Source organism: Carcharodon carcharias, chromosome 7 (genome assembly GCF_017639515.1).
Source record: "Carcharodon carcharias isolate sCarCar2 chromosome 7, sCarCar2.pri, whole genome shotgun sequence".
Taxonomy (NCBI): domain Eukaryota; kingdom Metazoa; phylum Chordata; class Chondrichthyes; order Lamniformes; family Lamnidae; genus Carcharodon; species Carcharodon carcharias.
In genome coordinates, this window is record NC_054473.1 from 19,302,411 (window position 1) to 19,590,768 (window position 288,358).

The window sequence follows — 288,358 nt, forward strand, 5'->3', positions numbered from 1 at the left end:
TGCTACAACCATATTAACCTGCTGCATATGGGCTAATACAGTAAAGATAACTGCTCCACAAAATAAGTGGAGCTTCAGATATCATTGGAGATAAACTTGCAGGGTATAAAATGCCTGCAATTCATTGGTGCCTTTTTTGCATTGTTGCCCAAGAAGAATTTCATCCCTGATGTGCCTTGAAGTAAAGGGTCAACAGGTGATGGTAGGCCCATATGGAAGGAAAAAGGGTCAATCATATTATTAACCATACACAGATTCTGGATAGGTTGGTCAAGATGGCTTTTTCTTGCTTTGGACTTTTATACTCTAAACCACCCATCACAAATGGCATCCCTGAGCGATTCCTACTGGACATTCATCCTGAGGGGAAAAATTGTATGGCACTTTTCATATCTTAAGGCACTTTACAGATAATAAAGTCACTTCTGTTTTGTAGGCAAATGCAGCATTTCGTTTTGTAGGCAAATAGTATTGAGAAAAGCGAATTTTAACCTGTTTTAATGGCATTGAGCAAGGGATGAATGACGGCCAGGACAACATTCAGAAGTACTCCACTGGTTGTTCCTCACATAATGCCATAAAACTTTTTATGTCCACCTCAACGGGTAGACCATAACCGAATGACAGCACATCCAGCTTTGCCATTCCACAGGTCTGAATATTTCCTTAATAGTGCGCAAGCAGATTTGGAAGAGCAGAGTGATTTAGGTGCCCATGCATACAAATCACTGAAAGCTTGTGGACTGGCACAAAAAGTAGAGGTCAAAAAGGCTAATAGAATGTTTGCATTTAAAACCTTTTGTGATAAATGCTAAGTGAGGAAATGATGCCTTGGTCAGACTCCTTAGAGTACTGCAGTCACTTTTGTACAAGAAATCTCAGGAATGATATATTATTGACCATGGCGAGGACACAAAATCTTGTTATTCTGGTGAAGCTGCTCTAAAAGTTAACTTTGGTCAAAGGTTACATAAAATTAGCTCAATTCCCTTGAATTTACAAGGTTAAAGTGAAATCCAATCCATTAAAAAAAAATAATAATGGGTTTGAGTCGATACAGAGGAAGTATTTCGTCAGGAGTCCAAAACAAGGGATCATAATATTAAAGAGAGTTAGATCGTGAAGGAGTGAAATCTAGAAGCACTTTTTCCACATTGAGGGTAATGGAGATCTGGAATCTGGCTGTGAATGAAATTGAAATTCAAGACCAAGGAGGATTGTGTTGGGTATGGTTATCAAAGGATATGCATCAAACACAGACAAACTGAGTTCAAGTACAGTTCAGCCTTGATTTAACTAAGTGGCAGATTAGGCTCAAGGGGTTGAAAAGCCTACTCCTGTTTATATGTAATACTCCTGTTAAGACTGAAGTCAACAAAGCACTTTTACAAGTGAAGATTATTGGAATTCTGGGTCTTTCATCCTCAAAAGGCTGTGGAAGCTAAGTCAATTGAAATTTTCACAACTGAGGCAGACTAATATTAGGTAAGGGTGTCAAGCAATGTGGAGAAAAAAATGGGTAAATGGAATCAATATAAAGATAAGCCAGATTTAGTTAAATAACACAAAGCATGAGAGACATGAATACCCTACCATTTGCTATGTCCCAGTGAAGTATTAGTTTTGGCGATGGGAGAGTCAGTACATACACAATGGCCTCCTTTTGCTGTGCAACAAGTCTGAGATTCTGGATGCAAGTCCCACAGTCCTGAAACCATGCCTGGCACAGAGGAGAGCAGGCTAGCATTTGGACAATTCAACGCTTAGCTAGAAAAAAGGTCCCACTATAAACCAAAATCATAACTTGTATACTTGCCCCAGAAAACCTTTTAGTTGTTTCAAGATCTTGCAGCACCATAGGGTCTAACATCTTTTTTTTGCCTCAGATATATAAAGGTGATCTTAACAAGTGCCAGTGAAACAGACTGGCTCCCTGACCAAATTCAACAGCCCTTATCATAGCAAACACTGAGATGTGCTTTTCAGACTTAACTATTTATGCAGTTCCCCAAAATCCAAATCCTAAGAGGGAAACTCAAGTTAAACCATCGATACATCAAAGAGAAAAACCTAACAGGATGTGCAAAACCTGAAGTAAAAACAAAATACTGCGGATGCTGGAAATCCAAAACAAAAACAGAATTACCTGGAAAAACTCAGCAGGTCTGGCAGCATTGGCGGAGAACATCAGCAGTTCTGTGGAAGGGTCATGAGGACTCGAAACGTCAACTCTTTTCTTCTCCGCCGATGCTGCCAGACCTGCTGAGTTTTTCCAGGTAATTCTGTTTTTGTTATGCAAAACCTGAAGGTTGGTGCACATGGGTATCATAGGATTTTTAAATAATGCTTCAGTGAGGTGTCTTTATATACATCAATGCTGAAGAACTTGCTTGCACTTTTTCTTTTGCTTAAGGTGCAGGATGATTTTGGGTCATTCTTGAAAAATGTCCGAGGAACCAGTAAGAATGGAATGAGAGCACGTTCTCAGACTGAGAAATAGCACATGGCGTGGCATGGTAAAGCAAACGTAAGACTAACCTTAAAAAGGAAGGTATATGTCATAAGAGCAACATTAATCAAGACAAAGTCACTGGGGTCCTACTAAAAAGTATTTTATTAATTTGGTCTTTTGTTTTTACACCAGGTAACATAATGTAAGAAACATACATGGTTGCAATGCATCTGGCCTCATCACAAACTAAACAGAGGTGTGGGTGTGTGTAAGTAACAATATAACGATGACAATAAAAACTAGTCAAATATTGTCAGATAGCAAACCCCCCCGCCCCCCCGTTCCCCCCCAACCCGCCACAAAAAAAAGGTTAACTTTACTCAGGAAAACTGGTTGCATACCATCTGAGCCAACACATGGGCATCAGAAAAAGCTTGAACAAAAGAAATTAACAAAATATTTCATTAAATGTTTTGAACCTTCCTTCGTATATTTAGAACTTTTTAACTCTCAGAATACAAAGTTTCTATAATTAGCTTCTCCCTATCTATGAACAGTTTCTGATGAATCTACTTTATGATGCAAGCTTAAGAATGACTTCATTCAAAAAAAAACCCCCAAAAATTAAATACAGAAAGGGTGCAAAGAGCTTTATGAGATTTTTCGGCAAATTAATGATTTGCACGTGGCTAGGCAACATTTTGTTTTTCTTTGCGGTTGGAATAAAATCACTCAATTCAAATCACCTTTCAAAATTGCATCGCTTAACCAAAATTCTCAAGTCTGTTACATCCTTCTTTTGCATGTGCCAGTCTCTCAAAAGTTTATGTTCCCTAAGCCCCCCACACCCACCCACCACCTGCCCCTCCCCCCCACCCCCCCCCCCTCCCCCCTCACCCCAACCGCCTAGAGATTATGGCACTGATACCAGGGTTCAAATCTTACTCATGCTCCATGTATTAGTTGCTCAAACTGCATCACCCAATCGAACAGTCGTTAACAAACGTGAAAAATCATCATTCTTCCAATTAGATTTAAAAGGTGGTGGATAATCTGATTTAAGCTTCAAAATGTTAGGTTGCTTAACAAAGCAAACTGGAAACATTTGGTTAATATCTGGAATGTTAAAAGTTCTGCCATGTAAGGGGTTCATGTCAGGTTTTCTTTAAAATAAAAACTCATCAACCGGTCTCAACTTTGTGCTTAAATGGATTACTGTACATAAAACATATTACAGAGTTACACAAGACACAGAATAAACTGGAATCTTTTAAAATCTAGAAACCTTAATTACATCCAAGTGCAACCAAGACAAATCCCTCTTCTAAATTTACAAAAGTCATACACTTAATGTCCACTTGTAATTGATGATTCGAAGGAATATAAATAGTCAAAGCTCTTCGCAGAGGAAGAATTGCATGAGAAGCTTAAGTTGAAACTTGAAAAGCCACCACTAGTGCTCACAACCTGCAAGATGCATCGTACTTTTAAATGGTGTACATGAAATGGAATGGAATTTAGCTGCTACAAAGAAAGCGTTGTAATAAAAAAAAATCCCACAGAAAACTATTAAAGCATTTATCAATATGCTGCAACAGTCCTGATGACCTCCTTAGTTGCAAGTACTTTTAATTACACGACCTGTTCTAAGCACAGCAAGCTGCAAATAAAACGGACAAGACACTTGTGGAAAATAAATGGCTTTGAGCTTCAACTTTTCAGCCACTGGGTATCACCACACTATATTGCAGGCCTTCCCTTCTCTGGTTGGTTGATATTTTAACATTTCCAATTACTTGGCCCTAAATTGACTCTGATGAACTAGTCTGCAAAAATCTGGAAAAATGTTCAAACGAACATGAGGCGAATGAATAGAGCTTCAAATACCTGCGAGTAGAGTGTCAAATACCAGATAAACAGAAGTGAGCTACATGCATTGTGTCCCTTTAAGTCCAAGTTGTAGCAAACATCACAAACTAAGTTACCACCATTACCAATACAAACAAGATTAATCAGTACCGTGCCTGGAGGCAGTCCATGAGTTAGGATACTCTGCAAGTGATATAGATATTGCTCTGTAGGATACACACCTGAATGTCTTGAATGTCACAGGTATATGTATCTAGTACTGACTGACAGAGGTGGCTGCTTGGGTGAAGATTCCCAGCTGAAGAAGAGAATTTTAGTCACATGCTTACATTCCGTAATGAAGTTCCAGGTAATGGTTAAGCACTGGTCAGAAGGTAGGAATGCATCATTCTTAGTTGATGTTCATAGTGTTACGTGCCAGTCAAACTTACTTGCCTTCAGTCTGGTTGCTCTGCTCAGTTCTCACATCAGTCACTAGGTGGAATGTTACAACTGAAGCCATCAATTCTATCTACATCAGGAGACAGGTCAAGACAGTTAAGACTGATGCAAGGAGCAGAGAGATATTACACCAATTACAAGATATCCTCAATGGGCTTAAGCTTCATCAAAATTTTGCAAAAGTTCATTCCTACAATTAGGGAACAGGTTTTCGGGGGCTATAAAGATACAGAAAAGCAGCCAGATAATAAGTATGAATGGATGTCGGATGGATATTGTAGCCATTCTATAGCACAGGCAATAACTAGACTATCCATTTGGGAGATGGATGTAAAAGTTGGAGGGGAGGGGAATAATTTTTGGGATAAAAAGGGGACTGAAAAATATATAGAAGAAATCCTGGTGGATTTAAATTCAGACCCAGTAGGTGTGGCAAAATCCCAGTTAGTACTTGAAGAGTTAATGCTGCAAACTGTAAGAAACATAATTTTGAACAGAATGTCTTCTTTTGAGTGAAGTGAATAGACTATCATCAAGCTGGTCTTCTCCATGGATACAGTATCTCTCACTTGGACATGCCAAAAATAACCATTTCAATCAGAAATTAAGGGGAAAGGAAAACTTAACCATTAAAATTAAAGCAGAACTCAGTTATAGCTGTAAACAAAGTTATATTCAAGGCACAAAACTTACTGCAGCAAAATTCATATCAGTACATTGTTGATTACTTACATTTTAAATATGTTAAATGAATTTGCAGCTTAGTAGCTAATAAAGCCTTTTCTCAAGCAACTTTTAAAACCTATTAAAATCCGTTAGGAATGTATGCCGGTTGTGCAAATGTAAAGAACAGGAGACATCTATGTTTTACATGCAACTTGGCTGACAAACTCTCTCTCACATACAAAGGAACAACTTTTTTTGCTAGCAGGGAAACCAGATTGGTGCAATGACCAGTTTTTGCTAAGCTGTTTTGTGTTTTTGTTTGGAAAGTGATCACACTTATATAACTTCTTGCATGCGTTAAACAACCAAAACACACTTTTTTAAAAAGGCATCCATGCCTGACATAACCATAAAATGGAGAGTTCCGCTAACACTAGCAAAGCATTTGCTAACTGAGCTCAAGGACGTCTGCGCTCTTCCAAAACAAGGCATTTTTGTAAAAAATAAAATTAATTAAATAGTAAAAATTCTGCATCATCAGGGGATAAAAAGATTGGGAAAGTTGGCAATGCATTGATGATCTTAAGTCTCTTGTAAAAAGCAGTTAAAAGCAGAAAGCTGATTTTATTGGTGCAGTCCTTCCTCTGGGATCCTCCGCACTGAGCAGTTCAAGTAACTCTGGAACAAAACAAAACAAAACAAAACCAGTAAGTGCAAAGAGCTACATAGCTGTCCTATTGCATACATAATATGCCTGACAAAGGGGTGCAATTTTATTTGTTACTCCTGTGGAAGGATAATTACACAATAAATCAAAGCTGTGGAAATTATTGGATTCAAACTTTATGGCCCCACAGGAGTGCATCTTCCTAATAATTTAGAAACAAGCAGAAAAGGGCCACAGGTGATTTCTGCTAGAGACAAGTCTACGATGCAATGCGTGCTGGACAAAGTGAAGCACAAATACCTTCGGAATATCATGCACGGAAAATTTAATACCCCATTGCATTAGTCAGTAAAATAAATCCCAACATCACTATGTCAAGTTACATGGTTGTAAAATCATGGGATTTCCTTCATTGGGGTTAAGAATAAAAATATACAGTAGGGAGTTTGAAACTTACTATAGGGAATGTTACATTTTGAAGTGTGTCGCTGGCTGGGTTGGCATTTATTGCCCATCCCTAATTGCCCTTGTTCGGAGGGTATTTAAGGCATCAACCATATTGCTGTGGGTCTGGAGTCACGTGTAGGCCAGGCCAGATGAGAACAGATTTCCTTCTCTAAAGGACATTAGTGAGCCAGATGGGTTTTTATGACAATCAACAATGGTTTCATGGTCATCATTAGGCTTTTAATTCCAGATTTTTATTGAATTCAAATTCCATCATTGTGGCAGGATTTGAACCAGGGTCCCTAGAGCACTACCCTGGGTCTCTGGATTACTAGTCCAGCGACAATAGCACTACGCCACCGTCTCCCCTAGTGGCACTCCACTAGTTACAGCTTGCCAACCTGAAAAAGATCCATTTATCACTACTCTCTGCTTCCGGTTAGCTAACCGATCCTTTATCCATGCTAATATGTTAACCTTTACACCATGTGCCCTTATCTTGTGTAGTAACCTTTGATATGGCATCTAATCAAATGCCTTTTGGAAATCCAAGTACACTGCATCTGTGGATTCCCCTTTATCCGTATAGTTTGTTACTTCCTCAAAAAGATTCTAATAAATTAGTTTTATTACACGATTTCTCTTTCACAAAGCCCGTGTTGACCCTGCCTGGTCAAATTATGACTTTCTAAGTATTTTGCTATAACCTCTTTAATAATGGACTCTAGCAATTTCCCATGACAGATGTTAGGCTAACTGACCTATGGCTTCCTAATTTCTTTCTCCCTCCTTTATTTTTTTTTATTCATTCACAGGATGTGGGCTTTGCTGGCTGGGCCAGTATTTATTGCCCATCCCTAGTTCTCCCCGAGAAGATTGTGGTGAGCTGCCTTCTTGAACTGCTGCAGTCCATGTGGTGTAGGTACACCCACAGTGCTGTTAGGAAGGGAGTTCCAGGATTTTGACCCAACAACAGTGAACGAATGGCGATATATTTCCAAGTCAGGATGGTGAGTGGCTTGGTGGGAACTTCTAGGTGGTGGTGTTCCCATCCATCTGCTGCCCTTGTCCTTCTAGATGGTCGAGGGCTTGGAAGGTGCTGTCTAAGGACCCTTAGTGAATTCCTGCACTGCATCTTGTAGATGGTATACACTGCTGCTACTGTGCATCGGTGTGGAGAGAGCTGAACCCCAGAGGTGAGGTGATGCCCTTGACATCAAAGCAGCATTTGACAGAGTGTGGCATCAAGGAGCCCTAGCAAAACTGAAGTCAAGGGAATTAGGGGAAAAACTTTCCACTGGTTGGAGTTATACCCAGCACAAAGGAAGATGGCTGTAGGTGTTGGAGGTCAATCATCTCAGTTCCAGATCATCACTGCAGGAGTTTCTCAGGGTAGTGTCCTCGGCCCAACCATCTTCAGCTGCTTCATCAATGACTTTCCTTCCGTCATAAGGTCGGAAGTGAGGATCTTTGCTGACGATTGCACAATGTTCAGCACCATTCGCGACTCCTCAGATGCTGAAACGGTCCATGTCCAAATGCAGCAAGACCTGGACAATATCCAAGCCTGGGCTGAAAAGTGGCAAGTAACATTCCCGCCACACAAGTGCCAGGCAATGGCCTTCTCCAACAAAAGAGAATCTAACCATCACCCCTTGACATTCAATGGCAAAATCATTGCTGAATCCTCTGCTATCAACATCCTGGGGATTACCATTGACCGGAAATTGAACTGGACTAGCCATGTAAATACTGAGGCTACAAGAGCAGATTAGAGGCTAGGAATCTTGTGGCAAGTAACTCACCTCCTGACTCAGCAAAGCCTGTCCACCATCTACAAAGCACAAGTAAGGAGTGGGATGGAATACTCTCCACTTGCCTGGAGATTGTTTGTGGGTCTAATGCAGCTCCAACAACACTCAAGATTGACACCATCCAGGACAAAGTAGCCTGCTTGATTGGCACCCCTTCCACAAACATTCACTCCCTCCACCACCGACGAACAGTGGCAGTAGTGTGGACCATTCCATGCACTGCAGAAACTCAGCAGGCCTCCTTAGGCAGCACCTTTCAAACCCACGACTGCTACCATCTAGAAGGACAAGGGCAGCAGACACATGGGAATGCCACCACCTGGAAGTTCCCCTCCCAGACAGTCACCATCCTGATTTGGAAATATATCACTGCTCCTTCACAGTTGTTGGATCAAAATCCTGGAACTCCCTCCCTAACTGCACTGTGGATGTACCTATACCACAGAGACTACAGCGGTTGAAGAAGGCAGCTCACCACCACCTTCTCAAGGACAATTGGGGATGGGCAATAAATGTTGGCCTAGCCAGTGATGCTCACATTCCATAAAAATAAAAAAAAAAATGAGGTTATTGATTAACCGTGTTGCATTGCTCATTACCACGTCTGGAATAGCCAGCTCCTGGTTGGCTCTATAGATACTGCTCTAAGAAATTTCCCACATGCAGTCTATGAACTCATTTTCCTTGCTTACTTTGTAAAATCTGATTCATCTAATCTAGATGTAGATTAAAATCACCCATGATGATTGTGGTGCCTTTCTTACATGTCCCATTTATTTTTCCTGTATACTCTGTCCTACAGTGACTAAAAGGGGATCTATAAACTACTTCCACAAGTGATTTCTTACCTGCCCTATTCCTTATCTCCACCCAAACTGATTCTACATCTCTCGAAATATGGTCATCTCTCATTACTGTGCTAATGACATCTTTAATTAACAGAGCTACCCCACCATCCTTTCCTAGCTTCCCATCTTTATGAAATGCCAAATATCCTTCAATATTCAGGTCCCCACTCTGCAACCATTTTTCATGATGGCTATCAGGTCATAGTTATTTCCATCTCTGCTAACAATTTATCCATTTTGTTATGAATGTTGCACATATTCAGATACAGAGCCTTGAACTCTGTCTTTTTACCATTTTTGCAGTCTCTGGCCTTATCTGCTGGTGCGCTCTTAAGCTTGTACTCTCTCTCTTCCTGCTCTGGTTATTTTTACACAAGTCACCACCCTGCTCAAGTACCTCATAGTAAATCAAAGGTTGAGAGCATCTCCCTTCACACGATCCCTTCCCCCCACTATTTAGTTTAAATAGTAATGTCCTAGTTACACGACTCGCCAGGACTTACTATTATTGTCTTGCCAACTAGCAGAAACAATCAATCATTACTTATCCTATCATATTCTTTCATAATCTTGAAGACCACTACAAGGTCACTCTTAACCTTCTTATTTCCAGCCAGAGATCACAAATGTGTCTCTCATTCTTGGTAACATCCAAATGGATCAATGCTGAGCATTTCCAATGCATTAATGTCCTTCCTATAATGGCATATAATATCCTATCTGTTGCCTAACAAAAGGGCTTGTACAATTTCAACATTAGCTTTTTGTTTCTGTAGTCTATGCCGCAAGAATTCCATTTAGGTTTTCATGGCCGTTACCAACTTTAATTACATGTTTTGCAGCATATTAAAAGGCCCTCGGCTCCACTTGTTCATTTAAAGGCTCATTATTTAAGGAGCACATCTTTCCCTAACTCGATTCCAAACTGGCTTGCTTCATTTTCTTCTACATTGAACTGCAATTGCCACATGTCTGCACATCCTACTAGCCTATCCATATCCTCCCGTGATCTTCCACAACCCTCGTTACAATTTGTCTTCTCCTCCAGTTAACTTAATTACCCGCATTCAAATCACAATAGTTTAATGAATTTGAGAAATTCTTACGGTTTAATACCAAATCTCAGAAGGATTGTCACAGAACTCCCTTTCCCTCTCTTCAAGTACCATGCCCTAAGAGGGCATTGGTGACTGTGGACCTCTATGTTAATCCTTACTCTAGAAGCATGGATCATCTTCTTGCAAGTCATCCAGTTTGCAAAGCTCTTTAGAAAGATAATTCTTGATCTCTTTTACCATCAATCTTTCCCATCAGCATCAGACTTTCTAAATCATGACTTCTTATTATGTGCCCAAGAAATTCCAACTGTCTTTTCCTGATATTGGTCAGCAGAATTCTTCTGGTCGCAGAATTTACTAGCACCTCTTCATTGGTAGTATGACTTGCCCAAGATATCTTCATTATTTGCCTCAAAAACCACAACTCTGCAGCCTCAATTCTTCTCCACATTGCTTCACTGATCACTCAACACTCGTATTCTGTATGTCAAAATAAGTCAGAACTACCTGCCTTCCAGATAAACAGACTGTTCTGTTCTATTCTGTCTGAATTCTTGCTGTAATCAGCAATTTGTGCACAAGAGGTATTTCTCTATAATGTTTGGTGCACTAGGTTCTCCAAGGGCATATCTCACATAGTTAACCACAAGGAAAATCTAAAAATGATGGGATTCATTAAGATTAGCAGCCAGAAAGACCCATTTCTAGCATTGCTAGAATGCTTCAAGAACTATCACATCATGATCCAGGGTAGAATTTAAGGAAAATGTCTCTCCATTAATAAGTCTATTTTCTTTTAATGGTTTACATAAACACAAAACAGTTCTATCGCCTGCAGTCTCTCATATACCGAGATTCAGAAAGCAACATTCATCCCTGATAGGTTAAGCCCATATCTCAACTTCTAGTTTATATCTGTCCTTCAGTTACACTTTGCCTTTTCTGTTAGTACTTACAGTTTAAAAAATAGTTTTAAATCATTGACATGGCCTTTCTTCTTCCTACTCTTTATTATGGCTAGAGTTTCTCTGATTACAAGAGGATTCACTAAGTACTCTGGTGACACAAGTAATCCAGCACCATTGTCAGATTGCCAAATCTAGTTCACTTGCAAGCCAGTGAATTCAGGCAGCCAATTCATTACATGTTCAAAATATCCTACCCCAGAACTTTATAAAATCTTTAAGTAAATGGTCATTCTGGTTGGACGCATCAGATTAATATAATAAAGAGCAGAATCAAAGTATTGCATAGCAATGTCTCCCAAACACTCATAACTCTGCTTAAAGATCAAAATAAACTTGCATCTTCCTTTGTGCAATGTTCAATTTTTTTTTTGCTGCTTAAACACTGAGAATTAACGATTCTGAAGGAACTACCTGGGATTAGTCGCTGAGCCCAGCAGTGCGATGGAGCTGAACAGTCAGTTAAAATTATTACTCTGCAGTTTTTCAATGACAATGACTTCAACTATATGCAGATTAATTCAGCTCTGTAGCACTGCTGGACACAAATGAGACAAACCAAATCCGTGACTGTATCATCAAAAACATTTGAGGGGACAAAAAGATGTTGGAAGTAAATTGTAGATTGTGTAACTATTTTTTGGAAATAAAGTTTACTTAGCAAGATGCTCAACCTGAGCTGACAGTTATAAAATCAAGAGGCTTACCATCATCCTCACACATCTGTCCTTAGAAGAGGCCACAATCCTTCAGGTTATTCTTGATGATGACATCAGTGACCGCATCAAATACAAACTGCACGTTCTTTGTGTCAGTGGCACACGTGAAGTGTGTGTAGATCTCCTTGGTATCCTTCCGTTTATTTAGGTCTTCAAATTTGGTCTGGATATAGCCTGCAGCCGCATCATACTCGTTGGCCCCTGCATTCAAAGACAGGCATGTTTAGAATCAGTGATTCACATATAAGCCAGAAATAACTGGGAAAGAACAGCTGATCTGAGATGGAGTCTTAACCTTTTGCTCCTAACTCTTTGGCTCCACTTGTAGACACAACCAGGTCAATTCCCACTTGGTCTTCATTCAATGTCTCATTTACCACCCATTTGTGCTTCAGAAAAGAGAAATAATTCATGCAGCTTTTCCACATTGGAGCAGCTTATAGAATATGAGTGATATTAATCAGTACAGGTGACTACAACCAGCGAATACTTCAAAGCAAATGAACAAGTGGGGGCAAACAAACTAAACTGATGAAATATCAGTGCAGTACAGATAGAAGGAAGAACTACTTCACACAAGAATGATCATCTGAAATGGTCTCCCAAGTAGGAGAATTAAAACGAAGGCCTTTGATTCACAAACAATTCAATTAGGTAAAGACAAATTGCAGGTTGTCCTTCTCGGACAGAACAGCTCAAGGCACCTTGCGCCCTTACAAACTGCAGTAAACATCAGAGCTCATTTGACATCAGCTAGTTAGTACCAGAAGCCTACTAGCTACCCTTGTTTCACCAGCATAAGGAACCCACTTTTTCCAGGGGTTTTAAGTGCTGCTATTAAATTAACAGGAAATGCTTCTGGTCTACTTCAGAAAAATGGCACTGGAAGTGCAAATGGGGTGGAGTAGCACTGGGAGGCTGGTACAAAAACTGGCACTGAATTGTAAAAGCTCCTTAAAGTGGGACCAAAAAAACCAACTTCCCTTAACTGTATTTATCCTGTGACCCAACTTTTAGGAGATTTGAGACACACAAGGAATGAAAAGTATATTTAAAGAGTTGAGATTGTGAGTTGAGCATGCTGCGGTATGTAGCATGGACCATTCAGGAGCAATCGCAGGAAATTAGCCTACCCAATAACACATCTCAACACACTGACATGGCGCCTGTTAGAGAGAACTAGCTAGATAGAATCAGACTACAGAACCAAGTGTACTATCTCTGCAAGGTCTCATCTTTTGCAGCCAGTATTTATGCTGTGAACAGCGCACATGGTACAGTGTACAATACCAGACTGACTGCACTGAACAGAAAGAAGTTGGCAGAAAGGAGGTGGCAGGAAAAAGGGAGAGATTCTCCTAGCAGCCAATAAGAAGCTTACAATTGCAAAAGCCTGGGAGCAGGTTGCCCACCCTGCTCTTCGATGAAGAATTGTTTACCTCCCTCCCTTTCTTCCAGAAGATTTATTTTTCTAGTTCTGCCTTCTTCATATCATTGAGTGACTGCATGGAATCCCAAAATTTAAGGGGCGGTATTAACTAGATAACACAAGGGGAAAAAAGTGAGAGAATGCACACTCAATCCATGGACCAGTGAATCACCTGATGTTAGAACTAACAAGGCCCAATCCCTGATACATGCCTTCTTTCAACTTGACAGTAATAGTGGGAAGAGACACAGAAAAATAAAAGAATCAACCCGAGTTCCTGCACTTGAATGTTATCCAATGACACTGGAAAATGTACGTGGGCATCAGATGAACAAGGGACCAGACTCCATTCTGATGTGCCAATGATCAAGCAGCCTGACAACAGTCAATGTTAAAAGTACACACATGGATTTGTCATGTGTGAAACATGGGAAAGATGGTGACGTAGTGGTAATGACACTGGACTAGCAATCCAGAGGACCTGGACATGAGTCTAAGTCCCACCATGGTAGCTGGTGAAAGCAGAATTCAATTAATTACAAGAAAACCTGGAATATAAAGCCTCAGTAATGATTGTTGTAAACACTCATCTGGTTCACTAATGTCCTTTAGGTAAGGAAATCTGCCATCCTTACCTGGTATGGCCTACATGCGATTCCAGACTCACAGCAATGTGGCTGACTCCTAACTGCCTTCTGAAATGGCTGAGCAAGCCACTCAGTTCAAGGGCAGTTAGGGATGGGCAACAAATGCTGGCCTTACAGCCACACCCACATTCATGGAAGAATAATAAAATCATGCCCACTGGGGTGTACCTTGGCATACTGGAGTACACTTAGGAAGCTGGGAGAGAAATCAGAGAGAAATAAATCATCTTTCTCTTTCTTCCAATTAATGGAATGTATAATTTGAGAATAGTATGAAAAAAATTCAAGTACCACGCTGAGAAGCATTAGTTTCTGCGTACATTTCCCGTGTCTCAGACTATTGCCCATCTCCTGATATCTTAACATAATGACCCAAATGGCCAAATTATAATGAGCAATTTGCATAGAGTCATACAGCACGGGAGGCCATTCAGCCCATTATGCCTGTACCAGCTCTTTGAAAGAGCTATCCAATTAGATCTACTCGTTCTCCAAAGCCTCAAAAGGTTCAATTTCCAACATTTATCCAATCCCCTTTTGAAAGTTACTATTGAATTTGCTCCCACTAATCTTTCAAGCTGACCACTCAGAAGCAAAGAGCTGTGCCCCACAAGGAATAAAAATACAAATATACCCAGTTTCTTTTCAAACAGGAACATGTGGTGATCACCCATATCATTGCCAACTGTGCTTGGCAGAAAGACCGTGGTGTCAATGCAGGAACTGATACACAGAGTTATTCTCTGCCATGGAGTGAAGTGCTGGTCTCAGAATCTGTTAAACTAAAGCAAGCTAGATAACACCAGATGGGAGTAAGTCAGTCCCTTTCATTCAAAAAGTGCAACATACATGACTGAATCATACGTTAACCACAGAGCACCAGACACACATGAAATGCCAGCCTTTACCCATTGTGTATGCACAGTAGCTGCTAGCAATCTGTACACCAACTGCAGAATGCCAATTTTTTTTTAAATTAGCATTTCTCAACCTTGTTATATGTTGTATTAATACTACAAAGCCTTCTATAAGAGGCTAATTGCTAAGCGACTGAGAGATGTTTACAGTATTATTTAATATCCAACAAATTAACATTTTTTAATAATGCAAACTGTTCACATCATCCAGCAACAGCAAATTATAAACGGATGATACCCGGGAAACAAACTACTCCATTGATTACTCAGACTTGTAGTTCTTATTATGGTAAGGTTTGTATACTAGCAGGCTATTGTGTTCTATTAACGGGCTCAAAAAAGCAATTTGGACATCATAGTAACCTATAGTGCCTTTAATGCAACAAATGCACATAAACTATAATTTTATAGTCATTCACAAAAGTATTTAGTACCTTCCATACAACGAAACAACCCACAATGATTTGAAAAGAAACAACACATGCCAAGAGAAAAGAGCAGATAGATTCAGGAATATGATAAATACCCTTTGAGGAGGATTTTGGAAAGCTTAGAAAGAGAATTCCAGAGGACAGCTGTATGGTAACTAATGGTGGAACGGAGTGTAGAGGTGGGGAAGAAGACCATGCAGTAGACTACAGAAAGAAGAGTAAAGCTTGACTGCTGGGCTGTAGGAGCAGACAGAGGTGGGCTGGAGCAAGGCCAAGAAGTTACTGGAAAGAAGTGGGGATTTTGAAGTCAATGAGATGAGGAGCAAGAAAAAAATTGAGGTCAGTAAAGAAAGGGCCTGGAGACGTAAATAAGGAGGGCTTCATCAGGAATAAAGTTGCATGCCAGCATTCTGGATGAGGTAGTTTGAGAAAAATGAAGCAGCAATGGTCAGCATTGAAGAGATGAAGCTTCGGGTGTTGAGAATGTGGATGAGATCTTTGGTGGTGGGGATTAGCTGAGGCATTTGAATCTTAGCTAGCGATTGTGCAAACTCTGTACCACGGGCACTTGGAGGCTCAGTCTGAGCAGGTAGCGGGAAGGGAGATAGGATTAGCCTTTGAGGTGGAAAGTTTTTGCTGGAAGCCAAATAGGATGAATTTGGTCTTACTGATATTGACCCATCGCTGCTTCAATACTGACCCATCTGTGAATTGATGAGTTATGATCCCAGTAGAAACCAATAGCGTTTAAAGAAAGGAATTCCCACAATGCCATTAGGAAGAAAACCGATGGACACGATTTCACTTCTTAAAACTTTTACTGTAAAAAACTAACTACAATTAATGCAATTCAAGAATTAACAAGTGAAGGATACATCAAATACAAAAATAAATTTCACTTTAAATGGTCAGTACAATGAAGATATGCCTCACATAGTTACAAGCACTCTCATTACTTCCTGTATAAATGTGCGACCGTGTGCAATCTTTCACTTTTTCCAACTTGGCCTCCCCTATGGAGGATCTCTCATTTCCCACTCAATAGGTTTGGTCCTCGAGTCACATTCACCAGAAGCTGCATTCCATCCAATGTCTCCGGACACTATCAACACTGACAAGGCACATGTCTACAAATTCTCTTATGCAGGTAACAACAATTCTGATGGCAAGAATCCCCAGAGACTCTCTTCTCAAATCTCTTTAAACCGTCGGATGGGCTCTGGCAACACAAACACCACCAATGGATCTTGTCCAATGCACACCCCTTGCCATTCCTGTCTTCAGCTCTCTGCTCTTTCCCACTGGATAATACACATATTAAACACAGTCTCTCCTCTGTTCTCAGAGACCTGCTTCAACACCAGGAACTATTCGATGACTGCCAAACAAAAACCTGTTTCATTCGAAGAGAATCATGAATTCTCTATGTTCTGAATTGCCAAGCAAAAAACACAAGCTGACCCAATCTCACTAACATTAGCTTTCTATTTACCCTTTATTCTTAGCCGCTCATCCCCATGGCAACCCCAGTTTCTTGGAACCTAATGATGTCATGATCAGAAAACCAATTAACTGTCTTTCAGGATACTCCCCAGCCTACTTTGGTCTTAAAAGGATATTGCACAAAGGAAAAGGAAAATACAGGCTTTTCCCAGGATACTGGTCTACATGGGACAGCAATGCAATGAGTGGTGGCAGATAGTTGGTATATTTAGGGAGGTTGATCCCATCTTTGCAGGCAATACTGCTTATAATACTGCAGAATAAGGTGTCTGCCAAGCACAGAACAGACTGTAGGTGACAGACAGCATCTACAGCAATCACTTTACCTGAAAGATGGCATCCTTTGATACTTGCAGAATTCCCTCAGTACTATATTGATATGTTGGCCTATATCACTTGGTCAAATTCTAGAATGGGTGTTGAACCTGCGACCTTCAGACAATGAGTGTGCTACCAGTGAACCAAGCTACAAATCAACAAATGCAGGTCAGCTCACATATGGACATCTAGCTGGTGTTTCTTATTTGGTGTCTGCTTAAACACCTTAAGTCTATGCTGCAAACTAAGGAAACATAACAAACTGAAAACCCTCAACTCTGGGCTGAAAACGTTCACATTTACACACCAATTACTAGGATTTTAATGCTCGACAAGTGTAAGTTGGAAAATAATATTGTGGAGGGCTGGGTGGGATTGTCAGACATCACACTTGCGCCTCTTGGTCCCTGGTTTAAATGCTATTCCCTATGCTCAGACGGGAGCCTTCTCTTGCTAGCAATCTGAGGTTTGGCAGTCTTAATATAGTCCCAAAGGAATGCAATTCTGAAGTACAGAAGTACAAACTTACAAACAATGACAGGCAGGAAAAGTCCATCTGGCCTATTCAGCCTGTCCCACATAATTGAGGTATCTTGAGTATCCATTTTATACACCCCCTAAGCTACCCAAAACCATCCGATCTTGGAGAGGCAAAAAAGCAGGTAAAAACCCAAGCCAATATGGAGTTAAAATTATAAGTGAGAAATTCTTCTCTGATCCCAATCACAAGTTATGAAAGAAAATAATGAGGTGTTTACAGATTTGGATACCAACCATACAATTTCTTACAATGAGGCACTTCAAAGTCACCTATGTCCAATTCAGATTAGATATCAGATAACCAAGCAGAGACTGGACATGGAACTTGGGATCCTTCTGCTCTGTGCATCTCAGTACCACACCAAGTGGTGCATTCACCCACAATGGGAGCTTCTGTTTACTGCAGCTTTAGTAATAGTTCAATTAATTGTCAGAATTTTAAGAAGGCCTCAGAGTAATTCAGGTCAGGGATTCACATCAATGAAAGCTTGGTTTCAATAGCCGTTGGCATTATAAAACAGGATGAGGACAAAGAAATAACTGACTCCAATTTAACTAACTCAGTACAAATTCTGAAATGAGAAACCACACAGTCATGGACTTAATTAAAGTGCCAGGATTGAAAACAGCCCAAGTTAGAAGTTGTATCGATTGCAAATTGTATGCAATGATTAACGTATCAGGAATGAAAATTACAGAGTGCATGCTGTGGAAAAGCTGACACCATCGATATGAGCATTCTACAGCAGCTGTGTGCCATTTGTGCAGCAGGAGGTGTATGCTGCCTGAATGGAAACTGTGCCAGTCATATGGTTCCTGGATGATTTTGTGAAAAGGGGCAGATAATGGAAAAGTCCCAGCCCATTTGTGTATCATCTTTAACTAAAATCTCAGAATAGCCTAAAGAAAAGGGAAGTAGAAATCTGGAACCCTCCCCTGGTTGTCAACTGAAAATCTATAAAATTGATTTTGTTAGGTTTTTGTTAGCCAAGGTAGCAAGGGTTACAGAACTAAGCAACAGCTATATATTTCTAAGTCAGGATGGCGTGCAACTTGGAGGAGAATTTGCAGGTGATGGTTTTCCCATGCACCCGCTGCTCTTGTTCTTCTGGGGGTTGAGGTCACAGCTTTGGAAGGTGCTGCCGAAGGAGCCTTGGCTGGTTGCTGTAATGCACCTTATGAATTAAATGATGGAACAGGTTGGAGGGGCTGAATGGCCTACTCCTGTGCCTATGCTTCTAACAAGGGCTTCAAGCCAGATTTCAAGGAGATTATAAATTATTTTTTTCTCTGGGATCAAGGAGTAGTATGTTAAGTTAACTTTAGACAACTGGGTGACAGACAAAGCTCTAGTTAGTCAGCCCAGGCTACTCCAGCTCTGCTAAGCACAATGCCTTTACCAGACTTCAGGTACATTAGTATGCGGGGGATGCCAAGTGGAGGTCACTCTTTCTACTGGTTCAGAGAAGCATCGGTAAAAGCCTGGAATCAGATCACCTACCTTCATATTCCCTCTCAACGGTGGGGTGGTACATAGACCAGGAGAAATAAAGTTGAAGAGTAAACTGGATACTATGGGATAGAAAGTCTCTCAGACAATTGCAGTGTATTTAGCAGCATTTACACCATCAATTTTGCATTGAAACAAAGTAGTTTGGTATTTGCAGCAACACCAAGGTTGGCAGTATAACTCAAAAAGCAACAGAATAGCCCGGGCATTCATGATCTGCAATTCTGACATGCTGGCATCAGCCCAAATAAGTAAGCCATTTTTGGAACAAAGACCAGAGGGGGAAGGCCCCACCTCCTCAGGTCCTCCACCCACTTTCCAAACAGGGAAGCATAAATCACAAATAGCGTGGCTCACGAGCTATGCGGGAGCCATCGAGGAAGGTCCTCATTTGTACAATGAGTAACAGACACCAAACAATTATTTTTTGTTAAAAGTGGACTTGGACATATACACACATTTTGGGCCCAAGCAGCACATCCAGCTGTCTTGAAGAGGCCAGCTTGTTTCTGTAAATGTTGATGTGGTTTCTGTAATTAATTGCATAGACGTCATCAGAAGCCTCATTGCAGCTTGCCAGTGACGGTCGCAGCACAGTCACACCAAAGCTGCAGCTGGATTGCTTCTGACAAGTAAAACCTATCTCCTGCACCATACTTCCCTTTTACTTAAGGGGCCATCTGCAGTCGACAAAGAGCAATTTCAAAGTCATGAAAGTCAAGCTCCCATGACAGTTTTGTGTTCCAAAAATGGCTTACTTATTTGGGCTGATGCCAGCATGTCGGAATTGGAGATCAATGAATGCCTGGGCTATTCTTGTCTTGAGGGAGAGGTGAAGAGCAGATTAGCACGCTTTAAATAGAGTAATGCACGGCCACATGCTAGCATGAGTAATCTAATCAAATACTTCATTTTTTATACACCTGGAGTTGATAAGGCTGCCATCTACTCGTGGTGATCAGATTATAAACTGCATCGTTCATAACTATCATCCGAAACACCAGTTACAGCTGGGCAAAAAGGGGGTGAAGAACAGGAATAGGAACTCAGGAACAAGGTTAGCCATTCAATTAGATCATGGTTGATTTGCACCTCAAGTCCATCTAACCACCTTGGTTCCATAACCCTTCAAGTCCATATGCCCTTGCCTAACAAGAATCTCTCAATCGCAGCTTTGAGATTTTCAACTGACTGATCTCTAGCAGTTTTTTGAGGAAGAGTATTCCAGACTTCCACACCCCTTTGTGTCAGAGAGTGCTTCTCAACATCACCTCCAAATGGTCTAGCTCAAAATTTAAGTTTTATGCCTTGTTCGGAATTTCTTCACTCAAGGAAATAATTTCTCTCCAACTATCCTATCAAATCCTTCAACTATTTTATATACCTAAATTAAATCACTCTTTATTCGTCCTTATTCAATGGAATAAAAAAGCTACCCTCATAATTTAACTCTTTTAGTCCCAGTATCACTTTACTAAATGTGCACTGCACCCTGTCCATATTATTCCTAAGAGTTGGTGCCCAGAATTGAATGCAGGACTTCTGCATAAAGGGTGATCTGAGCCCTTCAAATAATATTAATCCTAAAATCATTTCAGCATCCTGTGTAAAAGCACATACTGAGAGTTTGTGGAGTGGATCTATTCCATTTTGATCTTTTCTTTCGATTATATGCCATGTGTGCTTGACCACAGACTTGTATTTGACTTTAAAAATGAAACAACAAAAGGGGAAATAGGATGGCATCGGTGTGCTGGATACAACAAAATTTGATACATTTGTAAAGAACCATTTGCAATTTTTCTACAAATACAACAAGGAAATTTTCTTTTGGAAGGGGGACAAAATCATGATCAGTTTCACTCTGCCACAATGGCCTGTAGTTTCCTGAAATATGCCTAATCGGAATAAACGAACACTTAGACATGAAAAGAATACAGAACATTAGAAATCGGAAATAAAATCTAGAAATGTTAATACCAACCTGCATCTGAAAGAAAAAGAGGGGATAAAATCTCAGGTACGCTGCCTGATCAGATTTAATCAGTTTGAAGAATGTTGACATCCAACGTGTTAACCAAGCTTTCTCTTTCAAATGCTGATCAACCCAGCTGTACATATCCAATATTTTCTTTTACTAAAGATACAATTGAGTATATACCTGAGTATTCAGGGAAGCAGATAGTCAGGGGGCTCTTGGTGATCTTCTCTTCAAAGAGATCCTTCTTGTTGAGGAAGAGGATGATAGAAGTGTCTGTGAACCATTTGTTGTTGCAAATACTGTCAAACAGTTTCATGCTCTCGTGCATGCGATTCTGGAACAGAGGAAATTGGTTTCGTTACTGCTTTCCTACTTCCAACCTGATGCAGTGTGCAACATTCAATAAGCAATACAAAGCCCAGGCAGTGCAATCACATTGTGCTTTCCATGGAACAAAATTAGTCTTAAACATGTTTGGATCTGTGATCTCCTCAGGAGGATATTCTGATCTCAGCAAGGGACAAATACCTTGTTTCTTTGTGCTCAAGATAAGAGATATTTAATGCTGGGAAACTGAGCACTTTGCAGCTCAAGTGTCAGCATCAAACACTCCCAGTTGTGTGGATTAAATTTTTCTTGTGCTCTGCATAATGTGTACCGGTCCACAAGTTAAGAATACCCCAAATTGCATTAATGAGATAGTTTTCATTCCGCAAATATCATTACTCCGTATGGAGTATCCATACTTTCTTAGAGAAAATGTTGATACCATCAGTCTAGAAGAGATTTGAACGCAGATACATCTAGTTTCCTTCAAAGCATTTCAGCATCTGGGACCCTGATAACTTATGCCAATGGTAATATTCTTCAGAAATTGTTCACCAAAATGCAGTAAAGCGAATCTGCAATATTGATATAGTACCACACTAAAGTGAAGTGGGAGTGAGAATAGGGAGAAAAAAAGTGCTTCTCTTATCTTCAATGCTTGATTACATTCTCTGTAGAGATTACCTTTGCCCTCAGTGTATGCAAACACGACTTCCTGAGCTTCTCCATCTCCGGAAGAGACCTTACTAGAAACTCAAGTTTTCTGACTTCCCATTTTTAGAATGTTGTGCAAAAGAATTGAGCAAGCAGCCAGTTGTGCCTCATGCTTAGGCCTGACACTTAATCTGCACACAGCATTGGCTACATTTCCATTCAACAATGGATGGCAATTTTATGGTAAGCTTATCAAGTGAATCTCAATGTTATCCTTGTAGTGAGGTTACCAAGCTATTTGCCTGTAACCCTTTGCATTATAATGGATTTCGTGAGATTCTCCATTGTCACTGAGCAGCAGCAAAACATTTGAGGGGGACGAGTGGACAGCCAGTGTTCGTGGTGCCTAGTGGTGCCAATGTCATGGGTGCAAAGGCGGATGAGCTCCTGCAGGCAGATTTCAGGGAACTAAGAAAGGAATTAAGAAGTAGAACTTCAAATGATAGTAATTACCACATTACTCCTGGTGCCACATGTTAGTGAGTACAGAAGTATAAGGATAGTGTAGCTAAATGCATAGCTGGGGAGATGGTGTAGGATGGAAGGCTTTAGATACTGGGGCAGTGGGACCAGTTTTCGGTGAGGTGGAACCAGACAGATTGTACCCCAACAGGGTTGGGGCCAATACCTTGGTGGGGAGAGTTTAAACTAGGCTGGCTGGGAGATGGGAACCTGAGTGTAGGTTCAGATGGAAGGGAAGCAAAGTTGCAAATAGGAGGCAGAAAATTAGTGGGTATGGAAGGTCATGGAAAAAAAAGGCTAGAAAATTAGCAAAGGAGTTGTTCAATGATTACTGGCATATATTTCAATGCAAGGAGTCTAGTGAATAAGGCAATATTCTAGTGAATAAATGGAGGTCACAATAGCCATGTGGAAGTGTGATATGTCATAGCTATTACTGAAATGGAAGACAGAAATGACAGTCCAACGTTGCTGGTTATAAGGTGTTTATATGGCATTGAACGGCAGATTAAAAGGGGGCTGGGGGTGATATTGGTTAAAGGCAGAATCAAATCTGTAAGGAGGGATGATATGCTACAAAGAACATCAAATAAAGCCATATAGGTTGACAAATAGGAACAAATAAAGGACAATCATACTGCTGCAAGTATACTACAGACCCCCAAACAGTCCAGAGGGAGATAAAAGAGCAAATATGTAAGCAAATCGCTGACAAGTGCATAAACAAAAGAGGGGTAATACCCTATTATTAACGGAGATAAATTAAGCATAAGAAGATACACAGAAGGTGCATATATCTTAAAATGCATTGAGAACTTTGTTTTAGCTAGCATGTAGAAAGCCCAGTAAGAGTAGGGGTAGTTTAGAACTTGGTTTTAGAGAATGAATCTGGGCAAGTGGAAGGGGTTTCAGTGGGAGAGCATTTTAGCGGTCATTATTCAGTTAGATTTAGTGCTGTTATAGGGAAGGATGAACAAAGACAATGATTGAAAGTTTTAGATTGGGGAAAGGCCAATTTTACTAAATTGTGATGTGATTTGGCAATAGCCAGAAACAACTACTTGAAAGCAAATCAGTGTCAGAGCAGTGGAAGGCATTCAAGGAACAGCTAAAGAGGGTTCAGAACATATATGTTCCCACAAAGAAAAAGGTTGGGGTGCATTAATCTAGACTGATCCACCCACTGCCCACCACTGGATATTGTTTTTAAGTAAATGGCAAGGCTCAATACTGCAGAAATCCTAGAGGAATATAGAAAGAGCAGGGGTGAAATTCTAAAAGGAAATTCGGAAAGTAAAGAGAGGACATGCAAAAAAATACGGGTAAGCAAACTCAAGGAAAACCCAAATATGACATTCTTACAAAAACAAAAAGCAAGACTGTAACTAAGGATAGAATAGGCCCAATTAAAGATCAAAAAAGTGATTTTTGTATTGAGGCAGGAGATGTGGGCATGGTTCGTAATGAATACTTTGCATCTGTTTTCAGACAAGAGGAGGAAGCAGACATTGCAGTTGAGGAGGAGTGCGAAATATTAAATGGGATAAACATTTTGAGGCAGGAAATGTTGACATGTTACTAGGATGTTGCCAGGTCTTAAGGAGTTGAGTTACAGGGAAAGATTAAACAGGTTAGGACTTTATTCCTTGGAACGTAGAAGAATGAGGGGAGATATGATAGAAGTTTACAAAATTATGAGGGGTATAGACAGAGTAAATGCGAGTAGGCTCTTTCCACTTAGATTAGGAGAAATAAACACGGGAGGACATGGCTTTAGGGTGAAAGGGGAAAGGTTTGGGGGGAAACTTCTTCACTCTGGTGAGAGTGTGGAACGAGCTACCATCTGACGTGGTAAATGCGGGCACACTCTTAAGTTTTAAGAATAAATTAGATAGATACATGGATGGGAGAGGTCTGGAGGGTTATGGACTAGATGCAGGTCAATGAGACTAGCGGAATAATATTTTGGCGCAGACTAGAAGGGCCGAATGGCCTGTTTTCTGTGCTGTAGTGTTCTATGGTTCTATGTTTAGCATTCTTGAAAGTGCACAAATCACCAGGCCTGAATGAAATGTACCTCAACCTACTAAGGGAAGTAAGGAAAGAAACAGCGGAAGTTCTGACCATCATTTCCCAACCCTCTCTGGCTAGTCATGGTGCCAGAGAATTGTTAACACTGCACTGTTATTTAAAAGGGAGAAACGGATAGCCTGAGTAATCACAAATCAGTCAGCCTAACCTCAGTGGTGGCAAATTACTGGAATAAGTTCTGAGAGGCAGTATAAATAGTCATTTTGAAAGGCGTGGATTAATTAAGGATGGTCAGCATGGACTTTTAAGGGATGGTTGTGTTTAGCAGATAGGTCTACAATGAGGGGGCATAGATTCGAATTAATTGGTAGAAGGATTAGAGGGGATTTGAGGGGGACTGTTTCACCTAGTGGTTGGTGAGGGAATGGACTCACTGCCTGAAAGGGTGGTAGAGGGAAAAACCCTCATCGCATTTAAAGAACACTTGGAACTGCACGGGGAGGTGCCATAACCTATGGACCAAGAGCTGGGAGGCAGTATTACACTAGATAGATATGGATACAATGGACCAAATGGCCTCCTTATGTGCCACAAATCTACGGTTCTATGTATTCGTTATGATGGATTCAAATTGGCCCATTTGAAAACATGCTTGGTAGATGAAGATCTACTTGAATCATACACAAAAAAAATTGCAGTGGCCAGCATTTATTAAGGCATCAACATTAATACTGTATTTATTTATTGGGAAGAGGTTAGCCTGCTGAACTGTCAAGAGTCCATGGCGTATTACTCACCATTTCCTCATCCTCCGCCAGGACCAAGTCATATGCACTAAGAGCTACACAGAAGATGATAGCAGTGACACCCTCAAAGCAATGGATCCACTTCTTTCTCTCAGATCTCTGTCCGCCGACATCAAACATCCTGAAAAGAAAATTTAAAAACTGATGCCATCCTTTTATTTTCAAAATATTCCTTGGCCAGTGAACAATTATTTTTAAAAACAAAAAACTGCGGATGCTGGAAATCCAAAACAAAAACAGAATTACCTGGAAAAACTCAGCAGGTCTGGCAGCATTGGTGGAGAAGAAAAGAGTTGACGTTTCGAGTCCTCATGACCCTTCAACAGAACTATGTGAATCCAAGGAGAGGGGTGAAATATAAGCTGGTTTATTTTTGCCTTTTTTATATAAGGGATAGGTCCGTGAGATGAATATTCATTCCTGTAGATGGATATTTGTATTTAACATGGTTTTTATTTAAATTATAGACAGACTAAGGCTCTGGGATTTTAAAATTTAAACCGTGGCCCGTTTCTGATCAAATATTTTTATTCAGGGGAATCTGAAAAGAGGGATATATATAGTACTGTCAAAGGTCCTTACATCTTAAAATTGGAAAAGAAACTCACTCCTGGCAGTGAAACTTTGCATGTCAAGGTAGCTTCTGAGCTAGTGTTAACCATATTACAGATTTTCTTAAACAGTGATAATTTTATTTCCAAGTTCCAGTTAGAGAGACGTCAAAGAAGGTAAGTTTACAGATGTAGACATCACCTCTTACAGCTTAGCCATCCAAAATAACCTTTGGCATATTAAAACAAGCCCAGTAGACACTAAGTCAGCAATAGCAACTCTTGGGTAATGCAGATGCTGAGTGTCGCTTCTCAATAACAAGGGATACAAACGTCTCCCATCAGGATCTTTAATCTAGCTCGTTTGATAGTTCTGCACACAAGGGCCCGTCAAGCTGGGATAAATATTGCAGTCTTTCATCACATCATTGGTTCATTTGTCTTTATTTAATTTCACAACACAGCTGTGAGACAGAATCCCATGGAGCAAGGGTACCTAGGTTACATGTATTCAACAATTCATGTAGTATTTGTAAAGTAGCAAAACATCCCAAGGCACTTAAGATTCAGTTAAATAATACTAAAAAAAAGCAAATAATGTGTGTCTGGATGCTATTATTTGAGTCTGAGAAAGAAATAATGCATTACTTTTCATTTCATTTTGTGCATGTATGCATAAATTTGCATCTTATATGTTCCTGGCTAAAGCTAGAAAATTGTAACTGTTAGCTTGGTGCTGTTCCATCTATCAAAATGATCAGCAGAATATGGCAGGCATCCCACGTATCCTTCTGGTGCTTTACTCAAAAAAAGGCTGATTGTTAATTCTGTGACACACTAACCCGTTCTCTCTTCATGCGCTAAGTACATTAATTTGTTTGTAAGATCTACCGGTGAAATCTGCTTTATTGCTCTAAGCATGTTTAAACAAACCTGGGAAACCCTATTTCATTGCAACAGCCTGAACGTAAAACCAATAACTTGGCTGGCCATGTGATTTGATAACTATTTCCAGAAAGTTAGGCTAACTGGAAAGCCTTGGTGTGATTACGTCAAGAGTGGATTATGGCCAATCTCAACAGTAGAGACACTGATCAGTACATATGCACAGCTTTAACCTTTTCTAACACTATGACTTTCAGCACCGCAATCTATTTTTCTTTTCCAATTTTCTTCTCAAAAGAGGGCAATTTTTTTGGGAAATCATTTCAGCAACTCTCTAGTAGGATACTCAAATGGCCATTCCTCATGCATGAACCAAGGTACTAGGGACCACATGATGTAGAGAGCAACATGGCCAAGCCCAATCCTGCCCTCTGGCACATTTTCACCTGTGCACTTTACAACCAGCTTTACTGCATAGTGATCGAAAGCTGAAAACGCAAACAGGATCTTTTCCTCCAAAGTGTGGGGCATTGAAGCCCGCTGTGGCACCTTACAGTTACCTTAGTGCAGATTAACCAACTCTGCAGATGACTGATTGAATTTGGGAATGGTCTTATATAGTTCAGCATAGCATAGAATCATACATTACAGAAAGAGGCCATTCAGCCCAGCTCTTGCGATATGCCTGCATCAATACATTTATCACGACAATAAAAGTTACCTACATGGGGCCATGCCATTTTTCCATTAAAAAAATTCAGAATACAATATATAATGAGGTTAGGCATGGCAAAGCAAACAGAATAAATGGACTGCATCACTTGGAATGAATTTTTCATCTTTACTTATCTTATTTTTCTATGGAATTAAATTGAGATGTATAGGGCGGAATTGCACGAAGTGGGATAGTGGGCAGGAAAAAGGACGTTTTATCCACTGGCCGCAATGGCGGCTTTTCACACCGTATCGTCCTAATCCTGCCTCTCTAATTATGTAGCCATAGGAAACATGCCATCTTGCTGGTAGGTGGCCTCAGAATTACTCGCCATTCCCTCACTCCAGGTGCCATACGTGAAATGCAGCTGCGCGCACAGTTCTCAATGCTTGAAGCCTGGGACTGTTCCAGTGAAGACATGGCCTTGAAAGCCAAGAAGAGTTCAGTGACCTATCACTGGAATGCATTTTGGAGGCCTGATGTGATGTCCTCCACCCTCGCTCAGGGCGCAGGAGTTCCAGCAATCTCACCATTCTGGCTTGGGAGGCAGTGGCAGTGATGGGCAGTGACAAGCTGCACGGAAGAGGTTAGGTCATCCAGTGTAGAAAGAGAATGAATGATTTCATTCATGCTGCCAGGGTAAGTCAACCATCTCATCACTCTGAACTCACACACTCAAGCCCATCACACATTCACTGGCATCTCACTCACTGCCAGCTTAAGAGACATCAGCACACGCTCTCTCACCCTCACATCTCCATCTGGTGCCACCTCCTCTTGAGACTGCCAACTCAGCCCACACTCTCCTGAGGCCACTTACACAGAACAACATGTGCACCCCCCCCCCCCCCCCCCCCCCCAAGTACGGCTCTTGCCCTGCAGCCGTTGAAAAGCCACCCCTGCCTTATGGCCGGTCTAGTAGGCAGAGACCTGCCTGTGAGCCCCCCTAAAAGTGATGTGGTGCTGCCTGCAAAGCCTGGCACTGATGACCACAAGTGCTGCCCAAAGCATGGTAGGCAAACAAACCTCGAAGTCCTGAGCCAACTGCAGCTCGCCAGGTGCACATCACTATATACAGTTGTAAACACATCAGTGTGTGCTCGGATAATCCAGCGTGGGGGAATGATTCTGGTGAGCTGGGCTTATAACGATATGCAGATGCATAACAATGAAATTCCCCACCTGTGGTGGTGGGAATGCGGCCTGCCATTGATGGGCGAAGGGACGATTGCAAATTTTTGGCTTTCCCACGATATTGTCCACTCATGCCTGCCATGATGCCCCATGCCAGAGGGTACAGAAAATTCCGCCCATAATTAAAGATACATTACATAATTTATTTAATATTTATTTAATAATTTATATTAATAAATTTTTTACAGGAGTCTTGGATCTTGCAAAAAAATTGTACAATTTCTCATCTGACCAGCTGACCGTTTGTCGACAATTATGGAACATGACGTTACATGACCCTTCCAGTAACGTGAAGAGGAGCCCCAGTGCTAAGTTCAGACTGTCACAATGGCGAGTGTTGGAGGGCAGGCAGCAACCATGGAGCTCTGCTAGCTAATAAAACATGGAGCACTGAAACAGAAGAAGAAAGGGGGGCCTACATATCAGAGACACAAGGTTCAGATTGTCCTAGTTCAGGTGATGCGACCACTCAATCAAACCCCGTACGGCTTAAGTCAAACCCAGTAGGTTATCATCTGTGCCGATCAGATTTGTTACCCTACCTTTTGCTCAATACTACTTCTAGCGTACTTAATTCATTTTGCTGCAAAAGTGTGTACAGAACAGATGCTATTTCAAACAAACATACAAGCTGTTTAGTGTTTATTACAAAGTGACATTTGGTAGTGAAAGTCATTAGCATTTCAGTATCTGGGTCCTGCTGACATTCATAAACCTTTGAAGTTTCTGCCTCAATGTCTGTGATGTCACTGGAGCAGCAGAATTAAATTACCACCACAGAGAATGTCAGCCAACTATTGATCAGATAAAGGAGGCTATCTTTGAAGATTGCATTGAAAATGACACATTCAAAATGTGCCTGAGCTGTCAGTTATTTCTACATGATGACTAAAGCAGTGACCCACAGGAGTTGCCAGTACTCAAGATAGGCGAGCACAATGGGACCAGAGCACAATGGGGCCATGTACCTCCACATTTTATGCCAATCAAAAGCTTCATTCACAAAGTAACTTGGCCCATCTATGGAACCCCTGATAGCGTCTTTCCCTTTAAGCCTGTCCTTGTACAATGAATTTTGAATGTGGAGTAACCCATCACATTTGGATCCACGCTGTTGAAACATTTTAAGACATGGAAAATCTCAATTTGTTCATTCACATTGCACGATTTTTCTGTGCTTACAGCGAGCACATGGATTAATTTCTTTTTTTTTTACTTGAAATTGTATTTAATTTTTGAACATTTACATGCAAACTTACATTCATTGAAACTGACTATAGGGTGCTTTTAGGGAATAAGTGAGGTTTGCTGTCATTGCTTTGTGAATCTTCAGGAACAATGTATATTTAAGGTTGAAACTGGAAAGCACATTCATTTGCACTTGGTCCTCTAGTTTGATTCAGTTGACAAGAAGAATAAGGTCTCCATGACAGTGGTGGTGGTGGCGGGGATGGGGGCATCTCTACTTCCTTTAACTCGTACCAACCTGGTCAAGCTCATTGCCCTAGCCTGGCCTCAAACCAGATCACAAGCACCAGAGACAACTTATGAGACAACTGCACATGACACACTTAAAAGTTATACTGAAGTACTGCAAACAGCCTAACTTATAAGCTGTCAATGTATTTTTGGATCATCAATCTGCAACATCAGTTCTATTGACAAAGGGCAGCAGAGTGTTTAAAATGTCAACAGGATACCAACAAAGCATGTACAGCAAAACAAAACTCTGACAAACTTAATACTACTGCTTTACAGAACAAGAATATAGTGCAACTAGAATCCAGCATTTTATTTCCATTAAAGTTTTTACTAGTAAGCAGGCTACAGCTCAAGTGTTGCCAAATTACCTACGCCAAAACGAACAACTCATTTATGAAACAAAAACAGAATTACCTGGAAAAACTCAGCAGGTCTGGCAGCATCGGCGGAGAAGAAAAGAGTTGACGTTTCGAGTCCTCATGACCCTTCGACAGAACTTTGATGCTGCCAGACCTGCTGAGTTTTTCCAGGTAATTCTGTTTTTGTTTTGGATTTCCAGCATCCGCAGTTTTTTTGTTTTTAACTCATTTATGAAGGTAGCCCCCAAAGCAGGTCACATGGGATTTCTTTAAGCAATAAATGAGGGGTGGGGGGAGACACACTGAAGTGATAACGTCGTGGGAAAAGGGGAGGAGAATAGGCCGTTTACAATGTCTTTCATAATGTAACTAGGGGAGGAAAATGCTAAATCTTTTAGCTGCAATGCATTGTGACAGGCTGGGAGAGGTCACAGCTCTAGGCACTCCCCATTGATTAATAAATTCCCGTGCTTAATAGGTAATGGAAACTGCCCCTGTAAACAATTAACATTGTAATTATATCATCTTGCCAAGAGGGGTGCTACAAAACCTCCTGTAGTAGCAATTACAGTATAAATTTACATAAATAGGTCTGTTATAAATTGGATATGGGAATTCAATAGAAAAATTAAGAAACACAGGCAAGACTTTATTAACCAGAAGTGAGGGACATGTGTGCATCCGCTTTTCACAATCCCTAAAATTAATCACACTAAGGTGTTTCTATTAGACCCTGCCCCATTCTAAATGTTATGAAATTAAGTTGTCTCGCTTTCCTGCATTCAGCTTCTTCCATCTAAAATGGAAAATGTTCCTTATCTGAATATAACAGTCTACGATCAGACAGACAAATGTTGCTGCGAATAAAAGTTAATAGCAACTCTCCACTGCGACAGCACCATCCAAACCTATAACCTCTACCACCTAGGCCAAGAGCAGCAGACACAGGAAATAGGAGTAGGCCATTCAGCCCCTTGAGCCTGCTCCACAATTCCACTAGACCACGGTTGATCTTCTACCTCAACTAGCAATCTATCAATATCTGTCTTGAATATACTCCATGACTGAACTTCCACAGCCCATTGGGGTAGAGAATTCCAAATATTCGCCACCCTCCAAGTGAAGAGCTCATCTCAGCCCTAAATGGCCTACCCCTTATTCTGAGACTGCGTCCCCTGGTTCTAGATTCCACCCATCCTGCCGCGCTTTAAGAATTTTGTACACTTCAGATGAGATCACCTTTCATTCTTCTAAACTCTAAAGAATATAGGCCCAAAACACCACCACTTGCAAGTTCCCCTCCATGCTACACCACCCTGACTTGGAATTATATTGCAATTCCTTCATCGGCACTGGGTCAAAATCCTGGAACACCCTTCCTAACAGGGCTGAGTGTACCTGCACCACAGGGAAGGCAGTGGTTCAAGCAAATGGCTTACCTCAACCTTCTCAAGGGCAGTTACAATCTATATTAATAACTTTGATTCAGGGATAGAAGGTGCTATAGCTAAATTTGCAGATGACACCAAAATAGGTGGGAAAGTAAGTTGAAAGGGAGAAATAAGAAATATACAAATGGATATGGACAGGTTAGGTGAAAGGGCCAAAATTTGGCAGATGGAGTTTAACATGGATAAGTGTGAAGTTATCCCTTTTGGTCAGAAGAATAAAAAGGCGACTTATTATTGAAATGGAGAGAAACTTCAGAATGCTTCAGTGCAGAGGGATCTGGGTGTCCTCATGCATGAATCGCTGAAAGCTAGTATGCAGGTACAGCAGGTAATAAGGAAGGCAAATGGAATTTTGGCATTTTTTACTAAAGAAGGAGAGCATAAAAATAGGGAAATATTGTTGCAACTGTACAAGGTATTGGTGAGACCGCACCTTGAGTACTGTGCATAGTTTTGGTCCCCTTACTGAGGAAGGATGTAGTTGCACTGGAGGCGGTTCAGAGGAGGTTCACTAGATTGATTCTAGAGATGCAGGGCTTGAGCAGTTTATGCCTATACTCGCTAGAGTTTAGAAGGATGAGAGGAGATCTAACTGAGGTATATAAGATGCTAAAGGGAATAGACAAAGTAGACATGGAGCTGATGGCTCCCCTTCTGGGGCATCCTAGAACGAGAGGCCATAGCTTTAGGCTAAGGGGTGGTAGATTCAAATCAGAGATGAGGAGGAATTACTTTTCTCAAAGAGTCATGAATCTGTGGAATTCACTACCTCAGAGTGCAGCGGATGCCAGGATGCTGAATAAATTTAAGGAGGAGATAGACAGATTCTTAATTAGTAATAGGTTGAAAGGTTTTGGGGAGAGGTGGGAAATTGGAGCTGAGGCCAAAATGAGATCAGCCATGATCATAATGAATGGCGGGGCAGACTCGAGGGGCTGAAATGCCTAGTCCTGCTCCTAGTTCTTATGTTCGGGATGAGCAATAAATGCCGGCTTTGCCAGTATGCTCACATCCCAAGACCGAAGCTTAAAAGAGTCGAAAGAATAATTTTCAAAGATGTGTTAACTTCTTTTACGAGAGGAAGCAGAGGTTGGAAGCTAAACAATTATAAATAACATTTCCATGAACAGACATGTGCCATAGTTAAAGACCACAAGCTAGTCACATAAATGCCATCTTTCCCAAGTGCAAGGCAGAGTAGAAATAGGAGTGATAACAGAAAAATGATGCACATTGTAGGCAATAGGGAAAGATTGAATGTTTTTGATTTGGTTTCTCAGAAGCAGATGCAGATTGCACCAGAGATTGGGTGTGACAGGAATATTTCAGAGTAAATTGTTTAAATACAGGAGCTCTGCTTTTTAAGATCTATGCTCTCCATCAGTACCTCTCACTGCTAAAGTGGCTCTTGCTGCCAGACATTTACTGAAAATAATGGCAACTAGCATTTCAGTAATGTTTCTTACATGCAGAAGCGCTTTGCAGAGCGAAAGGGAAATACTAGACAGAAAGGAAAAAAGATGATGTCTGCCTTTGGAAATGGTACAGTAAGTAAAGGAGATGCTTTGGTGTTGATAACCTAATTTAAAGAGCAAATTTCATAAATAGGGCCACTTCGTCACAAACTGCAATAAAATTTGCAAAGAAAACATGTGGAAAGCTGACATAAGATGAAAAATAAGATTAAAAATCTCAGATTAATGCCCATCGCATTCTCCCCCCACATCAATATTTCTACTTTCCCAAAGTTTCCAGTGTTTTCAGTAATGTTGGACACCCATGCTACTAAATCAAAATACAATTTATCCTGAAAAAGTATCCTTTCTTAAAAATTAAAATCAGCAGTGTCTCACTCACAGCAACAAAATGAGATGTCTGCACGAATGCTTGAAGGTGCAATCCACTTATTTATCATAAACTTCTCACATTTCTAACTCTCGCTAAAGTACATCGCAACAGCCAAGCCAATAGTGTAGAAGCTTTCCCTCCAAATTTCCGTTTCTGGAGTCAAGAAACAATGTTCTATATATTTCACATCTGCCAACACAATAGCATGCCAGAGGTAGGGAACATCCGTACAATTGATAACCATGCGGGGCGTGTGGAAGTGGAAGAGGAGCAGAGAGAGAGAGAGCAACAGGCAGGCAGGCAGGGAGGGAGGTGGTGGGGGGGGGGTGGTGGAGGAAGTGAAGGGACAACAAGGAGGAAACAGGCCAAAAGAGAGCAAACAGAAAAATAGCTTTTAAAATCCGTTACACATAAGATTCAGGAACACATAGGACAAACCTAAGCTAACCAAGAAAGGGTCGTATAAGCAATGACAAGTCAGTGGAAATTCAATGCAGAATTTCTCAAGAGGACTGGATTGCTGAGGACAACTGAACATGGAAGAATGTTAACAGTGAAAAGTCCTTATTTGGTAATGAATAACTGTCAAGTTCATCTATCTCAAACTTGCATGCCTTTAACATTGAAAAAACCTTTGAATAGTTTCTAATTATAAGGCTACATGAAAACTCATGGAACAACATTAGTTAAATCACATCAATAAATTAGACAATGATTATTTAATATAAATAAACCTCCTGTTACACATTGAATGTTAATTGTATGCAAGTGGTGGACACGAACTGTGGATCCACTTGTGTTTCTTTAAATAGGAATAGACCAAAACTGTGGTTGCTGGATTCAGAGGTGCATATTTGTAATCTGTATCTCTGTAAATAAATGCATATGAAAGCTTGTAAAGATTGGCTCCAGTGCTATTCTCCCAAATGCAATCACTTCAAGTGCAGTCTGTATTTAGGATACTGTAAAAAAAAAAAAAATAAATTTGAAGAAAGATGTTAAAATAAGTGCATTTTCCCTTTGCTGAACATAGTGACTCCAGGGATGAGGGACTTCAGTTAATTGGAAAAATTGAGAAACTGGGGTCGTTTTCCTTAGAGAAGGTTGAAAGGAGATTTGGTAAAGTGTTCAAAATCATGAGCGGTCTAAACAGAGTAGATAGAGGGAAACTGTACCACTGGCAGGAGGAGTTAAAAACCAGAGGGTACTGATTAGGTGAATGGCAAAAGAACTAACAATGATATGATGGAAAACATTTTTAAACAGTGAATGGTTAGGATCCTGGAATGCACTGTTTGAGAGTGGGGTGGAGGCAGATACAATCTCAGCTTTCAAATGGGAATTGGATAAACATGAAGAAAATCAATTTAAAGGGCTGGGGGAACAGGCAAAGGCATGGGACCAGCTGAGCTACTCTTACAGAGGGCTTGCATGGACATGATGGGCAGAATAGTCACCTCCCTGTACCATGATCAATCTGTGAACCTATTGGGCAATGGATCCATGTGCAAAAGCAATGCTGCAGTACCACAGTCAAGCCAGCCCTGGAGACCAATGAATGTTAGCAGACTGTTCTAAGACAGAGACACGTACACATTCACCCACACAGACACACCCTTGACATTAACATCCTTGCAAATTACTCTCCAACCTTCCTTTCTTCGTCAAAGTCCTTGTCCTTGCTGCATCATTCCAAATCCATGCTCATCTTTTCTCAAATTAGCTTTCCCCTTGCTACAGTACCAAATTTGTAACTGATAAGAACCAATGATGCCCTATGTGACCTTAACAAAGGTAATCTATCCCTCTTTGTCCTTTCTGCAGTCTTTGACATGATTCACCACTCCTCCCACACCACTGTCACCCAGTTGGATCATCTGGTTCCAAATTTATCTATCTAATCAATGCCAAAGTGTCATCTGCAATGGATTCTATTCCTGCTCTGGCACTATAACCTCTGGTTTCCCCTAAGGATCTATCCTTTGCTCCCAAGCCCCCTTTCCCCCCACCTTCCTATTTCTCATTTACATGCTGTCCCTTGGCAACTTCATCCAAAAACATGTCAGTTTTCACACGTACGCTGACAGCACCCAACTCTACCTCACCGTCACCTCTCTCGACTCTTCCATTGTCGCTAAATTACCAGACTGTTTATCCGACATCCAGTACTGGATGAGCAAAAATTTTATCCAATTAAATATTGGGAAGACCGACATCATTGTTTTGGCCCCTGCTATAAACCTTGTTTCCTAGCTACTGACTTAATCCCTTTCCCTGGCAAGTGCTTGAGGCTGAACCAGTTTATCTCTACCTACTCCCCCAACCCCACCCGCCACCTCCCAGAGCCTGCTCCACCATTCAGTAAGATCATGGCTGATCTGATTGTGGCCTCAATGCCACTGTCCTGCCTACCCCTCATTCATCAAGAATCTACCTCGGCCTTAAAGCTGTTCAATGACCTTGCCTCTACCACTCTCTGGAGAAGAGACTTCCATAAACTCTCAGCCCTCAGAGAAAAAAATTCTCATCTTAAATGGGAGACCTAATTTTTAAACTGTGTCCCCTAGTCTCTCCCACAAGGGGAAACATTCTTTCAGTATCCATCTTGCCAAGCCTCCTCCGGATCTTATATGTTTCAATAAGATCACGACTCATTCTTCTAAATTCCAATGGATACAGGCCCCAGCCTGTACAATCTTTCCACGTAAGATAACCCTGTCCGCCCCCCATCTCAGGTATCAGTCAAGTGAACCTTCCCTAAACTGCTTCTAATGCATTTATATCCTTTCTTAAATAAGGAGACCAAAACTCTACACAGTACTCCAGATGTGGTCTCATCAATGCCTTTACAAGTGCAGCAAAATGTACTTACTTTTATATTCCATTCCCTTTGCAATAAACAACAATAATCAGTTTGCCTTCCTAATCACTTGCTGTACCTCCTTACTAATTTCTTGTGATTCTCGTACATGGACACTGAGATCCCTCAGCACAGAGTTCTGAAATCTCTCACCTGTTAAATAATATACTGCTTTTCTACTCTTCCTGCCAAAGTGGACAAGTTCACATTTTCCCACATTATAATCCTTCTGCCAAATTTGTGCCCACTCGCTTAACCTATATCTCTTTGCAAACACCCTATGTCCACTTCACAACTTACTTTCCTACTCATCTTCCTGCCACCAGCAAATTTAGCAACTTTACGTTTGGTCCCTCCAGTCAAGTCATTGATATAAATTGTAAGTCGTTGAGGCCTCAGCACTGATCCCTGAGGCATTCCACTCATCACATCTTGCAACCCAAAAATGACCCATTTGTGCCCACTCTGGCTCCTGTTAGCAAACCAATCCTCTATCCATGCTAATATGTTACCCCTACACCATGAGCTCTTATTTTGCATAGTAACCTTCGATGTGGCACCTTGTCAAATTCCTTCTGGAAATCTAAGTACAGCAAATCCACAGGTTCCTTATTTATCCACTTTGCTTATTACTTCCTCAAAGAACTCTAAGAAATTATTCAAACATGATTTCTTTCACAACACCATGTTGACTCTGGTTGAATCAAAATTTTCTAAGTGCCCTGCTATAACCTCCTTCATAATAGATTCCAGCAATTTTCCTATGACAGATGTTAAGCCAACTGGCCTGTAGTTCCCTGCTTTCTGTCTCCCTACTTTCATGAGTAGGAGAGTCACATTCGCTATTTACCAATCTGATGGGGCCTTTCCAGAATCTTGGGAATTTTGGAAAATTAAAACCGATACATCTATTTCAGCAGCCACTTCCTTTAAGGCCCTAGGATGAAGTCCATCCGGACTTGAGGTCCTGTCAGCTTTTAGTTCTAATAATTTTCTGAGTATCATTTCCCTAATGATTGTAACTGTTTTACATTGCTCCCTCTCTTTCAACTTGTGATTCACACTTATTTATGGGATGTTTCTGGCATGTGTCTCCACTCATCTGCTACTGAAACCCTCAACCATGCCTTTGTTACCTCTAGACTTGACTATTCCAATGCACTCCTGGCTGGCCTCACACACTGTATCTTCCACAAATCTGAAGTCATCCAAAATTCTGCTGCCCGTGTCCTTACTCGCATCACCTGCCATTCACCCATCTGCACTGGCTCCCGGTTAAATAACGCCCCCACTTTTAAGACTCTCATCCATGTGTTTAAATCCCTCCATGGCCTCACCTCTCCCTATCGCTGTAATCTCTTCCAATCCCCTACAATCCTCTGATACCTTCACTCCTAATTCTGGCCTCAAGCACCCTGGATTTTAAATGTTCCACCCACTGGTGGCCGTGCCTTCAGATACGGAGCCCCAAGTTCTAAAATTCTCTCCATCTCTCTACGTCTTTTTCCTCCTTTAAGTTGCTCCTCAAAACCTCACTCTCTGCCCAAGCCTCTCGCCATCTGCTCAAGATATTACTTATGTGGTTGGGTGTCAACTTTTGCTCTATAATGCTCCTGAAGTGCCTTGGGCGTTTTATTATGTTAAAGACTCTATATACATAAGATATCGCTGTTCAATTCTCAATTTGGGGCAAATTCAGCAATCCTTATTTCTCTTTAATACTACCTGTATTGCTCAAGCCCAAACCATACTTCACGTATGCTTTGAGCATTTGCCATAGAGATCAACATACACAGAAGGAAAGATTGAATAAAAGATGCGGGAGAGAGAGAAATCCGGGGTGCTTTGCCCTTCTGGATAAACAATGGAACAAGGTACATTCCAGCCCAAAATTAAGTTTTTAAAAATTATGAATTTTAAATACCGAGCAGGACATGTGGGTTTTGATATTAGTACCAATTAACTTCTACAGAAATGGAGAGCAATATCTCTTTCCTCATTCACACTAATGTTTTTAACTACTTTGGGAGTAGCACTGATCAATGTTATGCTCCATCCAACCTGTGCTTTATCAGATCAACACAGTTAATATGAACAATGTGTTCAAACTGTGGGATAATTAGATAGGTCCACTCCCTGTATTGGACACCACTTTGGCAAGGGATAAATGCAGATTAAACCTGAATCACAATATTAACGACGGTCACCTTTCTCAGTAATTCTATTCATTTTCATCTGTACTGCCCCTTGGTTGCACCAGAAAACAAACAGTGCTTCGGCTTTTGTCCCTCCCCCACCCCCCACACGCAATACCCCACAGAGCCAGGAGTCAATGAAGCTGACCGCCAGATAAACCAGTGCTGATCTTGGGGAATATTTTACCTACTGCAGCAAATTCAGTTTGAGGGAAGCAGTTCTGTGCCGAGTGGCACTGGCTGCCATCTTTCTTCTGCCCCCAACCACCCCCCACCGCATAAAAATTCCTGAATTTCGAATTCTGAGACTCTCGTGGTGGAGCAAACAATGGAGTCTAGCCATCTGACAAGTACAATAATAATCAAGTTACTGAAATTGACCTTGCATACCATACTCTCTGGCACAAGGCCATCACTGTATATCAGGACTATGGAGAGCCAGCCTTAGAGCCACTTCCTCAGGCAGATTAAAATGGAACTGCTTCCACCGAAACTGTTGTTTAATCCCAAATGGTAAAAACGAGGTGTATACTTTCCCGTGTGTTTATTAATGTATGCCAGCTGCTGCTCCTCATCAAGGTTTATGGTTTTAAAGCTGTAGACGGACGCCAACCTGGGAATAATCTGCGGAAAGACTCTCGTACCCACACCCTCTGCACCACCAACAGCCCCCACCCTCTCACGGTGGTATCATATTCTGGATAAGCTGTGTTGATTTTTCACTCCTCCAAAGCTGCTTTTAACTAAAGCACAAGACAAAGTGACAAGGAGCAATCGAGATCTTAATAAGTATACAGATGCCTCCTTTTATTACATAGTTATTATAGAATAATTTGAGTGAGTAGCATTCCCTTTGAACATTCTTAACTGCGATAATTATATTCATGCCTATGAATAATTACTTTCTTTCCAAAATAAGCCTAAACCTCATTCCATTACCAGCCTTTGAATTTAAAATAGCATAAAATGTTAAGATAAATAGCAAACAATGCTTGTGACACAGAAAAGGGTTCAAACTAGCCAGAGAGTTGTTCGTAATATTTCTCATGTGATCACTTTTTTTAAAGTTCCTTTTCCCCAGCGAGGACCCAAGCACCATTTATTGGATGTCTGTCTTTGACTGAAATCTAATCAGACGTGTGTTGCAGAAGCATGAGATTTCAGTCACACCAGGAGAGCCCAGTTTTAATGATGTGACCTTTCTACACAGTTGAGAAGTCTCCTGCAGTTAACACACAGAACCCTTGTGGACCAATATTAGCACAAACTCTTCCTTTGGAACAAGTTTAAGAGCATGCGGCACCACACTGTAGCAGAATTAATTTTTTACAGGTGTTGGCTGTGGTTCAAGTATCCTTCACTCAAACATTATGGCTTACTTTTAACCCTCTAAATATACCAATTACTACAATGTAATCAATATTGGAAACGTATATGAAGTTATAAGCTAAATGGAAAGTTTCAGATGTTCTCTATCTGGAAGTGATTTGCAGGCTGCATTCTGAGTTCAGGTGGTGCAGATACGCAATGATACATAAAAGCAAAATACTGCAGGTGCCGGAAATCGGAAATAAAAACAGAAAATGCTGGAAAAACTCAGGTTGTCTGACAGCAGCTGTGGAGAGAAAAACCAGGGTTAACGTCTAGAGTCCATATGACTTCTTCAGAGCAGGAGAGAGGTAGAAATGTGATAGAATTTATACAGTTTAAGAAAGGGTGGAGCAGGTGGGAGCAAAATTGAAGATCAGGGATAGCTGGGAACTATGTAGAGATTTGACAAAGGTGTCATGAACACGGGACAAAGGGAGTGTAAATGGTAGCATTAAAGACTAAACGAGATGTTGATAGTGGCATAAAGGTAAGATAGCAGAATGCATTAGTAACAGAACAAGGGTCAGCACTCTGTGAAAGCACAACATAAAAACAAGTGACAGATGGCCCGGTGTGTGGGGGGTGGGGATGGGGTTGGGGTGTTGGAGAAAAAGGATAGAAAAATAACAAAAAATAAAAGCTTTTAAAAATTGGATAAAAATGGAGGAGAGAGTTCATGGTCTGAAGTTGTTGAACTCAATATTAAGTCCAGAAGGCTGTAAAGTACCTAATCGGAACATGAGGTGCTGTTCCTCCAATGTGCATTGGGCTTCACTGGAACGTTGCAGCAGGCCAAGGATGGACATGTGGGCATGAGAGCAGAATGGGGTGTTGAAATGGCAAGCGAAGGAAAGTCTGGGTCATGCTTGCGGACTGAGCGAAGGTGTTCCGCAAAGTGGTCACCCAGTCTGCGTTTAGTCTCCCCAATGTAGAGCAGCCACAATGATACTTACCTGAGATTGTAAATAAAAGATGTAAAGCACCTCTTCAAATGAATCTTGTACTGGCAGTTCTGATGAAAGGTCACAGACCAGAAATACTAACACTATTTCTCTCTCCACAGGTGTTGCCTGACCTGAGTATTTCCAGCATTTTCTGTTTTTATTTCAGATTTCCAGCATCCACAGTACTTTGTTCTTGTGAAATATATATTGTGTAACTGCTATTTTTTATTTGTCCTTTTCTTGTTTAAAAAAGGTAGTTAAATTCTAAATCACCATCTAGGTCAGAGGAGGTTTGCTAGATTAAAACCAGGAATGGGCAGGTTGTCTTATGAGGAAAGGCTAGACAAGCTGGGCTTGTATCTACTGGAGTTTAGAAGAGTAAGAGGCGATTTGATTGAAACATAAAAGATCCTCAGGGAACTTGACAGGGTGAATGTGGAAAAGATGTTTCCTCTTTTGAGAGGAATTTAGAACTGGGGTCATTCTTTTTACAAAAAAGGGTTGCCCATTTAAGACAGATGAGGAAAAACTCTCTGTCTCAGGAGGCTCGAGTGTCTTTGGAATTCTCTTCCTCAAAAGATGGTTGAGGCAGAGTCTTTGAATATCTTTAAAGCAGAGGTAGATAGATTCTTGATAAGCAAGGGAGTAATAGGTATTGGGTGTAGGCAGTAATGTGGTGTTGAGGTTTCAGTTAGATCAGCCATGATCTTATTGAATGGCAGAGCAGGCTCATGGGGCCGAATGGCCTACTCCTCCTAATTCGTATGTTGCTTAATTTTGTCACTTTGTGAAGTCACTGAAGATTACTCAGAGACACAGGATAAAACCAGTAAGCTGAAGTCAAGTCAACAGAATTCTGGGCATGCCACTAATTTAAATCGATGAGTAAAAGTGCTTCCCAGAACACAGGGAGTGAAGGCTCATTTACAGGATGGGTCTGAGACCATGAACTAAAGAAATGTCTAGAGTTTAAAAATAAAAAGCAAAACATTTTTAGGTGATTAGCTAAAGAATCAGAGGGGATAAGAGGAAAAACATTTTTACACAAGTGGTTAGGATTTGGAATGAACAGCCTGATAGAGTGGTGGATACAGATTCAATAGTAACTTTCAGGAGGAAATTGGATAAATACTTGGAGAAATAAATTGCTGGGCTTAGGGGGATGAGTTTAGGAGTGAGACTAACTGAATTTCCTGTTCAAAAGAACAGCGCAGACTCAATGAACCAAATGGCCCCTTCTGTGTTATGCCATTCCAACATAAAATGACAATATAGCACAGGCTCGAGGGGCTGAATGGCCTATTTCTGATTCTATATTCCTACTATATCATCAGGCCAGTTGGTGAGTTTGCACAGGTGAGTTGAATACTGGATTATCTTACTGTGATCAAAGTTTACAGCGCAAGTTCTGTACAATGCAGGTACTTGATACCTTTGCAAGCCCATAGAAACAGTGAAACTGTGATCACAGAATTGTTACAGCACAGAAGGAGGGCATTCGGCCCAATACGTCTGTGCCAGCTCCCTGAAGGAGCTATTGTCACTCTCCTATTGCCACTCTCCCATCTTCTCCCCCACTTCTCCCAGTAGGCCTGCACATTCTTCCTTTTCAGATAATAATCCAATTCCCTCTCGAAAGCCTTGATTGAACCTATATCCACCATACTCACAGGCAGTGTATTCCAGATCCTAACTGCTCGCCTGCATGAAAAAGTTTCTCCTGTCTGCATTGCTCCTTTCATCAATTAGCTTAAATCTGTACCCTCTTGTTCTTGATCCTGGTTGGAAATTCTCTGCCAATCAACTCCTTTACAGAATGAGGATTGAGTAGATGAAATTACTGGACTCTTGGCTCTAAGTCATTTAGCCGTGAGATTAGTTTGGGATCAAAGTCTGAAGCAGCTGCCAAGTATTTGTTGCAAAACACTCTTTTCCACTTCAACACTCTCAAGACAAAGTTTTATAAAGGTACTTAACTTCAAAATCACAGTCATCCTTCACTTAATGCACACAGGTAATTTAAAGCACTAGTCTCATTATTTGCTCCACAATGGCATGGATTATGTTTATTCCAAAGAGTAACAAGTAATGTAACTCGAGTATGGTTATTCCATTGGCTAAAACCTATTCGTCATGTGCTTATATGGAGTATGTTTATTCCACAGGGCAATATTAACTAATTTTGCAACTGTATATGAGTATTATTATACCACTGGGTAACAGTTGTCCACTGCACAGATCTATGTGGTGCATTTACACAGCATGGAAAAGGTTAATGGAAATTCCATGAAAAGTAATTCAAAGTATTTAAAATTTAAACACTAATAAAACTAAAAACAAATCAATATGAAAATTTAATTGTGAGTGGCATCACAAACTTGTTTGAAAATATACTTATCCACCGAAGGATTAAAACAATTCACTAAAGAGCATTCATTACCATTCATTGGTGTAGGGCACTTACTGCTGTTGAATGACAGCAGCAGAGACCGCAATGATGGAGAGCCAGTGGGAGGCTCCGTGCCAGTCATGCATTCATCATTTAAAAGTTGAGATTTCTTGGGAAAAGCAAGCCCGCTGTCAAAATACTCAGATATAAGGGCACAAATCTGCTCAGCTCTATATGATCAATGCTAAAAAAGGAAACTTCCTAATGTAACTGTGTCTGGACTCCACAATCCATGTTGTTGGCAAAAAAGAAAACATTTGAACAATGAAGTTTATAAACAAGCAAGCTCTCTCTGCCTCTTATTACTTATTCCGGAACTTCCCCTTCTTCCTCTGGAAGGTGTTGAAATACAGTTCCATAGACACTGATTGCTCCGGCATCCTCTGCAAGCAGCTTTCCTTTAGATATTTATTTAGCCCATGAGTATCAGCAGTTTATTTTGCCAGCGTTAAGTGTAGCTGCGAGCTTACCAGCAGGACTTGCTGGACAGGAATGGAAACTCCATCCAATTTCTCCATCCCTTCCTAAATCAGGGGCATTGATGCCAAATGCAATACGCTGCATCGAAAACAGCATCAAATTAACTCAGCACCAAATAAGGATTGAATCTGGGCCTATACCAGGTCTGTACTGCTTTCACATCACGTTGAGCAATAAATTCATGCACCAAGTTAGGTAGCTCATCAGGTACGCGTGTCTTTAATTCTTCTGTTTATTTCTGTTCAGGCGTCTCTGTACTCCTCGTCCTCGTGACCCTGCCCGAATCTATTTCAACTCTCAAACCAGTCACATGTCAGTATACACGCTGGCCTTCAAGAAATTTTCATGTCTTCACCCACCATCCATGCCCACTTAACATCAATTGTTCCATTGTCATGGTAACACACCTCAGTAAACTGTACAAACCTGTTAAGTGAGTGTCAGTGAATTACCAGATAAGGCCATGTTATTGTAATTAACGTTCGCTTAAATTTTCAAGCTTTTACTGAAAAGCCAAAAGGTAATTATTGACATTTCCAGCAGACATGGTATGAACATTCTGAATATCCTAGATTTACTACAGTAAATAAACCTGCCAAGAAACATAAAAAGCAACAGCACATTTGGTTGGAAAACACATATACAGCATAAATATTGGCAGTAACTTAAAACAATGAAGAGTGTGACACCAGATGAGGACTGCACAATAGCAAATCTGAGTCCAAATTCAGTCCTCCAAAGATTGTAGTTAATCTGGTTTACATACACCATTGATTGACTTAAGATGAAAGCAAAATACTGCAGATGCTGAAAATCTGAAATAAAAACAGAAAATGCTGGAAAAACTCAGCAGATCTGGCAGCACCTGTGGAGAGAGAAACAGAGTTAACGTTTCAAGTCCGTATGACTCTTCTTCAGAGCTAAAGAGAAGTAGAAATGAGATGGATTTTTTTCCTTTTTAAGAGGTGGTGGTGGAGCAGGTGGAAGAAGGTAGGTGGGGTGAGGGATAGGGGAGAGATTGACAAAGATGTGATGGATACAGGACAAAGGGAGTGTTAATGGCAGTGGTAAAGAGTAAAGAAGGTGCTGATAGTGGCATAAAGGTAAGATAGCAGAGGGTGTTAATAGCAGAACAAGGGTGAGCACTCTGTGAAAGCACAAAATAGAAACAAGTGACAGATGGCCCTGTGGCAGGAGGGGGAGTTTGGGGGAAAAGGATAAAAAAAATGAATAAATGAATAAAATAAAACGTTTAAAAATAAAATAAAAAATAAATAAAAATTGGATTAAATAGGGGTCAAGAGGGAGGAGAGAATTCATGCTTTAAAGGTGTTGAACTCAACGTTAAATCCGGAAGGCTGTAAAGTGCCTAATCGGAAGATGAGGTGCTGTTCCTCCAGTTTGCGTGGGCTTCACTGGAACATTGCAGCAGACCAAGGACAGACATATGAGCACGAGAGCAGGATGGTGTGTTGAAATGGCAAGTGCCAGGAAGGTCCGGGTCATGCTTGCGGACTGAGCGAAGATCTTCCGCAAAGCAGTCACCCAGTCTGCGTTTAGTCTCCCCAGAGTAGAGGAGACCATTTTGGGAGCAGCAAGTACAGTAGATAAAATTAAAGGAGGTGCAAATGAAGCACTGCTTCACCTGAAAGGAGTGTTTGGGGCCTTGGATGGTGAGGAGGTAAAGGGGCAAATGTTGCACGCTCTGCGATTGCATGGGAAGGTGCCGTGGGAAGGGGATGAGGAGTTGGGGGTGATGGAGGAGTGGACCAGTGTCTCGGAGGGAATGGTCCCTACGGAATGCTGACGGGGGTGAGGGGAAGATGTGTTTGGTGGTGGCATAAGACTGGAGTTGGCAGGAATGGTGGAGGATGATCCTTTGATTAATTGACGTGATTTCACTTTCCATGTACTTGCACATTTCATTTAACGGTCTCAAGCACCAGGAAACATTACAAAATGTTAACAAGTTATTTTCACCACTAAATTGAGAATTGTTTTATGTGTCATAAACTTCTTTCACTCTGGTGGAGCAAATGTCAATAGTTGTGAACCTTAAAGGCTCTTTGAGGAGTTATCGCAATCAACCTAAAATCTTCAAGTACAAATCACAAATTCAGCACGTAGTTTCATGCAACCTCCATTTTAGTGAAGTTCAGTTGAAGTATTAGACTGGGCACAGGGAAGTTCAAACAATGTCTCCCAGTAGCATTCCTCAAATCTGCTTCTTATAAAGCATCAAATGGAGCAGGATTCTATTATGGAAATGTGGCAAAGGGTCTAAAGAGAAAGCTTAGGAACACATTAATTGGATAAGAGGAGAAAAGCAACTCATGCATCATGGAAGTGCCTCGAGCACTGTTGGTGCTTGGAACATCTAGGCACTGTTGATGCTTGGGAGAAGTCCAAAGTGAGTATGGCAGCAATCAGCAAAGCTAATAGCATGCTGAGCTACTTGACGGAAACGGTAAAAACAAAAATCAAAAGGGGGCAATGATCAGGGCTCAGAGAAATGACAGCAGAAGGTAACAGAGAAGGAGGCCATTTGGCCCATGAGTCTATGTCAACTCTTTGGAAAAATTGTCTTATGCTAAAAAAAAATTGGATAATCAGATTTTTAAAGGAATTTAAGAGTTAAATAAGAAGCATTCATAAGATTCCACACTGCTTAGCCTCGACTACAGTTACACTATGGCCAAGTTAAGCATTGTAAAAACCTCAAATAAAAGTGTGTTGTAAAAACCTCAAATAAAAGTGATAAAAACAAAAACTGCGGATGCTGGAAATCCAAAACAAAAACAGAATTACCTGGAAAAACTCAGCAGGTCTGGCAGCATCAGCGGAGAAGAAAAGAGTTGACGTTTCGAGTCCTCAATAAAAGTGTGTTGACGCTAAGAGGGTGGAGAGAGTGGACATAGGGTTTTGGTGACTTTCACAAACTGCTTCAACTTGGCATTTTGGTGTTAGGTCTTGATCTATTCCAAGGTAAGTGTTGCTATATCACATTCTGTTGGTATTCTTTTTAAATCAGTAGGTTATCAAAAAAAAAAATGGGAAGTGAAGAGAACAAATATTTGGAAAAAACAGTGGAACGTGGAAGTGAATTGTCTTCGCACCCCTCACTTTCAATGTAAGGAACAATAAGTTCTGTAGGCTTTACAAATACAATATCAAGCAGGTGGGGAAAGATCTAGTTTCTGCCCTTCTAATAAACTTCACCTTCATGACCTCATTTGATTTAAGGGTTTCCCTGGCCAATCCTTGCTGCAAGAATGTAGGTAAAATGCCTACTTCCCAAAGGCACAGCAGCTACTGTGTGCATTATTGAGATGCAGTGATCTTGGCTTCTCCTTCCTCGTCCCCCCTACCCAAGTCCCAAATGTCACTGCCATGCAGCAATGCAGCTCAAATTAGCAACTTGCTAACTGAGAGGGGCAGGCAAAAAACCTAAATCTCATCACTTGATCCTGCTGCGGTTTCTTGTTTTTTGAGAAGTTGTTTGTGCACTATTGCTGTGATCAGGGAACTTGTAGAGACATGTTAAATTGCAAAGGCCAACAGTGTGAAGCAGCGGATAGGCATCAATTCATTAGCCAAAGGTGCTTCAGCAGTCTTGCCACTGCTGCCATTAATTTATTTCCCTCAGGAGGGCTGCTACAATTCCTCCAAGCCAGGTTCTCCAACACCAGCACTCAGGCAAAGGAATTCTATTAAAATTAGCAGAGGAAGGCTACAAGGAAGTTAATCAGAATTCCTGCAAGCATTTGTATTAATAGAAGGGGGATCCTGCTGCTGAGACACCCTGTAGTCTTCCATTATGCCTCTCCTTCTCTTAAATACACAATGGCCCAATGAAATGCGGCATTTTGAATGCAATCTGTTGTCGTTCAATTTGCTTCCCTACAAACAGGAACAGGCACTGGGAACCATGTAGGCTTGTATAAAGATGGTAAAATTCATGGCGCTCATAACCAAGGCTTTGATGAGTGAAAAGGGGCTAGAAGCCAGCACCTGCAATAGCAGCAGCCCAAGCACCAATCCCAATTCTGAATTACACACTTCAAATGTTAAAACCAGTTGCCCAGTTTGTTTCTGCGCACAGGAAGTACCTGAATGGCTGACTCTCTGGGTGGTGTATGTTAAATTCTGCTGCGAGTATTTTTATTCAGTAAATTTTATTAAAAGTGTGTTGAAAATGCACCAACAACTCTCATAATTTCACACGTTTGCATAAGAATCCTCGCTGGAAGATAATTCTGCTGTGTAATTACTCAGCCAGTTATTGAGGTGTGGTGCAAGGTGACCAAGGCTGGGAATATTCGGGGTACCTAACATCTCAGAAGGACTGGCAGAGAGGAAAAGCAGTTAGGGTGGCTCTGTTTATAAAGGATGATACTAGTAAAGTAGTGAGAAATTATCATGGCTCAGAAGATAAAAATGTAGAATCAGTTTGGGAGGAGATAAGAAAAGCAAGGGAAAGAGGTGAGAGGAGTTTAAAGGCCCCCTAACATTAGCTACACAGTAGGATAAAATATAAATCAAGAAATAATGGAGGGGATGGGGGGCTTGTAAGAAAGATACAATAATTGGGGGCGAGTTTAATCTTCATGTAGAATAGGCAAACCAAATTGGCAAAGATAGCCTTGAGGATGAGGTCAGAGCTTATTTGGGACAGGTTCTTAGAACAATACATTGCAGAACCAACCAGGGAAAGGGCTGTTTTGGATCTGGTAATGTGTAATGAGACACGATAATTAATGATCACATAGTAAAGGGTCTTCTACGGAAAAGTGATCATAACATAATTTCACATTCAGTTTGAGGGCAAGAAACTTGGGTCTGAAACTGATGCCTTAAACTTAAATTGAAGGCAATTGAAAAGACATGAAGACAAAATTGGCTAAAGTGGATTGGGGAAATAGATTAAAAGGTTAAGGAAAGGTATACAATGTTGCAAAGATTAAAGGTAGGCCAGAAGATTAGGAAAATCTTAGAAACCAACAAGGAATAACTAAAAATAAGAGGGAGAAATAACTAGCAAGAAAAATAAAAACAGACAGCAAGAGATTCTACAAGTATGTAAAAAGGGAGTAGCTAAAGTAAACATTGGTCTCTTAGAGGATGAGACTGGGGAATTAATAATGGGAAACAAGGAAATGGCAGAGACTTTGAATGAATATTTTGTATTTGGCTTCATGATGGAAGACACAAAGTATCCCATAATAGTGGAAAATCAGAGGACATAAAGGAGGAACTTAAACACAATTATCACTAGAGAAAAAGTACTAGGAAAAGGAATGGAACTAAAGGCTCATAAAACCCCTGGACCTGATGGCCTGCATCTTATGGCCTTAAAAGAAGTGGCTACAGAGATTATCAATGCATTTGTTGCAAAATTCCCTAGATTCTGTAAAGGTCCCAGTGGTTTGGAAAACCACAAAATGAAACAGCCCTATTAAAGAAAAGAGGGAGGCAGAAAGCAGGAAACAATAGGCTGGTTAGACATTTGTTATTAGAAAAATACTGGAATCCATTAAGGAAATGGTAGCAGGATATTTAGATAGCCATAATACAATCAGGCAGAATCAACATGGCATTGTGAAAGGGAAATTGTGTTTGATAAATTTATTACAGTTCTTTGGGGTGTAACAATCAGAGTGGATAAAGGGGAATGAATAGAAACAGTGTAATTGGAATCGATAATGTGTCACAAGAAAAATTACTGCACAAGAACGAGCTCATGGTGCTGGGGTTAATATATTAGCGTGGACAGAGGATTAGCTAACTAACAAAGTCAGGATAAATATGTTGGCAAACTGTAACTATTGTGGTGCCACAAGGATCAATGCTGGGGTTTCAATTACTTACAATCTTTATTAATAACCTTGATGAAGAGACTATGCGTATTGTAGCCAAACTTGCTTATGATACGACGATACATGAGAAAGCAACATTGGAGTTAGACACAGGGTATGCAAAGGGATATGTAAAAAGTTAAGTGAGTGCGCAAAAATTTGGCAGATGAAATATACTGTTGGAAAATGTGAGATTATCCACTTTGGTAGGAAGAAGAGAAAAGTAGAATATTATTTAATTGAGAAAGGTTCCAGAATGCTGAAGTACAGAGGGATCTTGGTGCCCTTGTACATGAAACACCAAAGGTTAATTTGCAGGTACAGGAGGTAATTAGGAAAGTAAATATAATGTTGGCCTTTATTGCAAGGGGGATGGAGTATAAAAGTAGGGAGTTTTGCTACACATGTTTAGGTACGGTCTCACAAATGCCCTGGAGTGCTGTGTAAATGTTTGGTCTCCTTATTTAAGGAGGGACATACTTGCATTGGACGCAGTTCAGAGCAGGCTGACCAGTTTCATTGCTGGGATGTAAGGGCTTGCCTTATGAGGAAATGTTGAACAGGTTGGGACTATACTCATTTGAATCTACAAGAATGAGAGATGACCTTCTTGAAACATATAGAGGGCTTGATAGGATAGATACAGAGGGAATGCTACCATCCATGGGGGGTTGGAGGGGGGGATCTAAAACAAGAGGGCATAGTTTCAGAAAAAGGGGTCACTCACTTACAAAGGAGATGAAGAGGAATTTCTTCTCAATGTCATGAATCTTTGGAATTCTCAACATCAGAGAGCTTTGGAGGCTGGGTTATTGAATATATTCAAGACTAAGACAGACAAATTTTTGGAACTGTCAGGGGATCAGGGGTTATGGGGAACAGGCAGGGCAGTGGAGTTGGTGCCAAGATTACATCAGCTGTGATCTTATTGAATGGAGATTTCCAAGGGCCATATAGCCTACTCCTGCTCTTATTTCCTATGCTCTTATGTAACTAATCAGACACATAATTGTTCTGAAGAACAGTCATATTTGATTTGAAATGTTAACTCTGTTCCCTCTCCACAGATGCTGCAAGACCTGCTGAGCATTCCAGCACATTGTTTTTATTTCCGTTATATAACTGCACTACGGAAATTAGAACCATGAGCCATTTTTAACGCCACATTGAGAGCCATATTTGTTTTTCTGAAACCAAGAACCAAAGAAGCTGTCCAATTTGATTTTAACAAAATAATTGCAGGTGAGGATTAAGTTTTCGAAACAATTTCAACAAGGTGGCCAGCAGCACACTCACTGTTCACGTGATGCTTACTGGGGCACCCATCAAGCCACAACAGCATGACCAAGATCTACATAGTGGTTCATGATACAGTTCTCCTGTGAAACGTTAATATTTCTGTTCATCAACACAGTGTTGGCAGTCACGCAGTTTTCTCTCTCCCCACTCAGTACCAGTTACCAAATCAAACCTGCTCTGAATGATGATCTTTCTTCTGAGGTTTCATTTAAAACCCAAGGCTATTGTCATAGATAGTACTTGGCTTTACTTTGCAAATTTGTGCAACAAAGTTTTCATTTAGAAAATATTTGGCACTGATCTTCTGTACTTAGAGAGGGAGACCAAGTGCCAATTTCCCTCAGAACACATGCACATGAATGGTCCTAAACAATCAGAGCTTTAACAGGGACCTTGTAAAATTAATAGGACAACAGAAATGCCTTGGTACAGTTGTGCTGCAGTAAACAAGATGACAATCAAAAAGGTAAATGGACACCAATGATGCTACAGATTTCCAGCCTCTTGAAATTTCTCCAGGTTACTATGACTGAGTTCTCAGCTCATGCATAGAAGGCCAATAATGCAGTTTTCACCAACACCAGAAAAGGTTAGTCACTAGAATGGCAAATCTGTGGTAGCTTGGGTAATGGTCTGCGACTTCAAATCCAGGTTCTCAAATTTTGATAATTTATTTTGCAAAACTGATATTGGTTCAAATTTGAGGTTCTTATAGTCATCACAAATACTACATGTGGGTCTGTAAACATATTGGAATATTTACGAATTACTGTACCTGCGCAACCTTATTTTCAGTAAACCCCTCTTCCTAATTACTGATCTCAAAATCAATTCTGGTCTAGTGCTGTGGCACTGATAGTAAAAGCTGTAAGCATCCAGCAGGCATAACAAACCTTGTTCTGTGTCTCTGTGCTTGTTGCTTATTCTGCATGTTTGCAGGATTTAGTGCTGTTTCTTTTTGCTCTTCAGTAAAGGAAGGCTCAGGAATACCATTGTGTGGCAGGTGTGGACTAGTACTCATGATGCATGTACTGAAGCAACACTCAGCAGTCTAAAACATTACTACAATCCTATGCATGGAGAAGTCGTCTTTCAATGATTACTCAGCAAGGCTTGAACAGAACAATTAGCTGCTAGCACCTGTCCTCCTAACTCAAGCAAAACCACCAAAATATCACCAAAGTGCTGGGATTCAAGTTAGGAAGGAGAAATGTGGTTCTGGAAATGGCTAAACGAGTTCTTTTTTTTGCTTGGCAGTATTATAAAATGTTTATTAAAAACACCTTTCTGGCAATGCTGGGAATTTATTACTCAGTCCCACTTTTCCTGAGACTATGGGCCACCTTCGTCAACCACAACTTTGATACAACTGAATGATTTTTAGATCACTTCAGAGGGTAGCTAAGAATCAACCACACCGGTGTTGGATGGGAGTCACATATCAGCCCAAACAGGCAATGACAGCAGGTTTCCTTCCCCCTCACCCCAGGACATTGTATATTAGTTGGGTTTTTGTGACAATCTGACAACTTTAGAGTCACTCTATCCATCCTATCAAAGACCCCAATCATTTTAAAGTAACTCAATTAAATCACCCCATAATCTTCAATATTAAAGGGAATAATGTTTAAATACAAAACAACATTGGCAAAGGCCTAGGAAAGGCTACTGGCTCATCCTCTTTGGCAGGAAAATGTGCCCGAATAGGGGAGATACAGGAGGGGATATAAAAATCAAACATACAATAAAAATCTAATCTTATCACATACAACAGCTGCAGAATTAGAATCAATAGCCTTCTAACATAAGCCAAGCAATAGTGAGCAGGCTGCGATATTTTCCCTAGCAACCATACAGATCTTGCGTGAGACCGGCTTTTATCGCCAAAGAAAACGCACTTGTTTTATTGATTTGTACAGGAAGCTCTTATTGCTTTTAATCTGATCAGAAGCAACAGCATTGACCTTAAATTTAACCACGTGATGCTTACTTGAAATGTAGGTCCTTAAAAGTGAAATGGGTCTCTACAATGCCTGTAGTCTTGACTCTGGTTCGCAGTACATCCTGTTGAGTCGGGATGTAATCCGATCTTGCTATCCTTTCAAGATCATTCAGATAACTGTAAAAAGATAAAATTAAAAGCTCTAAATTAATAATTATCCACTGATTATAACAGCATTAAACAGGACATGAAAAACGCACTGCACATTTTCAGAGTAGGCCTACTTAAAGTACAACTAAAGGACTCCATGTCATGAGTTCTTAATTTTGGTAGTAACACTGGGTGAGAAATTGGTAAGTGAAGGGCAAGTGAAGGAATACATCTAAACATACTTTTGGCCACTCCTAGTGGCTAATTATTGTGACATCAGTTAAGGTCTGTAAAGTTCAGAGGTGGAAGGGGAAAGAGAAATAAAGGAGGTTAAGAAAAGATACTGCAGGTGTTCAGCAGTCTTATTTCTTCTTCCCTTATCTGTTGCAAAAGTGTTCCATCTCAGGCAGTTTGAGAACAAAATACTTGATGGACCACGGCCAATACCTCAATCACTAGGGAAATCAAAGAGCAACATTGAAGCTAAACTGACCCACCTTAAGACTAAGGAAGACAGTGAGAGATGCAGCAACATTTTGAAACAAGTGAAACCAAGAGTTTGCATTCTTAACTATAAGATCAGGAGAAAGCATTGGGCACAGTTCAGGTCTTTCCCAACAGGGAAGAAGGGAGGATACTGGGGAAATTAACTCAGGATGTTCCATCGTGTTTTACTTTTGCAGGCAGGTTGAAGGCAACATTAGCTGAAATCTGGAAACAGGTACTTTGGATAGCAGGATATACAGGGGAAAGCATGTGAAGAGAAATGATAACTTTGTTAGATATATTATGGGTTAATCCTGGCAAAGCAATTAAGAGTTTTACTGCATAAACAAATATTCATGATAATTAACCAGCGTTATCAACAATTCTCTCGCTATCCACTTCAGTGAAAATACAAGGAACGATGAGAAATTATCGCTTTAGCCTTCAGCGCCACACCCTTGGTCCACAGATGACTATGGGGAATTCCAAAGCAAACAAGGACAGTTGACAAAACTAAACACTGGAGATTTTGCAAAGCTCAATAATACTCAGACATCTTTTACAATTAAGATGCAGCTTTCATATTTCTGCGGTCTGCTGCACCATCACAGATGCAATAACCTGTATGTCGTACACAACTCTATCACTGACTTTTGGCATTGGACTAGGACATACTAGAAATGTACACATCTTCTGCATTGAAAAAAAAAAACTTGAATTTAAATATCGCTTTTTGCCATCTCATGGCATCCCAAAGCACTTCATAACTAGTGAAGTACGATTGAAGTATAGAGAGTGATATAGAGAAGCACTGCAGCTAATCGGCATTCAGCAAGGTTTCACTAACAGCAATGAGTTAAACAACTGGATAACTGGTTTTCAGGAATTTTGGCTGAGGGGTAAATGATGATCAGGACACAAACTCCCATGCTCTGCATCAAGAAGTGATAAGGAATGGGTTAATTCCATCCGAAGTAGTAGACAGGCCCTCAATTTAACATTGTACCCGCAAAATGCATCTCTGATATGGCTGCACTGCTTCTGTACTACGCCAGAGTGTCAGCCTAGATTGAATGCTGAAGCCTATGGCTTCAACCCACAACCTTTTGACTCAGAGTGAAAACATTTCCACTAAGAATGTTTCATCGTGCCTTGAGTAGCCAATCTCACTGATGCCATCAGAAAGAGGAGGAGGGGTGAATGCAGCCAGGCACTTTCACAAGACAAAATTGATCAAGTTACTACCCTGGAGTTAAGCAGGGGGACTTTGCAGGCATTTTGTTTTGGCCTGTACACGGCCACTCGTCTGCACATAAGATAGAATAAAGTAAAATGAGGATAAGCAGCAAGTAACTTACCTCTGGTCTCCCTGGAGCCTAGCCACCTACCAGGCACAAGCTAGGAATGTGACAGAATACTCTCCACTTACCTGGATAAGTGCAGTTCTAACATTTAAGAAGCTTGACACCATCCAAGACAAAGCAGCCCATTAGATTGACACCCCATCCACCACCTTAAACAGTCACTCCCTCCACCACCAGTACATGGCAGCAGTACTGTGTACCATCTACAAGATGCACTGCAACTCACCAAGGGTCCTTCAACTGCGCCTCCCAAATCCATGACCTTTATCAAAATCCTGCAACTCCCTTCCTAACAGCACTGTGGGTGTACATGCAACACATGGACTGCAACAGCTCAAGAAGCCAGCTCACCTTCATCTTCTCAAGGATGATTGGGGTGGGAAACAAATGCTCACATTGCCAGTGATGCTCTCACTCTCTGAAATAATTAAAAACTCAATGAATACAGCTAAAGTCATTTTTACAATAAAATGGGGATCGTGAACCAGCCCTTTTCCCATTCTTCTCCTGTGTAAGTTTACAACTCCACTCAAAGGCATCAGTTTTGTAAGTGATTTTAACAAAACTGGAACAGGCTGCATGGGCCCAGGGATCTTTTCCTGTTTTTCATTGTTTTCATGTTTGTACCTGTTGAACCGAGCATCAGTTAATGAACCTCCCGGTCACAGAACGCATCACATGACTTGGAAAACAATGTGCTTTTAAGCCAGCAGTTGAAACTGTTTCAATAACCCCCTGCTAACATCAAAGGCAGGACTGGACTTCTGGCACCTAGCCAGAAATGTCACCTCTCCCAAATTATCCTATCTACCTTACATACCCAAACCATCACCAACAGCAAATTGTAGTTATGTTTTCACCTTCCTTTTTAAGTCTCTCCCTATATTACCCCCCAGCCAAGTCTTTGCCAAAAGCTATTAGATGTTGAGCAACAGCCTGGGATGACTTGACTTCAAATTTTCTTTTACTTGCATTTGGGAAATACTACAACTTCATTTCCTTCCTGCAGTTGAGAATTTTAGCAAAAACATTTTGCTATTGAAACTCTTCCTAATCAGTTATTATAAAATACTGGTTTTAATTTTCTTCCACTGTAATGGTAAGAAAGGTGGGCATCTAGAAAGCTATGAAATGTGGTTCTGGAGGTTGGAGTGGGTCAGTTAGAGAGAACGCAAGATCAACGAAGAAGTTCTCAGGATGGCAGAGGAGGGAAGATTTTTAATGAATGTCAAGAAAAGGCAACAAGAGTTGGTCATACTCTAAAGCATGAAAATTTGCTGAAAGAAGTGGCTGGAGGAAGATTAGAGGAATGTAGTAACGAGGGGGTAAGAGAACAATGACGTTAGACTATTTGCAATTGAAAATTGGAGGCTCCTACAAGCAACTGAAAAAGAAAGCGCAAGACTGCGAGGCATGCAGAAATGAGCAGAGGACTTGCCCTTAGGCAAATCACTACTATTACTGTAATGGTAAGGTGTGCGCATTGACTATGGGGGGGAAAAAAAACACTGCGTTCTGAGTGAACTCAGTGGCTCATTTGGCCCTTTCCTTTAAAAATAATGGATCTCCCATTTAAGACGAGATGAGGAGGAATTGTTTCTCTGAGGGTCATGAGTCTTTGGAACGCTCTTCCCTAGACAGCAGCGGAGGCAGGGTCATTGAATATTTTTAAGGGAGAGGGAGACAGGTTCTGGATGAACAAGGGAGTCAATAGTGAATCGAGGGTAAGCAGGAACATGGAATTGAGGCTGCAATCAGATCAGCCATGATCTATTGAATGGTGGAGCAGGCTCAAGGGCCAAATGTCGTATTCCTACTCCTAATTCATACGTTCGTATGTTTAAACAAAATGATGAGTAGGACTGCAGATGTTTGCTTTAGAAATACTTGATTTTACTGGCCATGTGATATCCAGCCATAGGTGTCAGCCTTGGCTCAGTTGGTGGCACTCTCAGCTAAGTCAGAATATTGTTCATTCACAGTCCTGCTCCAGATTCTGCTGCCTTTCAGATGAAGTCTAGAACTATAAAACTGTTCTCTCAGGTGGACATAAGGGGAACTGGGGTCTTCTCCCCAGTTTCTGGTCACTATTTATCACTCAATTAGTATCACTGAAAACACCAATGTGTCACATTATTGCTTGGGGGAGTTGCCTGCCTTAAAAATGGCTGCCGTGTTTCCTATATCACAACAGTGGCTACAATTCAAAAGTATGTAATTGGCTATAAAGCAGTTTGGAATGTCATGAGGTTGTGAAATGTGTTATGTAAATGAAAGATTAATCTTCCTTTTTACACTGTATAGCCAAACAGAATCTCTCACGCCTTTATTCAGCCATCATTCCACAGTACTTAGTTGTATCAAATCTTTACACACTGCAGCACCACTTCACAGTATAAATTTCGGTGACATACAGCTTTGAACCTTCACAATCATTTCCCCTTGTAATTATTTTTAATGCGTGTTCACAACACTAGTCCCTAGAATGCGAATAGGTAATTGCTCCCAGTTCACTCACTGCCAGAGCAAACATCGTATCCTAGTATTAAACTGCCTACTGATTTGGCCCCATTTAGAATATAGAGGCCATTTGGCTCACGGGAATTGTAAGCACTCATATTCTACTACTCTGTGGCAAGGCTGATTGATATACCAACATGTGAAACTACAATGACACCACTTGCAAATATCCTAATCCTTGAATATTGCTGAAAAAGAGGCACGTCGAAGCTACCGTCTTGCACTCATCAGGACAGTTCGCAAGAATACCAATATAAGGGGATAACAACAATTTGTACTGTATGTGAAGAGAGTGCTGATTGGTTGGCAAGTGGACTCTGATTAGTAGAGGCATGCCATGGAGAATGCACCAGTGATGGTGGCTGACATTAGATGTGATTCTGCTATTGGACAACGTGTTAAATAATCTTCAATGTGCTAAGAATTATGCTGACAACCAATTTGATATCATCACATAGGCTCACAGTATGGTGCATTTGTGTGTACTGGAAGCTACATATATTAATACATGGGGCCCTGGTTCTTTGCAGACAGAAAGAACATGTACACACATTTCAGCTAAACAAAATAAGTGACAGCCATTCGCTGACTCATTCCTCAGGCAATGCCTTGCCCAATCAGCGTCAAGCTGCCTGGTTTAAATTTCAAACAATGCTTGGCAGTTAACTATCAGTTACCATCACTGGTGCATTCTCCATGGTAACGCCTCTACCAAAGTCCACTTGCCAACCAATCAGCACTCTCTTCACATACAGTATAAATTGTTGTTTTCCCCTTATATTGGTATCCTTGCAAAGTGTCCTGATGAGTGCAGGATGAAAAGCTTCAACGTCTCTTTTTTCAGCGATATTCAAGTTCTGTACTACCAAACGGCTATTCGAATCCTTCCAAAGCTGAGTGTGTTCTGAAATTCTGTTTCTTGTTCAAGATCACAGAATCACAAAGTGCAGAAGAGGCCCTTCGGCCCATCGAGTCTGCACCGACACTTGAGAAACACCTGACCTACCTACCTAATCCCATTTACCAGCATTTGGCCCATAGCCTTGAATGTTATGACGTGCCACAGAAGATGCTGCAATGCAAAGATTCCTCTAAAAGGGCAACAGAATTTACGTGCTTGTTGTATTGGGGGTTTTCAGGGAGAATTGGATGAGGCTGCAGTTAGGTCGTTGAACCCCTCTTCTAAACATGCAGCCAGACAGAATTAAGTTCTGTCTAAATCACAGGCTCCATGACTAGTCAACAAGCTCTCAAATAAACAATCATACTCACTTTCACACAAAGCACAGTCAGGTCTGAGACATCATCCAATCTCTTACCTTCACTCACAACCAAGGAGAAAAAATCACCACACGGTACTGACAGCTGCCTGTGTCTAAATGTCAGGGCCCCAGAGAATCTCACCTTTTGGTTACTGCAGCAGATTTCACTAAATGAGGGTTACTCTGAGCAATTCTTTTTATATTTATTCAAACTGCTCGGGTGCTAATCTAATAGTTATATTAGAAAGAGGCTCTGGTTCAATTCATTTTTACTATGCTGTGGCATACATTCAAAAAGCAATGGAATGTTCTAAGAAAAAAATTACTTCTGCAGATGTTCTTTAAAAACAACTCTTTAAAAAGAGACATGAATCCAGGGGGAAGAAAATCCCACTACTTTCACGTCAATACTACGTGAATCTGTTGTGATCATCGAAAAGTCACAAGGTGTGCTAGAATTTTAACAAAAAGGCAACAGAGATAATCGGCATTTTCGACGTTCATTAAGTTTAACAGACATCTCGTCATTCTGTGTATGCCTGACCTCATCCTGGAACCCGAGCAGTACACTACGTGCAGTTCCCCCTGCCTCAACTTCACCATAGGAACATCTAAAATAGGGAGAGAGAAAAATTCAAGCAAGCAGTAGCACTACTGTAACCATTTATTAACCATGGAACAGGCTTTCTAACAGTTACTTGTTATATCCATGCATCAACATCTTGGATCAATGAAGATCAGCAGTTCTTTATAGAAGTGCTTTTTGAAAAAAAGGGATTCACAGTTCATTCTCAAGCATAAATGTTTCAATTATCTTGAAGAGTAATTTCACATTGAATAGCTTGAGTCAGTGGGAGCCCACAAAGATTGTGCATAATCCTCAAAAGTCCCAGATTTGACCTTGGTCTGTGTTGGGTTGATTTGCCACAACTACGGCAGTAGTACCAGGAACACTATTGTAAAAGGACAGTAGGGTGAGGGAGTGGAAGAAAATAATTTAGGTTTCCCACTCCTGACATACAGCCAGCAACTCAGATTAGAAGGTGCCTCTATTTAAGAGACCAAAAATCCTATATGCTTTTCGTAAAAAAAAAACAACCTTCTCAACTTGTCTTCCATCTTCAAAGGTTGGTGTACATATACCCTAGGTCTCCTTGTTGGTGCATTCCCTTTGAAATTGAACCATTTCACTTACATTTGTCTCTCCTTATTCTTTCTACCAAAATGCATCACTTCACACATCTGTTAAATTTCATCTGCTATGCGTCTGTCCATTTCACAAACCCATGATCTGCGATGTCTATTACTATCCTCCTCATTGTTTACAACATTTGAGTTTTGTGCCATGTGCAAACTTTGATCTTGTGGCCTGTATACACAAATCCAGATTATTTATATCAGAATTAGCAGTGGTCTTAATTCTGACCCCTGGAGAACACAACTGCACGTCTTCCCTCAAATCTGAAATGCAACCGCTCAGCATTACTCCATACGTTCTGTGTTTCCATCCACCATCACCTTCCCCCCCCCCCCCCCCCACCCCCCAGCCAATTTCATATCCACACTGCCACTGTCCATTTGATTTCATGAGTTTTAATTTTTCTAACAAGTATATTACTTGGTACTTTATCAAACTCCTTTTGAATGTTGACTGCACAAACCTCATCAACTCTCGACGTTATCTCATCAAATAACAGAGTTAAGTTAGTCAAACATGATTTGCCTTGAACAAATCCTTACTGGTTTTAATTTTTCAGCCCATACTTTTTCAAATGCCAAATATTTTTGTTCTGGGTTATCGTCTGTAAAGCTTGCCCAATCACCAATGTTAGACTGACTGACCTGTAGTTGCTGAGATTATTCCACTTCCTTTTTTTTGGTGTAACAATTGCACACCTTAAATCCTCTGCACCACAACTATATCTACTGAGCATCAGAATATTGTGCCCAGAGCCGCTTCAATTTCGACCTTGCTTCCCCTCAGCAATATCGGATGCACCCCATCCTGACTTCCCTATTTTGAGTGCTGCCAGCTTTTCAAGAACCACAGATCTTCATCTTTTTATATTGCATTTGCCAACACTTGTCTGAACTGGCAGCAAAGTGCACTTCAAAGAACTTGTGCATTTGCAGTAAAACCGTTGCAAACTCATCACTGCGCATGCACAACCTAACTGCATCATGATGTCAACAGATGAGATCGTCTTATGAGGAAGGGTTGGAACGGTGAGGCTTGTATCCACTGGTGTTTAGAAGAGTAAGATCCTTGGGGGGTTTTGACAGGGTGGATGTGAAGAGGATGCTTCCTCTTGTGGAAATATCGAGAACTAGGGGGGTTACTGTTTAAAAATAAGGGGTTGCCCATTTAAAACAGAGATGAGGCGAAATTTTTTCACGCAGAGTGTTGTAAGTCTTTGGAACTCTCTTCCTGAAAAGGTGGTGGAAGCAGAGTCTGAATACTTTTAAGGCAGAGGAGGATAGACTCTTGGTAAGCATGGGGGTGATAGGTTTTCGGGGGTAGGTGGAATGGAGATTTCAGGTTACTATCAGATCAGCCATGGTCTTATTAAATGGTGGAGAAGGCTCGAGGGGCTGAATGGCCTACACCTGCTCCTTGTTCATATGATCCTGACATGCAAATGGAACTTCTTCAGCAAGTAATGGCAGAAGGGGCGGAGGGGACGGCTGAGTTGTACAATGAACTTAATGGGTAGAGTTAAACTGGTAGCAGGTGAAAAATGGATTTCCTTGGCCAACAGTCTTAACTAATCAATCAGGTAGTCATATACGCAGCTGTTTCCCAGTTACAGGAGCCAGGGGCCAAAAGTTAAAAAAGCAGCTAATGCAGCCAAGAAAAGTCACATTCAATTTCTCTAGGGTTAAATGCACAGCACTCCCCCAGCTTCCTCAATGCTCACAGTCCCTCCCCAAATGGGCTCCCTGATGATAAGAGTCACTTTTCAATATGGTCTTCAGATTCTCAATTGGAGTGGACAATTTAATTTTGTACTCTTATGCTGTTCATGCACAACATACTGCTTTGATTAAAATGGTTATTTTAAATACATCAAGGAAAGGATATTGGAGAGGGCACAAGATTCAGCAAGATGCTGCCAGCAGAGAAAATACAAATTCAGAGACAGATTGAAAAAATTGGGACTTTCTTGTTAGAACAACAGAGATTAATGGAAGTGAATATAATTATGGCAGCACGGGACAAGATAGAGGATGATTGTTTCCAGTATTTGACACATCTAGAATGGGAGGCCATAGATGCAAGATAAGAAAATAGAACAGAATAAGAGAAACTTCTTCACACATAGCATTGATGGGCTGTGAAATTCATCTCCAAAGTAGGTAAATATGATTTGGACTATTTGCTCACAGAAAGGGTAGACATAGATTATTTGGGCCAAATAGCCTGTTTCCATGTTGCAATTTCAATACATTCTTGTGTATTTCCCAGGACCAGAAAGTGAGCTAGTTTGAAAGCAAGGGCTAGTGACATCTATTGACATCAAAACACGTTGATTGAGGTCCACTTTCCAGCAAAATGTTTTACTTTTAAAAGACGATGGCTAATCCAGATAATTACAGGGATTTAGCAGGATAAACTTTGGACTATAAAGATGAAATTACCACATACCTAAATAAAAAAAGAGTGGAGTCAGTGTAAATATACGGTGCTTGGCAATATATGAAAAATGCAGGAAAATAAACTGGATAGCACCTTCACAAGGGTTTTGAGAGAAATTTTAGAAGTCAAGTGTACATCCCCAATGGGATACTAAATTGGTGCTTAAAATAACAATAATAAAATATTGAAGGCTGATGTTCCTTAGGAGCAATGAAGGAAATGGCGACATTACTGTTATTCTGGGAACCAAAATATGGAAACAGATTTAAGTACAATACTCAACTAGTATGGCATAGGTAAATTTCCATAAAAACACCATCATGCATGATGAATAAAAGAGGTATAGACGATCGTCTTAAGCTCAGGCAACAGCCAACCAAGGGTGTTGATCAGAAAAAGATAAAATAGTTATTAATAGCTGTTACAGGTTTCAAAAGGGGCAATCCTGTTTGACAAACCTCAGTTTTCTTTGAAGAGGTAACAGGCGTAGCAGGTTTGGAATATGCAGCGGACATGAGCTTTACGAAAGCCTTTGACGAGGTTCTTTTTGGCAGATGAGGGTAAGTAGCATGGAATTAGGGGGATAGGAAACTGGATTAAGAGGTGGGTGGTGTCCCACAGGGTTCAGTTCTGATGCCACTTCTGTTCATCATGTATATTGATGATCTGGATATAAAGCTCGAGGAAGTGGTGTTGAAACTTGCAGAGGATACCAAAGTAGGAGATAAAGTTAATTCTTTATAAAGCGAAAGGAAACTGCAGAGTTATTGATAGGGAATATGGGTGAAAAAGTGGCAGATAGAATTCAATAATAGTAAACATGAGGTGATGCATTTTGGTTAAAAAAAACTTAACTGTAGTTATGATATTCCACAAGGATGTAGGTTTGGTACAGTGAAAGGGCAAAGGGCTTTGGGAGCACAGGTTCACAAAAAATTAAAGACAGCCCTCAAAGTTGTAAAGGCAATTTAAAAAAGCTAATTCTGGATTTTAGTCCAAGTGGCATAGAATATAAAAGCCAACAGATAATGAACTGCCTATTTAAAATCTTAAGACCCCAGTTAAAGGTGCAGTATTGGGCTTCACACTTGAGGAAAGACAATATAGATTCAATAGGATGGCGCCTGGTATAAGGAAATATAACTATGAAGATATACAGTTTAAAAATTGTCTTTTTTAAATTAGAATGCAGTCATCAAATATAACAAGTATTTAAAATTATGAAATTATAGGATAGGATAGATAAAAACAAATTATTTTCCAGTAGTTCAGGCGGTCAAGATACAAGATTAAATGTAAACAAACTTGGAACAGAGGGCAGGAGAAACATTTTCACACAAAGTTGAGAGTTTGTGGAATTCACATCCAGGGTTAGTGGTTAGGGTAGAAACTATGTCAACATTCAAGACTAGACTGAACAGGTGAGTGAGAAAAAGGAAAAAGATAAATAGGAGCTGGAAGAGGTCAACTAGCCCTTCGAATCTGCTACTCTGTTCAATAAGTCTTCTACCTCAACTTCACCTTCCTACATTATCGTCATATTCTTTCATTCCCTTACTGTGCAAAAGTGTCTGATCTCCACCTTGAATATATTCAACTTCTATGGACCCACTGCTCTACAGGTAGAACATTCCAAAGATTCACGACACACTAAATGAAGAAAATTCTCCTCTAGTCAGTCCTACTAATTGATCCCTTGTTCTGAAGCTGTGACCCCTGCTCTAGATTTCCCAACCAGAGGTAACATCCTCCCAGCATCTAACCCCGTCAAGGGTCTTAAAGAATTTTATATGGTTCAACAAGGCTTCTTGTTCTTATAAACTCCAGAGTATATAGATCTAGTTTACTCAATCTCTCCCCATAAGACAATCCCTTCTTCCCAGGAACAGACTAGTAAGCTTAAATTGCAAACCCCTCTAGAGCAGGTATATATTTCCTTAGGTAAGGAGACCAAAGTTGTACATTGTACTCCAGGTGTGGTCCCACCGAGGCCCTATATACTTGCAGGTTTCTGGAACAGGGTGGGTAAGGGTGGGTAAATGTGATTGGACCTGTTTGCTTGTAAGAGTAACGTGTGATAACTACAGTTATCCTCAACATGTCTGGGCTAAGGAGATGGAAAAGGGCAATCTTTCTCCATTATCCCCTGCTGGAAAGTGCATGCTCAGATACTGGACAAGGATAGGACCAGGTAGGTGTGCGGTGCTCTTCTCAGTTGCATTACTTCTCAATCACTTCTGGGGTTCAGATAGAGAATTTGCATGGGAAGACATGTTGGCAATTACGGAAGCATACCCAGCAAGAGACAGTACATTAAGCATGAGAAATTTGGAGGCAAATGCAGGGGAAGAAATCTTTTAAAAAAATCTTTCACAGCAATCTGTAGTACTGAGTTAAAATTCACTCAAATACTCTCCTAGCAAAATCATTTAACATTCACTCACTCTTTCCCACTCAATATTCAAAAAACATCAGACTTTCCAATTGGCTTTGCTACCTTAATTCACCACTGCTGTAGATTTTCTCCTAGTCCCTCTTTAGGGTTCTCTGATGTGCAAACGCTCTCTGATTAACGTGAGGTAGACAACAGCCAACCAGGCTGCTGTGAATATTATTCCATAAGCTGCCATTAGGAGGCAGACAAGAGCAGCCCCAAGCTGATTGTCCTCCCATGCTCTGGGGAAAGGCTGCCTACAGTGCACCCTACCCTGTCTAAAGTTCAGCTGAGTACGAAGTTTAAATACAAGGATGCACAACTCAGTATTCCACAAATGTACAAACTACTTTGGGAAAATAACCCTACTGGAAGAATAAGGAAAAAAAATTGTTTTACAAATTTGGTCAAAGGTACGCATCAGGAGATCTGACTCAAATGTCCACAAACACTAAAGAAACAAAAAAAGGGGAGACTTACTTCGGGGTAGGATTTTGCACTGGGGAATAGAAAGGCTTTTCCACTCTTGCACCCAATGCAAGTATCAAGCACTCCCAGATTAGGACCTGGTACCCCTGACTTCACTCAAAATTCTACTTCGGTGCAGTAACTAGATTAACATTGCCAAACAGCATGGAACTAAACCATCAAGTATTTTCATGTCAGTTCTGAGCAGACAGACACTGCCAAATGCATAAAGATGATGGCTGCAGTGTTTTTTAACACATGGGACAGACATTTATGAAGTCAAAAGAATTGTTTGATTTTGTTTTTCTTTTTCCTTTTAATCCTCGGAACTGGCAGCTTTGAGTGCTCATTTCTCTGCTGATTTTTTTTTTGCCTGATGATTGGGATATTTTTCTTTAAATAGTAATTGAGTGGCATAATGAAGCTGCATTAATGCCAGTTTATCACTGGCCGCATTAATGAAATCATACGAATGCTGATTCATCTCCTGCAGACTCCGTGGCTTCACTAATTCACCCAAGGCAAGGATAAAACAATCAGCTCCAACTTATTTAAAATCGATGTGAATAGAAACCCTTCCTCCACTCATCTTTTAAGCCGGGGGAAAGCAGGAGAAAGGAGTCCTCCTTAATGCTAAGGGAAAATTACTCTCTGGTAATAAGCTTCACATTCAAGAGGCACAAAAGCAAGAGGACTAATGATCTCAATTTGTATAGGGCATTAGCATGCAACACCTCCCTAATTTAGCCACTACTCATGGTAATTGCTGAGGATAATGCTGGACCATGGCCTATATGACCTTAGCAAAAGTTGATATTGAGACAAACATGTCATTAAGGGAACAAAAGAAGTGATGCACCCCTGGCTATGACTTAAACAAAGGACACCTTATTGCTGTTCCCTTTATTGACCTGGGTGGAGAGTTCCAAATGTTGTAACAGCAACAAGTGTATCTTGCTGCATTTACTCATTGCAAATCTAATCTGTATACCTGTATATCCCAGCTCTGCCAACCCCAGCAGCAGTGCTGAAAACAAATAGCATTACTCCTCTCAAAAGGAGCCTGAGAGCGCCTGTGGAGGCATCAATGCCGCGAGCAACAATCAGAAACACAGCTGCTGGTTGGTCTTGCCACCATTTTTGATGATGGTGGGTGGGCAGATTGAGTACTCAATCTAACCACGCAGGCCAGCTCTGTGGTTTCCTATCAGATCCTTGCTGAGGCCATTCCCAGCCTTCTGGGAAGGCCCGACCAGTAAATAATAAAGTACACAATCATGACTTTCAAACAATTGCAAATAAACTCTCCTGGGAGTGCTTTGCCTCAAGTGCTGTGGAAATCTGTTTCGCAGCGTAACTGGGCTAGATGCCATAGCATTGCAAGCCAAAGCTATTATAGACCTGCTTGTATTCAAAGCAGTGCTGTAATATGGCAGCAGAATTTGAGTAGTCCTCTGCTTTTATTTTTTTCTGATCTGCTTGGGATAAAGCGACATTCATGCACGGCCCACCTTCAATTTGGGCTCATCTTTAGTTTCTGGGCTTTGTAACTCTGCTGATAAGTTAAGAAACCAAGTGTGGAACTCTGCAACCACACAGACTGGTTCTCTGCATTTAAGCTCAGCAACGGGGGTTGCTTGATCAGGCAGCAAAGATGCAGGGCGGGGGAAGGGACTTGCTTCCTTGTAGGACAAGTCATTTATGATTAGAAATGAAGCAAAAGCAAATTTGGGGTTGGTCCTATTTAAATTTACTGTTGTCTGCACTCATGTTAAAACAGGTACCAACCTGGTGCACTGATATCTTATTTTTTATGGCCACTAGATATTGCATGTGCCACCCTACTCATCAAAAACTGCCGATTCCACCTTCATCTCCACCCCTTTCTTACTGAAACCCTCATCTATACTTCAGCCACCTCACAGCTTGGCTTCTCCAAATACTTCCACTAGCCTCTTGACCTCAGCCAACCCAAAACTTCACCACTCAAATTCTATCCTGTGTTCTGTTTACCTGTGGCATCTTTACTTACCCAAACTCCATGGCATTCAGTGCATTGATTTCATAATCCTTATCTTAGGTATACAGCATTCTATGCCCTTATACAATACAACTCTATATCTCTGCCTAGAACCTCCCCACAGACTCTGGTCTATAACATGCCCCCACCATCATCTTTTTATCAGTGGAGCCTTCAGCCATCATTTTCCTACTCAAATTCTTTTCTTTACCTCCAAATGCTTCGTAAAATTACTGTCCATTGAATTTGTAATTCTTGTTAACCTTTAATTCTTACAATTCCTACTCAGTGTTCGTTCTCCTATAAAGCACTCGGGTCATTTACCCACGTTAAAGTCACTAAGTTTAAACTGATGCTGCATCTTCTTTGCTTCTGTTCCTCCGCACCTTAGATGCAATGTGCATTTAATACTTTAAATTTGGTTGAGATCCAGGCAGAAGAATAACATTAGATGATTAAGAAAAATGTTTAGTTTCTCGTCCAATATTACCACTATATCCTGTACCACATTCAATTACCATGAAATAGAAAAATTATCACAGTTATTTCAAAACAACCAAGTTTCAGGAACCTTGCCAAGTGGTCTATGACAGTGGTGCACCAAATTTACTAGTCCACAAATTAATAATGCTTAACCTGACAAACTACCCATCTGTTGGCATGTCCAAATATTCATCTGTTTAATAAATTATTCATTTCCATATCTTCAATTCCCACATCCCAACTGCACATTATTCTTTTAGCAAATTCAAAACAAGTCATAGCTTTAATTCTATTCACAGGGGTAGAGTGACAGCAACTGCATTATATGTATGTGGATCTGTGCTTGTGATATTATGCATAAGGCGCACAATTTATTTCTGGTCATCTAGCAAGGAAATAACAAATGATATAATCAATATTGAGCATCTAAGGAACAGGGAGCAAATAACTACAGATGGACATATGAGAGCGTGCAAGTATCGGATGGATACACATTTGTAAGCTGGTGTTGTCTCCATCTCCATTTTTTCTGTATTATCCCAAGTATTACATAGTTTGGCAATTTTGATTGTGAAAATGATAGTTGGACTCCAGCTACACAACACTCAGTCTTCATTAATTGCTTAAAGTCTTCATACATTTAAATAAACTTAGGCTAATCTAATAGAAAGAAGCTTAATAAACATTATACAATGAACAGATGCAGTGTAGAATCTACTGCGACATGTTTAGATACAAATTTCATTAAAATTTCTTGAATTTGTCTGAATGTCATTGTAACATGATTTCAAACAAACTATTTTTTTGTGCACAGTGCTTTGTTTCTTTGTTTCAACTACTCCTTCCATCAGGTTTGTAAATTGATCTGAAAGGCGTCATCTAGCTATTGTGAGCGAGCACCAGTGTCAGGGTGTATTATGAAGAACCTTTTATTAAATAAATTAGTTACAGTCATAATGAGGCAATTTATGATCCTGTAATCAGGTAATTATAGCAGTAAACTTCAAACTGACAAATCCCTTTAGACACTGAGACCAAGGCAAGCACAGGCACATGTTTAGGCCTGCCTGCTCACAGGAGATAAACACGCAAATCAAGTTATGTTACAATCATTTACTTATTTATTGCTCTTAATTTCAGAACAACGTTTTTGTGAAAAATCAGTCACTTGTGGGATTTTTCTTTCCTCTTGCTAACCCAATTTTTTTAGCTTCATTAGTGGTAAAAGTGTTTACCAATTAAACACAAGATGAACAGAAACAAAATGTGTTCTCTTCCTTCCACAGTTATGGTTGAGAGGTCTTAGCCTATGCTTTCATAATTATTTCTTCATAACTAGTTTAATGAAAGTTTCTGCACAGGTAATAAGGAAAACATTTAAAGGATGAGCAGCAGGCCATACTCTTTAATTACCTTACATCTGAGCTTCTGAATTGAGAGTTTGGCTATTTATCAAATATTTTAAGTGCCACAGATTTATATAGGTAATTCTCCTGATCAACTGTCAGAGAGGATGTTTATTGGTTCTTTTGGATGCATTTATTTTTTATTATTCATTCATGGGACATGGGCATCACTGGCCAGGCCAGCATTTATTACCCATCCCTAATTGTCCTAGTTCAGAGGGCATTTAAGAGTCAGACCAGGTAAGGATGGCAGATTATTTCCCTAAAGGACATCAGTAAAACAGATTGGGTTGCTACAGCAATCGACAATGGTTTTTATCTGAGAGCAGGCAGGCCCATATTTTTACTGAATTCAAATTTGACTGTCTGCTGTGGCGGGATTCAAACCCAGGTCCCAAGAGCATTACCCTGGGTCTCTGGATTACTAGCCCAGTGACAATACCATTACACCATTGCCTCCCCAATAACTGATCCCAAGCCACTCCAAGGGGATTAAGGATCAACCAGAGTGTAAAGTGAAGTCACATGCAGGCCAGACTGAATACAAGTGGGAGATCTCCTTCCCAGAAGGACTTTAGTGAAATAACTGGGCTTTTCAATTCCACAAATTTTCATCGTGGAATATAAACTCTGGATCTCTGGATTGCTAGTCCAGTAAACTACTCTCTATTACCATTTTTCCCAGCCAATAATAAATTTCTTATTTGAAAATGCAGAGCTTATTCTACAGGAATAAACCCTATGGAGTTCAGTTCATTTTCAATGACACACAAAACAAGGTACATTCTTAAACAAAAAATGTTGGGTCATTATTCCCAATGAGTGCAACAAGGCAGCTAGCTCCATGCAGTAAAACTATAAAAAGCAAGACAGTGGGTCATTACATAAAAGCATTCCACACATTTACCCCATCCTCATCTCCCAATACCTACACTCATCTCATCCAGGATGTTGGATAGCATTTGTTTCATATCATATTATCTAGTTGGTTGTATGGGTTGGTTTACAATGGTGCTCTGTTTCTTTATTCATTACTTATCATACCATCAGTACTGCATCAGTGACGCAGGTTACAGGAACCAGTCCTGAGTCACTGCACCCAGTGGCAGCAGCACTTCAGTTCTCAAACGACTCAACCCTGGCCATCGATCTAAGAACTGGTAGCAAGTGGCCCCTCAATTGAGTGGCTCTGAAACCACACGCTTCCATCATAAAGCACCAGTCTGACCAAATGGAACTACTCCAGGCCTAACTCACTGTCCGTAACATCAGCCATCGGAACAGAAGCATGAAAGCTTAGCCTTCAAAACAGCACATTTCTACAACCAGATGCTCTACAGCAATGAGTCTTTAGGAAAGAGATAAATGAACTATTTCAAATTTATTTCCCTATGCTTTGACTTCCTCACTTCAGGCTACTGAGTAGGCTTGCTTCACAAGTCAGCAGCTCTTTATACATTGTTCACAGAGCAGACACCTGGGCTGCAGAGGCAGCAGTCATGATCACCTCTAGCCCATTCTCAGTACAGGGTTTACAGGCCAAAAGCTAAGAAAAAAAGGTAATTTTTCCTTTAAAAGACAAACACAAATTACATGCAAATGGAAGAGCAAATTTTATGCCACAACAATTTACTGCTGATGAAAATCTTGAAGTCTCGCAGAATTGACACATAGTTAACCATTAGCTGCTATTATGCATTATAATTAAGTAGTGGGGAAGTAAGTACATCCATCTCAGCATTTAGAGGAAAAGCTGGTTATATTTCTTTTACTGTTTGATGTCATCTAAATTCATTGAGGTTTCTTTTGTGCAGTCACTCCCACTGATGATTCTCTATAATCTTGAAGATATGCTTTGAGATAATAGGGACAATATTTACATGTAAAAGCAAAAAACTGCAGATGCTGGAAATCCAAAACAAAAATAAAAATACCTGGAAAAACTCAGCAGGTCTGGCAGCATCTGCGGAGAGGAACACAGTTAACGTTTCGAGTCCGTATGACTCTTCAACAGAACTTCTTCTCCGCAGACGCTGCCAGACCTGCTGAGTTTTTCCAGGTATTTTTTATTTTTCTTCAATATTTATGTTTATTAGGTTAATGTGGAACTTCAGAGAAAGGCATTATCTTACCAGTATCCCAACAGTATCATTTCTTTTTATGTCATTCTGTTGCCCATGTAATTGTGTTACACAGCCTTTCGCACACAGAACTTTCAGTAATCAGCACCAAATTATTTACTGATTAAACTTACGGCAATTACTTTATAATCACCAGTCTCCTTGTGCAGTTATCATCACGCAACAAGGTCATGAAGTGTGCTATGAATTTGCAGTAAAAACCAACATTAAGCCATACAAACCAAAAAGGTCCCAAGATAAACGCCTGATCATCAGATTTAGGTTCCATAATCTAGTGTGGCAAATGGAATGTTCCGACTGGGCTCTGTACCAGAAATTGGACGGGGCGAGAGAGGGAGGGTGGCGGGAAAGAGTCCCGCTCTTCACAATTCTCTAATGATACCTGGTGAGACTGGGTTGTGCTCCTCCCTCCAATGGTCAAACAGGCTGCTAACACTTACCATCTAGGCTCATACATGTAGAATGACCATTTGCGTAAGTTGCTGAATGGCTGTCACCACCCATACAACAGGCCCACTACGGATCAATGTCTATAGGTCCAAGAATCAAGGAGAGAAAATTGGTAGGAAGCAAACAGCTACCACACCAGCTATTTATTTACAGAAAGTAAAATCATTTGTGGTTTTGTCTCACATTCACAAAAGCAACTCCAATGGCTACAGTATTGTAGAGGTATCGTTGCCAGATTAATAATCCAGAGACATAAATTCAAATTTCATCATGGCAGTTTGTGAATTTGAATTCAAATTTTTAAAAAATTAAATAGGTTTTCATTCCAAATCTATCAGTAATGTTGCCCACCAAGCCACATGGGAGACTTATAAAGAAGGCAAATGCACAAGGGATACAGGGTAATTTGATAAGGCGGATTCAAAATTGGCTTAGTTGTAGGAGGCAGAGGGTGATGACAGAAGGCTGCTTTATTGACTACCATAGGGATCTGTGCCGGGTCCCCTACTATTCGTCATTTTTATAAACAACATAGATGACTATGTGGGGGTAGGATTAGTAAATTTGCGGATGACACAAAGATTGGCCGGGTGGTTAACAGTGAGGTTGAGTGTCTTGGGCTACAGGACAATATAGACGGGACAGTCAAATGGGCAGATAAGTGGCAGATGGAATTTAATCCTGGAAGGAGTAATTTGATAAGGAAGTATTCAATGAATGGCATGACACTAGGAAGTTCTGAGGAATAAAGGGACCTTGGCATGTGTGTCCATAGATCTCTGAAGGCAGAGGGGTTATGTTAGTGGGGTGGTGAAAAGGCTTATGGGACACTTGCCTTTAAAAATCGAGGCAGAGATTACAAAAGTAGGGAGATCATGTTGGGAGTTGTAAAGAACCTTGGTGAGGCTGCAGCTGGAGTTGTGTGTGCAGTTCTGGTTGCTACATTATAAGATGTGATTGCATTGGAGGGGGTGCAGAAGAGATTCACCAGGATGTTGCCTGGGATGAAACATTTAAGTTATGAAGAGAGGTTGGATAGACTTGGGTTGTTTTTGTTGGAGCAGAGACGACTGAGGGGCAACCTGATCGAGGTGTACAAGATTATGAGGGGCATGAACAGGGTGGGTAGGGAGCAGCTGTTCCCCTTAGTTGAAGGGTCAGTCATGAGGGGACACAAGTTCAAGGTGAGGGGCAGGAGGTTTAGGGGGGTTGTGAGGATAAACTTTTTTACCCAGAGGGTGGTGACAGTCTGGAATGCGCTGCCTAGGAGGGTGGTGGAGGCGGGTTGCCTCACATCCTTTAAAAAGTACCTGGATGAGCACTTGGCACGTCATAACTTTCAAGACTATGGGCCAAGTGCTGGTAAATGGGATTAGGTAGATAGGTCAAGTGTTTCTCACGTGTCGGAGCAGACTCGATGGGCTGAAGGACCTCTTCTGTACTGTGAGATTCCGTGATTGGACTATCAGAAAACCCAACTGGTTCACGAATGTCTATTAGGAAAGGCAGCTTCCATCCTAATTTGGTCTTGCCTTATTCTGACTCAATTTTGCCTGGCAGTAGATGTGGAACTTTACCAAATGCTATTTGGAGGTCAAAGCAACTGCTTTACCCTAAACGATGCTCTCTGTTGCCTCAAGAAGTTCAAACAACTTAAACCCAATTTGTCTTTAACAAATGCCTACTAGTTTTCCCATAATTAATCCACATGTCCAATTGATTTTGTCCCAGATCATCATTCCCGGAAGCTTTCCCACCAAAGTTAAACTGACTGGTTACATTTATCCTTGCACCTTTTTTTGAACAAGATGCAACATTTGCAGTTTTACAGACCTTTGGCACCAACCCCATATCCAAGGAGGATTGGAAAATTATGGCTAGGACTTTCACAATTTTCATCCTTAACTTCCCTCATCATCCTCAGATGCATCCCACAATGCATCTTATCAACTTTAAATACAACCAGTCTCTCTACTGCCCACTTAATCAATTTTTAGTCCATTCAGTAACAACTACATTCTCTTTTACTATGGCTTTACAGCATTATTTTCCTTCGTAAAGACAGATGCCAAGTATTCATTTGGTACCTCAGAAATGCACTCTGCATAAAGCTATATCCAGCCACAAATCCAATCTGGCCAATTACCACCACTTCAGCCTACTCTTAATCAGCAAAGTGATGGAAGGTGGTCTCAACAGTGCACTTACCCAATAACCTTCACACTAATACTCAGTTTGGGTTTTGGCAAAGCTACTTGGCTCCAGGCCTCATTGCAGCCTTGGCCACAACATGAATAAAAAGGAGCTATATACCAGACATCAAGGCAGCATTTGGCAAGTCCTAGTAAAATTGAAGTCAGTGTGCATTGAGGGAAAACTCCCTACTAACTAGTTGTACTTAGCACAGAGGAAGATGGCTGTGGCTGTTGGAGGCCAATTATCTCAGCCCTAGGACAACACTATTTCAACCATCAGCACAGTGTGGCTGCTGTGTGTACCATTTAGAAGATGCGATACAGCAAATTGTCAAGGCTTTTCTTACAGTACCTCCCAAACCCACAACCTCCGCCACCTAGGAGAAGCAACAAGCGCATGGGAACACCATCACTTCCAAGTCACACACCATCCTGACTTGGAAATATATTGCTGTTTCTTCATTGACATTGGGCTAACATCTTGGAAGCCCTACTAGCAACACTGTAGGAGTGCCTGCACTACGCAGGCTACAGTGGTTCAAGGAGGCAGCTCACCATCACCGCCGTGCCAATGACATCCACATCGTGTGAACAACTTTAACAATTATTTTCAAAAAGTTCCACAGCCATCATGCAGTTACAGGGGAAATGCCCAAAAGAGGCTTAATCTAGCAAACTGCTTGCTTTTTCTGGTGAGGATTGGAGGCAGTGTTATTTCTAAGATCAACTCAAATTATCAAAGTCACAGGGGAGTTGCAGTATTGAATGGTTCACTGCATCAAAATCAAACAGAAAGCGGAAGGGTGGAATACAGTAAGACCCCCAGCTACGTGCAATATGCAAAAATGATTTCAGTTGAGCAGACAAAATAGAAGTTTTGAATTGTGGGAGTGAAATGATGTTCCTTTAAAGTGAACATATTCCAATGTTTTCTGTTTCATTCCTCAGGCATTCAACAGCCCATAAAAACATGCGAAGACAAATAAAATGAAATTCTACCTGCAATGCTCATGCCCCCACCATCATTCCAGCTGGTATCAGCAATTCACGGTGTAGATACATGTTCAACGTGGCACAAGGATGAACTGTGGCGGTTTTCTTTCCTACAGCCAATCAACTGACCTGGAATTGTGTGGGTGCATGGAGTGCACTGCAAACTTTTTCCAAGCCCCACCCAGCAAATAGCTGATCTGTGCAAGACGATGCAGGTTGCAGTATGGTGCCTGGCCAATGGTGAACTAGTTGATCTCGGCAAAAGTATAAACCCCAGCCTGACACTCCCAATGCAGTGCTGAGAGATTGCTGCAGTGTTGAAAGATGCTTTTCAAATGAGATATTAAACCAAAGCCTGATAAGCCCCTGCAGCTGGGTGCAAAAGATCCCATAGCACTATTTTGATGAGGATCATGTGTCTTGGTCAATGCTTGTCCCTCAACTAACATCACTAAAACAGATTATCTAGTCATTATCTCACTGCTGTTTGTGGGAGATTGCTGTGCACAAACAAAGCCAGCCACATTTTTGACATTACAAAGATGACCACATTTTAAAAGTATTTCAATGGCTGTAAAGTGCTTTGGGATGTCCAAAGGTCATGAAAAGCACAACCTAAGAGCAAGTTTTTAAAAAATTTATTAACCCCATTACCCTTGAGTGAGATGAGAGGCGACACGCCATATTGGATGAGAACATACTCCAGCCTAGTTGGGATGGCCCTGCAGTCAAAAACTTAATCGATGCTCACCGTCGCTGATCTCAAAAATGACCACCTTGGTATGGTATTGGAGAGTGACCAGTGTCCAAAAAGCATAGCCTGTAAAAAGCCAAACTTCAAGGAGAGAGGATGCTAGGCAAACTTAAGTGCAGGCTCGATAAAGCAATGCTCTTCTGTAAGGCAAGAAATCGGAGAAATTAAATCAGCTCCTGGTGTATTAATTGCTACGAGGACAGAAAATGTTATCTTTCTTATTGCGGAGAGCATGCATGTGTGCAAAAGATAGGTTTGATTTATGCTCAACTGATTATTGTAGGCCTACTTCCACTTGAAGCGGTTGTGTAACTGGTTGACTTTGCTGGTGCTGTGAAAGCCATCCAGTTTACATTACACGATGGAATCAACAGCAACCGAGGAACAACTGTGAACGCAGAAGACTTAGACAAACAGGGTGGCTGAATGTTACTACTTTCATTCTCTGGATTCATCATCACAGTACTCTCCTGGTAACAGATGAATATCCATACAAATCAGCAATGCTATAATCTACACTGAAAAAGACAGACTTGGATTTATGTAGGACCTTTCCTGACCTTTAGTGCTGTAATGACAATGACATATTTTTGGAGTGTTAATGTAGGAAATATAGTAGCCAATTGCACACAGCAAGCTCCCCCAAACAATGTAAATGGCCAGATAATCAGCTTTTAGAAAATAAAAATGATATTGGTGGGGGATAAATGTTGACCATGAGACCAGGGAGAACTCTCCTGCACTTCTTCAAAATGATACTTATCTCTTCCAGCCAACATAAAGTCAGGGCCACAGCATCTCTGACAGTACTGCACCAGAGAGCCAGCCTAGATTTTGTGCTCAGGTCTCTGGAATTGGACTTCAATCCATGACCCTCTGACTCTGGAGCAAGAGTGCTACCCATTGAATGACGCTGACATGTACAGAGGTGCAATCTTTAAGGTGAGGCATTAAACCCAGGCCTCTCTTTCCTCTCAAGTGAGCATAAAAGATTCTATGTCGCTATTTTGAAGAATACCAAGGGAGTCTCCTGACCAATATTTATCTCTCAATCATCACATAAATGGGCTATCTGGTTATCATCTCACTGCTGTGTGTAGAAGTTGTGTGCAAATGAACTGTTTTTTTTATTGATATGCATGATGCTGAGCACAGCCACAACCAGAAAACATGAGCAAATGCAATATCTAGAACCATAACCTGTGGCTAGCTACATTTACATCAGCAACACTATGCAAACCATCTCTTGACATGATTATCTGTTGCTAAGGGCATCCACAACTGTTCCAAACGTATATGCCACTGTGGAGGAGTCAAGTCCACCTCTGGTAGTAAAGCAAGAAATAGTTCAGCATGAACTGCTCCGTTCAAAAGTAAAGTCATGTTTTATTGGTCATCTTTGAAATAACTTGCTTGTTCTACAAAAAGGCCTACTGGTAAGACCCAGGCCACACCACTCAATGCATACTTACACCCAGGTTAAGAATGTGGTTTGCATTTAATCACAGGACAAGTCAGCAACCCACACACATTTGTTGTTCCTTACACGGTCTGACGAAGAGCAATACTACACTGCCAGTCAGTCATTAAGTGATTAACATTTGTGTTTCCACAGCATTCATGCATGGGTCATCATCTTAGCAATGAAGTGAGAATAGGTTAGATGTATGAGCAACAAAGTCACAGGTATCTGTGGACATTGCTCAAGTCAGTTGAAAAGGGAATGAAAGACAAATCCATCAACTTTTCATTGTAGCTTTATTTGGAAAGGCCTTTGGTCTTGGACTGATTTTTTTTTTAAAACTGATCACCATTTGCCAAGTACCTTCCAATCCCTTTTGGGAGGAAAAAAAGAATGAACTATTATTTACCAGAAGCTCAAGCTGAGGAAATTACATCTAAAAGGAAACAAGGTACAAAGTAAATTTGGCACATGCGAGGAGTTCACAAGCTGGGAGAGCAGTTACAGGAACTCAAAGTAAGGATTGCAAATGGGAGGGTAAAGGAATTGTTACAAGCTGGTGAGTTGCTTTAACCTAGACTGAAGTTGCACAGTAACCCTCCCAGCCTTTAAGTCACTTCCTTCAATTGTCCACAGATGTGTCTCCAAAACTCTGACAACAGTTCTTCAGACTTAGAACTTCTGTAAATGTTCTTTTAAATCTGCAGTTACATGCCAGAAAAAGCACAATAGCCCTACTGTCACCATTATTGCATGCATTTTGTGATTACTGCACAGTACATTGTCACCATTAAGACAGAATTTGGAACACTATTAGGGGTATTTGGGGTGTGGGGGGGGGGGGGGGGGGGCGGCCACGCGCGCGCGCGCGGCGTTGGTGTCAACTGAGCTTGTGGCACATGGAAACTCTTCTCCAAGTTAAGAAGCCTCCAAGTCAAGCTACTGACATTTATACCAAGGTATGGGTCCAATGCTGACTGAGTACACACTAAGGACACATGCCACTTACCCAAGTGCAAAGAGTTTAGATGGAGGTTCGTACAGCCAATCCTTAGGACTCCTAAGAGCATGTAAGAATCATGCTTGCGAATAAAATACAGCAGGGGATTGATGAGCATCCTTCTGCTTATTCTATTCCGATGACCCTTCTTATTAGGTGGCTTCAGGTTCTGATGAAAGGCTATTGATCTGAAACATTAACTCTGTTTCTCTCTCCTCAGATATTGCCTGATCTGCTGAGTATTTCCAGCATTTTCTGTTCCTACTTCCTATTAAGCCTTTTTCTTGTAGAGTTATCTGGAATGGAGTGGGAAAATTTCTAGGCTCCGGGTTTCAACGGTGAGTCAGGTAACATGGCCCGTGATTGCCAATGCCCCGAAGTACTTTAGGCCCATCTGGCTGAGGAATTACAAGGATTGGCCTAGGCCAGAAGGCTGTAGTGGACTCTGTCTAACACCATGAGGATAGTCAGAAGTTGACCATTGGACAAGTGAAGGTTTGAACTCTCACTGGGATCATATCTACAGTTGAAAGGCTATTTTTAACCTTGTGCTTTGGGTTTTTGAAACAAAAACAAAATTTGCTGGAAAAACTCAGCAGGTCTGACAGCACCTGTGGAGAAAGAAACAGAGGCAACGTTTCAAGTCTCTATGACTTCTTCAGAGCTCTGAAGAGTCACACGCACTCAAAACATGAACTCTGTTTCTCTCTCCACAGATGCTGCCAGGCCTGCTGAGTTTTTCCAGCAATTTGATTTTATTTCAGATTTCCAGCATCTGCAGTATTTTGCTTTAGGTTGTAGTCTGTATAACAAAGTGAAAATTGCAACTAACTCATAGGAGGATAAACGTGCGGTGTAGAGTGACCAAATTAAGAGATGTAGAAAATATTCCCATTTGAGACAAGCACCCTGCTTGTCTTCCTGTTAAGGTACATCCTTCTGATTTTACCCAGGCAATGATTTCCCATATCTCACTCAGCCCTTGATGCTGCACGCATACAGAAACTGGATCAATGTTTCAACCAGAGAAGAGAACAGGTCAGCTGACCATCTCTGGACTCACACTTAACTCACAATTACCTCTCATGAGCATGACTTAAAGAGGGTGTCTGTACAAAAATTATCCACCAGCCTCCAAAGCTAGGGACAGAAGCATAGAAAGTCATTCGTCAGAAAGTAGTTTTATTTGCCCTTTAATTTCACTTCTTCCACAAGGAATGAAACATGTCACCGTAATCAACAGCCCCAATGCTATCTGTTACTTTGCTTCAAGAACCTTCCCTCTCAAGGATGGACAGGTCTCCCCAAAAACTCTCCAACACCCCCCACTCCACCGCACAAGATAATTTTTGGAAATTTACAACCTGCGAAATTTCTTACTTACCTGGCATCTGAAGAACATTTCTGTAACATGCAACAGCTCTTCAAGGTCCCAAAATCTGCTCAGTTTTCACTGTGGGATGGTTTCCACAACAATGTAAAGTGATGCTTAATAGAAATTTACATGTGTGCAGTTAGCATGATTATAACAGAGATATGAATGCCTGAAACTGGAACATGCGCAGTTAATGCAAAGACAGGTAACAAATTTGTCTGGCTAGAACTTAGACCGATGTTGAGATAGGGCTGTGCATGGCAGAATTATTAAAATTCCTCTGGTGGTTTGTATAAGCCAATGGTCCTGCCCAGACCTAAAATGGCAGATGTACTTGCTGCAGCTGTTTACATTTTCAATAGCCAATGCCATGTTGGAGGCACTGAAAATTCTGACTGGCAGCCTCAGTGCCTTGGGTAGTGTTCTACCTCCCAGTCAGAATGCTGTAAAAAAAGAGATTCCATCCAATTTTCATCTCAACTCACCATGCCCTCTCTTCTCTGTTTTCATTATCCTCCTTAACCCTCTCCGTCCACGTAAACTTTCACAGTCAGCGTGATGGCTATTCCCTCGGCTGTAGCATCTCATGGGGTCTCTTTATTCTCATGCTTCAATCAGACAGGCAATCTGCAATCACTTATTTGTGAAGCCCATGACCAACATCCTTTCACCCTCTTTCAATGCCACTTTCCTTCTTCCCCATTGCACCTTACAATTTCACTTTCAAGATACCAATTGCCTAACCTTTGGTCTTCTATTTACTATGATACTTCAGCAGCTGTCAATCTGTTCAACTGACACCTCATTTCTACCTTTATCCAGCTGAATGGGACTGCCTTAGCTTGGTTCCACTCTTACTTATCTAAACATAACCACACCATTGCCAGCAGTGCTTCTGTTGTTCCCCTGCATCTTTACTTCTGCAGTTCCCCTAAGGGCTGACCATTGATCCCCTCCTCTTCCTCATCTAGATGTGATGATGCATGCATTTGTAAACTGCAATATCCAGTTCTACCTCAATCACCTCTCTTGATCCTTATAAAAAACAAAAAACTGCGGATGCTGGAAATCCAAAACAAAAACAGAATTACCTGGAAAAACTCAGCAGGTCTGGCAGCATCGGCGGAGAAGAAAAGAGTTGACGTCAACTCTTTTCTTCTCCGCTGATGCTGCCAGACCTGCTGAGTTTTTCCAGGTAATTCTGTTTTTCTCTTGATCCTTTATTGCTTCTATCAGGCTGTTTCTCCAATATTTAATCACAGACAAGCTACAATTTTCTCCACTTCATGCGTTTTCCATCCCTACAACTCCCTCAGAACTCTCCATCTTCTGATTTTGGTCTTCTGTGCAACACCACCTCACCCCATTCCATCTAACCATTGCAACTTCAACCGCTGACACCTAACACTCCAGGATTGCCTTCTTAAACCCCTCTCACTCCTCCACCTCCCTCACATCCTTTAAACTCACCCCTCCTAACACCATCTTCGGCTCAATGTCCCTGTTTTCCCTCGATTACAAGTTGTTGTAGTATTAACCTACACGAAACCTGGCATCTCTATATCTGACAATTATGAATTCGAAACAACTCATAATAGATCATTTGTGTCATTACATTTCCCTTCTCACTGACAAAATGTGGTGCATTTAAACAAAAGTAGCTCATGTCCCTGCTGTAACCTGCACCATTTTGAACAGTTGAGACAAGGCAATTACAAATTCTGACTCTCTCCCCTATTCTAATATAAAGAAAGGGGGATCTTGCAGGATTAAAAAGCTGGCTGAAATTCCTGCCCACACATGCTGCCATGGGGAGGTGCTAGATGCAGACTATATTTCTCCTAAAAAGAATGAGATAAAAAGAAACAGCATAAAGGAGGTAGTCCAGAAAATGCTCAGTGACTGGCTGGAGAGCGGCGTTGATGGAGAGTCTGTTCTGACCAAAGTGCGAGATACACAAACCCACAGGTGGCCAAAAAAGAGAGAAAACTTTCATTGTTAAAAGAAAAAGTGATATGAATAATCCAAGTACAATCTGGCATCTGTGTTGGTTGTCTGATCATTATTCTGGCACACAGCTTGAGTGAGGCAATCTCCATGGGAGGCTGACATTTATTTAAAATAAAAAGCAGAAAACCTCATGTTCAGTTCTCAGTGCCCAGTTCCACAGCAGCGCTAATGAGTTGTGAGGACAGATCCTAACACCTTCTCCCAGGGAATATGAATAAGTATTTCATGGGGGGAAGGGAAGAGAGAAACAGATGAGAAAGGGAATGCAGACAAAAACTGCAGAGAAGACATCAAGATAATTGAGATTTTTTAAAATTCAAATTGACCATTTACAATGTAAATGAAGATCTGTGAAGTTAATTGAAGTGTTCATGCCATTAATGAAACCTATACTTTTGGGGGTGGTGGTGGTGGTGGTGATGAGGAAGTGGAGAATTAAGTCAAGGTTATTAAAAGTGCATAGACTTTCCAAATGATTTTTCCATGAGTGAACAGGGAGAAGCATATTTAAAGGCCCTGTAATTTAAGCTGACTGTTGCATTGCCAACGACAGACACTTAAGATTTTCTGCTCCTGAGTTACTTACAGATTTGTATCAGGACAAATATCTATACTGCTAGGATGATGTTAGCTGCACTGGCCAAGCACATGCACAGGAAAAAAACAAACAGGACACGGAAAGATTTGAAGGTGATTGGAAGTGAAAAATCCCCAGCATCATGGATAAGAAATTGGCTGAGTAACAGTAACAGTGGTGAACGGCTGCTTTTCAGTTAGGAATATTATATAATGGAGCTCCCCTGGGATCGGTGTTAGGGCCCTTGCTCTTCCTGATGTATATTAATAGCCTAGGCCTTGGCGCACAGGGCACCATTTCAAAATTTGCAGATGATATGAAACTTGGAATCATTATGAGCCTTGAGAAGGGTGGTGTAGAACTTCAAAACAACAGACAGGCTGGTGGAACAGACCCACAAGTGGCAGATGAAATTTAATGCAGAGAAGTGTGTGAAACAATTCATTTTGGTAGAAAGAACTCAGAGCGACAAATAAAATAAAAGGTATAATTTTAAAGAGAGTGGAGAAGCAGAAGGACCTGGACGTATGTGTGCATAAGTTATTGAAGGTGGCAGCACAAACTGAGCGTCAGATTAATAAAGCATACAGCATCCTAGGCTCTACCAACAGAGAGAGGGTAAAAAAGCAAGGAAGGTATGTTAAACTTGTACAAAACAATGGTTCGGCCTCAACTAGAGTATTGCATCCAGTTCTGGGCATAACACTTTAGGAAGGGTGTGAAGGCATTAGAAAGGATTCATGAGAATGAGGAAAATCAGTTACATAGAAAAACTGGAGAAGTTAGGACCAAAAGAGAAGGCTGAAAGAAGATTTGATAGAGGCGTTCAAAGTCATGAAGGGATTGGACAAGAGTAGATAGCGAGAAACTGTTCTCATTGGTGGAAGGATCGAGAGCCAGAGGGCACAGATTTAAGGTAACTGGCAAAAGAAGCAATGACAACATGAGAAAAAAACGTTTTCATGCCACGAGTGGTTAGGAAATGGAATGCACTGCTTGAAAGTTTGGTAGAAACAAGGTTAATTGAGGCTTTCAAAAAGGAATTGGATTATTATCTAACACGCAAAATTTTGCAGAGCTACAGGAAAAGTAGGGGAGTGGCACTCCTTCAGAGGTGCAGCAGAGACATGATGGGCCAAATGGCCTCCTTCTGTGCCTTAACCATTCTATGATCTACAAAACTAGTTGGTTTCATTGAATGGTACCTGTCTTCTTGTCTATGGGATTTCAGACACAAACAGGTCAGCCTCGTCTTGCTCTGACCAGGCTATAGTCTCTGAAAATTGTTCTCGATAGGTCACAATACAAAACGCTCATAGTTCATAAATGCCGGCAAGCTGACACAGGGATTGCACAAAGAGCTGGCATGAGAAATACGAAAATACACATTATTGTGGTAGCCATGTTCTTCAGAAATCGGAGGGAGGCCCAACATTTTTTTCTTTTAGGTAGAGTAGGAATTTTCTTCTGGAGCTAGCTCACGTTATATCTGACCTAAGTGTACATTATTTTAGTACTAAGAGACAAAGTGAAATATTCACCAGTGTTGGCATTTGTTAGCTTGTTCAGCAGGACTTACTGAATGGTCACTTTTATGAAAGATGAATTTAAGCACCATTTTAAAAGAGTTTCACATGGTTTCTGAGTATCAAGGAAAGACCCACAATCTTTTTTTTGCAGCCCATGTGTCATCGGTACCTCATCAAGGAAACACATCTCTTCCACACCTCCTAACTCGGAAGTACTGAAGTGTTAATGCTAACCACGTTCCTTATTTTATTCTGTTGAACTTCCAATATGGGGCTACAGCTGTCCTTATTCACAGTACATAATCTCAGCAGACCTGTCTCTACAGTCATAGTTCTGGGAGATCATGAAAAAAAGGGAAGGACAAGGGGGATGGGTCTTTGGGTGCCAAATATTGACACCTTTCAGCTTCTCATTCAAATGAAGCTGTAAGTCAAGACAAACTGCTGAGTTCACTTGCAATATATTACAAATACTGCGTCAGCCAAATAAAGCTCAGATTCTTGGCTTGAAAAGGATCTTCCCAATGTAACCGGCTGCGTTTTTAAACTGCATGGCGTATCCGTAATGAAGTGCTCATGTTAAGTGTCTTTGTTTCATTTCTGTGGTCAGAGCTGTAACGTGGGGCCACAGCTGTGCTGCTGCACAGTAAACAATCTCGAGGGACATATCTGCAGTCTGACACATAATGCCAACAGAATGCCAGACAAAGTAAACCCAATGAAACTATTGATAGTATTCAAGACATATAAAGGGGCAGATGGCTGCAATTGATTCCAATGGTTGGGAAATTATTGAAGTGAATAATTTTTGACAATAGATTTTATTAGTTTTACTGTCTTATTGCATTGAGCATTTATTCAATACAGACATTACAAAGAAATTTGCATTTATACTGTACCTTTAATGTAGTAAAATGTTCCAAGGGGCTTCACAGGAGCATTATCAAACAAAATCTGACACCAAGGCACATAAGGAGTTATTAGGACAGATGACTAAGCACTTGGTCGAAGAGGCAGGTTTCCTGCAGCGTCTTAAAAAGGAGAGAGAACAAGAGAGACTGCACGCGGGAAAGTAGTTTTGGGAAAGAACTGCAGAGCTGAGAGCCTAGGCAGCTAAAGCTACCGCCACCAAGAGTGCTAAGACCTTTCTGCCACAGTGCACTGAGGGGCTGGGAAAGGTATAGACCCCTCGGGCCGTATGGCTCACAATAAGTGTATGCTTTGAATACTAATTGTATTATAATTGTATTGAAGCACCTCAGAGAACATCATGATGTATGTTGACAACTCCAATACCATTGCAATGTCTGACTGTCTGTATTGACCATACTGAAATGACTATAATATTCACTGATTGTATTGAAGCACCTTGTGATCCATGTGTAAAAGTAGCACTTTTTGTGATGGCGATTTAGAAATATTTTGTAATGTTCTTCCAGATATTTTATGAATAAAGTATATTTTTTCAAAAAAAATACTGCCACCAAGAGTGCAGCAACGAAAATGGGAGATGTGAGGCCAGAATACAGTACAATAAATGACTAGACACAATGAGCAGGGTGGGAAGTCCAGTTTCAATAACCAGTCAATTTGGCTAAGTGTTCAGTTAAGCAGAGTTCATTGTGATTGGATACAATGAGGCATGGAAAACCATGTGCAAATTCCTCATGCACAAAGTCTAAAGTTAATGCAGTCAATTCATCTTTTTTGGGAGCCAGGTGAAATCTCAAATGAACACAGCTCAAGATGTACTGGATCAGAATCTTAAAAGGCATGGAAAATTTTGGCAGATAACCAGGAGACAAAGTTGTTATCATGCACTTGCCTAAACACGTTTCACAGATGAAGAAATAGGCCACAAATTTTTTTTTTTACCCATGACGAAGAATCATGATCCACTACAGCAGCCTTTCATTTTTCTTCCCCCCATCAATTTCTACTGGTCTCATTCCAATGGGTGAGAAGTAAGAGAGGACATGGATGACTGTTTGAAAGATTTATCAATTCAATTTCTCATTATTTTACTGCTATGTAACACATTGCAGCCTCTGCGCTATCCCGTATTTGTGAAGGACATTTCATTTTATCTCGATTAAAAAAAAATCAGAGGAAATTCTCCTTTAATGTCACATAATTTAATTGTTTTCTCCCTCCACCCCCGCAAGGATTTTCTCTCCTTTCTTCACCTCCAGCAGTGTGCACTAGGGAGCAAGACCCCTAACAATGTCTCTCTAAGCAACCAGTACAAAATAAAGCATTCTTTCCTGCCCATACAGAAATACATTCTCAAACTTCGAGCAGGATTAACGGTTCAAAAGGAAATCCAAAGTATGTCTTTTATGCCTTCCTGCCCCTCCCCCCCACCCTTGTTAATTATTTTTATTTTCTCTTCAAAGAAAAAGGAGGAAACATGAACTAAAATCTTGAAGCCTTTGTTGGGAAACTCTCCAGTATTGTGTTACTCCTTCACTTCCTCTTTCCTATTGAAGGAATATCAGTTCCATTAAGTCCTGAGCAGACATCAATCAGGTGAGTGGTAACATATTGTGAAATCTCTTAATACCAGCTGTACAGGATATTGCACATTTTAAAATTTGAATATCTTAATTACCCACAGCTTGGTTGACAATTGCATTCTGAATTTTGAGCGCTATTCCCAGTCTCAACTGATATGTCCCAGATTTTACCGAGAAATCCATTTTCTTTTATCCACCGAGCCTTTCCCCATTTGCTCTGAACGCTAATTTGGTTACCTGTAAGTGCTTCATTCATATATTGCTCCTGTGTTCAAGTTCTGTAGACTGGCTTGTTCCCCACAACATTCTGACAAAGAGTCAAGAGTGCAGCCAACTGAGCCTGAATTAGAATTAACTCTAGGTCACAAAAGCAGACTACCTTAAAACAGCTTTCACCAATGTTCAAGTACCCAGGAATAACTATTGTCCAGCTGTCAGCAGTATGCCAAATGAGGCCAGGAGAGTCTATGGAATACAACTAAAATGTGCAAAAACTAGGCTAGCACCCATTAGAAATCAGGAAAGAAATGTATTGGAATACCAGTAGTTAACATTTCATTATTCCCATACATTGAAGTCATCTGGATGATTTTTCAACAATGACACTCCTATTCCATGAGGCCACTGCACTCAAAATTACAGGAACTGTGCACTAGTGCTACATGAATTTATTTTCATTCAGTTAATTCAGACCTCTAACCACTTTATGGTAATTGTGCTTATAGGGCTAAGAGTAGAATTTCTATAGCAGATTAAAATTCTATTAAACAATTCTAGGCAGCCAATGCTCTCAACACAAAACAATTCTCTCTTCCCCTCAAAAACACATACTAGATTTATTTTATTATAAAAATTACTTAAAATCTATGAAAGGATTTCATGGTAAAGTAGGAACATATGCTATTAGCATCTTTGCTTCTTGGCACTGATGCCTATGCATCAAGGGCCAGTTTCCAGATGTCCCTTTAGCTCTAGTTTGCAAACTTCAGTTTGGTTTCGGCCTTTTATGAGAACAACCATAAAAACATTGGAGGGGGAAAAAAAGGTATTTCGCTTAGGAAACTTTTTCCTTCCAAAGACAATGCATCATGGATCAGAAAACTTAGGGTCCTAAGAAAGCTTTCAGTAAGATTACTCCACCTGCCCTAAAGGTAAATCAGGCAAAACTCCAGAAGAGCCATCTAGCCTTGACCGGTTAGCCTTTTCTGCCTGAAATTTCCAAGATTGCTGCAGGTCAAATGCTCAAGCAGTATTTGATCTACATCACAACTTTCAATCTTTGTGATCAAATAGATTAAGGTATTCCCCCTGATGTTTGGGTTCCCTTTAGGAGAGAATGTCTGTGCACTGCAGCAGCAACCAAAATCAAAGTTCCAAGGGGGAGAAACAATAGCTGAAACAGGATAGGGAACCCAATAAGGGAAATTGGAATAGATGCTCACAGGGAAGCTGCCACAATTCTAATAGCAATGGGTAGATGGATAAATTCAAATTTGATTATGGGTGGAATCAGCAGTCAAGAGTTACTTTCAGCAACTGGCTGAGACAGAATTCTCACTTCACTGAGAATGGAATATTTTACTTTACTTGGCCGGCAATTTATTTACTTTTCCAACTTGAGAAAAGAATTATTTGTGCTAGAGATTAATTATTACTTTTTAACCCCAGATCATAATTTATTACCTCAGCTTTTGGGCACAGAATTATTTAACTAAATGAATGCATTAATTTCTCGGAGCAGAGGTCATTTATTTTATGATCTGTTCAGGAGATTTATTTAAGGAGATAGATTATTTGTTCTATTAAATTTTTAAAAGTGTTAATTTTCCTGATAAAATTTCACGTCAGTTCATTTAATTGTATCCGCTCAGCCTTTAATTATTAATTCAAATCACACATTTATTTATGCTCTTGTGCATAATTGGATGCAGATGTAGTTACCTATTCAAACAAGCTAAATGTTAAGGAAAAATATTTATCTATTGCATACATATAAATTAAATTATGTTTTTGGAATACATTCATCTTTCTTAAAAATCTAGCAGAGGCACAACTAGGGACCCATGGTAAAACGAGGACACAAAGGTTTGCATAGCCCAAGGTTCAACTTTACTAGTAAACTGAGGTACAATGTCAAAAGTAGAACTGACAGATCATGTACAGATTGTGGCCCTAAAATAAGGACCACAAACAGGGTTACCAGCTAACAGTGGCTACAGCCTTCAGACCAGCGTGTCATAATCAAGGTCAATATTGTAGAGATTGAATTTCCAAGGAAGGTTGTCAGAATCACAATTGAGCGTTAAGGTCACTTCACTGAGTCAAAAGATGCAGATCGGGGTGTCCCAACTTTCCGCAAATAACTGATCATCGAACCTTGACTTACACATTATAGCATTTTAAATTGTGTTCCAAAAGGCTAATGGAATGTTGTCCTTTGGCTCAGCAGAATTGGAATATAAAAGTGAAGAGATGATGCTTCAGTTGCACAGAACCTTGAAAAGATCCCATCTTGAGCACTGCCCTCAGCAATGTACCCCAGACCGCAATGTTATACCGGACTTGGAAGTGGTACAGCACATATTCACCAGAATGATACTGGAGCTGAAAGGATTAAATTGTGAGGACAGCTTATGCCAACTTGATTTGTATTCCTTAGAAGGTTGAGCAGTGATCCAATTAAGGTGTTTATTATAATGATAAAGGGATTCAACGTGATGCATAGAGAAAATATTTCTTCTATTGTGGGAATAAGGCTTCGGGCCATTTAAGAATGAAATCAAAAAGCAGTTTGAAGATGAAAGGTAGTGGAAATCTGGAACACACTTCCTCATAAGGCCGTGAATGCTAGTTAATCGATAGCACAATGGGCCAGAACTTCTGAGGAGCGGCAATCATAGTCGGATTGTCACTCCGCTCCTTCCTACTTATCTTAGCTGGGAGCTGCACCTTCTTCACCCAACCTTGCAACTTGTGCCTCCTCAGAAAAGTGCAGTGCAGCGGGTTCCCGAGGCCTTCTAGTGCAGTGTAGCACAGTCAGACAAAAAGAAGCCCTGCCCCTCTTTACAGCGTTAGCTGCTGTATAACAGGTAAGTTTAAAGGCCCAGTCACTTTAAGAGGGAAAGCAAGTAGGATGGGGGGGAGGGTGGGGATACGTTGGTCAGTCAGGGTAGGCTGACCAGTTGGGGGGCTGGGGGCTGTTGGCGAGGTGTCAGGAGAGTAGATAGAGTGGTGGTGGTGGTGGTGGTTTGGGGGGGTGGTGGTAGTTCAGGGGTTGGGGGTGGCTCAGGAAGGGTAGTCAGGGATCACGAGGGCATTTGGAGGGTCAGTACTATAGTTATTTAGGAGTTTCAATGCTAATTTTTCCTGAGTAACTATTCTACAGAACCCTCCGAAGTCTCCAATTTAAATCGGAGTATCAGCTGATTACTCTGCGTTATCTGTCGAGTAGCAGTTTGATTGTTGTAAAAGCTGCCGTGCGAGCTGTGCAAGCACACTTTCTTTGATACAGAACTGCCAAATTGAGTTTGGAGGATGTGCATCAGAGTGAATGGTCTTTTGCTGATTAACCAATGCTCCACCTTGTTTTACAGTAAATGGTAGGAAGGTGCGAAGGAAGCCAGTACAGAAGATGGTTTTTGACTATTATGTGGTTCCTATTTTACCATGATGACATTTATATGGCTCTCTGGTGATATGATCAAAGTCAGGAACTTTGTGGGGAAATTGAGGTGACTCCAAGATCCACTACGGTATCACAAAATAATAGAATAACTCCATCACCTTAGTTAATTTTTTCCCCAGCATCTCTCTTGTTTTTTCAGAGGTTGTGACCAGTTCTGCATTAATTGTTGAAACTCATCAATAATTCTATAGGCTGTTTAATGTTGTGTACAGTTATTCCCATGATTAATTGGTTAATGAGGTAAGAAAGTGATAAATGGTTCAATAGTTGCTTCCATTTAGAGCTGTAATAATGAGAAATTGGCTGTGACAAGGTTGGAAGTTACCACACTCCTTTTGATCAGATTGTACAATGCTGCAAGCAGCACTCTCCTATAATGAAAGTTAAAGGGTGCTTTCATCAAAGAACAGCTCCCTTCCATCCAAACTTGGAACAACCTGCACTTATCCTCAGAGTCCTGACAGCAAAGGGTTGGACGTGGTGGAGTAGGGATCCGCAAGGGTTTCCAGGGTTCACTGAACCAAGTTGCTTTGTCTAAAGAGCAAAGATTACCACCAATTTGACAAAAAAATATTTTAGTCAAACAATCAAGTTCTGAGCATGAGCCTCTTTTAACTAAAATAATGCCTGGAAGTCAGATCTTCCCAATGGCATTGATTGACCAGTTTCCAGCCTGTTAAGGAACTTCTGTGAAAACAAACTCCTCAAAACCGACATCTTTGGTGGTTCAGTGCCACATTTTGTTTATGCCTCTGTGAAACTGCTTGAAGCAGTTTATTATGTTATTATGCTATATAAATGCAATATGTTTGTTGAACGGGTTGGCACGAAGCCCGTGGGGTTCTGTTGAAGTGTTTATGGGGAATCCAATTGGTCGAATTGCCTGAAACTCAGTCACCAGGTTCATACTGCGAAAGAGCAGTGTTTAGTCAGAGAACGAGGCGGTCAATTCTAAAAGCAATGGCGGAAAGTCTTTGAGGAATTTCCAGTCCATTGATGAGAAGGTTTTAAAGCTGCTAAAGAAGATGGAGTTAAAAAATGGGCAGACTTTCTGAAGGTGAGGAATTATATTGTGGGGCAGTTCAGTGAAGCATCATGCGGTCACAAAATAACCAATGTAACCTACCACATAATTTTCAACTGATTTAATATTCTGGGGTGGTTCTACAATGATCACCAATGTAAACTTCTCCCTCACTGTGTACAGAATTCTGGAAATGCTCACAGCCTCAACAGCAATAACGCCTTTAACACAGAGAACCCCTGTTGTAGACTGCCATGACTGTCTTCAGTGTGCCTTGCTGACAATCTTCAAATCCCACTGCACATGTTGTACTTTGCTTCTCCAGTATTAATTTGGTAATGAGCTTCAGTGCAGTACCCTGGCTGACCATTGATAAATCTCATGACCAAGGATTGCAAACGACTCTCGCGTTCAGTGGCAGGTTGGTGCATCTGGCGAGAAAAGCAGTATGCAGTGTGTGCACTGCTTATGAAAACATGCTAGGGGAGACAATTTCCTCAGTTTGCATGGTCTTTTTATTTAGTTGCTGATGGTTAAGTGGGATAGCTCTTTAACCTGCTGTATATTGCTGAATACAGTTACCATACTGGTACACGTGAAGGAAAATCTTCTCACGAAAGTGAAGTGACAAGGAGGAATTTGAGAAAAAAATATTTGCCCATATCTTCTGATTTCTTGGGGGGGTGGGGGGGGGGTCGTAACCCATGGAAGTCCCCATGCAAGAACTGCACAGGAATTGCCTGGTAAGTTCAAACTTCTGATGAGCAATTACCCTGCACTAGGAACTGTCTGCACTGGAAGGTCTCCTAAATATATCATACATTTTATATTATATTAAAGATAGGAACAGGAGTAGGCCTTTCAGTTCCACCACTTAATGAGATCATTGTTGATCTGCATTCAAACTCCATTCCCCTTTACACCTTAGACTAGCAAACATCCATCCATCTTAGAGTTGAAATCAACCAAGCTAGCATTTAGAGCTTTTTGTGGGAAAATATCCACAGCACGACCATCCTTTGTGTGAAGAAGTGTTTCCCAACTTCTCTCTTGAATGGCTTGACTCTATTTTTAAAATTATCCCCTTATCCTAGACTCCCCCACCAGTGGAATATCTTTACCTGCCCTATTGATTCCTTTATAAAAAAAAAAATTCTTATTTTGAAGTATAATCACCCCTTAATCTTCTATATTCCAGGAATACAAGCCTAGATTATGTAAACGTTCCTCAATCTTACCACTGGAGCCCTGCTAACATTTTGGTGAATCTGCGTTGCAACCATTACAGGCCAATATCTTCTAAACTGTGGCACCCAGATGTAGTTGAAATAGCGTTTGGTATACCTGTAGAAAAACTTCATCCCTTCCATATTCCAGCCTTCTAATTATAAAGGCTAACATTTCAGTAACATTTTTGATCATGTTTTGTAGCTAACTACTAGGTTAAGTGATCTGCATACATGGAACCCTAAATCTCTTTAGATCTCCACTGTTCAGAGTGAATCCCTTTTACTGTCATCGTGTAGAGATCCTGAACTAGGAATAATGGACCGTAACCTCCGACTAGCATCGGAAAGTGCTGGCCCCCAGGAATTAGAACAAATAGATAGCTACTTACCTGGTCTTGAAAATTATGTTGCTGCTTCCGTTCGTCGGAGCTGCTTGGGGCTTGCATTGAAAGACTCCTTGCAGGCTCCAGCAAAGTGCAGCTCCAGCGGATTCAAGGAGGCAACTCCCCCTTTTTTTTACGTCACTTGCTACCCGTAAAGTAGGTAAGTTTAAAGGGCCAGGGAAATTGACTGGCCAGAAGGTATGCGTCTAAGGTAAGTGCATAGGATTCGAGGGATGGGGGTGTCCATCCCTAATTCCCCATTTCAGACGGTACTACAAGAGTCAACTATATTGCTCTGGGACTGAAGTAACATGTAGGCCAGGCTAGGATACAAGAACATAAGAATACAAGAAAGAGGAGCAGGACTGGACCACATGGCCCATCGAGCCTGCTCCACCATTTAATATGATAATGGATGATCTTGGGCTTCAACTCCATTTTCCTGCTTGCTCCCCATATTCCTTAATTCTCTGAGACACCAAAAATCCATCTATCCCAGCCTCAAATGTATTCAAAGATGGAGCATCCACAATCCTCTAGAATAGAGAATTCCAAAGATTCAGAACCCTTTGAGTGAAGTAATTTTGTCTCATCTCAGCCCTAAATGATCAGCCCCTTATCCTGAAACAGTGCCCTCATGTTTTGGATTCCCTGACCAACAGAAACAATCTCTCAGCACCTATCCTATCAAGCCCCTTCAGAATTTTGTAGATTTCAATGAGTTTGCCTCATCTTCCAGAGAATATAAGCCCAATTTACTCAGTCTCTCATCATAGGAAAACACCCTCATCCTAAGGGCCAATTTCGTGAACCTTCACTGCATGGTCTCCAATTTAAGTACATCCTTTCTTACATGTGAAACTAAAATTGCACACCGTACTCCTGATGTGGTCTCACCAAAACCCTGCACAACTGTACCAAGACTTATTTATTCCTGCCCTCCAATCCCCTTGCAATAAAGACCAACATGCCATTTGCCTTCCCAATTGCTTGCTGCATCTGCATATTAACTTTCTGCACTCTTTGTACAAGCATATCCAAGTGTCTTTGAACATCAACACTTAAAAATTTCTCACCTTTCAAAAATATTCTTTTTATTCTTATGACCAAAGCAAATAACTTCACATTTTCCACATTATACTCCATCTGCCATCTTGTTGCCCAATTACCTAACCTGCATATCTCCTTGCAGCCTCTATATGCTCCTCACAGCTTTCCACCTAGCTTGGTATAATCAGCAAGCTTAGATATATTTCTCTCCGTCTCTTCATCTAAGTTGTTAATATAGATTGTAAATAGCTGAGGCCCCACAATGATTCTTGCAGCACTTCACTATTCACTGTATGCCAACTTGAAAAAACCCCATTTATGCCCATTCTGTTTTCTATCATTAACCAATCTTCTATCCATATATCACCCCTAACTCCATGAGCCCTTATCTTGATTATTAACCTTATGTGCAGCACCTTATCAAATACATTTGGAAATCCAGGTATACTACATCTACTGGTTCCCCTTCATCTACCCTACTAGTATTAGGGTTTATTTATTTAGGATGTCATTAGTGAACCAGATGGGCTGTTAAACAATTGATGACAATTGGGTGTGAGACTAGCTTTCGATCCAAGACTTAATTTTTTTTTTATTAATTGAATTTAACTTCCACCAGCTGCCATGGTGGGATTTGAAGCCATGTCCCCAGAACATTAGCCTGGGCCTCTGGATTACAGTAACGTAACTGCAGGGGCAGGCGGTATTGTAGTGGTCAGACCATGAACTCTCTCCTCTATCCTCACCCCTCTTTTATCCCCTTTTTCAATATTCATTTATATTTAATTTTTATTTTTTATCCATTTTTGATTTATTTTCATTTTTATTCATTGTTTTATCCCCACCTTTTATCCTAGTTTCGATTTTTATCCCCCACCACCGTCCCCTTCCCCGCACCCCACCCCCACAAGGGCCATCTGTCACTTGTTCATGTTGTTCTTTTCAGAGTGCTTACCCTTGTCCTGCTATTATCACATTCTGCTTTCTTACCTTAATGCCACTATCAGCACCTCCTTTAGCCCTCAGTACTACCATTAACACCCCCTTTGTCCTTTTGTTCATGACATCTTTGTCAATCTCTCCTTTGCCCCCACCTATCGCTGGCCTTCTATCCAGCTCCACCCCACCTAAACATATAAATTTCATCACATTTTTACTTCTCATTAGCTCTGAAGAGTCATACGGACTCAAAACGTTAACTCTGTTTTCCTCTCCACAGATGCTGTTAGGCCTGCTGAGTTTTTACAGCATTTTCTGTTTTGGCTCTACTGGAGTATGTTGAGTAAGCTGATCTCAGCTAGCACAAAAACAGAGGAAAGAGAAAGCTCAAGTTCCCTGAATGTTTGGAAATTATGTAAGAATAGTACTTCGCATTAGGAACAGCCTGTTTATATTCACTGGGAAGACTCACCCTCATAGTGCAAGATGAAACTTTGTGGAATCTTATCCCAGCAAGAATTGAACAGAATCAGGAAAAGAAAACATTTGTGGAAGAAGAAAATCTGTTACGTGGGGGTTAAATTTGCACTGCCTATGTAAGATGCTATATTCTGTAACACCAACCCAGCTATGTTATTGATGCATGGGATAGACACAAAGAGAGCTTACACCCTCTATACACCGGTATAGGTCAAGTCTTGGTCTTTTAGAGAAATAAAGGAGACACTGATCCTCATTATGACCAGAAAAGTATCCACCAACATCAGCGGCATGTTTCTCCAGCAGCTTCTGACCCTTAAATATTACATCTACCCAACTTGGGAGGGAAAAGTGTGTGCAGTGATTTGAATTTGGTTATCAGAAAGGAATGTTTTAAATGTTGATGTGGGACATCGAAGGTTCAGATAGGGAAGATTATTTTAAATTGGAAACACATCTTTTGCATAATGCTGCAGCACACTGCATGCTTCAAAGAGCAATATAAGACAGAAACAAGAGAAGTTCTTTTCAGGCCATGTCTCAAATTGAAAGACAACCAGCACCCAAAACATAAGACTACCAACGCATGCAAGACTTCTGGAGTATGCACAACAACTCAGAGCTCTAAAGAAGAGTCATATGGGCTCAAAACATTAACTTTGTTTCTCTCTCCACAGCTGCTGTCAGACCTTCTGAGTTTTTCCAGCATTTTCTGTTTTTTTTTCATATTTTCAGCATTTGCAGTATTTTGCTTTCATTTTACTCTACAGCACATGTTAAGTAAGCCTGAATGTCTATTCTGTAGTATCGTCAGAGAAACTGAATTCTACCATTTCATGGTCAATGCATTATTTAGCAGTCATATCGCCATTAAAAAGTATTATGGTTTCATTACAATTAGGTCACTAGACTACCTCAAAGACTGATGTATCAACTTTAATTGATTCAAATGTGAGCACAATTTTTTATCTTACAGTAGAATGTCTGTGATCATGGCTACCTTTCAATGGAAAATTGTAGCTTGTCCAATGTACTAGAATAGGATTCTAATTCAATAAGAATCAAGTTACTGGATTACTGTGATCGACCAAGACTCGTTCAATGCTGCTGTTACCTAAAATACCTAACAGTAACAGGCAAGACTGTTGTTTGGTTTAAACATTCAGTTGCTTCTACTCACTGTGCTATCAATGTTAACCTCATGAGAGATTAAGCCTCACAACAGAAGTCACACAACAAACTGCTGATAAAATGCACCCTCAAAGTGAATGAATTAAACTGAAACAAAATGGACTGATCGTTAAAGGGATTGGAATGAAATGAGTGAACAGCCTCAATCCAAGCTCCCCAATTGAAATTGTCCTCGAATTTGGTAAACACACTCATTGGTGTGAGTGCAGACAAGCTACAGAACGCAACTTTCTATAGCAAGAAATAAAATGTCTCACACTTTAGCAGGTTTGCAGTTTAGCATAACCGCACTAAATCTGAGACTCCATAGAGGGGAATAAGCTAAGAACTGTGGGAGGTGGTAGAATTGAGCCAGAACAATTACCTCATAGCCCTTTTATTTTAGAATACTGCGGTTTTAAAAAAAAATGCAAATTATTCCTCTGGGTACCAGGTTAAAGTAGCTCTTAGTGAGAACACCAATTTACCATTGTTAGACTTGTGCTCTTATGTTAATTGATCGAAGCATTTTGATTTTAATTGCAAGAACTTGCTTGAATAATGACTGCACGTCTGATTCACAATGCTTATAGCATCACACCAGCCCCATCCCCCAACCACCCCTCCACTCTATCCAGATTTTCTCTCCTCTTTAAGGTGATGAATTAAGCCAGAGCAAAGTTCGGTAATTCACTCAAATGCTATTCACATTGAGCCCAGATACATGGCTATTCATCTGGAGGAGCCATGACAGCCGAGCCTGGTGTAAGTCATCACAATTTACAACTGAGATCAATGAGGACTGCAACTTGCAGCACAAGGCACGGCGCTATTGTAGAGGCAACACCACATGCATCCACACACTCACTGGATGTATTAAGCAAAAACGAAGTTAAGACGTTGTGCTTCAAGGTAGGCTAGCCTAGCCCTTTGATTGTGATACAGTTGGGTCTATGAGGCATGTCTTACTCAGCACTGTTCATATAGAATCTGTTCGTTTCAGTTAGTGAGCAGCTGTTTGTCAGGTTCCAGCCCACCTGTTTGTCCTGAAATAGTTCTGAAGCCTACTATGTGCCAGGTACAGAGACAGCATCATCATCCTTGTAGTTTCTCCAGAAGAAATGCTAACTGGGTAATAACTACATCTCCATTAGAATCATGGAATTGACTGACATATTGAGTGCGGTTGCAAACCACAGAGATATCAATTTTAAAAATTAATTAATTAACTCAGTTTTTATAAACTGAAAATTTAATTAACCAAATTGCTGAGGACTCAGGTTCTTAATTGTAGAAAGCAAGATAAATGACATTTGAGTATACACCCTCATCCATACTACTGCTCAAAAGCATCCTCTGGATATGAACCTTAAATGCACCAAGAATGCATCACCAGTTTAAATATCATTAGATACCCCCTAGCATTGAAATCATGTAGAACAGATCACGATTATCCATTCACAATGTCAGTTTAGTCATACAACACTCGATGCTCATCAAATCACTGGGGAGCTTTCTCTGTCTTTTCCTCCCATGGAAGTGGAATGAGAGGGGGAAGGGGAGTTAATCAATTTCTGCCAAGCAATTTTTAAATTTGCAATGCCAGTTTGCTGAAAGAATTGTTATCTAAAAAGTGAATCTCCTCTTGCATTGAGAATCATTGTACAGTTCAAGTCGCTATACTTATGGTTTACACTCCATTGCAGTATTTATTATATAGTATGGAATGCCATCAGTCTTTGTCATTGCTATTTGGGAACAGTTACCTGAAATATACAGTGCTATCATTTTCTAGGAACATAGATCCAAATTTCCTTTGCAGATTTCACATCAAGTATTTCCACAAAAACCACACGTTTAATAATTGCCTCCTTAACAGCAAATCATTCTAATTTCACCACAGTTAATGACCACCAACTGGATGAATGCTTGTCTGTACCCTCCAATTATAAATATTAGAGTAATATATATAAAAACAAAAAAACGGATTTTGTTTTTACTTTAAGAAGTGCACTGAGAGCAATTAGATTGAAAAGACGTTTCAGCAAAACTGGTGGTTACAAGACAATATTAAATGCATCTCTAAAGGCTGCCAAGAAGGGTTACATCGATAGCAATGCAACTTTCACAAGAGATCACTAAAATAAAGCAACACTGGACATTTTAGTTTAGGTCTGATCAAGGATACAGCAAATGTTTAGTGGCATCACAGATATAATCTGCAGCTCACTTCTTTCAGCCAAGCAGCCAAACCCAAACTGATACAGCAAACAGAAAAGGAAAATATTTTGAGACTTACTAAGCAGCAGAATCATTGAGTTGGTATTCCCTGGATCGACCAAAACAAGCCTGAACTCCAGTGTCACCCCACAGCCTTCTGATCACATTTGCTAAGTCTTCAGGCAAGATGCCCTGCTCCTCAGCAGTACCAGACAATGCAAACAGCTGGCGTGCATCATCCTGAAGAGAGAACAGAGCAACAAGTGTTAGAAGATCCCAGTTATAGTTAGCCTTCAGAGTTGCCTGGGAACCTTATGATGAGCGGAGTTGGAGAGTTAAAAGAGCGCGAGAAGGGGCAAGACTGAGATAAACACAGTAAATTGTAGTATACATAGGAATTATTCTAAATTAAGGTAACACTTAAAATAAATTAGTAAATATGGTAGTAAAAGCTTTATATAAAGTGTAAGGTATGCCAGTACAGTTCGGACATGTGGAATGTGCATCTTGTGGGATGTGGGAAGCCTTGCAGGCACAAAGTGCCTTCGATGGCTACATCTGCAGGAAGTGTCACCAGCTGCAGAAACACAAGCTCCGAGTTGTGGAGATTGAGCAGCAGCTGGCATCACTGCGGTGCATCCACAAGGCTGAGGATTACATGGATAGCACATTTAGAGAGGCGGTCACACCATAGCTAGGAAGTACAGAGGCAGATGGGAGATGGGTGGCTGCCAGAGTATCTAAGAGAAACAGGCAGGTAGTGCAGGAATCTCCTGAGGTTCTCTCAGTCTCTGCTTTCCCATTTTGGATACTGGTCAGTGAGACGATTCCTCAGAGAACTGTAGCAAGAGCCAAGTCTGTGGCACTACAGGTGGCTCAGCTGCACAGGAGAGGAGGAGGAAGAGTGGAAGTACTATAGTAGCTGGAGATTCCATTGTTCGGGGAACAGACAGGCATGTCTGTGGCCACAGGCGTGACTCCAGGATGGTATGTTGCCTCCCTGGTGCCAGGGTCAAGGATGTCGCAGAGTGGCTGCAAAACATTTATTTGTGGGAGGGTGAACAGCCAGAGATTATGGTCCACAGTGTGACCAATCACACAGGTAGGAAAAGGAACGAGGTCCTGGAAGCAGATTTTAGGGAGTTAGGAAGGGAATTAAAAAGCAGGACTTTAAAAGCAGTAATCACAGGATTACTCCCAGTGCCACATGGTAATGAACATAAGAATAGGAAGATTGAGCAGTTCAACACACGGCTGGGGAAATAGAGCAGGGTTTCAGATTTCTGAGGCATTGGGATCGGTTCTGGGGCAGATGGGACCTGTACAAGAAGGGCAGGTTACGTCGCAACAGGACTGGGACTAGTGTCCTTGCGGGGAGGTTTGCTAGTGTTGTTGGGGAGGGTTTCAACTAGATTGGCGTGGGGATGGGAAACTGGGAGGAAATTCTGAGCAAAGAGGAGAAAAACGGGCAGTGGGAAGTAGTGAAGTATCAACTGATAATGAGGATATATCAGATAGTTGCATCAGGGCAGGTAGAATACTAGAAGAGTTTGATAGGGTTAGAGTAGGCAACAGTAAGTCATTAGATGGAACAAAAATAAAAATTGCTGGAAAAACTCAACAAGTCTGACAGCATCTGTGGAGAGAAAGACAAGAGTTAACATTTTGAGTCCGTAAGACTCTTCTTCAGAACTAAAGAGAAGTAGAAATGTGGTGAAATATGTACTGTTTAAAGGGGGTGGAACGGGTGAAGCTGGATAGAAGGCCAGTGATAGGTGGAGGCAAAGGAGATATTGCAATAGATGTCATAAACAAAAGGTCAAAGTGGTGCTGATGGTGATGATACTGGCTAAAGGAATGTGCTAATGGTGACATTAAGAGTAGAAAGCAGGATGAGCAAGTGACAGATGGCCCTAGTGGGGGTGGGGTGGGGGGAAGGGATGGTGTGGAGAAAAAATATCGAAATAAGATAAAAGGTGGGGATAAAACAATTTTAAAATTCCCACCTTTTTCCATTATTATTTTTAAAATTTATTTCCATTGCTTTATCCCCACCTTTTAGCCTATTTTGATCTTTTAACCCCACCCCACCCCCACTAGGGCCATCTGTCCTTTGCTCATCCTGCTTTCTACTCTAATGTCACTATTAGCACCTCCTTTAGCCAGTATCATCACCATCAACACCCCTTCGACCTTCTGTTTATGACATCTTTTGCAATCTTTCCTTTACCACCTATCACTGGCCTTCTATCCAGCTTCATCTGTCCCACCACCTCCCCCCTTAAACAGTATACATTTCACCACATTTCTACTTCTCTTTAGTTCTGCAGAAGAGGCATACGGACTCGAAAAGTTAACTCTGTCTTTCTCTCCACAGATGCTGTCAGACCTGCTGATTTTTTTCCGGCAATATTTGTTTTTGTTTCAGATTTCCACTATCCGCGGTATTTTGCTTTTATCTCACTCATTAGATGGAGTCAGAATAAGCAGGAAAGTAAAAAAGCCTAATTCAGGGCTAATGTGCATGTATGTATGTGAATGCATGGCGTGTGATTTATAAGACTGGTGAACTACAGGCACAGTTTAACAAATGGAATTGTGATATTATTGCTATAACAGAGACCTGGCTCAAAGGAGGGCCGGACTGGGCATTAAATATTCCTGGGTACAAGCTGCTTAGGAGTGGTGGGGGGGGTTGGTGGAGTGGGGTGTGTGTGTGTGTGTGTGTGTGTGTGTGTGTGTGTGTGTGTGTGTGTGTGTGTGTGTGTGTGTGTGTGTGTGTGTGTGGAAGTGGCAATATTGGTTAAAGATGGCGTGACAGTACTGGAGAGAGAGGATGCTCCAGGAAAGGGGTCAAGGATAGAATCTTTCTGGCTAGAATACAGAATGGGAAAGGTGCAATAATATTGACTGGTGTAATATATAGACCACCAACTAGAGGAAGGGATGTGGAGAAGCAAATTTGCAAAGAAATTATGGAGGTGCAAGAGTTATAGAGTAATCATAATGGGGGGCTCCAAGTATCCAAATACAGACTGGGAAAGGAATATTACAAAAGGTCAAGAGGAGAAAAAGTTCTTGGAATGTATTCAAGATAATTTTCTAAAGCAGCATGTTTCCAGACCAAAGAGGGGACATGCATTTTTGGACATGGTTTTGGGGAATGAGTTGGCCCAAGTGAATCAAATATCAATGGGAGGGCCTCTAGGGAACAGTGACCATTGTATCACAAGGTTATGGATTAAAAGGGAAAGTAGGTACTTGGATAAGAAATTGGCTGAGTGACAGGAAACAGAGAGTAGTGTTAAATGGTTGTTTTTCAGGTTGCAGGAAGGTTTGTAGTGGAGCTCCTCAGGGGTCAGTGTTGGGACCCTTGCTCTTCCTGATATACATTAATGACCTAGACTGTGGTGTGCAGGGCAGGATTTCAAAATTTGCAGATGATACGAAGATTGGAAATGTTGTCAACTATGATGGGGATAGTCTTGAGCTTCAAAAGGACATAGACTTGAGGTGGATTGGGCACAAAAGTGGCAGATGAAGTTCAATGCAGAGAAGTGTGAGGTGATTTGTTTTGGCAGGAAAGATACGGTGAAACAGTATAAAGGGAGAGCCTCTAAAGGTGGTACAGGAAGAGGGACCTCGGTGTATATGTACATAGGTCACTGAAGATGCTAACGGGATGTTAAGAGAGCAGTTAATAAAGTATCTTGGGCTTTATTAATAGAGGCATTGAGTACAAGAGAAAGGAGGTCATGGTGAACTTGTATAAGACACTAGTTAGGTCACTTCTGGAGTACTGCATCCAGTCCTTGGACACTATACTTGAAGAAGGATGTGAAGGTATTGGAGAGAGTACAGAGCAGATTCACAAGAATGATGGCCGAGATGAAGAACTGTATCTACGAAGATAGATTGGAGAGATTGGGACTGTTTGAAAAAAAGGCTGAGAGAAGACGTGATAGAGGTATTTAAGATCTTGAGGGGCATGAACAGGGTAAATAGTGAGAAACTGTTCCCACTCAAGAGAATGTCAAGAACTAGAGGGCACAGATTCAAAATAATTGGCAAAAAGAGTAAATGTGATGTGAGGAAAAATGTTATCACCCAGAGGGTGGTTGGAGTCTGGAACAAACTTCCTGAAACTGGGGGATGCAGGTTGATTGAGGTATTCAAAAAGGAATTGGATTGCTACCTGAAAAGAGAGGGGTTATGGTGATAAGGCAGAGGAGTAGGACTAGGTGGAATGGTCTTTCAGAGGGCCAGCGCTGACTCAATGGGCCAAATTGCCTCCTTCTGCACTGTAAAGATACTGTGATAGTACAGCCTCCAGGTCCTAAGGCATAGATGTAATTGCCCTTTCTGCCTTGTCTCTCTTTCTGTGGACAGCATTTTAAAGATTGAAGTGAGACAAACATGGCTGCCCTACCATGTGACTTCTCACACTGTGTCCCTTTTCCAAACAAAGTAGTGGTCTCGGGTTGGTGAGCCACGCCCTGGTTTATTGTTTCAAGACATTCATCCTTAGGGGGTTAAGACAATAACATTCTTCGTTTCAAAGTAAAAAAGACCTATTCAATTTCAAAATATCTTTTGGATGGTCTCAAGATGTGTAGTCGACACCTTTTCACCTGTGATGTGCCCTTTTAGTCTCTGTTAGACAGAGGCTGGGATTTTCAGACCCCATCGTGGTGGGACCCGCCGCGGGGGGTGCGGCAGACCAGTCAAAAGTCTTTCGGCAGGATAAGATCCTGGCAGTGGTAGGGGCCGGAAAATCCCGGCCAGAGAGTGTCAAATTTTGAACACAGGCCAGGTCAGCTCACCTTGAGCTTTGCAGCAGCACATTGTAAAAAAAAAAAAAAATCCATTTCAAAGAGCCCACACCGAATAAAGTTTGTTTTCCAAGTTAGGAATATAGCAGATCATATCTGGGCATGAATTTGTAAAACTCCGGAAACTGGCACAACATGTGTGTGTTTAGTGCCCTAGATTTGAACCAGGCCACATGTTTTTTTGCTTTAATTGTTCTGCAACAGTTTCAGCAAATACAGTACATACTTTTCCTCACCCACCCAGGCTGAACCATGGATTGAGATTTTGTCCTCGCAATTTTTATTTCTACATCACAAATCATCTTCAGAAAAGGGAATCTCAATTGCAGTCTTCTGTACTGAATGGGAAGACGACTATACACTCAGTCCTGGGGCGCTCAACCATCAAGAATTGACAGGGAGAGTTATGGATAACACAAAAACATTACTATTATCAAATTAGACTCAGTTCCTATGAATTTTATGAAGAGTATTGCCCAGGAGAAGCCAAGAATCACTGTTATTGCCATCCAGGAATCAACAAATACAAATTAACCCAGCCTACCACCATGTGTTTTTACACAGGAATAACACAATTTAATAGGGTAGGAAATAGCTAAACGAGATGAAAAGGTTTAAGTGGTTAGCATTCAACAAGAGTAACAGTTAAAATGTTCTCTCTCATTTCAGCTTTCAGCCAGCTGCATTTATTTGTTTTCCTTTTTACTGAATTGCTAGAGGTTTCATTGTTTGATCAGCAGGTGGTAAAATTATTTAAAATGGTTTAAAAGGTATGCTAAGAATCAAATAAAATCCTTCTAAACCATCTGATTTTAAAAAAAAGCACCAACTAGGCTTTTTTATTGAGGTACTTGTTTCATCCATAGCTTTGTTGATGCCCTCAGGGGGAGAGAAAAGAGACACAAGCCAAGTATCTGAGTGACAACAGCGGCTGGGACATGCTGTTTGATATGATCGGCCAGTCTGGGCGTACGGCCTACGTACCAAGCATCACACTGGCACTGAAATTCATATACCACGTTACTCATTTGTGTGATAGGCAGAACGTCTTTTTTTGGCTTGATGGCAGCATCCAATTAGTGGCAAATACCACTCGTGTTGCTACTGCATAGTAGCAGCATGAAACAGCTAGCTTCACCTGTTGCTCACATGTTTGCTCAAATGTATGTTGAAAACTTGGGTCACAATTGGCTATAACAATCTGCTCAACCATTTGGCCGATTCACATTGTCCAGAATCAGTCACAGATAAGTAAAGGGACATCACTTGTGCGTGTCTTGGGCGGCCCATACATACTTGGTCGTAGCGGACCATGAGGATTAACCCTGCCGTACATACCACGCAGTAGCTCATCGCTCGTACGCCAGCAAGTGTTTTCTAAGTTTACTTTCAAGCAAGGCTGATCCAGATATGTTCAGCGGCAGGTCCAATGGATATGAATTTGGGCCTGTCATTAAGAAAGGAGAGCATTTTGTTGACATAGTCACGGTTGTTAAGGATGACTGTTCCAGTCCCTTTGTCAGGTTTACTGACGTTTGGGTTGGTCTTAAGGCCTCACAATGCTGTAAGACGTTTGCACTGCACGTGAAAGTCGGACAGGTTGTTCTGAATCCTGCAATAGATCAGCTAGGCGCGCTTTCAAGGTTTCAATGTTTTCAGTGGATGCTGGTTTGCGGTAGGATATTTGGGGGTAGAGCAGTTCAAACTCAGCTAATGCCTTTTCCCATTTTATTTAAGAAGAAGGGACACCAAAACGGAAACCAGGTACAAGAACAAACTCTTCGCCTTCTGAGAGTGCATGATCAGAGATTTGTTACATTTAGTGGCATCGCTAATTGCGTTGCCAAGCTGCTTCCGCTTAAGTGAGCTTATGGTACGGACATGTTTCAAACGGGTACGCTGCTTATGGTGCAGTCATCTAGTGAAGCAATATAGCGGCAAACAAAAGCAATACTGAGAGAATCAGAGTTTCTCTTTCACCTAACTGACCTGGACCCGAGCTCAATGTAAAGAAGTTGCTGGTAGCACAGAGCTCAAAACAGGCCATGAAATTCAAGAACACTATATAATGAGTTGGATAAAACAAAATACCATATATACTGATGTAAAAAATCTCTCATAAATATCGACCCCATGATTTTTAGCCTTAAAAAAACCCATAGTTTTTCATATACCTCAGGTAAAAGCCGACCTTACATTTTCAGGGCTCAAAGCCCAAAAATTTCAGAACCAAAGTATAATTTCTACAATCACATCAAAAAATCTCAGTTCATTATTCATTAAAGCATTTACACATACCATAATTCTTCCAGTTTGTATTTGGCAATTAAGGCAAGATGTTTGTAGATTGATTTTGATTTTTTTGGTGGGGGTATGGGGAAGGAGGGAAGAAACTAAGATGAGAGACAAGGAATAAACAGTGCACATGGAAACAAGATGTGGGGACCAAATTCCATAGCAAACTTTAAGTAAATTAACCCCAAGGCCTTGTGTTCTCAATCATCACCCTCAGCCTTCCTGTGGAGATGGAGGGGGAAGGCTCAGGCCTTGTCAATCAGGCCCTTGTGGATGCTGACTCAGTGTAATCCCCCTGCACCAAGGCCTAGATCAAGGGCTGGGAGCCATCAACATGACGTTTTCCTATAGTGCAGCCCTTCCTTTTCTCTGACCCCCAAGCAGCATAGAAACCACAGACCCAGCCAATGCTGCTGAGAGAACAAGACAGTGAGAGCAAGACAATAAATGGCTAGCACAGGGATCCCTTTGCCCCATTACCTTGTGGATTCTTTTGAGAGCCAAGTTAAGTGTGCTAGGCAGGTGTGTTTTAGTTGAAAATATTATTCAAAAGCATTACTGGTGTAAAAGTCGATCCCTTGATTTCTTAACTAAAAATGGGTCTCCAAGTTTTACTTTTACACAAGTATATATGGGGATAGAAATGGGGCAGATGATATTTCATACATACAAGTGTAAAGTATTGGATATAGGAAGGAAAAATAAACAACATGCACGCTGTCAATGGCGTTAAAATATTAAGCTGGGAGACACCTTGGAATACTCCTAGATTGTAGTTTGGTCACAGATCAGCCATGATCTTATTGAATGAAGGAACAAGCTTGGGAGGCTAAATTTGTCTAATCAATGCAGAGCAAGCAAAGCCAATGTTGAGTGAAATGTCTAGAACAGTAGAATACAAATCAGATAAAGTCACAATCAAACTGTTCAGTTCTCTGGGCAACCCACACTTTCGAGATTGGACACCAAGGAGGTAATCAAATATTGGAGGCAGTGCAGAGAAGTGTTACAGGCAGATAACTCAGATCTCTGACGCCAGGAGGAGATGGTGGCATGGTGGTAATGTCACTGAACTAGCAATCCAGAGAACAGGCTAATGCTCTGGGGAAATAGGTTCAAATCCTACCATTTAAATTCAATTAATAAAATAAGATCATGGTTGCTAGTCACAAACTATCAATTGTCGTAAAGCCACATCTGGTTCGCTAATGCCGCTCCCTTTAGGGAAGGAAATCTTCCAGTTTGGCCTAATGAGACTCCAGATTCAGAGTAACATGGGTGACTCTTAACTGCCCTCTGAAATGAAAGAACAATTAGATTTAGGCTTGCCAGCAACACCCACACCCCATGAAAGCATATGAGACAAGGAAATCTTCCTGGAAGGGAGGTATCTTAGCAGTGACTTTTGATTGACATGGGGGTCAAAGGGTATAGGAGGTAGGCAGGAAAGAAGAGCTAAGGCCACAATCAGATCAAGCATGATCTTATCAAATGGCAGAGCAGGCTTGAGGGGCCCAATGGCCTACTGCACCTAATTCATATGTTCGTATGTATGAGCTTGGGAAGTATAAAAGATAGGAAAAGGTATATCTGGGACGTTTTGCTAAACTCAGTGTAGGACAAAAGGAAACAAGTTCAAACAAACTATTCATTTAAATTTTAAAATTTAAGAAGGAAAATCAAAACTAATATTAAGGCATTCTTCCTTCACATACAATGACCACCACAAGCATTGGATTCCTGAACAGGATAATGGAGGTGAAAATCCTGGCATAATTTAAGACTGGATATTTCAATTAGTGTGGGAGGGATACGGCTGCAAAATGTTTCTAGACAGATGAGATCAAGATGGTCCAACTATCCTCCTTCATCTGACATTAACTTGTCAAGACTTGCAATAATGACTTCATACACCTTAGAGGAATTTTTGCCCAAGGTTGAAGTCAAAGGGAAGGTGGAAACTCAATTTATCATAATGTAATACTGCAGATCATTTTAATCAACAGCTGTGCAAAGGATGCTGAAATATGCTTTCTTAATTCTTTCATTAACAGCTTGTCACCAGAGCGAATTGAATAATCTCTGCACCATCAAGAATTTCAGAACCATCTGTAGCCTGTGCAAGATTCAGTCATCAGGCATTTACTGAAGCACAGTAAAACTGAATTGTAAAATGCTGAACCTATTTCCCAATTACGCCCATTACTCTTACTTGTGTTAACTACCAAAAACTTAAGAGTTTTCAGCGTGCTCAACACAATGATAGAACTCGATAGAACTCATACAACAGACGTGTATTTAACAAGCTATTCCATCAATTTACAGTAAACTGGGTGTTATCTGGCACTCTACCAGCTGGAATTTCTGATGCTTCCCTAATACGAATCATCACTTTACCAACTAGAAGCAATTACGAAGTTATCCAGAACCAATACCTAAATACTGTATTATTTTACTCCCTCTGCAAGGTACACTGCAGGACCTCATCAAGCCTCCTTAGACAGCACCTTCCAAACCTACACCTGCTGCCATTCAGAAGGACAAGGGCAGCAGACAAATGGCAACACCACCACCTGAAATTTCCCCTCCAAGTCACGTACGAGCCCGACTTGGAAATATATCGCCGTCCCTTCACCGACGCTCCATCAAAATCCTGGAACTCCCTCATGGGGAGCCACATGGAATGTAAGAACATAAGAAATAGGAACAGGAGTAGACCATTCAGCCCTTTGAGCCTGCTCCGCCATTCGATAAGATCATAGCTGATCTGCTTTTATTTCAAATTCCACATTCCCATCTACTCCCAATAACATCTGATTCCCTTGCCTAACAAGAATCTATCTAGCTCTGCCTTAAAAATGTTTAATGACCCCACCTCCATCACTTTTTGAGGCAGTGTTCCAAAGTTGCACAACCCTCAGAAAAAATTTCTCTTCATCTCTGTCCTAAAAAGGTGACCCCTAATTTTAAAACAGTGCCCCCTAATCCTAGATTTACCCACAAGAGGAAACATCCTTTCTATGTCCACCTTGTCAAGGCCGTTCAGGGTCTTGTATACTTCTATCAAGTCACCCCTCACTCTTCAAAACTCCAGTGGAAACAAGCCCAGACTGTCCAACCTTTCCTCATGAGATAACCAACTCATTGCAGGTATCAATCTAGTAAGCCTCCTCTGAACCACCACCAACGCATTTACAACCTTCCTTAAATAAGGAGACCAAAACTGCACACAGTATTTGAGGTGTGGTCTCACCAATGCCCTGTATAACTGAAGGATAACAACCTTGCTTTTATGTTCAATCCTTCTCATAATAAAGGATAGCATCAATTAGCCTTCTTAATTAGTTGCTGTACCTGCATATTAACTTTTTGTGACTCATGTACTAGAGTACCTAGATTCCTCTGCACCTCAGAATTATGCAGCCGTTCTCCATTCAAGTAATACTCTGCTTTTTTGTTCTTCCTGCCAAAGTGAACAACTTCACATTTTCCCACATTAAACTCCATTTGCCACTCACTCAACCTATCTATATCTGTCTGCAACCTCATGTCTTCTTCACAACATGTTTTCTTATCTATCTTTGTCATCTGCAAATTCAGCTACCATGCCTTCACTCCCCTCGTCCAAATCATTGATTTAAATTGTAAAAAGCTGAGTCCCCAGCAAAGACGGTTGTGGGACTCCTCGTCACATAGAACCATAGAACACTACAGCACAGAAAACAGGCCATTAGGCCCTTCTAGTCTGTGCCGAAATATTATTCCGCTAGTCCCATTGACCTGCACCTAGTCCATAACCCTCTAGACCTCATCCATCCATGTATCTATCTAATTTATTCTTAAAACTTAAGAGTGAGCCTGCATTTACCACGTCAGATGGTAGCTCGTTCCACACTCACCACTCTCTGAGTGAAGAAGTTCCCCCTAATGTTCCCCCTAAACCTTTCCCCTTTCACCCTAAAGCCATTTCCTCTCGTGTTTATTTCTCCTAATCTAAGTGGAAAGAGCCTACTCGCATTTACTCTGTCTATACCCCTCATAATTTTGTAAACTTCTATCATAGCTCCCCTCATTCTTCTACGCTCCAAGGAATAAAGTCCTAACCTGTTTAATCTTTCCCTGTAACTCAACTCCTTAAGACCCGGCAACATCCTAGTAAATCTTCTCTGCACCTTCTCAATCTTACTGATATCCCGCCAATCCAAAAAAGACGCATTTATGCATGCTCTCTGCCAGCCAACCAACCTTTTATCCATGCTAATATGTTACCCCCTACACCATGCGCTTTTATTTTCTGTAATAACCTTTGATGTGGCACCTAATCAAATGCCTTCTGGAAATCTAAGTACAGTACGTCTACAGGCTCCCCTTTATCCATAACACATGTTACTCCTTCAAAAAACTCCAATAAATTGGTTAAACATGGTTTTCCTTTCACAAAACCATGCTGACTCTTCCCGATTGCCTTTAGTTCTTCTAAGCGCCCAGCTATAACCTCTTTAATGATCGATTCTAACAACTTCCCACAACAGACGTCAAACTAACCGGCCTGCAGCGGTTCAACTGGGAAGCTCACCACCACATTCTCGAGGGCAATCAGGGATGGGCAATAAATGCTGGCTTAGCCAGTGACACCCACATCCCGTGAATGAATAAAAAACTGTTTTACATACAGCTGAAGATCAGAAGTAAAAAGAACATGGTTCTTTACTTCCTGAGTACTTACTTATTAGCTTTTGCTACAAGTGTTGTGATGTATTCCATTGGTAAAGGGAACCCTCCGTTAACCAGCATTATTGATTAATCAGCATCATCCATTCTCCCCCCCTCCCTCCGTGTTTGCTGGACAATAATGACTCTAATTTCAAATTCCCTGTGTAATGGAACAGTTTAGATTTGAACAATGGTTAGAAATCAGATACAGCAGAATTGCACAATAGAAAATTTACTGTTATTTCATCACACAATCCTGAGATTTGATAAAAACTGTGGGGTGGGGGGGGGGGGGGGGGGGGAATGGCTGTACACTTAACCATTTGTTCTCGCCTAGAGACCTAGTCGTAAGTATCTAAGTTTCCCTTTCCAAGAAAGTAAAGTTGAAAAGTCTTGATATAACAAAGTAAGATGAACAGAAGGTTATAACAGAATTGCAAATGTCCCTCTCCCCCTCTATATTCTCCTTCCTCTAAGAAAAAAGCCAAGTAATGATGGAAAAATTAGGACAGCAGGCTAAAAAACTTGGTCAAAAACAACAGGAGGCTTAAAGTCAATGAAGACCATCAGGGGCGGTGATGATGGACAAGTGGGAATTTCGCATCGGGCAGAATACAGCCAGCTGAGTTTTGGACAAGTTGATGTTTATGAAGGGTGGGAGGCCTGTAGGGATAACATTGGGGAAATTGAATCTGGAAATGACAAAAGCATGGATAAGGTTTTCAGCAGTGCAGAGTGGAAGTTGAAATAGAAGTGGGTATTGTTGCACAGGTCACTGAGTCATTATTGCACAGGAGGAGGAGGTCATATAGCCCATCGTGTCCATATGGAAAAGTGACAGTCTTGAATAGGATGTGAGATTTGTAGCTCATCTCTGGATTCAATATGATGCCAAAGTTTGGCATGGGCTGGTTCAGCCTGAATGGCAAGGATTTTAGATAGCTGTTAATATTTTTGTGTCTATGTACTGGGAGCACACTGGGAGAACAATTCTCAGAAAACTCAGTCAATGACTGAAAGGTGCGTTCATTCATAGGCTGCTCAAGAGTTGAACCCGAGATTCCTGGGAGCTGCTTGTGGCCGACCCCTGCACTGGGAAGTGTTCCTCTTGCTCCCCACACTTCAAAATGTAAACAGCCCAACTTACCTTGTTTACTGCCATCAGCGGTTTGGTTGCCAAATATTTCCCAGTTTAACTGCAGAAATGTGCTTCACGAAGTCTCCACCACAAACTGTGTGTCTGCCCTATGTCTGGAGGGGAAAACTAGGAGGGCAGTAAACCAGCAGCCTGATATGCAGTACCCCTTTCCAAAAACTAGTGCTGTCTTATTCTAGCCCATAACAACAATGCATGAACTGTGTCTACATCATGTTTCATTTTAGCAAATGTAAAGGAAAAGCCTCATTAAGCACTGTTCACAGTCAATGAATAATGTGCACAATAGCTACCAGGAGAGTGATAGCCATAGGAAAGCACAACATAAAAGCTATTCCTCTATAAAAGGGTTTTACATACTTGCAATGGATATACAACTTATACTTTGAATTTCTGCAGTATTATTTCATTAATGCTTTTGTGAATGTTACAGAACAATGATAGATGCAGATTCACAAGCCTTAAGTTTAAAGGCTTTTATTCCCCTGGTCTATAGTTACAACTATTTTTTGCATATTACTCAAAGACCACTTCACAATCTTTGAAGTACTTAAGCTCTGAATGCAATTGTAAATTTTAAAAATTGGATAGCAAAATATTTAAGATAGGATAAAATCTACAAAATCCCCATCACAACTGCAAAATATTCAGATCATTTATGCAACTGAACAAAACTTTTGCCCATTTAAGGCACAGTAATTATTAATTATACAGCTTCCATGTGTATTAACTGCACAAAAATAAAGTTGGTCCAAGCTTTAATTCTCTCCAAATCTGTGGTTCCCCAATCCCACATTTCATACTGACTAAATGGTCAACAGGAGACATTCCTAGGGATCAGCTAATCTTGATGGATCATGTGCAAGCGTTGGTGAGAATTTTTCTTTTCTCAAGCCTCTGCTCAGCAGAATTGAGAGACCGCTCCTGAGATGGGAAATTTAAGTCAGATTCACAAACATCGTTCGGCTCTATACCATTGAAACTAATAGGTGCACTCCAGGTATAACAGCTCCCCGGTTCCTGACCAGTGAGTGAAGATAAGTGGAGACAGGAAATGGGGCAAAAAAAAGTTTGCTTTCTCAGAAGAAGGGGCAGAGAAAGGAATGGGGGAAAAAGATTGAAGGAAAGATGAAAAAGGGCAAAGAAAAAATGAGTGAGAGAAAGAGAGAGAGAAGATGGGTGATAAGTTTAAACATGTTAACATTTCACACTTTCTTCGCTATTTTGATCGCCCCGATATTACAACACAGTCAATAACACCTACAAAAAGGGCAATAACAATTACCGTATTGCCATTTTTATCACTTTTATCAAACATACAGAAATTTACAAGAATCTTTCACCAAGTCGGACTGTTGATTTGACTTACTGCTCTGCCAGACTCTCCGAAATCTATCTTCAGGTTTCCCATAGCTTTGATGATGGCCATGATGGATTGGATGGTGTTACTGTATACCACAGCTTTATATTGTCTGCATTCTTCTTCTGAGTATCCATCTTCATGGATAATCCTATGGAATCCAAGAAAGAAATCCTTCATACCCATGTAACTCCATCACCTCTATCGTGTCACATAGCCAGAAAGAAAATAATGTCCATGAAACTGAGCTCCTTGCTCCACTTCTAAGCCATTTCTAATGCATTCAGCCTCTGATAATGTTTCATCCATCGCAAGAGTTATATTCTAGCTAATGAATTCAAACCAAAAACTATGGATATAGCTAAATACACAATTCAGAAAGCTTTTTTTTAATGCTAATACTGTAACGTTGTTCCTCATCTAGGTGGTCTCACAGGAATACTTTAACTGATAGCCTTTGAACATTCATTTAGAAATGCAGCTTGATTATGTAAATTAAGAAAAATATCCCAATTTATCAAGCAAGAGCTGGCAATTTAATCAGTGCCATCTTCACTACATTCCCCAAGTGCAGAGAATAAAAACAAAATGCTCAGCACCCATCTTCTCCAACAACCTTGAAAATTGATGAGCAGTGGGGGTAAGCTAGTAATGGAGGGTCCAGGAAATGCATTTTTGCAGTTAAACAATGAAACACAGATAAAAGGACAATCCCAATCAGGAGATCAGCCACTAAGTAGTTATTTGCATAAACAAATCATGGAAGTATATCTGAGTATTCATCTCTAAAATACAACATTTCATTCTGGCCTACTGCTTGAACCAGTTTACTAAATAGAACATAGCATCCCTTTTATGTGCTACATACCTTTTGACATATCAAAACGCATGAAAAAGTATTGGATAGGTTGTCTCATTTGGATGGTTTGAATATATGGAATATATTGGGCATCCACTGCCTTAGCGTGTGTGGCCATCATAAATTATGGAAACAAATCTTCAGCACTTTAGTACTGAGGTCACAATATTGCGAAATGTTTTAAAATGGACTGGTTGACCTTGCAGTTTCATTTAAGGCAAATTATGGAATTTAGTCTCTCTTCGCTGTATATCCCTGGACACGCCTTTATTCCTTGGAAACCATTCTAGCTTTTGTTCCTTCTGTTCAGTGTACCTTTCTCCTCTCCAAGTTTTCTACTTCACACTGCCCCATTTTTAATAGAATCCTTAAAACAACCCTTCTTATAAATGCATCTTAACATCACTTGAGAAACAATTTTCTATGTTTGGGGCTCCAAATAAATTCAAGTTGCTCTGATCCAAGTGGAGGGTTTCAACGTTCAGTAATGGATGATTTTTCCACGATTGACATTTCTTGGCAATATCAAGTAGTCTTAGATCAGAGACAGCATAAGATTGCCTCTAATCATCAAAAAGCACAAACTGCTGGTTCCCCTCACTCCTCATTTGTACATCTTGTTTCTGAAGGTTACTGCTATCTTGTGGCTTGGAACCAATACTTAGTGGCATTATAGTGAAGATTACAGGCAAATTCATCATGTGTTAGTGAGGGCCTATAAGACGAAGTTAAAATGGGTGCATTAGTGAGGGCAGAAGAGTGTGTTCGTGGATATTCTCCAAAACATCAAGGATAATACTTACTTCATCTGTTTCACAATTGTGCTTTTCCCTGATTCTCCAGCACCTGTCAAGATAAAATAATAAATTGCTTTCAAGAACTTGAATTTAATAATGAAATATTACAACAATCTCTCAAGACTGCACAGTAGTTAACATTTTACAGTATACTTATTTTGTATTGATTGAAGTATACACTTAGGAAGTGACAAACTGCACTGAGATAATTTAACTACCTCCCCATTCAACACACAAATGCTGATGTAGATGATATTCTGCTAACATAGATGTTGGAGGGGAAGAAAGAAAAGATTTTCCATATGCGCACAGGGAATCAATTTTCCTAAATTCATTTATTTTAAGTTGAACTTTTGTAATTGGGTTGCCATTGTAAAATCTATCCAATATATGGATAAAGAAAGAAACTTGTTGAATTCCATCCCTCAACATTATTCGGCTGGTGATTTTAAAAGCATTTTTAAAAATTATTTATTGGAATTCAATAAAAATGCAGCGACTGAAAAGTTAAGTGGAATAATTAAATATCTGATTAAATGAAACTGTGCAGCAAATGAACATATACTTCCCAAAACAGAACTTTGTATTTGCCAGAACTGTAGCCAAAGCAAATTAATTGCAATTCATTTTAAAAGTGCACATAAAATGTTCGTCATCCTCCACTTAAATGAGTATCAACGTAACCAGACATAAGGTATAGTGGTTAAAATACATTACGTGCTACAAATATTACCTTATACACTGGAAGGAAAATCAATGGCAAGATGTTTTACCTATGAAGACAACGCTTAAATGGAAAATGCCCACGGAAGGTGGAAAATAGAAAATCATCCAAATATGGCAACTGAGTTTTTTTTAAAAAAAACTCAGCCCTCTAAATAAAAGTGAGCACTTGATGCATAATCCCACCTTCCTGAACCTACATTTGTTAGAATGGTAATTGAATCAGCTTTTGATATTACTGTGTTTTTTGCTTCAATGTCGTGGGGGTCACAGGGAAGTTTGAGATGGGTGAGGAAGCTTGCAAGTTGGGGAGGAGGGGTTGACAGAAACACTATTACACTAAGTATATTATGCAAGCTAAAGGGTTATATAGTATTTTGTGCTCAGGTCAAACTGCAGAATAATTAATTGCTGCTCTAGATCCCTTGCCACAAAGAATGCTCAAGTATGAACTTTTGGATTAATGGAGCTTGCAATTCCTTAACTAAATGCATCTGTCAACAAACAACATTGGGAGCTCAAATAAACTCAGGAAGTTTGTCCACTGATGATCTAACATTCATCTTATGCTCAATTCTCATCTGTTCTCCCTCAGTTTTTAAACAAGATTTGATGCAAATGTTTTATAGATAGCACCGGTCTTTGTTCTGACAGGACAACTACCAGAACCAAAAAAAGACAGAAATTGTCAAATACTTGGTCCTAAATTACATCCCGTTTCCTCTGATAAATGTATGACACAAATTGAAAACTCTGTATTTAACCTTCTGGGCCCAAATTACAAGACTCACTTAGGTTTACCAAATTCTCACTGGCAGACTGCCCAACACTCGCAATAAACCATGAATAATAATTTTACTTTCGCTAATAAAAGTCAACCTGGTTCCTAAGGCCCTAGATACAATAAAATAGCTGATTTCTGGAACTATTCCTGATGACCTTCTCTGGGTTATTTCACCTGTTATCAGATCTTAAAGCTCCACAAGCTCCATGCTCAGCTCCTTCAATGACTACTTGTCAGTGTCTTTCTCTTGTACTTGTATTCTACTAGTCTACTTGTACATATCAACATTTCAATCAGATTGCAAAACGTTCAATGTTTTGTTAAATGCTCATTTCTCCCCCATATTCACCTTGCTGGACCCTTCACCATTATTATTATTTTTGATTTAAAATATTGTTATTCTTTTCTAAATGTTAAATGAAAAGCAGGAGAGGAAGTACTGTGCATGTAAATACTCTCTCCATTTAAAGGTAATAATCTCCTCTATCCATTTGCCTTCTCTATGAGAAGAAGTTTCAAGATGTTGATCTCACCAAGTTGCAATGAAAGCATCAGCAAGTGAATCCTGTTGATCAAAGTGGGTTATCAGAGACTTAACTGGGTGAAGATTCAGAACGTTTAAACTTCTTTGGTGAAATTATCCAATCATTGGATTATTACCTTCAAAAGTAGCCATTTCAAAATTAAGGCAAGCAATTATATAAAGGAACAGAAAATATCAATTTGGATTGAAGGGCAAAAGGCACTTAGTTTACACTCAATCGAGGTTTAGGTTTGTTATTGGTTGTACGCTTTACGAGTTTCTGGTGTTTCACTCCAAATCCAATTTCTTTTCTCATGTTAACGCAAGTTGAAATACCTTTACAGAAGGCTTAATGTTTGTGGCAAATGCTACAATATACAGTTAAAGTAGTAGCAGACAAATGCCAATAATGGGTTCAAAGGAAAGCAACACAACATTGAAATAATTTGGTTAACTACAAAGCTTTGAAGCGTAATTCTCCTCCTCCAAAATCCCAGAGGTTATGCAATCATACACCACTCTAAACTCTCAACACAATCAATAGCTGCACCAGACCTGTCACATCCCTGTGTGCTGCAATATGCACTATGCTTCTTTCCTCCTCCAGCCCCACATCCCCATCCCACCACTAACCAAATCCCTTGCTCTTGCATGTCAATACATTAGCAATTTAAAGCATCAATCTAGAAAAGCTTATGTAACATTTATCAGGGTCTTACAGCACAGAGCAACGCAGTTCAGTCTATCGTACCTATCCTGGTTCTTTGAAAGTTCTATTCAATTAGTTCCAACACCTTGCTCTTTCCCCCTTAACTGAGTATTTTTCCTTTTCAAGTTTATCTAATTCCCTTTTGAAGTCACTGTTGAATCAATGCAGAACAAAAAGTTGAAGATTTCCATGGTCAGAGCAGTAACATTGAGGATGATTTTATAGTTGCATCATGTATAATCTGCTCTGAAAAGGGAAGTTACTACTTTAAAAAGAGTTCCTTGGAAGAGTTGGTAGCCTCATCATTTCAAGCAGTGTACTTTGCCCATTGTCTGGAGGATTGACTGGAACACAGTTATATATAGCAGAGGAAGGGAATATGGGTGGGGTCTTACCACTGATTGGTCGGGCTATTGTGTTTGTAAAAGGTCAGTATCTGCTAATATCCTTGCACTCATTGCCATCCATTTTGCACGGCTGACCATTGTGTTTCTTGGGTAAGGGCAGCCAGGGGTCACTTATGGGGCCACTGTCCTGAAGGACGGTGAGGTGTTGATCATCTGCCTCACCAAGATAATCACACAGAGACACAACCTCAAATCCATAGATCTTAGTCATCAGAGGCCTTGGGGTCTCAAAGACTTTCTGAACTTAGGGTAAACAGATCAGCTGAACTCGGAGAGGTGAGGTGAGAGTGACTGCCCTTGACATCAAGGCTGAATTTGACTGAGTATGACATAAAGGAGCCCGACCAAAATTGGAGCCAATGGAATCAGGGGGAAACCCTCTGATGGTTGGAGTCATGCTTAGCACGAAGGGAGATATTTGTGGATGTTGGAAGTCAATCATCTCAGTTTCAGCACAGCTCTGCAGGGGTTCTTCAGCATAATGCCCTAGGCCCAACCATCTTCAGCTGCTTCATCAATGACCACCCCTTCATCATAAGGTCAGAAGTGTGATTGTTCGCTGATGATTGCACAATGTTCAGTACCATTCAAGACTCCTCAGACACTGAAGCAACCCATGTCCAAATGCAGCAAGATCTGGACAATATCCAGGCTTGGGCTGATAAGTGGCAAGTAACATTCATGCCACACAAGTGCCAGACAATGATCATCTCCAACAAGAGAGAATCTAACCATCACCCCTTGACATGGCATTACCATCACTGAATCCCCACTATCAACATCTTGGAGGCTGCCATTAACTAGAAACTGAACTGGACCAGCCAGTGGCTAGACAAGGTCAGAGGCTAGGAATCCTGTGGCAAGTAATTCACCTCCTGTTTCCCCAAAGCCTGTCCACCATCTACAAGGCTCAAGTCAGGAGTGTGGTGGAATACTCTCCATTTGCCTGTCCACCATCTAAAAGGCACAAGTCAGAAGTGTGATGGGGTACTCTCTATTTGCCTGGATGAATGCAGCTTCAACAACACTCAAGAAGCTCAACACCATCCAGGACAAAGCAGCCCGCTTGGTTGGCACCCCATCCACAAACATTTACTCCCTCCACCATTGGCACACAGTGGCAGCAATGTGCACCATCTACAAGATGCACTGCAGGAATTTGCCAAGGCTACTTCAATAGCACCTTCCAAACCCATGATTGCTACCATCTATTAAGACAAGGGTAGCAGACACATAGGAACACTGCCACCTGGGAGTTCCCCTCCAAGCTTCTGACCATCCTGACTTGGAACTATATCACCGTTCCTTCACTGTCACTGGGTCAAAATCCTGGAACTCCTTCCTTAACAGCACTGTGGGTATACCTGCAGCACCTGAACTGCAGTGGTCCCAGAAGGCAGCTCACCATAACCTTCTCAAGGGCAATTAGGGATGGGCAATAAATGCTGGCCTCACCAGTGACACCCACAATCCATGAATGAATAAAAATAAAAGACTTCAATGTACATATGTTTGTTGTTTAGGATGATTTAATTTAAAATAAGGTGTTTAGTTTTATAAAGGGGGAAAGATGCAGTGTTCATTTGTTCTGTGTTTGACTTTGAGAGTTTAATGTGTATGCTCTGCACTCTTGTGCCTGATTGAGTCTAAACCCAGGGTTAACCAGAGAAAAGTAAATAAACTCTAGAAAGAGCTGAAAGCTGGAATTAGAAACTTGGAGTAGACGTTTTAAAGCACCAAATAAAACCTGTTACACACATAGAAACTAGTGTCACCTCTGCGTTAATCTAAGGTATGAAATATACATTGAAACATAGAAATTAGGAGGCGGCCATTCAGCCCTTTGAGCCTGCTCCGCCATTCATTATGATCATGGCTGATCATACAACTCAATAGCCTGCTCTCACTTTCTCCCCATATCCTTTGATCCCTTTCACCCCAAGAGCTATATCTAACTCTTTGAAAACATACAATGTTTTGGCCTCAACTACTTTCTGTGGTAACAAATTCCACAGGCTCACCACTCTTTGGATGAAGAAATTTCTCCTCATCTCAGTCCTAAATGGTCCACCCTGTATCCTCAGACTGTGACCCCTGGTTCCTGACTCCCCCACCATCAGGAACATCCTTCCTGTATCCACCCTGTCTAGTCCTGTTAGAATTTTGTAGGTTTCTATGAGTTCCCCCTCTTTCTTCTGAACTTCAGCAAATATAATCCTAACCTACTCAATCTATCCTCAGATGTCAGTCCCGTCATCCCAGGAATCAGTCTGGTAAACCTTTGCTGCACTCCCTCTATAGCAAGAACATCCTTCCTCAGGTAAGGAGACCAAAACTGCACATAATATTCCAGGTATGGTCTCACCAAGGCCCTGTATAATTGCAGCAAGACATCCCTGCTCCTGTACTCGAATCCTCTGGCTATGAAGGCCAACATACCATTTGCCTTCTTTACCATCTGCTGCACCTGCATGCTTACCTCCAGCGACTGGTGTACGAGGACACCAGGGTGCTGTTGCACATTCCCCTCTCTCAATTCATAGCCATTCAGATAATAAGCTGCCTTCCTGTTTTTGCTACCAAAGTGGATAACCTCACATACAACAACAGTAAATCTTGATACAAGACGACGATTATAAAGCAGCCTTTCTGCTTGGTATTTTAACAATTGAAATTCAATTGAAAATATAAAAGTGCATCAGTTGTAAATCTAATTTACATCTCATAACGTGTCTAATTTAAATGCCAAAATTGCAGAAATGTTGGGGTAATGGAGATGGTTGGCTCTTCTGAAGTTTTACCAAGGTGATCAGGTCTGTTTGCAAAACAGCAGTTACTCAAACTGAAAAAAAATTGGACGTTTTGAATAAGGGTCTGCATCTGAAATAACTTATCTGTTCTCTTACAGATGCTATCTGACCAGGGTGCTTTCATCATTTTCTGTTTCTGCTACGTATAGAAAAAAATTGATGTTACAAAGAGCCCAAAGAAAACCTCGGCCTAGGACAGACCATCTGAATGTCTAAAATCAAACTTTGAAGTCCAGAATCCGAACACCATGTTTAAAATGCTCCTCTGCCAAAAAAAAAACAAATCAGAAGTCAGGAATTATCCAGAATTAAGCAATGAGTTCTCAATATTTAACCTACCAAAAAAAAAATCCTTTTTAACCGGCCTGTTCAATGAATGTGAAATTTCTGAAAACTCAATGTCAGAAATTACAGTTCAGAATACCTTTCAACCCATCAAGCTTTTGGCCTAATCCTTCTTTTCCGACCATTCCTTTCCAAACAGTTTTCCATTTTCTTTTTAAATAACTTAATACCTTTGGCCTCAGTAAGCATTGCAGTAAAGCATTTTTGTTCTACCCCTTGAATTTCTTACTAGCAACCAAGAGCTTATGAACATATGAAAGAGGAGCAGAAGTAGACCATTCAGCCAGCCGAGCCTGCTCTGTCATTCAATAATATGGCTGAGCGGTTTGTATTACTAGTTCCGCATTCCCACCTACCCCTGATAACCTTTGATTCCCTTGCCTAACAAGAATCTATCCACCTGCATCTTAAAGGTATTCAATGACCCCCGCCTCCACCACTTTCGGCAGCAGTGTTCCAAAGTCACATAACTCAGAAAAAATTTATCCTCATCTGTCCTAAAAGGGCAGCCCCTAGTTTTAAAACAGTGCCCCCTAGTTCTGGACTCACCCACAAGATGAATCATCATTTCCACATCCAGCTTGCCAATACCATTCAGGATCTTGTATACTTCAATCAAGTCACCCCTCACTCTCCAGTGGAAACAAGCCCAGTCAGTCTAACCTTTCCTCAGAAGACAACCGCTCATTCCAGGTATCAATCCAGTAAACCTCCTCTGAACTGTCTCTAATGCATTAACAGCCTCCGTTAAATAAGGAGACCAAAACTGCACACAGTATCCGAGACATGGTCTCACCAATGCCTTGTATAACTGAAGCATAACATCCTTACTTTTATGTTCAATTCCTCTCGTAATGAAGGTTAGCATTCCATCAGCCTTCTTAATTACTTGTACCTGAATACTAACTTTCATGCATGAGAACACCTAAATCCCCCTGCACCTCAATTCTCCATTCCATTTCGTCTTTCTCCCTTTAAGTAATACTCTGCTTTTTTATCCTTCCTGCCAAAGTGATCAACTTCACACTTTCCCACATTGTACTCACCTGATTCCATTCAAAGTACTATGCGTGCTTTGCAAATGGTGGAAGTAATTTCCTAACATAATTCATTTATTTTATATTTAAATGAATGTCACATCACAGATGTAGCTACCTAGTTAGCGTTAGGATTCAGCTGGAGTACTGTGTCCATTTAGAGGCACCACAGTTTAGGAAAGATGTTGAGGCTTAGAGAGAGGGCCCAGAGGAGATTTACTAGAGTGATACAAGCAATGCGAGACGACAGTTTCATGGAGAAACTAGAGAAGTGATGGCTGGTTCACCTTGGAGTAAAGAGGTTTATGGGAGATTTAATATGTGCATTCAAACTGAAGGGTTTTGATAAACGAGCAGTGTTATGATCCTTGGCCAGACCCCAAGTTATTGCGGGACCCAGTTCGGGACCAAAATGCTTTGTTTAAAGTAGACAAAGTTTGAGGTTCAATATGCTTAAGTGAATAAAGCCACAAGATTTGATGGGTTTGAAGAAACAAAGATAAACATTACTATACAAGTTCAGAAAAAACAATTTACAATATCTGTTTCATATTCTAATTTTCAGGGTAAGTATGAGATGCATGTGAACTAACAGGCCAACTATGGTCAGACACACCACGCTACACAATAAGTGACAGATGCAACCAAAACAGATTCCATGGGTTTCTCAACAAGCCACCCAGATGTTAGTCACACTGAGTCAACCAATCTCAAACTTTGTCTCTCTCACAAGGGTTTCTAATTTTCGTCTTTTAAAGATCTTGCCTTGGAATTCTCTCCAAAAGTCATTCCAACTCAGACTACTTCAACGGTGGCTAAACTTGCAGGGTTTCAATCTTGCCTTCCAAGACTTTGTTTCCCTGAACTCCCGGGTACACTCAAAGACTAGCTTATAAGCACCATTTCAGCTCTTCAGCCATGCCAAGCAGAACACCACTGCTCCAAAGGGGTACTTTGTCCCAATGGCCCACAGCACACAGTCACTAACCTTCAACTGCCTTCTTGGGTCTTCAGCACTCCTCTCAAGTCCACGCAGCTCTTTCTCTAACTTGAAGCCAGTTTCCCGGCTCCTTTTTTTAAAGAAAACTTATCTGGGATCTGTTACTGTCCCTTGTCTTTGTCCTTCACCTGGAACACTTGTAGGCTGACTGCTCACTGACCCTTGAACTGACCTGGTGACCTATCAAAACACTCCAAGAGGGTTTCACCCTTGTTACTAGGCTGGAATAAATGTAACATCCTGTACCTTAAATGTTACAAGCTCCACAGACTGCTAATTCAGCATAGACACACAGAAAAAAATGGATTTCATAACAGGAGAAAGAGTTTCCAATAGAAGGTTCAGTAACTAGAAAATACAGACTTGCAGTAATTTTTCAAAAGAACCAGTAGCGAGATGAATTTTATTTTGAACACTACATCATCTGGGATGCACTGCAGAAAATGTGATGGAAGCAGACGCAATAATAACTTTCAAAAAGAGAATTGGATAATTATTTGAACAGGGAATGGGCAGGGCAGTGGAAATAACTGGATCTCTCTTTCAAAGAACACGATGGGCCAAATGGCAGCCTCGTGTTATATCATTCTCGGATTCTAGTTTTCTAAAACAAGTGGAGTCACAAAATCCGCAGCAAATTGAATCCTAACAGAACACAAGGTATGTTGTGATACAATGACTGCCTGCTTTCAGGAGTAACATGGTCATTGTTAAGCTAGCTGGCCAGATCTCTGTGCTAAAAATAGGTGCAGTGGCATCAGGTGTAAAAAGTACACTTAGCAATTGATGAAGCTGCCAAGATTCAATCAATAAACAGAACAGAGATGGCGGTGAATCCCAAAGGATCAAGAAAAAACAGCTACATTCGATGAATGCTGCCATGTCATAAAATATAGACACTTATAGATCAGTAAATGGTAGAGGGTCACAACCACTTTTGCTGGCAACGTAAAACAAAACTACATAACCTCACCACATTGGAGAGACTAATAAGGCATAAAGTGCCAATCCTACTTAAAGTGATTTTCTATTTTAACTCAAAAAAAAATTAGTAGAGTGGCTGATTTATTTCTAAAAGGTCTTATGTAGCCAGAACTGATGACTAGCAACATTTAACAAGACTGTAGTATACTTAAGTAAGGAACTTGGAAGACATTATAAATGAATGAAACTGTTTCATGGAATGTCACATGAACCCCAAGCATAACTTACATCTACATGCTTTCGCATTAAAAGGAAGACACACTGTCTGTCTGTCTTCCTCCCTCGCCTACCACCACCATATCTTTCAACAACACATCAGGCTAACCCATTTCCTATTTGCAGGGGAGTCCAAAACTCAAGGTCATAAATATAAGATAATCACTAACAGAGAATTTAGGAGAAGCTACATTCCCCAAAGAGTGGTTTGAATGTGGAATGTGCTACCACAAGGAGTGCTTGTGTTGAATAGCTTAGGTGTGTTTAAGGGGAAGCTAGATAAGCGCATGAGGAAGAAATTGAAAGATTTGCTAATAGGGCCACATGAAGAGAGCTGGGAGGAGGCTTGTATGGAGAATAAATGGAGTAAGCCAGTTGAGCTGAAGGGCCTGTTTCTGCATTGTAGACTCTAGGTAATTCTATTTATATACTTCGTATTGGTGGACAAACAAACCCAATTTGCTTTTACTCCACAACAGTCCACAAATGAACTGGAATCAATTTCTGGTGTTTTAAATCTATTGCTATAATTTTCTAATCCCCATTGATTCAATATGCTAATTCCCATTGATTCAATATGCTAATTCCCATGCATTTCACATTTTTTGGATTAACCGCAGCTACTAAATGGATGTAAAAAAAGCGTTTTTAAAATTTAACCAAAATGATCTCAGGTCACGATCAACTGTCAATATGGAAACTCATTCAGATGATGAAATGCACATTAACAAAACTGCAAAGCCATGGGGATTAAAAGATTACTTCGACATGATAGTTTTTAGACCACCTGGTAGGGGCTATTGACTAAGTACCATCTGGGCATCAGATGGAAGCCATCAATCAATAGCTGAGCATAAACTACGTTTAAACAGATTTAAACTTTTCATATTTAAAAAAAAAACCCAGAAGCCACTGGTATGCTGCTAATTTATTCAATATTTAAAAGTTTGTTTTGAGTTTGGTATGTCCCCCAACTCTGAGCAGATCTGCGATCATTCAGCAGAATTTTACCAGACTTGTCCGAAACGGTCTTGAGGTACCTCAGAATATTGAGGGGCCTCTCTGATCAAAGTGGCCTCTGAAGTGAGAAATATTCCTACAAAAAGGCAACATGAATCACCAACACACAGCCATAAAGTAACGCCATGCGACTTTTGCCCTCCACTTCACGACAATCTTGAATTCAGCAACGTGTGAGGAGGCCCCTCTCTGCATTCATCAGCCGTTATCTCAAAGTGATTTTTAAAAATTCCCATGGATTAGGAGTTTTGTTAACGTGCATTTCACCTGTTGAATGGAGTTTGCTTAATGGCAGCTGATAATGATCCAAGATTAATTGATAAGTACACTTACACTTCACAGCAACTGACTGGCAAAAGTCTGGAAGCATGTAGAGGCAGCCTTCAGGTTTCAGGGGCCCATATCACAGCAGGGTCAAGCAATCCTTGACCCATATCAGCCTTTAAAGAGTTTCACTACTTTTTTTAAGCTATAAAGATACTTTCATTTCCAGCACAGGTAAAGCAGCTTGAACTGTATTTAACATCATGCCCTGACTTAACATGCATACATTTCTCATGTACTTGCTAACAGCTTAGCCAAGCTTATAGTCCTTCCAAACCTATAACATATTATGGTTGGTAGGTTGGTCAGCATTAGAACTTTCTCAGGACAAAAATGGAAAAGAAAATAGGTATCTATTCAGATGAAAAAATCTTGCCAGTACATGCAGATACCTCCCTGGCTTCTCAAAATACTGTGGCCTTGTAAAACTTAAAATCTGAGAATCTCTTCAATGTTAGAACATTCCCATGAAATGCCTGGGGATAGATGACTGCATTAAAGGTGCTATATTAATGCCAGTTGTTGTGAGGAAAAAAAATCATGATTCTTAATTCAAAAAAATGAAATTTGTAAAACAAAAACAGAATTACCTGGAAAAACTCAGCAGGTCTGGCAGCATCGGCGGAGAAGAAAAGAGTTGACGTTTCGAGTCCTCATGACCCTTCGACAGAACTGGGTGAATCCAAGAAAGGGGTGAAATATAAGCTAAGCTTATTGTAAATTTGTAAGTCAGGATGGCATTACCCCAACTAAGATACTCACAACCCCATCCCCTCTGACCCTCTTCATTGCTCCCTTACCCAGCCCTCCTGCTTCACCCTCTTTCCACCTTCCTTTGCCTTGATCCAATTATTCCCCTGCCCTCTGACCTAAAGGCAGCACTTGAGTATCCAACAATGGAGAAATAAATGTATTAGTAGATGCACGACATATATACAAGGTGTGATATTGTATGCTGGGCATCTTGACTGCATGTTTGTTTTGCGCAAGTCATGTAGGCACCTTGGTGAACCTTTCAGGAACCCTTTTCTTCAAATGAGTGAGCTGGCTGTCCAGCGAGTAATGGAAAATTCTGGAAATCAGCAAGCTTCTGTACAGAGTAATGGTATTAATGTTCAGCTAGAATGCTGACACATCAGTTCTCCACCAGCCATTCCACCCCCAAATATCTCCTCCTCTGGTAGTGTTCTTTCTTTTAACTATGCAGCTATAAATTATATTAAAGGGGTGACATAAACCAAAGTTCTTAAGATTTCCCTTTTTCCATCCCAGAAAGCCCTAGCTAAAACAAGTGGTATGAGAAAAAAATCTAAAAAATTGAAAACACAGCTACTGCACAATATGTCAACCATTCCTCATCCCCACTCGAAAGACTTTTGCAAATCTGATAAGACATCATCTGGGTCATCTACTTCACTTACAAAAATTCTGCAGAATAACTCAGCCATTTTCACACAACTTGCAAAAAAACTGCATTCCAAACTGGTGCAGGTCAGCTGAAGAGATTTCTCGGTTCCATAATTGAACTTAGTTCTGAATCATCACAACCAGTGAAAAATCATTATGGGGTTAATTGGTTAGGGTCACAACCTACCTTAGAATGCTTAAAAGCAAATTAAGCTTCAGGTTCGATGGCATGCATGAATACAACACACCTAAGCAAAGTTTCCAGTGCATGCAAAACTCAAGCATATGAAATCACTGATTCAAAGGCATGTAAATGCTATTAATAATAGCTTGCTTCATGTGCATTGTTTGAAGATTGTACTCAGTGACAGTATGACCATTGCTTTAGGACACTCCAATCTAGCAAATCAAGCTCAGGTACAAACCCAAGAAGTCAAGTGGCTCAATTCACATATTTCATGTGAAAGCAAAACAGTCAAGTAAAAACAGAAAATGCTGGAAAAACTCAGCAGGTCTGACAGCATCTGTGGAGAGACAAACAAAGAGTTAATGTTGAGTCTGTATGATCCTTCCTCAGAGCAGTCAAGTGCACTGGACACAATAAGCCCCAACAACATTTCTGCTGCAGTGCAGAGAACCAGAACTCTAAGGTAGGTTGTGGCCCTAACCAATTAATTCCATAATGATTTTTCACTGGTGGTGATGACTTAATGTCTGTAAGTTTGATTATGGAAACTAAAAATCTCTTCAGCTGACCTGCACCAGTTTGGAATGCAGTTTTTCTGCAATGTGTGCGAAAACTGCTGAGTTATTCTGCAAAAGTTTTAAATTGTTCCAGTACAGTTGTAACATTGATATCTACCCAATGTGGAAAGTTTCCCAGATACACCCTATCCACAAAAAACACCACAAATCCAGCCCAAGGATCACATCAGTTCACTCCCAATCAAGAAGATGAAAGGAGTCATCAGTGCTATCAAGAGGCAATTACTCACCAATTACCCACTTACTCACTGATGCTCAGTTTACATCCATTAGCGGGCTTGGCCTAAATAGTCAAGTGGTTATGGTACTGGGTTTGTAACCCTAAGATCAAGAGTTCAAATCTCACAATGGCAAACTATGAAACAATGTAACTTCATCTGAAACAGATGGAAACAGGTTTACTCAAAAGAGTATCAAGAGTTCAAATCTCACAATGGCAAACTATGAAACAATGTAACTTCATCTGAAACAGATGGAAACAGGTTTACTCAAAAGAGTATCAAGAGTTCAAATCTCATAATGGCAAACTATGATGCTTGTCCTGGTGAAGTCTTTAATAGACAAAAATTTAGGGCTTGGCCTAAATAGCCAAATGGTTATGGTACTGAGCTTGTAACCCCAAGATCAAGAGTTCAAATCTCACAATGGCAAACTATGAAACAATGTAACTTCATTTGAAACAGATGGAAATGGATTTGTACTCAAAAGAGTTACTATTCCATTGAAGTTAGACTGGTCTGCTTGCACCTAATTGTTGCCTGATGGTGAAAGTTAAAATTACCTTTCATTGTTTCATAACTGCATTAGGAACTGAAGATTTCAAAAAAAAATATTTGGTCAAGTTGGCCATTAACAGGTCCAGGCAGCGGGCGATCGACGGGGGAGTCCCGCCCGATTGTTTGTCCCTCTTCCGCGGCTACGTTCGCTGCCGGATGTCCCTGGAGAAGGAGCACGCGGTGTCTGCTGGCACTCTCGAGGCCTTCCGTGCTTGGTGGGCACCGCGGGGACTGGGGTGTTTTGTTGACCCCTTTAATCACATTTTGATTTAAAGTTTGTAAGTTTCCTTTAAACTTTGTTCTTGGTTTTACAGCTGACCTGAATTAGGGGCTGTGCCTGATTTATCCCAATTTTGTTGATATGGTTTTCATTTAAAAGATTTAAAAGATTATCAAGAGTTCAAATCTCACAATGGCAAACTATGAAACAATGTAACTTCATCTGAAACAGATGGAAACAGGTTTACTCAAAAGAGTATCAAGAGTTCAAATCTCACAATGGCAAACTATGATGCTTGTCCTGGTGAAGTCTTTAATAGACAAAAATTTAGGGCTTGGCCTAAATAGCCAAATGGTTATGGTACTGAGCTTGTAACCCCAAGATCAAGAGTTCAAATCTCACAATGGCAAACTATGAAACAATGTAACTTCATCTGAAACAGATGGAAACATGTTTGTACTCAAAAGAGTTACATCCATTAGCGGGCTTGGCCTAAATAGCCAAGTGGTTATGGTACTGGGTTTGTAACCCCAAGATCGAGATCAAGAGTTCAAATCTCACAATGGCAAAACTATGAAATGGAAGAGACATTGAACAAATATTTGCTCCTGATCTATGGGCACCCGGTGCGGAAGGGGGTCAGGAAGGAGGAGGACCTCCTCGTGAACCTGCTCCTGGGCCTGGCCAAGTTGGCCATTAACAGGTCCAGGCAGCGGGCGATCGACGGGGGAGTCCCGCCCGATTGTTTGTCCCTCTTCCGCGGCTACGTTCGCTGCCAGATGTCCCTGGAGAGGGAGCACGTGGTGTCTGCTGACACACTCGAGGCCTTCCGTGCTCGGTGGGCACCGCGGGGACTGGGGTGTTTTGTTGACCCCTTTAATCACATTTTGATTTAAAGGTTCCTTTAAATTTTGTCCTTGGTTTTACAGCTGACCTGAATTAGGGGCTGTGCCTGATTTATCCCAATTTTGTTGATTTGGTTTAATTGGTTTCAATCAAAAGATTATCAAGAGTTCAAATCTCACAATGGCAAACTATGAAACAATGTAACTTCATCTGAATAGGAACAGATGGAAACGGGTTTGTACTCGAAAGAGTTACATCCATTAAGATCACTCAGCCCCAAACCTCATTTTAGCCTTGGTTCAAAAAAAAATGGATGCAAAAGCTGTATCCCTGTTACCTCTGGACTCCCCAAAGGGTCTAACCTTAGCCCCTTCCTATTTCTCATGTAAAAACTGCCCCTCTACAACATCATTCGTAAACACTGCATCAGTTTTCGCATGTCCACTAATAACTTCGGCTCTATCTCACCATAATCTCTTCTGGCTCCTCTACCGTCTCTAAATTATCAGGCCATTTGTCTGGCATCCAGTACTCGATAAACTGAAGTTTACTCCAACTAAAATTGGGAAGATCAAAGCCACTGTCTTCATTAATCTTCACAAACTCCTTTCCCCACCACTGACTTCATCCTGCTCCCTGGCAACGGTCTTAAGGCTGGAACCAGACTGCTTGCAACCTTATTGTTGTTTTTGATCACACAGCCACATTATCACTAAGACTACCCTGCTTCCACGCCCATGTCATAGAGTCATAGAAAGTTACAGCTTTAGGAGGTGGCCATTCAGCCATTTTCCTCTCTGGTTCTTTTAAAGAACAGATGTCTTCAGCACCAAATCCTCACTTTTTGTCTGTGATCCAACTTTGCTCTTGCCTCAGCTTTCTGCTGCTCAATCCCTGAAATCCTTGACTTCATTACCTCTAGATTTGACTATTCCAACACACTCCTGACCGGCCATCCCATCTTCCACCTTTCCACAAATTTAACCTGATTGAAACGTCTGCTGTCCATATGCTAAGTCACATAAAATCCTGTTCACCTCTCACCTGTATCTGCGGACCTACATAAGGCTCCCACAGTTGAGTAGCAGCTCAAGTTTAACATTCTGATTCTTATTTTTAAATTTCTCCAAGACCTCACCCCTGCTTAGCTATGTAAGCTCCTACAGCCCTACAACCCTCCAACTGTGACCTCTTGAACATCCCTGATTTTAATCATTTCATTACTGATAGCCGTACCTTCAGCTGCTGAGGTGCTAAGCTCTAGAATTCCACCCCCTCCGTCCCCCTTCTTTCTTCCTTTAAGGCCTACTGATTTGGCCAAGTCTGCTCTAATCTGGGCACTCTGTGGCCAGGTTCCTGTAAAGGACCTCGGGGTCATTTCACTGTGTAAAAGCACTGTATAAATGCAAGGTGCTATTGCTATAACGAAAGTGCCCTCTGCTTCTTGCCAGGAATGGAGCTTGTGCAATCTCAACACACTTCCCAACAGACATGTTGAATTTCACAGTTGTCTAACCTATCTAGCACTAACTGGCAGTTTCACTCTTTTTGATGCAGCAGTAGGGATAACATGAAGTGATATTATTGGATGAATAGACAGAGCTTCTTTCTCCATCAAGGTGCACGACAAAAAACTGACCTGGAAAATAATCTAGTCGACATCAAGAGTGATCTCTATTAACGAGAAGGAAGAGGAGATTTTAGGCAAGATTAACTTCCACTCAAAGCTATTTAAACAAATTCACCTTTGACTGACTTGACAATCAGTAAGTAGGCATAAATGTGTTAAAGAGAAAAGTGTTGGTATTCGGCTGCTGCCAATGTTTGGACCTTGCAGCAATTTCTGCTGGCTTACAGGCTCATTTTCAGAATTGCTATACCAATATCTGCCAAATCCCTATCCCTAGTGAACTGGCTAAGTACATGGGAAGGAAATGGTCTCCCCACATTATCTCAGCCAAGACAGCACAAGAGGCAATCTGGTGCCAGGTCTCTACTGACCTCACTCTATGGTGGGTCATTTGGCAATTGTCCCTCTCCAGGATGTCATGACCAAGATCACCAAGAGGCGCTTTTAAATTAATCATGTTTTTGTTCTGAGCTTTTGGGAGATTCACATATCAAACTAACCTCTGTGTTCTTTCATGTAGAAAATTTCCAGCACCTCTGCTCTCTAAATAAGCCCAGAATCAGAAAATGGAGACCTGGTTATCTGTCTGGCTCTTCATTTTCTCAATTCAAAAATGAGCCAGCTCAACAGGCTATGCCTGCCTGGATCATGACATAATCACATTGGTCTATTGAACTAAGCTGGTTCAATGAGGAAAGACTCAAGGTCCAGCCAATGGGAGAGACACAGGTTTTAAAAAAACGTCTGCATTGCTGTCAGAGGTGGTTAGTGGCAGCGCGAGACCACATTGTGCAGGAAGGTAATACAGTAATGTAAGACACAAAGGAACTACACCACCTCACTGTTGAACATTTTGTAACCACTGTCTTAACAGGACATCTGTGGGCCAGAAGTATAACAAATTTCACAAAACAACGAAAACAAAAACTTTGAGACGTCATAGTGGTACCAAATGTCAGATCTCTGTTCAAATGCAGAATAGTGGGATATAGATTTGTGTTAATTTTTCATCAGCAGTTGCTGCTCTCAACTATGCTATAGTGGAAACACAAAATGGAAGTCAGGTGCTTACCTATAAAAAAAGGAGGATGAATCACCACAGAGCACTGATATTAAGAAACATTGCCCGAGGGTACATAGACATAATTTGACTGGAGATCAGCTACAAGTTCATTGAATGTTGGAACATTCTCAAGGGACTAAAATGGCCTACTCCCGTTCCTATGTTGCTGCATTGCAATCCAGACATCAGACCACCAGGTGCTGAAACTGTTAATTCCTCAACACCTAGTAAGCATTTCAGGGAAGGGACATGAAGAGTATAAATTGTTGTTGTATTTGTTTTAGGCCGTTCTAGTAATACAAGTGTAATAAATCATGTTAACTTGATCTTATGGCTGGGGGGAGGGGCGGCGGCAGTGTAGAGAGAGAGGGAACAACTCAACAAAATGAGGCTTAAGCAGGACAGAAATTAAGGCCATGGTTGCAAGACTGCAGACTCTGCAGTTCTGCTCCTCTTAGTAGAGGTTCACTTCAGGCAAAGTTTGCCACTGTCAGCAAAACATGCAAATTATCTTCCAATCTCTGCTACACATCAGCAATTCTGATCATCAGCCAGGGAACACCAGAGTAACAATGTACACTTTACAGTACAAATGGAGCTGAGACACTGAGTACATTGTACCAATTTTAATTCAGTGTGTGCTGCACTTCTGTGATCTATATAGATGCATGGAGGAAGCCACTGGGTGCCTTATGTATTCAACAAGTTTGAATAACACTGGTTCCTCCATATACCCTAACATCCTTATTCTAAAACACTTTACAACCATTCATTGTTCTGTGTTCACGTACACTACACAAATACATTAAAATTTACAGAATGACCCATGGTTCTAGGTTACTTATTCTTAGATTAAAATTATGAAAGGTGTATTTGAAAAGACATCATACAAGCATTACTAACAGGCAATTATTTTCCTCCCTTTCACACAGGATTTAAAAACCTATCATTCCTTTTTTTAAAAAAAAGTACACCTGTTTGTTTCCAATTCTCTCTCCATTTGAGGAGCATTTCAGATGTACAAGGATGTGTTTTAACTGTAATTGTGCCAAACTTTCTCTTTAAAAAAAACAAATGCTGTACTAGTAGGTATAGTATTTTCAGTGGCACAAACTCTCTGTTCAGCCAGTTTCACCAATCATTCAGCAAATCTAACATGATTTCATTTGTAACTTCTCAGAGCCCAACATGTCTGGTCTCAGACAAAATTATTTACAATCATTGTCCAAGACGAATAGCACCAAATACTTAAAACTAAAGGACATCTCTGCAGCCAGGATTGAGACGGATGCACCGGCTTAGCCCATCAGCTGAACAATTACTTTACCAAGTTTGGGACAGCTGGTATTTTGCTGGGGCCCACAAATCCAAATGAAGGGGAAAAGCAACCTCAAATAAAATTTTAAAAGTTTCACAAAACCCTTTTCTCCATGCTACACAATTAAAAATAAAACCTACAACTATCAAAATTCCAAAGCATCTATCCCTCTGCACACTCACCCCAAGAACTAGGACACGAGAACAGACGAGATCCTGAAACTTTGTCAATAGAGGAATATTTAATACACACAATAAGTATCTAGTTAGAAAAAAACTAAACTTGGCAGAGCTGTTGAAAGGCTATGGAGGACCATGAACCCGCCCAGTCATTGAGGGCAGCCCCTGCAGCTTTGAGGAACTACCTCCATTTCACTCCCACCTCAGTCATTCCTGGGCTCCAGGTGTGATATTCAACGCCCTGTGGTTTCCAGCCTTTGTACTGGACATATCGGCATTCCCCACTTCCCTGCTTGAACCCCTTTCCTAACAAATTAATCATATCTGGAGTTCCATTCCCCTCCAATGGCTCCACCAATGATTGTGCTTCTGGGTTTGCTTTGCTCACATTTATGGATTTATAAATTCTAGGTCTTCTGCATTTGTGAAAACAAACCAATAAAATCACCATCACAGCTGGTGCAGTATCCCCTGCCTCAAAGTTGTGCACCATTATTGAGAACATAACTGCATTCAGCAAATTCATCAACCCCTAAAAACAAAATGATGGAACATCTGAATAAGCTCATTTATTATGCAGATACTAAAATGGAAAGCTTGCATAATTAGGTAGAGCTATGTCCCATTAGGGGCACACTGATGCAGTTTGTTTAATTGTTGTTTTTCCTCTCTTCTGAGACCTGGGTTTGTATTCAGGAGTCAGGATGAAAATTCCCGCTCTAATACCTGATCTTGGGCAATAAGATTCTGACTCATCTCAATGCAGTTCTCAATAAGCATGAGTGTACAACACAAAATAGCACATAGTTTGGCATGAGCAGACTGAATGGCCTCCTACTCTGCCATAAAATAACAAATTAACAATCGCATAAATAATTTGGGCTTTGGAATCCAAAACAGTTTTTAAATCTGCAGACATCATCAAATCGGGGTGGGTGGGGGCGGGGGCGATGGTCAATATTGAGGAGAACTGCAATAAATTACAAGAGAACAATAACCATGCAGAGAAGGCATATAATTGGAAAATGAATTTCAACATAGGTAAGTGTGATGTGTTACAATTTAAAAGAAAAATATGGAGGTCACATATTATTTGAAAGAGAAGAATCTATGGGAGATAAAAAGGCCAAAGGATCTGGGGGCACAGATACACAAATCACTACTTGTCACAGAGGTTAATAAGGCCATTAAAAAAAGTAAACCAAGCACTGGGGTTTATTTCCTGAATATTAGAATTGAAAATGAGAAATTATGCTACTAAACTTGGTTATACCACCTTTGGAGTACTATGTATAGCTCTGGGTGCTATACTATAGAAAGGATATATAGAGGCACTAGAACATGTGCAACACAAACTAACGAGGCTACATCTATCAGGAAAGGAGGAACAGAAGGTCTTTTGTTCTCTTGAAAAGAGAAGGCTGAGGAATGATCTAATATAATTTTTTAAAAATAAAATAGACAAAGCATATGCTTCCAATTGTGGGGAAGAGAAAAACTAGAGGTTGTCAATATCAGATAGAAATAAGATCAAAAAGGGAACTGAGAAGAAACTTCTTTACCCAGAGATGGGTAAGAATGTGGAACTTGTTACCACAGGGATTAGTTGAGACAAACAGTATTGATACCTTTTATGGGAAAGCTAGATAAGCATCTGAAGAACTGAACAAGGGGTTGTCTTTGTAGGGGAGCATAAACATAGGCATGGGCTGGTTGGATTGTCTGGCTGGTTCCTGCGTTGTACATTCCATGTAATTCAATGTTATCCACCGGTTCAAATTAAATAGTTAAAAAATATAGGAAAACTTGGCTGAACTTTATCTGAGACTGATCACTTTCATTCTGTGCTGTTTAACCCTCCAGGCTGTCACGTGTCCGGATTTTAATTAATAGTGAGCTAAGGTCACATATTCTAGATTTCCTCCTGCAATCTGTGTGGGTGGAACTCTAAGTGGTTTTGGTGTGGCATTTCCGCTGGTGGAGAGAAAACAAACAAGGCCTCATTGCAAATGGCCTGGTGAAACAATTGCATGGCGTAACTGCTGGCTGCATCATTTCTTCAGTTAACAAAAATTTTGACAGCTAACCTGAAGAGCCAAAAAACAGTTTTTAAAAGAGGTTTAAAATCAATGCCCAAAGTTCCATGACTAAAAGAAAACAGGAGCTTTGTTAGTAAAATTCAATGTTGTATTTATGTGCGTTTGTTTTTCATTACCAATGGCTGTCTTCCACTGTCTTAATTGAGTCATAAACTGCCAAGAGTTACCCTTGCCAAAGATAGCAGATCGGTCGGTGACTCATTTCTTTAATGACACATTTAGTTATTACCCATTAAAACATTTTGGCAACTTTGAAATTTGAAACTCCTCTGAGATATTTACTTGTTGCATTTCACTATTCCATCGTAAACCAAATTAATATTTTCCAAGTGAATCACAAGCACCTGGTAAATGGTTGCATCGGTTCCAAACTGATATCAAATTAGTTTGTACAGCATTTCCATCGGTACAATGTCCCTGTGTTATCTTGTGGCACAGAAATTGTGACGCCTATCACCCTTTCAAAACAAGCTGGCCAGCAGTTGGACCCTGGAGTGAACCATCAAAATATCTCTGCAGCAAGATGCTGAGGGGGCGGGGAGATGGCTAGACTTCCTCCACCCCCTCTCAGCCATAGGGCAAACTACATGTGCATATAAAATCAGGGACCCAGGTGGGAGGAAGGTTTGGGTCTGCTTAATTGGTGATATTGAGTATATGAAATAGAAAAATGATCCATCACCCAGCACTGGCATCCTCAAGGACTTCGGTAGCTATTTTCTAGTCACAAGCATGCATAGGAATATTTTAAAGTACAATGTCATTTTATTTCCCTGCTTTTCTGCATCTCCATATTGTCCGCTGCCCCTCCAGAGAGATTAAAAATACTTTTCTGGAATCCGATTGTGCCTGACTTAAACAACTCTACAAAGACTTATCAACTTGGCCAATGGCAACTGACAGTTTTAGGGTTATAGAAAGTGAAAGGGATTTTAAAAATACTGAAGGACACAAACATTCTGTGCCAAGGTAGAATAAAGGCAACAAGAGGTTTTGTCACAAGAAAGCAACAGCCTAGTTTAATTCCAAAAAAATCACTTCAGACTTGGTAATTGTTCACCCGTGGAATGAATATCATCTGGAGCAGCAACTGATCCAGCTGAAATATTTAAAAGGGAAGATGCCTGTGCCATACAGGAAAAGATGAAAAAAATTGGAAATGACCCTGAAACATGATCTAGGTGCAAGCTTGATAGGCTAACTTTATTTTCTTAAATAAATGAGCAATAGCAGCAATAAACAATACTCCTCAATGTAATAAAGCCCATTAAACCATTCTGCTTCACTATAACACTCATTGTGACTTCAAAATAACTTGGTGAATCAAACAAACAAATAAATGCTGGAACTGCACAGGTCAGTCAGAATCTTCAGAGAGAGTACCAGTTCAGGCGTGAACTCTCCATCATGACCCCATTCTGACCTGCCGCATATGCCCAACAATTCTTGATTGCTATTTCAAATTTTCCTTTCTCTGTCTTTTCTCCATAAAAGCAACTTCTCTCCTTCCCTTCTATAGTCTCAGGCCACACAACATCCATAACAAAAAGAGCTGATGATCTGTTCTGAGGAGCAACCAGAAAACTGGAGCTGAGGCAGAAGATTGACCACAATCATACTGAGTGGCGGGGCAGGCTCAAGAGACTGACATTTACTCATGGCTCCTGTTTCTGATGGTCTAAGTCTCAACATCACGCTGACACCAGCCAAGAGACATGGAGGGCAGAATGAAGTACCTCCCTTATAATCATCACCAAGAAAACTGCAGGAGATACTGGCATGTGAGTACTTGGAACAAATGCTTGCACCAAATCATTTTAATACCACACTTTGGTGCAAAATCACACAAGGAAGGCCAGCCCATTTCCTGAACTACTTCATCATGTAAATACTAAGTGTTTTACTGGGCTGAGTTTGCCTGCAGTAAATCAAGATCGAAGCTTAGAAGCCTACAGCTTTATTTAACCAAATAATAGGCCGCTCCTATCTTCATAAGTGATAAAACTCTTAGGAGGAGAGTTTGTTCTGCCATAAAAGCATGTGCACCAGATTTTATTGTTTCTATGATAACTATACAAGCACAGCAGGGACACTAAGAGACTTCTCCAAATCAGCTCATCAGCATTAACACTTAAACCTGAAGCTACAGCACAAATAAACTTTTAACACAAAAGTCCATTTTTCTACCTCAGAAAATATTTTCATGTACACTGTGTTAAGGACCTTGGGAGAATTGAGCAGGAGAACTAACTGGCACAGATGGTGCAACAGACACACCCAAGGCCCAGATGATCAGCTGACTGAAGAATCTTCCAATAAATGATTAAAGCCCATCACACCAGTACATACTCAGACTTCTTCCCTTTTATTTAAGGCAGTTTCTGGTGGCACTGATTTAGAGGAATCTCTCATTACCATAAGTCAATCTACCCAGAATACTGCACACAGCCTCTGAATAACACTTTGGAAAACATTTCTCAATGATTCAGTTACATATGGAAGGTGATTCCATAGTGTGTAGGATTCACAAATTCTTACAGCTGTGAAGCCGCGTGTAAAACCCACTCCACTATCCTTTGCTATAAACCAACAAATGAAAGCACTTCTCCAAAATAGTGTGTGCACATTGTTCCCCACTCAAGTCTTCACACATCATCCAATGGCTTCTCATTTTTTGGTTATACCATTGCCCTTTCCTTGAACAAGTGTGACCTCAGATTATTTCTACCCTACCCCAATCCAATTCTCCCCACCTGAGGGAAGGAGATACCCAGAGTTTCCTTCCCATGTAGCAGTTCTCAGTTGGAGAACTAGTCATGCAGAGAAGCCACATGGTGCAATAAGCTGCACAAAGCACAAGTCTCTCCCCGTACTCCAGTACAGAACTTCCTGCAAGAGCCAAACAATTTTGTTACAAAAAATAAAAAACACCTGGAACAATTCAGCAGGTCTGGCAGCATCGGCAGAGAAGAGTACAGTTGACGTTTCGAGTCCTCATGACTCTTCAACAGAACTAAGTAAAAATAGCAGAGGGGTGAAATATAAGCTGGTTTAAGGTGGGGGGGGGGGTTGTTTGTTGGGACAAGCAAGCAGTGATAGGAGGAGATAACCAAAAGATGTCACAGACAAAAGAACAAAGAGGTGTTGAAGGTGGTGATATTATCTAAAAGAATGTGCTAATTAAGAATGGATAGCAGGACAAGCAAGGAAGCTCTAGCGGGGGTGGGGTGAAATAAGACTAAAAGGGCATAAAGGGTATAGATAAATGATCGGTGGAATACATTAAAAATAATGGAAATAGGTGGGAAAAGAAAAATATATATAAATTATTGGAAAAAACAAGAAGGAGGGGGAAGAAACGGAAATGGGATGGAGATGGAGGAGGGAGTTTAAGATCTAAAATTGTTGAACTCAATATTCAGTCTGGAAGGCTGTAAAGTGCCTAGTCAGAAGATGAGGTGCTGTTCCTCCAGTTTGCGTTGAGCTTCACTGGAACAATGCAGCAAGCCAGGGACAGACATGTGGGCAAGAGAGCAGGGTGGAGTGCTGAAATGGCAAGCGACAGGGAGGTCTAGGTAATGCTTGCAGACAGACCAAAGGTGTTCTGCAAAGCGGTCACCCAGTCTGCGATTGGTCTCTCCAATGTAGAGGAAACCGCATTGGGAGCAACGAATGCAGTAGACTAAGTTGAAGGAAATGCAAGTGAAATGCTGCTTCACTTGAAAGGAGTGTTTGGGCCCTTGGACGGTGAGGAGAGAGGAAGTGAAGGAGCAGGTGTTGCATATCTTGCGTTCGCATGGGGAGGTGCCATAGGAGGGGTTTGAGGAGTAGGGGGCAATGGAGGAGTGGACCAGGGTGTCACGGAGGGAATGACCCCTACAGAATGCCGCCGGTGGGGTGGGGGGGATGTGTTTGGTGGTGGCATCATACTGGAGTTGGCGGAAATGGCGGAGGATGATCCTTTGAATGCTGGTGGGGTGATAAGTGAGGACAAAGGGGACCCTATCATGTTTCTGGGAGGGAGGAGAAGGTGAGTGTTAACTGCTCCCACTCTCCGCCCCACCCATCCTGCCCAAGCAGAAATGCATTGGAAGAGTACTTGCATTCAGAAGAAGCCAATGTTGCAGCTGGGAATAATGCCGAAAACAAGTCCACTTTCACTGGCAAGTACAAACTGTTTACAATATTTGTTTGCAGCTGCCAGCTTAAATAAATGAAAGTACTTTCCTTTATTTTTTTTTCCCTTTCAAGGTCTTTTTTCCACAAGAACAATAGTCCTTTGACAGTCACTGCATGAACATGTCCTTTATGCCACATAAATCTTTCAGCGGCCAAGCAACTAAACAAGTAGAGAAAGCAGTAAAGCTATTTCCCATTTGTCAGCCAGCGATCAACAGTATAGTGTTATTAGCTCAAAGATGGCTGTCAAGAGTTAAATTTTGAAACTTTGTTTTGTTCATAAAAAAAGGGGCACATCACCTGTGTTCTGAAAGACATTTTAAGTTTCCATATCAAATGAAGACAGACAAAACACATGGGGCTAATTTGTTCACTAATTTGAAAGATTTTGGCTGGGCCAGGGGGTTGGGGGCAGGGGGGAAGAGGAGAATGGGTGCATCACAGCAAGACCACAGGCTCAGGTGAATTGTGTGATTTCAACTGACTTGTTATTGCACTGTGCAGTGCAAAGTAAAATACTATTTCACTTCACTGCACGTTAACCTAGCGACATTTGAGTTATATACAAAACACAACATCGCTTATCAAGGCATAAATTGAGTGGCTTCTGGAACATAACTCAAGCTGACAGTAAATCAGCTTGGAGATATATCCACTCCTGTATGCACAATAAGTTGTAAATATTACAAATATAAATAATTTGGGGGAACTTGTTCAGAATTGTAAAACACCCTTTTGGGCTTGGATGATTATGTAAACTAATGAAGTTTTTTTCCCCTCATGGTTTAAAGCACCATTCAAATCATCAAGTGCACTGCAGTCTCATAAAATTCTCAATCATCTCGCTATCCAACATTCTCCCAGCCAGTATCCCTTCAACGCACGTTCACATGACAAGGGCTGGAATTTGTAATGAAGTGGGGAAGACAAAAAAAAGTGAAGCAATCCCATCCAGGCATAAACAAGGGAAGCACTGACCAAGGCTCTGCGCATCAACATTTCAACAGTCTTTCATTTAAAAACTTATGCAAATACAACCTGCTCCAAAAATCCAACATTTAAAAGTAATTTCTCTTCTTTTCCTATGGAAAAATGGTCAAAAAAACTCAAAACATGCCACAGACTCAAAGTCCCAGAAGAGGGATACAATAGCTCAGAATTTGTAGTTGTGATAACACAAACAGTGAGTGTTCGCCACCATTATTGTGTAAATTGGACAGCAACTTCTGGCGTCATAAGTACTCAGCTGAATGTGGAAATCTGGACGATGTTCTCAATGATACCCTGCTCCCAACTACATGTCCCAGGAAATCAGGATTTGGGCATGAGAGTTGCCTCTCAACTGTTTCAGCATTTTTAAAGCCCTGTCTTCTGCAAACCAGACTGCAGGTTCACGTTACAGCTGCAGAATCTCCCAGCCGTGATTTATTTTTTAAATTCTTTGATGGAACATGGGCCTCACTGGCTGGGCCAGCATTCTTATTGCCCATCCCTAATTGCCCTTGAGAAACTGGTGGTGAGCTGCCTTCTTGAATTGCTCTCATCCATGTGGTGTAGGTACACCCACAGTGCAGTTGGGAAGGGGGTTCCAAGATTTTGACACAGCAAAAGTGAAGGAACAGCAATATATTTCCAAGTCAGGATGGCATGTGGCTTGGAGGGCAACTTGTAGGTGGGTGGCATTCCATGCATCTGCTGCATTGTTCCTTCTAGGTGGCAGAGATCACAGGTTTGGATGGTGCTGTCAGAGGAGCCTTGGTGAGTTGCGGCAGTGCATCTTGTACATGATACACACTTCTGCTACTGTGCGACAGCAGTGGAGGGAATGGATGATGGAGATGGTGCCAATCAAGCAGGCTGCATTGATGATGTCGAGCTTCTTGAACCTTGCTGGAGCTGCACTCATCCAGGCAAGTGGCAATCCTTCCATCACACTCCTGACATGCTCCTTGGAGATGGTGGACAGGCTTTGGAGAGTCAGGAGGCAAGTTACTCGCCATACAAATTCCCAACCTCTGACCTGCTCTTGTAGCCACAGCATTAATATGGTTGGTCCAGTTCACAGTTAAATGCATAGTGTATTCCAGAAGAGGGATATAATAGCTCAGAATTTGTAGTTGTGATAACACAAACAGTGAGTGTTCGCCACCATTATTGTGTAAATTGTGGACAGCAACTTCTGGCGTCATAAGTACATAGCTGAATGTGGAAATCTGGACGATGTTCTCAATGATACCCTGCTCCCAAACACCCTCCTCCAAAGTGTGCACTGTTGCAATCTTCGCAGATGCAATCAGCACAGAATCAGAGATTTGACATGAATTTCAATATTTTACACCCTATTTTTGCTATTAAAAGCCTTGCAAAAGACTATGCCTTGCTGTATGAGGTACAACTGAGTCATAATCACTGAACACCACCTCTGTCCCTGAAAAACTAATGTTAATTTTTAAAAAAATTTTGCGTATTTCCACTTCTATCTTAATTCCATTTGCCCCAATCTTTATTTCACTCTCTGTAAAATGATTGAAAAGCGAATGTCAGTGCATTTTACTTCCTAGTTTGCTGTCTGCGAGATCTCTTCAATCTGATTAGCTGCTCAGCCTGATTGACGATCCCATTGTTTATGGACACTAAAGATCTCCACTGGACGCAGGCAGAATGATATGGGCATCATAATAGAGAAAGAGCAATCCACTAAACTCTGTATAATAGTTTCTTCAACCTCAGCAGCATGTGTCGCCCTTTCGCTGCTGATCACAAAATCTGGACCAATGATCTAGTTTAAAGTGATGGAAAGACTTTGTCCAGATTGCTTATTCTAAAATGATCGCCGAGTACAAACCAGGGGTTGCAGCTAGGATTTTTGAAACGAAGGACATGCTGCTTCTAACTCAAACTCTTGTTTTCAGATTCAATGGAGGGAAAAAAACCGGCACCTCGTGAAAGACGACAGAAATTTTCAGCAAGACTAAATTTCTCAATGGGCCCTGGTGTCTCTTTCATCTAATGGCCTCAACACTTTGTTTCAAGTGAAGTACATAAACTCGGTCCTGGAAACTTGGAGAAAAACACCAAAGGTCGTCCAATTTCAGCTGTAGTTTAGTCTGTTTGACGAAAGCTGCTCACTATCGTTTACTTCCTTGCCATTTTGCTGCTGCATTCTAAACCTTTAAATCATTCTCAGGTTACATATAAAATGCACATGCCAAGTATATACTTCTGCTTTAATGCGCTATGAAATAAAATCCAACATCACTGCAGTTCAAAGAGGGTACAGCAACACCTCAGTTCAAACAAAGCTTTTGATCTGCCTTAACCACTAAAGAAAACAGGTGAAAATCTTCCTAGAAAGTACGAAGGAGCAGCTCATGAACTCTTAACTGTCCATGTTAGAAACGACCAGCACAAACTCTAGTGAATACCAAGAACTTAACATTGTAAGACTAAGCTTTACTTCATGACACCTTTGTCCCTCAACATCAAACTTGACTATAGTAGATTAACCCTTCACCCTCCATCTAGAAATTTCACTGATTAATTTAATTAATGGTACAAAAAAATAAAAACAGACGAGGCACAGAACAGTACTTTTTGTCATCGTTCTGAGTTTACACCATGGGCTGCAACCAAGGCTGATCAAGGAACCAATTGAATCTGTTCTCGTGCAATTCCACCCAGAATCAGATATTGTGATATCCACCAAAATCATCCAGGCTAGTGCTAAATGGAATTAAAAAAGCATTAAAAAGGATGATTATGGTGATCATTAGATTTCAATTAAGATTCAAAAACTAATTATTTTCGTTTCTGTAATTTCTCACCTTTTGCAGATGACTGCAACAGAAAACATTTAAAATCCTGTAAACTTAAGTTGAAGAAAGCTTCTCCCGGCAAAACAGAATGCGCCCAAGATTTTACGGTATCCATTAACGCAACTCTCCAGATGTCTGAAATGTCTATAAACAGTGCATAGATAAATTCATCAAATATTAGTAACTGTGTTACTCTACCTGCACTACTCACTCACCCACCCAGACAAGCAGCAGTTAAAATAATAAATGTCCCAGGGACACAAAGCTGCCAAGAGTTCTGACGCTATTCAAACATGCAGGCAGTTTACTCTCTGTGGTAAAGACCGCTAATGTTGAACAATGGACATTTGTATTGCGTTAAGGTACAAAGTGAGGTTCAGACACATATGGTCTCAGTCAGCTCTAATGACACCCATTAGGCACCCTACAGTTCTTAACTATAAAGGGAATCCCAGAAACAGACGATAAACGTGGCAAGTAACAGGTCCTTTCATTAAAAGCCAACATTTAACTTCATTACCCTGACTTTCGCTGTCAAAAATATGTCCCTCCTGTCTTGCTCAAACAACCATTTGATCATATGAGCTCTCATTTACTCAGCAGATACAAGTCATGGCTGAGGTTCAAATTATGACATCAATCCAACAGTCCCACCAACAGAACAGGGGATAAATAAATCCAATTATATACACATTGAGGATATGCTTTTTAAAAAATCACCCTTACTCCCCCCACCAAACACAACGTTTATCTATTTTCCCCTCATGTAATTCCAGAACCTCCCCCTCAAGGGAAGTACTTGGCTTCCACTGGTTGCCTTCTATAGGTTGGCTGAGCTCAGAAGGGAAACTGCAGCTGCGAGACTGTGCTGCTGCCCCTTAAAAGTAGGTTAGGGCATTCACCACTAACCTGAATTTATAAACACTTGTTCATTATTCTATCTTGGAAAAGTTCGTTTACATGGAAATTACATAGACTTTACAGCACAGAAACGGGCCAGTTGGCCCAAATGGTCTATACTCTCCACACAAGCCTCCTCCCATCCTACTTCATCTCATCCTTTCAAGCTCATGTATATATCTCGCTTCCCCTCAAAGACATCTATGTTATTCACCTCAGCTACTCCCAATGTTTCATATTCTAACATTTATATTTAGACTGTTGCATGCTTTCACAGTGAATATGGGCATTGTTTCAGTTTGCCATAGTGAGATTTGAACTCTCGATCTGGGTTACAAGCCCAGTACCATAACCACTTGGCTATTTAGGCCAAGCCTGTTTCATATTCTAACCACACTCTAAAGTATTCTGTTTAATCTGCCTCTTCTGAAACATAATTAGGATAATAAAGTTCTCAATTTTATTAGTTGACCACAAATTTGCTATTCCAAATTGCTATAGAAACCAGATAGCACAGAGAGAGATTGTTTGTCCAATGATAAGGAAAACAGATTTAAATATTCCTGACTGCTGTGCTGGCTAAACAGAAATCAACAATTCTAGTGCAAACAGGTTGGACCTAATAAGATTATCACAAAATGTCCAGGAGGCCATCATCAGTCCCAGATTTATAGGGCTCTTCTATTAACCACCACATGCTAGGTTTACCCACTGCATCCAAATGAGAGTGACGATGAATCATACTTTTGTGTACAGATGACCGAAACATTGCCACAAAAACTGGTCTGAGTTAGGGACGTGGTCTTTGGTGCAAGCTCGGTGCATATTGTACACAGAAGCAAGTCATTAAGTCAAATTGGTCTGTAACTGTGCTTATGCTCCACACAAGCCTACCACCTGTTTTATCTAACCCGATCACCATAACTCTATACCTTTCTCCATCATGTACTTGTCTAGCTGTATTTTAGACTGCAGCAGTGGAACAGCAGCATTTATGGGGGCGATGGCACAAAATCAAGCTGTCTAAATCTTAAATTAGCAAGTCATTTCAACCAGGAAATGGAATGATTCGCAAAAGATCTCCATTTCCCCATCTCACTCCGCCCCACACCAAGCTTCCACCCACGCCCCAAGTTTCACCTGTACTATATTCTTGCATGAGGCTCCAGTATAAGATTATATTAACAACATTATTATTAGTTCAAACTGGATTTCAAATGTCCATTCCACAAGTTCACAATCTGCTTTGGTCACTTTAAAGAACATTCCATGCATTTCCCCTTCATCTCCAATACCAAACATCTGACTACCTGCAGTCCACAGCAGTGCAGGCACACTTTACTAATGTACAACTGCAGAGAAGATCATGTTTTTCAATAGCAACACAACCATTCAGCATATTCTCAGATGCACATAAAAAAGCTATTATAAATCACCCTGCACGAGTAATACTGACACACACAAAATCTGACTCCAATTCCACTGTATGTGCAATAACCTCTGGCTGTAATCTTATGAAAACTTTCACTGCAGTAAGCTTATAATTCAGCAAAGAAAAATGCCTGGTACTATACTTCACAATCTAAGATAGCTGCTACAGCATTTTAGATCTAAAAGTGCTACTTCAAAAAGATGTTTAGAGCTTTTATCATTGAAACCTGCAGTCCCATTTTGCAGCTCTCTCTCGATGGTTCTTCCTCTCTTCCTGCCCCACATCCAAGGGGTGACATGCTCAAGTTCCATTAATTCAACTCAAACATGCTTTGAGGGAAGTGAAATGAAACAGGCTTGATTTGGCCTTCCCTCAGACTTTCCTTAATCTTTCTGCTGAGAAATGTTTCACCACTACACTGGTAAAATGATCCACGTCTAAGGTTTTGATCTGAGCTGGGAGAGGCTTATTAGATGCACTACAGTGAAATGGAGAATTTTGTAAAGGACAATATAGAGTTTATTTCAACCAAATGGTTACTGGGTTACATCCTCCAATTACGTTTTCCACCCCAAGTGCCCATCTGGTAACGCTGCTGGAAACATACAAGGGTAGATCTCAGGCAAGGATACCTTTAAGCCCAGCTGTGATTGATACCCCAGGGTCAAAGGATAAGGTTTGCACTCACCTATGGTTACCTGCTTAAGGTTCTGGGGGAAAGAAAGGCCATTGCTTCCTTTTAATTGTATTCCAAAGCAACTGTGCTTCAGCACAGGGAGACAAGACAGGAACAGAGGGGAAAGAGAAAATGGCAGCCGCTCAAAGGTGGCTACTCACTACATTGTACGTCAGTATCAGCCATTTGGCAGCACTCTCTCTTCACAGTCAGGAGGTTATGGCTTGAATTCCCACTCTAAAGACTTCAGCACAGAAATCTAAGCTAACACTCCAGTATTGAGGAAATGCTGCAGTGTCAGGGATGCCATATTGAACTGAGATCCTGCCTGCTCACAAATGAACATTAAAGATCTATTGCAGTATTTCATACAACAAGCAGGGGTGTTCTCCCATGTCCTGGCCTGGATTCATCTCTCAATGGACATCACTAAACTGAGTATCTGGTCATTATCACATTGCTTTTTGTGGGAGCTTGCTGTGCGCAAATTGGCTGCCTACACTATAACAGTGACTTCACTTCAGAGTACTTCATTGGTTGTAAAGCACGTTGGGATGTACTGTGGTTGTGAAAGGCACTCTATAAACGTAAGTCTTCCCTTTCCTCGTCTCAGACTCCATGTATAACAGGCATTAACAAATGCATATGAACTTTTCCTTGCTTGGCATATTAATAAGATAACTTCTATTTCAGACCCATCTTCAAAAACACTGCTATAAATATTAGATCTCTAGCAGTCTACAGTTCATATTTATATCAAGATTTAAAATTAGTTTTCAGCATTATACCACTTATAGTTATGTGTACCAAAACTTAAAGGTTGTGGTAACTCAATCATGTGCCCCCAGTCAATTGAGACATTACCTAAAAAATTTGATGGAATATGTTTATATCATTCCTTCAAAATTTTGTAGATTCTTTCCAGAGCTTTTGATCGTTGCATTAGCTGCTGGATTTTATCCCCTTCCTAAAATACCATCTTCTGGAAAGACAATGGACAGGCACTCCAACAAAGGCACTCAATCACTGGCCGACGCATTCCAATAGTTAAGATAATTATTCCTCCATATGTTGACAGTGGATAACAATCACTCTGTCGGAACCCTACACTCTCTTTCAATTCACTATATTCAAGTTGTGCCTGGTTGTGTTCCTTATAAATACCGCCTCTTTCCTGCTTCATTCACTATCTGATGTCTCAGGCGTTTCCTCAACTCTTTGGCTTGGCTCCCTCTACCTATCTAAATTTAATGAATAAAATACCACATTCCATTTAAGATACAAAAACCATATGAAGCCATACCAGTGCAGTAAAGCACAAGAGGCAAGTAGGTTAAGACAATTAGCAAAAGAATGCAATCTTAAAATAGCCAATGTGATATTAACTGAAGATTTCTGCAGTGTGCAAGTATTTGTAAGTAAATGTGGATAAGGGCCAAGGAAGTTAAAAAAAAAATTAACTACAGAACAATGGCTTCCATTTCACCTCAATACTTTAAGGAAAAGATCTTCTGAAGAGTCACGTATCAACAAGCGAGTTTTGAATAAAAAAAAGTAGTCAATACTTTGGAGTGAAGACGTAATACACCCAAGATGTCCCTTTGGCTTTCAACAGTGACTGACATTCTAAATGGCCAAAAGGAAGTATTTCAGAACACTTTGGGATTGTAGAACGCTGACGATTTCCCACTTCCTCACTGTGAATCCATCTTACATTCAACACACGCACACACACACACAAAAATGATTTTAAATTTCCACCACAGTTACTGACAAATCCAGCAGCCAATTTTTTTTGTCAGCAAGGTCCCACAAACATCAAAGAGAATAGATCAGGTGAGGATAGATGTTGCCAGGGCACCAGGAGAACTGCAATGCCCATTGAATCATGGCATGAATTTTTTTTTTTACATCCAGAGCAGATAGGCAGTCATTTTCACATCTCTATCCATAGAAAGCACATCTTGACCGTGCAGCGTCTGCTCACTGTTGCACTAGTGTCAACAATGTGCTTAAGTCTCTGGAGTGAGGCATGAAACCATAACTCTCACTTCCAGAGGGGATAGAGTGCTACCACCGGGGAAAACCTTAGATAGCCATTCTTAATCAATATAAAAGCAGCATAACTGGCTGCAACACTGTGGGTTGATGAGGGAGAGAAAGAAATCTGCCACTGCTACCATTGTCACTACCCTGCATTAATTCCTACTGGAACTTTACCTGCAGATGTTGGACTAAGATAGGATTGGATTTAACATAGTTGAGTATCCCGGTCGCCATCATTTCCTAGGTTCACAATTGCAGAAAGACCACTTGAGCAAGATGAAAAATCTCAACTTGAGGTAAATCGGTGTTAAACTGAAAAAGCACTCAGTGGGCAACATGACATTAAACTGTTGTACACACTGGCATGGGTAAAAGTTACTCTCCAAGATAAAATAAACTCAAGTGACTGCAAGACCATTTATTTTTCAAGAAGCTGCACTATCGCTTTTTGTGCCAAGTCCCCAGGCCTCCTGGCTGAGCTGCACAGCTCAGGTGTGGTGGTTTTATTAATTAAGAGCAACATTTTTATACTCCAATTTCCCCTGAGCTCAAAAGCTAATTATATTCTTTAACTGGCCTCCATCTGAGAATTGTAATCTAGAAAGTGTTACCATACTGTACACAAAAAAAAAGTAAAGATAGCTGACCACATTGTAGCAGAAGTAGCATCGAGACAGAACAATCTGATTTACTATTGCATGCAAGGTCCTGTCAAAACACAGAGCACATAGGAATATTTTTCATTTAAAATACTTCCAATCTGTCCATAATATTAAAGGGGGTAAACTGTTAAGAAGTCATTTTCACTTCATTGTAAGTTCTTTAATGCGTTGTCACCTTCCAAAACCATGCCCATCTTTCTAGCAACTGTCTCAACCTCAGGTTTCCACTCTTGCCACAGCACCAGTGCAGCCATAATGAAAACCATCAATTACTATAACTGCAGTGCACTAGCCCTCCTCATCCTGCTCTACTTGTCCGTAGCCTTTGGCCATGCCATCATTCTCTAAGATCTCTCAGTTGTCCAGTTTAGTGGGACTGCCCTTACGTGGCTCCACTCATATCTGTCCAGTCATAGTGTAACATCTTCCCTCTACCATTACTTCTGGAATCATCCAAAGATCTAAACGCTGGCCTCCTCCCATTTTTCATCTACAGGCTGCCCCTCAACATCACCTGAAAACACAATAGCAGATTCCATATGCATGCTGATGACACCCAGTCTTTCCTCACCACTACCTCTCCTGACCCCTGCAATGCCTGTGCTGTCAGCTTTGACATCCAGTCTGGGGTGAGCCGCAACTGTCTCCAAATTAAAAACTGAGGAGACAGAAACCATCATCACCCCCATCCTTAGTCACCGTTTTATGCCGAGCCAGACTATTCACAACCTTGGCATCCATTTGACACTGAGTCCCAACATACGTCCTCAACACAAAGACTTACTTTCAATTCCAGAATATCGGTCAGCTCCAACCACACTTCAGCCCGACTGCTGTTGAAACCCTCAACCATGCTTTTGCTACTCCTAGACATGACTGTTCTGAAGTTCTCCTGGCTAGCCTCCCATCTTCAACTCTCCATAGAATTATGTTCCTCCAAACCTCTGCTAACCATATCCTAACCTGCACCAAACCTGCTCAACCATGTGTTTGCTGACTTACAATGGTTCCCAGCCCAAAATTTAAAACTCTCATCATTCTTTAAGTTGCCCTTTAAAATCTACCTCTTTGTCCACATCTTTGCATTTGAGTCAGTGTCAATCTTCATCTAACGACATTCCTGTGAAGTACCTTGGGACAGTTAAAGGTAGCATAAGGACTGCAAGTTATTGAATATTATTCCAGACTTTTGTCCAAAACACAGCCAGTTACTTACATACTTTTTTATTGATCACTAGAGATCAAAAAAGATAAAGGTTTACTTTTGAATTCTTAAAACTCCCATATTTTGGATTGCATACTCTAATCAACTGATGTTTATTTCAGTTCCTACCCTCATGTATGCCCACAACATACTGACTGTAATCTGATCCAGTTGCAACGTTTACAAATCTGGTCCGTTTTTCCACTAAATCTCACAGGGCTTCAATCCAACATGTAACATGACAATTAAGGCCCAGAATAAAGAGGGAACATAAAGGTACTTTTTATTACAAAAACAGAATTACCTGGAAAAACTCAGCAGGTCTGGCAGCATCGGCGGAGAAGAAAAGAGTTGATGTTTCGAGTCCTCATGACCCTTCGACAGAACTTGGTACTTTTCATTATCCTGGTTGTTTCAGGAACACCAAACCCACTTTTAGTATTTTCCACCATTTCTATTCTACTCGTGCACAAGATCATTCTATGCCTCCTCCAACAGGAGCCCTGAGGAATAGGGAGAGTGTATCAAACTACTATAACTTCCAAAATAAATTGAATTTGCAGGGTCAAAGCCCAGATTGGGAATAGACTGTGAACTGGTTCAGTACGCTACAAAAGAGTAATGATGCATTTTACATCACAAGACAAGTGCTGAATTTGCGTGGACATTCAGGCTGTCAAAGCCAGATTGCAGTATCAGCTGGTCATTTAAAGACACACAAAGTTAATGCGTTATGCCTGTCATGTGACTAGAGATTCATTTCCATAAGAGATCCAGGCTGGTTGCTTTTATTCCATTGCAAGAGTTCTTGGACAACAATTAGATTACTGGTCTCAACGATGGAAAAGAAAAACAACTGGGCAACACGACAGGAACCGTCAATGTACAAGCAACAGAGAGCATACACGAAAAAAATCAAGGCAACACAAGCAGAAAGAGGCCATGTTTCTGAAATATTGTGCTCTATTTTTAACATTTAAAGCCGCAATAATAAAAATAAGCCTGCCGGAGGTCCTGTGCTTCTATCAACTGCTAAACTGCCGAAAACCAGAAAGAATATTTTATTGGAAACATCCCACCTTCATACAGGAAAATAAGTCCAAAGCCAGACAAGGATGGGTGAAGGCTCAAGCCCTGGCATTCTGAAATGATGAAAGTTCATTGAAACTTAGTAGTCAACAACCCGTTTAAAAATCAACAACAAATGGTAAAGTATTTCTTGATCGTGTTCATCTCAAATTTCATTTCAGAAAATTTTCCCAACAGTCTACTTAAAAGTTGAATTGTCTGATCCAAAGCTGCACGTGACAACATTTTACTTTTAATTTTCATCTATTTAGTGAAGGCTGCAGATGACATTTTACCACCAAGTGCAGAATAGCATGGGAAGGGTAGACTATTGGATTTTTTGTATAAAAGTTTTCAGCAGCTGATGGGCCTTATTTTTTTTTAAAAATGGCTCCCGATTCTTCTCCAATGGAACTGGATCCCTGCATTCAGGAATTCCAGAATTCAGGTCAATGTTCAAGGGAGGCATTACAAAGTTTCTTAACTTGAAAATCAGCCCACAGCCCCTACCTAGGGCACAGTTCCAAGCTTTACTATTAATGCTACCCATACTAACAAACTTATCAAAATAAGGTCATTTGATTCTTTGAATATTTCAAATGTGTCAACGCCAGCTGTCCAGATACAGGTTAATAGATCTACTTACAACATTAACTCCACCATCACCAACACCTCAAGAGCAATTAGGGATGGGCAATAAATACTGGCCTAGCCAGGGAAGCCCACATCCCATGAAAGAATAAAAAAAAACTTAGTATAACTCAAAATGAAATAATGGTAGGAAAGGTTAATACGGCTTTAAGTTGAAACTTTACATGCATGTTTCTTCTCGTGTTGACATTTTGATGTAAATTAACTCACATGCTCCTGATAAATACTACTTTGACTTCCTTTCTATAAATAAAAAAAAGCTTGGCCTTGAAAACACAACTTTGTAATTTGCTTCACTGAACATACTTGATTCAGGATGAGAAGAGGCCATTTTCTTCCCAAAATGGACAAAGTGCATTTATCCTGTCAACTCTTAAAACTGACATATTTGGGCTGCACTCCTGAGTGTAAAATACTGTACTGTGCTGCTGCCTATGCTTGAACATTAATCCACCTCCTTTCCCGAGGTTTCTATGCTTAGCTTGCCGATTCTTCTGATACCTGTGGCTATATCTCCCCACATGGAAAACTTGCAATGAAAGCTGACAGGCAATTAAACTGCACGGCATATCAATGCCAAGCCTGTCCTCATCTTATGTCCAGATACGCCCAGCTATCCCATGTTGTTTGTTGGAAATCAGAAGCTTTGGCCTATTTTAAGCACCGGGTCAGAGGTACCAGGATCAATTGATTTTTTTGGATTAATTTACAAGATGTGGACGTCACTGGCTAGGCCAGCATTTATTGCCAATTCCTAATTGCCCTCAAGGTGGTCATGAGCTGCCTTCTTGAAGTGCTGCAGCCCCTATGGTGTAGGCAGACCCACAGTGCTGTTAGGGAGGGATTCCCAGGATTTTGACCCAGCAACAGTGAAGGAATGGTGATATATTTCAAGTCAGGATAGGGAGTACCTTGGAGGGGAACTTCCGGGTGATGGGGTTCCAAGTATCTGCTGCCCTTGTCCTTCTAGGTGGTAGCAGTCGTGGGTTTGGAAGGTGCTGCCTAAGGAACCTTGGTGAGTTTCTGCTGTGCATCTTGCAGATGGTGCACAGTGATGCTACTGTACATCAATGATGGAGGAATGTTTGTGGAAGGGGTGCCAATCAAACAGGTTGCTTTGTCCTGGATGGTGTCAAACTTAATGTTGTTGCAGCTGCACTCATCCAGGCAAGTGGGGAGTATTCCATCACACTTCTGACTTGTGCCTTGTAGATGGTGGACAGGCTTTGGGGAATCAGGAGACGAGTTACTCACCGCAGGATTCCTAGCCTCTGACGCTTGTAACCATAGTATTTATATGGCTAGTCCAGTTCAGTTTCTGGTCACTGGTAACCCCATGAAAGTTGATAGTGGGGAATTCTGCAATGGTAATACCATTGAATGTCAAAGGGCGATGGTTAGATTCTCTCTGATTGGAGATGGTCATTGCCTGGAACTTGTGTGGCGCGCAAGTTACTTGCCACTTGCCAGCTTAATTCCAGTGGAGATCACCGAAATCACCAGCAATATGATCAAATCTGAAACCTTGTTGGTCTATATCGTCCAGTTACTGGTATTCGCTTGAGTAACTCACTGTCAATCACAACAGCAGTCCATACTGCTAAGTAGTTTTATAGAATGGTAATACATGGACCCATTACAAACACAAATGCCACCCAAAGACACTGCAACTCCAAGAATCAAAAGCTAAATTCACAGAAATTCCCAATTAGCTCTGAACATTGAGGTCTCTGGTGTTTCTTTATCAGCATTCAAAAATATACTCATTACTATCTTGACATAAGGAGCTATTCATATTAGCTCAGGTCAGTCTTCATTCTTGCAGAGACACCCAGCTCTAAATTAACCCTTCACTCAATGACTATCGCCTTGCTTTTAAACCAAACATCTGACAAGGCTGAGCCAGAATTTTGCTCAGCTCAGTGCTGGAATACGTAAGTTAGCCTCTTCAGACTCTTGCTGTACCTCAAGCCATAGCTGCTTAGTTAAATCCCGCTCCCCATCACCCCACCCTTCCACTAACATCCTTACCTACTCATACTGAGCCTATCACTGAGCAAGCCCAATCTGACCTTCAAACCTGATTGTCTGTCCAGACAGACTACTTCCATTTTTCAAATGCTATATAACTACATCCCCACTCACTCAGTGCTTCATCTATTAGCCACATGAAAATCTCCCAACTCCATGCACAAATTTTAATTCATTCAGAAACCTATGGGCCATATGACATCCAGAAGAAAGTCCGCGCACCGACCACCTCCATCGATTGCCTGTCCCCAGTATAATCTTAAAATCCTCCAAATACCTCCAAGACCCACTCCATTCTATGCTGCAAGTTTCAGGCTCCTACCTCTCTGAACAGACCCTCTATTTTTTCTGACTCTGTTGTACTGAGAGATTCCCCTTTCCCTTGCTGCAGCATAAAGAGTGGAGCTTTCAATCTTTAATGTGATGCACTTGAACTTGTTGTAACATCTGTCTTTTTTTTTAAAACAACAAAATTTCTTCATCATTCGTCATCCCCTAAACTTCCTGTCTCCAGTACCGAAACAAGGGGAGAAATTTGGCTTCCTGAAATATGCTGGATTAAAATGTCACTGAATGGTCACCTTCTGCTCCACATATCTTTCTGTTTCTATCAGCTCCCTCATGAGGTAGCAACCCAAAATCTGATTTTAGAAAACAGTGGTGATGATATGGAATCACAGTTGAGGACCATGGGGTCGGGTCTATTGCTCACATAGTTACATAACTATTTATAATCGCAGCCAGTCTTATAAATGCTCGACAAACACAGAAGTCAACCTCAATGTCATATAAAGTCATGATTTATATCTGATATAAAAATCACTCCTGTGAACCAAAGCAACTGGCTGAGATAATGCATGCCTAACTCACTTAAAATATTTAAGTAACTTATGAAATCTACTCTGACCTCAAATTTCAGAGAACTGCAGTTAACCTAGTGTTCCTCCTCTGAGGTCTCCTGACAAACTTGGAGCACAAATAGCAACAGAATTTTTTCCAGAGGATGAAATACATTTCTGAGCCACACAACAAAACTCTCCAAATGGTAAGCTGTCAAACAGCATGCAAGATTTTGTTGCCTGCTGGGAGTATGAGAATTTGACACGATTACTGCTCCCACTGCTGAGTTCACCCTACTGACAATAAAAGCCAATTTCTTCTTGCCTCTATTGTCAGGCACGTTGTGAAAAATAGTACCACCAGCTAAATGGGAATCACACACAATGGAGAAACAAAGAACAAAAATGAATAGAATCATAGACTCTTACAACACAAGACAACATTTAGCCAATCCTGCCAATGCAGACTCTTTGAATAATCAGCCCAATTAATACCACCACCCTGCTCTTTACCTATAGCCTGGCAATTTTTTCATTTTCAAGCCTCTTTAAAAGTTAGCATTGAATCTACTTCCACCAGACCCTTTGGCAATGCTTTTTAGATCACAAATCACTGCATTAAAAAAATTCTCACCTCCCTGGTTCTTTTGTAAACCTAAATTTTATGTCCTCTGATTATCAACCCCCCTGTCAGTAGAAACAGTTTCTCCCTATCTATTCCATTTCAACTTTTAAACAACTCTAGTAAATCTCCCCTTAACCTGTTCTAAGGTGAACAGTCCCAGATTCTGTAGTCAGCACATGACTGAAGTCCCTCATCCCTGATACAATTTTAGTAAACCAGCTCTGGACCCATTCCAAGGCCTTGACATCCTTCCTAAATGCAGTGCCCAAAATACAACATCCCAGCTGAGGTTTAACCAGTGATTTGGGTTTTAATAACTTTCTTCCTTGTGTCGTCCAAACCTCTGCTTATAAAGTGAAGAATCCTGTATGTTTCTTTCCCAACCTTATCAACTTGAGTGTCACCAATAAAGATTTGTGCATGTGAAAGTTCAGGGCTCTTTTTTCTTCACTAATTACTTAATTAACATCTACACATAATAGAACAAATAGCTGTCAATTAATTCCCTCCCCACAACCAATGATAATATTTGCAAAAAAAAACTAATCTAGCACAGCAATATTTCTGTCCCATAAAGTATCCTTCATATAGCAAACCCTCCTACCATGCTCCAAAGAACTTCAGTGGACATAAAATAGGTGAAAGTTCCATGTGTACAAAAAGGTTTTAATTTGCTGGATGTAAGCAAAACATCATATCCATGCAACTGGACAACTGCAGGCCTACACCTTTACACAGCAACGCAATTCTAAAATCACTTGCTTAAAACAGGAGCAAGAGGACAAGATGCCACTACTGTATGCAGAAAATGAAGAGTGCATCTTCAGACACGCTATTTTGAAGCGCAGACAAAAGCTGCCTGGGAACAGGTTGCTCAATTGTCAGAAATCTACTTGTACAGAAATCCAAGATGGGAAAAATACCCATTACTTAGGCAAAATAACGAACATTCTATATTGTGAAAGAGAAAAGAAAAAGAGTGCATTTACATTCCATTTCACCAATGCAAGAAATTACATCTATTTATCTTATTCCCCTCCCGTTTGCTGCAAGCAGTTATGAAGGTGCATCTTTCCAATGCAGATTTGATTATATTTTAATGGAACATGTCCATTGTGATCACTGGGGCACATAATATTCTATAGAGCAATGTAGTGCTGGTAATAAGAGCAAAATCATTTTTATTTGTGAAATGATGAATGATTCAATAAGTTATTAAAAAAAACAAGTGGCTGGGCACTTTGGAAATAAATAACGGGAAACAGCTAAAACAGAAATTATTCTCGGCCACTAGTGGTGTGGAAGCATGATTTTTCCTTCCCTTCCCCAGGGTTGTAAACTCCCGTGTGTGCACACATCTTACAGAATACTTGCTTGCCTTTGGACCTGTAGACAATAGTTTAAAAGTCTGCGAATACATCAAAATGGAAAACAACCGATACTGTGGAATAAACTCAAAAGCTGCAAAATACACAAGCATCCATAACTTGGAAATAAATAAAACTGCTAATCTTTGTGTCAATGGTCCTAATTTTATGGTTGCATGTAAGCAAATTGCCCAACTCAAACCCATTAACTTCTTGCACAAATCATTTAGGACAAAGATGAGGAGAAATTTCTTGACTTGAAGGGTTGTGAATCTTTGGAATTCTCTACACCAGAAGGTTGTGGATGCTCCATCATTGAATATGTTTAAGGCTGGGATAGACAAGATTTTTGGTTTCTTAAGGGATAAGCAGAGTGGGTGGGAAAATGGAGTTGAAGTCCAAGGTGAGCCATGATCGTACTGATTGGTGGAGCAAGCTCGATGGGCTGTGTGGTCCACTCCTGCTCCTATTTCTTAGGCTTTTATGTTCTTAAGATTTCACTAGTACTTGCACAAAATGTTTTACAATGTTTATTTCGGAGTCAGCGAACAGGGATTGGAAACACAAGCCATCAGGGGGATTCAAAAAGGTGCTCAATTTTCAAGCTGAACCTTTATTTGAAGCACTTGCTGTGTGCAAACTGAAATGGCATTCATCCGTAAACGCAGTGAAATGCAACTTAAGTGCAGTGTCTTCAATGAAAACAGGTGGGCAAAGGTTACAGGAGGGCAGACTTAGGATTCCAACAATATCGCCAACTGTCACTGCATGAAAAGAATATGGGCCAAAAACACCAGATCCTCTCCACAATGCCACCCCTACAAGCCCCGGTATAAAGCAGATTGTGAGAAGCACGTCATAAATTGGATACATTTTCTGGCCTTTTAGTTGAGTGCATGTTATATCAGAGATACAGTTACATAATTTTATCGAATTGATGAAATATTTGTTTTTAATTATTTCCAGCACACAATGGGGTTGAAATTTCCTGGAGAACAAATTTTCACTCAAAAGAAAGCTCCAAGTGGTGCAGCTTTGAATGCAGGCTGATTAACTACCCATAAGTGGCTGGAGGCTAAGCTACCATTTTCATACAATTGGTGGTAGAAATTTACAACTGCCTCCCTAAAAGGCTGTGATACCCCGACAATTGGAACTTTCAAGGCTGAGACAGACAGATATTAGTGAGCCACAGATCTCAAGGAATACAGAGTAAAGGTGGGAAAATGGAGTTGACATACAAAGCAGCCAGGATTTGATAGAACGAGGAGCTGAACAGCCACTCCTGTTCCCAATGTTTCCACCAATTACAGCCCCTCTAGGACTCGCAGAAGTGCCAAGCAAAGCAACTAAATCCTCACAGGTGGCAAAAACAAAAGGGCGAGATCTCACCCCAGCTACTTGTATGCCCTCCTAGCATTGGTAGAGGTCCGGGTGCAGATTCTGTCTGTTCCCAGTGGGATAATACACAGAAAGAAAGCAAACACTTCACAAAAAGGATGCACTTAACTTAATCCACCATTGGAAGAGCAGAAGCTATCTTCTTTAAAGTTTTCAGGACAAGGAGAAAATCAAAATAATACAAGTATACTGTGATTATATTGTTTGTATATCTCTCAACCAGTACAGCTCAGAACCCAAATAATACAAGCAGTGCTGTTTGGTTTAAGACAGTATTAACTAATTTAAGGCAAACTAAAAAAGAATGTCAAGTCTCAACTCAGAGTTTCAGACACCATAACTTAGGTTAGTTTCTAAGCCTCCCTTGAAAACAATTTTACGGGGTCAATATCGTTCTCATTATATTTTCTCTTCTTAAACTTGTTCCCTAACAAGCATCAATCCTAAACTCCACAGATTAAAGCCAATTGGCTTTTGGGATTTGCCACTGAAGGCACTTAATCAAAGCAAACCACTGAAGCATGACCAATGCAGAAGATCATCTGAGATAACAACCTTGAGCTGACTCCATCCCACGCAAAAATATCAGGTCTAAATTCATTGGCATTTTGTGGATACCACTGGTGATTGTTGACATGCAACATCTTTACCTGATGACAGATGCTCCCTAAACCTTTTCTGATAGACAGTTTTGAATGACTCACCAACACCTCACTAGTACAGTTAGCACGCCAACCCAAGGAAGCAGCTCCCTGGAGGGCTCTTCCAGTCCCAGAAATTAATAAGACTTCCAAGTTGTACAGTATTGAGGGGTGAATAGTACCATCTTTCAAAAGAAAACTGAGTATATACTCAAAAGGGAAAAAAAATTGCAGAGCTGTGGCAAAAGAGTAGGGGAGTGGAATGAATTGGATAAACTCTTTCAGCGAGAGCCAGCACGGGCCCAATGGGTCAAATGCCTTCCTTCTGTGTGGTATGATTCTATAATTAGTTTGTACATCATGCAATCTGAACTGAATGTTCACTTAATTATACTGACGCTAAGTGTGGCTTGCTGCTACCTGTTCTTTGACACATTTCATATCTACTACGATAGCAGTTACAAATGTGACAGGAAAGGTTTTATGTAGTACAGTGCTGCAAATACCAAAAATATTATGGGTTGGTTTTTTTGACTTCTCAGACATAGAATATTCTGGCTGCAATGAAGTAGAAACTAGCGCATAATTAAACGTAATGAACGGCCCAATAAATTCCAATCACCTAGCTCACGATTTTCGGTTACACTTAATTTCATTTTCTATAGCATTAGAGAACGAAAGGACTGATCACAACACCCAGAATCTAACACGTCCCAAAGCTCAACAGGCATCAAGTGATTTTCTTGTACATCGAATAGCATTAAAAGCAGTACCAGTTTTGCTACTGATACTCAAAATAACAGCATTAAACAGCTAAAAAGACAAAAATAAACACGAAACATCCGTGTATTTATCAAACCTTATTTCATCAAGTATTGAAAGAAGCAGATTTGTGCACGCTGGTCAATACAGATGTTTCCAATAAAAAATGGCTCACCAGGCAAAGTTCCCATAATTTCTGTTTTATAATATCATCTTCTGTAATGCAGGCACACTTTCATGTACAAGTTTATAAACAAAAAAGCTTTTTTAAATTTTTTAAATGGGGTGTGGCCATCGCTGGCGAGGCCAACATTTGTTGCCCATCCCCTTTGCCCTTGAACTGAGTAGTTTAGTACACCATATCAGAATTAAGAGTCAACCACATTGCTGTGGGTCTGGAGTCATACGTAACCCAGTGGGAAAGGACTTTCCTTAAAAGACATTAGTGAACCAGATGGGTTTTTGCAACATTCAATGATCGCTTCGTGGATATTACTGAGGCTAGCTTTCAATTATTTCATCTAGACTTTCATTTAAATTCCACAATTTGCTGTAGTGAGAATTGAACCCGTGTACCCAGAGCATTAGCCAGGGCCTCTGGAATACCAGTCCTGAATTATTACCACTGCACCACCATCACAGTATAAATGCCACATTGTATAAAAATCAAGAGGGTGGATAAATTGGAGGGCACAAATCAAGGGTTCAGCTGAGTTCAAATTTTGACAACTTGCATCAATACAGCACCTCTACCTAGAATATATTTCAAGTTGCTTCAGGGGTATAACTGAGACAAAGAAATGAGACTTAGTACAGATGGCCAAAAGCTTGGACAAAGGAACGGGCTTTACGGATGATTTTAAAAAAGAGGAAGGTGGAGATACAGACTTGATTTCAAGGGAGAGAATTCCAGGGCCTAGGGTACAGGCAGGTAAAGGCACAGTCACAATGTTGCAGTAAAGACAGGAGGGATGAATGAGAGGCCAAAGTTAAAGGAACTGGTGAGGGTTCTGGAGGTTACACAGATAGGGAGGAGTGATGAAAGGGTTTAAAAATGAGGATAATTTTAAGTCGAAGGTGTTTCAGTGCCAGGAGACAACACAAGACAGCAAAGAGAGGGGTGATGGGTGGCCAGGATTAGATATGGTAACATTTGCATGAGCTGATGTTTACAGATCATGGAGGATGGGATGCTGGCCAGAGGACCCTTGTAAGAGTCATATTGGAGGAGATAAATGCACAGACCAGACTTTCAGCACAGATGGGTCAAGGTAGAGAAAAGGCTGACCATGTTATGGAGGTGAGAGCAGTCACTCTCCATGAGGAGGAGGATGTGGGTCAGAAGCTTTTTGGGTTGGGTCAAATAGGATGCCTAGCTTGTGAACAATCACATTTAACCTGAGACAGTGGCGGCGGACAGGGCTGGATTCAGTGGGAAGGGTGCAGAGTTTTGTGCAAGTGCCTAAGGCACTAACTTTGGTCTTCCTATTGTTTAACTGGAAGAAATTGCTGTCCATCCTAGATTGGATGTAGGACAAACAGGTTGGCAACACAAAGATAGTGGGCAAGAACTGTCATCATACATGTGGGAACTGATCTCATGTTTCAGATAACAACGCCTAGGGTAGGCATCTAGATGAGGAAGGATGAGGGGCCAAAACTAGATCTTTCTGGAACTCAAGGGGGAATGGCGCATTAGAGGGTGGAGAAGAAAAGCTACTGCTGGAGGTGCTTTTGCTACAATTAAATAGATAAAACCACAACCAAACAGGGAGGTCTCAATGAGCTGTGTGACAGAGGAGAGGCATTAGGGGAGGAAGGTGCAGTTCACCATGTCAAAGGCTGCACAGTAGTCAAGCAGTAAGAATGCACCATTGTCACAATCATATAGGATGTCATTTGTAACTTACATTAGTCTATTTCAGGGTTATGAGATGGAAACCTGATTGGAGAGATTCAAATAAGTAGTCTGTGCAAAATGGGTTTGGATTTGGGAGGCAATAGATTTGGGGTGGGGGAGATAGTCTTGGTGGGGGAGAGAGAAGGATGAACGGGAAAGGCAGAGGTAACAGAACACATGGTCTCAACCTCAGTAACAAACAGGTCAATGAACTACTAAAACTTGTGATCAGTGGCAAAGGTAGAGGGAGCAAAAGAGGGGTTTAGTGGAAAAAGCTGGAAATCACCTGACTGTTTCTGAGATAGAGGCACCCAACAGAGCTTGATATGGACCAGACAGATATGCTAATAGGTCGCTAAGTCAGCTATGTGGCAGATACACTCAAGTCTGCAAACATACATATGAACATAAAAAATGGGAGGAGTAGTAGGCCATTTAGCCCCCAAGCCTGCTCTGCCATTCAAGAAGATCATGGCTGATCTGATTGTGGCCTCAACTCCACTTTCCTTCACACGCCCTATACCCTCTGGTTCCCTTGTCAACCAAGAATCTAACCTAGCCTTAAAAACGTTCAATGACCCAGCCTCCACCATAAAACCATAGGAGCAGAAGTAGGTCATTCAGCCCACCAAGTCCACTCTGCCATTCAATGAGATCATGGTAATCCTCAACTCCACTTTCCTGCCTTTCCCCCATAAACCCTCGATTCCTTTACTGATTAAAAATCTGCCTTGAATATACTTAACGACCCAGCCTCTACAGCCCTCTGCAGTAAAGAATTCCACAGATTGACTACCCTCAGAAGAAATTCCTCCTCATCTCTGTTTTTAAAAGGGTGACCCCTTACGCAGATTATGCCCTCTGGTCCTGGACTCTCCCACAAGGGGAAACAACCTCTCAGCATCTATCCTTTCAAATCCCCTAAGAATCTTATGTTTCAATAAGGTCGCCTCTTATTCTTATAAATTCCAATGAATACAGGCCCAACCTGCTCAACCTCTCCTCTTAAGAAAATCCCTCCAAATCCAGGATCAACCTAGTGATCCTTCTCTGGACTGCCTCCAATGTCAGTATGTTTTTCCTTAGATAAGAGGACCAAACTGTTCACAGTCCTCTAAGGTGTGGTCTAACCAGTGCCTTGTATAGTTTTAGCAAGACTTCCCCATTTTTATACTCCATTCCCTTTGAAATGAAGGCCAACATTCCAATTGCATTCCCTATTACCTGCTGAACTTGTATGCTAGTTTTTTGTGATTCATGCATGAGGACCCCCAAATCCCTCTGTGCTGCAGCTTTCTGCAGTCTTTCTCCATTTAAATATTCAGCTCCTCTATTCTTCCTGACAAAGAACATAACCTCACATTTTCCCACCTTATATTCAATCTGCCAAGTTTTTGCCCACTCACCAACCTGTCCATATTCCTCTGTAGACTATGTGCCATCCTCATCGTTTACCTTCCCACCTATTTTCATACCATTCTGAGGAAAGGAGTTCCACAGACTCAACCCTCAGAGAAAAAAATTCTCTTCATCTCCATCTTAAAAGGGGGACCCCTTATTTTTAAACAGTGTCCCCTCGTTCTAGATTCTCCCACAAGGGGAAACATCCTTTCAGCAACCCTATCAAGTCCCCGCAGGGTCTTATATGTTTCAATAAGGTCACTCTTCATTCTTCTAAACGCCAATGACTGCACCTCTTGGAATGCAAATAGTAGAGTTCATCTAAACATACTGAATATTCTGCTGCTTCCTTCTACAATCCTCCGTTTGTATTGTTAAAACAGAGATGATAACAGAGCATTGGCACGTAGTGAACTGAACAGACAACAGCGGAAACCAATTATCCAAGCTGATAAACGAACCAAAGAAACACAACATGACAACACAAAACAGATTCCATCTTCCAGGGTGAAGCAGCATGCTGCTGCTTCGATGCACCACGAGGACAAAGGTTTGACCTTGTGATTTCTTTTCCTGTTTCTCAACTGTTGTGGCCAAGATTAACAAGTAGTGCTGGAAACAGTTGAGCATTTATCTACCAGTAAATACAAGGCTCTCATGGGATACAGCACAAAAGAGATGTGCACAGGATGTTGTCCTGCGAAGTCGTTGGACATCTACAGAAAAAAATAAGACAAACCAAAGATCTCGTTTCAGCCAAGTTCATCCACCAATATCATTTCACAACAAAAACAGAATTACCTGGAAAAACTCAGCAGGTCTGGCAGCATCGGCGGAGAAGAAAAGAGTTGACGTTTCGAGTCCTCATGACCCTTCGACAGAACTTGAGTTCGAGTCCAGGAAAGAGCTGAAATATAAGCTGGTTTAAGGTGTGTGTGTGGGGGGCGGAGAGATAGAGAGACAGAGAGGTGGAGGGGGTTGGTGTGGTTGTAGCGACAAACAAGCAGTGATAGAAGCAGATCATCAAAAGATGTCAACAACAATAGTACAATAGAACACATAGGTGTTAAAGTTAAAGTTGGTGATATTATCTAAACGAATGTGCTAATTAAGAATGGATGGTAGGGCACTCAAGGTATAGCTCTAGTGGGTTTTTTTTTTATTTTATATAATGGAAATAGGTGGGAAAAGGAAAATCTTTATAATTTATTGGGAAAAAAAAGAAGGGGGAAACAGAAAGGGGGTGGGGATGGGGGAGGGGACTCACGACCTAAAGTTGTTGAATTCAATATTCAGTCCGGAAGGCTGTAAAGTCCCTAGTCGGAAGATGAGGTGTTGTTCCTCCAGTTTGCGTTGGGCTTCACTGGAACAATGCAGCAAGCCAAGGACAGACATGTGGGCAAGAGAGCAGGGTGGAGTGTTAAAATGGCAAGCGACAGGGAGGTTTGGGTCATTCTTGCGGACAGACCGCAGGTGTTCTGCAAAGCGGTCGCCCAGTTTATGTTTGGTCTCTCCAATGTAGAGGAGACCACATTGGTCTCTGGCACGTCTGGCACACTTGCTCAAGTTATTTAAAAAGGATGTCCCAAAGTGAAATTCCCCAGTCTTGAAGAGTAACTGCAGGACAATTACCACTCTGCTCATAGCAAAACAAATTGAATTCAATAAAACTTTTCAAGACGGATTTGCATTTAAACCTTAATCACATGGTGGCCAACCTTCCACCAGCTGCTGTTTCAGAGAACAGAAAGCTTTGAGGTACAGCCTCAGTTTCCAAGTCTCCCTGGTATCTTGTTCTTTCAGTGAAACAGCTGTCTGGTTGGAGCAGAGGTTGAGCACCAAAATACCTTAAGCTCTCCAGTCAGTAGTAGTCATCAGGAGGCAAATGCAAAAGGTATTTATAACAAATAGTAGAGGGGAGGGGAGGGGGGGGGCGGGGTAGTATTGGATCCAAAACCAAAATCTTTTGGCAGAGGTACAAATATCCCCAAGGTCTACAGAGGAATACAGACAGGAGATTGATAGCTATTTGGGGTATAGTTGATATGTGAAACCTGATAGTCATTTGACAGAAGACAATGTCCTCAACAATTACTCAAATGCCTTATTCTCTGAGAACAGTCAACTTGAAGTTTTTGTACACGTTAAAATAGGAACAAAAGTGTTTTTTAAAAATGTATTCAATGCAACATTAGGCGTGTCAAGAACAACTTTTGACTGATTCCTAAATGAAAGTTACCATAGGACTCCAGAAGTTCCTGAAAGAGAGCAGAATTGTCAAAGATGCTGACTTTGATTCATGTTAATCCGAGGTCTCATCTTCCTCCACACGTGAATGTAAAAAATTCCAAGTTATTATCTGAACATGAGCAGTGACATTCTCCTAGCTTCCTGGCTAACACCTATTTAACACCCCCAACACAAAAAATATCGAGATTAACTGATCATTTGTCTCATGGCTATTTGTAGGGCCTTGATGTCTGCAAATTTGCTGTCACAATTACCTCCATAACACTTGATTACACTACAATTTCGTGGCTGTAAAACAGTTTGAGGTGTCCTGAGGATGTGAAAGTTCTGCATTCCCTTTGTAACTGTGTATATCAAATGTACCACTCATTGTTTAGAAACTTGGGACAATATTATTCATTCTGTAGGGACTGTTCGCTCCAGGACAACCTGGTCCACTCCTCCATCACCCTCATCTCCTTCCCGTGCAATTGCACAAGCTGCAACACCTGCCCCTTTTCCTCCTCACCATCCAAGGCCCCAAACATTCCTTTCAGGTGAAGCAATGCTTCAGTTGCGCCTCCTTCAATTTGGTCTACTGTATTAGCTGCTCCCAATGCAGTCTCCTCTACATTGGAGACACCAAGCATAGACTGGGTGACCCCTTTGGGAAACACCTTCGTTCAGTCCACAAGTGTGACCCAGACTTTCTTGTCGTTTGTCATTTCAACACACCATCCTGCTCTCATGCTCACACGTCAATCCTTGGCCTGCTGCAATGTTCCAGTGGACCCCAATGCAAACTGGAGGAACAGCACCTCTAGGCACTTTACAGCCTTCCGGACTTAATACTGAGTTCAACAACTCTCCCCTCCATCTTTAGCCCCTTTGCTAATGCAAATTTTCCCCCTATCTACTCCCCCCCCCCCCAACACCCCCCCCCCCCCCCCCCCCCCCCCCCCCCCCCCCCCCCCCCCCCAACACCACCCCCCCCCCCCTCCAACACCCCCCCCCCCTCCAACACCCCCCCCAACACCCGCCCCCCCCCACCCCACCACCACCACCACCATTTTTGTGTTTTGTTTTCACAGAATACTAACCCTTGTTCTGCTATTAACACATTCTGCTATCTTACCTTTATGCCATTATCAGCAGTTTTAGTCTTTAACAAGACCATTAACACTCCTTTTGTCCTGTGTCCATTATATCTTTGTCAAATTTCTCCTTGGCTCCCACCCAGCTCTGACCTCCTATTTTGTTCCAGATGCTCCACCCTCCCTCTGAAACAGTATAAAATCCATCATACTTCTACTTCTCTTTGGCTCTGAAGAGTCATATGGAATCAAAACATTAACTGTTTCGCTTTGCACAGATGTTGCCAGATCTGCTGAATTTTTCCAGCATTTTCTGTTTTTATTATGAAAGAAGCATATTTTGTTGAAGTATGAATTTTAGTTAATATTGATCACCCTTCTATCTGCTACAACACTTTTGTAGTGCATTACTAAAGAAGAAATACTCATTGTGTGCCACTGAAGTGAAGTTATGTATGTTTAAGTAATGCCAAGCCCATCTTGCTGCAAAACACACCATGGTAGAGTCAAGGATATTTGGAAACGACAAACATACCAGACGGAAGATGGGCACTTTCCGTCAATCACATTCACATCACACCACAATATGACTACTGAGGTGCAAGTGAATTTGACAATGGCCTAAGGCAGAACTTTTTTAACCTCGCTTTAAGTTATTCTAATGAACCTATGCCAAGTGATTGTGATGGGAGACGATAAAACTTCACTTAAAATAGATTTGGATTAAGTTCACATTAACAGGAGATCTCTACACTTGGTGTAAAAATGCTACATCTATAGTTCAGCCACAGATCATTCTCTGTGCAAAAGGAACATTTCATTTTGATTTAAAATCCCACAGGTAGTCACCACCTTTGTAGCTCACTTAAGCTCCACTGCTATGCCATAAAACTTCCAGACAATTTTTTAAATTAAAAAAAAGTGCTATGTTTCACAAACTTCTATCATCTGCATGCTCACATATACCAACCTTTAGGTTTAAAAGAGAAACTATTGATTGCGGTGAGAAATAGTGATACATCATTGAAAATAGATTTGGATTCATTAAATGCAATAACGGGAAAATCACCACACTTGTTTAAAAAAAAAATCCATAGGTGGGAAAGAGTTCCATTCACCATGCTGTAATAGCATCAACCCTCACTGTGACCAAAATAAAAAGAAACTAGTAAAAATTAAACATGAATGAAAATTTAGTGCTCAAATAGCACGTGGGCATTTGTTTTGAGATTGCCAATGATCTGAATTTTTCTCTCCCCGTTCAACACCATGAGTAAAATTTTACAAATGCCATACTCACAAACACGAGTATCCCACTGCTGGATGGGCTTACAGCCTGAACGCTCAGCAGATCAAGAACAAAAACTGAAAGTTTTTTTTCCCCCCCCAAAGAACGGGGAAATTAAAACTCATATAAATCAAAGTCTGGTGACAGGGAGATGCCAAAGGACATGAATTTTCATTTTCACTTGGTATTTCTTAGTGATCAACTGAAAAGCATACCATAATATGGGCATGACTCATTTTCATCTTAGTAAGCCTTTTTCTGGAAGGGCCATGGGGGTTTTTCTCCACAGGCCCTTTCCTACATGTGGAAACTCACTCAATGATAAACCACAACGTGCACAAGCAGAGAATCATTCTACACATGCATCACAGCAAGGTTTGAAGTAAAGGATATCGCAGCACACTAGGCAGCAGCCTGCAATAAAAACTCCTGTGACACTACATTGAACTTAAGATCTGTACTGTCTCACTGCAGCACTGCCAAAACCAATTGCAGTGGACAACAGCTTACAGCAGCCAATGACCCATGATCTGGGTGCATGCAGGAGGGGGTTTGCAGCTCAGGTCATGCTGCCCAATTTCAAAATACCCATCTTGTCCTGGTAGTAGTGTCAAATCAACTGGAAATTATACCAACAGCCACTCTTCTGAAAAGTATTTTCTAATTGCTTAGAATTCACAAAATCATTTTAATTTGCTACTCTTAACATTATATAAAGGTAAACAGAAGGAACCATTTTTTTCTATTTTGACCTTTTCTCTGATATCAGCTGCTCATTAAAAAACAGTTCATGTCATGCATTTGATGCATACTGCTTTGACACCTTAAAAATCACTCTTCATCAACAATTAAAAATCAAGCATGCCTGTTTTTGAAGATTACAAAAATCTGGTTCAGCTAGAATTAGTTATCATTCTCTCCTTAGCTGCCAATGAAAATAATAGCACATGAAGAAAGGAGCAATCAAGAGCTGGGGGCTTTCAAGCTGCTTGGTAAGTTTCAAAGCAAACAGTGAAAAGAGCTTTCTTCTCAAAAGCTGTATTATCTCATAGGCCTTGCCTTCCTGTTGATCTGTCACGCAAGGCTGACCATAAGGTCGATCTTGGTACAAATTTGTAATATTCAAAATAACATTTGCCACGTACAGAATTACACTGATAGGACAATAACTTAATTCATTATTCTAGATGAAATGTCAACAACACTCGGCATACCTGTGTATTAAATTGTGGCAAGTTTAATATTTGCCTGCAGGAAATTTTAGAGCTTGCCATCAACAATTTTCCACTGCTGACGATAAACCCATTTTAGCATTTAGAAATATCAGGGTGCCAATGACCTGCCACTCATTTGCTTCCTCCAATCTGTCACAACCGGTCACTGGGTGAGGACCACTCCCCCACCACTTTATGACCCCATCAAGATACCCCAAATTGTTATGCTCCCGCATGAGGGATGGATGGACTGGTTCCCCTTGTTTATTCAACCCCCTCGGTTGTTTATAACAAGGTTAATTTAAAAAGGATCCTTTCCCTGTCCAAATGTATTTATGTTATAGAAGGAGCCAATTTTCTTCTGTCTAAGAAAGAGCAAGTTTATTAGTTACAAAAACCACGAGAAAAAATAAAAATGCAAGATACATACAAACAGATCAGAAATAAGAAATTGAGTCCAAAAATAAAAGTTTAAAAAAATATACAAATCAGTCTGATTTGTCCATGAGTAGGTGTGGCAAAACGTTGTGGCTGTTAAGTTGCTGGATTCCAGTAGATCTGACTTTAGCAGTTGGTTTGGAGACACTTGGTTCTTCAGGTTAGCTAAAGGAGTTGTCCTGTTTCCCTTTTGTCTGTGGCTCTGCTGACTTGCCTCCAGCCAGAGAGAGAGAGAGAGAGAGAGAGAGATTCTTACCTACAAGCTGCAGGGATGCCTTGTTGCTGTTCTTGTGCTGTGACCTTCACAGCACATGCTTGCACCTCAGAACTAGGAACACACAAATCAGGTTTACTGCTGCTTTTTAACCCCATTCCTGTGTATTTCTGGAAGGGAAAAAACAAACTTGCCTTTTGCCCAGAATCTTTCTTTCAACTCAGACCATTTCTACATTCTGAGATGTCACTCAATAGGAGATGGTTTCTGCTAAGATGTAATCAGTCTCCATTGTCTCCACAACCACAGGAAATTAACATTCAGTCTTTTACATTGTATCTCCCTCTTTCAAGTGTCTCTGTCTGAAGTGGGTATTGACACCTTTTTAGGTACAACATTCCAGGGCCTCTGGACTAGTCAGTCAAGTATAATCCACATAGGAATTTTCCAGAAAGTGGTTACTTTACAGGCTCCGCCAGCTTTTGCTTGCATATCCCTTTTAAAAACACGTCTTCCTCAAAAAAGTTCAAAATACCCATACGTAATTCAGTCTGTGATCATCAGGACAGATTTGAATGGTGAGAAATCATGTTGGGTAGGAAACTACATCAGTCTGCTCACACCTCACCCAAGTGACCATTTGAGGATCTGGACAGTGAGCGACAACAGAAAAACTGTAATAAAAAAAATCAAAAGTTGACCACTGAGTCGATATCTTGCAACAGACAGGGCAGATTGGATGATAATCACATTGAGGTTCAAGAGGCAGCTCACTTGTGCTAAAGGGACAAGGGAATCTAGCACATGGGGGCACCATTTCAAAGTAAGGCGTTTGATCATTTAGGAGTTGGATGTGGAGAAATTTCTTCACTCAAATGGTTGTGAAATCTTTGGAACTGTCTACCTCAGAGAGTTACGGATGCTCCATTGTTGAGCATCTTTAACGCTGAGACAAACTGACAGACAGACTTTTGGTCTCTCGGGATAGGAGAGTGGATGGGAAAGAGAAGTCAAGGCGATGACCATATTGAATGGCAGCACCAGCTCAAGGGGCTGTATGGTCCACTCATGCTCCTATTTCTTATGCAATGTTCTTAAGTATGCGAAACCATTTTATTAGTACAATGCCAGAAATATCTCTGCAGGGAACATAAAAACTGACTGCAAAAGTTTCTATAGGTATGTATGCGAAGAGAAAGAGATTGAAGATGACAAATGTAGGTCCCGTACAGTCAGAAATAGGGGAATTTATAATGGGGAACAAAAGACTAATTAAATACATACTTTGGTTCTGTCTTCACAAAGGAGGACACTAATAACATACCAGAAATGTTGGGAACACAGGGTTTAGTGAGAGGGAGGAATTGAAAGAAATCAGTATTAGTGGGGAAATGGTTTTGGGGAAATTGATGGGATTGAAGGCCGATAAATCCCCAGGGCCTGATAATCTAAGTCTCAGAGTACCTAAGGAAGTGGCCCTAGAAATAGTGGATGTATTGGTGATCATCTTGAGATTCTATACACTCTGGAACAGTTCCTGCAGATTGGAGGGTAGCTAATGTGACCCCACTATTTAAAAAGGGAGGTAGAGAGAAAACAGGGAATTATAGACCAGTCAGCCTGACGTCGGTAGTGGGGAAAACTCTAGAGACCATTATAAAAGATATAACAGCTGAGCATGTGGAAAACAATGGCAGAATTTGACAGAGTCAGCATGGGTTTACGAAAGGGGAATGATGCTTGACAAATCTACTGGAATTTTTCGAGGATATAACTAGTAGAGTTGATGAGAGGGAGCCAGTGGATGTGGTTTATTTGGACTTTCAGAAGGCTTTCGACAAAGTCCCACATAAGAAATTGACATGTAAAATTAAAGTGCATGGGATTGGGGGTAGTGTATTGAGATGGATAGAAAACTGATTGGCAGACAGGAAACAAAAAAAGTAGGAATAAAAGGGTCTTTTTCCGAATTGCAGGCAATGACTAGTGGGGTACTGCAGGGATCAGTGCTGGGATTCCAGTTATTTACAATATAAGTTACTGATTTAGATGAGGGAACTAAATATATCTCCAAATTTGCAGATGACACAAAGCTGGGTGGGAGGGTGAGCTGTGAGGAGGATGCAGAGATGCTTCAGTGTGATTTGGACAAGCTGAGTGAGTGGGCAAATGCATGGCAGATGCAGTATAATGTGGATAAATGTGAGGTTATCCACTTTGGTAGCAAAAACAGGAAGGCAGATTATTATCTGAATGCTATAAATTGAGAGAGGAGAATGTGCAACGAGACCTGGGTGTCCTCATACACCAGTTGCTGAAGGTCAGCATGCAGATGCAGCAGGTGGTAAAGAAGGCAAATGGTATGTTGGCCTTCATAGCCAGAGGATTCAAGTAAAGGAGCAGGGATGCCTTGCTGCAATTGTACAGGGCCTTGGTGAGACCACATCTGGAATATTGTGTGCACTTTTGGTCTCCTTATCTGAGGATGGATGTTCTTGCTATAGAGGTAGTGCAGCGAAGGTTTACCAGGCTGATTCCTGGGATGGTGGGACTGACTTATGAGGAGAGATTGAGACAGTTGGGACTATATTCACTGGAGTTCAGAAGGATGAGGGGGGATCTCATAGAAACCTATAAAATTCTAACAGGACTAGACAGGGTAGATGCAGGAAGGATGTTCCTGATGGTGGGGGAGTCCAGAACCAGGGGTCACAGTCTGAGTTTGTGGGGTAGACCATTTAGGACTGAGATGAGGAGAAATTTCTTCACCCAGAGAGTGGTGAGCCTGTGGAACTCGTTACCACAGAAAATAGTTGAGGCCAAAACATTTTATGTTTTCAAAAAGGAGTTAGATATAGCTCTGGGGGTGAATGGGATCAAAGGGTATGGGGAGAAAGCAGGAGCAGGCTATTGAGTTGTATGATCAGCCATGATCATAATGAATGGTGGAGCAGTCTCGAAGGGCCGAATGGCCTACTCCTGCTCCTAGGTTCTTTGTACCACCTCTAAAAATTCAACTCTGCACAGTTTATATTACCCATATATCCCAAATATCATGACCTGATTCAATTCCTTTCTTACCAAGGTACAGATGTGGCATATTTTAGCAGAAATGGAACACATCAGCTGATTGGAGGCATGTTCAATTGAGTCAGCCCACCTCTTGAATGCAACATCAACAAATGTTTACCTAATATTGTCCAAAGTTTGTTCCTCTCAACGTGTTGGCCCAGACTCAATGAACATTCCCGCCATCCCTCACATTCCCGCCATCCCTCACATTCCCGCCATCCCTCACATTCCCTAGTACAACAGTATACAATGACGGCAGTTAAAGTTAGAAGTGAAGTGATCAGAGACAGTGTCTATTTCATGATTAATATTTGATATAAGTTAAAAGGATCTTGACCACTGGGCAGTAAAACAGAACAAGAAATAATTTTAGTAGGTCAAGTGATTTCAAATGCGACAATACACAAGTTTGAACATGCTACTATCATTATGTTGAATATTCCTTTCAGTCCTATTTTCAAGCTATTTAATTTTTAGCAACTTTCCAATTGGTGACTTCGTAACAATACATGCGACACATGGACATTTGAGATGTTGGTTAAGAAAAGCAGAAACCTTGCGCTTGCTCACATGGGGGGGCTTCTCAATATGAAGCTTACCATCAAATTAAAGCAAAGCCCAAAAAGCTGTACAAATAGCTACAGCAAATTCTCAGCCCTGTCTTGAGAAATGCTTCTGCCCAGGAGTGGGTGGAAATAGGGACAAGGACAGATGCAACTTCATTGCATTTGGCAACTATATTCAGTGGCCACTTTTGAAACAGAGGCCAAAAAAAAAAAATCAACCATGACACAGGGAGGGTCAAGAATTGGACCCAAAGGCAAAATACAGCTTTTGAAATTTAAGGCAAAGAGCACTTTTAGCACTTTAAAAGGTTGAGAGATCCAATTATTTTTGCTCATTTAAAATTGTTCTACTTTGAACCATTGACAACAGTACAACCATTAGCTGGGATATGCAGTCAGGAACTCTGAGGATCAGGACTGGAAGTGAGTCATGTGGGTAAAGAATGTGCTAGATATAAATATTGGAAAGAGGTTTATGAATACAAAGCTTGAACATGACAACAAGAGCAATTTATTGGCTGGGAAGCACTTTGGGATCTTCCAAAGGTTTGAAAGGCACCATATACATTCAAGTTGCTTCTTATTAGCCACGTAAATGTGTCATGTAAGTTCACCATTCTGCATAGTAGTACCACTACATCACCAGCAAGGAAAAAGTGTAATTATGGCCTGCAAGTTTGCCAGTTTCCAAGCAAGATGAGGACACAGGAATTTTGGTGAAATCGTTGTGGGCCATTTTCGGGTTTCTAGTTAGAGTCTTTTGTCAGTAGTCCACTCGATCAAGCCAAAAAAAAAGTCAAGAATAGATTAGAAACTTTAATTTGTGATATGGTTTGCCTTGGGAGTGGTATAATTGACAAGGTGCTGCACAGGAGGCTGCACAGTAAGATAAGAACCCAGGGTGTTAGAGGCAAGGTACTAGCATGGATAGAAGATTGGTTGTCTGGCAGGAGGCAGAAAGTGGGGATAAGGGGGTCCTTCTCAGGATGGCAGCCGGTGACTAGTGGAGTTCCGCAGGGGTCAGTGTTGGGACCACAACTTTTCACTTTATACATTAATGATCTAGATGAAGGAACTAAGGGCATCCTGGCTAAGCTTGCAGATGATACAAAGATAGGTGGAGGGACAGGTAATATTGAGGAGGCAGGGAGGCTGCAGAAGGATTTGGGCAGGTTAGGAGAATGGGCAAAGAAGTGGCAGATGGAATACAACGTGGGGAAGTGTGAGGTCATGCACTTTGGTAGGAAGAATAGAAGCATAGACTATTTTCTAAATAGGGAGAGAATTCAGAAATCTGGAGTGCAAAGGGACTTGGGAGTCCTAGTCCAGGATTCTCTTAAGGTTAACATGCAGGTTGAGTCGGTAGTTAGGAAGGCAAATGCAATGTTGACATTTATTTCGAGAGGACTAGAATATAAGAGCAGGGATATGCTGCTGAGGCTTTATAAGGCTCTGGTCAGACCACATTTAGAATATTGAGAGCAATTTTGGGCCCCGTATCTCAGGAAGGATGTTCTGGCCCTGGAGAGGGTCCAGAGGAGGTTCATGAGAACAATCCCAGGAATGAAAGGCTTAACATATGAGGAACGTTTGAGGACTCTGGGTCTATACTCAATGGAGTTTAGAAGGATTAGGGGGGATCTGATTGAAACTTACAGAATACTGAAAGGCCTGAATAGAGTGGACGTGGGGAAGATGTTTCCATTAGTAGGAGAAACCAGGACCCGAGGGCACAGCCTCAGAGTAAAGGGAAGACCTTTTAGAACAGAGATGAGGAGAAACTTCTTTATCCAGAGAGTGGTGAATCTATGGAATTCATGCCGCAGAAGGCTGTGGAGGCCAGGTCATTGAGTGTATTTAAGACCGAGATAGATAGGTTCTTGATTGGTAAGGGGATCAAAAGCTTACGGGGAGAAGGCTGGAGAATGGGGTTGAGAAACTTATCAGCCATGATTGAATGGCGGAGCAGACTTGATGGGCCGAATAGCCTAATTCCTGCTCCTGTGTCTTATGGTCTTATGAATATTTCTAACACAAATTGACAATAAATTACTGATTCTTAAACAGAAATTTAAGTCTTATCACCAGCACGCATAATTCACAACATTTTACAAAGCAAACTTAAAAATTTAAACATAAATCTTTAATAAACTGTAAAAGTGCCAATTTCTAAACCAATCACACTTCATGGGCAAGTTTACAACTGGGCTCAGTAGGTAGGAATCCTATACATAAAGATAATTATCTAGGCTTATTATAAACAGATTTGAATGTTACACAGAACATGGAGAGTTGGAGTTCAGATCAACTACGTGATTAAAACAAAACATAGCAACTACCATCATTTAAAAAAGGACCGAGCTGAACAAAACAAGAACATCACTATGTTGGAAGATGATTTGTTTTTTAATTCTCAAGTGAAATTGGCAGACTTTTCTTTTGGATCAATGCCATCGACTTGCACTCACCATTTCAGAGCAAAATACAACTTTAGTAAAATGGAGTCTTGAGAGGAAAATCATGGAGGGAGATTGGATGGGAGGCGCGGCAGCGGCGGGCGGGGTGGGGGGTGTGTCAAGGCAGTTATGACACACACACAACGGCCATCAGGAAATGAAAGATAAAAGGGGAAACCTTGTCAATATTAACAATGGCGAAACACTGTGGTTGATTAGACAAGGCTGCACTGCAGCAGAAGACAGGGTTCTTAGCCTGCCCTATTTTGTTTCTTCTCCTATTGGATAGATTGAGATTGTTGGGGTACTGGTTCAGAAGAGTAACTGTGTCCAAGCAAAATTAGTATTGTGTTCATAATGTGTCCAAGTAAGTTAGAGCTGCAGTCATTAACAAAGAGGAACCACCAGCAATCATGTCATTTGAATGCGTACATCGTAGCTTAAATTCATTTTTCCAGGGTGTTTGTCATTGTTACATGTCATCAGGATAAAAGTAGAGTGCTGCACATGTTTGGAAGCAGAAAAGTGATGTCAATTTCAGTGGGGTGTTGAGAGCCCACAATTGTTCAGAATTTCTCTGCTGAAAGTTTATGAGCAAGTTTCCTGATCTCAGGGAAATATGCATACCAGTAAAATTCGAACAATTCATGCATGCCCTTACATCCAGCTGTGTGAAGGGAACAATATGCAAATGAATAGGAAGTGAAATTAAATAGACAATTTAAATGTGGTAATAAGAAAAGAAAACTAACTTGATCACCTCGTTAATTTGGGAACAGCAAATGATGTTGGCAGAGAAGATTTGGGCAAAACATTTTTTTTTTTAAATGTATAGAATTGTAGTGAGTTATCATAGGGGTCCCAAATTAGAGCTTTAAAATATTTCTGTGTCATTCAACTGGTTTCATGGTAACTCCTAGAAGTAGATCTTGTCTTCAGTGTTTCAAATGCGTTTTGTGGTAGCTTCTTTGACAGAGGTTACATGACCCAAAGCTAAAAATGATTCCAAATGAAGCAAACTGTGTAAAAGACTTCTTGTAGGACCATACTAAGTTTTCCATTACCTTGCCATGGCAAGTAGCAATACGCAGACCAGTGATTTTACAGGTCAACTTAAGTATTTACAAATTAAACAAAGAAACACTGGTAACTGGGAATATTAAGACAAACACTTCCACAATAATTGCTTTCCTGAGTCCAAAAGAATAATGTACTCGCTTCAACAGTTCAAGTCCATGTATGCGTCCTCACGCTTGTACAATGTTTTGTTGAACAAGGCGTTAAACTAAAGCCCCAGCTGCTCTCTAAGGTGGACTTAAAAGATCTCAATGCGCTATTTCGAAGGACAGGGAGGGAGCTCTCCCCATTTTCCTGGCCAATACATATGGCTCAATCAACATCACAAAAAAAAAGGATTATCAGGTTATTATGCTATTTGTGGGCACTTGCTGTGTGCAAATTGGCTGCTTTGTTTCCTATAATACAACAGTAACTACACTTCAAAACAATGTCATGGACAGTGAAGCACTTTGGAATGTCCTGTGACCATGAAAAGCAAGATGTAAATGAAAATCATTTTCTTTACCAAAACCCTCTCTGAAATGCAAGCCACCCAGATGATAGCAACCAAATTGGTTCTGAAGGCTGAAATTTCTTCAATGTCTGAAACAGTTAACAAACTAAAAGATTACATATCAAAAGGTACCATGGATTGAGGATAATTTGACAGGATGTAATCACTTCACATAATATCCTAGACAAATTTAATGATACAAGGCTGTGTAGTTGAACACAGGCAATCTCAGGATCCAAACATCAACACTGAAATGTTTGTTCACAGGCTCTGACATTGCATCCCAGTCTAACTCAGCTATGTGTCACCACAGTTACCCAATAATGAACCGATTGCATGGAATTATTTACAGAATTTAATCCATTGTTTAACCATGCACCATTTCTTTCCTATGGCTGGGTACAACAACTTTAGAGCAACTATAATTTTACATCAAGGTGGTCAAGCCAGGATATTACATGAGGAGTGGTGGTGTATAACCTCCTTCATATTTATGAGTCGAGCATTGAGTCATTATGTGTCCCATGGGCTGTTCTGAGTGACCACAGTCATGCAGAGGAGAGTTCTTAATTTTCCATTTGTGCATCAAGTACCCATATCTGCCATGGTTTGTACAAATGTGGTTTAAGGATGCCCATGAGTTTCATAGGAGGTTGAACCAGGGACTCTCTGTGTTGGGTATTTCACAAGGTGTACATTCATGACTTCTTGTGAGGAGCATTCGTTTTTCCAAGCTTCTTCAGGGTTGAAATTGCATTGCCTGAGGTTTTGTGCTTGGGTCTAAAAGGGCTTAAGTGACTTCAAACTGAAGTGAGGGACGTTTGGATGGACAGGGAGGAGTTTGTTTCCTCAATTCGCTGAGTGAGGGTCACTGCATCTAACTAAATTGGTGAGGTGTGGTCCATATGTGCCAGCATGGGTAGCCAAGGGGTCGGGTTAAGGTTTAAACATAGAAAACAGGAACAGGAGTAGGTCATTTGGTCCTTCAAGTCTGCTCCGCCATTCAATGGGATCATGGCTGATCCTCTATCTCAATGCCCGTTACGACACAGTAGTTGGTAAGGGCCAAGTTGTTTAAATCCCAGAGGGAAACTTGAATAACTGTCATAACCTATATTTTCAACTGTAATATAAACACATTGTATGGCACCTCCCAGCTAGGTGCAAGATTTTACCCATTCTTTTGGATGGTTTATTCAGCAAATGCAAATTGCTCTTTACCCTTTACTTATGTTTATCTACTTAATGTTCAAAGCTACTATACACTAAAGCACCCAGACTAGCTGGCTTTAATCCAGTTAAGACATACAGACACAGGTGCTATGACAATTCCATTTAAAAAATAATTTCCAATAACATTATAGATATTAATATCTCTTCATGACAATGCCGTACTCTTTCACTTATCCCTTGACGCCCTTGACATCCAGAAATCTATTTCCTTCTTAAATATATTCAGTGCATGGCCTCCACAGCCATCTGTGGTAGGGAATTCCATAGGTTCACCACCCTTTGAGTGAAGAAGTTTCTCCTCATCTCAGTCCTAAATGATCTATCCTGTATCCTGAGACTGTGACCCCTGCATCCAGTCTGTCCATCCCTGTCAGAATTTTAAACGGTCCAATGATGCATCTCATTGCAGTGTTCAGCTGAACATCAACCAGTCAAGTGTGGCTACTTCTGGTCCATACCAGACTATCATGCACTAACCACGCACTAACAAGCTATTTTGCTGATAAGAGCACTGCTTCAGCAATAGTCTAGATAAAGAAGTCCATGTTACCACTCTGAATTTAAAGAGAATGTACTTTTTCAGTTACAATACAGAGATCAAAGTTAAACCAACAAAATTATTGGAGAAATAAATTCTTCCTTCAGGTGGGCATTACAGCTTGCCTACTTTTCAAGCCTTAATTTCAGTAATATTCTATCACAGCATAGGAACCTCATACTGTTCTCATCCAAAATGATTTAAAATTCCATATACTTGCATGCATCCAGAAGACATCTTTCCATCAAGACAATGTGAATCATGGGCAGAACAAAATTACTGATACAATATTAATTCTTAGCATTATACAATTTTGCAGAACAAAGATTTCTGGCTGGCAAAGAGCTAACCACTTAGCCCATTTTCTTCCTTTTCCCTATACTCACTAAAGGTTTCAAGTGCAAGCTGCAAGAGGGCAGTTGGCAGACAGCTTCATATTTATTAGCATTACCCAGCAACAAAGTTTCCCCAAATAGAGTCATTTCCATTATGGTAAAGGGACTACGACTGCCAAACTTAATGTATCATGCACTACTATCACTGGGTCAGCCCATCTGCAACTAAGGCTCTCATTCAATTCATCCAATGTTTTCCTGGCAAGTCTTTCTTCGTTAACTCAGGCTAATCTAATATCTTTCTACTCATAGTATAACCTGCACCATCCTACTCACCTATCCTTGTGATAAACATTGGCTCCTAGTTCCCTCAATGTGTCTAATTTATCTTCCTGTTTAAATCTCTTTGTAACCTCACCATTCCTCCTTTTATGTAACCTAATCCAACTGTATAAACCCCCAACAAAACCCTGATCCTCAAAATCTGCCTTTTGCACATCCCTCCTTCCCTTCACCCAACTGCTGCTGGCTGTGCCTTCATTTGCTTAGATGGAAAGCTCTGGAACTTTCCTCCCTAAACATCTCTGCATCTCCACCTTACTCTCCTCCTTTGAAACTCTCATTAAAACCCATCACTGAGTAAGTTTTGATCATACCTTCTAATTTTTCCACCACTGTCATCAACTTTTGTGGTCATTTTCCACTTTATAATATCAAGAATGCCATAACTTCAAAATATATTTCAATATTATTCAAGGATAATTTTATTTCAATAGTTTCACAAATGTGCCACAGGGTTCTAATGGTCACCTGGCACTCATCTTGCAATTAAGACCAAGTCTTAGGCAACCATACTTAAAAACAGACCTGTAAAAGTATTCCAACAACAGCATGTGCTCCCTGCATTCTTGCACAAGAAGCTGTTTGTGGTATATATTGGTGTGCATTGTCATTAAGATGGCTTTTTGCTAAGTAATGATTTTTATCCACCAGCTGGAAACCCGGATTCAACTTCTAAAAAGAGGCTTTTTAAATTACAGACTAAAGTGATTTGAACTCTCAGTATAAGATGGCTAATCCCAATTTGCATTGCTGTACGTTCCACATTCCAATTCACTGGAGTGGAGCCAGTCAGCCTGCAAAATCCAAAGTCAATGACTTCAGGGAAACATAAAGGACTCATCTCCTGCCTCATTAGCAACGCATCCATGGCAATTCCCATTGGCAGTTGGAGGTGGGTCACATGACAAGCCAGCCCTTTGTCCATTTTAAGCGCATGTTTTCTCAGCAGAACTGAAGACAATCAGATTAGGTAGAAGACCTAAGTGGGGTCCCACCACCTGCCTCCTCTTTTTTTTTCCCCCAATCCACCTGGGGAGCTTCAAGCTCCATTTGCTGATTGTGATCATCCATGCTGCAGACAGAGATTTCTTAAGAGAATCAAACCCAGCACTACAGTCTCCAGAATAGCAACTAACTCAATGATCTACTTCTTTAAATCGGAAGCACTGAGATCATCAGATTCAGCCTGAAGCCAGCCAAGTCACCAAACGCCAGACTGCATACTCTTTCCTTTTTATTTAAATTGATTCTAATTTGGTCAACCTATCCTTCCTGCTCTAAAATCCGTATTTGTGCAGATGAACTATTTTACTTAGATCAGTTTAAGTATAATAAAACTAAACTCTCTCCTTGTTAAACTCAAAAAAACATGTCCAATTAGTTCTTTATGAGCACAGTTACTCACTGAATTGGTACATCCCTTTCAAACAAAAAACCTGTTGCAGTCAAACGAGGAGAGAGCGAAGAGGGGAGCCATTCACCTCTTCCTCCCCTGAACAAATCAGTATATTTAGCTGCATATTAGAGTTTTATTCTCTATTGATAGACTAGTAATTTCTATCAACTACAACACTTGCAACCTATACCTCAACTTCATGAGCATAGCTAGCTGGCTGTCCAACAAAAAAAGACAATGGCTCAAAACAATACTACAGTAACATATCAAACACCCACTAAATGCAGTCTTAATAAACTAGGCTAGGCAAATTAGTGAGACACCTTAATTTGAGGGGAAAAAATGGACAGCATTTGTACAACGTTGGGGAATATTACAGCTGTAGAGAGTTCTGCTTAGACCCCATATAGAGTACTGTATCTCATCTGGACAATGCTCCTCGTGAAGGATATATTATCCTTGGAGGGGGTACAGCACAGATTTCCCAGAATGATACCAGGGATAAAACATTTTAATTATGACAGGTTGCATAGACTAGGCTTGTACAACCTTATATCTAGAAGAATAAGGGTGATCTAATTCACGTATTTAAGACAAATGAAGAAGTTTTTAGGATAGATAGAGAGAAACCATCTACTCTGGTGAGGGAATCCAGAACAAAGGAACCTGTAAATAAGAGTTGGGCTGTCCAGGGGTAATGTTGGGAAGCATTTCTTCACTCAAAGAGTGGTGGCAATTTCCTTAAAATACTGTTGAAAATTTTATTGAAATGAATAGGTTTTGTTAGGCAAAGGGCATTAAGGGTTATAAAACCAAAGGCAGGAAAATGGAGTTAAATTACAGGTCATTTAATTAAATGCCAGAACAGCTCTGAAGACTGAACAGCCTACTTCAGGTCCTAAGTTCTTTTGCTGTAGAATTGTGCAAGGGTGGGGAAAGAGTAGGTGGATGTGAAGTGAGATGATTTTTAATGTTGGGGGGGGGGTGGGGAAAGAGCTTTACAGGGATGCATTCAAGAAGGAAAAATTTTAAAAATCCTTCTCCTTCAAGTGCATGTTTGAATTTGTAATATTGCCTGCCTCTGCCCCTTCATCTCATCTGATGCTCAAATTCTCATCCATGCCCTTTCCACCTATAGTTTCACAATTGCTTGCTAATACTCCAAAATCTCAAATTTAATACTCGCATCCTCACATTTAATTCCTTTCACAGCTGTGCCCTTCCTCATCTCTGACCTCTTCAAGCTTTACAACCCCTCCCAAGCGCTCTGTTCCTGCTTTGGCCCTTTGTACATACTGCCCTCTCTTTGCCCTGCTATTGATATCAGTGCTGTCAGCTCTCCAGGCTCAACATCTCTAAACGTCTCTGCATCTCCAAGTGTTTCTACTGTAAATCCCTGCTTAAATTCCACCCAGAGCTTCAGTTACCCATCCTAATGCTGCCTTTGTCTTGTCATCCACTTTCATCTCCTTTAAGCACCTTGAAACATTTTGCTACATTAAAAGTGCTTCATAAATACAAATCATTATTTTTGTCATTTCTATTCCAAACTCAACACCAAAAATGGAAATCTTGATCCTTCCCAGAGTTCTAAATTCTCAATTTCAAAGGAATATTTATAATTTTGGAAAGAAATGTGTGCCTTGGAAAGTTTTTTTGTTTAAAAGTTCCCAAATTGCATCAAAAATAAAACACAAACAATTAAAGTTCTGTTTATGTGTCAAAAGATTGAGATAACAATGACATCTAAAAATACCAGTGTTTGGCAAGGTCAAGGAGCAAACAGAATTACACAAACATACAAGTGAGGAGGAGAAGGCTACTCAGCCCCTCGAGGCCACTCTGCCATTCAATTTGATCTGATTGTAACCTCCTGCTTACCCCCGATAGCCTTTCACTCCTTTGTTTATCAAGAATCTACCTAACTCTGCCTTAAAAATGTTCAAAAACTCTGTTTCCACTGACTTTAAGGAAAGGAGTTCCAAAGGCACTCTACCCTCAGAATGAATTTCTCCTCACTGCCATCCTAAATGGGTGACCCCTTATTTTTAAACAATGACCCCTTGTTCTAGATTCTCCCAGAGGAAACATCCTCTCCACATCCACCCTGTTAAGGCCCCTCAGGGTGTTAAACAGAACTAATTTTTCAACCAATGTCCACAACATCTAAGATAAAAGCGAAATTCTGCAGATGCTGTCAGACCTGCTGACTTTTTCAGGTATTTTTGTTTTTGTTCCACATCATCTAACTTGCTTGTCCTTCACTAGAAACCCTTGGACACAATCTCAACTGCTCAATCTCCCTTTCCCACACTGGCGCAAGAACAGGAGACTCAAACATGACACCAACACACTCCTCCCAGTATACACATATGCAAACTTCATGGGGTCAACACTTTCATGATTATAATCTTAGCAGTACTATGTGCCTGACCACCTAATTTCCTCTAAGGCACATTCTTAATAAAGGTAACTCTGGCATCTAAAAATAAAATGTTCAGTTAAAGATAAATGTGGTCATCTAATTAAACACTTGGACCCGCAATTTAAGGCCAGAATTTTAAAACGGTAAATCAATTTGCTTTATGACCAATGTTGTGAGCTAATCTAAGCCAGGAAAGCAACCAAAGGACAAGAACTGAATTCACTGGTCAAGGGAGAATAGAAGATTAGCCAGGACTCCTGCTTCCAGTTTGTGCACATGCACAAGAGCCAAAAACTGATAGTGACACTGGTTTCAATTAATTCTTACTGTTTACAGCAGAGCTCCAAGCTTTAAATTATTTATTTCCAATTCCATAACTAGACAGCTCAATGTTGCAGTGGCTGGGCTTACAATAAGCCAATTGCTTGAACAGAAATTCCACACACAATTCATTTCAAGCTTTGCATTCACCACCAACTGAAACAGGAAGTGCAACATTTTCCATTGTATTGCATAGTGGCAATTGTGCTTTGTAGCCCTTTGTCTCTTACCTCAGGCATGCAAGGAAACCACACTTGAGCACGAAGTCTGAGCCAGGAAATTGCTCAGTTACTAAATCACATGACCAGAAATCAAAGAGTGCTTGATCAAACAGTTCCAAGATCAAGTCGCAAAGCAGGTGAATTACACAACAGCTACGTAACAGAGAACAGATAACCCGAGCACAGCCAAATCCATCAATATCAAAACCACATCTTGGCTAGTCCTGGAACTAATGCACACCAAAAAAAAATCAGAGCAGTAGATCCTGATTCACAAATAGTTGGAAGGTTAGAATAGACAGATAAAACATTTGTCTGTTTAAAAAAGGGGGCAGTGTTGTAGAGTGTTGGCTACAGTTTGGTAGGTCTGAAGTAGCCATACATAAATTAACTGCAAGTTTTCATTGACTCTTAGAACTATTAACAAATATACAGTAAAGGTTACAAGCTGGGAGCTGTCTCTGTCCAACACACAACTGACCCTGGATACGGGTCAGAGGCTCTCTTCCATCATTGCGTGAGCGGCACTGTACTCAGTCCCATATTAACCCTTTATGTGCCAGACCCTTCTACTACAGGCAGGGGAGGAAGGAGAGAAACAGACGAGTGGGTCCCAGGGCCACCCTTACATCAAGCTGCTAGTCAGACAGCAGAATTTGCAGAGCCTAAACAAACATCATCCCTGTCACAACCTCAGCCATGTCTGCACTGTGTACTATTTACAGAATGTACCACAACAAATTGCCAAGACTCCATTGCCAGGAGTGCCCAAAACTGCAATCCCCACCAATTAGAACAACAACTATACTTCAAAAAACCTCTATTGGCTGTAAAGCACTTTGGGACATTGAGGTCATGAAAGGCCCTATAAAAATGCAAGTTTTTTTTTTTTAAGAAGGACAAGGAGAGAAGGTACATGGGAACACAGACATTTTCAAGACACTTGCCATCCTGACTTAGACATATATTATTGGTCTTTCATTGGTGCTGGGTCCATACCCTGGAACTCCCTACCTAACAGCATTGCCGGAGTACTTTCACAACATGCAGCAGGTTCAAGGAACTGGCCCAGCACCACCTTCTCAAGGACATCTAGGGTGGGCTATAAAAGCCAACCTTGCTGTCGACACCAAAATCCCGAGAAGGAAATTTTGAAAATTAGATTAGTTCACCCTCAGCAGAAAGCTTTACGTGGCCAAGGGGAACAGGATATGAATGGAACAAATTTTTTTTGCAAACCCAAGTAATGATTGTTCATAGATCTTAATGTTCTAGTACACATTTTAATTTAGTTTGCAGTTATTTTCTGTGGGAGGAAGTACAAAAAGAAAAGTCATGATTCCTGCACAAGGCTACTGGGTAATAAGCAGGACTACAAGCACATATTCAGATGCACATCCCACCAGGGAAGAAAGATGCATTTTTCCTGACCTTATGCTTGCCAAGAATAATTTTTAAATTTATTTTAAGTCTGACTTTCTTTTTCCTTACCCTAAAAAAAGAAGATAGGTAAAACATCCACTGTGGCTTTTCCAATGCCAGTTTAACAAAATATACAGGCAACTTGCATTTCATGCATCCTCATTCCTATCACTCCATCAAACAGCATGTTGATATGTGAACAGTGCAATTGCTCCCAGGCATTTTTCAGTATCCAATACAAAATGACTTTCATCTCTATATTGTAATTAATCCAATGTGAGCTCTGTGAGAACATGTTGAGAATCAATGTTTAAAACCATAAATTAAGCCCAGAGCTAAAATACAAATTATAGTCTAGTATTTGCTTCTCATTATTCTGCAAGATAAGCAGTGCACATTGATTACATGGGATTTTTGATTATCCTGCAGAGCAAAGTTTAACACTAGGCTGTTGGGTTTTTTTTTAAACACTATTTTATGGTCATTTTGGAATCAAAAGGATCAGACAAATTTCAATGAATATTTTCTTCAATACAATCATATACGTTTATTAGGAGTCGTCACAAACACAATTCAGTTTGTCTTGTTAATAGGAAATAATGAAAATCAGAAATAAAAATAACAAAATGATTTCTTGATCCTTCTTCAAATACAGCAAACTGAACTTATCCAGATATAATGTAGTCTTCAAAAGGAAGAAAAGGCCTTTTCTACCAAAGGACATCCTAAATATAAAACAGCAACATGCAGTCTAATGCATGTGGTACACTATGCTTTCTTTCACACCAATTTTGCCTTTACAAGGGCTTACCAAATACCATCCATGAGAAGCAACTAGTCATGTTGGTTGCCAAGCTGTGGCCAATCTCATATACAACACAATTGCTACCATTGTTAATATGCCTACAGATTTTGTTACTGTGAAATGCCTTATCAGAATAATGCATCTAAACTTGGATTTTAAGTGAATGGACTTGGTGAAATCTCAACCTACTTCTTAGTTGGCATGATTCCAAACACAAACTGACTGTAGCTTGGCACTGAATTCCCATTAAAAATTGGTAAATTGTATTCACAGGGGCCCCAAGGATAGTATGGGAAACTGCAGAATTCGCACTAATGTGGCTTAGGGCACTCTTCTAAAATTGGGATTATGCTATATAGTAAATACAGTGTAAAGGGACTTTACTCAGTCAAATACAGAGTGCATTTTAGTCCCCGCTATTACTGTTAGCCTATTAGCATCATTCATGTTCAAAGAAAACAAACATTTTGATTTAAGTTTCTGCAACACAACTGATTGTATACAGTTCTACACCACAATCATCACCAGTGGTTATATCGTTGAAAGGCCTGCATTGTTAAATTTGGTTATTTAATTCACAAAATAAAAATATAGTCCATGTGAATAGTGGGAGTTGAAGGGCTTGGACACACACAGAGGATGCTGCATGTGGGAAAATTTACAAGGTTAATTGTAGTCTAAGTCTGGGAGCTTTTTGACCATGAGTGTTTTACCAACCACATTTTCATTTGACAATAATATGTCCAAGCTATCTTATTTCATAGAGTCATAGAACAATACAGCATGGAAGACCACTTTGCTGACTGTGCCAGTGCTGGATTCCTCCTCTCACAAGAGGTAATGCTGCAGGCTTTGGTATGGATCCACAGGCAGCAACCTTCTGCCAATATGCAATCCTTGTGACATTCTTCATTTCGCAAGTCCAGACTGTGGATACAGACTAATTATACAACCACAAAAACAAAAATTGCTGGAAAAGCTCAGCAGGTCTGACAGCACCTGAGGAGAGAAAGACAGAGTTAATGTTTCAAATTTGTATGACTCTTCATCAGAACTAAAGAGAAGTAAAAATGTGGTGAAATATATACTGTTTAAGGGGGGGGAGGGAGAGGTGAAGCTGGATAGATGGCCAGTGATGAGTGGAGGCAAAGGAGAGATTGCAAAAGATGTCACAAACAAAAGGTCAAAGGGGTGTTGATGGTGATGATACTGGCTAAAGGAGATGCTAATGGTGACATTAAGAGTAGAAAGCAGGAGGGGCAAGTGACAGATGGCCCTGGGGTGTGGTGTGGGAAAAAAAAATCAAAATAGGCTAAAAGGTGGGGATAAAACAATGAATGGAAATAAATTTTTTAAAATAATAGAAATGGGTGGGGAAAAAATATATAAATAAATGGGGATCAAAAAGGGGCAAGGATGGAGGAGAGAGTTCACTGAAGTTGTTGAACTCAATATTAAATTCCGAAGGCTGTAAAGTGCCTAATCAGAAGATGAGGTGCTGTTCCTCCAGTTTGCATTGAGCTTCACTGGAACATTGCAACAGGCCAGGGACAGGCATGTGTGCATGAGAGCGGGGTGGTGTGTTGATTATACAGCCATCTAGGCTACCACAATCTGACTTGATTCAGTTGCCACACAAGCAGGAGCCACTGGACAGCAAGCAGAACAAGAACTTCAAGTCAATTTATTTCCAATTTACATGCAAACCATTCTGGATTCCAAATTCTCTGTCTGGGATAAGCTTATTTCAATGCCTAAATGTTCCATAACAAAACACTGTAAATGGCAGAAATCACAAATAACAAAAGACAAAATGCTGGAAGTACACAGGACACTCAGCCTCTGCAAAAAAAAAAAACAGCTGGTTTGTGTCATAACATGTTTTCTCTTTCTAGTTACTGGCTGGCTCATTCTCTACACCCAGCATCTTCAGTTCTATGTTCCAGTTCACTGGTTCAACCTAAGCAATTGTAATATTCTACCTTACCCGTTGAATCTTGTGGATCTAAAAAGTTTTCAAACAGGATAAACCAGTAAATAGGAAGCCTAAATATAAATTGTCCTGAACTGCCCAGGCACTGAGGGCCAGGTCACTGGATTAGGATGACCACGCATCTCAATGTTGCGTAATGAATTTTCTAAACTGCTTTTGTGCACCAGGATTAAGAGGACACTAATTTTCACTCAATCTAATGGGAGACTCCTCAGACATGATTCAAGTGGTCTTCTCAATCAAGGGCATCAACATATCAGATCTTCACTGGAATGATTTCTAAAAATGTGTTAGTTGAGCGAAAAGAAGAGCACTTTAAACTGAAAATAATCTTTCAATAACAATAAAGAACTACACAAGACATAATTGGGGCCATGCAGATGTCCCTCTTCAGTGAAACCATCCATAAATCCATAGTCTGCCATATGGCACTGTTTTGTTAGAATTGAAGAGGTTATAGGGCAATTAGATAAGGGTATTTAAAATGATAAACAGATGAGACAGAACAGGTATAAACAGACCTTTACCAGCAATTGAAGAACCTACAAGGGGACATGGGTTTAAGATTAAGTGCAGCAGATTTGGGATAAAAAGTAGCAGAAACTTTTTTTAAAATACAGAAGATTGCAAGGTAAGGATGTGGACTAAACTGCCAGAATTCATGACTGAAGCAGAAACCATGTCAACATTTAAAAATAGGATAGATAAGAAAAGAAAATAAAGAGACGTGCACTGAGCAGGGTCTCATTATCAGGGCTACATTTTGTGTAAAGGTCAAAAGCAGAACGAACTAGTCCAGCCTGATGACCTGTATCCATATGCTAATTCCCTATAAATGTTCATTATAGAATAACATATTATATTAATTTTTAGCCTATGTCAAACATTTTGTAATCACACACAGACGTTTACCTCCAACGTCTCCAAGATTTCCCATGAGCTCAAACATTATGACATTAATCAAGTGCTTGATAGGAGTGAAGGGGGCTCAAGAAAGCAACTGTAGAAGTACTGGCATTTACCATTATAGTCTGAATGAAACCAGTATCATCCAACAAAATGCATTGTCAATCCACTTCCATTATTTTGAATTTTAAAATAATCATTCTGCATAATTGAAATGCAAATGTAATTTTTACAGTTTCTCAAGTTGCCATGTAAAGAACCACTTTGCATATTCAAGGTAAACAGAGGTAATCTTCCAATTAAAAATATAACAGATATTACTATTGCAGTTGAGCAGCTATGAATGAAGCTATAATGAAACATCCATGCCTTTAGAGTAGAGATCAAGTTTAAAGCATGACCATGGGTTCACAGCTTGAAATCCACTCAAGCTTTATTTTTTTTTAAGGGTAACAATTTTGAATGTTTCCCTTAATGCACAGCTGACCACAAGATGCAGTAACCTCAACTCAGTTTTCAAGCTCTCTCTCCACTATCCTAAACCCTAACTACCTCTAGAGCCCAGGACTGAAAAAGATGCCATGGCCCCAAATCCACCTTGCTCCCAGACATGGTAACAATCCCACATATCCCAAACCAAGATCTGGGAACAAATTCCCCCTCCCATTGGTATCTGGTCTTCAGGATGCCCAGCGACATTGTCAACTATGTTTGAAGGTATACCCTCAAGATGTGAGAAATACATATTTTTAAATGCTTCATAAAATGTACCTGTGTAGCCACTTTGTGAAGTGCAAATGTAAATTCTTGAAAACCAAATAAAGCATTATGTTTTAATGATTTAGACATATTTCTTCAAAATCCATATTTCTTCAATCTTAAGATCTTTACCAGCAATGCATATTAGCTCAAAGGTGAACAATTATGTACAGTTGTTCTTAGAAAAAAAAACTTTCACAGCTTTTAATGCCCATAAAAACACTGTAGTACATTTTACAGCAGAACAGATGAAACTCCACCAAAAGAACACTTGGTTCATCCTGTACCATAATCAGCTCTGACTGCATTCTAGGACAGGAGATAACAGAGTTCATTGTAAACTTTGTAATGACTTCTGGTCAACAATCATAGCCACAGTACATTATGCTCTTGCCTTCTTTAAACTCTCCATATCATGGTAATAAGATGGTGGGACAAGCAGCCCATTCCCATACCTGGCACTCAAACAAATCAGGCATTGAGTAACTCTTCTTTAGCTTGGCACAGTAGGAGCATGACTGCCTCAGTGAAAGTTGTGGGTTCAAACTCCAACCAGGACTTGGTAGTTCATTTAAATGAACACACTAGTGCTGTACTAGGAGTACTAGCATTATCAGAAGTGTGGTTTAAACCCAACCCAGTGCTGCCTTTTGGGTGGACTTAATGTGATATTTCTTTCAAAGAGCAGAGAGATTTTGCAGTATTCTAGCCAATATTCATCCCCCTACCAAAACCGTTGGAACAGATTAACTGATCATTTATCACATTTGCTGGGCCTTGCTATGTGCAAACTGGCTACCACATTTGCCTACTAAACGGTGACTGTACTCCAATATGAATAATTAATTGTCTGCAAAACAGTTTAGATGTGAAAGGTGTTATATAATTGCAAGATACTGATTTCTTACTACACCCTCCCAGTGTTTGGTGCTATACCCCTTAGTGCCTCCTCCAAAAACAAATCTGCGCAGGAATTAATGTGTATTATAATAGAGGGGCATGATTTGAGAAAGTACTTTTTCATAATAATTTGATTACATATTATTTAGTTTCTGTATTAGCCCACACACAATATGAACAGGCATTCTCACTCATTGAACTCAATATTAAACCTGTAAGTTGGAACCTTTTGTAAGATTCTGTTTCTTTCCTGCAAATAGCGTTAACGTTATCAGTGCTTACCGTTTATTACACCTTCTAAAGCTGGTCTGCAGCATAGTAAATACCTCACTTATTATTGACCTTCCCTCAAGTGTTCTCAAACGTAGCATTGTGCATTTAAAACTGTGGCATCATACAATTCATTTGAAAGTTACAGAAGCCTTTTTTTAAAAAAGAAAATAACTTAAAAAAAGTTTCATGAAGACTAGCCACTGGTGCTAATATGCGCAATGCTGTGGACTGGGTAGAATGCATATTCGTCCATATTTTTTATTATATAAACAGATATTTGGAATTTTTCATCTCCGATAGGTCAAGGGTAAAGGAAGATATTTATTAGAAGGTTAAAAATGGAAGGGAGGAATCATGAGGTTGCAGTTGCTCATTCAACACACAGAGCATTAAAACAAGTTAAATTTGATTGCTAGCTGGGGAGGGTGGGTTCCTAAAGCTCAGTTTTATTTTTTTCTGCTAGCAACAGTTGTCAGGGCATTCCACTTCAGCAACCCGTTCATTGGTCTGTAGCAGCATGTACACAGACTGTGTTATTGAATAGTGAATTTTGTCAATGGGGAAGCAAGTGGAAGGGATGAAGTCCTGGGGAGCTGGGATGAAGTTCTTTTGGGGGTGAAGGTGAGGTCCCAGAGAGCTGCAAACATCAGATGAGCCCAAGCCTGACAGTACTCAGGGCTGTCCTGGAAGTTAGTAGTGAAGTCTATCAACCTTGCGCAGGAGAGAATTTCAGGAGAACGGGATATTCATCAGCCCGTAGCTCACTTCAGAGGCTGTCGCCCCTCCATTGCGCTCCTACTAGCCCATCTGCAGCTCCTTTAAGTCCATTGAGCACCCCAGTATCACTTTCCTGACTGTCAACCAGTTTCTGCCTTGAAGTATGAAATGCAGTATGTAAGCTTGCCAACTTATGCAGTCTCAAAGTACATAAAATTCCATAAACAAAAGTTACTTCAAAATGTTTTAAAATCCATAGATTACAACTTCCATGAATTTATACACAAAACAAATACCTTTGAGCCCCCAAAATGGTTTCCTGCCTTTCTGGGAAGAGAAAAGCTTATTTAAAGCTAAGTTTTGTGCCAAAATGGAGAGAGATGAAGACTGACATGGACGACAGCCAATCAAGAAGAAACTCCTGTAATTCAAGCTTTCCTTCCAGCTAGGATGAAATCACTTCAAAAACAAACTGACAGGCTATTCGACTTTTCCACTATGGAACAGAAATTCATTCTCCATAAACAATTCTTATTCTGCTTCCTGAACATCAAAAAGAAATTGGGCGTTGTTAATCACAGATGTCAAAGCCTGTGAGCAGCCCCTATAATAAAAGAGCAGGTACTATATTCAGCGTGAAATTTGCCCTAAGAAACCTTGGGAACTGTTATACTTAGTTGTTTCAAGATCTTTGGAAAAGGAAAATAAATTCTCAACTTCTCTGTGCTTTAACTCAAGAAGCTTAGTGACTGACACATGTTGGGAAAACTCCATCTGTTCAGAATCCATTGATAAGATTTCTAACTACCTCAATTGTTCAAACTGAACATACAAGAGTTAATGAGCTTATTTATTCGATAATGTGGACTTGGATAATTATTTCTGTTTAGTTTAAAAAATCATTTTTAGCATTAGAAATTTTAGTTAAGAAATGGTGGAGGAAAGATAGGCAAAATTCATTGTGTATGATTCAACTCGTTCATCAGCAAACCCCAAACGGTGAAATATTGCCATGCTGATATAGGGTTTTCCCATTACAAGCACTGACATGTTCTTCTGGGGTTTTTCCATGAAAGCATGTAGATAGGCAGCCTCCATTTTAAACATTAACAAAATCAGAACTCAAAAGTATGACATAGAAACTAAAGTTTGAGGACAGGAAGTGTATGTCGTATGCAAGTTATTAAATACATTATGTACGACACACACAAACCTTGCCAGTGAATTTATTCAATTGCATAAACCCAAAATATCCACATGGTGATTTTTGGTGATGTTGATACTCTATATACTGCACTGGCAAAAATCATGGTTAACAATGAATTCTGAATGTTTCAGAGTTAAAAGCTGTGATTTGCAACACAGTGATTCAACAAAGAGAGTGTTTTTATTTTTTTCACTTACTGTTATACACATCTTTAGCAAATATAAAGACCTAAACCACTGATGCAGTCGGCAACAACTGGGCCTCCTTTCTGCACCAAGAATAAACATGCTCAATATTTATAAATGATATTACCCATGCCCAACTACAGTTCATCCCTCACTCCTAATTCAGTGGCCCTTAACTCAAGTAAGTGCACTTTGTAGCCAGTTTATTTCAAAAATCCTGAATTAGATACATATTTCCCTTCACCACCAGCCATGTGCAGTATCACAGAATATCACAGTGCAGAAGAGGCCCTTCGGCCCATTGAGCCTGCACTGACAGTAGTCTGAATAAGAATCCTAAAAGGATCTCTTCCTATCCAACTCACCCCAGCTCCATAAGTTACTGTACCTCAGAACTAAAAAGGTTGTTACAAATATTGTTGACTAATGATATCACCTTAGTGTGAGTGGACCACCTTTGCTACAAACATTATAGTCTCCTTAACTAGAAACTTACAAAGCGTCCTAGTAAGTGAGCTTATAATATCAACGATAAGCGTAATTTCATGCAAAGATTTATTCACTTTATTTTTATTTTCCATGCATCAACTGGAACACAAGGAATAGAAATAACTTTCCTGCTTTAGGAAAGCTGGCAAGTGATCAATACAGCTCTAGCTATTTACGACAGGGAATTTCCTACCTAATCAGCAAATCTGAAGTAACTGGTCTTCTCTGCAGCCATTACAGCTCTCCTTTCTCCCCGCGGAATCATACATTTTACGAAATGATGACCCCCTCATTTAGCTGTTCCAAGATTAAATGCCAAGCTTAAAGATCCAAACAGTCTTTCTTAATTTACTGAAGGCCAACAGAATACACCAGATGTGGTCTCAGACCGGAGCTTATAGCTGTGACCAACTTCCCTAATTAACTGCTTGCCTTTCGTTCCCAATGTGTTAAATTTAATATAAAAAAAACAAATATCTACAATTATTCATGCATATTAACCAACCATGCTTGGAGAAAAGATGACCAAAACATATAAAGTCCAATTATTAGGAAATGCAGTCAACACCTCAATGCTGATATTAAAACAGAAAAGTTTGAACAGTTTACAGTCATTCTTTTGGACTTGAGTTCAAATTGCAGTCTAAAAAATCTGGACTCTTCATAATCTGCCCTGCATAAAATAAATAAAATGGAAGAATTTTAACAAGATTTTGGGCTGGCCAAATTAAAATTCCAGCATCAGAATGCACATTAAGCCCTTGATGTTTAATGATCAAGTAAAATAACATTATTGTAAGATAACCAAAAAACCTAATTAGCTGGCTCTTAGGAAGTTTAATACCTATTGTAATACATAGGAAATGGCAATTGATGAAAATGGAAACATTTACAACACAATTAAAATGTAGGATTGACTTTATATTATATTATCATTGGTTGCTTTTTAGTTGTTTTAAAAAGCATTATATTCACTGGAAACTAATTCCACTTACTCAAAACTCATCTGCTGAACCACAAAACTGGCCACCCTCACTCTCCAGCATCCAAAACCAAATCCTTAAAAACTTTCCGACAAGGGTCATCATTATAAACTTGTGAACCATCCAAATACTGCCTCTCACTTCACAGATAACCACAAGTACATTTTCTCAGTTTTGTCTCATACCAACCAAAGTGTCCTATAAATCATAGGACAACTGATCTGGACTTATGGCCTGGCTTCCACTGTTGATTTTAAATTGTTCCTCCTTTCACCTATGTTGTTATGGTGTTCCAAATTTAAATCAATAACAAGCAAGTAGATATAGAACATGAGATTTACTGGGATACTACAAGCTTCACCTGCATTGGGAACATTAAAAAACAGTAAATGTAAATATGCACAAGACATCATGGGATGCAGCTGAAAAAAAATTAAATAAATCCCTAAACATCTAGGCCCATTTTAGAGGATATTGAACGATCAAGAGTGTGAAAAAAAGTCACTCAGCAAGACAGAGCAAATAATGTTTCGCTTAGTGCCTGGCTCTGTTTGAAATGATATGGGTTTATAAATTTGCCTATGACTGAGTGTAGCTGAGATTTGTGCAAGGTGATTTAACTGTGCGGAAAGGAAATAGATTTGAAATGACATGATGTGAATACTAACCAATGTAATTAATTTCAGGATATCGACTCCAGCGTGAAACATAGACTGGGAAAGTCCCAAGTTATGTTCAGCGATCTTTCGTTGGAGCGACAGTGGAATCCCTAAAATTGGTCTCAAGGAGTTGGGAGCATGAAAATATTGTTCCACTCTTCCATTCAGGTGCTGCCATGCATGTAAGTTTGCATGCTCTGGAAGACCAGGTTAGCTAGTTCCCACTTACTCGCAGAGAATACTATCATGAAGTGGATGTAAGAGAGCTCTTACTCATGGGGCCTGGTCCCAGCACTAGTTACCAACTAAGTGAGGATAGGGTGCAAGTAAAAAGGGAAACAAAATAGTAATGCTGATTAATAGGAATAGCAATAGGCTGTCCAGCAACACAAGTCTGAAAAACATTAGCTTAGTCAATATAAAACATCCATAACACTTTACTGAAGTCTATCCCTGCCCGTCTTTCAAAAATCAACTGTACAGGGCTTAAAGAAGCATCCTATCATATTGTTGTTTTACAGCATCATGCCAGTAGTCTTATCAATGCTTTATAACATGACTAAAGCACTGGTTATTTTCCCCATACATGAGAAGTATCACAGTGGATTAAAAATGAAGATCTTGCAGTCACGTTGCAAAATAAATGAAGCAAGTGTCATTAAGTATTATAACCTGGAAGAACATTGACAGAAATGCTGAACATGACATCAACTCTTCAAAATCTGGAACGGAACCCTTTGAAGCCTGTAAGGAATCACTGCAACAATATCCTAGTAGATCTATTTCCTCACATTAACAGCCATAAAACCAACCAAACAGCGTGTAAAACTATTAATTTAACATCAGGAAAATATAAGTCAGTAGCTGCAAACTCATGCAAAACACACCACAATTTTGGATTAATAACCTATGTTCATCATTTTCTATGTTGTGGGCTCTTAAAGTGAGCCTCAGATTGCGCATCTTTTCAATAAAATAGGATAAGAAAACATTTTCAGTTTAATGAAAACGCTGAACATTTTTCAAAATTGCTCTCCTGTACTGTTCAAACATGGCACCCCCAATCTCCATTTTATTCCATGTTTTTTCCATCCTCATCTTTCCCTAGCTATACATTGTTTATTCAGAAATGCGGGGGGGGGGGGGGGGGGAACAAGGCCTCTGCCAATGCTGAAGAATAGTCTCGGCTTCATTCACCTTCCAGGGGCCAAACTGTGGAAATGTGGAAAATCGTGCATGAAGCCTAGATCCTATTAATTTTCAGAATAACTGCTGCCAGCTCTGGCAATATAAATGCAAGCACTTTCTTCGAAGAAGTCACAATGAAGGCCATATGACAGTAGCAAAATACGTCACATTCATATTCCACTCAGCTATTCTACTGTATTTAACTTGGAAATCTAAACTTAGTTGGAGAGAATCCATGATGTAAATCACACAAATGTTGGAAGTGTTGTTAAGAGATAGTTTCGAAGGTCAAGTGACTTTTCCTTGTTGAATATTATTTCAAGCTCCAAACCAGAGAACCAGATGACACACATCTACTATCTCAATAAAGGCATGCTCTCAGGGAGCCAGCATGGATTTGTAACAGGCAAAACACATTTAACTAACCTAGCTGAATATCTGTGTTTCTTCTATGGTGGGTCACAACTATGGTAGATAAAGAAGCATTGATGGGTGTTATTTATATGGATTTCCAGAACACACTCAATAAAGGTTCCACACGAAAGGCTAAACAAAAATGAAAATTCACGGAATTGGAAGTAACTTACTGACATGGGTAGGAAATCGGTTATGTGAAAGGCGGCAGATATTGGGGATAATGGGCACGTTCCCCAATTGTCAGAATGCAAGTAGATGTGTCCCCCAGGAATCTGTACTGGGATCTCAGCTTCATACTTATTGATGACTTAGAAGGAATAGCAAGCCTATACCCAAATTTGCTGACAACATTAAATTAAGGTGGCACAACAGAAAATGTATGTGGGAGCAGAAGGCTGTGAAGAAACATTGATAAAGTGAGTGAATGCAACAGTAGCAGATAGAGTTCAGTGTAGGAAGTGTTTGGTCATCCACATTTAGAACCAAGACAGATCAGGGTATTTTCTAAATGGTGAGAAACTATGCACTGTGAAAGAGCAGATAGATTTAAGGGTTCATGCACGGAAACCACAAACTAATAAAGGGGTGCAAAAAATCAAAGGCTAATGCAATGTTGGCCTTTACCTCGAGAGTCGGAATATAAAGGGGTGAACTTTATGTTACAGTTTGTACAAAACTCCAGTTAAATAGAGTAATGCGTTCAGTCTAAAGGCAATGCACTACAGGAAGGGTAAGCCACACACTATCCTGACTTGGAAATATATCGCTGTTCCTTCACTGTTGCTGGGTCAAAATCCTGGAACTCCCTCCCTAACTGCACTGTAGGTGTACCTATACCAGATGAACTGCAGTGGTCCAAGGTGGCAACTCACCACCACCTTTCAAAGAGCAGTTAGGAATGAGCATCAAATGTTGGCCATGCCAGCAATGCTCAATTCCCAAGAAAGATTATAAAAAATTGGCCTTGGGAAGGAATACATGGCAGATTCTTCAGAACTTTACCATGGATAAATGGTTTGGCTACTTTGGGTTTGTATTCCCTCAAGCAGAAAATTAAGGGGTGATCTAACTGAGGTATTCAAGATGATTAAAGGATCTGATGTTGTAGACAGAGCTAAAAGTATTGCTTCTGATGGGGAGGGAGGGAGGGAGGGGAAGACACAGACAGAGACACAGACAAAACTATTTCTTCTGATGGGGGTGTGGGGATGCGAAGTCCAGAACAAGGAAGCATGGCCTTAAAATTAGAGCTAGGCCATTCATGGCTGATGTCTGAAAGCATTTCAACTGAAGTGTAGTGGAAATTTGTAATGCTTTCTCCCTAAACAGAACCTTTGAAGGTAGATCAATTGAAAACAAAAATCCATCGATCTCTGTTTTGAAGTTAAGAGTATGAAGGGTTATGGAACTAACATAGGTAAATTGAGTTACAAAACAATAATATAACTGCATGTTCCAATGCTCAAGGTGCTGCTGTTATATAACATTTCAAAATCTAACACCCCAGCTTATAAACATATCAGCATCAATTTGGGCTTGGGGTAAGGGACAAGGGGGAGCTGGGGTGATAAAGAGAAATCTGGCACCACATGGGGTTGTTGCTATGGTGAAGGGGGGGTGGGGAAGGAAGGTGTCATTCATCTCAACTAAGTGTACAATGTCATCTTTTACTTTCCTTTTCAAAAGGAAATCTCTCTCTCTCCATAATACTGAGTGGCCGAAATGCCAGCTGGCATATTCAGGATTCTCTGGCTTGCCCAAAATTCTGATTTGAAGACCATCAGCATCAAAAACTGAAGGCAAAAAGTCCAACAGATTTTGGAAAGGACTGGGCAGCACTGGTTATGTGCCGAGGCAGGTCAGAAAACAAAAAAAAAAAAATGGCCATTTCATTCAAAAGACTGCAAAGATGACTGGTATAAGAAACTAAATATCATCCTGGTGCTGCAGTGGGCACTTGAGGCAAGGAGGGAAGACAGTTGAAGCAGCAACCTGATCTAACTACCTTACGGCCGGAGCTTCAACCTGGCACCTCTCATTACTGACAGCACCGAATGAATAATAATTTGTGGCTCATCTACCATTTAATTACATTCCTGTGGTTCTCTATATTTATTACATTTTCATTACGCAAGTGGATCAATTACTTAAATCTAATCCATACTCAACATCTCCCAGTGCCGAGATAGCACTTTTGGAAGAATGGGTTAAACCATAAAGCAGTACCTACTCCCCAGTGAGACCTTTCAAAATGCAGAAAGATTAAATGATGGGTAATCCAGAACAATATCAGCACATTCAAATTAAGGAACTGGAATAAAGTTATGGGGTGTCTTGGCATACTTCCTCTTTTTTTTTGCAGTCCTACACTGGGGCACCCATTGAAAATGCAATCCAGTTGGGAGTCACGCAGACACCCACTTCCAAAAATCTGCTAACAGTAGATTCTGTATGAGGAAAACTGCTTCTGTTTCTCCTCAAACCCGTTGGCCAGCAGGCGCCTACTAAAAAAAGGTTGACGTTCTCACTAACTAAAATAATCATACGTCACATCTTCCAATGTAAACGGGTGAAAATGCAACATGAAGAATGAGCATTTGATTTCTGGCAACTTCTCCCACTTCAGAGAGAGGGAGAGAGAAAAAACAAGAAAAGAGGAAGTGAGTCAGTGCTACACAGAAAGGCCAAATAATGACTGCCTGTCTCACAGCAGCTCCTACCTCTGCAAAATGCAGCATTTCTGTGTAGCAAACACTAACCAATTACAGGTTGCAAGCCATTAATGCAATCATCAATAATTAATTTTTTCAAAGCATTACACTGAAAATGATAGGCAAAAGATCAGACCCAGGTATGGCTGGCAGCAATATCACTGGTAATGCTGCTATTTTTCATTATCATCTGGCTAACCTTTAGTTCAAAGAAAGTCCATTATCAATATACTAAGGAGCAGAATCAAGCTGTGCAAATTTAATGATATATACTGTACATGAAAATAACTATCCCAATACAAAAAGAGCTTTATTCATACCTTGAATTCAGTTGTGAGATATTTAAAATAAATACCATATATTTATGGTTAGTGTAAATGTATTTTTAAAATTTTGGGAGAATCTTTAAAGCATCCACACACATTATTACACAATAATAGAAAAGTTAGCCATGTACTGCCTGCAGCTGAAAATTACATTTGTATTTTACCAGAGTTCAAATTTAAAATGCTTAAAATAATAAAGGGATTTGATAGGAGTAAAAGGTGGATAAATGGGGTTAAGGTTACAGATCAATAATATAATAAAAATGCAACAGTTGAAAGGTTAAATGGCCCACTCCTGTTCCTACAATTTATCCCCGAAACTAATCCTCAGACAAATTTTAGGGATGAGCAATAAATGCTAGTTTAGCCAGCAATTCTCGCATCCAGTTAACAAATAAAAAACGGTATGTGATTTCACATATTAATTTCTCTGGTAATAGGATATATAATAAAAATGTGAGGTTAAGCCCTGACTAAGGTTGCCACTGTCCCAGTTTTGGGCCAGATTACCCAGTTTTTGAGTGGGTGCTCATAGCCTAAATTTGTATATTTTGTCTTAAAAATTTAATTTTTACATTTTCAAATCCCTCCTTGGCTTTACCGCTCTCAATCTGTGTAACCTCCTCCAGTGTTACAAACCCTCCAAGATGGCTGTACTCCTCCAATTCTGGCCTCTTGTGGATTCCTGATTTTCATTGCCACACCAATGGTGGTTATGCCATCAGCTAGTAAAACCCCTAAACCCTGAGAGTACACCCCTCTACCCCACCTCTCTTTTCCCCCTCCCTCTCTTTCTCAAGATACTCCCTAAAATCTACCTTTTTCGCCAAGCTTATAGCCACCTGTCATAACATCTTATGCAACCCGGTGCAAATTTTGTTTGATAATGTTCCTATGAAATACCTCAGGACATTTTACTACATTAAAGGCATGACATAATTGCAAGTTGTTATTTTTGGATCACATGAGCTGAAGCATTAAACACTGAAGTTAAAATCAAATACAACATATCAAATTTCAAAACTTAAACCATAATGCCACCACTTGTTTCAGTTTTGAGCTTGCAAAAGGCCAAAGATGGATCACCATCAGGAACAGCAGCAGTTCAAGATGGCCCACCAGCAACTTCTCTAGGCAACTAGGGATGGGTACTAAAAGCCACCTTGCCAATGCTGCCCACATTCCTAGATCAGAGAGGGGAAAAGAATGAGGAATATGAAATCAGGAGAATCGCAGTTTCCCCTCTGGCGTTAGCTTCACCAGGTCATCTGATGTCATGTCCTTTGACTTTTTACTCTATACACAGCAGTTTATTTAGTTTTGGATCCTGGGAGCCAGTTCTCCACTTTCCATAGAAGCATATTGTGGACCCTTGAAAAAACTAGGCCTACACTCATACTTTGGAATCAGTAAACTGGATTTGGTACAATTAAAGCCGAGGGCAGATTCGCAGGCAATGATCTTCCAGAATCCAATTTAACTGCACGCCAGCATAACATTTTTTCTAATCCACTGACACTTCTCCACAGAAATGAAACTAAATTCTAAAATGTACTTCAAGGAGCAATTTTTTTTTAAAAAAAGAAACAGAAGCAGGTTTGTGCCCTGGTGCCAGAGTCCTATTTTAAAGGGGAAAATTCTCTACTGCGAATTGCTTGATCAATGCTGCCAAATACAAGGAATCTGAAAAGACCACATCATGCGTTCAAGATGCCAACCTTAATAGAGAAAGTAATGCACACTCTCATCGAATGTTGGAAAGTGTTGTTAATGAGCATTGATAGTAGCAATTAACACTTATTGCCTTAAGTGACAATGGCTGCACGCACCTATTGAGGCAGATACCTGTCTGAGCAAGCCAACGTTTGTTCGCTGTCTCCTGGTATAAAAGCATAAGCAAAATTGCTGGAGCTCCAAATGTGTCTTTTGGAGCAAGTCCAAGAAGCAGTTCACACTCTGGGAACTTGCACTGTTAAAACAATTAAAATGACTAATAAGCACAGCTGATAACACCAGCTAGCTGTACTTCACCACCATCTCTCTCAACTCCTCTCCACTGTGGCTCAATTAGCGGACGGCTTGTCAGACATCCAGTATGAGATGAGCAGAAATTTCCTCCAATTAAATGTTGAAAAGACTGAAGCCATTGTTTTCTGTTCCCACTCCAAACCCCAATTTCTAGCTACCAATTCCAACCCTCTCCCGGCAACAGTCCGAGACTAAACAAAACTGTTTGCGGCCTTGGTGTTATGTTTGAACACAAGATGAATTTCCACCATAGTTATGCTATCACTAAGGTTGCCTATTGCCTAACTCCTTAATATTGCCCGACTCCAGTCCTGTCTCAGCTCACCTGCTGCTGAAATCCTATTTTTACCTTTGTTATCTCCAGGCTTGACTGTTCTAGTACACAGCTGGCTGCTGTCGCACATTCTAACCTCCATAAATTTGAGGTCATCCAAAACGCTGCTGCTCTTATGCTAACTCGTACCAAGTTCCATTCACCTATTACCTGTGCTCCCAGTCAAGCAACAAACCTATTTTAAAATTCTCAATTATTTTCAAATTCCTTCATAGCCTTACCCCTCCCTACCTCTGTAACCTCCTCCAGTTCCACAATCCTCCAAGATCTCTGTGCTCATCTAATTCTGGCCTCGAGCACCCCTGATCTTAAATCGGTCCGCCCCTGGTGGCCATAACTTCAGCTGCCTAGGCCCCAAGCTCTAGGGTTCCCTTCCTACATTTCTTCTTTCCCTTAAGGCACACCTCACTGACCAAGCTTTTGGCCATCTGGCCTCATGCCTCTTTATGAGGCTTGGCATTATATTTTGTTTTATTATCCTGTGAAGCATCTTGGAATGTTTTATTAAAGGTATTAAATATGTTCTTGTAAATAACATTCCTCTGATTAACACAAATTGCTGCATAATCCAGTACTCTGATACACTGCACCCAGATGCACAAATGGCTGCTCAGAGTGCCTAGCCAAACATTAACCTGTTCTTCTTTCCTAATCTCTTTTCACTCCTTTCTCAAGCTTCCAAAGATTTCAGTAGGTCTGACAAGATATACTCATTGACAAAATGATAGGAAACCAATAGAACTCCATAACCCTGCTCACCAAAGCTCATCTCACTAAATTGGTGCTATAAATGGACTTGTGCCTGGACTGGGCAATGGGTTGCATAAAGAAATGCAATGCAAAATTATTGAAGAAACAACAGTTCTGAAGAGAAGCTTTGTTGCGAAGTGAGCCAAATGGTAACTGTGCACATCTCCCACCCAACTCCACCTGACAAAAGACAACTCTATGCCCCCATCACCATACAAAAGATCATTTCAAAACAATTACAACCAATGAAGTGCTTTTGAATCATAGTTACTGTTGTACTGTTGGAAACTCGGCAGTCAATGTGCAACCAGATAATCTGTTTTTGTGATGTTGATTGAGGGATAAATATTGGCCAGGCCACCAGAGATAACTCCCCTGCTCATCTTCAAATAGTGCCATAGGATCTTTTACATCCACACAAGTAGATTGGACCTTGGTTTACTATCTCATCAGCATCTTCAGCAGTGCAATACTCCCTCAGAACTGCACTGGAATGTCAGCCTTGTTTCTTTTTAAATACTCAAGCCCTGAAGTGGAACTTGAACATGGAAACCTGTGGCTCTGGGCTGAGTGTGCTACCAACTGAGCCACAGCTGACACATTTGCCAACAACCACATAAGCCATCCCATTTACATTGCAAGGAGTTTGAGATACAATACAACTGAACTGCACAAAGCATGGTTTTACAGGTGCCAATTGCTCTCGTAGCAATGACAAGCCTCAATGACAAGCCAAATTTTCAGTGACAAGCAAAGGTAAAACCATTTTGCTGATTTGTATGGAGGCAGGCAACTTGCTGAAGTCACTAGCCACTATAGATTTTTTTAACCAACTTAATTTCATGTTTATGTTTCCAGTAACCATCTGCCTCAGATGCCTTTCAAAACTTATCTGGGTCCTGTGTGCTGCCTCTGACAGCACTGTTTATATTCACAGCTTATCGACTTCAAAAGATGCTGTCAACATCAAACTGGAAATATAAACGGGGTAGGAGCTAGAGCAGGGTGACTCCATTTAAATGATTACAAATCACCTGAATCAAGTTCCCTTCCTTTCCTGCAGGAAGATACGTAGCTTTCATTTAGCTTCACACATAAACTACACAGCCAGGATGAGCAGACAGCTGTGTAGAGAAATCCTAAGAAGTAACTTCCCAAAACTTGTACCACTCAACCAACTTGGTTGTAAGTGGGGCTTGAAACACAATCTCTCTCCCTCTGTAAGAAAGCTAAGATGGGAAAGAAAAATCTACATTGTGAAGAAGTTTCATTTTTGAAAAAGGAGGCAGAAGAGTATCACAAAGATGAGTGAGGGCTCTACCACCAATTGTAGAGCAAAAGGATATGCACAAATAGCTGCCATCAGAGAAATGCATTGAGAGGGGATGTAGATCTTGAGGAGATTGCAGAGGTAAGGCAAGGCATCGCCATGAAGGGATCTGAAAATTCAATATGTTGGGGAGAGAATATGGCACCAATATAGGGGAAGTCAGCAGTGATGGACAAGAAGGACCTTATGCACCACAGAATATAGGCAAGGATGAAAGATGGGAAGTCTTCAAGTAGAGCATTAGAGAATCTGGAAGTGACAAAGGTACATACAAGGGTACATTATACTTCAAAAGTAAAAGGCCCAAGTTAAGGACAGAGGCAAGAAATGATGCAGAAATAACAATCAGCTGCCTTTGTTGTGACACCTGCATATCCAGGATTATTGTATGACCTATAGAAATCAGCACAATCTACTGAACACAAAGAGCTTGGAATCTCTGGGCAGTTGTACTGTCCCAATTTATTCCAAGGACATGCAGATTCCAGAACACTTTGAAGAGAGGCTTGTTCAGCACTTCAAAACCGCAGGTTCTCTTCACCTCTCAATTCCTGGGGATTCAAAACAGTGATGCAACGATCGAAGAAAAGGATTGGAGAAATTACAGAGCCAGATAGTGCCACAGATCTATTTATCACCAGCTTAATAATCATTACGGTGCATGTCAAGCCAATTTCCTAAGATTGGCAAGTTTGACCATTTTCACTGACCAGTTTTCTACGTTACTCCACACCGCACTCAGTACATTATTTCAATAACAAAAAATACACTTAAAACTAGAAAGGGAGCAGGTTTAAGCATGCTCCTTATTTTTCAAAACACAAATGGCAAGAGGGCGAGCCAGAGGGAAAGCGAGAATGCATGCCAGAGAGCAAGAGAGAGTGCCTACCAGAGGAGGGGGGGGGGAGACAAAGAGAATGCACCAGAGATAGGCAAAAAGAGAGGGAGTGCACCAGACAGGGGGAGGCAGCATGTCAGAGAGACAGAGTGAGAGTCAGAATGATATAGCGAGAGAGACATGTTTTTGTGAATTATTGCATGTTATCAGGACATTTGTGATAAAAATGTAGTCTTAACTAAGCTAATATAAAATCACAGAGCGATGAATTTTTAACTTGATTGCTTCAATGGATCTAATTGGTCAAAGGGAGTCCCCAACTCTGGCTCATTACAACACAGACAAATGAGGTTAAGGGATAAGTCAATAGAGATGCATTGACAGATATTTAAAGGGATATTTCAGGATACACAGAAGAGACATTCCAATGAGAAAGAAAAAAATCCAAGGGGAGGACCCAACATCTGTGGTTAATGAAAAACATTAAAGACAGAATCAAACTTAAAGAAAGAGCATGTAATTATGCAAAGATGGGTGGCAAGTCAGAAGATTAGACAGAATATGAAGAATAGCGAAGAATGACAACAAGATCAATAAGGGGGGAAAAATTAGAGTACAAGAGAAAGCTAGCTAGAAATATAAATCAGTTCTGTTGAAGGGTCATGAGGACTCGAAACGTCAACTCTTTTCTTCTCCGCCGATGCTGCCAAACCTGCTGAGTTTTTCCAGGTAATTCTGTTTTTGTTTTAGAAATATAAAGATGGATAGCAAGACTTCCTATAGATATTTAACTAAGAAAAGAGTTATAGTGAGCATTGGTCCAATAGAAAGTGAGTCTGGGGAATTAATAATGGAAAATAAGGAGATGGCAGATGAACTGAACAGGTATTTTGCATCAGTCTTCACTATAGAGGATACAAGTGACATCCCAGAAATAGCTGTAAATCAGGAAATAGAATACAGCGAAGAACTGAGAAAATTACAATCACCAGGGAAATGATATTGAGCAAATTGTTGGCGCTGCAGGTTGACAAATCTAGAGTCCTGATGGATTTCATCCTAAGGTCTATTTCGTTGATGAATTGGTTTTAATTTTCCAAAATCCCCTAGATTTGGGAAAGGTTGCATTAGATTGGAAAATAGCAAATATAACTCCTGTATTCAAAAAGGCGGGAAGACAGAAAACAGGGAACTACAGGACAGTTAGCTTAACATCTGCCTCAGGGAAAACGTTAGAAGCTACTAAAGATGTTATAGCAAGCCACTTAGAAAAATTCAAGGCAATAGGGCAGAGTCACCATGGTTTTGTGAAACGGAAGTCATGTTTAACCAATTTACTGGAGTTCTTTGAAGGAGTCACATGTGCTGTGGATAAAGGGGAACCAGTGGATGTACAGGACTTGGATTTCCAGAATGCATTTGAAAAGGTGCCACATCAAAGGTGAAAATAAAAGCTCATGGTGTAAGGAGTAACATATTGGCACAGGTAAAAGATTGGCTAGCTAACAAGAAACATTTGGCATAAATGGGTCTTTTTCTGGTTGGCAACCACCAGGATTAGTGTTGGGGCCTCAACTTTTTACAATTGATATAAATGATTTGAATGAAGGGACCAAAGGTAAGGTTGTTAAATTTGCTGATGACACAAAGATAGGTAGGAAAGTAAGTGATGAAGAGGACATAGCGAGGCTACAAAGGAACATAGCTAGGTTAAGTGAGTAGGCAAAGATCTGGCAAACAGAGTATAACGTGGGCAAATGTGAAATTGTCCATTTTGGCAGGAAGAATTAAAAAAAATACCTAAATGGTGAGAGATTTCAGAACTTGGAGATTCAGAGGGATCTGGGTGTGTATGAGTCACAAAAGGCTAGTATGCAGGTACAACAAGTAATTAGGAATGCTAACAGAATGTTATTTGTGAGAGAAATTAAATGCAAAAGTAGGGAGGTTAAGCTTTAGTTATACATGGCACTGGTGAGGCTACATCTGGAGTGCAGTGTACAGTGTTGGTTTCCTATTAAGGAAGGATATAAATGTATTAGAAGCAGTTCAAAGAAGGTTTACTAGACTATCACCAGGAATTGGCAGGTTGTCTTTGAGGAAGGGTTGGACAGGCTAAGCTTGTATCCACTACATTTTAAAGTTCCTGAGGGGTCTTGACAGGATGGATGTGGAGAGAGTGTTTCTTCTTGTAGGAAAGGAAAATAAAGGGTCACTCATAAGACAAAGATGAGGAGAAATGTTTTCTCAGAGGGTTGTGAACATTTGGAACTCACTTCCTCAGAAGGCAGAAGAGAAATTTTTGAATATGTTTAAGGCAGAGCTAGATAGATCCTTGATAAACAAAGTGGTGAAAGGCTATTGGGGGGTAGGCAGGAATGTGGGATTGAGATTACAACCAAATCAGCCATGATCTTATTGAATGGCAGACAAGGCTGAGTGGCCTACTCCTGCTCCTAACTCGTACGCTCATATGTATGTTAACAGCCAAGCTGTTAACAGATTGATTTTTCTTTTAAGTTCTTATTGCTGTTTTGCAGAATATGAACCCCTCCTGTGTATTAAGAAAAAAAAAAGTTGGAGTGTGAAGGGAAGGGACAAAAAAGATCTTTCATGTAATCGTTGTCCAGCAACAGAGCATTCTGCATACTTCCACCACTGAACTCATTCTTCATTTCCTGATCCACAATTAGCATGAATCAGAACCTCGTGCATTAAGCATACGATATACATTTCTTGATTTTGTTATCAGAAGAGGTATGCATTAAAAACTCATCATAGTAGTTCCCTGTATGCCTTATAAAAAACATCCTGTGTATAGTGTTTATAATATACAGGGGAAAAAAATTACAGCTACTGAAGCTTAAAGCTTTGGCTCACAACTCTTGCCACTAGCACTTCTAAATATTGAAGTAGCTTATTTTCAGATATAGGCGTATCCTGAAAAACGCTTCACTAGTGTGCCAAGAACTATTACACCAGCATTCAAGCAGCATTTTGCTTGGGTCTCTATGAACTGCAGCTGAAAGCAGTCAATTTAGAAATCTCTGCACCACAGCCTAGTCCACTGGATTACTCAGCAATTAACATTCATCGCTATATTTTTCACCAGAGGATGAGAGAGAAACTTCAATTCTTGATCAATTTTGGCACTGGGTAGATTATAGTTAGTGCACCAAATACAAAGGAAAACAACCCTATGCTTGAACCAGGGATTCTATATAATAGAAAGCAGCATGATCTTGCATTATATCTATGGATCTAAATTACACTTCAATTAGTTATGTACTCATTCGAAGTTGACTATTTCTCATGGATAAGATTATGTTGGGGGAGGGATGAGTAAGACAAAAATGTTTTCGTCAGTGACGTCACTTGTCAGCTCCTATTAGAGAACTGCCATATGTCCACTGATGTTAATTATTTACTTCAATAACCATATTTATGGTTTTATAGAGCCACTCAGTCTGTGAAAGCCTCTCTATGAAACACAGGACTAATGCTGCAGCTGTAGAAATCGATGGGTGGATTGTACAAAGTTACTTTCCTGAGCCATTAGGTGTGTGGTTGGAGTTTGGGGTCCACTAACCGACTCTATTGTTAAATCCTCAATTATTTCTCAAGTGACCATTAAAAAATAAAACTCGTTTATTACAATCAATTTACACTGTATACCACTAATTTGCTCTCCACCCAACCACCTGATTGGGAAAACTTTGCAACTTGTGAACCAACACAAAGCAGATTTTTTTTGTCCCAATGGCCCCAATTTTCTCCCCTCCTCTCCCAAAGGCATCATATTTTTGCAAGATATGGGTTTAAGAATGTTGGTTGCCCTCTGATAGCCCATTCTAGTCACCATGCTACACTTTAAACCAGCCAACAAGTGCTAACTGATGCAGATACTGCAGACTGAATGGCCTCTTTCTGCACCATGACTTTTCTAAGGCTCTGGGTTAGTGGCCAGTCATTAGAAGCAGGACGCTACAGGTTGTTATTTTGCCCCTCTTCAACTGAGGTTCCAATAATTTAACTCAGCACCAAACCAGAGACATTTCCAGCTCAGATGCTAAAAACTAAGCCAACCCTTGTTCCTAAATTAGTTAAAGCACTTCATTCACTTAGTCAACTGTGGCTTAATTGGCAGCGCTCTCACTTCTGAATCAGAAAGTTGTGGGTTCAAGTCTCTCTCCAGGACTTGTGCAGAAATATCAAGGCTGACACTCCACATTTCGGAGGGAGCGCTGTACTTTTGGAGGTGCCATCTTTCAGAAGAAAGATCAAACTAAGGTCCTGTCTGCCCTCTCAAGTGGACATAAAAATTCCATGGCACTATTTCGAAGAAAAGCATGGGAGGTTTCTCCAATGTCCAGGCCAATATATATCTATCTCTCACCCAACATCACTGAAACAGATTATGTTACTTACCACACTGCTGATTATGGGAGCTTGCTGTACTCTATTTGGCTGCCACATTTCAATACAACAAGAAAAATATCTGGAAAAATTCAGCAGGTCTGGCAGCATCTGCGGAGAGGAACACAGTTAAAGTTTCGAGTCCGTATGACTCTTCAACAGAACTAAGTAAAAACAGAAAAGAGGTGAAATATAAGCTGGTTTAAGGGGGGGGATGGAACAGGTAGAGCTGGATCGAGGATCACTGGCTCTCTATCCAGCTCTACCTGTCCCACCCCTCCCCCCCTTAAACCAGCTTATATTTCACCTCTTTTCTATTTTTACTTAGTTCTGTTGAAGAGTCATATGGACTCGAAACGTTAACTGTGTTCCTCTCCGCAGATGCTGCCAGACCTGCTGAGTTTTTCCAGGTATTTTTCTTTTTGTTTTGGATTTCCAGCATCCGCAGTTTTTTGCTTTTTTCCTACATTACAATGATGGCTTCACTGACTGTAAAGCACTGAGATTTCCAGTGGTTGTGAAAGGTGCTACATAAATGCAAGTCTTTCTTTTTTCATCATTGACATTGTATATTAAAACATACACTTACATCAAATAGGGTAAAAAAGTACTCCAGCCTTTGATAACTAATTGATTGTTAACTGGCAACTTACTGGGTAAGTAAATAGAAGACAATACAATGTAAGAACACAGCTGAGCCTAGTGTTACCAATTTCACATATCATAATAGTTTACAGAGCAACTGATTATATGAACTTGACGCCGCATCAGCACAACAGCAATATGTTCACAGCATCTACCCTTAAGACAACAACCACCTACAAACTCACTACCAAAGTGATAAAAACACTTTCAATATATTTATATTCATTGTAAAACAACAAAACACTTACAATTGTAATGAGCAGCACCATCAGGACCACTTCATAATAAATAAAACCGACAAACTATGCTGAACAACTTCATATTTTATTTTGACTACTTGCCTAACCAGCAAATGTTGATGAGATCACAAACGGATCGACCCAAGAGGCGGAACTGACATTGATGGTGTAAGGGAAATGAGTTTCTGCACAGATACAGTCATTAATTCATGTACGCTCCAGCAATCTGGTCATTTCAACCGCATCTGTTAATTCAGCTCTTTCACACTGTCAACCCAGTATCATCACTCATTGCTTAAACCAAAAATGTTCAAACATTAATTGAAGGAAATGGAGAAGGAACAATTCAAGTAACTTCTAATTATTTTAATAGTCTAGGCTTTCTTTAAGGCGGCGATTCTGCTGATGATACTTGCTCTTAAGTACTTTGATTTTATAGCTTCGCAGTTCAGTATCCGTCTTCTCCTAACTGCTTGCTTTATACAAAATTATTTCACAATTCAATTTGAACAATGGAACTGCAATGTTTCTGAATATACAAGAATACTTGCTGGTCATACCAGGAGTGCAAGAAACTCAACTGCGTGTACAATCTGCTGCTTCATTTTAAAACAGATTGTACTCCCCTTCCAAATGGTTGCTTAAAGGATTAATTCAGCAGTTTCTTTTTGAATCATTCCCTACCTTCCAAATTTCTCTTTGAAAACAGTAGGATCTCCTCCTTTGACCATGGGTTTCACAACAGCAGCCATCAAAAATCACGCCATAGCCAGTGAAGCAGGAGCCATGATTCGGGAAGGAGGCATTAGACAATGGCTGTTTGTCTGGCATCTTCCTCTCTCCCCACAGCAAGATCACGAATAATTCATTTCTACATATTATATTTCATATATTTCCATCTAGCAGCTCTAAGCCCATGAATCACCCAACATCTAGCAAAAGAGGCAGCTAAGTTTTCCTGACAAATTATTTGGAACTTGAAATTGACACTTTTGCAATTACCACTCAACTATATTTATCAAACAATTTTTTTAAAGCATATTCCCTATTCACTTTCATTACTCAAGAAATGTAAGGTGCTGATGAAATGTCTTAATGAGTCTCGGAAGTTAATATTTCACAAACTATAAAATTCCATTTTAATATATTTAACCTAAACCTTTTTTCTCCTCATGCCAAAGCATAGAACCAGGTTGGATGGAAAGACATAATAAATCATCCAGAAGCACCAATAATCAAAGTGCTGAGGTTGCGTTGTAATTAATTATACACTCTGGCTCTATTCCTCTGTACATCAATGCACTATCCTTAAACAAGCCACCCAACATCATTGATGAAAATGTAGTACCAAAATGAAACAAAGGAATTTAAGCACAGAGCAACATTATAGGTTATTTTCATCGCTGGATTATTCCATTATTGCTTAAAACTGCAATTGCATTTGGCGGAAGGGAGATACACAAAAGGTAATTACAGGACAATGAGATTTTCCCCAATCCCCACATCACAACAGCAAAATGCTATCTCAGATGGCCTTTTTAAAATAGATGTATTTAAGGATCGTGTTCTCCCTGTAGATTTATATACTGATTTGCAAGTACTCATTATGTTAGTGATTACCACTAAATATCTTTCATATTGTATACATTGCATTTTTAATTACTATACCAATTTTTACTTGGAAAATTCATTTGACAACATTCAAGTTGTAAACATCCTAAACCCAAACCACACAAGAGACTAATTAGCACTAGTGCTGTCTCCAGCTGCACTGGAGACAAGCCACAGAGGAATACACAGCACCTTTAGACCCATCCTTTCCATTTCTTTAGCTAATTAAGTTTACCCATTCACCAAATTAACATTTATTGTGAAAGGAATATGTTGTAAAAGAATTGTGAAGGGAATTTGTACCTTGCTAATTGGTGTTATCAATTAAATTGAACACAATAAAACTGAAATATCTATAGATTTAAAATGTACAATAAAATATTTATAAATATGTTTGTACACAAAATGTTAATGTTTCACTAATAGATTCTGGCATTTAAGTACAGAAGATACCTTTTCCTAAACAGCTAAAAAGTACAATGTTGTAAAAGCATGTGATCTACAGACATTAAATACATTTTATATGCAGGTTCATCTTGCCTGAGTCATGCTTAATACCAACACTCATAAGGAATTATGTATTCTTAAAGCACAGAATCACAAGGTTTTCATGTTTATCTTATTTTTAACAGGTGTATCAGAGTTCCTTTTAGCATAATTTTGCCTCAAAACATTTAGTTTATTCACTATGCATCAAAAGCTGCACTAATTAAGAATGCATTTTACAAAAATAATACTCAATTGTCATTATGAACTTTCCATCAAAGGGGCTCCCTGCCAAACTCATAGTCTATATAGAATTACACAGAGTTTACAACACACAAATAAGTCACTCAGCCCAATGGGTCTTCTCCCATCTTACATCATCCCACCCTATCCTTATATTTATTTCTCCTGCATATACTTAACTAGCTTCTCCTTAAATATATCTATGCCCTTAGTTTCAATCATTCCTTGTGGTCGAAGATTCCACTCTTTCGGAGATCAAGTTTGCCTCAATTCCTTAGACTATAAAAACAAAAAAACTGCGGATGCTGGAAATCCAAAACAATAACAGAATTACCTGGAAAAACTCAGCAGGTCTGGCAGCATCGGCGGAGAAGAAAAGAGTTGACGTTTCGAGTCCTCATGACCCTTCGACAGAACTTGAGTTCGAGTCCGAACTCAACTCAAGTTTTCCTTAGCAGACTTATTGGTGACTATCTTATATTCATGGCCCCTTGTTTGGACTCCACATGACTGAAAACATCTTTATGTCTATTCTAATGAGCCCCTTCATAATTTTAAAGGCCTCAATCAGATCACCTCTCAATTTTCTCTTTCTCATGAGGAGTCCCAGCCTGTTTCGTCTTGCTGATATTTGTACCCTCAGTGCTGGGATCATCCTTGTAAACCTAGTTGAAATTTCTATCCTCTTTTTGCAACCTGGAGACCAGAGCTCTGTCGTCTTTTGAATTATATTTAATCAAAAACGATCCCTTGTGTTTTGTTTCCTTTTTTTAAGATTTTTTAACCTGCTTTGCTGCTTTCAGTGCATTTGTGAATATGCACTCAATTCCTCAGTGCTTCTCTCTCATCTGAACTTATGTTCCAAGGAGTAGGTGGCTTCCCTATTCCTCCAGCCAAAACAAAATTTCACACTGATGTATTCAATCTACATTTAGTGCTGAAGATACTTCATATGGGAGTATCAATTCTTCATTCCTCATGTAACATTAATCTTCAATTTCTCACGTCATTTTCTTAGTTTTTTGTTACAAGAATGAATGCAAACATAGCCAGATAAATTGTTCACAACAGGAAATGATACAATGTACACCACCACAAGTGTCACCTCATCCTCGGTAAAGGTGGTTCCACACCCAAAAAGGCTTTTTTGTTTACAGCTCAAAACTCATTTTTATTAAAGCTGCAAGATCTGTTACCCGAAAGGGTTTTGACTTAACGTGTAGGTTACACCCCGGAAGACCCGCACACACACTCAAAATCATTTCCAGGCTTCCACACTTCTATTTCCTCAAACCTCTGAGCAGCCTCCATTTGAGAATGTTATTTTCTCTTGAGACTCCTGCATTTTTATTCTTACTCCATTTTTAAATGGGGAACATTTTACAATGCTACATAAACGTGCACAGGACGTGCACATTTACATAACAGGCGCTACATAATTGCAAGCTGTAGTTTTAATTAAATGTTTCACTGCCCCATGCGCTTGATAATGTGCACGTCAGCACTTTGTGGTTACACGTCCTTTAACAAGCAAGTATTTCCCCCTGAACTGCATATTAAGCTATCATTTTTGATTTTGACCCAACGTAATTAAGTGCAGTAAGGGAAACATATAAAATTAATTTTGTTGCATATGCAATTAAACAGACTAAAGCAACAGGCAATGCGAGCAGCTTGTAGTTGTGAATAAGCTCTCTATATACGCTTATTAATCACAGCCAGCCGCTAAAACATCATCCCCATTGAATTCCTGTCCCCTCTTTCCCTTCTCGAAACAGTGATCTCTCCGGTTGATTCTTCACACACGAGAACGATACAGGCTTAGGTTGACGTTAAATTGTGTGTCGATGCGGAGCCCAGCCTCTCATTTCTTCTCCGTCCTTCCTTCCCCTTTTTGTCTGAACTCTACGTCAACAAGCACGAACCCATCGTCCAAGTTCGCAGAAGACCGAAAAAAATGCACCGCAGATTGTCATCTAAGCCCTGACGACATCATCATACACGACTGCAAACCGACTCTACAGTTAGTTAACTATTGGAATCACTGAGTAATCGGTGGGAAAATCCACTCCCAAATTTGGAAGATAACAACAAATATTAGAAGTATTAAAATGACCTTGGATTTACTTGAAAGACAGATTTCTAAACAACTGAAAGTTGTTTTTTCGGTAGCGGACAAACCCATAACATTACTTCCTGCATTTATGTCTGCAATTTTATTTGGGGAGGGGTGTGGTGTCGAAGTAGAAATCAAAATGTTAATTAATCCTAACACACCAGAACCCCCTGGGAGTATTTGCCGTCCCACTTAAAGTGTCTGAATATATTTAAAATGGTTAACGTATAACTACAGGAATAGGCAAAAAGGCATTCCTCAGAAACAGAGCATCGAACTCCTTCATTTACATTGCTTCAAATCATTTTCTTGCGGGATAAGGGAGCTCATTTTTAAAAAGAAAAGCTATATTTTATTGAACATCGGAGGGCCCACTGTTGAAAAATACCTCGCTTCATGCAACTTCCGTTATTTTTAATCACCCTTTCCTCCTCCTCCTCCTCAGTCCGAAGAGTAGAACAGCATTTTGTTCAGGGAGCGGTTAAACACAATAAAATCGCGATCTCTATTAGGCTCAGTTTGTAATTGTTAAAAGTTACAGTATCCAAGACTCTCAATCCTCACTCTCTCTCTCTCTCTCTGGTTAACGTAGCGATGCCCCCAAACCCAGCCTCATTTATGTGTATATATAAAAAAATATATATAAAATATAAGCTGGGATCCAACTTACCCAGAAGTAGCAACTTCACTTCTCGAGCCGCTTTCTCGCCGTCCTCCCGCAGATTTTTATCAATCATTTTCGAGCGCTCGGCAGCCGCCTTGTCTTCAGCGCTGATGGTACAACCCATGGCCAGTTAGAAGTGGATTCAATTTTTTTTTGTTTTGTTTTGTTTCGTTGTGTGTGTGTGTGGATGTTTGAAAAAGAAGTTCCCCCTCTCCTTTTAAATTTCAGATTCCAAGTCCTTCAGCCTTGCCAAGAGAAAGGTCCAGACGACGTCTCCAGAAGAAACTTTTTAATTTCCTTGGAAGATCGGGCTTTGTTGCCGGTCTCGGGCGAAATGCAAAAGATGCGGAGGTCTGAGTGGCTGCAATGATTTTTCTTTTCAATGCACTGAGCCCTGTTGTGTTGTGCTCTGTGTGTGTGTATATATATATATATATATATATGTGGGGAAGAGCTCGGTGCCTGTAGCGCTCGCGGCTCCACCACACCACACCCCACTCCAGCTCGCACAGCACCCAGACACCCGGATGGCACGGGCACCAGGACTCGGCTCGCCGCCGTGCGCGCTGGGACATGTAGTTCTCCGGCCCCCCTCTCGCTAGCCGCGCCCCGGGGCTCGGGAACTACAATCCCCGGAATGCCTCGCGGCCCACACCTCCCCATTCACCACCAGGTAGCTTGATTGACAACGTGGTTTTTTTTCTCTTTTTTTTCCTGCTTTAAATTAACTGGTCAGTGTGGCCGGGCGTCTGGTATTTCTATTATATATGCACAAAAAAAATACATTTATTATCCAGTGTTTCACTGCTTATGATTGCCTTTCAACCATAGGTGTTTCTCACATGTTTAAAATTCTGTGCACGTTTTCCTCAACCTTTATGTTACTTTTCCTGCCTTTTGGTGTTTAGCATTCATTATCCTTTCGTTTTCGTGTTATTGTATTTGTTCTGCAGCAACTCGAGTGACTTGTTGCTAAACAACGGTTCTGACAGCAGGAAGGCGACGAAATCCCCAAGAATGAACCAACCCCGAGTTCACCAGTGTCTTTAACCCAGCAGAAGAAGAGGAATTGCACGGATTTACTAATCTATTCACATGGAAACAGTATACAAAAAATGCAATCACCGTCCCTTTAAAAACTAATCGGTTGCTGTGAACTTTCTCTCGGATTAAGTAAAACTAAATAAAAATGGTCAAAGGCCAATTCCCAAATGTGGAACAACTGTTACATTTATGTTTATGTAGCAATAAAGACTGTGGCTGCTTCTGTCCAGAAAGACCAAGCTGGGCTGAAATGTATATATATATTCTGCTGAATGTAATGATTTATTTGAGAAGGACTTTCATTGACATAGCGCCGTTCACATCCCCAGAATATCCCAAAATTCTTCATAGCCTATGAAATGTTCTTCAAATTAAATATTGAGAAGACTCAAATCTTTAGTCCTTGCCACAAACTCCATCCCTCTCCATTGGCAATTTTGTAGGCCGATAAAGCAACTAATTTGGACATAGCAAGCAACAATTTCATCTGTTTTGATGATGGATGTTGAGGGATGTATGTTGGCTAGAATATGGTAAGAACTCCCTGCTCTTCATTAGTAATGTGTGTGGGGGTTTGATTTTCATTTGCATTCTGCTTATTTTGGGTGGTATAAGCCCAAGTAAATAGATCTTGTGGGTCTGAAATCACCTGGTTCAATTCTTATCCATCAAATTGCAGCTATAGAATTGCTATCAATGGCTTCTCTTCTCATTTCTGCATGGCTACCTCTGATGACCACAGAGATCTATATTTGGCACCTTCCTATATGCTGCCCCTCATCAACATCATCCAAGAAGACAATATCAGTTTCCACTCGTATGCTTACAATAGCCAGCTTTACCTCTCCGCCACCTCTCTTAACCCTGACACTATTGTCCGATATCTGGTACTGGATGGGCAGAAATTTCCTCCAATTAAATATTGGGAGGACTGAAGCTAAACATCTTTAGTCCATGTCATAAACTCCATCCTTCTCCATGGCAACTGACTGAAGCTGAATCAGACTGTTCACAAAATAGGTGTCATATTTGACCCCAAGATGAGCTTTCAACCACATTTTTTTCTTTATTCTTTCATAGGATGTGGGCATCACTGGCAAGGCCAACATTTACTGCGCATCCCTAATTGATAGGGTATTGGGAAGGTGATGACGTAGTGGTATTATCACTGGACTAGTGACCCAGGGGACCCATGTTCAAATCCCACCATGGCAGGTGATGGAATTTGCATTCAATAAAAATCGGGAATTAAAAATCTAATGATGACCATGAAACCATTGTTGATTCTTGTAAAAACCCATCTGGTTCACGATTGAACTGAATAATCTGTCGTCCTTACCTGATCTGGCCTACATCTAACTCCAGACTCACAGCAATATGGTTGACTCTTAAATGCACTCTGAAATGGCCTAGCAAGCCAACCAGTTGTATTGAACTGCGATAAAGTCACAGAAAAGGAATGAAACCAGATGGACCACCCGGCATCAACCTAGTCACCAGAAACAACAATGGCAATCTCAGCCGGGTCGACCTTGCAAAGTCTTTCTTACTAACATCAGGGGGCTAGTGCCAAAATCGGGAGAGCTGTCTCACAGACCAGTCAAGCAACAGCCTTACAGTCATCCTCACGGAATCATACCTTCCAGCCAATGTCTTAGCGCCATCACTATCCCTGGGTATGTTCTGTCCCACCACAGGAAAGACCCAGCAGAGGTGACGGCAGAGTGGCATACAGACGGGAGGGAATTACCCTGGGAGTCCATAACATTGACTCTGCATACCATGAAGTCTCATGGCATAAGGACAAACAGGAGCAAGCAAACCTCCTGCTGTTTACCACATTATCCCTCAGCTGATGAATCAGTGCCCCTCCATATTGAACACCACTTGGAGGAAGCACTGGAGATGGCAAGGCTGCCGAATGTACTCTGGGTGGGGGACTTCAATGATCATCACCAAGAGTGGCTCAGTAGCACCACTACTGACCGAGCTGGTCAGTATAGTTGCTAGACTAGGTTTGCAGCAGGTGGTGAGGGAACCAACAAGAGGGAAAATAAACTTGACCTCAACCTCACCAACCTGCCTGCTGCCGATGCAACTGTCCATGACAGTAGTAGTAGGAGTGAGCACTGCACAGTCCTTGTGGAGATGAAGTTCTGCCTTCATGCTGAGGATACCCTTCATCGTGCTGTGTGGCACTACCATCGTGCTAAGTGAGATAGATTTCGAACAGAATCAGCAATTCAATACTGGGCAGCCATGAGGCGCTGTCAGCCATCAGCTGCAGCAGAATTGTACTCAACCACAATCTGCAACCTCGTGGCCCGGCATATCCCCCACTCTACCATTAGTATCAAGCCAGCGGATCAACCCTGGTTCAATGAAGAGTGCAGAATAGCATACCAAGAGCAGCACCAGGTATACCAAAAAATAATGTAACAACCTGGTGAAGTGTAACACAGGACCACTTATGTGCCAAACAGCATAAGCAGTAAGGGATAGACAGAGCTAAACGATCCCACACCCAACGGATCAGATCTAAACTCTGCAGTCTTGCCACATCCAGTCGTGAATGATGGTGGACAATTAAACAACTCACTGAAGAAGGAGGCTCCATAAATATCCCCATCCTCAATGATGGAGGAGACCAGCACATCAGTGCAAAAGATAAGGCTGAAGCATTGGCAACAATTTTAAGCCAAAAGCGCCGAGTGGATGATCCATCTTGGCCTCCCCTGGAGGTCCCCAGCATCACAGATGCCAGTCTTCAGCCAATTCGATTCACTCCACGTGATGTCAAGAAACGGTTGAAGGCACTGGATACTGCAAAGGCTATACTATATAAGGCCTAACTATATTCCAGCAATAGTACTGAAGACCTGTGCTCCAGAACTTGCCGCAACCCTAGCCAAGCTGTTCCAGTACAGCTGCAACACTGGTATCTACCTGGCTATGTGGAAAATTGCCCAGGTATGTCCTGTATACAAATTCAACCCAGCCAATGACCGCACCATCAGTCTATTCTTCATCATCAGTAAAGAAATGGAAGGGGTCATCAACAGTGCTATCAAGCAGCACTTGCTTAGTAATAACCTGCTCACTGAAGCCCAATTTGGGTTCTGCCAGCACCATTCAGCTCCTAACCTCATTAGAACTTTGGTTCAAACATGGACAAATAACCTGAACTCCAGAGGTGAGGTGAGAGTGACTGCCCTTGACGTCAAGGCTTTTGACCAAGTGTGGCATCAAGGAGCCCTCGCAAAGCTGCAGTCAAAGGGAATCAGGGGAAAACTCTCTGCTGGTTGGAGTCATACCTAGTACAAAGGAAGATGGTTGTGGTTGCTGGAGGTCAGTCATCTCAGCTCCAGGACATCACTGCAGGACTTCCTCAGGGTAGTTTCCTTGGCCCAACCATCTTCACCTGCTTCATCAACGAATTTCATTCTATCATAAGGTCAGAAGTGGGGATGTTCACTGATGATTGCATGATGCTCAGCACCATTCACGATTCCTCAGATATTGAAGAAGTCCATATCCAAATGCAGCAAGACCTGGACAATATCCAGGTTTGGGCTGACAAGTGGCAAGTAACATTTGCGCCACACAAGCGTCAGACAATGATCATCTCCAACAAGAGAGAATCCAACCATCTTGATGTTCAATGGCATTACCATCACTGAATCCCCCACCATTAACATCCTGGGGGTTACCATTGACCAAAAACTTAACTGGACTAGCCATATAAATGCTGTGGCTACAACAGCAGGTCAGAGACTAGGAATCCTGCGATGAGTAACCCACCTCCTGACTCCCCAAAACCTGTCCCTCATCTACAAGGCACAAGTCAGGAGTGTGATGGAATACTCCCCACTTGCCTGGATGAGTGCAGCTCCCACAACACTCAAGAAGCTTGACACCATCCAGGACAAAGCAGCCCGCTTGATTGGCATCATATCTACAAACATTCACTCCCTCCACCACCGATGCACAGCAGCAGTAGTGTGTACCATCTACAAGAAGCATTGTAGGAATTCACCAAGGCTCCTTTGACAGCACCTTCCAAACCCACGACCACTACCATCTAGAAGGGTAAGGGCAGCAGAAAGATGGGAACACCACCACCTGGAAATTCCCCTCCAAGTCATTCACCATCCTGACTTGTTCCTTCAATGTCGCTGGGTCAAAGTCCTGGAACTCCCTTCCTAACAGCACTGTGGGTGTACCTACACCACATAGACTGCAGCGGTTCAAGAAGGCAGCTCACCACCACCTTCTCAATGGCAGCTGGGGATGGGCAATAAATGCTGGCTTAGCCAGCGAAGCTCACATGCCATGAATGAATAAAAGAAAAAATCCCACCATGGCAGATGAATCCAGTTTTGCGAAATTCAATAAAAATCTGGAATTAAAAGTGTTGATGGCCAAGAAGCTGTTTCCAATTGTCATAAAAACCCATCTGGCTCACTAATTTCCTTTAGGGAAGGAAATCTGCTGTCCTTACCTGGTCTGGCCTACATGTGACTTCAGACCCACAGCAAGTGCAATTAGGAATGGGCAATAAATGCTGGCCTAGCCAGCGATGCCCACCTCCAATGGATAAAAACAAATCACAAATATAAGCAAACTAAATTCCACTCAGGCACAACGAAATATTACAATAATTAAAAACATTGTATCATTATATCACCAATTGCAATATTCTGCACTGTTTTCATTTACAAACACAACTCATGAAGTGACAACATACCTTCAAAGACATTCATACCTCTCCCTATAGAATAATGATAAATGTGCAATATTGAATCAGTAAGGTTTCTACTTTTGCTGTTGGTGTATTACATTTGGCTTTGGCGCTGTTGGGGTAATGAGGGAAAAAATAGGCAGCAAATCTATTCTTGAGTTCTATCCTTTAACTCACTACTTGATGAGTTTGGACTTTGGGTGAGTAGTGGATCAGGCTTAAGTGCCTCACCAATGCTTAACCATGAAGACTGCCTTAAGAAGAATAGGCATGTAGGTACCTGTCAGGCTTAAGAATTTCTTGTTTCCTCTCAGTGTCAGATTTTACCTTTCTCTTTTAACAACAACTTGTATTTAATTGGAGTTGGCGGAAATGGCGGAGGATGATCCTTTGAATGCGGAGGCTGGTGGGGTGATAAGTGAGGACAAGGGGGACCCTATCATGTTTCTGGGAGGGAGGAGAAGGAGTGAGGGCGGATGCGCGGGAGATGGGCCGGACACGGTTGAGGGCCCTGTCAACGACCGTCGCATCTGTTCCGATGATGCTACATTCAAAAACAGTTCCTCTGACATGTCCTCCTTCTTCCTTAACCGAGGTTTTCCACCCACGGTCGTTGACAGGGCCCTCAACCGTGTCCGGCCCATCTCCCGCGCATCCGCCCTCACTCCTTCTCCTCCCTCCCAGAAACATGATAGGGTCCCCCTTGTCCTCACTTATCACCCCACCAGCCTCCGCATTCAAAGGATCATCCTCCGCCATTTCCGCCAACTCCAGCATGATGCCACTACCAAACACATCTTCCCTTCACCCCCCTTATCGGCATTCCGTAGGGATCGCTCCCTCCGGGACACCCTGGTCCACTCCTCCATCACCCCCTACTCCTCAACCCCCTCCTATGGCACAACCCCTTGCCCACGCAAAAGATGCAACACCTGCCCCTTCACTTCCTCTCTCCTCACCGTCCAAGGACCCAAACACTCCTTTCAAGTGAAGCAGCATTTCACTTGCATTTCCCCCAACTTAGTCTACTGCATTCGTTGCTCCCAATGTGGTCTCCTCTACATTGGAGAGACCAAACGTAAACTGGGCGACCGCTTTGCAGAACACCTGCGGTCTGTCCGCAAGAATGACCCAAACCTCCCTGTCGCTTGCCATTTTAACACTCCACCCTGCTCTCTTGCCCACATGTCTGTCCTTGGCTTGCTGCATTGTTCCAGTGAAGCCCAACGCAAACTGGAGGAACAACACCTCATCTTCCGACTAGGGACTTTACAGCCTTCCGGACTGAATATTGAATTCAACAACTTTAGGTCGTGAGTCCCCTCCCCCATCCCCACCCCCTTTCTGTTTCCCCCTTCTCTTTTTTTTCCCAATAAATTATAAAGATTTTCCTTTTCCCACCTATTTCCATTATATAAAATAAAAAAAAAAAAAAAAAACCCACTAGAGCTATACCTTGAGTGCCCTACCATCCATTCTTAATTAGCACATTCGTTTAGATAATATCACCAACTTTATCTTTAACACCTATGTGTTCTATTGTACTATTGTTGTTGACATCTTTTGATATTCTGCTTCTATCACTGCTTGTTTGTCGCTACAACCACACCAACCCCCTCCACCTCTCTGTCTCTCTATCTCTCCGCCCCCCACACACACACCTTAAACCAGCTTATATTTCAGCTCTTTCCTGGACTCGAACTCAAGTTCTGTCGAAGGGTCATGAGGACTCGAAACGTCAACTCTTTTCTTCTCCGCCGATGCTGCCAAACCTGCTGAGTTTTTCCAGGTAATTCTGTTTTTGACTTGTATTTAATGTAATATGGCACCCCACAGAAGCATTATAAAACAAAATATGACATTGAGTCACATAAGGAGATATTGGGGCAAATGACAATAATCATGGTGAAAGAGGTAGGTTTTAAGGAAAGTCTGAAAGGAAGAAAACAAGATAGAGAGATAGAGAGTTTTAGGGGAGGAATTACAGATCTTAGGACCTCGGCAGCTGAAGGCATGGCCACCAAGTGTGGAATGATTAAAATTGGTGTGCTCAAGCCAGAACTAGACAAAAACAGGAATCTCAGAGGATTGGAGGAGATTACAGATATAGGGAAGGACAAGGCCAAGGAAGGATTTAAAATCAAGGATGAGATTTTTATGTGCGTGGGGTCAAATCCCACCATGGCAGATAAATTCAATTGATTAAAAAAAAATCTGCAACATAGTACTTATCATTGATTGTTGTAAATTTAGGGACGGAAATCTGCCGCCCTTACCTGACTGGCCTACATGTGACTCCAGAACCACAGCAATTTGGTTGACTCTTAACTGCCCTCTGATTTTTTTTATTATTCATTCATGGAATGTGGGCTTCGCTGGCTAGGCCAGCATTTATTGCCCATCCCTAGTTGCCTTTGAGGAGGTGATGGTGAGCTTCCTTCTTGAACAACTACAATCCATGTGGTGTAGTTACACTCACAGTGCTATTAGGAAGGGCGTTCCAGGATTTTGCCCCACCAGCAGTGAAGGAACAACAATATATTTCCAAGTCAGGATGGTGAATGACTTGGAGGGGAATTTCCAGGTGCTGGTGTTCTCATCTATTTGCTGTCTTTGTCCTTCTAGATGACAGTGGTCATGGATTTGGAAGGTGTTGTCGAAGAAGGCTTGGTGAATTCCTGCAGTGCATCTTGTAGATGGTACACACTACTGCTATGGTGCGTCTGTGGTGGAGGGACTGAATGTTTGTGGATGTGGTGCCAGTCAAGTGGGCTGCTTTTTCCATGGACAGTGCCAAGCTTCTTGAGTGTTGTGGGAGCTGCACTCATCCAGGCAAGTGGGGAGTATTCCATCACACTCCTGACTTGTGTTTTGGGACAGGTTTTGGGGAGTCAGGAGGTGAGTTACTCGTTGCAGGATTCCTAGTCTCTGACCTGTTCTTGTAGCCACAGTATTTATATGGCTAGTCCAGTTAAGTTTCTGGTCAATGGTAACCCCCAGGATGTTGATAGTGATGGATTCAATGATGGTAATGCCATTGAACATCAAGGGGTGATGATTAGATTCTCTCTTGTTGGAGATGGTCATTGTCTGACACTTGAGTGGTGCAAATGTAACTTGCCAGTTGTCAGTCCAAGCCTGGATATTGTCCAGGTCTTGCTGCATTTGGACATGGACTGGTTCAGTATCTGAGGAGTCACGAATGGTGCTGAACATTGTGCAATCATCAGCAAACATCCCCACTTCTGATCTTATGATAGAAGGAAGGTCATTGATGAAGCAGCTGAAGATGCTTGGGCCGAGGACACTAGCCTGAGGAACTCCTGCAGTGATGTCCGGAGCTGAGATGACTGACCTCCAACAACCACAACCATCTTCCTTTGTGCTATGTATGACTCCAACCAGCAGAGAGTTTTCCCCCGATTCCCATTGACTCCAGTTTTGCGAGGGCTGCTTGAATGTTGCAATTGGTGATATAATGATACAATGTTTTTAATTATTGTAATATTTCGTTGTGTCTGAGTGGAATTTAGTTTGCTTACATTTGTGATTTATTTTTATCCATTGGAGGTGGGCATCGCTGGCTAAGCCAGCATTTATTGCCATCCCTAATTGCCCTTGTTCAGAGAGCATTTAAGAGTCAACCACATTGAAGTCACATGTAGGCCAGACCAGGCAAGGACAGCAGATTTCCTTCCCTAAAGGAAATTAGTGAGCCAGATGGGTTTTTATGACAACTGGAAACAGCTTCTTGGCCATCAACACTTTTAATTCCAGATTTTTATTGAATTTCGCAAAACTGGATTCATCTGCCGTAGTGGGATTTTTTCTTTTATTCATTCATGGCATGTGAGCTTCGCTGGCTAAGCCAGCATTTATTGCCCATCCCCAGTTGCCTTTGAGAAGGTGGTGGTAAGCTGCCTTTTTGAACCGCTGCAGTCCATGTGGCGTAGGTACACTCATAGTGCTGTTAGGAAGGGAGTTCCAGGACTTTGACCCAGCGACACTGAAGGAACAATCATATAGTTCCAAGTCAGGATGGTGAATGACTTGGAGGGGAACTTCCAGGTGGTGGTGTTCCCATCTATCTGCTGCCCTTATCCTTCTAGATGATAGTGGTCGTGGGTTTGGAAGGTGCTGTCAAAGGAGCCTTGGTGAATTCCTGCAATGCTTCTTGTAGATGGTACACACTATTGCTGCTGTGCATCGGTGGTGGAGGGAGTGAATGTTTGTAGATATGATGCCAATCAAGCGGGCTGCTTTGTCCTGGATGGTGTCAAGCCTCTTGAGTGTTGTGGGAGCTGCACTCACCCAGGCAAGTGGGGAGTATTCCATCACACTCCATCACACTCCTGACTTGTGCCTTGTAGATGAGGGACAGGTTTTGGGGAGTCAGGAGGTGGGTTACTCATCGCAGGATTCCTAGTTTCTGACCTGCTGTTTTAGCCACAGCATTTATGTGGCTAGTCCAGTTAAGTTTTTGGTCAATGGTAACCCCCAGGATGTTAATGGTGGGGGATTCAGTGATGGTAATGCCATTGAACATCGAGATGGTTGGATTCTCTCTTGTTGGAGATGATCATTGTCTGATGCTTGTGTGGCGCAAATATTACTTGCCACTTGTCAGCCCAAACCTGGATATTGTCCAGGTCTTGCTGCATTTGGATATGGACTTCTTCAATATCTGAGGAATCGTGAATGGTGCTGAGCATCATACAATCATCATTGAACATCCCCACTTCTGACCTTATGATAGAATGAAATTCGTTGATGAAGCAGGTGAAGATGGTTGGGCCAAGGAAACTACCCTGAGGAAGTCCTGCAGTGATGTCCTGGAGCTGAGATGACTGACCTCCAGCAACCACAACCATCTTCCTTTGTGCTAGGTATGACTCCAACCAGCAGAGAGTTTCCCCCTAATTCCCATTGACTCCAGTTTTGCGAGGGCTGCTTGCTGCCACACTCGGTCAAATGTGGCCTTTATATCAAGGGCAGTCACTCTCATCTCACCTAGGGAGTTCAGCTCATTTGTCCATGTTTGAACCAGGGCTGTAATGAGGGCAGGAGCTGAGTGGCCCTGACGGAACCCAAACTGGGCATCAGTGAGCAGGTTATTGCTAAGCAAGTGCCACTTGATAGCACTGTTGATGACCCCTCCCTTTACTTTCCTGATGATGGAGAGTAGACTGATGGGGCAGTAATTGGCTGGGTTGGATATGTCCTGCTTTTTGTGTACAGGACATACCTGGGTAATTTTCCACATAGCCAGGTAGATGCCAGTGTTGTAGCTGTACTGGAACAGCTTGGCTAGGGACATGGCAAGACCTGGGAACAAGTCTTCAGTACTATTGCTGGAATATTGTCGGGGCCCATAGCCTTTGCAGTATCCAGTGCCTTCAGCCATTTCTTGATATCACATGGAATGAATCGAATTGGCTGAAGACTGGCATCTGTGCTGCTGGAGACCTCCAGAGGAGGCCGAGATGGATAATCCACTTGGCACTTCTGCTGAAGGTTGAAACCTGGGTCCCGACAGCATTACTCTGTGTCTTTGGGATACTAGTCCAGTGAAAATACCACTATGCCACCACCTCCCCCTAGAGCTGCGTTTACTTTAACGTATAAAGTCAGCAGACTTGAAATCCAGATTGTTACCGAACTAGTTGACAATGTTCATGAGTAAATTATGGAATTCTTGAGTGCAATTTTAATCATCTCTCGTCATTATGATGGAAGGGGTTTCTATACCATTAGGTGATACTTCACCCTTTAGGGAGCTTAGCTAAAGGGACATTTGGATGTCTAGTGTTTCTACATCACAGAATATGCATTTCAAACAAGGATGGTAAATGGTATTTTTCTTCTCTCAGAGGCAGCAGATTGTTGAAGTGAATCTGTGCTCTTTATAATCTAAACACAGTTTGTCTAAGATTAGCAAGCTGGAAAGTGAACTGCTGCCCAGAAGTGTCAGTAGAGGTTGCATTTTTATTATCTTACATAGGCAAGGGCAGGACGAAATTGACTGATCTTACTTTGAGAATGGTACTATATTAGTTCATGTATTTTACAAAGAATAAAACTTTTTTTTTAGTATACAATCATACCTTGTGTTTGTAGAATGCATTCTATAAAGACGGAAACATATTTGGCTATACAACTGATATTACAACAGAAAGTACTCAAAACAGTTGTTTTAAATTCTGGTTTTTAACTAGATACCAGGCAATAAAGCTGTACTCACGTTCATAGGGTACGTAAAGTCCACTTATGGGGTGATTGGTGATGTTGAACCAGAAAAAAACATCTCACAAAAAAACCCTAAAATATGCAGCAATTATATTTCCTTGATAAGTTTTAATAATTGAATGTGGAACTCCAGGAAGAAGCTCACTGTAAGTGTAGCTTCTGTTGCTGCAAAGAAGATTTTCCATGGAAGGCCAACATGTTGAGTTTTGAGCCAAGTTCTCAGACTGGAGTGATCCAGCCTGTTTCTAGAGATGAGACTGTGAAAAAAATCCTCAATGTTGTGACAACATCCTTCAAGTTTGTTACAATATAATATGACATTTGAAATGAATAATGGACCCTGTTGAGTCATAAAGGATATTATATGGGTGCAATTGTTCAATACACATTTTATGAATGAGACTGTCACTATAACAGATAAATAAGGCAAGAGTGGTCCTACAATGGTAACCTTATCAGACATTCCATGTGAAATACCTTGTCTGTAATACAAATGTACTTTATTTTGGATTTTTAAAAAAATGGTTCTTTAGTTTCCTTTAATGGAATTTTTGGTAAGAGTGAGCAATTTTAATCAATGCAGATGAGACTGCATATGCCACACTGTTGCCTTGCAAATGAGAGTCAATGCATGCATCCTATATCTTCCCAAAACATAAAATTTGAGAAAAAATGTAGAATAGAAATTTTTAGTATGGTAAGTCAATGTAATTTTGTCCTGTTTCCCCATGTTCCTATGGTCACTATAGTGATGCATAAAAATATTTTACTGGAATTTTAATTCTGCCCTGAGAACAGAATTAAAAATGAAGAAACCACAGCAATACGAAGAAGCTGAATTAACATGTAGATTCAAACCTGAAGCACCTCAGGGTTGTTGACTAAATCTCTGGGAGTTAATGCAGCTCCTTCATGTTGTCAGACTCAGTAGCTCCGCAAGCTATGATGTTATCATTACCCCTTGTATAGATACATATCTATATTTGCTAAAGAGGAAAATCTACAGGTAGATCCATCATAAGATGCTGTGTTAGTTGATTTCAATCAGGATAGTAATTTAGGTGTTATAAATAGTCTAAGCATGCACAGAGAAGAAGAAATTTGCCATATTTCGCACTCCTGGCCCCAATATTTGCTCTGGGCCTGGAAGAGTGTGACAGGGGAGGGTTGGGGGTAGCAAAAAATTTTCAGATGGTAAACCCTAAAGTAAGGGTTTACTGCATGTCCTGCTGAAACTGCTTATATTTTTATAACAGGTTTTCCATCTGACCACCAGCCACATTGACAGGCTGGCTGCCTGTTTGGGCAGGAAAGTTATTGGGAAGCAGATGTCAGTGGTACATCACTAGGGGTAAGAGGGCTGAAAATCACAGGAGGTTGGGTAAAGGTAAAGACATTACAGTGGATGGCAGACATTGCAAGGACTGAACATTACTGGGTGGGATGGGTGGGGCATCAGCTAATCACATGGCTCTGAAGCATGGAGGTAACTTATTAGGCTGAGAGGAAACAATCCTGCTCCTTCTGACCCTCAAGCAGTGCAATAAAAGCACTTACCTCATGGATCCAGCTGTTCTTGCCTCCTTTTACCTGCCAGGATTTCCTAGACTCAGGAATCCCAGCCTCCATGAATGAAAAATAAAAATTCAGTTACAAGAAGGCATGCAGGTTCATTGAAACATTTTAAATAACTGACCTGCCTCCTGAGATAGAACTGGTCACCTGCACCCTCGGTACAACTGACTTAGCTCAGTTAAAACTGAGTATGGGAGGTTTGGAGCCAGGTTAGGATTGGGTTTGAGAATAAAACATTTTTTACCTTCCCCCAACAGCCTATGAGGGAGACGGCGTAGTGGCATTGTCACTGGACTGGTAATCCAGAGACCTGGGTCCAAATCCAAGAAGGTGGAATTTAAATCGAATAAAAATCTGCAATTATCAGTCTAATGATGACCATGAAAACATTGTCAATTATTGTAAAAACTATCTGGTTTCACTAATGCCCTTTAGGGAAGGAAATCTGCCGTCCTCATTGCTCCGGCCTAAATGTGACTCCACATCCACAGTAATGTGGTTGACTCTTAAATGGCCTATCAAACCACTACAGAGCCAATAAAAAGGAATGAAACTGGGCAGACAACCTGGCATCCACCTAGGCACCAGAAACGACAACAGCAAACCCAGCCCTGTCAACATTGCAAAGTCCTCCTTACTAACATCTGGGTGCTTGTGCCAAAATTTGGAGAGCTGTCTCACAGACTAGTCAAGCAACAGCCTAACATAGTCACACTCATGGAATCATACCTTACACATAATGTCCCAGACACCACCATCACCATCCATGGGAATGTCCTTTCTCACCGGCAGGACAGACCCAGCAGAGGTGGCAGCACAGTGGTGTACAATCGGGAGGGAGTTGCCTTCGGAGACCTCAACATCAACTCAGACCTCCATGAAGTCTCACGGCATCAGGTCAAACATGGGCACAGAAACCCCCTGATGATTACCACATACCGTTCCCCCTCAGCTGATGAATCAGTGCTCCTCCATTGGAACACCACTTGGAGGAAGCACTGAGGGTGGCAAGGGCGCATAATGTACTCTGGATGGGGGTCTTCAATGCCATCAACTAGAGTGTCTTGGTAGCACTACCACTGGCTGAGTCCTAAAGGACATAGCTGCTAGACTGGGTCTGCAGGAGGTGTTGAGGGAGCCAACAGATGCATCTGTCCGTGACAGTATTGGTAGGAGTGATCACCGCGCAGTCCTTGTGGAGACGAAGTCCCGTTTTCACATTGAAGATACCCTCCATCGTGTGGTGTGGCATGACCACCATACTAAATGGGATAGATTTCGAACAGATCTAGCAATTCAAGACTGGGCAACCATGAGGCACTGTGGGTCATCAGCAGCAGCAGAATGGTACTCAAATGCAATCTGTGACCTCAGGGCCTGGCATATCCCCGACTCTACCATTACCATCAAGCCAGGGGATCAATCCTGGTTCAATGAAGAGTGCAGGAGCAACACCAGGCATACCGAAAAATAAGCTGTTAACCTGTTGAAGCTTCAACTCAGGACTACTTGTGTGCCAAACAGCATAAGTAGCATGTGATACACAGAGCTAAGCAATTCCACAACCAACGCATCATTTCTAAGCTCTGCAACCCTGCCACATCCAGTCGTGAATGATGATGGACAATTAAACAACTCTCTGGAGTAGGAGGCTCCACAAATGTCCCCTTCTTCAATGATGGAGCAGCCCAGCACATCAGTGTAAAAGATAAGGCTTATGCATTTGTAACAATCTTCAGCAAAAAGTGCCGATTGGATGATCTATCTCGGCGTCCTCCAGAGGTCCCCAGCATCACAGATGCCCGTCTTCAGCCAATTCAATTCACTACACATGATATCAAGAAATAGCTGAAGGCACTGGATACTGCAAAAGCTATGGGCCCAGACAATATTCTGGTAATACTACTGAAGACTTGTGCTTCAGAACTTTTTGTGCCCTTAGCTAAGCTGTTTCAGTACAGCTACAACATAGGCACCTACTTGGCAATGTGGAAAATTGCCCAGGTGCATCCTGTACACAAAAAGCAGGACAAATCCAACCCAGCCAATTACCGCCCCATCAGTCTACTCTCCATCATCAGTAAAGTAATGGAAGAGGTCATCCCAGTGCTATCAAGTGCCCACTGATGTTCAGTTTGGGTTCTGCCAGGGCCACTCAGCTCCTGACCCCCTTACAGCTTTGGTTCAAATATGGACAAAACAGCTGAACTCCAGAGGTGAGGTGAGAGTGACATCCTTGATTTCAAGACAGCATTTGACCGAGTGTGGCATTAAGGAGCCCTAGCAAAACTGGAGTCAATGGGAATCAGGGGGAAAATGCTCTTCTGGTTGGAGTTATACCTAGTACAAAGGAAGATGGTTGTGGTTGTTGGAGGTCAGTCACCTCAGCTCTAGGACATCACTGCAGGAGTTCCTCAAGGTTGTGTCCTAAGCCCAACCATCTTCAGCTGTTTCATCAATGACCTTCCTTTATCATAAGATCAGAAGTGGGGATGTTCGCTAACGATCGCACAATGTTCAGCACCATTCACAGCTTCTCAAATACCGAAGAACCCCATGTCCAAATGCAGCAAGACCTGGACAATATCCAGGCTTGGGCTGACAAGTGACAAGTAACATTCACACCATGCAAAAGCTGGTCAACAACCAACTCCTACAAGCGAGAATCTAACCATCGCTCCTTGACATTCAATGGCATTACCATCGCTGAATCCCCACTATCAATGGGGACTTACCATTGACCAGAAACTGAACTGGTCTATCCATTTAAATACTGTGGCCGCACAGGTCAGAGACTGGGAAACCTGTGGTGAGTAATTCACCTCCTGACTCCTCAAAAGCTGTCCACCATCTACAGGTCACAAGTCAGGAATGTAAAGGAATACTCTCCAGTTGCCTGGATGAGTGCAACTTCAGCAGCACTCAAGAAGCTTGATACCGTCCAGGACAAAGTAGCCCACTTGATTGGCACCCAATCCACAAACATACACTCCCTCTAGCACCAATGCACAGCTGCAGCAATGTGTACCATCTACAAGATACATCACAGGAACTCACCAAGTACTTTCCAAACTCACCTTCACCACCATTTAGAAGGACAAGGGCAGCAAACACATGGGAACGCCACCACCTGGAAGTTCCCCTCCAAGCCACTCACCATCCTGACTTGGAAATATATCACTGTTCCTTCACAGTCGCTGGGTCAAAATCCTGGAACTCCCTCCCTAACAGCACTGTGGGTGTACCTACACCACATGGACTGCAGCAGTTCAAGAAGGCAGCATACCACCACCTTCTCAAGGGCAATTAGTGGTGGACGATAAATGCTGGCCCAGCCAGTGACACCCAGATCCCGTAAATGAATTTAAAAAAATGCCCAACTCCCAAAGCAAATGAGTGGTATTTGCTAGAAAGTGCCCGTGTTCAGATAATCAATGAGACCAGGATCAACTGTCATTCCTCCACAATTGAATAGCTTGCTAATGTTCATTTTCTACATTCAAGAATGAAGAGTAGTTAGTTGGATGAGATACTGGAAGGTTGCCAGCACTTGTGGAGCCGTAACCCAGCAACTGCTATGGCCTTCAGGCGGCTAGAAAAGAAAACTGGAAAAGCATGTATTAAAATAAGAGCCATAGAAATAGGCACTCACCCACAGAGCTCCTCACTGCTCTTTATTATGTTTTTGTAAATCTATTTTTAATCAGCTTATACAACACTGGAGTAAAATACTGTTTATCTTGATCTGTAATGGAAAACCTTTCATTAAACATCTACAGAAACTTCAATTACAAGCCTCTTGCATCTCCTAACCTGTTTTTACGTGTCAGCCATGGCTCAGTGAGCACCACCCTCACCTCTGAGTCAGAAGGTTCTGGGTTCAAGTCCCAATCAAGAAACTTGAGTGCATAACTGAGGCTGACTCTTCAGTGCTACCCTAGTCAAAAGTGCTGTCTTTTAGATGAGACATTGAACTGAGGCCCCACCTGCCATTCAGGCAGAAGTGGATGATCTCTTAGCACTGTTTGAGCAGGGGAGTTAATACCAGTGATAAAAACAAAAAACTGTGGATGCTGGAAATCCAAAACAAAAACAGAATTACCTGGAAAAACTCTTCTGTTCTGTTGAAGGGTCATGAGGACTCGAAACGTCAACTCTTTTCTTCTCCGCTGATGCTGCCAGACCTGCTGAGTTTTTCCAGGTAATTCTGTTTTTGTTTTGAGTTAATACCAGTGTTCTGGCTAATATTTATCCCTCAATCAACATCATTGAAAGAGATTGGCCTAGAAATTGGGGCAAATCCATTTTTGGATGCACAGGAAGGAAGGAAGGGCAAGAAATGCACCCTGTGCCTGAATGGTGAGGCCAGAGGCACACCCAAATAGGCCTAGGGCCTCAATGCCATTGAATTGGGAACTGCGGACAATAACAGATATCATCAGCAAAACAGAACGCAAGATCAGGCAACTGCATCATCAGCAGTGGCCCTCAGCTATTTGATTAACTGGGACCAGAACAGTAAATAGAAATAGCCAGGGTGAGGATGGGGGGACATTGTAGTTGACAGGGGTACAGCAGCCCATGTTTCACACTTTGTTTTTAAATTATATTACGACTCCATGGATGGGATTTTACGGCTCCCCAACCAGCGTTTTTGAAAGTGTGAGCTTGTAAAATAAAGTGGGTGGCCCTCCTACCACCCCTGACCTGTCTTCTTTATTACTGTGGGCGGGAGATGTGTCAGGCAGGCCACCCACCATTCCTCAGGCCTTTGAGACCCTTGTGGCCAATTAATGCCCACTTAAGGGCCTCATTCAGCCTCCACCACTATTTTATGTGTGGCAGGGGAAGGCAGAGGCAAGGTGGGTATCCTGTCAGCTTTCACTGTGTGTGCTTCTATCAGGCAGGAAGGGGAGGTATCTATTTAAGGGGGTCCCCTGTACCCATCAGAGGCACCCCCCTCCCCCCACAAGATTGTATCCCTTTTAAACCTCTCTCTGGACGCTTAACCCAGCCATCCAGCCCACCACCTCCCCACCCTCCCACTCCCTACCAACAGGGGAATGCTATCCAGGCCCGTCCAAAATCCCAGACTTACTTTTAAACCCAGGCTCCACCAGTCTTCTTCCTTGGCATCATGGTGCTATTAATGTATATAATATTATTGGAAAATGTTTTTCTTTTAAAATAGAGGTTTAGTCTGTGGGTGTGTCTTGATTGGATTAAAGCCAGCTAATCTGGGTGTTTTGATGTGTACTAGTTTTGAGATGTATATAGAGAAGTATAGGTGCATTTGCATTTTTTGAATAGAGCATTCAAGAAGTGGGGTGAAATCTGGCACCTAGCTAGCAGAGACCAAGCAATATGTTCATATTCCTAATAAAATTGGTACTATGAAAGAGGTTATTCTTAGAAGAGGTGAAATTCAGAGAGGCTGGTGATACAATGAGAATTTACATTCAATGAGATGTGCTGGATATAACTGATAATGGTTTTCATGTGTGCAGGACTGAGGCAATGTAAGATCAAAGTAGCTGTAAGCCTACACTGTCTCCACAGGAATCAAAGTGAAAGAAACCTCATTTTGAATTTGTATGGTGAAAATGCTTTGCCTGGTGTCTGGTTAAGTCTATGGATTGATGTTGCCTTAATGGGGATTAGTTTAGGAATTTGTTAAAGGTTATGATGGTAGTAATTTGTAGCCATGTGTATATATTTAACTTGTGTAAATTAATAAAATATTTCATTTAGTTTAATATAAAACCTCTTGGTAGTCTGATTCCTGAATTTAGAGTAGCATCTCAAACATATCACTTAAAAATATAGGTTATGACAGTTGCTTAAAGTTTCCCTCTGGGATTTTTAAATAACTCAGCTTTATCAGCTGCTGGGTCATAACACTTGGGTACTGCCTGGCACTGCTGGAACTGGCTGGCAGCTGTCTCAGGTGGGTCTTCCTCAAAGAAGCCATTAAGGCTGCTCCCAGTGTAATATTGCTGGGGGGCAGCTGGGTTTCGGGTATGCAGGTTGACGACCGACTTTTCGGTCATCGGGGGCACAGGGAATACAATGCCTTGTAAAATCCAGCCCTATCTTCCTTGTTAGGGCCAACAGCTGTAAGGTACTTACCAGTAATAGGAAATTATCCTTTATTTTCTGAAGATACATATAAAGGACAACAAATCATGTTTATATTTTTTCTTATCATCCATATTTCTCTCCTCCTTTCCTCTTCTGAAGGCACTGACTCGTGCTGCAGTACGGTGTCACAGTCACTGCCCAGAGGCTATCTTCATGCATGAGTCTAAACAGTGACTGTCAGCAATCTAATCAATCCTAGAGGGGACATCACAGCTGAGCTTAATTCTCTGCTCATCTGAAATCCATGTTTTCCAGTATGAGTTACTTTTAAACATTCAGAGCCATGTGTTTCTTTCCAATCCAATCCAAGGGATGCTTAATGCAGATATTGCAAACTCATCACTTCTCCAATTGAGAAAAGCTAATTAAGCAAAAATCAGTGGATGAAACCTGGTTCTGTTAACCCAGGGATTCTTTTACCACCCGAGCTATCAAAGAAGCCCAATTTCTCAGAAGGTTAAATGATAGTTTTGGATATTCTGTGTGTTATTCTCATAACTGTAATAAAGATTAATTGGGCGAACCTGAGGCAATGAAATTCATACAGAATGATTGCTATCAGCTATCCATTGAGATACGCATAGCTTTGTGGAAATACAAATATATTTATCTTGCAAACATTGACATCACAGTCCTTCATAGAAGTGATAGAAATAACCTTCAACAAGGAACACTTTGACAACAGTTGAATGAGTTCCAGTTTTATAAGGGCTGCCTGAGGACACTGATAAAGGACAATCTTTATTGGTTGCACATTTTTAGTTTTACATTAACTACTTGCAACAATGTGATCTGGGTGATATAGGTGACTAACTGGCTTGGAACACTTCCTTCTTCATCCCTAGGAACTAGATTCCGATACACCCAAAACTGGTGTGCCGGGAGTCTCCTCGCTCTGATGGTCTCCCAATTTAAATGTTTGAGGCACTTATCCTAGTTCCAATTGTTATAGTTGCATACAGAAGAGATACCTACAATTTGGCACTAAATTGAAAATTTCACCAAGAACACATGGGCAGAGGAAATAGAAGTGTTGCAGTGGGGTGTTCCCTTTTGAGTTTAGTGCTAAATCACCTTGTTGGTGAAGTGCAGAAGGAGATTTATCCTTCCTACAGCCTGTGCCTATTTGACTGGGGAAAGAGTAGAAAGAACTTTAACCTGTATCAAACTTTAACAAACCTCAATTGGAGGTGATCAGTGGTGACCCTTTTGTGCAAAAAGTAAAAATGCTTTGTTGGCAGCACAGACATCACTTCTCTTGATCACAAAATAAAATATTTTTAGTTAAATAGAAATTGTGATTGTATGGATCGATTTTTGAGGTAGGTCCTGAGTGAGGGTAAATGGAGCTAGATTTTTAATGCTATTCTTGAGGACTTTGAAGTAAAAGTCATGTAGCAGTACGGTTTTTATCAACTGCCTTCTCTAAGGCAACGTGGCATATTTGCAAGGGGAAATCAATACTTGCATATGAAAGGGCAGTGACACTGATCAGGAGCTCCATCCTGTTTTACTCAATAGTGCATTAGAATATATACATGAGAGCAGGCATCAATCATGTATTTTTTAAACCAAGTGTTTCCTGGAGACACTGGAGCAGTATTCAACTTTGTTGTCTAAGTATTAACCCGGGTGCACAGATAGCCTGCTTGTTATAGAACCTGCCCAAATTTCATCCCATTGATTTGAATTGGTTGCATTCTGTGGTGGTTGAAAGGTCCATTCCTCCAGACCATCTGTCCTGACATCCATTTATGCGACTCTGTGTCAAATTTTGTTTGATAATGCTCCTGCAAAGCACCTTGGGATGGTTATCTATATAAAAGCAAATTATTATTGTCCTTGTTAATGGTCCGGTGGCAATATTGACAATTAACCTCCATGGACTCTTGGTGGTAAACAGTGCCATAGATGTTAACAGCTCTGCTTCTTCATTCTATTTTGATGGCTCTCCGAATCTTGGGAATGCAAAAATAAAAATCAAAGCTGTTCCTCCATGATGCAATATTTTGCAACCTTCTTTAAATGTTCATTACATTTATGGTACTTCACCTATGTATGATTCTTCAGATGTAAAGCTAAACAATAAGTAGATGTAACTGGAGAGTGATTAAGAATAAGAGCCTGACTATTCTTCTTGGGGCCAATTATTGCAACCCCATTGTTATCCCAACTAACTAATACCACGGCTCACCTATGGTTTATATGGCTCTATGTTGTGCATTTATCTGGATTGGTTTTAAGTCCATGAAGGTACCTTTAGGTCTCCCTAAGTTTGCTTCCCCATGTAGACCATCTCTTATCAACCTGGTTTTGTCAGAGGCCACAAAAACATTGAATGGCAAATTAATCTAGCCATTGTCATGTACGCATAGACTGGCTGCAGAATTCCACTGGCATAAATCTGAGGGTGAGTAACGTGCCATGTACCCAGCAGGGAATGATATGGAGCAAGGGAAGATATAAAATAATCAGCAAATATCTTAGAGTAGAAAATAATAAAAAGATCCATTCATGTTTTGTCTAATATAAGCTCTGTAATTATTTTCTAGTAAATGTCTTCTCAATTATTATAACGCAAGTTTGAATACTTCCACAAACCCATAAACAATTCTCGTGTAACTTTTCTGAATAGACTAAAATTATCACAGCTCTATTTAATAGAATTGCTCCTTAGCTAGTAAACTATCAAAGTGCTACAATGGTATATGCACGAAATAAGAGCATAGTTTAACTTTTCACCCACCTCTCTCAAATAGGGCATCTAAGTATCAGTTTTTTTCTAAGTTATTCATATCATAGAAAATTTGAATGGTATAACCTAGCGATACCCTGTAGGTGTGCAGAAATAAAATACGTACAAACCTGAAGTAATGTCTTGTTCAGAAAATAAAATTGAGAATAATATTTTGGCTGGGAGAAGGCTGAGTAATGTATAAGAGTAAGGAGGTTTGGGAGTTCAGGATTACACAACATAAAATTAATAATGTTATGACCAGGTCAGGAGGGGTTGGATGGCTCCTCTCTTTGTCCTTTCCTTGTTTGACCACAAAGGATTTCTTTGTCTTGTCAATTCAGTGAGTACTTAACTGTTTATGTGCTGTGATCATAGAAGAACCAATTGGACAGGTTTTCTTCAGTTTACCAAAGAAAGAGGTTGGCTCTATTATACTTTAACTGATTTAAGTAATGTAATAAAATACGCACTGACTTCCGTCTACACACACATGCACTGACTTTCGTGTACAGATGTACATACACATACACGCGCACGCGCGCACACACACACACTCACTCACAAATATACAGATTACAGAGTAGGGAAAGATTAGTTGGTCAAATTAGAGACCACTAAATAAAAGTAAAAGAGTGTACAGTCTGGAGTTTGGTAACTCTACTGGCTTCAGACTGAATTCGATGTCTCAATGCTTCTGATTTAAAGAAGTAGAGACTGAATTGGTTGTTCCATGGGAGACAGTAGCACTTGGTTGGATTCCTTTAAGAAACCTATGTCTGAGCTGGGCATCCACGGATGATCACAATCAGCAAATAGGACTTGGAGTTCACCAGGTGGGTTGGGGAAAAAAGGAGGTGGGAAGGACCCCAGTTGGGTCTTCTGCTTAAGCTGTTTGTCCTCAGTTCTGCTGAGAAAACACGTGTGTTCAAAGCAGACAAACAGTTGGCTTGTCATGCGACGTTCCTTCTCCAACTTCCAGAGGGATTCAAAAAACATATAGTTCGTGTATTTCAAAGGTGATTTGGTTAGCTCATGTCTGAAAGCTAACTTAGGCAGGATCCTATTGTTCAAGCAATTAGTCCTAATGGTCCTTCTCCAACAATTGAATACCTTAGTTGATTGCCATAAATGCCTTGCTAATGAGACAGTGGATGAGAGTCCTTCACATTCCCTGAGGGCATTGGCCGTGATTTTCTGGCTCCTCCATGGCTGGTCCTGCCACGGGGGAGGTGGTGGCTCAGCCAAAAGCCCATTGACTTTCGCCGGAACTGGGGCTGGAAAATCCCTTCCATTGTCTTTGATGAGTTTTGCAGACAAACTGACTCCACTCAAATGAATTGGAATGTGGAACATATAGTAATGCAAATTGGGGTTAGCCATTTGGTGCTGTGAGTTCAAATTGCTTTAGCCAGCCTCTGTGTTTTTGAAAAGTCTGTTTTTAAAACTTCAATTCAGATTTCCAGCCAGTGGATTAAAAATCATTATTTGGGCATAAAGCACATCTTCATGATGAAAATAAAAACAAAAAATGTTGGAAATCAGCAGATCAGACAGCATCTGTGAAGAGAAATAGAGTTAACATTTCAGGTCAATGACCTTTCATCAGAACTGATGAAATTATGGCACACATGCAAGATAAAACATCAGAGGTTCAGAATGCAGAGCAGAATATGGTGAAGAATCATGTGGACTCGAAACGTTAGCTGTATTCCTCTCCACAGATGCTATCAGACCTGCTGAGTTTTTCCAGGTATTTTTGTTTTTGTTTCGGATTTCCAGCATCTGCAGTTTTTGGCTTTTAAACTTTTTTTAAACACTTGGTTGTGAGTCTGTGGAATGCTGAGTTGACAATCGGAAATGATTAGCTGTGCCTTCTTGTAGCTAGATATACACATTTTTAAACATTGACATCCTCTAGACTGGAAACATTGCTGTCCAGATCAAAGAGGACGTTGTAGCCAACCTGAGTGTGGCAGGCACTTATGAATGACATTAACTACTTCTAACACCTGGATGAATTTTGTGTCTAACACTTATCATGCACTCCACCTAGAAGAAGTAACTCATCTATCCTGTGAAATGACGGGTGCACAAGACAAGCATTGTGTATTTCAGCACATGGTAGATAATACATGGCCAACTACAAAAAATCCCAGTAAGGAATATCAAAATTAAGAACTTGCTGATGATTTGAAAGAAGTTAAACATTCAATATGTCACAAGAATATATATTTAAATTCAGCGTCTCAGACAAGAATGCAGCTTCGAACTGGACTTTTTTTTCTCATTATGCACCTGTGAAATACCTCGGGATCATTTTCCTAAAATGAAAGGTGTTTTATAAATGCAAGTTATTGTTGGCTTATGGGGCTAATCTCCCAAGAAGCAAGGCCTTTGTACATTAACCAAGTATCTTGTCAATTTACATGATTTGTAAGCTAATTACCTTTTGCTGTTAAAGCCAATCTTCATAGGGTTTGTTTTTTTATCCAAGAGACCTCATATAAATGTTAAGCTGACTGAAAAAGCATCAGTTCTGTTAATCGTTCCATTACATGTTCAGCAATGTTTTGAGCTCTAGGAGCAGCTGCTTATGTATCAGCACTAGAGGCTGTAAGACTGATGTTCCTCTTCAGCTCTACATCACTTCTGAATGGTTAAGAACAGGTGTAAATCCTGCTGGAATATTCAATTCTTCAGTGTGAGTTTATTTGCACAAGGTGCATGCATGGATGGTTGCCCTCCTTGCCACTCTATTGTACCCTCAGCATAGGTCAGCAGTGCAGGATTTCTGCAAGGAGATGCAAATAAGCTTTCTTGCATTACAACAGTGATTACATTTCAAATGGCCGTAAAGCACTTTAGAATATCCTAAAGCTATGGAAGGTGCTGGATCAACATAAGTTCTTCCTAAGGCGGGAATTACTTTCATAGCATGTCCTAGCCTTATCCTTTCTGGTAGCCACAGGTATCCCTGCAACAAATTGCACAGTTCTGAATCTGCCTCTTTGTCGATCCAGACCCTGAGAAGATAGATCCCAGACAATTTTCAGGCCTGCCGAGAAATTCTCTTAAGCGCAGTGCACATCATACTTGTAAATGGCCAGCACACCTTGTGTCCAGGATTGTGCCTGTACTGTCCAACATCAAATTGTATGATAGTGGAACTGAAGTGGATATTATGTCTTTCACATATGCTCTTAAACTTCATCAATCTTTTCAAAGACAGACGGAGGAACATTTCAGGAAACATCATGAAATCGTTGAGCTGCTTTATTTTACCAACAGCAAGTCAATATACTGAGTAACAGTTAAATCAAATCCCACACAGGCCAACTATTTTTCTCCTCAAAAAATTGGAAAAAAAAACCATGTGCTCTGTCCCATTCTTGAATTAATTTACTCATTTCTAACTGCAAAAAAGGACCTCCTGCATTTCAGCTTTGAGTTCCAGAACCTTACAGTCACTTGTTTAAGAACAAAGCTTACTGATTGCCAGCTGTCTTTTTTGCTGTCTTCCCAGTCTATGGGAGGGCTGTGGCTGATTTCCTTCCTAGCCAGGTATTCGCCAATATGCCTCAATAAAACTGACAGCTTCTCCCCTCCCCTTGGAACGCTTATTTAAAGAAAACATCTCCTGCTGTTTCAAAAATGAATAGGGACCATCTTGACTGGGATGAGACGGTTGACCCTCTTGAATCCGGTTGAGCTAGCCCATGTATTATGACATTCCACAAACTGGTCCATCCATCTAGCTTTAATGCACATTTTCAATGCCAAAAGCCTATGGCAATTAAAAAAAAATCACTTTACTTTAATCTTTAAAGATAACTCAATTGGAAATTCAATCCATGCAAAAAAATGATCCAAAACACCAAAACATCATAGTCTTTGCCAGGTAAGCATGTCAGGACCGGAAGAAATGTTTGGGAGCATTTCAACAGGTATAATCAATCAGACAACACTGGCTCCCAGCTGATAAAGTCACAATACCTGCTTGAAATAAAGATAATGACTGGCTCTTTCCAACAGTTTTACGTTTGGTCCATAAAACACTACAGAGAACTTGACTGTTTTCTCTTTTATACATTCAAACGAGTACTTAGCTAGTTAACAGATAATTATCAATTGAACTCATTGGGCTGAATTTTACCCTTGGCGGGGGTGCTCAGCAGGGGCTGACGGGGGTGGTCAGCAAGCTGACCGCTGGCCATGATCGGCAGCATACCGCAATTTTACGTGGGCAGTCCAATTAAGGCCCCCCAGTGTGAGACGTGACCTTTGAATGAGCACGAAGGGGTGGGCCGGGGCGAGGGCGGGGGCTTAATGTCCGCCAGGTCCAATGGCGGCCCGGCGGCCGACTCAAATGCGGCCTTGGCAGCCCCTGGAATGCTGCCACTGAAGGACGTGGAAGTTGTGTGCATGGATGCCGCAGCGGGTGGACACGGCAGGCGGGAGGGCAGGTCGGCTGGGCAGTCGGCCCTGCGTTTTTTGGATGAGTGCCTCCCTGCCTTCCTGGAGGAGGTGGCAGCCAGGAGAGAAACACTTGTGCCCAGGGACGGGAGGAAGAGGCCCCCCCCGCCCCACCTCACCAAAAAGGCCTGGGGGGAGGTGGCATCCAGGGTCAGCAGCCATGACTTGGTGAGGTGCACACGGTCCAGTGCCGGAATGCGCTTTAACGATCTTCTGCGATCGGGAAGGGCAAGTACCGTGTTGGCATGGGTCACTTTGCAGAACAGGTAAGAGCTGCCCATCCCCCTGTGGACCTCAGAGGTGTTACAGCATGAGTGGCATACGTCAATGAGGCAGGAGCTGGGCAAGAGGGTGCGCTCTGGCTGCTTGGACTCAGTGTCTTGTGGCTCCAGGATCACGAATCGGCTGAGCCCTGTGAGGTGTTCCTCAGGTGGGATTGGCCAGGCTGCAATGGCACTGTAGGTAAAGGGTACACTAATCAATGCTCCTCTATCCTACCAGGAGTAAACATCCCATAACAATGCACAGAGGTCACGGGCTACCGGGGCATCTCCCACACCTCCTCATCCTCAGTAGATACAAGCAGGAGGCCCTGGAGCTGGAGAGGAGCCATGCAACTCGGTCAAGCTGCCACAGTGAGGTTGGGGTGCCAGAGGGAGGTAAGAGTGCAGTCCACCGAGGTGAGAATGTGGCTTTTTGCAACCATTGCAGTGTAGTCTGTGTGTTAATGTGAGTCTTGAACCTGGAATGCCCATTGGTAATGGAAATACGAGGGCATCATGATGTAGATCTCTGTCTCATCAGAGGGCCAGGCATGCACACTGACAGTCTAATGGCTTAAACTAATGACATGTCCTTCTTCTCCCTTTTAGGCTCACCAGCAGCCCCTCATTGTGAGGAGCCTGAAAGCCCACCCTCGACCCCTAAGGACCAGCATGCTGATCATGTACCCTCTCTGTCAAGCAGGCACCAGCACAGATACCAGCACCTCAGTGGGCATAAGATCGGTGTCTACTAATCAGTGCACATTGGTGAGGCACTTCAACTCACTTGAGGTGCAGGGGGAGGCAGTGAGTTCCCACGGCGCCGGCAGCTATAGGACTGCTGGAGACCAGGAACATGCTCAGTCGATGGCTGATGATGGGCCTTTGGAATCATCCCTGAGGCAGCAGCTGCTGGATGTCCAGCAGGGTGTATGGGAGGATCTGGCGGAGATACATGAGGGAATGTGTGCCATGGTGTCCATTGTGAAGGAGTCCATGCAGAGCATAAGCACTGTGTTGACCCTCATGGCTGAGCGTACTGCCTCCTCCATGGAGAGAGTGGTGACTCTCTTGGAGAAGCTCTTTCAGAGGCTCAATCAGGGGTTCCGAGGGATGCCCTTGGACCTGCAAGCTCTCACACCGGCAATGACCTCAGCTGGTCAATGTCAGTGTGGGAAATGGATTGGGCACCCAGTATCCCAGCTAGGCAACTGTCCGTCAGTGGTGAGCAGGGAGGTCCAGAGTGACCTGACGTTGGCGCACAAGCTGCCTGTCATCTCCATGGGTTCCTCTCAGGGCGCTCTGGATGACGACAGCAGCTCCTCTACCCCTCTGCCAGTAACCATGGCATCTGATGAGGCTGCGGTGACTTCAGAGATACCACCTGTGGAACTGGCCGCTCCCTCCAAGGCGGGGCCAGCACAGGCTCCACGGGCCAGAGGACTCTCGCCAAGGTCATCAAAGCCAACAAGACAGCAGAGTGAGCAGGCTGTCTCCAATTCTGTTGCCAGCGAGGGGGGAGAACCTAGATGTAGCACTCGCAAGAGAAAACTTAAAGCACCTTAAACACAACATGGCTTGATATTTGTTTATCCCATTTTTCTGTTTTTTTTAATGGTATGATGTAAAACACCAGTCAATGATAACTTCTGCAATGTTTGTCACTCAGAAGTAAATGAAATGTTTTTTTTGCAACTGGCCTCTGGATGCTTCATTTGCAGGGTAAGCCATGATGTTATGATGGATGTGTGACTCCCTAAACTTTATTGCACTGGCACATAGTGTATGTTGTTGACCAAAGAACTGGTCCTGTCAGGGATCGGATATGGAGCCTGCGCCCTGGCATGTGGTGGTCGTTCTTATTTGGTAGGCTAGCTGAAGGAGTATTGGATCAAAGCCTCCCGGGTGTCGCTGCCTCCCTGGAGGTTACCCAGGTCTGCATCTATGCCCTCAGTATTTCCTGAAAGTGCTCGTCCTTGGACTCACTACTGGACTCATTGTCTGTTGCCTGTGCAGCTGCGTCAAGATCTTCTTCCTCCACTGCGTCCCCCCTTTCCAGTGCCAGATTGTATAGAGGGCAGCACGCAACACACAATCTTGAGGGTATTGCAGTGCACCCCCTGAATCGTCCAGAAGCGCATCTTGAGAAGACAGATGGTTCTCTCTACCACAGCCCTTGTGGAGGCATGGCTCCTGTTGTACTGCTGCTTGGCCTCCGTTCTTGGACGCAGAGAGGCATCATGAGCCAGCTTTTGAGGGGATAGCCCTTGTCACCCAGCAGCCATCCATCCAGCCAGACGGGAGCACTGAAGAGCCTCGGCACCTGGGAGTGTCTCAGGATGTAAGGGTCATGGGAGCTGCCGGGTACCTTGTACAGACTTGCAGAATCTGCATCCTGTGGTTATACACTATCTGCACGTTCATGGAGTAGAATCCCTTCCTGTTGATGAAGGCTCCCGGCTGACCTGCTGGCACCTTGATGGCCACATGTGTCCAGTTGATAGCACCCAAGATACAAGGGAACCCAGCAATCGCTGCAAAGCCTCTGGCTCGCTCTGCCTAGCTGGCCTTGTCCGTACGGTAATGAATGAAAGTCAATGCACGCCTGAACAGAGCTTCTGTCACAAGTTTGACACAACTGTGGACAGCTGATTGGGAGACTCCACACAGATCCTTCACCGACCCATGGAAAGAGCCAGAGACATAGAAGTTTAGGGTCACTGTGACCTTCAGAGCCACTGGCATGGGGTGTCCGTCCACAGAGTCAGAGCTGATCTCAGGGCCGATCCCCTGACAGATGGAGGTCACTGTCTCCCTGGAGAGACAGAGCCTCCTTCAGCATTGCACCTCAGATATATTGAGATAGCTGCATCGCCGCCTGTAAACCCTGGCAGCAGGGTAGTGACTTCTTCTGCGGCCCCTTCCACCTTGGCCTTCCTGTTGGCCCTGTGCCCCTTGTGCCTGCGCCTCTCCTCCCATAGGTCGCTCCCCTACAGCAGAGACCACAATCCCCTTACCAGGCTAAGGGAAGGCTATCTGATACCCGGAAGGCCCCATGCGGTATGAGTTCTCCGGGGGTCTAGTAGACAACACTGAGTCCTGAACTGAAGCCTCTAAATGCCCTGAATGCAGCGCTGAAGTGAAATGAAGCTGTCCTGTTCACAGAAGCAAGAAGCAGCAAATGATATCCAAAACTACTAACTATTCGCTTTGTGAAGCCCACTGACCCCTCTTATTGCACCCGTGGATGAGGTTTTGCAAATTGTAGCCTGCCCGCCTGCCCGTTTTGCCCATGTGATGGCCTGAAAATCGCACTGGCTAAGTAAGCTCGGAGTCAATTGGTCTCTCAAGGGTCTTAACTGGCCACTAATTAACGGCGGGCGTGCATCCGTCTTCATCGCGCACCCGCCGAGCAAAATATTGCGAGAGTGTGCATTGACTTCGGAACGCTCGTTCGACTTCAACGTGTCAGGGTAAAATTCTGCCCATAAGAACATAAGAACATAAGAAATAGGCACAGGAGTAGACCATTCAGCCCCTTGAGCCTGCTCCACCATTCAATAAGATCATGGCTGATCTTCTTGTGTTTCAAATTCCATATTCCCGCCTAACCCTGATAACCTTTGATTCCCTCACCTAACAAGAATCTATCTACCTCTGCTTTAAAAATAGCCAATGACCTCGCCTCCACCACCTTCTGAGGCAGAGAGTTCCACAAACCTCTGAGAGAAAAAAATTCTCCTCATTTCTGCCCTAAAAGGGCAACCCCTAATTTTAAAACATTGGCCCCTAGTTCTGGACTCACCCATAAGAGGAAATATCCTTTCGATGTCTGCCATGCTAAGGCCGTTCAAGATCTTGTATACTTCTAAACTCCAGTGGAAACAAGCCCAGGCAGTCCAACCTTTCCTTATAAGACAATCCACTCATTCCAGGTATCAATCTAGCAAACTTCCTTTGAACCGCCTCCATTTACATTCTTCCTTAAATAAGGAGATCAAAACTGCACACAATATTCGCGGTGCGGTCTCACCGATGCCCTATATAGCTGAAACATAAAATCCTTATTTTTATGTTCAATCCCTCTCATAATAAAGGATAGCATTCCGTTAACTCGTGAGTTAATTGCTTCCTTCCCCAACAGATACCCCTCTTCTTAAGATGAAAGTAACCCTTAAGTATGTAAATATAACTATATATATATTTATCAAAAAATAAAGAAGGATCTTCTTTTCCATAACACAATCAATATATTTTTCCATTCATTAAATCAACCTTGTTCCCCCTTAAAAAATACACATGTATAGACATGCCCACTCAGAAAGCAGGTTCCTTTTTTTGTCTTCTCAAAAGGGAAAAACATCTCTCTTTGAGGGTCTCCAATAACTTTTTGGAGCTCACTCCTTTTTTTGTGAAGCAGTCAAACAATTGGTAGCTGCTATCGATTTATTTGATCTTGACAATCTCCTTATTCTCCGACATCTGTTTTAAGCTTGCAATGTCAATTTGCAATCTCTTTTCATTAATACATTTCGTAGAGTTTTCCCAAAGTGACTTATTGTCAATAAGACATTCAATTGGTGCCATTCCCAAATACCCTTTTCCATTTAAAATTTCTGCCAGCATCTTTGAGAGAAAGAATGCCATATCTACTGCCTCAAAAAGAGAGGGAGTCTCTGCTGCCAAAGTACTTTTTATAACTCTTAGTATTTTTTCCACTTCCCATGCCAAAAGGCAACATTGACCTTTTTCCCCTCTTGAGAAATATTACAAATCCTCCTGCACTCGAAAATCCATCACATAGATTTGCATAAGATGCATCACCAAACACAATCAGTTTCATTTTTTCAAAATCACCCAAAGATGGGAATTTCAAAACACAGTGTTCCATTTTTAATCTGGTCAATGTTTTGTTTGCTTGAATGATCTCTTCAACCTTGGGATCATACATTTTAGTGCTCAATTCCAAAATGTCAAAATTGATGTCCGGCCTTGTTTGTTTGCCTAGCCAATTGAGTTGCCCAGTTAGACTTCTGAGTTCCTCTTTTTCTGTATCAGAAGCCACTGTATCTGTCCGGGAGGCCCTACCATGACTAATTGCAATGGGGTTGACATTCTCCAAGTAGGATTGCGGATGTAAAATGATGCTCTGCCTGATTTCCGCCCAATGTATTTAAATGCAGCAGAAGCCTGACTTCCAATTGTTAACTTCTTTCTGAGCCCATTAATGACAACCCTTCCAAATTTGCTACTCCCACCCCACAAAAAATTGTCCATATGCATCACAAAGATGACTGCAAGTTTCCTTCCATGGTGCCAATAAAACATTGCTTCCAACTGAAGACAGCTCAACTTTAACAAAACTGACCTCACTGAGAAATACCAAACTCTGGAGGCATCATTTAAACCATTTATGCATTTTTTTAGCTTCCAGAATGTCCCTTCTGCGTTTGGCACCTCTTTTGGTGGACGGACAAAAACTTCCCTTTGAAGTTGGTGTCCCTGCAAAAGGGCAGCTTTAATATCAAATGATTTGCATTCCCAAGCATTTTTAGCTAACAGAGTCAAGAAGATCTTCAGAATAACTCTTCCTGCCAGAAGTGAATCTACTCTTATATCCTGATCACCCAATTTTTCTTCAAAACCTCATGCCACTAGCCTGGCTTTAGCTTTATAAGTCCCATCAGGAAGCACCTTTTCCATGCATATCCAACTATGAGACTGGTTGTCCCCTATCTGGCATCTCTCTGCATACCCCAAATTCTTTCCAACTATATAGTTCTTGCTGTTTGGCATCCTTTATTAATTTATCGTCTAACTTGTTTGAAGCTACTAAGACTTCTCGATCACATGAGCTACTGCTCCTTGTAGTATTACTAGTCTGTGCCATATTCCTTGATCTTATTAAGCTATGTCCTCTATCCTGCCCTCTATCACACTCTGGACTGTTAATGCTTGATCTCCCTCTCGTATTTATAGATGTTCTTTCAATCATTCATGATCTTTTCCTGGAGGCATGTTCACTCCCAGACCCACTGTCGAAACTGACACTACGTTTCCGTGTCTTCCGTTTCTGTACTTCATGTTCCCAATCCATAGGCCTGACTTTACATTTAGCCAAAAACAAAAATACCTGGAAAAACTCAGCAGGTCTGACAGCATCTGCAAAGAGGAATACAGTTAACATTTCGAGTCCAAATGACTCTTCATCAAAACTAAGGAAAAATGGAAAAGAGGTGAAATATAAGCTGGTTTAAGGGAAGGGCGGGGTGGGGTGGGGGGTTTGGGGGGGGGGGGGGGGTGTGGGTGGGGCAGGTAGAGCTGGATAGAGGATCAGTGAAAGGTGGAGATTGCCAAAAGATGTCATAGACAAAAGGACAAAGAGGGGTTGACGGTGGTGATATTAGCTAAGAAATGTGCTAATGGGGACATTAAGGGTGGAAAGCAGGACGAGCAAGGGACAGGTAGCCCTAGTGGGGGTAGGGTGGGGGGGAATTGAAATAGGCTAAAAGGTAGAGATAAAACAATGGATGGAAATACATTTAAAAATAATGGAAATAGGTGGGAAAAGAAAAATATATATAAATTATTGGAAAAGGGGGGATCGGAGAGGGGGTGGGGAAGGAGGAGAGAGTTCATGATCTAAAGCTGTTGAATCAATATTCAGTCCGGAAGGCTGTAAAGTACCTAGTCGGAAGATGAGGTGCTGTTCCTCCAGTTTGCGTTGAGCTTCACTGGAACATTGCAGCAGGCCAAGGACGGACATGTGGGCATGAGAGCAGGGTGGTGTGTTGAAATGGCAAATGACAGGGAGGTCTGGGTCATGCTTGCGGACAGACCGAAGGTGTTCCGCAAAGCAGTCACCCAGTTTGTGTTTGGTCTCTCCAATGTAGAGGAAACCACATTGGGTGCAGCAAATGCAGTAGACTAAATTGAAGGAGTGCAAGTGAAACGCTGCTTCACTTGAAAGGAGTGTTTGGACCCTTGGACGGTGAGGTGGGAAGTAAAGAGGCAGGTGTTGCACCTTCTGCGGTTGTTGTGGGAAGGGGTTGATGGAGGAGTGGACCAGAGTGTCCCGGAGGAAATGATCCCTGCGAAATGCCACCAGGGGTGGTGAAGGGAAGATGTGCTTGGTGGTGGCATCATGCTGGAGTTGGCAGAAATGGTGGAGGATGATCCTTTGAATGCGGAGGCTGGTGGGGTGATAAGTGAGGACAAGAAGGACCTTGTCATGGCTCTGGGAGGGAGAGGAAGGTGTGAGGGCGGATGCGCAGGAGATGGGCTGGTCACGGTTGAGGGCCCAGTCAACCATCTTGGGTGGAAAACCTCGGTTAAGGAAGAAGGAAGACATGTCAGAGGAACTGTTTTTGAAAGTGACATCATCAGAACAGATGCGACAGAGGCAAAGGAACTGAGAGAATGGGATGGGTTCCTTACAGGAAGCGGGCTGTGAGGAGCTGTCGTCAAGGTAGTTGTGGGAGTCGGTGGGCCTGTAATGAATATGGGTGGACAGTCTATCACCAGAAATTGACACTGAGAGGTCAATGAAGGTAAGGGAAGTGTCAGTGATGGACCACGTGAAAATGATGGAGGGGTGGAAATTGGAAGCAAAATTAATAAATTTTTCCAGATCCAGACGAGAGCATGAAGCGGCACCAAAGCAGTCATCGAAATACTGGATAAAGAGTTGTGGGAGGGGCCTGAGTAGGACTGGAACAAGGAATGTTCCACATACCCCACAAAGAGACAGGCATAACTGGGGCCCATGCGGGTACCCATAGCCACACCTTTTATTTGGAGGAAGTGAGATGAGTTTAAGGAGAAATTGTTCGGTGAGAGAACAAGTTCAGCCAGACGGAGGAGAGTAGTGGTGGATGGGGATTGTTCGGGCCTCTGTTCGAGGAAGAAGCGGAGAGCCCTCAGACCATCCCAGTGGGGGCTGGAGGTGTAGAGGGATTGGACGTCCATGGTGAAGAGGAGGTGATTGGGGCCAGGGAACTGGAAATTGTTGATATGATGTAGGACGTGAGAGGAATCGTGTATGTAGGTGGGAAGAGACTGGACAAGGGGTGAGAAATTGGAGTCAAGATAGCAAGAAATGAGTTCCGTGGGGCAGGAACAGGCTGTCACGATTGGTCTGACGGGACAGTCCTGTTTGTAGATTTTGGGTAGGAGGTAGAAGCGGGCTGTCCGAGGTTGGGAGACTATCAGGTTGGAAGCTGTGGAGGGAAGATCTCCAGAGGAGATGAGGTCAGTGACAGTCCTGGAAACAATGGCTTGATGTTCAGTGGTGGGGTTATGGTCCAGGGGGAGGTAGGAGGAAGTGTCTGCAAGTTGACGCTCAGCCTCTGTGAGGTAGAGGTCAGTGCACCAGACAACAACAGCATCATCCTTGGCTCAGTTTCATACCCTTACGCCCTCACTTCAATGAATTTCAGGCTCAGCACAATGCTGAACTCTTCTTCCGCCAACTTCGCCTCCGTGCTCACTTCTTTGGGCAGGATTCCTTTCCCCGTTCAACGGATCCTTTTACCCGCCTCCAATATTCTCCCTCCACCTAGACCCCTCCCTCTGGATTTTTACCTGCTCTTGATCTTTTCATTGAGAACCGTCGGCGTGACATCAGTCGTCTCAATTTCTAACCTATAACCTTTCCCGGGTCTTTCCACTCGTTAAGTCCTCTTTTATAGTATACCATGTCTCCCTGATTAAAAATAGTTTCCGATGGTCGTACATTGTGTCTTAGAGCTCGCTGAATTCTTTCTGAAATTTCAGCTTTAAGGAATGACCTTCTATCCACGTGTAGTGCACTTAAATGCTCTGAAAAGATAGAGCTAATTGTAGTTCCCTCCCAAGCTGGGGATGATGATTCAAGACTGGAGCAATTTTTGGGTTTCTACCAAAAACCAATTGATATGGACTATCGTCCTCAATCATCTGCAGTGAATTCTTGGCAGGGACAGCCCATGCTAGAGCTGATATTAATTTACAGCTTGGTCTTTCTGCCAATATTTTATGAAGCATCTCATCTATCACCGTGTGATTCCTTTCATACGCTCTGTTACTAAAAGGTCTTTCTGCTGCTGTATTTCTAACTATTATATTCATGTTTTCGCACATATCACAAAACTCATCGTTAGCAAATTCCTCCTTATTTCAGTGAGGAATTTTGCCAGCGGTCCCAATCTGGCCCCTATCCACTTTTCCATTACCTGATCCACAATTATTTTCTTTACTATGTATGATTGTTGACTGGCTAAACCTTGTAGCCAAATCTACGAAATGTAAGATAAATATGTCCTTTTCTTTATCCCACACCTTTAAATCCATTGCCACAACTTCATGAAATTTCTCGCTAAGGGTAGACTCACTATTGATCGTGAAGGTGTCCATCTGTATTTCTTACATATATCACATCTATCGCTTTGCTCATCCATAAGTTTAGAGTACTCTCCATCCCTTATTCCTGCATCCCTTTGCAAAATTTTAAATCTTTGCGAAGAAGGGTGGGCAAACTGGCGATGCAATTTTAACACAATTAACTTTTTGTCTTCTAAATTCCTATCCCTTGACACTAATAACACTTCTTTAATCTCCTTGGTAGAAAAGTTAGTTTTCATTAAAGGAATACAATCGGGTCCAGATTGTGTAAATTGCAAATCCACTGGTGTTCCAAATACAATAGCCTTGTCGTTTTCCATGACCAGCTTCATTTGCGCTTTTTTCATCGATGGCCTTCTCAACAGTAACAGTATTTCACTAGACACTATGTCTGTACAGATGAAATGATTGACTCCAACTATCTTACAGAGAATCCTACCCTTTTTAAAGATTTTAGGGCATTATCATCTCCAAATCTAAAGCTGGTGGAACTCTCAAATTCCTTAACCTTATTCCAGTCCTTGTCATTTAAGGAGTCTACAGACTGTAGATGTGCATCTGCTATCTAGCGCCGCACAGTTGAAGGACTCTGCAACCAAGACATTCATCACCAGGCTGAAACTTCTTGTAACTAATTCAATGCCCTCTCTTTGGCCAATATCTTCATCTTCTTCTTCTGAGTCTTCTGTCTCATGTTTAATTTTGAACACCTTATTATATCGTTTAGGACAGCTCATTGCATAATGATATTTTGAATTGCATCTAAAACATTGATTGACCACACCCTGGGCATTTCTGGGGTTCATCCTTTTGCTGTAATACCCCAATTCTTTTCTTCTGACATAAATGTCCTCATTGTTTCTTATTACAAATCTCCTTTCGTTCTGATGCCTGTGTCTTGTTTCTAGACGATCTTGCCATCCATTAACATTTTATCCTCCATTTTCTGTCTTACTGCCAAATGACCCATTTGTGCCATGAACGTTGCTGAAGGAAATGTTTCAAAGCTTCTGACATCTGTTCTAGCAGTGTGTGTCTTTCTGCAAATTTAACTCCTGTCAAAACTAGAAGTCTGTCCATATTCGATACCTTGGCACAGTCTATTAACTTAAATGCCAGCACTGACTGGGGAATTTCTAAATGGAGCTTTTGCAATCTTGCATATAGTCTTCTGAATTCCATTATGTAATCTCCTACGGAACTATCCTCAACTTTCTAAATTTGTCAAAATCTGACCACACTTCATAAGCACTTAATAAGTCATCCTTCTGATAGATCTTATCCATAAAAGCAAATAACGTTTCCAAACCTTCACCTGTGTTCAAATGCTCAGGCTCCAACTCCAAAAATACCTTGCATCTTATTTTGCTTTTGTATGGTAACGAAAGTGCTAAGGCCACTCCTTGTTTTCTCTTTGTCAAGGGCATAACCAGTGCCCACATGGTTACTTTATTCTTCCATTGCTCATAGTGTTCACTCTCAGAAAACATCAGTGGGTAATCATATCCCAAAACTCTACATTTTGATTCAGCCATTCTCCAAATTTAATCCAAACCACTCTTCTCAAAGTTAACTCCAAGTACTGTCTTTTGTCTGAAGAAAGCTTAGTTTCCAATCTTTTACTTACAAGCAGGAACCATCCTCTGCTATCACTGATAAAGTCATAATACCTTCTTGATAAAGACTAAGACAAAGACTGGCTTCTTCCAACAGAGTTTTATATTTGGACCATAAAACTCTACAGAGAACTTGTCTCACCTGCTTTCTCTGTTATACATTCAAATGGATACTTAGCTAGTTAACTGATAATTACCAGTGGAACTCCTTGTGAGCTAACTGTTTCCTTCCCCAACACCACTTACTGTCAGATGCTTTGTGTCAAGTAAAATACAACATGAAGCGAGACTTCGGCCTGAGTGAGATAGAAGCAGAGTCAGTATATTTGGGAATTTTGTTCAAAGTGGTAATTCGGTGCATGGGGGGAAAGAGGAGCTTTAGGTAAGGTTTACTTCAAGAAGTGCGACTTAGAATGCTGGGAGTTGGAGAAGGAAGAGAAAGAGGTGCTCTTTTGTGTTCTGCTTTCTAACTTTCTCAGCCTGGAAGTGGTCGTACTCTGCTACAGGAGAAGAAGCTAGTTATGGTGGGTATCTGTTAAGTGACTAAGGTTTATTCTATTCCTAAGGTTCAAAATAGTCCATCAAGTGGTGGTAAGTTTAAAAAAATATATAAAAACAAAAGTAAAATATATAATTGAATAAAATAATTAAATAGTTAATTAGAACACATTAAGGATGTCAGGACAGGTGATGTGTCACAGCAACAGCACGTGGGAGCTCCTGGATACCAGTATGATCCAGGACAAACACGTCTACAGTAAGTGTTTGAAGTTTGAGCAGCTTCAGCTCAAAGTTTATGAGCTGGAGGCTGAACTACAGACCTTGCAATGCACCAGGGAAGGGGAAAGTTACCTGGATTCTTTGTACCGGGGCAGTCACATCTCTTAGGACAGGGTCTCCTGATTTGGTCAGTGGTCAGGGACAGGAGAATATGACTGCAAGTGAGGCAGGTAAGGGGGATCAGAGGGCAGGAGTGCAGAAGCCTCAGCCTTTACAATTGTCCAGCAGCTTTGAAGTTTTTTCAGCATGTTTGGATGAAAGTGAGGGCTGCAGGGTGGATGAGTTACCTGGCCATGGCATTGTGGCACAGGAAGCTATTTAAGTTGGTGGGAGGGAATAAGGAATGTAGTGGTAGTAGGGGATAGTATAGTCAGAGGGATTGATGCTGTTCTCTGTAGCAAAGAGCATGATTCCAGATGGCTGTGTTGCCTGCCCGGTGCCAGGGTTCAGGCCATCTGCTTGGGGCTGAGGAGGAAGTTGTAGTGGGAGGAGAGGGACCCAGTTGTCATGGTCCATGTAAGTACCAAAGACAAAGATGGGACAAAGAAGAAGGTTCTGCACAGTAAATATGAGGACCTAGGCACCAAATTAAGAAGCAGAACCTCAAAAGTCATAATCTCTGGGTTATTACCTGAGCTATGTGCAAATTAGCACAGGACAAATCAGATTAGAGAGATGAACTTGTGTTGGAGAAGTGGGTTCTGGTACTTGGGGCACTGGCACCAGTACTGGGGAAAGTGGGATCTGTACCGTTGGGAAGGTCTACACTGGAACCATGCTGGGACTAGTGTTCTTGCAAGCTGCATAACTAGGGAAGTAGAGAGGGTTTGAAACAAAATAGTGGGGGGCAAGGGTTAAAATTTGGGAAGATGTGGTAAATCAAAGAGCAGAGATAAGACAAAAGAAAAAGGTATTATTATGGGAAATGAAAAACGGACTGTGACAGGAAGGGATAGAAAGTACAAATCTAACAGTAAATCAACAAATGAAACTAGAGGTATAAAATGAATAAAAGGATAAAACTAAAAGCTCTGTAACTGAATGCACGTAGCATTCAAAAAGAAACAGATGAACTGTGAGTGCACATAGAAATAAATAAATACTATTTGATAGCCATTACAGAGACATGGCTGCAGGAGGACATAGATGGGGACCTGAATATTGAAGGGTACAGGATACTTAGGAAAGACAGAAAGTGAGAAAAGGGTGGAGGGGTAGCTCTGATAGTTAATGGTGGTATTAGCACAATTGAAAGGGATGACCTAAGTTCAAGAAACCAGGATGTGGAAAAAGTTTGGGTAGAGATGAGAAATGGTAAAGGCAAGAAGTCACTTGTGGGAGTGGTGTACAGGTTTCCTAACAGTAAGTCATATGGCAGAGTTGAGCATAAAGGAAGAAATAATTGGAGCTTGTCAGAAAGGCATGGTGATAATCATGGAAGATTTTAACTTACATATAGGCTGGAAAAGTCAGATGCGCAAAGATAACCTAGATGAGGAGTATAGTGAATGTTTTCAGAATAGTTTCTTAGAACAACATGTTCTGGAGCCAATAAGGCTATACTAGACCTGGTATGGCGCAATGAGATGGGAGTAATTAATGATCTCATAGTGAAGGCGCCCCTAGGTAGCAGTGACCGTAATATGATTGAGTTTTACATTCAATTTGAGGGAGAGGGGAGTGGGTCTGAGACTAAGTTTTTAAACTTAAATAAGGACAATTATGAGGGCAAGATAGCTAAGCTGGCTAAAGTGAAGTGGTAAATTAGGTTAAGGGATAGGTCAATAGAGATGCAGTGGTTAATATTTAAGGGGATATTTCAGAATGCTCAGAATAGATACATTCCAGCAAGTAAGAACAAGTCCAAGGGATGGACACACCATCCATGGTTAACTAGAAAGGTTAAAGATAGTATCAAACTTAAAGAAAAAGCAGGGTGGTTGTGGAGAGGATGTTTCTTCTTCTGAGAGAATCTAGAACTAGGGGTTTAAAAATAAGGGGTCGCCCATTTAAGACAGAGATTAGGTGAATTTTTTTCACTCAGAGAGTCGTGAGGCTTTGGAAGTCTTTTCCTGAAAAGGTGATGAGAATAGAGTCTTTGAATATTTTTAAGGTAGAGGTGGATAGATTCTTGGTAAGCAAGGGGGTGATAGGTTATTGGGGTTAGGTGGGATGTAGATTTCAGGTTACCATCAGATCAGCCAGGATCTTATTAAATGGTGGAGCAGGATTGAGGGGCTGAATGGCCTACTCCTGCTCCTTGTTTGTATGTTCATATGCTTGTCCATATGCACCAATGATGTGCTTCTGAAGAACTATCTAGCAGAACACTTAGTCAGGCATTTGTATATTTAGATAAAAACAAAAAACTGCGGATGCTGGAAATCCAAAACAAAAACAGAATTACCTGGAAAAACTCAGCAGGTCTGGCAGCATCGGCGGAGAAGAAAAGAGTTGACGTTTCGAGTCCTCATGACCCTTCGACAGAACTAAGTAGAAATAGGAAAGGGGTGAAATATAAGCTGGTTTAAGGTGTGTGTGTGTGTATATTTAGAGTGAGATCATTAGGAATCTTCTGGTACCGCTTCCCTTGAAGAGGTTCCCCAGTGATAAATCTATCAAAGTGACTTCAACCTTTTGTATAGAGGCGAATGTCAACATGATGGTTGCAGGACACACAGTATCCCTCAGGCAACTCTGTAAAACCTCCTCTTCATTCAATTGTGTCACTGGTGCCTATAGAGGGAATTGAGGGTGAAAATTAATCACAAGCATCAAAAACACTGATGAGAGCTGGCAGGGAAGAGGCCAAAAAAATGATCAAACCAAAATTTTCTGAAAACCATTTATCTTCAACATCTCTGCTTTAATTGGTCCTTTGCCTGAAAAGTCAACTGAGCAACAGTGACACACAAATTTCCCACAATTATTTCAGCCAGTAAAATGAGTGGGGGACTTCCACACCATTAATAATATTGAAATGAAGTTCCAACCAGCAACCGATGGGAGCTTCGTCTGCTCACCTCAAGACAACTGGAAATATTTTTGCAGTTGCAAAGTGGAATTTGTGGTCAGTTACTCCCTGTCTGCATATGTGTCTTTTCAAGAATCTGGTATCAATTGCTGAATGGTGGACTCTTTTCATGCAGATGATATCCAATCATCTTAGGTATTTTCTTTTTCTCTACCATGTCTGTCAGCATATGAGGCAACTCATTTCTTCCACTGCTTTACATCCAGCAGTTTGTACTCTGGGTTGTTTCATGGGCAGGTTGCTAGGCCCATTTACAATTCCTGACTGACAGTACTGGCTAGATGGAATGGTTCTGTCACTCTACTCTATTCCCATTGAACTTAAGTTATCAACCCAGTATTAAGAGGCTGTACCTGTGGTCTTCTGATGCCAGTACCACAATGGGTGTGGATGGCCACTCCCCTCCCTCTGAACACAAGTATTCTGCTGGATATTAACCCAGTATTCAGAGAACTCTTCGGTTGCATTTTATGGCCCCCTCCCCTGCATATTTGAAGGCGGAGGGGGGATGTGCAGGCTCATAAAAGGATGGCTTGCCCACTGACTGTTCACCCACCCCCAATCTGTCTTCCATATTATGGTGGGTGTGTAAAGCTTCAGGCACCTGCCACCTGCCCTTGGGCCTAATGAGGACCTTAAGTGACCAATTAATTGCGCCTAAAGGGCCTGATTCCACCTCCACCACTATACTATGTGCAGCAGGAGAAAGTGGAAGCAAGGTGGGTAGCCCAGTAACTTCCATTACACGGACTGCTGTCAATCAGGAAGGGGGGGGGGGTACCTCGTTTGGCGGGGGAGGGGGGTCCCTTGTGCCCATTGGAGGCACCCCTCGACAAGATCGTACCCTCCCCCATAAGCCTCTCCCACAGCCTCTAAAACATGGCTCCATACCCCCTTCAACTCACCTCGCTGGGGTCTGCTATGTAGGCCCATCCAAAATCCCCGGACTAACCTGCAGTCCAGGATCCGTCCATCTTCTTCTTCAGGGACTGCCCGTAGTCCAAGTAGTGGCCACTACTCGACTCTGGTGCTGCCGGGCCTACAGACCAGCCGGCCAATCAGATTGGCTACCAGCTCTCCAGGGTGAGACTTCCTCCCAAATGGGAGTGGAAGTACAACTCTGAAACAATTAAGCCTGCCCCTAGTGTATTACCGCTGTGGCGCAGCCAGGTTTCTGGTCAACGCAGTGCTGATGGACTTTTCAATCGAGTGGGTGGGTAATCCAACCCCCGTAAAATCCACCCCCTTGTCTCTGCTTGCTGAATTGTCTGGAGTATGACCTAAACTCATAACTTTCTTGCACAGTGGTGGAAATTCTACTGCTGATCCAAGGCTCATTCCCATTAGTAAATTAAACAATTGTGCTGTACAGCGTTTTGTCCATGTCTCTCCTGTAAATAATTTAAGTTTATGACTAAATCTGATCAGTAGTTTAGCCAGTACAAAGAAGTGTAATATTGTGGTCATTTTCCATCCTCTGGATTGAAAGATATAGTGGTGCTCTCCAGTAAGCAGTTAACCACAAAAAGAGTTACTTGATAGACTCAGGCTATTCTAACTCAATGGAGCAGAGAATAAAGCTTTCAGTTCATAAGATAAACAGTGTGCTTACTAAAACTTATATTGTAAAAAAGCCAAACCATAACACATCCCCATACACTTAGAGACAAAACTTTATTCAAAACAATTTTCAATGATGCAGCTATTTGCATACTTTTTAATCATGTATGATTAACAAGTGGAGTAAAGTTGTTCTATGAATTCTTTAGCTCTTCAAAATAAAACAAATTACAGTTTGAACAGAGCTGACCAGTTGTTCCATACTCACGGAGCACTGGGCAAGACATCGTTTGACATCGAGATCTTCCTGTGAAAGGACATACAAAGCTTGCGAGTAAGGCTAAACGTTTGAGAATGTTAAAAGTGTTGTCAATCGGAGAGAAGGTGAAGTTGATACAGCAAGTGAATCGGGGGTAATTAGGAACCTGAAAACATCTGACCGACGGCAGCTGATTTCCCCGGTTGTTGAGGCCATGGATAAGAAGCAGGAGTACAATCCAACTGTTCTAGAGGCCCTGTTTACGATAAGAAGGTCTGTAAGATGGTGACAGAAGCCACAATTGCCAACTGCTTCCACCACACTGGGTTCAAACAGGTTATGACTGCACAAAGGCATCAAGGAGGAGGAGCAGGGTGAGGCCAGCCAACCTGATGATGAGGCACTTTTCGCTTGCTTGCGGGAGTCTGGCATGGAAATTCCAGCAGAGATATCCATGGAAATTTATAAGGAGGTGGATGACGCCGTACGCTGCACAACAGAACGGATGATGCAATCGTAGATCCAGCACAATCTTCAACCAAGGAGGCTGATGACTCTGAAGAGTCTGATGATTGCTTGCCCACCTGTTTCCCTAGCTGATGCCACAAAGGCCGTAGAGATGTTTCAGGATTTTGCACTGCAGCACAAAAACACCGAAAACACGTTTGACTGTATTGATAACATGGTGGACTATATCATGCACGTTGGAAAACAGCAACAGAAACAGAACAAATTGAATAAAGACCTTTCACGCATTTACTGTTTTACTATGTTTTCACTTGACATTTGAATCTGTTGTTTTTGACATAGACTGCATTCGTAGGCATATTGGGTTACACAGAGACACATTCACGTGGAAATGGGGCCTTCTTAGCTATCACAAATCTCTAACACGAAATTGTGGGCTGGGATTCATCTTGTCTGGATTTTACTGTATGGGATTAAAAACTAGATGCACTCAGAGAAAATTGGCCCAGTTTGTTTTGGCACAATAGCCCCAGAATATAGACATGTGGCCAGCTGTCTGAGAGAAGATCCAAGTAATTCTATTTAAATACAAGAATCATGTGAATTTTATTTGGATATGTGTTTGTTTGCTAACTCGTTTGGACTTAAAGGGATACATTTTAAATTTCATTTATCCTTTTTTGAAGAAAAGGTATTTTGCAGCCTTTCTTGTTTAAGTTAAACAGTCTGCCTGGAGCCATCAGACAGATGATAGGTAGACTAGAGGTGCTTCATGGATGGTCAGCAACAAAACTAATTATGTAAATTTTAAAATTCAGGAGCACTTTGGCTGATCTAGATTTTTTCAGGAAATATAACTTCTGTGTTTTTCTCTATCTTCCAATGAAGGATTGGTAAGGCGGTAACTGCTGTAAACCTCTGATATTTCATAGCTACAGTTCACTTATTCATTTACTGTTTAATAAACAAATCTATTTGGCAGTTTATAGCTTAAGCCATAATCTCATGTTTATTTTACCATCTCCTGAAGTTGAGGAGGATCACATGAGGTAGCTAAAATACAGTAGACGTGATTTTTCATATGATGGTAGAACTTGTTAAAAATTACCCAGATTCTTGACGGGTAAAGGCCTACTCCGTTAAAAGAAGCCCGAGACATTGAAACAGAGTAAAAACCCAGAAACATAACACAAGTATCCTGCTCATCTTCTCTCCTAAGTAATTATGTGATATGCAGGGAACTTGGGGGCAAGGGATTGAAAGGAATATGCATTAAAAATTAAGAGGGAGCGACATGGAAAATTTCTGTACATTACAAGACTATAAAATACCAATTCATGCAACACATTTCAAAGAACTTTTTTTGTATTTCCCCCTAATTTATTTTCTCCTTTTCTCTACTGAAGGAGTTTTCAATGATAGTTCAGCAAACATCTCAATACAATGGAGGTTCTCCCTTACCCGCCCTCTACTCTTGAATACATCAGAGTCAGATGGCTACTTGGTGAAGCGGTGGCTGTGTCTTTACAAGCAAGGCTGCTCTAAAACTGGCCTCAATCAAGTTTTCTGCTTTGTGCTATTGCTGAAGATTGCTTTGCACTCTGAACCATGCATATTCCTAGATAATTAGGGACAAATCAAAAGGTAAATAAATATCAGAATCCCTAAATGTGTCTGTGAAAGGGAGGAAATTAGACAGGAGAGTTTAACCAGAGATTATAAGTGAATGAATATAGAGAATGAGACCATCAAGGAAATTTTCTGATGATTTAGTGTAATAAAAGTAAGTTGGTAATTCAATACTGCAGATTCGGTCACAGTACCTCAAACAACACAGCAAGACATCATGCAGCAAAACTTTAAATTTCAAATGGCAGCAGGAAATTTCTACATTAATTAAACAGACTTGCATTTTTGTAAGAAGACAGTGCTTTAACAACATGCAAGAAGCTCATTCCCATCCAGGACAGAGCAGCCCACTTGATCGCCACCCCATCCACCACCAGTGTACAGTGGCAGCAACGTGTACCACCTACAAGACTGCAGCAACTTGACAAGACTCCTTCAACAGCACCTTCCAAACCTACGGCCTCTACAACCTCGAAGCAGATGCATGGGAACACAACCGCCTGCAAGTTCCCCTCCAAGTCACTCAACATCCTGACTTGGAACTATTGTCAGAATTTTACTGCCCGGTTTCGGGGGGACGGGGCCGTAAAATGCGACGAGCCATTATAAATCCCATTGACGACAGCGGGAAAGTAAAATCCCGTTGTCGTAAAATTCTGCCCTATACTGCTGATCCTTCACTATCGCTGGTTTAAAGTCTAGGCGCTCCTGCCCTAAGAGCACTGTGGGTGCACCTACACCACATGGATTGCAATGATTTAAGAAGGTGGCTTACCCCCACCTTCTCAAGGGCAATTTTGGATGGGCAATAAATGCTAGCCCTGTCAGTGATGCTCATATCCAAGAACAAGTTAAGAAATAGGTAACAAAAACAGAAATAGGTAAGAAAATGCTGGAAAAACTCAGCAGGTCTAACAGCATCTATGGAGAGAAAAACAGAGTTAACAGTTTTAATCTGCATGACTCTTCTACAGAGGGGTAATGTTTGTATAAAGTCCTTTCAGAATGCAAAACAACTTCTATTTTATTCAGCAGCACAAGACATAGATATTCAAATTAATATTTAAGTATTAGATCAAATATCTTTCTAGTGCAGTTCCACATCTTGATGCGCTGACCGTGTGCTGTTGTCACAAGCCTATGCCCCATTAATTTTGAAAATATGATTTTTCAACTTTTGACTGAATGGAAATTTTGCAATTTGAAATAAGACAGAACAAACTACCTAAAAATGCAAGGCGACCTTCCAAGGTGAAGGTGAAAAAGCAAACAAGACACCCTCAGGGGAGTGTGAAGACAGAGACATTTCCCATAATTTTAAGATCCATCAGAACTCATCACCGTCTAAAGAAGACACATAAAAATGCAGAGTGCTGGATATTGAAACAATGGCTGTCGCAGATGGACCTACCCAAAACCCCTTGGAAATACACAATGAATGAAGTATGACAGGCCATTCTGCAGACACTGCAGAGGGATTGTAAATGTCAAGAAAGTTTTCAGCAGGGGAGACAGGCTGAAAAGCTGCGCCCTCTCCCTGTCTCTCTTTTGGAATAAGTGTATTAACCAGTTTGGAAGACAACTTTACTAGAAATCAATGAGCCGTGATTGCGTAATAATTACAACATCTTCTACACCTGACCACAGTCATGAAACCAGTTAATCCAAATCGGCCTCAACAATCTCTCCTCAACAGCAAGCAAAGGACACTTAACCATATATTCTTTTAACTTTTCTTTATTGGACTCTAACTTCTTTTATTTCTGATACTTGTGCGTGATGTCACATTTTTATTATTTTTTTTCTCGGGTTTAGTGACTAATAAATTTGCTCTTTATTTAACTCAAGAAAACCTTGCTTGATTGGCTCCTTATTGCTCTCTGCATAAATAGTTAAAAAACGTTCTGATTTGAAACAAGGCATTTCCTCATGAAGAAGAAACTTAAACCCTTGTTGTGACCAACCGAGGAGGTTGAAGAGAGGGGAGCTAGTTCATGCCTTCTCACCAGGTCATAACACAGTCTGAGAACGATCACAAACAGAGTTGGGTGTTAACTTAGCCAAGACCCTCCTTCCCATCTCTGATTGTAGGAAAAATAATTTAAAATTGATACTGGTGATCTAAAGGTTCTTCAAATCCATTATTCCTTGCTGCTAGTGAATCTGTATCTTTTGCAAAACATTATTTTTATGAGATTTTGTCATCAGTCACATAGCCACCGGATCTGTAATACAGTAGTGCTAGTTAGTCACACACAGCATACTCAATCATGGTGGAGCACCACTTAGCAGCAGAGGTAGATTGTTGCAACATATTGCCAAAATAGTACAGTACAAATCAGGAGTCATGCCCAATTTATACAGGGTACTGTTCTAACTATACCTTTCCTGATCCCAGAGGCACAGGATGGAATTTTTTGTGCCCACTGGCATCATGGCGGGCATGAGTGGACAATATGGTGGGAAAGCCAAAAATCGGTTTCACAACGTCGTGAAACCAGTTTGCAATCATCCGCTCCACCTGTCAATGGTGGGCCGCATTTCTTGCTGCCGCACGTCGGGAACTTCATTGTGATACATCTGCATGTCATTATAGGCCCAGCTCACCAGAATCATCCCCTGGATCATCTGAATATGTCGGCGCAATTGCATGCTGACATGTTTCACAACACATTTATAAGGCGTGCACCTGGCTAGCTGCACTCCGAAGGGAACTCAGAGCTGAGTGCACTGTAATGTTGCGCAGTGCTCGCAAAGGTCGCCTGTTGGACCTCAAGGTTGAGGCATCGCACATTCAGGTGCGGGCACAGGCAAATTGCATTTTCCCAGCTGGCTGGCAGTGCGGTGCCAGGGCAAGGGCTGCATTGTGGTTGAGGTGAGTTGGTGGGGGGAAAGGGCTGCCCTGTGGCTGAGGCAAGTTGGGAGGCAAGGGCTGCATTGCAGTTAAGGTTAGTTGGGGGGGACGAGGCAAGGGCTGCACTACAGTTGGTGGCAGTGCACAAGAACGTGGGGGGGTGGGGAGACAGCGGAGGGAAGCGGCTCCACATTAGGGAAACTTTGTATAAAGTGACCATTCCTTTGCAACTGAGACAGTTCAGGCGCAGCCACATTGACATGCTTGTAGTCAGGCCTCTAGCTTATGTTATGATCCCAGCTGATGTTACTACTGGAGAAGCCAGGAAGCCAGGAAGCCAGATCTCAGGGTGGAAGCTGGCTTGATAGATGCTAATTTTTATTTTTTGCTTAGATATGTGGAACGTGACTACTGAACAGAGTCACAGGAATCAGCTGATGAACTTATAACAAAAGAATAAAACATGTATTAAGTAAGAAAAATGAACTACTGCAATACTCCTTCACCTACAACTATACCTTTACAGATTTGTAAGGATAACACAAATTACAAAAACTATTTTATGCTCTAATGTTCACAGTAAGTACACAGTCCAGGTAAACCAATAGGCGACCTGTGATCAGGCACACCACACTCTGACACCAAGTGACAGATGCCGCCTCAAGCAGCTGCTATGGATCCTTCATCAACTCCTGCCCGCCCCAGAAGCTTGTCATACTGTGAGCCAACAGTGTCACTGAACTTCATCTTTCACACGAGGCAACAGTCTCGCTGAACTCCATCTTTCACATGAGGGTTTCCAACCTCCACACTTGAAGAACTCACTCTGGAATCTTCTCCCAAACCAAACTTTCTCTCAAGGGTCCATATCCAGGATTTTGAACTCTCCTCCTGATGTTCCTCTCTCCTGCTTGCAAGCTTTCTTCCATGCACTCTCTTTCACTGACTCAGCCCTGCCAACAGAACATCACTGCTTCACATACACATAGTAAAGAGTTACAGGCCTTCAGCTGTCTCCTTGGACCTCCTGGCTTCTCGCATGCCTATATTACTTTAGATCTGCTTCCTGCATCTTCCTTCTCTTTAAACTTGAAGCTTGGAGCCTTCCTCACTGCTCCTTACTTTCACCTCAACAGAACAGGACCTTTTCAGCATTTCTGTCCTTGTCCTTTGACTAGACTGTCCTCTTGGATCTTCCCTGTTCCACATCCCTTGATTTTGGGACTTTCTTCTTTAGTTTCTGGGACCTGCTTATGTGGTTCTCTCTCCTGTGTCCAGCATCTCCTGACAGCTGGCTTTAACATTAGTTTGGGGCTTGCTATCTGTCCCTTTACTATCCAGCCTCTCTGGATTCCTGGCTTCAACTGAACTGAAACTGCTTTTGTGGGGCCTCCTGTTACTAGGCAATGGCACGGTTTTTTTTAACTTTGTGTTTGTTTTAACTTCCCTTCAAGAGTCATAAAATGTTCATTAAAATGCAGGCATCTTTTCAAGTGAAACTAAAACTCAACTTCTCCTTTCTTAAGACAAAAATACAGATATACATATTAAACTTAAACCTTAAAGTAAAAACTCATTCCTAATACCCACAAATACAAATATAACTTACTTATACTATCTCTATTCCCTAGCTCTTATCTGCCTACTCAAGCAATGCAGAGGTCTGAAAGTGCCACCAAATGCTCCAGAACTTTTCAACCCTCAGGCACAGGCTGCAAACTAATGAGCATTTTAGTGGACTGCAGAACAATTGGATGACTGGGCACATTGTACAGACTTGTGAAAGCTAGTCATGGAGCAGTCACTGGTAGAGGCACTCACAGCTCTTTGCAATGTCATCATTCAGGTTTGGACCAGTCTCCCCCATGATTCAAGCCTTGCAGTGCAGATTAGGAGAATGCCTGCACCTGAACTGAGAGCACAACATGCAGTCCAATGGGCAAAGCTACTGTTAATCAGTCAGGTGGAGTGGGGTGGAGGTGGGTGGGGTTTTGGGCAGCTATGCAGTGCACTAAACTCTGGCCATCTGGATATGTTAAGGGACCTTCAGACTTAACCAAGAGAGGTTCTTAGTACACCCAAGTTAACCCACACATCTCTCTCTTTCATCCTGCAGGATGAGTACATCAGGAACATGGAGCCTGGTGATCTAGTTGTATGCTTCATGGCTTACAGAGAGCAGAGACGAAGGAGAAGAGAGTGACAGAGGTGCCTAGCTGGGCAGAGGGAGGAGCAGCACCTTCAGAAAGAAGGGACAGCTGGGGTTCCCACGCACACCGCTAAAGAGCCACAGTGAACCGTTGCTGGTTGAAGCCTAGCTGGACCCAAGGTCTATAGACAGCGCTTGTCATTCCTGCAGATGACTGAAAACCAGTGTTGCAGAAGACTGCACATGTCCAGGAACTGGTTGGTCATATATGCCACTTGCTGCAGGATTTGGTGTCATAGGGACATGGAGAGCATCCACTGCTAGTGGCCATGATAGCGACTGTAGCGCTCAATTTTTACATCAGAAGCTCCTTTCAGGGCTCCACAGGTGACCTCTGGGGTATTGCAAGCCTCCACACATAAATGCATCCATGAGGTCACAGATTCCATCTTCGCGAAGGCATGCAACTTTGTTCATTTTGCCTGGGATCAGGAAAGCCAGGATACAAGAGCGCTGGGATTTGCCCAGATTTCAGGTTTTCCACAGGAGCATGGTGCCATTGACTGTACACTCGTGGCGCTCAGACATCCATGGCAACAAGTGGTCAACCGCAAAGGCTTCCACACGCTGAATGTTCAGCTGGTGTGCGACCACCACAAATGCATCCTGCAGGTCTGCACACAGTTCCTAGGAAGTGTCCATGACTCCTACATTCTCAGTAGTTCTCAGATCCCTGACTTGTTCCAGTTTAAAGGAAAGATCATTTTTTTCCTAATATTACTATGTGATACTTTAAAGCAGGCTTATGGGGACTGTATGTATGTATGTTTGTGTGTGTGTCTAGTTTAATTAAACTGCAGACAGGCAAACTGTAAGGTTTGAATCATCAAAAGGGGTTAAGTGTAAAACAAGCATTTGAAATGGAGATGGGTAATCTAGGATTAGGTCTCAGCAGATACAGTGCGAATGGAATTTACATTTTTAGATAAGTTGAGAGGTTGTTTTATTTTCAAAGGGACATGATAAGATGTTTATAATTTTCAAGATAAATAAGGCAAAGTTATTAATTTTATTTTTCCTGAAAGTGCTGGCCATATTGACAACATGGAAGATGTTTATATTCTCAGAAAGGTAACTTCCAAAGAAAGGTTGAAACGATGGGATTTATAGATCAAAAGGAAAAAATATATTTAAAGAAATATCGAAAATTGTGTGGAGTGTGGCATGTGAGATCTTGAAAGATGGACTATGTGAAACAGACCTGTGTGAAAAAACCTCTAGCCACCCTGAAGAAGTTCGCTGTTCCAGTAACCAAGGTTATGTTAAAAGCTTTTGGAGTGCCATTGTCAAGGGAGAGGGAGAAAGAAGCTGTGAAATACCTTCCTTACAGCAATAGTAGGTACTCATGGTAATATTGCTGGATGTTTTATAGATTAGGAATCTATTTGGACTGTTGCCTGAAAGGGGTGTGTAGTCTGAAATCTAGTTAAGTAGAAATCTTGTGAGAACTGTTATAAAACTAAATGTAACTGTAGCCTTGTGTGTTTAAGTTTTCTTTTCTTTTGTTAATAAATGTTTTAATTTAATCTTTAAAACCTCAAAAAGTGGTAGTGAACTTATCACATCTGACTTCAGTGCACAAACCTTCTCGTAATAAATACAAACTGCAAAATCATTGTGATAGCATGGCCAAGTTTCCCTTTTGGATTTGGTCAGGCTGGCAAATACCATCTGCGATATCATAACACAGGATTCAAAGATGCTGCAGGGTTGGCCCCTCAGGGACAAGGGCTATCCTCAGAGATGTAGCTGATGACTCCCGTGTGGAGGCCTCAGAGTGCAGCAGAGAGAAGGTACAATCAGGTTCCTGCTGCAACTTTCACCTTGGTGGAGCAAACCATCGGAATGTCGAAAATGAGGTTCCAGTGCCAAGACCAGTCTGGTGGAGCACTGCAATACAATCCACAGAGGGTGTCGCGCATCATCGTCACCTGTTGTGCCCTTCACAACTTGGCACTGCAATAGCTAAAGGAGCTGGCTGAGGAGGAGATGGAGGAGCCATACGTCTCCTCCGTTGAAGAGGACATTGACAGGGATGAGGGTGAGGAGTTCCTCGAAGGTGAGGATGACGGCAATGAGGCCATAGCACTGGCTAAACGAGGCAGGCATGCTTGGGAGGCCCTCATTGCTGCTAGATTCATGAAGGATGAGATACCGTAGATCCTCACACTGCATGTGAACGTTTGACTCCTGTCTAGCTAGTGGCAGTACACATACCGTCTATGACAAGGCTCCTGTCATGGAGATGCAATGGATGCCCATAGTCCCTACATTCCAGGGGGATGACAATGACATGCAGTGGGGACAGTCCATAGATACTACATAGCCTATGTGAATGTCTGACTCCTGTCTGGCTGATGGCACCTTGCTTGCGCTCTGTGAACAGGGTCATATCATAGAGATGCAGCAGGGAAACTTTAACTTCTCCTGGTCCCATGGCACCCTTCGTGAGCTGGACCCTTCAGGATCACACTGTCACTGGGCACAGATGCTAATGAGATGGTGGGCCAGCCACACCTCAAAGGTGCTGGGAGCACACAGAGAGAATGACGGAACTCTGTTCTGTTGTCCAAGGACCTTCTGGCAGCAATAATAAGCCCCATCAAGGTGCAGGTATGACTGATGTGACCAGTGACAACGAAGGCACACCATCAGTGTGCCTTGAAACCTGGGGAGTGCAGCAGACATCCCTTCCTGATGTTCCCGAGCTTGCCTTTGCAGCTCCAGCAACTGAGGCATGACCAAGTCCAGAGGCTCATCATCTGACTCAGACTCAGCAGATTGCTGGCCTCCAGCAATCCTCAGAGTGCCGGAAACATGGGAAGCCTCTGCCTCCACCTGCTGTGGATCAGACAGTGCAATGTGCTCACCAGATTGTGATCCCAAAACTATTCTAAAACTTGGTCCCAATAAGGTGGGTATCTCTGCATTGGTGGAGGGTGTGGGTGAGTGCTATGGCGGGTCTTCAATGAAGGTTTCAGCAGGTTCCTCTTTTGAAGTGTCTCCGGGACTTGATTCGAGGACCTGGTTCATGGACTCCCTCGGCTGTTTCAAATGCGCCTGTGAAAGCAAGGAGAGATAATTAGTGCATGGCAGTGGCCTGTGAAAAAAGACACATCACGCACAGCATGGTTGTCTGATGGATGTAGCACTGCTGGATCCTCTTGGTTGAGCACTGCCAGCCTCACTGTCAGCACAGAAATGGTCCAGATCCTCACAGGCCAGCTGGATAACTCTATTTTCAAAGGTCATGAGGACCTTGATTTCAGGCGTTCCTCCACCAGTCTCCCTTTTGTCGCATGCCATCTTGTCCTTCATGAACAGAGATGGAGAGAGTGTAAGCAGGATGCCTGCCAGGCCAGATGATAAGTGTAAAAGCAAAATACTGCAGATACTGGAAATCTGAAATAAAAACATAAAATGTTGTTAAAACTTAGCAGGTCTGGCAGCATCTGTGGAGAGAGAAACAGAGTTAATGTTTTGAGTCTGTATGACTAGAGTCATACAGATTCAAAATGTTATCTCTTCAAGAGTCATACAGACTCAAAGTGTTGACTCTCCTTCAAGAGTCATATGGACTTGAAATGTTAATTCTGTTTCTCTCTCCACAGATGCTGCCAGACCTGCTGAGTTTTTACAGCATTTTCTGTTTTTATTTCAGATGATAAGTATGCTGGCATGAGTGGGTAGTGAGTGGTGCCGTTGGTGGGATGAGGACAAGGAAAGTGTGTGAGATGGAGTGAATGGTGATGTCCCTTGAGCTGGCAGTGAGTGAGATCCTTGTGGATATATGATGGGTTTGTGCATGTGTGAGTTGAGAGTGATGAGAAGAGCGACTTACCCTGACGGAATGGAGGAGATCATTCATCCTCTTTCGCTACTGTATGGCTGTCCTCTTTTGCAGGGTGTTGGCACTGACCACCGCTTCCCAAGCTGGATTGGAGATGTTCCTGCCGCTCCTGCAGCCAGAGCTGGGCTAGAGGGCTTCACAGCCAGTCTCCATGGCGTCCAAAAGGCGTTCCATGGATGGGTCATTGAATTGAGGGGGGGAGTCTGTGGTCTTCTTGCCTTCCGGGGCCATGTCTTCTGTGCAGCAGTCCTGGGCTGAAAGCACTGAGGTGTGCGCATGGCTGCACTTTAAATATGGCACCCGGTGTGAGGAAGCGAGATGATGGCATGGTGAGCAAATCGGAGTCCAGTGTTTCCCAGGAACGCATGATTAATGAGGCGGGATTGGGATGATACAGCATGAAAAGCCAACATTGCGGTCAGCAGTTATAAAACTTTCTTTTTCTTGCCCGCTCCGCACTTAGTGTAAATCTGGGACAATTCCACCCACAAGAAAGATGTTCAAGCCTTGGAAGGAGTTCAGATAAAAAGCAGAAGCCTAATTCCTAGCATCGAAAGGGTGGGTGAGGAAAAACTGGGGAACTTGGCGTTTTTTAGCCTTGAAAGAGTTGTCTGACAGGAAACCTTATAGAGACTATTGAATCCCCCATAACTTGAAGAACAGGCCTAGATGAAGCTTGGAGCTTCAGATAGAAATGAAAAGGCAAGTCAGGCAACCCAAATATAAATCTATTAAAAACTGGGCAGAAATTGTTCAAAAATTGGTCCCTAAAAATGAGAACCAACAGCGACTTTAAAGTGTGAGCTGCAGGAGAATAGAGAAGAATTACAGGTGTTGGTGCTAAAACCTAAGTTGTTGGAAGACAGACACAGAGCTGCAGCACCACCTACTAAGTGGGGGCCTTAATTGTGACAGTCCATTGTTGACCCAGGTAAAGGGAATTCTTATTATAAATGCTGACTTGAAATGTTGACATAGTGCATACTCAAAAATCATGACAACAGAGAATTATATTTTTAGGACAGGAAGCGAATACATACACATTTTTCATTTACAGATAAAGATGGTGGCAGGTAAGGAAAGGGTAGCTCGGGATAGTTACCTTAAATTCAGCAATGAGAGTATGTCAAGATGACCCAGATTCAAATGGCAATGTAGAATTGATGTCAGGATGTGGAGTATAGTGGAGTGTAGGTGCAAACCTTGAGTCATTGAAGATACAATTGGATTCCGTGATGGGATGGGGGAATGAATGGTAGGGCTTTTCAGAAATAGTGAGCTAAGAAGCCTTCCTCTTTAGCAGTTATCTTGTGAACAGGATTAGTGGGCAAGTCATGCAGTTTGGATTATTTCAGGGTCAGCCAGTTATGCAGCAAAAGGTACTATCACAGTCAGTCAGTCACACAGCCACAGGGTCTGAGCTATCACAATCAGTCCGTTACAAAGATACAAAATCGATGAAATCACACAGTTGCATAGCCATAGAGTCTGCACTAACATAGTCACTTCGTCATACTGCAATAGGATAAGTCACACGGACACCAAGTTTGCACTTGTAAAGATCATCGGCCTGTTGCTTAGCAATCTGTAGTTTCTATCTAAGTGGCTGATGATTCCAAATGGTTCCTTTTCTTAATTTCTAAGACTCTAAGGGAAAACATTTAACACATAACAAATTGTTTTACCAGAGAAAATAGAGGATACCATGTGCTAAAAATATTTTTATATATCAGACTTATTGAAGAATTACTTTAATTTTCATCCAATTTGATGGACAAAAACTGCAATTTTATAGAAGCAAAATACCACGGATGCTGGAAAAAATTGAAACAAAAACAGAAAATGCTGGAAAACCTCAGCAGATCTAACAGCACCTGTGGAAAGAAAGACAGTGTTAACGTTTTGAGTCTGTATGATTCTTCTTCACAGCCAAAAGGTCTGAAGAAGAGTCATATGGACTCAAAACAATAACTCTGTCTTTCTCTCCACAGATGCTGTTAAACCTGCTGAGTTTTTCCAGCATTTTCTGTTTTTGTTACTGCAATTTTATAGTTTGTGATGAAGATTGAAATCAGAAAAAAACTTATCATTTATTGCAAGTGCAATAAAATTATATATTGGCAGAGCGCACTGCAGTGCAATTAGTGGCGATATAAAAACCTACAACTAAAGCTCATCATCATTCAACCACCATCATTACATGCTGAATCTTGTCCTATAGACCATGTATCGCATGTTGAATTCAGGTTGTAGCAACATGCTAAATATTGTGGGGCATTCTGAATCTTAAAAGGAATTCGGAGTGCAGTTATATGCAAAATCCTGCATGCACTCTATGCTATGCTCAGATCAGATTGTAGTTAAACATCATATCATCAGTCCTCCAGTGTCTATTTCACATTGAACTTAGCTGTTATAATCCATCACCCCATTCACTGTCTCTTCTGCCACCAAACAATGGAACTCAATCACCCAAACCCACACAGGCCATAACTCACTCCACTGTTCTTTCACTCATTTAATTTTGGTTCAACTTTGTTGCTTCCTGTACCCCTTAGCCCCTTCACCAGCATCCCTCCCTTACTGCCCTGCTAAGTCCCAGCTAAGCATCATTGCCAGACTGAGAGGGCAGTCAGGAGAACTGCCCCCATATCTCTCAAATATGCCTGGCACCCATGAAATGGGGAAATGTTTCTAGACTCCTTCTGAATAAATCTGCAAATGCTTCTCTCCAACATGTAGACACACACTTTCTTCTTGTACGCCCTTTTAACTGGGATTGTAGCCTCCTCTGAAATCCGAGGCTCAGGTGATATTTTTGAATTTCTGGCCACATAAATGTTGAAAATTTATGACAGAAAAAATACTTCATTCTTCGTAAACACAAATCTCCATCGCTTGTATAAAAAGTTGATGGTGCTGAACGGTAAGGTAGAAATGATGGGTCAAAATGCTATGTACATTCTTACATAATACTGGCAGCAAACAGAGAGCTGGAGAAACAAATGTTTTACATATGCAGCTTCCTGACACCACTGCCTCCTGCATCAATAAGCTTGTATTATGTTTAAATTGAACAGGAAGGTAATAGATATCTTACCAAGTTCAAAAGGTTAAAAAATATGAAGTAAATTAGGAATCAGAAATCAGATGAAGTGAAGCTTGAAATGTTAAAAGCCTGAGGGAAATTTTGAGGTCCAGGAAAGGAAATGGAGAATTACAGGAGAAATGGGCCTTGATTGAGAAGTGATTTCACATTCAAAGATTTTAGAGGGGAACGGGAGATTTGAGATACAGCTTTGGTTGTTGAGAATAGAAGGATTAAGAATGAGGTTTTGGGTCAGGGATAGTAATGACAGCTTTGAAAGGGAGAGCCAAACTGATTATATGATAGATAGATCCCAGATAGCCTTCTCAAGCCTGAGTCGGCAGACCTTAACTGGGGATGGGAGGAGAGTTTCTGGAATTGTTATCAGTGATTCTGGGCCATGGAACACAAGGCATTTACAACTATCTTCAGCTGGCAGTGCTGAGTGAATGGTCCGTCTCAACCTCCTCTGGAAGTCCCCAGCTTCAAAGTGCCAGTCTTCAGCCAGTTTGATTCACGCCAGGTGATTTCAAGAAACAGCTGAAGGCACTGGATACTGCAAAGGCTATAGGCCCTGACAATATTCCGGCAATCGTACTGAAGATTTGTGCTCCAGAACTAGCCACACCCCTAGCCAAGTTGTTCCTTTAAAGCTACAACACTGGCATCTACCCAACAATGTGGAAAATTGCCTGGATATGTCCTGTACACAAAAAGCAGAACAAATCCAACCTGGTCAATTACCACCCTATCAGTCTACTCTCAATCATCAGAAAAGTAACGGAAGGGATAGTTGACAGTGCTATCAAATGGCATTTACACAGCAATAACCTGCTCACTGATGCTCAGTTTGGTTTCCACCAGGGCCAATTAGCTCCTAACCTCATTACAGCCTTGGTCCAAACCTGCACTAAAGAACTCAGTGCAAGAGGGGAAGTGAAAGTGATTGCCCTTGATATCAAGGCAGCATTTGACTGAATGTGGCATCAAAGATCCTGGCCAATTTGAGGTCAATGAGAATCAGGAGGAAAGCTCTCAGCTGGTTGGAGTCATACCTAGCGCACAGGAAGATGGCTCTGGTTGTTGGAGGCCAATTATTGGACATTGCTGCAGGAGATCCTCAGGATTGTATCTTAGGCCCAACCATTTTCAGCTGCTTCATCAATGACCTTCCCTCCATCATAAGGTCAGAAGTGGTGTTTATCACTAACAATTGCACAATGTTCAGTACCATTCACGACTTGCCAGATATTGATGCAATCCGTGGCCATATGCAGCAAGACCTGGACAACAGTCAAGCTTGGGCTGATAAGTGGAAAGTAACACTTGCACCACACAAGTGCCAGGCAATGACCATCTCTAACAAGAGAGAATCGAACCATGTCCCCTTGACATTCAATGGCATTACCATTGTTGAATCCCCCATTATCAACATCCTGGGGGTTACCATTGACCAGAAACTTTATTGGAACAACCATATTAATACTGTGGCTACAAGAGCAGGTCAGAGATTGGGGGCAGAATTTTATGCCAGCGGGATTTTACAGACCTGCCGAAGTCGATGTATTTTTGAATGGCTCACTGGATTTTACAGCCAACCCTCATTGCAACAGGGCTTAATATTCTGTCTATGGAATTCTGCGGCAAGCAACACACTGACTCTCCAAGGGATGCCCATCATCAACATGGCACAAGTCAGGAGTGTGATGGAATACTCTCCACTTGCCTGGATGAGTGCAGCTCCAGCAAAACTCAAGAAGATTGACACGATCCAAGACAAAGCAGCCCACTTGATCGGCACCCCGTCCACCACCCTAAACATTCATTCCTCCATCATGAGTGCACAGTAGCAGCAGTGTGTACCCAACTACAAGATGGACTGCGGCAACTCACCAAGGCTCCTTAGATAGCACCTTCCAAACGCGTGAGCTATACCATCTAGAAGGACAAGGGCAGCAGATAGATGGGAACACCACCACCTGGAAGTTCCCGTCCAAGCCACTCACTATCTTGACTTGGAAATATATCGCCGTTCCTTCACTGTCGCTGGGTCAAAATCCTGGAACTCCTTTCCTAACAGCATTGTGGGTGTAGCTATACCAGATAGCCTGCAGCGATTCAAGAATGTGGCTCATCTCCACCTTCTCAAGGGCAAATAAGGATGGGCAATAAATGCTGGCCTAGCCAACGATGCCCACGCCCTGTGAAAAAATAAAAAATAGGGATGGGCAACAAATGCTAGCTTTGTCAGTGCGCATCCCATGAAAGAATAAAAGCTGGCATTTTCACCCCTAATGGTAACCTATATACATACAGTTGTCAGGATGCACGGAATAGATTCATGTTCACTTGTGATGCCCTTTGTGATTAAGTTGCCTACAGATACGCTCTGTTGTATCTGATATAAAGAATACCTACTTCAGCAAAGGTTGTAAAAAAAATTACACCAACATGAGATGGCACGTTCAGGATTGGCGGGGAGAAATGTGGAACAGAGAGAGGAAAGAAAACAGCATACAAGCGTCCTAAAGCAAAGAGGTAACAAAGTTGTTCCCTTGAAAATTCCTCTTCCTCCATGTCCCATAGATCTATTGTTTGATGCTGTCTGCAGATTTTTAAAAAAAGTTTGTTGCTGCCATCTACTGGCTCAATGGGACGGCAGGTCTTGCCAAAATATGATGGGTGGAATTTTTGGGTCAGCGAGCAAAGGCGGGGCCTGTTCGCCGATGCTTAAAATGACACATGGTGACATCGGGTGTGTGTCCCGCGCGTCATTTAGATTTCCAGTTCAGCGGATGCGCAGCCAATTTGGCTGCGCGCCCGCCGAACAGTCAAAGGCCTGTTGAAATAGTTAAATGAGCTGCACGTCCAACCTTAAGGTTGACAGGCAGGTGAAGAGCCCAGGTGGCCTTCACATTTTTCATGGAACCTCATCCACAGGCGTGATGTTCCTTGATATGTCCCAGCTCATGTGACACTGTCACATTAGGGGCCATGTCTTAAAATATTTTCTTTCCTTTATTTAGCTTTTAAAAACTTTAACTAATCTCCCTGAGGCACCGTGCTTCCAGGTGTGCATCACACTGGGTGGGCCTTAATTGGCCCGCCCACATAAAATGGCAGTGTGGACTCCATCGGGGGTGCCGATCGGGTTCGCAACCGCTCGCACCCAACCCAGCACAACCCCCCGGGGGAGGGGTGGGGGGGGTGGAATTCAGCCCAATGAGCCAAATTTTAAAGCTCTTCTTTTCTAAGGATCAGATGCACTGTGCCACCGTAAGATTGCACAATGTTCAGTCTCATTCGCAACTCCTCAGGCACTGAAGCAGTCCAAGTCCATATGCAGTAAGATCTGGACAACATTGAGCCTTGGGCTGACAAATGGCAAATAACGTGCACATCACACAAATGCCATACAATGACCATCTCCAACAAGGAAGTATCTAACCATCTTTCTTTTGCATTCAGTGACATCACCATCACTGAATTCTCCCACCATCAATATCTTGGGGGTTACCATTGACCAGAACTTAACTGATCTAGCTATATAAATACTGTGGATACAAGGGCATGTCAGATGCTAGGAATTCTGCAGTAAGTAACTCACTTCCTGACTCCCCAAAGCCTGTCCAACATCTAAAAGGCACAAGTCCAGAGTGTGATGGAATACTCTTCACTTTCCTGGATGAGTGCAGCTCCAACAACATTCAAGAGGCTTGACACCATCCAGGACAAAGCCCACTTGATCAGCACACTATCCACCACCCTTAAACATGCACTCCTTCCACCACCGACGCACAGTAGCAGCAATGGGTACCACCTACAAGGTGCGCTACAGCAACTCACCAAGACTCCTTTGACAGAACCTTCCAAACCCATGACCTCTACCACCTATTAGGATAAGGACAGCAGATGCATGGGAACATCACAGGCTGCAAGTTCCCCTCCAAGCCATTCACCATCCCGACTTGGAACTATATCACTGTTCCTCCACTGTTGCTGGATCAAAATCCTGAAACTCCCTTCCTAGCAGCTTTGTAGGTTTATTTACAACAGATGGACTTCAGTTGTTCAATAAAGGGACTCACCGTCACCTTCTCAAGGACAATTCTGGATAAGCAACAAATGCTAGCCTTGCCAGCAATGCCCACATCCCATTTTTTAAAATTCATTTATGAGATGTGGGCATCGCTGGCTAGACCAGCATTTATTGCCCTTCCCTAATTGCCCTTGAGAAGGTGGTGGTGAGCTGCCTTCTTGAACCACTGCAGTCCTTGTGCTGTAGGTACACCCATAGTGCTGTTAGGGAGGGAGTTCCAGGATCTTGTCCCAGTGACAGTGAAGGAACAGTGATATATTTCCAAATCAGGATGATGAGTGGCTTTGAGGGGAATTTCCAGATGGGATGTTCCCATGTGTCTGCTGCCCTTGTCCTTCTAGATGGTAGTGGTCAGGGTTTGGGAGGTGCTGTCAAAGGAGCCTTGGTGAGTTCCTGCAGTGCATCGTGTAGATGGTACACACTGCTGCTACTGTGCATCGGCGGTGGAGGGGGGAGTGGTGAATGTTTGTGGATGGGCTGCCAGCTCTGATTGCTGCTGGAGTTTAAGTCAAAGGGTAATTCCAGCCCTCAAGTAACTTCCCCTGGTACGCTTAGAGGATCAGTGGAATGCTGTTCATTCAGGGCACCCCAACCAATCTTGATCATGTCCTTATTTGATTGTGCACATACATGGACTTCTCAGCAAGAGTCACAGGAATGGGAAAGGCTGAGTTGTCACCTTCCAAGCTGAAGGGTTCTTTGGCAAATTGTAACACCACAGGTGAGATCAACAAAGTCAGAAGAAATTAGGAGTCACATGTGGAACCTTCTGATATTAGTTGACCTGAGTATTATACCAGACATGCATTTACCCACTTGAAGTGTGAAGCACTTTATAATTTTTCAAATAGTAATTTTGGTCTCCCTGGTGTTATTCAGTTGCACAGTCACAATGTTGTTAACAAAACATTGATTATGGCATTCGAGTGAGCCCTGCAGATTATTCGACTGACTTTTTAATGCAAAAATTGTTGCATGCTGTCTTTTTCACTGATTTGGTTTTATTACTACAGTCCCAAGTTTACCAGGCCCACATAACAACAGCTGCTGAGAAAATGGAATTCATCAGTATTGTTTAGCAAAAGCCTTTGCGTATTGCTCAAAAAGCTTATGCAGATGAAATCACCATCACTGTTTTAATATACAGTTACAAGGGAATACACTTCATTGATTTAAATTGTTGAGCCATATAGAACCAGGACTGGAATTTTTTGCAGGATTCTAAAACGTGCAGGTTTTAAAGCAATGTAATCAATACAAGGAAATATAGTTCAAAATAAAGACAGAAGGTGCTGGAAATACTCAGCATTTTCTGTCTACATTTCAGCTTTCCAGCATCTGCACTATTTTGCACTTGTATCAAGAAAATCTAGTATTTTGTACGTTAGTCCCAAAATATGTGCAAGTACATGACCTTGTTATTAAACCAAAAATCATATTACCATAAATTTATTGTATTCAGCTTCAGGTGTAAACTGCTTAAAGTTAGATAAAAATAACTGATGCCAGTCAAACTGGCAGCAGCATCTTCTGACATGCAGGGCAGGATTTACGGGTTGTCAGGCGGGCACGGCAGGTGGGCCCAGGAGAGGCCGGGAAAGGGTCCGCTGTCCCCGATCAGCCCCCGACCACAATTTCATGCTGGTTGGCCAATTAACAGCCAGCCAGCGTGGAAGGCACGTTGAGAACCTCCGCTGCAGGGGTGGGGGGCGGGAGGAAGGCAAGTGCAAAAGTCTGCGTGGGTGCGTGGGAGCGCGCACTGAAAGCTCACTGAAGGCAGGGAGCTGCCTCAGGGAGCTGAAGAATTGTAAAACCAAGGATAAAGATTTTAGAAATTATATAAACATGTCCCCACATGAGACTCAGTCACATAAAGAGGGACATGTTAAAATTGATGTTAAAAATTTTTTTTGCAAATCTCACCCCACCTGTGGATGAGGTTTTGTAAACAAAATGCAAAGCTCCCCTTCCTGATTTGCCTGCCCACCAACTGAACAGTTGAACGGGGCAGCGAAAAATAGAAATAAATTCATTGATTAAGGACCTTAATAGGCCTCTTAATTGCCGGCAGGCAGGCTGTCGACTCTCACGCGCGCCCTCCGACCAAAATATCACAAGAGTGCGAGACAACGTTGGGACGCTCGCCTGACATCATTGCGTGTGATTTTACGCCCGATTGGGTTGGTGAACGCCCACAGGCGGGACGTAAAATCCTGCCCATAGGGCTTTGACTGTCATTTTTCTCAGTCATTCATTGAATGTGTGCATCACTAGCTCAGCCAGCATTTATTGCCCAACCCTAATTGTCCTTGAGAAGGTGGTGGTGAGCTGCCTTCTTGAACCGCTGCAGTCCATGTGGTGTAAGTACACCCACAGTGTTGTTAGGGAGGGAGTTCCAGGATTTTGACCCAGCAACAGTGATGGAACGGCGGTATATTTCCAAGTCAGGATGGCATGTGCCAGGTGATGGTGTCCACATGCGCGAGCTGCCCTTGTCCTTTAGATGGCAGAGGTCATGGGTTTGGAAGGCATTGTCAATGGAGCCTTGGTGAGTTCCTGCAGTACATCTTGCAGATGGTACACACTGTTGCCACTGTGCATCAGTGGTGGAGGGGGTGCCACTCAAACAGGCTGCTTTGCCCTGGATGGTGACAAGCTTCTTGAGTGTTGTGGGAACTGCACTCATCCAGACAAGTGGTGAGTATTCCATTACACTCCTGACTTGTGCCTTGTAGATGGTCGACAGGCTTTGGGGAGTCAGGAGATAAGTTACTCGTCACAGGATTCCTAGCCTCTGACCAGCTCTTGTAGCTACAATATTAATATGGCTAGTCCAGTTCAGCTTCTGGTTAACAAAACCCAGGATGTTGATATTGGGGGATTGAGCAATGGTAATGCCATTGAATGTCAAGGGGCAATGGTTAGATTCTCGCTTGTTGGAGATGGTCATTGCCTGGCACTTTTGCGGCGCAAATGTTACTTGCCACTTGTCAGCCTGGATATTACTTGGGTCTTGTTGCATTTGGACATGGACTGATTCAGTATCTGAGGAGTCATGAATGGTGCTGAACCTTGTGTTATCAAAGAACATCTCACTTCTGACCTTATGATGGAAGGAAGGTCATTGGCGAAGCAGCTTGAGATGGTTGGGCCTAGGACACTATCCAGAGGAACTCTTGCAGTGATGTCCTGGACCTGAGATGATTGACCTCCAACAACCACAACCATATTCCTTTATGCTAGGTATGATTCTAACCAGTGGAGAGTTTACCGCTGATTCCTATTGACTCCAGTTTTGCTGGGGCTCCTTGATGCCACACTCGCTCCAATGCTGCCTTGATATCAAGGGCAGTCACTTTCACCTCATCTCTGGAGTTCAGCTCTTTTGTCCATGCTGTAACCAAGAATTATAATGAGGTCAGGAGCTGATGACCCTGGCAGAACCCAAACTGAGCGTCAGTGAGCAGGTTATTGCTAAGCAAGTGCTGCTTGATAGCACTGTTGATGACCGCTTCCATCACTTTACTGATGATGAAGAGTAGACTGATGGGGTGGTAATTGGCTGGGTTGGATTTGTCCTGCTTTTTGTATACAGGACGTAGCTGGGCAATTTTCCACATAGCTGAGTAGATGCCAGTGTTGTAGCTGTACTGGAAGAGCTTGGCTAGGTGCACGCCAACTTCTGGAGCCGGAGCATTGTTGGGGCCCATTGTCTTTGTAGTATACAGTGCCTTCAGCCATTTCTAGATATCACGTGGAGTGAATTGGATTGGCTGAAGACTGGCATCTGTGATCCGGAGTTGGTCGAGATGGATCATCCACCCTGCACTTCAGGCTGAAGATTGTTGCAAATGCTTCAGCCTTATCTTTTACACTGATATACTGGGCTACCCATCATTCAAGATGGGGATATTTGTGGAACTCTCCTCCTCCAGTGAGTTGCTTAATTGGCCACCACTATTCATGACTAGATATGGCAGGACTGCAGAGCTTATGTCTGATCCGTTGGTTGCGGAATCGCTTAGCTCTATCTATCACTTGCTGCTTATGCTGTTTGGCGTGCAAGTAGTCCTGAGTTGTAGCTTCACCAGGTTGACAGCTCATTTTTAGGTATGCCTGGTGCTGCTCCTGGCATTCCCTCCTGCATTCTTTATTGAACAAGGGTTGATCCCCTGGCTTGGTGGTAATGATAGAGTGGGGGATATGCCAGGCCATGAGATTACAGATTGTGGTTGAGTACACTTCTGCAGCTACGATGGCCCCCAGAACCTCACAGATGCTCAATCTTGAGCTGCTAGATCTGTTCAAAATTTATCCCATTTAGCATGGTGGTAGTGCCACATACACAATGGAGGGTATCCTCGATGTGAAGGCGGAACTGTGTGATGATCAATCCTATGGATACTGTCATGGACAGATGCATCTGCAGCAGGCAGATTGGTGAGGATGAGGTCAAGTATGTTTTCCCTCTCTTAATGGAGTGTGACCTCAATGGAGTTTTGGGAGTTGGTGAGTTGAGGGAATCTTAAATCTCTTTCTAAATATCTAATATTATTTTATTTAGCATTTAACCTTTAAGTGCAAGTACTGTTTACATTATAAATCTCATCAGGGGCCCAAGCAAGGAGATAGAAGTTATCCACTGTAGATAGTTAATTAAGGAAACTACCTTGAACTGGTTTTTCTGTACCTGGGCCCAGCTAGTGCCTTTATTTTCAGAACATATAAATATAGGCCTCTCAGTGTGGCCTTAACAGAGTGCTGTCAGTTTGGTGAGTTGAGGGAGTTAGGAGAGGGAGGTGCTGCTTTGCTTTTACTAGCTTTATCAACTTGTAGGAATTGGTTCTTGCTCTACTACAGGGGATGAAGCTAACAGTTTTGTGAGTATCTGGTAAGAACTTGGTGTGTGATTAAGGGCTGTTCTATTCCTAAGGTTTAAAATCATACAGGAATGTATGGTAAGATTAATAGAATGCATAACATAGAATAAACAATTGAATAAAACAATTAAGTAGTTAATTAAAACACATATGGATGGCAGGATACATGATGGATCATGGCTGCAGCATGTGGGAGTTCCTGGATACCACTGTGATGCAGGGCAAACACGTCTGCAGTAAGCACGTGCAACTTGAGGTTGTTCGGCTCAGAATCATTGAGCTGGAGTCTGAGCTACAGACACTGCGATAGATCTGGACGGGGAAAGTTGCCTGGATGCTTTGTGCCAGGTGCTGGTCACATTCCTTATGATAAGGTCTTCTGATTTGGATGGTGGTCAGGGACAGTAGGGTGTGACTGCAGCTGAGGCAGGTAAGGGGACCAGAGGGCAGGAGTGCAGGAGTATCAGCCTCTGCAATTATTCAACAGCTTTGAGGTTCTTTCAGCTTGTTTGGATGAGAGTGGTGGCTGCAGGGTGGATGAGCCAACTGACCATGGCACTGTAGTACAGGAAGTCATTCAAATGGGGGGTAGCAAAAAGGGATGTTGTGGTAGTAGGGGGCAGTATAGTGAGGGAGATTGACATTGCCTTGTTGCCTGCCCTATGCCAGTGTTCAGGGCATTTGCTCAGGGCTGGAGAGGAACTTACAGTGGGAGGGAGAAGATCCAGTTGTTGTGGCCCAATGACATAGGCAGGATGAGGAAGGAGGTTCTGCATGGTCAGCATGAAGAGCTAGGCACCAAATTAAGATGCAGAACCTCAAAGCAATAAACCCTGGATTATTACTTGGAAAATTGGCATAGGGAAAATAAGATTAGAGAGACAAATATGTTGCTCAAAGACTGGTGTGGGAGAAGTGGGTTCCAGTTCATTGGACACTGGCCCCAGTACTGGGGAAAGTGGGGGCTGTACCATTGGGACAGTCTACATTTGAACCATGGCTGGGGCAAACTAGGGAAGTAGACAGGGCTTTAGACTAAATATTGGTGGCAAGAGTCCAAAGAGTAGAGACAAGGTAAGAGAGAAAGGTTCTAATATGCAATATGATAAACAGGCTGTGACAGGAAGGGACAGGGAGTACAAATCTAAGAGTAAATCAGCAAATAAGGCTAGATACTATAAAAATAATAAAAGGACAAAATTAAAGACTTTGTATCTGAATACACGTATCATTCGAAACAAAACAGATGAATTGATAGTGCAAATTGAAATAAATAAGCACGATCTGATAGCCGTTATAGAGACATCACTACAGCATAACATAGATTGGGACCTGAATGCTGCAGGGTATATGACATGTAGGAAGGACAGGATGCTAGGAAAAGGTGGGAGGGTGGCTCTGTTAATTAATGATGGTACTAACATATTAGAGACAGATGACCTAAGTTCAGGAAAGCAGGATGTAGAAGCGGTTTGGGTTGAGATGAGAAATGATAAAGGCAAGAAGTTATTTATGGGAGTGCTGTACAGGCCCCCTAACTGTAACTACAAGGTAAGGCAGAGTATAAACGAAGAGATAATGGGAGCTTGTCAGAAAGGTACGGCAATAGTCATAGGGTATTTTAATCTACATATAGGCCAGGACTTGCTGGCCCTATTGCGGGCGGGACCCACCGTGGGCGAGGCAGGACCCCATTCAGAAGTCCATTGACTTGTAGCGGGACCGGAAGATCACAACAGCAGGCGGGTGCAGAAAATACCGCCGATAGACTGGAAAAATCAAATGGGCAAAGGTAGCATTGATGAGGAGTTCATAGAATGTTTTTGGGATAGTTTCTTAAAACAACATGATCTGGAGCCAACCAGAGGGCAGGCTATACTAGACCTGGTATTGTGCAACAAGATAGGATTAATTGATAACCTCATAGTGAAGGCACCCCTAAGTAGCAGCGATCATAATATGATTGAATTTTACATTTTTTTCAGGTAATAGGCTTATGTTAATAGGAAAACCAGAGTCCTATGATGTAAATAGGACCCCAATTGCCATTTTAGGTAGGCATCAACTAGTTCTCTGTGCAGGTTCTGAACAGTTCCATAGGAGGTTGATGACAAGAGCTTTGCCAGAAGTGACTCTTGAATATGTTTTGTGGGCGTCAGAGGAGCAGGTGAGTGCACTTCCAGCAGCAGCTTTGACTTGATTTCCAGCCTTCTATTGGGTGAGCTGCATTTTTGAGGCCTCTTTGACGCACTGCAGCTCGCCTGGCAAATTCAAGTGAAAATGGAGTCTCAAAATCACATGGACCAGTATGCTGATGAAGGAGGTGGCTAACTACCACACTCCTCCAACTGATCGTCTAAAAATCAAAACTTACCTCATTGTGTACAAATTCTAAAGCTTAGCATTTCTCAATTCAAACTGTATTATATGGATTCTTGGAAAGCTATGTACAGTCCACTCCTGATAATTCAAAGTTTATTTTTGCATTTGAAAAAATCAGGTTATCTAATAATTTATATTATATGATGTAAATAACATAAGAGTGGAAATTTATCTTTTATGTAATTAAATTATTAGATAATTTCAATTAAGCAACAGTGAATTAAGATGAGTTGGCTGCATTCTGCAAATGTACGACACTGCAGGAACTGTGCTGCATGGTGAGTTAGCATACTTTATCTTTTCATCTCTAGAACCTGGGATTTGATGCAGCCTCAGTTGATTGTGTAACATTTTCTTCCTCTGACTGTCTAAATAATAATATTAGAAAATATACATATGGTTTCTAGCTGAAACATGTCCACAGTACAAAATTTCCTACAAATCTAAACACACCATCACTTTCATTTGGAGTGGCTACAAGACAACGAGTGTGAGAAATGAAAAAATCACACTGGTGCATTAGAGATGCTTTTCAGAGATGAAGGTTGCAACATAGTGTTGATACTGTACACAGGAAGCTGGAAGGTGTTTATTATTGATTTGTCCATTGCTTGTCACATTGAACGTGCACCTCAGACAGGATAGCTAAAAAGTCTACAACTTATGGAGGAAACATGGTTCTCATGGTTGTTTCAAGCTTATAACATAACACTTCTGTTTGAGTAATTACCTCATGACGAAAAGGATTACTTTTCAGTTAATTGAACACATATTAGATCTAATAGAAGCATTCAAAATAATGAAGGGTTTTGATAGAGTAAATGAGGAGAAACTGTTTCCAGCGGCAGAAGGGCTGGTAACTAAAGGATACAGATTTAAGATAATTGATAAAAGAGCCAGAGGAAAGCTGTGAAAAAGAATTAGACAAGTTATTATGATTTGGAAGCAATTTTGATAGTAGGTTTCAAAAAAGAATTGTATAAATACTTAAAGGGGAGAAAATTGCACGGATATGGGGAAAGAGCAGGGGAGTGAGACTAATTGGATAGCTGTTTTAAAGAATCAACATAGGCATGACTGGTCTCATTCTATACTGTAGAGTATTATAATTTTATGAAATGTGATGAGATAAAGCCTATATTGACATTTGTGAATGGTCTTGAGCTGTTTCCTATCCTGTTGAAATGCAGATGTAGACACTGCAACATCTTAAATAGTACAGATGGATGGTCTGTTGCTAGTGGGTGTGGCACTATCATTTTGCTGCTTTCATAGTCATTCCAAAATACACTACAGTTCTACCAATTTGCTTAAGTCAGTCATATAGGCCCTCAGCAATATTTCCAATCATCACAATAGATACGATCCACCAGTCATTGGGACTACATGCCTGGCATCATACCAGTAGCGAAAGTCATATACCACATTATTCATTTGTGTGATAGGCAGAATGTCTTTTTGGCTTGACAACTCCATCCTGTTTAATGGAGAATACCACTCATGTTGCTACTACAGAGAACTACACGAAAAACTTTTTAAGATTATCAGTCGGGCTCACGATGTGGCTCACTTACACTTGCTAGAAGCTGCATATATTCATACATAGGGCCTTGTCCTCTGCAAACAGAAAGAATATGTCCAGGCATTGAATTTAAACAAAAGATTGGGGGATAACTGCTCCTTGGTGCATTTGCCATGGCAACACCTCAACCAATCAGAGTCCACTTGCCATCCACCCTTTTCTCATGTAGTATCAATTGTTGTTCCCTTTGAAATTTGGTATTTTTGTGTCTGTCCTGATGAGAGCAAGATGAAAAGCTTCAACACCATATCTCTTTATTCAGCAATAGCCAAATATCACTTTCTTATGGATCGCTGCCATATCCGGACAGTCCATCCACGTAGCGAGCACATAGGTCTTGGACTCCGAAATCCATCGTTCCCATGACATGGGAGGATCTCCTGGCAATGAAAGAAATGGTTTTGGAGCTAGTAGAGTTAAAGGCCTGAATTTTCGCTCCCACATCAGAAGCACAGAGTCAGAACAATTCCCAGACTCTGCAAACTCGACCCAGGAGAAAGTGCACCTGAAAGTCGGATTTTTGGTCCAGGGCCAGATAAAAATGGGAGTCTTGGCAGATGACCCCAGAAAGAGGTCAGAAGCTGCTGGGTGCAGAGACAGGCTGGGCCAAAGGTTGGGCTTGGTGCACCAGCACTTTGCTGATGTTAAGAAAATAAACAATAAAACAAAAAAAAAAGTCCCCAGCCCTCATCCCTCACCTCCCCAACACTCTCTATGCCCTATCTATGCCAACCCATTCCACCTCATGATCTCCAAATACTGCACACACTCCCTCATACCCTCCATGTCAACCTATGCCCCTCCACCCAACCCCCATAGTCCCTCATACCCTCAATGCCAACCTATGCTCCTCCATGTACTCCAATGGCCCTTAGGCCAACTTAGTGCCAACTCATGTTAACCCATGCCTGCCACCCACCACCTAATCCCCTTACACCTACCATGGCAATTTATCTAGGATCCACCATGGGTAGCCCTCAGGACCCATACTGAGATTAAACAAAGTCTGAAGTGTCTATTCATGAATTCACTATTTAAAAAAACACTCCTATTAATAAAAACGCATTCATTCAATCTAAATTATTTTGATCCGTTGTATTCATAGTCCCACTTCAACACGTTTATAACCACTTGGAGCTGTCAATCAAGCTGTGAACTGACAGATATCCTACTATGTTAATGAAAGGTTGTGAAATCAGTCATGCAGCAATAATCCTGTAA

General features: G+C 41.4%; 1 protein-coding gene across 2 annotated transcripts; it reads right to left on the reverse strand.

Annotated features, from left to right (window-relative positions):
* Positions 1-5,416: 5,416 nt before the first annotated feature.
* Positions 5,417-216,758, reverse strand: gnai2a (guanine nucleotide binding protein (G protein), alpha inhibiting activity polypeptide 2a). Of its 2 annotated transcripts, none has more exons than XM_041191250.1 (9): positions 216,253-216,758; positions 114,873-114,915; positions 113,220-113,361; positions 98,934-99,094; positions 53,491-53,619; positions 25,554-25,683; positions 21,403-21,556; positions 11,935-12,147; positions 5,417-6,106 (listed from the first exon to the last, which is right to left on the reverse strand). In XM_041191250.1, exons 1-8 carry the CDS (start codon positions 216,368-216,370, stop codon positions 11,957-11,959), a joined length of 1,068 nt encoding a protein of 355 aa, XP_041047184.1. In that variant the 5' UTR covers positions 216,371-216,758; the 3' UTR covers positions 5,417-6,106; positions 11,935-11,956. The 2 variants fall into 2 exon arrangements, with proteins under 2 accessions (XP_041047184.1, XP_041047186.1); XM_041191252.1 differs by lacking the exon at positions 216,253-216,758 and adding an exon at positions 211,136-211,191.
* Positions 216,759-288,358: the final 71,600 nt, after the last annotated feature.

Excerpts from the sequence above, each read along its gene's own strand:
- gnai2a (XM_041191250.1), bottom strand. The coding sequence starts at position 216,370 with ATGGGTTGTACCATCAGCGCTGAAGACAAGGCGGCTGCCGAGCGCTCG. Across the intron at positions 21,557-25,553 it reads TGGCGGAGGATGAGGAAATG|AATCGCATGCACGAGAGCAT; the intron begins GTGAGTAATACG and ends CCTCTGTTCCAG. Across the intron at positions 12,148-21,402 it reads CTGCTTCCCTGAATACTCAG|GGGCCAACGAGTATGATGCG; the intron begins GTATATACTCAA and ends CTTTGAATGCAG.